General features: G+C 38.5%; 1 protein-coding gene across 4 annotated transcripts; it reads left to right on the top strand.

Moving 5' to 3' along the window:
- Positions 1–17,404: 17,404 nt before the first annotated feature.
- TBC1D4 (TBC1 domain family member 4) lies at positions 17,405–202,877 on the top strand. 4 transcript variants are annotated; one of them, XM_042927951.1, is made up of 21 exons: positions 17,405–18,213; positions 136,114–136,692; positions 138,133–138,222; positions 142,147–142,251; positions 148,033–148,165; positions 153,686–153,777; positions 154,063–154,173; positions 157,879–157,998; positions 164,287–164,361; positions 165,684–165,910; positions 167,439–167,603; positions 171,807–171,830; positions 178,040–178,197; positions 180,184–180,396; positions 183,094–183,252; positions 186,821–186,979; positions 189,395–189,639; positions 193,976–194,135; positions 196,668–196,837; positions 199,237–199,413; positions 201,971–202,877. In XM_042927951.1, the coding sequence occupies exons 1-21, from the start codon at positions 17,716–17,718 to the stop codon at positions 202,202–202,204; spliced, it is 3,894 nt and encodes a 1,297-aa protein (XP_042783885.1). In that variant the 5' UTR covers positions 17,405–17,715; the 3' UTR covers positions 202,205–202,877. The 4 variants fall into 4 exon arrangements, with proteins under 4 accessions (XP_042783885.1, XP_042783868.1, XP_042783863.1 ...); XM_042927934.1 differs by lacking the exons at positions 167,439–167,603; positions 171,807–171,830; XM_042927929.1 differs by lacking the exons at positions 167,439–167,603; positions 171,807–171,830 and having other exon boundaries at positions 178,040–178,206.
- Positions 202,878–226,692: the final 23,815 nt, after the last annotated feature.

Here is a 226,692-nt window from a genome sequence, read left to right as displayed (position 1 = left end):
ATAACATATTATACCCTGTCCTTTGTATCCATTATTTTGTCTTAGTTCCATAAGTCAATATATATGTAATGGTTCCCACCAGTCCTGATGTTGATGTCTGTCTAGTCATTTTGGTTGTTGGAAGCTTATTCTCCGGTAGATATCTTAGGAAAGGGCATGGAAACAATATTTCTTTAGTTCACGAATGTTCATAACAATTTGTCTATGGTCTTTATACTTGAATATAAGTTTGCATGGTACAGAACCCTTAGGTCACATTTTCTTGCCTTGAGTGTGGTAAATATGTCACTCTACTATCTTTAACCCATAAAGGGTTGAGGTAGAAATATCTGGCAATTGATATCATTTCTCTTATAAGTGATTGCATTTTTGTTTTTTGGTTTTTTTTCCTTGATATAAAAAATATTTAAAGTTATTCTTTAAAATTCATTAGTGGGGTGTGTAAGTGGTTCAGTCAGTTAAGCATCTGACTTGATTTTGGCTCAGGTAATGATCTCATGGTTCGTGGGATTGAGCCCCGTGTCAGGCTCTTTGCTGACAGTGCAGAGCCTGCTTGGGATTCTTTCTCTCTACCTCTCTGTCTCTGCTCCTCCCCTGCTGGTGCTCTCTCTCTCTCTCTCTCTCTCTCTCTCTCTCTCTCTCTCTCAAAATAAATAAATAAACATTTAAAATTCATTCATCTTGGGGCGCCTGGGTGGCTCAGTCGGTTGAGCGTCCGACTTCGGTTCAGGTCATGATCTCGCGGTCTGTGGGTTCGAGCCCCGCGTCAGGCTCTGTGCTGACAGCTCAGAGCCTGGAGCCTGTTTCAGATTCTGTGTCTCCCTCTTTCTCTGACCCTCCCCTGTTCATGTTCTCTCTCTGTCTCAAAAATAAATAAATGTTAAAAAAAAATTTTTTTTAAATAAATAAATAAATAAAATAAAATTCATTCATCTTACTAGAATAATTCTTGATGTCGGCCATTTTGGGGTCAGTTTTTTCAGGCACATGATTTGCTTTTCAATAGATTTTCCAGGTTTCTTTTTTTTTTTTTTTTTTGGTCAGGAAAAGTTTCTTAGATTATTTTCACATTTGTTCTGTTCTATTGCTCTGGTTCTCTTCTTTGGGTATTTCTGGATATACATATGTAGGAACTTTCTTTGTCTTCTTTATCTGTTACTTTCAAATCCTTTTCACCCTTTCCTTCATTTCTGTTTGATTTTTAGCATTTTTCTTCTCTTACAGTTCTATTTCTGTTAAGACACTATTTGTTGCTTTTATATGCTCTATGTTCCTTCTTGTTTATGCTTTGTTAAGAAATATTTAGTTATGTCCTGAGTTTTTTCATTTTTCTTCTCACATAAACCTGTTTCACATTTACTTATGAGGAAAACTACTAGGCCCAAATAACAGCGAAGCTACTACTGCAATAATGAATGCTTGCCACATGCATTTTAAATCAAAAGAGCAGAGACTTAAAGGTACTTATGTCACCCACTCAGGACCTTGGGCTCTCCAAGCAATAGAAATTTACTAGAGGCCAAGCTGGAGTTTCCAGGCAAGGCTTTTATTGGGGCTTGGGCTCCCCTGCAAGGGACATAGCACAACCAAAAGGGTCCTTCATGCTGGCTCTCCAAACAAAGGTTGAGGCAAGGTTTTAAAGAAACTGACGTGGGAAAGGAGTGACATCTAAGCATGTAGGGGTGGGGAAATACAAGAAGTTTGGCATGCAGGTACAGCGGACAAAACATACTTCATCATGTACCACATGTCTCATTAGCGCGTTAAATCCCCACCTCTGGGCGTGATTTTTAGTATTGTAATGAGGGAACAAATAGGTGAAAGGGCAGCACTGGAGTCCACCTTCGTGCAGACTGATTTGGTTGGGTCTTTGCCAGTCTTCCTAGTAGAATCCCTTCTTTGGGAAGCATCCTGCTTCTGCATATCTGCCAACATGCTACTCAACAGGCATAGGGTTTCAGCTGTCCAGGAACACTGGATTTTGTGGTCAGGACTGAGGGGACTCAAGTCTACCCTGGTCTGTCTCACGTAAAATTCTCTGAATTAGATCTCTGGAAGTAGAAAAAGGGCAGAAAACTGGATGAAAGTCATACAACCATTGTCTGATCTCCTCTACCTCATGCTCAGAACCCCTGAAAGTTGCATTACTTCTAGAATTGGAGGCATGTTCCTGTATTTCAAGGGCATCTTTCTCCCCATGTTAATGATTAGAACAAAGGCAATAGCTATGGAAGAGGTATTCCACTAATGAATAGAGAGAACTATATCAGAACATCAAAAAGGAAGTGACCTAGAAAATCCTGTTTTTTTCAAATATCAGATGCTTTATTATTATAGTTACATGCAGTGGAGAAAGCTCCACCTCTCAAAGGCTTAATCCAAAACCTTTCTGTTGCTATTCATGCCAAACAAGGCTCACCATATTTCTGGCATCATTCCTGAACCTAAGAGATCCAGCTGGCTTTTTAGGGTATTGGAAACCTTTATTTTGTGACCTCATCATGGATTTCAACACTGCCAGCTATTTAGTCAGACAAGTAGGCCTCTGATCAATTTAGACCTCAGCATCTTTTTCGTGGGATTTTGTCTACAGGGATCATTTTTTGCACTTCAGCCGCCTTTAATGGAAGGAGATCCTGATTCCTGCAGCAAACAGTCATTAGAAGCTATAGCAACTGGTATAAACCCTTGACGACCAGTGCTTCCAGCACTCAGTGCCTGGTTGTACCTTTTACCACCTTACTGAGCATCTATTTTGCTTTTCTTGGGTCATTAAGAAGGTCACTTCTGGCTCAGAGGACTTTTAAATTTTCTTGATTCAAGTTGGACATTTAAATTTCCTTCTGCTACACAATCTGCATTTTTCCCTTTCATAATGTTCTGTAACGTTCAGTCTTTTTGTTTGCACAAGGTTGCACCTTTCTAATGTTTTACATTGCCTTTGCCTCTTTTCTTTTCTCATTGTCTTCCTGTTCAATGAAGGCTATCATGTGCTTAATCTGCTATGACATATCTATATTGCTGAGGGCCATGGCAAAGGCCAAGCTAGCCCAGAGATGAATGGGTTCCAGTTGGTCTTTGAAGGGACAGATGAAAGAAGATTAGCAGAAATCTTGGTTTCCCGCTTTAGAACCCCAGGTTCTTGTTTTGCAGTTTTTGAGTTTTTCTAATGCTAATTTATGTGGGTCTTTTTTTAATGGCTGCTATATTTTCTTAAAATTTTTTAGCTTATTTGGAAATATTAGATTTTACAGTTTCACAATGTGTTTGCATATCTTTCTGAAGAGTTTTCATCATTGTGTGTGTGGGTTTTAGTCTCCTATTTCTTCTTTTCTCGTAATATTTTTTTGCATGAAATTTGGCCACAATTCTTTTCTACTGCTTGTTTGGAAAATGAAATCAGTTTTCCCACACTTTTATAATGGGGAACTCCAAAAAGAGAGATTTTCTAGCATCCCTTATTCCAGGAATCCTTCTGTTATTGCAAAGTAACAGGAAGAAGAAGGAAAAGGAGAAGAGGAAAAAGGAAGATCTCTTTTAGAGATCTGCCTCTCACTGCCTTTTTTTTTTTTTTTTTTTTTTGAGGAAAGCAATGGATCACTTAACAAAGGAGAATTACTTTATTTATTTTATTTTAATCTTTATTTTTGAGAAAGAGAGAGAAACAGAGCATGAGCAGGGGAGGGGCAGAGAGAGAGAGAGAGAGAGAGAGAGAGAGAGAGAGACAGAATCTGAAGCAGGCTCCAGGCTCTGAGCTATAAGCACAGAGCCCAACGTGGGGCTCCAACTCATGAACTGGGAGATGGTGACCTGAGCCAAAGTCAGAAGCTTAACTGACTGGACATCTCCAGATGTCCCAAGGAGAATTACTTTAAAATGGAATATCATAATGGGTAGCTGAGAAGGGAGTGGAATTTTAATAAAAGGTACGTACAGAGTTTAATGATCCAAAACAGATTAATAATTCTACTCTAGAGTTGTAGCCATAACCATAAAAAATACTGCCTCATCTAAATAACCTATTCCACACATATTAGAGCAAATTGATGAGGAAAGTTAGTAACTAATCCAGAAGAAATCCCACTGCTTCCCTGGAGTGTTTTGTTTTTAACTCCTCAGCCATCAGTTTTTATTTCTTTCATCCTGTCCTTCAACCCATATGCTTAAAAATGAATTTTCTAGGCCACCTTTTTCAGTATATTCTCTTCAGTAATCTCACTGCTAGTTAATCAGCTATTTTGGCCAAGTTTTCTATGAAGCTAAATGTTGAGAACTGATTTAAGATTCCCTAAAATTTGTAAGCAAATGCATTATACACATGTTGTTTATTGGTTAGGTAAGGATTGCAAATTAACATATAGTTTACTGAATCTTCTGTTCCATTTTCATGCTGGGTTATAATATTTATCCTTATATAGATTTGGCAGTTCCTCTGATTGTGTAACAAAACCACTCATCTTATGACTATGTTCTCTTTCAGGGGGCTGTTAGGTTTTCTGTGAATATCCTGATCGGGTTTCCTTTGACGCCATGGGCTAAGGTCATAGTGCTGTAGCTTTTGAGCAGGATCTCTTCTTAGAGAAGTCCTTTCCACAATCAGCCACAGGAAACAGTAGAGGGTTTAAGCCCTTGGGAGGCTAGAGCAGGGACTTACAGGGAGGTTTCTATGGCCCTTATAACTCTGCCCAAAGACGACTCAAGTTCTGTGGGAAGGGACTATGTGGACAATGAAGTAGGCCCACCCTACTTCTCATACGTTATGCTCAGTTTGCTCCTTTGAAGGCTGGTGGGTGCCCTGATGGTTGGGTGGGTATCTGGGTAGGCAGGTCTCAGTACCGTAATGAACTGTAAGAAATGCCCTCAAGGTGGAACGATGTAACACTGTCTGGGGGAGGGGAGGCAGAACTGTGGAAGGCCATGGACTCCCAGGAGCCATCATGTTTCAAATCTGGTGGAGCACTATCAGGAAAATAAAGGAGAGAGCAAATATTGAAGTCTGTGGTGTAGAGTTTCAAGTGAGTGAGGAAAAGGTAAAGGTGCCAGATGACCGGATTCAATACCGAGGCCCAGTACCGGGAGTATATGCAGGGCAACCCTTTTCATGAGCCACTATATGCTGCAGAGGCTGGCAGGTGCTTAAAGGGGCATTCCTCTGAAGCATCTCTCCAGAACATGAAAGTATTTCACAAACCTTTTTCATTATTCTCAGTGGTTCCAATATACTTTTATTTCCCTCGGATGATCCCATCTTTCATTTAATAGAGAAAATAGAAGTCATCTGATGGAAATGTTTTTAGTTTATTTTCCAGAGAGAGAATGCACGAGTAGGGGAGAGGGGCCGAGGGAAAGGGAGAAAATCTTAAGCAGGTTCCACATTCAGTGTGGAGCCCAACACAGGGCTTGATCCCATGACCCTGGGATCATGATCTGAGCCGAAATCAAGAGACACTCAAGAAACTGATAGAAATTTCTCTAGTTCTTCATACCACATCTACCAAAGGACCTGCATCTCCACTTACTTCCTCTTGTTTGCTTTTTTGATGGAAGAGATATCTTACCTCTTGTCTACAGATAAGCCTTTCACCTGGTTTCTGGATTGAATGCCTCCCTGCTTCTCAAGGGATTTGCTCATTTATTTAATAAACACTGAGCACCCACTCTGTAACAGACACGATGCTCCATCCATTGATCAGCTCCTCTCTCTGTTGTGGATTCAACTTCTCTCAATAGCATTTAACCATGCTCAACGCTCTCTCCCATCGAAAAACCAACTAAACCAAACCAACCGAAAAAGAAAAAAATCCCTCCTTTCACCATGCCCCCTTCTTCAGCGACAACCCTATCTTCTCTTCAAAGCCAAACATCCCTAAAACACCATCCATACTCAGTGTTTTCATGTCTGCATGTCACATTCATTCTGCAATCTACAGCATTTTAGCTTCTGCTGTTATGGCTCTAGTAAGAGGGCTTTTGCTGTGGTCATCAAAAACCAGCCTGTGGCTACACTGAATGGAACCACTTCAGTTCTCACTTGGTCTGATCTGGATGCCGCATTTAAAAATGTGGACCACTTCTTAAACAGGGTGTCCCTGATACCACATTCCCCCTATGTCTCTGGTGCATCCTTCCCAGGCTTTTTGGTCTGTATTTCCTTTAAGTGTTGATGTTCCTCAGGGTTTCCTCGGCAATCTTGCCTTCTCTTTGTCAGCACAATATGGTTGATGTCATCAGCTCCTGAGACTGTAATTATCATCCAAGTCAAGTAAGAAAGATACTTGACATTGTCTTGACATGAAGCTGCTGGAATCTCAAAGACTGTTTTGTTTAAATAATTCTATAAGGGGAAGGAAAAAATAAATCTGTTAACGAACCCTGATTAACAATCTATTTCATGCCAATTAAATACCAGTGGAGTGACAGAAGAAAGTTACTAGGTTTATAGTAGTATCTTAGTCATCACAATGCTGGGGATATTTTACAATGTAGCTGTGTGGAGTCAACTGTTACAACAATGAAGTTTCAGGCAACATTGATGTGGTGCATTAACACATTATCACAACAAAATGAAAAACAAACTTTGCAGTATTTATTGTCTTGAGTTAATGTTACATTCCAAAGAAGATGATGATAATCCTTTTGTAATGAAAAAGTAGACTATCACACAAAAAAGGTTCTTTTTGTTGTTCTCAGCAAACTGTCCAGTGATTCATATTTAAAATTTTTTAATGTTCATCCATTTTTTAGAGAGAGAGAGAGAGAGAGCACAAGCGGGGAAGGGGCAGAGAGAAAGGGAGACATAGAATCTGAAGCAGGCTCCAGGCTCCAACCTGTCAGCGCCTGACGTGAGGCTTGAACTCGAGGACCATGAGATCATGACCTGAGCCAAAGTCTGACACCCAACCAGCTGAGCCACCCAGGCGCCTTCAGTAATTCATATTTATAAGGGACAGAACCTGTATACGTACATTGAACATAGCTGCCTTCCCTCCTGGCTCGTGCTACATATCCTTAGCGAGTTTGTGATATGTGATTTATAAGTATTATTAAATCTTCACCTTTACCCTAAATCCTGTGCTTATTATTCTGCATTTGTGTATTGGATACATTGCCCTTCTCTTCCTTGTCTTATGCCCTGGAATGTTGTCCTTTATATCACCTGTGCTCCTTGGGCTTGTCCCATGGGAGGTATACCAGCAGGAGATGCAAACCAGGAGGCCAGCAAGGTCAGAGTATTTCTCCTCTGCCCCTTCCCTGCTCAGTGTCCTATCTCTAGCAGTAGCTGTGTGGCTCCCCAACTAAAGGCTCTTCTGGGCTGTGCCTCCTGTGAGGTTCCATTGACATTTTTTACTATTGACTTTTTGGTTCTAGGTGTAATAATGGTTTCCCATTGTTGCAAGTCTCTCCATGCCTTGATATTCTGTTTTTTCCATCATATCTGCCCACACCTTTGTTACTCCTTTCATTCACGTCTTAATTTGAACTCACTTTGGGTGATTTTTTTTTCTTTCCAAACACCTGCCTGATAGGATAGTGTTGTATAACTAAACCAGTGCCATGCATTGTCACTTGTGTCAGCCATTTTCTGCTTCTATTAGGATTCTCATTGAATAATGTGATATGGGGTCCCAAGATTTCACCTATACTTCAACCAAGGGTGAAAGCTTGGATTTGTACTTTTGTATTTTTACTATGTGCTAATGACTCTCAAATTTATATATGTAGCCCAGATCTGTCTCTCAGGGTTCAGAACTGTATGATTTCTCTGCTCAAATATCCTCTGATTTCTCTGCTCTAAAATCCCACAGTTACTTAAAATCCAAATGCCCAATTCCATTACATCCCCCCAAATACCCTTTGAACGACTTTCCTGCTGTTCCTGTCTGTGTAAAGTTAGGGGCCCAGAAACCTCTTTACAATCTGAATAGTCATGGTCTCTATGAGTCTAGGCTGGCAGTACTTTTGCTAATACAATTCCCTAAAGAACTTTGGGGGCTTTCTATATATCAGATCAAATCCCACTCCATGCTTTAGAAGCCAAAGCCACAATTGTTTTCAACACAGTTTTCTCCTTTAGACTGATTTACTGCTACTTTGGGATCAGGCTTCTGTGGGACTACATCTTTAAGCTTTCAAGAAACCATTTTGTTTAGCTGATAAAATACCGATTTAAATTCCCTAGAAGCCCTGGGGTGCCTGGGTGGCTCAGTTGGTTAAGCATCCCACTTCAGCCAGGTCATGATCTCATGGTTTGTGAGTTCAAGCCCCACATGAGGCTCTGTGCTGACAGCTCAGAGCCTGGAGCCTGCTTCAGATTTGGTGTCTCCCTCTCTCTCTGCCCCTCCCCGACTCAGGCTCACTCTCTCAAAAAATGAGTAAACATTAAAAAAAAATTTTTTTTAATTCTTTAGAAGCCTTTAAAAAGTGTCTTACAGCCATATTTTTGATTTGACCTTTATCCTTGGGCCGTGTCTTAATTTGAGAATCTTACTTGCTTGAGAAGCTGTAAATAAGAGATAATTTATATTCCAGACTGGCAGGTTCTAGCCTCTCTGAATCTCTAGATTCTGCTTACAAATTGGCCAGTTCTTTTCTAAGTCCATTTTTTCTTGAAGCTCCTTATACTTCAGCTAGTATAAATTGGCTGATACTCTCAGTTTTCTGCTTAGAAATCTCTGCTCAAACCCCAAAGTCCATCAAGACACTATCTTTCAAGTTACAGCAGGGAATGCCTGCTACATAACATGAGTCACTATTTTTTAAGCTTCTATAACAGTTTTCTCACCATTTCTCCAGTCTCCAGAAATAATTATTCTGGTATTTTTCCAACCTCCACTAACAGTTTCCTTCCTATGTGCCACCTGGTCCTGGAATCAAAGTCACATATTTTAGAGTTTTGTTATGGCATCCTCCCATGGCCCCATTTCGCTCATCTGCAACCTTCACTGGACAAACACCATGGAGCTGGCAAGTATGTTTCCAATGCCTGGACCACAGTAGGTATCCAATAAGTATCACCTATAAGTAAAAAAGTAACTCTTAATAGCTAAAGAGGCTTTTAGGGCATCATTGTAAGTTTTATCAAATCTCTATTAGCATAGAAACTGTTACTCTAGTTCAGCTACTTTCTTCTTTTCTTTTTTTAATGTTTATTTATGTATTTATTTTTGAGAGAAAGAGAGAGAGACAGAGAAGGAGGGGCAGAGAGAGAGGGAGAGAGAGAGAATCCAAGCAGGCTCCGTGCTGTCAGTGCAGAGCCTGATGCAGGGCTCGAACTCACAACCCATGAGATCACGACCTGTCAGGTAGTTTCTCCTTAACTGTTGTCTTTATTATACTACCTATTTGATACAATCTGTACAAATATGTGCAGTGGCCCTTGTTTGAACCAAATCCTACATACAAAGTGTGACCCTTAAAATGATTCTTAATGCCTGTATGACTATTTTCTCACCTATAAAATGAGAATAGTAGTACTACTTATCTGGGGCTTCTAGATAATATGGCAGAAGAGGAGAGTTTTAAGATCACCTCATTCCACAGATACACTTAGGTAACATCCGTATCAGTGTAAATAGCCCAGAAAATGACCCAAAGACTGGCAGAATAGACTCTCCACAGCCAGTCATAGAGAAGAGGCCACATCAAAAATGGCATACATCTCCTTAGTAAAAAAGGAAAAAAAAAAAAAATAGTACTGCTTAACCCAGATGATTGTTGTGAAAATCCTTCATGCAGAGTAGGTAAGTATTCAACAAATGGGGGCCATTATTATTGTCTCATTTTCAGATTCATGCATAGTAACCTGTAAAAATGGCTGCTTCCAGAAAGAAAATGGGTTGCTGGGCAAAGGAGTGGAAGGAAAGCTTGTATTTAGCTGTATTTATATTTCTTGTAACTTTTGAATTTTCTACCATCTACATATATTGCCTATTCCAAACAATTATAGGTTTTAAAAATACTACTTATATATTTGTTCATTTTAATCTCTATTGTATTAGAAGCTTGAATGATCCATTTTAAAATCAGCAAGGAAATGGGGGCACCCGGGTGGCTCAGTCAGTTAAGCGTCTGAGTCTTGGTTTTGGCTCAGGTCATGATCTTACAGTTTGTGGGTTCGAGCCCCACATCAGGCTCTGTGCTGACAGCACGGAGCTTGCTTGTGATTCTCTCTTTCCCTCTCTCTCTGCCCCTCCTCTGCTTATGCTGTCTCTATCTCTCTCAAAATAAATAAACATTAAAAAGTAAAATCTGCAAGGAAAATACGAACTAGTTCATTCATGACAGACTTAAAATAGATTTCTTTTTAATCTTGTTAGAGCCCATTAGAAATAGTAATTAAACAAGAAGATTTTTACAGGTGGACAGTTTTTTTCAGTATTAATATGCTTTTGGTTGCAAAAAAAATTCACTAAGTCCAAGAGGAAATAGTCAATTATATCAATGTAAATCTACATAATTCTGAAGAGCATAAATGTGAAATTTCATTCAGTGATAAAGGAGTGTCTAGTGGGGAAAATGTTTAATCTCACTACACTAATATCCTCACTCAAATATATAGTACTTCAAAACCTGTGGTTGATTTCATACCCTTGGTTGAGGTGAAGCTAACCTGAAAGCATGCACTAAATAAATGTTCTTTTTTTTAAAATTTTTAAATGTTTATTTATTTTTGAGAGAGAGAGAGAGAGAAAGAGAGAGACTATGAGTAGGGGAGGGGTAGAGAGAGAGGGAGACACAGAATGTGAAGCAGGCTTCAGGCTCTGAGTTGTCAGCACAGAGCCCGACGAGGGGCTTCAACTCACAAACTGCAAGATCATGACCTGAACCAAAGTTGGATGCTCAACCGACTGAGCCACCCAGGTGCCCCAATAAATGTTCTTTTTAACTGTTTCCTTTTACCCCTCAAACAGGTTTTATGACAACAGAATTTTTCATACCACTTGAGGCACTTCTGAATTACACAGTAAGACAAAAATAGCTATTGTAAAATTATCCCAGCCTTATGGTAGAAGAAAAATCTGTTTCCGTTGTAAAAAATTTTAACTTCTGGAACTAACTGATTCTGTTCTTTGGTATTTGAGAGAGCTGTAAATCCATTCATCCACTACAGATTTATTGATCACCTTCTGTGTGCAAAGGACTGTGCATTTGATTAGCCATCAGTCGCCATGCGTTCCATTCGTATTCTACCACATTACTCTCATTACCCACTTAGCTTGTGCTTCAGTTTCCTAACTTAAAAAAAAATGGCACTTTTCTATTCTTACCATTCATTTATCTGTCAAGAGTGTTAATAAGTAATGCCTGTATTTGAGGTGTGGGCTGACGTAAATGAATAATTACCTACATTTTTGTCAAGACATCTTAATGTCAAAAGGTAAGGTGTGGTTAATGTCTTTGAATATTCCATGAATGTTTGAAACAAAAAATCTGTATTCTTTCTTTTTGTTATGTTCAAAAGAGATAAATGATAAACTGGGAAAAACATATGAAATCTATTTTGGACAAAATGTTATTATCCTTAATGCCCACATTCAGAATAATTTTGTAATTCGACCCAGACTTAACCAAAAGTGGGGGGCGGGGTGCCAGGGTGGCTCAGTTGGTTAAGCGTTCAACTTCAGGTCATGATCTCATGGTTTGTGTGTTCTTTTGTGAGTTTGAGCCCCACATTGGGCTCTGTGCTGACAGTGTGGAGCCTGCTTTGGATTCTCTGTCTCTCTCAATAAATAAATAAATAAATAAATAAATAAATAAATAAATAAATAAAACATTAAGAAAAAAAATGCAAAGATATGAGCACCAAATACTTCAAGGAGAAATACAGATGATTTACAGACATGAAGAGATTGTTATTTGCTATTAATTTCTATTATTTTCCCATTTTTTATTTTCCTAATTTCTAAATTGATCTCTATTGCGTTCTCCTTAATTATTTCTTTGGGCTTCTCCATGACAGTTTTTCTACTTTTTTTAAGTTTAATTTTTAGTTCATTTACTTTCATTCATTCTTTTTTTTAAATTTTAGTTTTATTATTATTTATTTTATTTATTATTATTTATTATTTTAGTTTTATTATTACTTATTATTTATTTATTAATATTTATTATTATTATTATTATTATTTATTGTATTAATCAAAACATTTACCTGTATTTGACAAGTTTTGGCATAAAATTATTTTATCACTTAATTCCATGTAATAGAATTTTCTTTCATAATTTTCTTTTTGATCAGGATTATCCAACATTATGTTTTTACTCTTCAGACATAATGATTTTTAAAACCTATGTTTTTGTTTTTAATTTGCCTTGAATAATAGTCAGAAAACATGATCTATATGACTGCAATTCTTTGGAATTTATGGGTTTCTTGTGTGACACTGTGCACTGCCAATTTTTGTTTCTTTCATAGGTACTCTGTAAAAATTTTGCATTCTCTACTCATCAAACTTATAAATTTGATTATTCTTAGTTTATTTAATTTTACTGTATCTGAGAAGGATTTGTTAAAGTCATCAACTAAAAGTGTTGATGTATTTATGTTTCCTGTCAGTCTTTTATTTGTTTTATGTATCTGGAATCAATTTCCTTAGTGTCTATGTGTTAAAAAATAGTATCTTCTTAGTACTTTCACTGGCAAAATTTTCTTTGTGACCCCCTTCATTAGTTTACTTTCTATTTAATTTGATATTGAAACCACTACCCTGGCTTTATTTTCATTTACCTATGCCTGATATACTTTCTTGTATTTGTTTATTGCACTGTTTCTATATGATTGTTAATTATTTTTAATGTTTATTTATTATTTATTTTGAGAGAGAGAAAGAAAGGGAGAGAGAAAACCAAGCAGACTCCCAGCAGTCAGCACAGAGTCCCGTAGAGGGGCTTGACCCTTCAGATCACGACCTGAGCCATAATCAAGAATCCCATGCTTAACCAACTGAGTCCCCCAGATGCCCCTCTGTATGATTGCGTTTTAAGAATGATTTTGTGGGAATGCAAGCTGGTGCGGCCACCCTGGAAAACAGTATGGAGGTTCCTCAAAAAACTAAAAATAGAACTACCCTACACCCAGCAATTGCACTACTAGGCATTTATCCAAGGGATACAGGTGTGGTGTTTCGAAGGGACACATGCACCCCCATGTTTATGGCAGCACTATAAACAACAGCCAAAGTATGGAAAGAGCCCAAATGTCCATCGATGGATGAATGGATAAAGAAGATGTGGTATATATATATATACAATTGAGTATTACTCGGCAATCAAAAAGAATGAAATCTTGCCGTTTGCAACTACGTGGATAGAACTGGAGGGTATTTGTAAAATTAGTAAAAGAAAGACAAATATCATATGACCTCACTCATATGAGGACTTTAAGAGACAAAACAGATGAACATAAGGGAAGGGAAACAAAAATAGTATAAAAACAGGGAGGGGGACAAAACAGAAGAGACTCATAAATATGGAGAACAAACTGAGGGTTATGGAGGTGGTGGGAGGGGGGATGGGCTAAATGGGTAAGGGGACTAAGGAATCTACTCCTGAAATCACTGTTGCACTATATGCTACCTAATTTGGATGTAAATTAAAAAAAAAAAAAAATCAAAGAACGTTTATAAATAAATAAATAAAATAAAAAATATCCTTTAAAACAGATAAAAGTGATTTTGTAGGGGTGCCTGGGTGGCTCAGTTGGTTAAGCCTCCAGCTCTTGATTTCGGCTCAGGTCATGATCTCATGGTTCCTGAATTTGAGCCCAGGTAGGGTTCTAGGCTGACAGTGTGGGGCCTCCCTGGGATTCTCTCTCCCTTTCTCGCTTCTCCCCTCGCTCTCTCTCTCAAAATAAATAAATAAACAAAAATAAGTAAAACTGATTCTGTAAACAACAGATTCCTGGATAACTTTACGTTGTTACCTTTTTGTGGGTTAGGTGAACTAATTTACATTATAGTTGCTATTTGGAGTTACTGCAGCCATACTGTTTTCAGTTTTCTACTTATCACACTTTATTTTTGTTTCATTGTTGGTTTTCTTTTTCTTTTTTTTCTCTTCCCTTTTCCACCAAATGGATAAATATTCTACTGGTTTGAAAGTCATACATTGTATTTTGGTTTCCTAGTAGTTACCTCTTATTTATTCCTTCTTCATCTCCAAGTTTGGGGAAACTTTTCTAAGTATCTAGAGCAAGAGAAACTGACTCTGAGCACATACTCTAAATCTTTTGCCTTTGCCAAGTCTTTAGTTTTTGAAACCTGAAGGCTAAGAATGGACTCTTTTGTTATCTGTATTCTGCTGTGTCATCCTTCCACTGGAGCAGAGGAGATGCAGTGCCCTGGCTGCCCGGGCTGAGGGAAGGTCACAGGGAACAAAGGAACAATAGAGGGAAAACCCTGTTATTATCTCAAAATTTTATTCAGTCACGAATGCTTGCGCTCTATTTGCCACTCCATTCGGAGCTCCATTACAACTGTTGGGAGGCATCCTATTATTTTCTAGTACTTGATAATTAGCTGGTAGATACATTTAGTATGTTTATGAAATTAGCTAACTAAATCACTTGGTACATCACCTCTATGATATTAAAACTCTCATTTTAATCTTCGGGTTCTTAAATTCTAATTTGCTATTCATTTGTTCATTCATTCAACATTTATTAAGAACCTATTATATGTCGGCTACCTTGCTGGAGGAAAATATGGGCCAAAAAAATAATCCCTCTCTCAAGATGCCCTCTTTGTGGTGGGGAACACAGACACATCACTCGATAATTACAAAGAATGCGTTAAGAGCTATAATAGAGGAATGCATTAAAAAAGAGCAAAGAGAGGGCTGCTAACTCTGGATTGGTGAGAAACATCTTCACAGAAGAGTGACTTTTGAGTTGCCCCTTAATGAATGGACACTCAAGTAGCGAAGGATGAGGGAAGTTCAAGTTGTGGAGCAACAGGAAGAGCAATAGGGAGAGGAAGGCACCTGTGAAGCCCCATGGAGAGTGAGCCTGGTATGCGGTTGGGGATGGAGGTGAGGTCTGGTGTCTGGATGTGTGAATAGGGGAGACAGGAGCCACAGATATAGGACTAGAAAGACGTGTTTTGAGCTTCAGAAAATGTACATTCATTCTGAGATTTTTAAGCAAGTTCCGAGGAAAAGTAGATGTTGGGTTGGGGCACCAAGTGGAAGAGAGAGAAAGAGACAGAGACAGCACATTCGGGCTTAGCAGCAAGGAAACAAGCTAAGAACCATGACAAACTTTTCAGCTCTTATGCCATCACACTAGCGCAGGATCTCACGTTTCTCATGTGGTATAAGTTTTTTAACTAGGATTTGACCATATCTTACCACTCCTACTTAATTTAGATTTGGATGTTAGAAGAGCACTAATTTTTTTTTGTTATTGTTTAATATAAGGGTTCACTTTTGGACGTCATAGGTGGTGATGCCTTTAAGACTATTCAGGAGATATTTCTTGCAGGACAGCTCTCCTCTTTGTGCTGGCTCAGCATTCTGGGCTGCACTGATTACAAGCAGCCTCCATATGCACATGTTTCCATGATGATCCCTGGAGTGGAAGAGGGGGCTGGAGTGGAGACTACTGGCAATTAAATGCTTCTGCTTAAGATGCAGCCCAAGTCATCACTGCCAAAACAAGTCTTAAGACCGTGCCCAACTTTAAGGGGCAGAGAAGAGCTGCCTTCTCTTGTATCGGTATGCAGAGAGGATCAGATATTGGTAAGCGGTAATAATACTCAATGCATACTAAGACAAGCATGACAAAAAAGTTACAAAGAAAAGGCTAAAGGCTTTCAGAGCAGGAGGCAATGATAAAAGACAATTCTTCTGTTTTTCTATCAATGAGTGCAAGTTTATTGCTTCACTTTCTTTGGCCAGTAGGAAATGGTCTGCTGGGACTTCAAACTCAATCCCAGCTCCCAAGCTGTTTGACTTGGTGGAACGATGCTCTCCCCAGATCTTTGTTCTTTTTTCCCTCTCTTTTATGGATCCCACATATGTAGCCTAGGAAAATGGGATCTGAATAAGAGAGTTACTGGTAAGGTTCTAGAAGGTTTCAATCTACATTCCAAGAACTTTTCACTGCTTCTTGAGGACATGGGTCTATTTTGCACAAAGTGGTAGAGTGGTTAAATCAAATGACTAAACCTAAACAATTAATAAGGTCTCCATCTTGGAGCTCGGATGTTTATTTCCAATAAAATCACCAGGATGTACCCAGAAATTGAACACAGGAAAAGTGACAATTGACCATAGCCATCTTACATAAACAGGATAAAAAATAGTTCCAAGGCTTTATAGAAAGTGAGAATATCATTAAACTGAAAACACTGAGAAACCTTTGGGTTTTGGATTTTCATTCTTCCTGTAAGTACTTTGGAGGGAGGTGGGAACTTTCAGAGTCTTTCCCTTTTATTTTGTTTACCTCTTATCGAATTCATTACAATTCAGTAAGAGTAAAAAGAACGAGAATCTAATTTGCTAAAATGAAAAAAATAATACTTTTCTTTCTGGTTTAAAGTTAGAATGATCAAATTATCCCTTAAATGTCTTTCGAGTTCCGTGGAACTATAGATTACTACACATAAAAGAGTGAGAAATCTCTACACCTCTGAGCTGGGTATGTAGAATGAATAAAATGGGATTCTTTTGGATATTGTTTGGAAATAAGATTCAGAAATTATTACGCAGGCTTCAGAAGGAATTGAAGCCACGCAAATAAATACTGTTCAAAAAAACAGAAATCCCAACGCCCTCTTGAGAGGGGGCCCCCTCTCCAGGGGGCAGCAGAGACGCGCGGGAGGACCGAGACGTCGGGGACCAAGGAGAGGGCGAGTCGATCCCGGCAGTGGCCGGGCCTGCAGCGGGGTCGCTGCCCCAGGGGCGGATTGGAAGGGCGGGCTGGCACAGGGGCCGGAGGAAGAGGCGGAGAGGTGACTTCACCGAAAAGCTTCTAGGGGCCAGGCTCTCTCCGCCCGCTGGACGGGAGGCGGGGTAGCAGCTCGGTTAAAGTAGCAGCCTGGAAGGAAGGAAGGAGCGAGGGAGGGACGGGAGCAGCCGGGAGGAGGAGCAGCGAGCTGGGCCGCGGCAACGGCTGGGGGAGCGGCCCAGCGTGGCCACGTTTGGGTCTGGTTATTTTCCAGTGAACAGTTCTCGCACGCCCTTCCTGAGGCACGGCTGATCGCGCCGAAGCCGGGCGGCCCCGACCTTCCAGGTGACAGCCGGTCACCCTGGTAGGAGTCAGCTCCGCCCCAAGTCACCCCGCCCGCCCAGAGCCCATTCCCCGCCCAGCCAGCCTCCCTCCGCCTGCCCGAGGCGAGCGCGGCGGCCGCAGCGGCTCTGCAGCGCTGGAGCAGGCGGCGGCCGGCGGCGGCGCGGGGCCCTCGGCGGAGGAAGGGGGAAGTTCGGCCCCTCGGCGCTAGTCCGAGGAAGGAGGATGACGATTTAACCCGCCCTCTCCTGCCAGTCCGGCCGCGGGGCGCCCCCGCCGTGCCCGCCGCCCGAGTCTCCGAGCCTCGCCCGGGGAAGTGCCGCATGGGGCAGGGCCGCTGAAGCGCGGAGTTCGGTGTCTCGCCGTGCCAAAAGCAGGCGCGGGCGCCGGTGCGGCAGTTGGCACAGTTTCGGCGGCGCCTTCGGCGCGAGAGTTGGGGGCGCGGCGCGCCTACCCGGCCTCCTCGGTGCCTTCGAGAGGCGCGAGTTATGGAGCCCCCCAGCTGCGTTCAGGATGAGCCGTTCCCGCACCCCCTGGAGCCTGAACCGGGCGCCCCTGCGCAGCCGGGCCCCGGGAAGCCGGGCGACAAGCGGTTCCGTCTGTGGTACGTGGGGGGGTCGTGCCTGGACCACAGGACCACGCTGCCCATGCTGCCCTGGCTCATGGCCGAGATCCGGCGGCGCAGCCAGAAGCCCGACGCGGGCGGCTGCGGGGCGCCGGCCGCCCGCGAGGTGCTTCTGGTGCTCAGCGCGCCCTTCCTGCGCTGTGTCCCCGCACCCGGCGCCGGGGCCGCCGGGGGCGTCGGCCCCGCGGCCGCGCAGCCCAACCCGGCCGTGTTCATCTTCGAGCACAAGGCACAGCACGTCTCGCGCTTCATTCACAACAGCCACGATCTCACCTACTTTGCCTACCTGATCAAGGCGCAGCCAGACGACCCCGAGTCGCAGATGGCCTGCCACGTTTTCCGCGCTACAGACCCCAACCAGGCAAGACGGCGTCTGGAGGCGCGGGGGCGGGTCTGGCACACCCGGGGGGAGGAGCAGGGCTGGAGGCTTTGGGACCCCTCGGGAAGGACCTGTGGTCAGGGCTCCTGGCGCGCGCCTTCCACGTGGCACGCTCCAGCGTCCCCTCCTCCTGCCCCAAGGACCAAGAGTCGGGAGCTTGGGTGCGGGGCTAGCGGGCCGGCTGGACGGCGGGAATGAAACCCTTGCAGGAGCAGGGGAGAGGGGAGGAGGCGGAGAGTGGTCCCGGGATGGTGGAGAGTGCGCGCCACAGGAGGACGCAGCGACCTGCGCGCGTCTGGGGAGGACCGTGGTGTCTGGGGTGTGACTGGAGATGGCAAACCCGGCCGTGTGTGTGTGTGTGTGTGTGTGTGTGTGTGTGTGTGTGTGTGTGTGTGTGTGAAACAAGGAAGAGTGTCGGGTTCCCAAAGGCCCTGCACTCGCTCTCCGTCTTGGTCGAGTTCTGCACCTTAACCCACTTGGACCATGGAGTCCTAGTTACTACAGCACCTGCTGGTCTGGGAGCTGGGAGGCTATTTCGCAGCGGGATTTAGGGAGAAGTTAGCGGACTCTGTCAGATTATCAGCGAGCAGAATAGGAATCTGCGTTTAGATTCGTTGAGTGGAAAGAAAACTTTTTCCTTTTGCAATTTTTTATGCACTCATTGGAGACAGAATCAGTATCAACTTGGGTGATTTAAACAGCAGTGTCGTAAAAGAGGTCAAAATCTGTTTTCTAAGATTTCCCCAAAGTCTACTAAATCGAGGTGCCTGTTACCAAACAGTGCATTTTTTACTTCCTTAAAAACAGGCGCGTTTTTCTATTGAATGGCGACAAGAATCTAAACAAAACCTTATGACAGTGATTATGTCTTTGAAAACTGGTTTTAGAATAAAAGTGTAAAGCGTTTTTACTATATGATAAACCCCAAAGTGCTATTCTAAAAATAGTTATTTGATGTTTGCAAAGTACTTTAGATTCTTTAGAAAAGTCATGTTATCTAGATCTAAATATAGTCTCAGTTGCAACATGTGGCAGTTCCTTTGGTAGCTGGGAAATTGACAACAAAGGAGAAAAACATCCTATAAATAAGGCTTTTTCGCCCTTAATTCGTTATTTTTTCCCCACGTTTATTTATTTGAGAGAGAGAAAGTGAGCGGGAGCATGGTAGGGGAGAGGCAGAGAGAGGAGAGAGAATCCCAAGCCAACTCTACACTGTCATTGTGGAGCCTGATGCAGGGCTCCATGCAGGGCTGGATCTCACAAACCCCGGAGGTCATGACCTGAATCGAAATCCAGAGTTGGACTCCCCTTAGTTCATTATTTTAGTGACTGTAATTGAAAGACCAGTAATTTTTCACCAAAGGCCTGTAACTGAATTGAAGAAAATGAAAGTTTATTGTCTTAGATTTAATCAGTTATTTTATAAACTAGGTTAATATCCACATCCAGAGCTCCCATTATGAAGTGAGCAGTTTTAACATATATGACACTGTTAGATGTATGTTGAAATACCTTTTTACAGATAATCTAAACATCCCAACCATGATTAAAGTGAACGTCACTTTGTGCTTATGTGTTCCAAGATTATTTTTAGCTTTCACCCGTGTCAAAATGGGAGTGCAGCAGTTCTTTATGTCTGAAAGTTCTCACCATTTTTATTAAGATTTTTTTGGTTCTGTCAGTAAGGAGGAAGAAGTTGCATTTTCCAGGACTTTGAGGAATGTTTTATGGTTTTTGGTACTTTATGTTGAAGTCATTTTGTTCAGATGTGATCCATGATACATCATTGCTAATTTCACTGATAGTAGAAATTTATTTATGTTGGGGGGGTTGGGTCATGGCAATTTGAATTCTTCACTGTGGCTTTTGAGTCCCTCCCAGATTCATTGTTAGGGGATCAATTAAAAACATGCCCTTTTATTTACCTTAATTATGTATTTAGGTGTTTGAGGCTGAATGTGCTATTATTTTACAAATAATAACATGCTTAGGCTCATTTCTCCCTTTTGATCCTGTAGGAGCAGTGGAAACCATATGTCCTTTTGATAAAAGAAAAAAAAAAAACAACTTTTCCTGTTTATTGCCATTTCCCAGTTAAGTCTTTGATCTAAAGATATGGATTCCAGTTTACTCTGAACGTAGAGAATCCTGGCAGAGGATCCTTAATTTGAAGGGCCAGATGTTGTTCCCTTAAGGATTATCTCCAGCCCTATGTAAGTGGTTGCAAACTCAAATGCCTGGGAATGGTTGAGTGAGGACTGTGGAGGCCTAGACAGTGGCCATCATTTCTTAAGGACTTACTTACACAGCACCAGTTGCAAACTGTATTAAAAAGATACAGGCCTGGTGTTGTCAGAGCTTCTGATTTCCTAAGAGTGGAAGTCTGGATTTTTATATATGACTTTATGTTTTAAAGGATTAGCGACTATTTTAAACATTTAAGATTTCTATCTGGACCAAACAAAACACATCTGAGGTTTGGCCTCAGAGATTTAAGGGCTGCCACTTTCTATCTTTTTCATAAACATTTGTTGAATGGACAAGTGCAGTCATCAGACACTGTGCATTTTTTGCCACATTTCCGTGTGAGCATCTGAATCCATTTGGTATGGCTCTCATAGTAGGGAGAGTTAGGGCCATTTGGGGGGAAGAATTTACAAGTAAAATTCTTAGAAGTGATGATTCTACAGCTGAACTGGTTAAAGGGATGGATTCCTCACATTATTATCATCTAGTGGTATGCCTCACATAGAGTAGGCTTTGGATGGTTCTGGACACCTTTGAGATCAGAAGGAAAGAGACCTACTGTTTGTTTTGCATCCGAGTTCTACATTTGTAATAATTTTTTTATGTTTATTCATTTTTGAGAGATACAGAGAGACAGAGAATGAGTGGGGGAGGGGAAGAGAGCAAGGGAGACACAGAATCTGAAGCAGGCTCCAGGCTCTGAGCTGTTAGCACAGAGCCTAATGTGGGGCTCGAACTCACAGATCGGGAGATCATGACCTGAGCTGTAGTCGGATGCTTAACCGACTGAGCCACCCATGCACCCCCTCTGAGTTCTACATTTGTAGTGGAGAATTATTTAGTTGGGCTTTAAGATCATTGTTAAAAGAGTGTCCAGTCACTGAACAAAGTATGGAAAGTAGCCTAGAGCAGTAGGCCTGCAAACATCCATGAATAAACTTGCCTCTCATTTGTCTCTCATGCCTGTCTCTTTCCTGAAATAGGCCTGTCTGGAGGAGGCCATAAAATTCATTGTTTAATCTAGAGTGTTTTTTATTGAGAAAGGAGGTACCACTAATAATTACACAAACATAACAAGTATAAACCTGGACCGTGTAGGGAAGACCAGGATATATGGTGACCACAGCTAAATGGCAGTTTGTGTTCAAGCCCAGCCACTGAGATGGAAGATTGTGGTTTCCGTATATAAAATGATAAGGTTTTGCCGAGTATCTGCTCACGTAGCTTTTGGGGGATGAATCAACATGTGACTTCTGAGATGGGAGTCCTATGCTAGCAGCTTGGGTCTGTTGTGGGGAGTTGCCATAGTGATGTGCCCTCTGTCTCCACACCTTCTTGGTAGGTCAGAGTCAATTTAAGGACGTGGGGTCTGAAGGAGCACTCAGCCAGAATGGCCTAGTGAACTGTGTCTCTCAGGTGCAGAGAGAGGAGGAGGTCAGGAGCAAATGAACCAGTTCTAAATCAAATATATGCCCGTGCAGATTGGTTCCCATTTATTCAAGCCTGTGTGGTCTTGCACAGGAGGAATGTCAGCCTTATTTCGGCAAAATTTCGATATTTCAACTAGTAAAAGTACTTAACTATATGTTAGTTTAAAACTCCCATTGGAATAAATTGAGCTATAGACTTAAAACTGGTTGAAGAACTAAGAATATGTGATTCTCTAAGACCTAGGGTAGGTCCCTAATATTCTTCAAATTTTTATCTTTATCTACTTTCAGAAAGAGACTATATAGCATTATCTTAACTTTCCAATTAAAAAGCAGAAATTGTATCATGTTATATCTATTTTACCATATAAAAAATCAACAGTTGTTAGTGTTTATGTAAATATTGTTAGAGATTGAAGAGGTGAATTATCATTAGCATGAGACTCTGCATGAAAATTATATTCCCTAAGTATAGACTGAGCAACCATTTAAAAACAAAAACCTTATTACTTTAATTTCTGTTGATTTTTTAATGTACATATTTATCGAAGCTTGAAAGAATGTAATTTCAAAGAGATTTTATAAATTGTGTTCTTAAAATTCTTAAAAATGCACTTGCCAGCAAGGTGCCTGGGTGGCTTAGTCAGTTAAGCCTCTGACTTGAGCTCAGGTCATGATCTCACAGTCTGTGAGTTTGAGCCCCATGTCAGGCTCTGTGCTGACAGCTCAGAGCCTGGAACCTGCTTCAGATTCTGTGTCTCCCTTTCCCTCTGCCTCTTCCCCGCTTGTGCTCTGTCTCTGTCTCTCTCTCTCAAGAATAAATAAACTAAGAAAAAGAAAGAACTTGCCACCAGTTTTTTCCAGCTCTAAGTCCTTTAAATTTATACTTTTGTTGTTGTTGTTCTTAAACACTTAGCATTTTCTGAGCTTTATTCAGGTAACCGATTTTCAACTTACTTTTGTTGGTATTTTTCAAAAGGTCATTTCTCAGAAATTCTTACTCATAATTGAGGGATGGGAATATACTAGTCAGGAAACTGGAGGAATAGAAATCTGGAAGTTTTCATATTTTTCTCCTTGCCTCCTGAGTAGACTGTGCCATTCTAGACAGGTAGCTCTCTCTCCTTTCGTGTTTGCTATAGTTTTGTGTGTGTGTGTGTGTGTGTGTGTGTGTGTGTGTGTGTGTGTGCCTTCTCCTCCTCCTGATCTGAGTTGGAGGTTAATTTGCCCTGGCTCCCTGGTAGAGTCTTGACTTTGATATCTGGGGGAAAGGTAAAAATGTGTGCCCAGAACCTCCCAGTTGTGAGGGAGTGTTAGTTATAATGAATATTGAGACCATTCAGTATCAGAACTTGTTTATCATAAGCCGGAGCTCTGGTTCCCAAACGTGAGTATGCATCAGAATTACCTGGAAGGCTTGTTAAAGCACTACATTCACTTTCTTTCTTTTTTTTTTCAATTTAAATTTTTTTTAATGTTTATTTATTTTTGAGGCAGAGAGAACAGAGCATGAACGGGGGAGGGTCAGAGAGGGAGACACAGAATCTGAAGCAGGCTCCAGGCTCTGAGCTGTCAGCACGGAGCCCGAACTCGAACTCACAGAGTGGGGCTCGAACTCATGGACTGTGAGATCATGACCTGAGGCGAAGTCACATGCTTAACCAACTGAGCCACCTAGGCACCCCTGCACTCACTTTCTGATGCTAACGAGTTCCCACGTGATGCTCAGTCTACTGGCCTGGGGACCACAGTTCGAGGATCCACTGCCCTCAAAGATTTTACCCATTTGTTGGGTTATATGACCACTTCTGTTTCCTTGGTTATTTTTGCAGTTGTACTCAGACTTGAAAGTTCAAGATGAGTGTGAGGAGGGATAAAATCTGACTATAGAAGATTTTTAAGCAACTCTTCAATGTCTAGCTTAAAGCTTTGCATATCTGCCCAAGATAAACATTATTCTGCCAGGTATCCTCAGACTATCCATATGTTGAATGAAAACTTTACCTTTCAAGCCAAAGTTTTAAGTTCTGCAGATGGAATAAACAATTAAAAAAGTTTTTTTATATTTATTTTTTGAGAGAGAGAGGCAGAGCACAAGTGGGGGAGGGGCAGAGAGAGAATGAGACACAGAATCCGAAGCAGGCTCGCGACTCTGAGCTGTCAGCACAGAGCCTGACGCGGGGCTCCAATCCATGAATCACGAGATCAAGACCTGAGCTGAAGTCGGACACTTAACCAACTGAGCCACCCAGGTACTCCTGGAATAGACAGTTTTTTAGGAGTACATCCCAATGTTAAATTATGATAAGATTTTGCAAAAACTAAAGTTTTATTTGTTTGCATCCAGAGAAGTAACAGCATTCAGCATGTTTGATATATTGGCTTTTAAGAAAACCAGGCAAAAAGAAATAGAGTTGACGGTTTGGTGAATAAGATGATGGCTACGCTGAATAATTATTGCAAACAATGTTTACTCGGTTTTGGTTTTCAATCCCAGGGACTTTGTTAAAATCATCAAGGTGATTGTTTTAGAGTTCCATCTCATTTGGGCCATGTTACATGTCCGAACCGAGTCAACATGCACTTACTTACTTAGACGTAGCCCCTAGTAATATGAGGGACAGATCGATTATAATTTAATTTAATAGTATATTAAGAATTATTGAGCAAGAAAAAGATTTTGCTGGAAATATGGTCTATATAACATTAACTCATTAGGGGGCATCAACTAAGGATGTCTTTGGCTTGCTACTTTAAGGTTATAACGTGATACTACATACATCATTCCATGTCTATCTGAGTAGCTTTTCAATGCATTTCCTTAAAAGCTAATGTTTATTGAGCTCTTGCTCGGTGATGGTAGCTACCTTAGTGCTTTTCCCAGGTTATCATATTTTACCTTTTTTATTTTTTTAAGTTAATTTGTTTCAACAGAGAGAGAGAGAGAGAGAACACGTGTGGAAGAGCTTTAGCAGGGGAGGGGCAGAGAAAGAGGGAGAGAGAATCCCAAGCAGCCTCTACACGGTCAGTGTGGAGCCTAATGCAGGGCTGGAACTCACGAACTGTGAGATCATGACCTGAGCTGAAATGAAGAGTCAGGTGCTTAATGGACTGAGCCACCCAGGCACCCCTCACATTTTATCTTTACAGTAACTGTGCCAAGTAGGTACCAGTATTCCTCCTGTTTTACAGATGAGAAAACTGAGGTACAGAAAGGTTACATTGTTACCCCAAGGACACAAGGTTTGTAATAGTCCAGGCAGATTCTAAAGCCTGTTTCCTTTTACTGTAGAATTCAGTTGTTGAAAAATGAGTTTTTAGTTGTTAGTATTATAAACTTTTACACTGTCACTTTTTTAAAATACAGCAGTTTTATTTGATTTTGTTCTTCAGCTTTATTGAGGTATAATTAACAAATAAAAATTGTGTATATTTAAAGGGACAATGTGATGTTTTTATATCAAATGAAATGGGTTACCATAATCAAGCTGATTAGTATATCTTTCACCTCACATGTTAATATAAATGTTACTGGCTTTATACGTGTGTTTATGGGGATTTTGAAAATTGATTTTGATTCTAGAGCTGTTTAAGAACTAGAGCTATAAGCACATGAAGTTTATATTTAGAGTTTGTGAACATATTTAAATAAAGTAACAGTAAAATAATGATGTTAGCCTCTTCATTTATCTTTGAAAGGATACTGAACAACCCTTAAGTTTGGAAAACTCTACGTTTAAGCTCTTGGATGTTATTTAATATATTCTTGATAATCCATAATCACAAGATAGAAAGGGAAAAAAGATGGGATTAAAATTTTGGTAGGTTTAATTTCAGATAATCTAACACAGGTTTTGGCAGCCCTGCCAAAAGGATTTGGGGGTTACTATTTTTTAAGTTACTGATCTCTTCCAAGTTTAATTTCTTGTAAGAGGTTGGGTTGGAAAGAGGATCTCCAAGTAATGGGATTTTCCCGGCTAAATATAGAAGCCTAAATTTGCTGCTTCGGTTCTTTTATTTTAGTTAACTAGTTCAATAGTTTCCACTTTGAATTTTTACATGCATTGTGAATTTTTACATGCATTTCTAAAGTTCTCAAAGTTAGAACCATGGAACTTTGTACTATTAATTTTATGTAACTTTTGAGTAGTTGATTATCAATTTTAGCTTCTAAGTCAAACTGTACTTCTGGTTGAGCAAATGGGGCATTCTTTTGCCTCTCACAGTTGTATCTTCATAAACATTTTCAGTCATAGGTTATATAATTTGGAAAACTACATTTGTGACCGAGACCTTTTATAAACCAATAAGCTAATTTGTTTTCAGGCCCTAAATGGCCCCCAGCTTTTTCAATTAACCTCTTGCCCTGGTTTCAGCCATTTAATTCTCAGTAGCTGGGCACCCCGAGAGATTTTCCTGAGTATACCTAAAATTAAACTGATGGCCTTCTTGCTTGGTTTCTAAATATTTCTTCCTCTCAGGTCTATAGTAGCATGCTCTGTGCCTGTCGGGGTACCTCGTTACTCTGTGCTGGCCCTCCCCAATCCTGCTGCTCTCTCTGAACACCAGCCAGTGCCTGTTGCCCAACTCTTTAAATATTGTGCACTGGCTGCTTGATTGAATTGTTTTTCAATTGTGGAATTTAGTTTTCCCTCTTCTGAGAGATGATCTGGTGTCTGGCCCTTGCCCTTCCCTGTTGGCTTCTTCCAAGGCTGTTAACCATTATGTACTAATTTTATTTTAGTTTTCACTTGGGAGTTTGAAAAGCCTGGTGACATGAACATAGCCTAGTGGTGGTAGTGGGCATGACCCTTCTATGTCCACCAATACTTATATATTTTTTAAGTTTATTTATTATTTTTTTAAGTAATCTTTACCCGACATGAAGCTCAAACTCATGACCCTAAGATCAAAAGTTGCATGCTCTACTGACTGAGCCAGATGGGCACCCCTCATCCATAATTCTTTTATCTAATTTGAGGCATGTTCAGTATGCCTCAATATAAGCGTATCTCTGGTTATAATGGAAATATTAAAAGTGATATGAAAATGGATGGTGTCATATTCTATTTCTTTTCTTTCTTTTCTTTCTTTCTTTCTTTCTTTCTTTCTTTCTTTCTTTCTTTCAGAGAGAAGGAGAGTGCTTGAACCGTAGAGAGGGGCAGGGAGAGTGAGAGTCTTAAGCGGGCTCCAGACTCAGCATGGAGCCTGACACTGGGCTGCATCCCACAACTCTGGGATCATGACCTGAGGCAAAATCATGACCTGAGCTGAAATCAAGAGTCAGATGCTCAACCGACTGAGCCACCCAGGCACCCCGTATTCTATTTTTTGACACAGCCCTTTATATTTAACTTCCCCATTGATCCTAAACCTTTTTCAAAGGTCAGATTATTCTGTTAAAATAATAAATGGCATTTGATAAATTTTTTATTCTATGTTCATGTAAGTACAGCGTGTTAGTTATAGCAATAAAAACTAATAGCTAGTAATATGCCACTAAGGATCTTGGAGTTAATTAGCATTAAACCCTTTTTTTCCTATTGGAAGTTAGGTTGGAGATATATATTTGCAATTGTATTACTTATTTTGATAAGTTGATTGTGAGTAAGACTAAATTATATCTGCCCTAATTAATATATGAGAAAATATAGGAGTTCTTTGGAATAAAGACTATATAAAAAGTCTTTGATTTCCCAAGTATTCTTACCTAAGCCAAACTTATATCTTTTAAAAAAATTTTTTTTAAATGTTTATTTATTTTTGAGAGAGAGAGAGAGAGAGAGAGAACAGAAGAGGGGCAGAGAAAGAAAGAGACACAGAATCTGAAGCAGGCTCCAGGCTCCGGGCTGTCAGCACAGAGTCCAATGTGGGACTTGAACCCATGAACCACGAGATCGTGATGTGAGCTGAATGTGGATGCTTAACCAACTGAGCCACCCAGGTGTCCCAAGCCTACCTTATACCTTAACAGTTTGTTGTCTCTCTTTTGCTTTATCTACCACAATTATCCAGCATTTGGTTCTGTGTCAGGAATTATACTCTAAGCTTGTAGGAGCCAGGTTAATAATAATAATTGATATATATTATCAATCATAATAATAGTGCTAACCAATATATATTTATCTATTTCTTAGCATGTATCACCTGGAAGGTTTGTGAAAATGACAGGTTGCTGGATCCCCACCCCTAGAGTTCTGAGTTGTGAGCCTTGGGTGAGGTCCAGAATTTGTGTTTCTGACAAGTTCCCAGGTGATGTTGATACTGCTGGTACAGGATTACCTTTGACAACTAGTGTTCTAGACCAAGGGTTGGTAAACTTTGGCCTTAGTTTTGTAAATACAGTTTTACTTTAACACATCTCCACTCATCTGTTTACATATGGTGTGTGGCTGCTTTTGTGCTACCGTGGCAGTATTGAGTATTTTGGACAGAGACTCTCTGGCCACCAAACTTAAAATCTTTATTACTTGGCCCTTTGCAAATGAAGTTTGCTGACATCTGCTCTAGGCAATCCTTCTAAACTAGTTTTTTTTTTTTTTTTAAATCCCCACTTTATAGGTGAGAAAATGAAGTCTGTAATCTTCCTAAGGACACAAGCTAGCAAGTAGCAGGTCTAGGATTCCAAACTTCATGCATTTTCTAAAACCTACTTCATAAATTTTTATGGACGGCCCCCACATTTATCGATATAGCCCAGCTCTTCCTCTGAGCTCCAGCTTTTCTCAGTATCTAAATGCTTACTTGACATCCACCCTTCAATGTGTAGATGCTGATGCTGGTAAACCAGGGAATCATATTTGAGTCCTTTTTCACTCCCCAGTTACAGTACTGGAAGGACGTCATGTTGATTCTGCCTCTAAAACTTAGTTTTAGTATGTCACCTCTCTCCATCACTACTGCCACCACACAGGTGGCAGAGACCCCCGTGATCTCTTGCTGGGACTTTTCTCCTCTCAGCTGTTCTCCCTGCTCTGCTCTTTTTCTCTAGTTAGAGGCTTCTTCCATGGAGCCGCAGGAATGGTGCATGTAAAATGCAAACCTGATCAGGTTCCCTTTGCACTCAGAATAATATGCAAATTCCTCCTTAGGTTCAGTTAGTCTTTCCAGCTCAGACTGCTGCTCTCCAGCTCCTGTTCCACACTTTAGCTGCCCTTAAACAAGCCTAACTCCTGGCTCACTTTAAAAGCCTTTGCATGTGTGGTCCCTATTCTTGCTAGATTAGCTTTTTCTCGGGTCTCAGTTCTTTGCCTAAATCACAAATGTCACTAAGTCAGATTGGCCTCTAATGACCCTCTCTGTATCTAAAGTAGATAGGCATCCCAGTTTATCACTTCTGTCTCAGCCCTTTATTTGTTTTCCTTTTGGCACTAACACATTACATGTTTTTTTAAATAGGCTTCACACCCAATGTGGGGCTTGAACTCATGACCCTGAGATCAAGAGTCACATGCTCTACCGACTGAGCTGGCCAGGCGCCCCTAAATTAATTTTAAAAAACACTTTCTGAAGGTATGTCTCCATCTCTAGAATGTAAGCTTCATAGGGAGATAGCTCTTGTCTGCTTATGGTTGCGTGCCCGGGACCTAGTTCTATAATAGAGACTCATTTCAACAGATTGAAATTAGGAAATCAGTACCTGCCCTCAAGGAATTCAGATCTGCCATGGAGAGTCTAAAGTCTGTTTGCAAGGATGTGCGTGTGTTCCCATATATGTTGCCTTTAGTTGTTAACTTTAACAAGTATTGATTGTATTGTTTGCACAGTTTTATTTTTTGTTATGATTGTTTATAATTTTAGAGACTTCATACTGCTTATAATGTTAAATGGAATTATAAAGAAGGCATTTAAAAAAAATAAGTAAGTTGTGTAGTTTTTGAAAAAAAATTGGAGACTAATTTCAGATGGACTTTTTTTCCCCGTATCAAAACAGGGGAAGTTTACTAAAGCTTCCATCATGAGAACAGGTGTCTCCATGACCTTTTCTTTGAATGACATGAGTCAAACTTTTGGGAAGCTGGACGATGATTAGCATGAGTGGTATTGTGAATACATCCTTGCAGTAATCGGATTATTCTTCAGTTTTGGTTCAGTTCAGTTATTTAGGCTTCTCAGTGGAAGTATGATCTCATTTGGAAAGCTATTTGGTTATACAATACTTTGGATGGCTTCTGTAAGTTTTTACTTCCAAATCTAAAATTAACCAATTTTGAAGGCCCTGATTTTTAAGCCTTCTCCTAGAAAGGACCGGGAAGGCCTAAAAGGTGTTCAAAAAAAAATTTTTTTTTTTTAAGTCAGAAAGGGAAATGAGGAACTGGAGAGGGGATCCACCAGGGTGAAGCCAGGGACGAGAATGAAAAAACCATGGCCAATGTCCATAGTGAATTATTGACCGAGAGTAAGATGTAGGATTGTATTCTGGATTTCTTTGCTTAAACAGCATGCCCTTGTGACAGAGTAATTACTTACCTTGTATTCATTTTATGTAATGTTTATAATAAGAGCAACTGATAGGTTGATTATAGTTTTCAGTGGCCACTGGGGCATGAAACAAGCCACCAGTAAGATAGTATTCATGTTCTGCAGTGTTCCCATGGGTTGGCCTTCTAGTTTAAACAACACAAGGAGGGGTGCCTGGGTGGCTCAGTCGGTTAAGCCTCCAACTTTGGCTCAGGTCATGATTTCGCAGTCTGTGAGGTCGAGCCCCGCATCAGGCTCTGTGCTGAAAGCTTGGAGCCTGGAGACTGCTTCAGATTCTGTGCCTCCTTCTTTCTCTCTGCCCCTCCCCCCGCTTGTTCTCTCTCTCTCTCTCTCTCTCTCTTTCTCAAAGATAAATTAACATTAAAGAAATTAAAGAAAACAACAAAAGGAAAGATGGCTTTATTTTTCCAGGAAGAATTAAAAGTGCCAGTTATTTGCCTTTATAAGTATTGGCCCTCTGCCTCTTCCTCAAAGCGGGTATTTTCTTCTCACTCTTTCATTATCTTTAGGCATAATCTGCCTTTCTTTGAGCTTTATTTATCTCCAGATTTTTCTTACACTTTTGGTCCCTTGCATGGGGTAAGAGATTCCATTTTGCTCCAGTGATGAGCCAGCCTGTGTTTTTTAAATGAGCGTCTCTGTTTTATCGTTGTCTTTTATTAAAAATTATCTTTGAAAACCTGCTTTCCATCAGTATGCCCATTGAAGATGTGGATGTTGCTAAGTGCACATTATCTGAAACAGTAGTCATAGCTGCTTATTAAGGCAAAAGGTACACATGTTTGCCCACTTAGGAAGATGGTTTTCTTTTCTTCTGGAATGGAGGATGAACTGGCAAGTCACTTCTGTAGAGGGGGAAGCTGAACTGTACATGTTGAGTATGGGAACTGATATTTGTTAGTGCTGGATTTGAGTCACAATACATTACCCCATTTACCTAGGAACCAGTCAGTGTAACAGCTTTTGTATGCATCTGATTGTACCAATTAATAGTTTCTCTGGAAACCTTGTTTACTATGATTTTGCTATGATTTCTTTTCTGAGAGCAGAATTAATTCCGGACAGTGGGAACTGACATACATATGCCCTGTAATTTTTTCTTAGCTGCTTATATTTTCCAGATGATTTGTTTTCAAATGGCATGCTGCCATCATGAAAGAGAATCACAGCAACGCTTTAGATCTCCATTTATCAAGTGATGAGTTATCAAACTGATGAGTTTACTAAAAATTGTTGATTTGAAAAATATTTGTTACATTTCCTCAGTACCTGATGATGTACTGTAAAGGGCTTTGTGCATGTTTTCAGGTTTTGATTCTTATCCTCAGTGAACAAAATGTTTGTCTACTGCAGATAAGGTAAATGCAGGAAAATCCCATTGTTGTATGATTCTCTGTTCGGAACATGTTCATGTGTAATCTGTCTCAAAAGAAATGAGTGGTTCCTGCTTGAGTTTTCATTGCCAAGGAGAAAAGACCATTTATTATTGGCTGTGCAGGTGTGACCAGGTGGAAGAGAGATAAGAGGCATTCAGCTAGAGAAGCCACACTTGACACAGGAAATTGAAGGTCTGGACCCCACTCTTCTGTAATTAATCGTACAATATGAACAAGCTGTTAGTCTGGGTCATGGTTTTTCTAGTTGTTCCTTTGTTCATTACCTCAGCCATTCATTCATTCACTCACTCATTCCTTCAACTGCCTATTTATTCATTTGTTCAGTTATTAGATGAATCGAATGTTCCCTGTGCACCTGGTATTGCACTGGACACAGATACGGAGTAGTGTGTAAAACAGATTCATTCCCTGCTTCATGTATCTCACAGTTTTGTGGAGGAGTGAGACAAAACTAAGTAAAAAGAACTGCATGACGTCATTTCTGAGTGCCTGGGTTCTAGAATCTCACTTCTGGGACCCAAAGATGTACCACGGGTGGGCTCCACGGTCTAGGGCAAGTTCTTGTACCCCTCTGTACCTTGAACTCCTCATGTGTAATATGGGCCTGATAGCATTGTTGTGAGGATTAAGTGAATCCATTCAAATAAAGCATTTAGAACAGTGCCATATAATAAGTACTCTGTAAATATTGCCTGGAATTGTAATAAGGGCTATGAAGAAAAAGAATGTGGTCATATGAGAGAATAAGAGGAGAAAACTTAACTCTAGATTGGGTTGTGTAATAGATTCTCCAGCTCTCTTTACTTAATAAAATCTTATATTTTCTTCAGTTATCTCTCCCTCTGCCAGTCAGCCCGTATGCCACAGGGAAGCTGGTCCCAGCCCCAAGGTGGGAAATGCTTCTGATTTGTCCAAGAATCCAGTCTCAAGCCAGTTGATAAGTTTGAACCTGGAGATCCAGTGGTCCCAGGGAACGTGTCAGTTTGTGACAGTGCAAGAGGAGAGAAAGTTGCCTGGGACTCCTAAGAAAGCTTTCTCCTTGGTTGTTGTGTGTAGATTTAAAGCCTGAAACTGTTACAGTTATTTCACTACCAGAGTGATAAAGAAACTGAGGAGGGCAGTCTGGAGACGCCTGGAAAACTGCATCTGAACTCTGGTATGAACAACCTGATTAGCACCTGCCTGCACACCTTTTCAGTTTATGTGAGTTGAGTTGAGCTTTTTGCTTCTTACAGCCAAAAGTAAGAGATGAGTCAGAGAAGGCTTCTTGTGGATGTGACTATTAAGGATGATTCCTAAGTTTGCTGATTTCCTTCCTTCTTTCCTTCCTTCTTTCCTTCCTTCTTTCCTTCCTTCCTTCCTTCCTTGCTTCGTTCCTTCCTTCCTTCCTGTCTTTCTGTCTTTCTTTCTTTTACAGATGGGTGGGTTTGATAACATTTGTAGATATGAGGAAGGCTGGTTGGAAGACTGGGGGAGAAGTAGGTTTCAGGGGTAAAAATCAGGAGTTCTCATTTGAGAATGCCGGATGTTAGCAGTGATTTACACACTTTTTCTGACTGAATATACTCAGAGAAGTGACTTCCTTCCATCAGTAATTATGATTTCTAAACCATTGCCAACCAGTTTTACCAGCAACGGGGCCATTGAAACCACAGCTTCAGCAGGGGTGCAGACGGTGCTCTGTGGGTGTTTTCCAACCTGATTGCACATCAGAGTGTCGTGCAGAGTTTAAGAGAAGTGTACATGTTTATCAGATATGTTGACTCAGAGTCTCCAGGGTGAGATGAGGGGATCTGTTGAAGAACTGGGAACCAGCCTGGCACTTACATGCAGCTAATTTGGGAAATCACTGCAATCAGGGATGCAATGCCCCTTCCTGTACCTGACTTTTAATTAGCAACTCCAGGAACCAGTGTCCGTTAACTTAAGCTGAGGACACCGCGCGAACCATAGGAGTAGCCACAGCATGGTGTTGTTAAAATGCCCCAGCTGTCATGGGGATACCAAGGCTTCTTATACTACCTCTGGTCACGTCGTTACATGTTTTCTTTCTACAGTGAGAGCCAAACGCTGCCTGTGACTGGAGGCATATTGGCAATATTGAGAGTGTCTTAACAGTTACACAATGTTTAGGTGTTTGGTGGTTATTAGAACATCTGTTACTTAAACAGCTGTTAAAATATCACTTTACATGTCAGGAGCTGGGTAAATTCCATGAGCAATCAAGTGGTAGATCAGCCTGGAATCATAGGTCATGTTCTCGAGTTACTGCATGGACATTACTACCCATGGTCTGTCAAAGCTAGGTAATAGCCGCAGATGACATCTGTTGTCAGATAGTGAGAAGAAATGGGCCAAGGACATACCGAAGCATAATTAGGAGCAGTGTTATAAGCAGTGCGGAAGTGAGATGTCTGTGTTGGGCGAGCTAAGGAGGGAGGGGACTGGCTCCAAGGCTGAGACAGAGCCCCCAAATAATGAGATGCTCAGCAGGAAGCAATTGCTCCAATTAATATAATTAAGGCTCTATTTATGGTCATTTGGGGTTGCATTGGCAGCCAGGCAATTTGCCCTAGGTGGTAATGATGCTCTCAGCTTTGGAAAATGATGCTTTGGGCATTTTGAGGGAAACTGAGTTCTGCTTTGCCTCATGTTCCCTCCCTTCCCCAGCCCTGGACCTTCATAGGTTTATGAATGAGGGAAGGAGAACATTAAGTCCTGGAAGGAGGCAACAAATTAACTCTTTTACCTGGGGAGAGATAGGTTTCTGAGTTGACTTCCCCAGAAAGAAAGGAAGGTGTAAATATAGCATTCTTCTCTTTGCGTATTTATTTTTGAGGTATCATATTAAACTTTAGAACACTGGACACATTTGCGTTTGTTCCTTTGATTCAATTTGCTGTCCATAATTGAAGTGGCTTTTCTATTGAAAAATTTGTTCATCTGAGGAAAAAAATAAAATGGTGTCAGAGAGGATTTTTAGAAGACGATTTTTGGTTGTGTGTTAGGCAGTGGAAGCCATGACTATCTTGCAGTTGTCAGAGTGTTTGAATTTCCTTCTCACCACCTTTGTTATCAGCTCCGCCACGGCCATTAACAAATATTGGCTGAGGCCAATCACGTGTAAAATTCTCAAGTTAGCAGCTGGGGAAAAAGAGGTTTAAGTGATTTCTACAAAAAGAGTTAAACAGTGGGAGTAGCAGAAGTTTGCGTTAATTATGAGGGGAAGCTGTTGAGAGAATATACATTTCTGGGGCACTTCATATTACCTGACATGAGGTCTGGACTTAGTCTCCAGGAATGTGGAAGCTTCAGGGCCTGGTTCTAGAGTTTAGAGGAAAATAATAGATAGTTAATGGTTTTTGTAGGTTTTTGTTCTTTAATGAAGTGTTGCTCAATCTGTTGACTCTTTAAAATCAATACACCTACTTGTATGTAGGAGATAAAGAACTTAGTGATTAGGAGATTTTAATGGTTTTTCTGTCACTCTTAAATTCCTGTAAAGAATATGGCATTTATGGATTTAGCGAAGTTAATTAAAAAAAAATGGTTCCATGGTGATTTCCGAGTTGCTCAGAAATATAACGCCACTTTGAAGAAACATCTTCGTAGAGCTGGCAGGTTTACAGCACCTAGTAATTTTGGAAGGTGTAGTATTAGAGACATTTACAGCTCCATTATGTGTGGAAATGGGAGTTTGAGAACATATGGTAATTGAAATCCACAGATACTCCTTCAGTTGGAGTCCTTTCTGGGATATGGTGAAGAACAAATAAACGTGGTCTTTAAACCTTTTATTCTTTTTAGCCATTATTTGCATTTCTTTATGCCATTATGTATCACAGATTCTAACAGGTGTGGGGAAAAATAGTTTTAAAAAGTGGTAAAATGAGGGGTGCCTGGGTGGCTCAGTCAGTAGAGAGTCTGACTCTTGATCTCAGCTCAGGTCTTGATCTTGGGATTGTGAGTTCAAGCCCCGCATTGGGCTCTACTCTGGGCATGGATCCTACTTAAAAAAAAAAAAAAAAAAAAAAAAAAAAAGTGGTAAACTGGATATGAGCTCCTGATCACTTTACTGATTACTTCCTGTGGTACAGACACACACTTGCCCCCAAATATATAGTACAGTATTAGATGCACGCTTGTAAGCTGGTGGCTTAAGAAACCATGGTGGTATTGAAGATGATGATGAAAAATCATATTGACTATTCATGGGAACATGAATCATTGCAACTTAATATTGCATAATGCTGGTGTCCAGTCTATAAGACGATAGTCACTGAAGGCGTGAATTTGGCTCTACCCAAACTTTGTAACATGGCTGCAGTTCTATCCCTCCTTCCTCCACCCCAGCTCTGTCTTCCAGCCTTCTCTGAACTTCTCAGCATTTCTCATGCCCAGTTGGCCTTTCACATCTTTGTGTTCACACTGGTCTTTTTGTTGGGAATATCCTTTTATCCAGTATCCTGCCAGTGTGGTCTCCTAATCTTTACAAACACCCCTTAAAAGTCACTTCCTTTCCTATAAAATCTTCTCTGTCAATCCCCATCCCCTATTTGAAAGTTGCTTCTGCTCCCCCATGCTCCTTATTTATAACTTCTACAAATACCCTTTAAAAGTCACTTCCTTTCCTATAAAATCTTCTCTGTCAGTCCCCATCCCCTATTTGAAAGTTGCTTCTGCTCTCCCATGTTCCTTATTTATAACTTTATTACAGTGGTTCTCTAGTATGCTTATTGTTTATTTGCAAGCCTCTCTCCACTCCTGGTTTGTAAACTCATGGAAAGTAGAGACGTTGTCATTCTTATATCTTTAGCATCTATCACAATGATTAATATGTATGGGGCATTCATTATGGGCTTTGTTGAAATATTTTCAACCAAATATATATTTATATATTTGCTGTTGCTGTTGTTACTTTTGAGTATTTTCTTCCTGAGTGGGTCTGTGCTATGTGGCCAGGCATATAAGAAGTGTGACATTTGACCTGGACCTTGAGAGGTTTATATTGCAGTTGTAAGAGAAAAGACACGCAGGGAAAATGTTAAATAATTAAAAACAGGGAATGGTTCTACCACTGTTTTAAGAAAAAGAACACAGAGAAAGGATATAGGTCGTCAATAGAGAATTGGATGAAATATGCTAGATTTATACAGAAGAGAAGAGATATAGAGAAGTGAGATAGAGTGTATGCATGTGTTTCAGAGGAGGAAAAGCAAGAAAAAAAAGAAGCAGGACCAGACTGTAGAGACTAGATAGAACTGGAAGCATTTGCAAATAACTTACTCTAAGTTTCTCCCCCTCTTCTATAAAGTAGGAATAATGTTAGTACCTATCTCACAGGATTATGAAAAAAGAAGTGAGATAATTCAAATAAAGCTGAATGCATGCAACAAAGGAAGCACAAGATAATAATTTGTTGCTCTTACTATTATTATTATTAAGTTGTTATCACTCCATTGTGGTGGGCAGGCATAAACCCACACCTTTATGAGGGAACTGGTAGAGAGTGAAACCAAACAATCAGAAATGCATTTGGAGAAGATAAAGGTAAGGAATCAGACATCAGATTAGCCAAAAGGAAACTGGGAATGAACTGGTATCAGATCAGTGTTGGGGGATGGGAAAGAAAGGCAGAAAAATTTGCAGTTGAGAACTGGACACAGAGAACTAGCACAACGAAGATGGCCTTGAAGCTAAGGCAATGCTTACCCTAGGCCGGTGAAAAACTGAAGGCGTGAATTTGGCTCTACCCCAAACTTTGTAACATGGCTGCAGTTCTGTCCCTCCTTCCCTGCTTCCTGCTGGGCCTGGGGGGAATCACTGAGTGTGACAAACCCAGGGCCTGCTGGTGAGAACAGGTGTGCTGAATGGGTAAGCTGGTAATTAGGGGGATGTGTGGAAAGTGAGGAATTGCAGCAGGGGCAGATTGTGACAGGAGATAGGGTAGCGGTGGAGGTCAGTAGGGAGATTGTTGAGGTAAAAGAATGGCAGAAAGTTCATGGGAAACAGGATCACAGTTTAAATTGACATAGTGCTTTCTCTTTGTACTTGTAGGTTTGAAAGGCAAGGTCATGCAATCCAGAGATGGTGTCAAACTCAGAGGCCCTTAGAGGAGTCCACAGCCACTGGCTTGGCCCGTCTTTCTCGAAATATTAGACAGTTCCTATGTCCAGTGTCTCCACTTCAGTAGATTTTTATCTTACTGTATTATTTTGTAAGCATGAGATAAAAAAAGAAAGCCTTATTTGTTATGCTTATGAAAACACTGAGGATTTTTGTCATTAATATAGCCAAAAGATTCTTTCATTAAAAATTTTTTTAATGTTTTTAATTTATTTTTGAGAGAGAGAGAGACAGAGCATGAGTGGGGTAGGGGCAGAGAGAGAGAGAGAGAGAGACAGACAGACAGAATCTGAAGCAGGCTCCAGGCTCTGAGCTGTTAGCACAGAGCCCGTCATGGGGCTCAAGCCCACAAGCCGTGAGATCATGACCTGAGCCGAAGTCAGAGTCTTAACTGACTGAGCCACCCAGGTGTCCCAAAATATTTTTTTTTAAGTTTCTTTATTCTGAGAGAGAGAGAGAGAGAGAGCGAGCTCAAGGGAGCACAGGAGTGGGGGAGAGACAGAGGGAGAGAGGGAAAGAGAATCCCAAGCAGGCTCCACACCGTCACCACAGAGCCCAATGTGGGGCTCAAACTCAGGAGACGTGAGATCATGATCAGACCCAACGAACTGAGCCACCCAGGCACCCCTAGTCAAAAGATTTGCTACCTGTGTTGTAGATGTTAAATATAGTTGTCTTAGAGTGCTGTTCTCAGACTAACATGTTTATAAAAATTCCCTCAGGTGCTTGTTAGACAATAGATTTCTAGACCTCACCCACACTTACTGAATTTCTATGGAAGGCATCTGGCAATTCATGTTTATAAACATCCTAGGTACTTCTTATGATCAGGCAACTTGGTTAAATATTGCTTTTGTCAAATGAAAGACTTCTAAATCTTTCTATCCTTGTAGATCAAGGATTCTAGTATTTAATTTGTAAGTTATGGTCTGATTGTATTTTGATTCAGACTTTGAGATGTCATCAGCAATGTTTATAGTATTCTCCTAGTTAAACCAGGAGTTTAACCCTTGGTTCTCAAGTGGTGAGGGCCATGGATTTTTATCTCCAGGGGACATTTGGCATTATTTGGAGAGCTTTTTGGCTGCCATACTGGCACTGTGGGTATTACAAGCATCTAGGGGATAGAGATGCCAGAATGCTTAATATTCTATAGTGCATAGGACAACTTCCCACAAACAGAATTATTCTGGTCCCAATAATCAATAGTGTCAAGGTTTAGAAACTCTGATTAGCCCTTAAGGTATGTCTGTCTGTATTAATTGATAAATAGCTTATTAATTAAGTCTTAAATTGAGATATAATATCTATTCCATGTGACCACCATCCATATTAAGATGTAGAACATTTTTTTAAGTTTATTTTTTGTAGTAATCTCTACACCCGATGTGGGGCTTGAACTTGCAACCCCAAAATCAAGAATCACATTCTCTTCTGACTAAGCCAGCCAGGCATCCCAAGATGTAGAACATTTCTAACACTATGCAGAATGGTATTTTGTACCCTCTTCCAATAGATATCCATTTCCCCTTCAGAAATCATTCTGATTTCTGTCTCCATTGAAGAGTTTTGTTTGTGCCTAAACTTTATATAAATAGAATCATGCAGTATGTATTCCTGTGTCTGGCTTCTTTTGTTCAACATTATTCCTGGGAGATAGGTTCTTGTTGCATAAAGCAGAAGTTTGTCCTTTTTTATGCTGCAGTATGTATGCCACAATTTAGTTATCCATTTTACTGCTGACAGCCACGTATTGCTTCCAGTTTGGGGCTATTGTGATTAAAGCTTCTGTGGATATGCTTGTATATGTCTTTTGGTGGATATGGGCAATCATTTCTCTCGTGTATATTTCTAGGAATGAATTGTTGGATCTTCCATAGGGTGTGTTTGGCCTTAGTAGATGCTGCCAAACAGGTTTCCAGAGAGTCAGATTCCACCAGCAGTGGGTGTCCTTTCTAGTATTTCTGCTTCCTCCCTAGTGTCTGAGATTGTCAGTTTTTACATTTTAGCCATTTTTGTGGGAGCGTAGTGTTATCTCATGGAGGTTTGAATTTGCATTTCCTTTTTATTTAAAAAAATTTTAATGTTTATTCAATTTTGAGAGACAGAGAGAGACAGAGCCCGAGCAAGGGAGGGTCAGAGAGAGAGGGAGACACAGAATCTGAAGCAGGGTCCAGGCTCTGAGCTGTCAGCACTGAGCCTGACGCAGAGCTCCAACTCACAAACCGTGAGATCATGACCTGAGCCAAAGTCGAACACTTACCTGACTGAGCCACCCGAGTGCCCTTGAATTTGCATTTCTAAGATGACTAATGATGTGCACCTTTTTGTGTAACTCAACTGGCTATTTGGATATTCTGTTTCTAAGTGCATGATATATAATCCAGTTGGTTTAAATTGGATACTCTGTGGGGCACCTGGGTGGCTCAGTCGGTTGGGCGACCGACTTCGGCTCAGGTCATGATCTCGCGGTCCCTGAGTTCGAGCCCGGCGTCGGGCTCTGTGCTGACAGCTCAGAGCCTGGAGCCTGTTGCGGATTCTGTGTCTCCCTCTCTCTCTGACCTTCCCCCATTCATGCTCTGTCTCTCTCTGTCTCTAAAATGAATAAATGTTAAAAAAAAAAAATTTAAATTGGATACTCTGTGAAAAGCCTATATGAGTAGCAGGCTAATAATATATATTACATTAATATCAATAAGTATAATAATATTAACAATATAATATTGATTAATACAATATTATGTAATATTAACACACACACACACACACACAATATATATATATATATATATATATATATATTTTTTTTTTTTTTTTTACTTGACTAGTTGGGATGGGTAGTTAGGGGGCTAAAATTTTGCTTAAAGCAGACTATCAAAGAGGACCCATTTTGTAAACATTTTAAGCCAACCATTTACCAGTCTTTTGAGGTAGGTTCATGTCAGATGGTATGTTAGAGAGAGTGGCGTCTCTCCACTAAAATCACACTTTAAACTTTTTTAAAATTTTATTAAAAAAGGTTTTTTTTACTGTTTATTTATTTTTGAGAGAGAGGGAGACAGAGCACCAGCAGGGGAGGGCCAGAGAGAGGGAGACACAGAATCCAAAGCAAGCTCCAGGCTCTGAGCTGTCAGCGCAGGGCCTGATGCGGGGCTCGAACTCACGAACTACGAGATCGTGACCTGAACTGAAGTTGGACGCTTAACAGATTGAGCCACCCAGGTGCCCCTAAAATCATACTCTGTAAAGGTTTCTTTAATGTGGAGTCGTATGAAAAGATACTTGCAAATTGGTCTGAGTACCAAGGCATTTTCACAGTTTTTTTTTCTAATTTTCCAGTATGGCTGTTTCAAATGTACTTGATTTGACAAGCTTTTTGTTTTAGTGCCTCACCTTAGTCTTGTAAGACACATTTTGTTTTTCATTTGGAACTCATATTTTATTGGTTTACATTATATTCAGTTACATGAATATAATTACAATAGCTGTACTAAGAGGACTGGGGACAAAACACAATAGACTAATAAGCATAAGATTCAAATAGGGAGACAGATAAGCCTTCCTGTATGGAGGGTGGGCCCCTAACTACTAGCAGCCAGTGGGCTGTGGCATGTGGGACATGCATGTTTTACAGAAGCAGTGGAGAGCAAGGGTTCATTCATTAACTCAATTAGAGGAAGGTTGATTAAGAAAGCTTCTCTAGTTCTTACTGAGCCATGTAGTTTGAAAGACGGGATGGGAAGGAGGGAAAACTAGGTTATTTTGATCTTTTTACTTAGTTACATAGAAATGGTCTCTTTTTTCTTCAATTTCTCTAAATCACACAATTAAAACTTAAATTTGGATTTTTCACCAATTCATATGTTCTAGAAAGAATCGGAAGTAGATAAAAGACTAGCCATATGTTGGGGCACCTGGGTGGCTCAGTTGGTTAAGGATCCAATTTCAGCTCAGGTCGTGATCTCACGGCTCATGAGTTCGAGCCCACGTCAGGCTCTTGCTGACAGCTCTGAGCCTGAAGCCTGCTTCAGATTCTGTGTCTCCCTCCCTCTCTGCCCTACCCCTGCTTGTGCTCTGTCTCTCCAAAATGAATAAATGTTAAAATAATAATAATATAAAAAGAATAGGCATGTATTCAATTAAGGAAAACGTTTATATGTTCATGTTTGCATTTTTCCTAGAGTACTTGACTTTCAAATTTGAAATAATAGTTCAGGATTAGAGAGAGGAAGCTGACAGCTATAAAAGGTTGTATTTGAGAATTTTTCCAATGGGTATATACCTTTGATCAGATCATTATAAACCCTGAGAACAGAGACTGGGGCTTACAGGCTCTTGTCAGGTCTTGCTTGTCTGTATCGGGTGTTAGCCTTGTCCTAACATGCCAAATTCCACCCCATAAATTCTTTTCTAAAGCAGTCTGCCAGTTTGAAGTTACCTAGTGCTTAATAAAGTATAGCAGCTCCTATATGTTTTCTGTAGAAGCTGAACATAGATTCTGTGTTTAATTTTGGAAATGATACTATCTTTTACTTAAAATCTTTGAGTTAAATTGGAAGCAATTTTTGCATGCAGCTTTTAATGCCACATGAACAATAGTTTTATATACTTTAGGAGAAGTGAGAAAATAGAATATCTATGCTTACATTTGTATCAATCTTTTTTTTTTTTTAAGCCTGGAAAGAGCCTATTAAATAATTAAAAGTAGATACAAGTAGATAGTTTCAGGTGCATTGTGGAATGGTAGACTATACTTCTTAAAAAATCACAATTGAGATTTATTATGATACATTGTTAGAAATTATGGTATTTCATAAAATAGTACTTTATTAATTTTTTTACTGTTTATTTTTGAGAGAGAGAAACACATACCAAGTGTAAGGGGGGAGGGGCAGAGAGAGGGAGACACAGAACCTGAAGCAGGCTCCAGGCTCTGAGCTGTCAGCACAGAGCCTGATGCGGGGCTTGAACTCCTGAACCGCGAGAGCATGACCTGAGCTGAAGTTGGAAGTTGAACTGACTGAGCCACCCAGACACCCCAATAGTTCTTTATTTTTATATTTGCTTTATTTGTTGCTGACAGTTTTAGGTACCAGGATCCATGTGTGATTTTTCTTGTTCAACATTATTAAATAAGAATATTTTAAAATAGAAAATATTTTTTCTCCCTGGTGGGAGCGTATGCATTACTGTACTTATAATTTTGTTTTAAAATAATTGAATAACTTGCTTTAAATATGTCTGAATGGAACCCATTTATTTGGCAACACTTGGGGAGGAAAATATGAATTGGTGAAAAATCCAAATTTAATTTTGAATTGTATAATTTAATTCTTGCACTAAAAATAAAGGCTATTATATATGAAATGTAGTGCTTGTTAGAGATCCTTAGAGAATTTGTATTTAAATAGTTAAGAAGACCTTACGATCAGCTTAACTTTTACATATGCTTCTGAATGCTTGAAGATACTTGTAAGCAAAAACGTTCTACCTAAAAATCTTATTTACACTATTTATAAAGCAGTGTAATACTAGATTTAATTAATTCAGATGTTGTTTACTATGACTGATTTGTGCCAGCTGCATCGGACATAAGAATAAAACTTGTGCAAGTTGGTAAGAGTTTTAATACATTTGGAAATAATGTTCCTGAAATTTTGCTTATTTTTTGGTAGAGAAGAGTGAAATTTACCATGCTAATACTTTCATAATTGTCACTTTATGGGCTTATTACACCTGTATTTATTGAGCCCCTACTTTACATCATTGTGGTCAGAGACGCCATTCATTTCTTTTGCATTGTTTTCTTTGTTTTTCTTCATTATTACGTACTGTCAGAATTTTCATCTTTCCTCTAGAGGTATACTTCATTTAATGTAATAGCAAAATTCCTGGAAATATATGTGCATCAAATTTTAGTATTGCCTATTTATTTACTTTCTAATTTCAGAAAGGAGTGCCAAGCCCTCTAAGGGTTAAGCCTTTTGATAGCATCTTTGATACTTAAAATTTTTTAGCAGACCCATATGTTACAAGGTCTCTCTACCCACCCTGCCCCCAAGAAATTACAAATGGAAAGGATGATAAATTTGTAATATTGGTTGGTAAAACTGAATTAAAACATCAACTAAAAAACAGGGGAAACATAATTTGAAGTATGTACTAACTGTTGTAGTAAAAACTATAAAACTTAGCATGTGGTTTATAGAAAAATCATTTTTATTTCAGTTTTTTAAGAACGTGTCGATTTTTTATGATGAGATATTAACCCGCATTTTATTGCATAGCTATTCCATAAAAGTTGTTACAAACAGCCACAAGTAATTTTCACCAGAGAAACTGGTGGAAGTTAAATTATATCTTAAAACACTTTAAATCCTCATATGTGAGTGTAATGGAGGAGGGAAGTAATTATCTGGATCACAGGAGATAAGGTAACATTTTAATTGTGGTTGTCTAGTAACGGCATATAAAAAAGTCTTTTCTCTCTTTGTAAAGGGTCTGTTTCCAGCTTTCTAGGTGGCCCGTTGGTGTGCTGGGGAGATCTGAGGAGAATGGGAACCCCAGGGCAATAGTGTCTGCAGGTCTTAGATTTCTCACTCAAGGTCTGCCAGCGGAGCAGCTGGTTTTATCTGATTTATATACTGGGATTCTATGAAAGATGTCTTTTGAAAAAAATAATTCTTTTGAGTCCAAAAATCAGGCTGGTTTAGAAACTGCTGGCCTAAGAGAATATTTAGGATTTTTAACATGAAGCAAACAGTTGAAAATTTTACTAGAACATAGAGAAGCAAGGGAGAAACAACACAGATGGTAGAGAACAGATTAGTTCTCTGTCCACACACCACAGTGAAAATGGGGAAAATGTAATAGGATTATTTGCTAAACATATGCTACTTGCTGGGATTATACTGTACTTTTTTTATTGTTGTTGAGGAAAAATTATAGAACATGAAATTAACTATTTTAAATAAAATGTACAGTTCAGTAGCATTTAGTGTATTCATAATGTTGTGCAACCATCACCTCTGTCCAGTTCAAAAATTTCATCACGTGTTGTACTTTAAAATTGTAGTTTCTAAATGTAATTATCCTGACTTCTTTCTAAAAAGAGCTTGAAAATGTCTTCTAATAAAGGCTATTAATAATATAGCAAGGGAAGATCAGAACCAGGGAAAGGAGAAGGAAACGAATATGTAATATACAAGTGTTAATGTCATTTTTAGTTAAGCTCAGGATTGACTTTGGCTTCCCAGCAACCAGAGCATGAAAAAGTGCATCTGATAAGTAATCTAAAAGCAGAGAAGAATACCAGCTCCTCAGAGGAAACGGTTTTTCTTAAGACTCAGTTCTAAATGAAATTTCTCATTTGGGACTTGACATAACATTGAGTGACCACAGTTTTACACTGCAGGGTGTTGGAACATTTTTAATATGGCTGTTTCTGTAGTAACCTTGAATAAAAGCTCAAGGCACAATATTTTCTGTGAGGCAATGATAAGAATTTTAGATATAGCAAAACCACAAATATTTGACTCCTACTTGCTTGATCTCAAATTAGTCCAGCTAATTTTTTTTTTTTAACTAGAAAGAGGAAGAGTATGAGGTTGGCAGGAAGTCCTTAAGAAGACCTTTGTCAGCTGGTCCCAAGGGGATGGGAGCCAGTTGGTTAGGCCAGGAGTATATTTTGCAGTTAATAGTGAAATATAGTTTCAAGGCTAAAATCTTTTTTATGTGTTTATGAAATGAGTTATAGGTGATACAAAGGATAAGCTTCACTATGCACAAAGATACACAACTATTGTACACGATTCCAGAAATTGCTTGGTTTAGTCAATGGATTTGGTGGGTGGCAAACTTAGAAATTGGAGGATATTCGTAGGCAAACCTTTTGTTACTTAGATTTGGTAAATTTATCATCAGTGATGAAGGTATGGAAGGATTAAAGTAGACTTTATTGGTTCTATGGTTCCTGTTGTCCCAGAGATGTCCTTTGTAACTGTTTTTCTTTTTTTCCCACTCTAGAATTCAGTCAAGGAACATGCCTTTTATCAGTCAAGGAACATTTGGTTGGCATGCCTTTTATCTTTCATAATACTGATAGTTCTAAAGAATACAGACCATTTTCTAATACAGTACCCCACAGTCTCGTTTTGTTTAATCATATTTCCAGTTAGATTCAAGTTAAACATCATGGCAAGAATGTTCTGTAGGTGAGATTGTGTTCTCCCATTTCATTGTAATGTACCAAGAGGCCTGTTTGTCATTTGTTCTGTTTTTGGTGACGTTGTAGGTTAAGGTGGTGTTGCCAGATCTTTCCATCTGTAGATAACTTTTCACCTTTGTAATTAATAAAGAGCTTTGGGAAGATACTTTGAGAGTATGTGAATATCCTCTTCAGGGACTATTTTAATCGTTGTTTATTCCCATTACTGGTACAGGGCCTGGCATGCAGTAACTGCATAAGAAAAGTTGATTGAATAAGTGAATGAGTGATCTGGGACACAGGTTTCATTCTTTCAAGTCAGATACAATGTTAGATTTAGTTTATGTGAAAATTTATTTCCTATCTTTTATTTTTTTCCAGCTTTATTGAGGTAAAATTGATAAATAAAATTGTATATATTTGAAGTACACAATGTGGTGATTTAATAAATGTATGCATGCATTGTGGAATGAATACCTCAATCAAGTTAATTAATACACTAATCACCTTACACAATTAATTTGTGTGTGTGTGATGAGAATGCTTAAGATCTACTCTTGTCAAGTTCAAGTACTTAGTACAACATTATTAACTATAGTTACCATTCTACACATTAGATCCTCAGAACTTATTAATCAACATTTTCCCATTTCCCCCACCCCCTGGCAACCACCATTCTGTGCTCTTTTTCTATGAATTCAACCTTTTTTTTTTAGATCTACATATAAGTGATGCCATAAAGTATTTGTCTTTCTCTGCCTGGCTTATTTCACTTTGCATAATGCCCCCCAGATTCACCCATGTTGTGGCAAAGGACAGGATTTCTTTCTGTTTTGTGACTGGATAGCATTTCATTGTGTGTGTATATGCCACGTTTTCTTTATCTATCTATCTGTTGACGAACACTTAAGTTCTTCCATGTCTTGGCTACTGTGAATAATGCCGCAGTGAACACGGAAGTGCAGCTATTTCTTTGAGACCCTGAATTCATTTCCTTTGGACATATACCAAGAAATGGGATTGCTGGATCATATGGTAGCTCAATTTTTAATTTTTGAGGAACTTCCGTACTGTTTTCCATAATAGCTGTACCAAGTTATATCCCTACACCTAACAGTGGAAAAGCGTTCCGTTTTCTCCATATTTTTGTCAATATTTGTTATCTCTTGTCTTTTTGATAATAGCCATTCTAACACATATGAGGTGATCTCTCACTGTGGTTTTGATTTGCATTCCCTGATGATTAGTAATATTGAATACCTTACCTGTTGACCATTTTTATGTCTTCTATGGAAAAATGTCTGTTCATGTTCTCTGCCCATTTTTAAATAAGATGTATTTCTTTTTTTTCTTAAGTTGTCTGAGTTCCTTATGTACTTCAGATATTAACCCCATGTCAAATTTATAAATTTTCTCCCATCGTATAGGTTTCCTTTTTATTTTGCTGATGGTTTCCATTGCTGTGCAGAAGCTTTTTTGTTTGACATAGTCTCACTTGTTTATTTTTGCTTTTGTTGCCTATGCTTTTGGTGCTATATCCAAAAAATTGTCACCTCCAATGCACGACCGGTGCAAGAATGCACCACATTCTTTTGCAGGTGGATATTCAGTTTTCCCAACACCATTTTTTTTTAATATTTATATTTTGTTTATTTCATTTTTTTCTTATTTTCTTTTTTGTAGTAGGCCCCATGACTCCAAGATCAAGAGTCATGTAGCCTATTTTTTTTATTTTATTTTTTTTTAATTTTTCATAATTTTTTTAATTTTAATTTTATTTTTTAAATTTATATCCAAGTTAGTTAGCATACAGTGCAACAATGACTTCAAGAGTAGATTCCTTAATGCCTCTTACCCATTTAGCCCATCCTCCCTCCCACAACCCCTCCAGTAACCCTCTGTTTGTCAAGAGTCATATAGTCTATTGACTGAGCCAGCCAGGTGCCTTTTCCCAACATCATTTATTGAAGAAACTGTCCTTTTCCCATTGTGTATTTTTTACCCTCTTGTCAAAGATTACTTGACTGTATATGTGTGAATTTACTTCTGGGCTCACTCTTCTGTTCCATTGGTCTGTGTGTCTGTTTTTATACCAGTACTGTGCTATTTACTATAGCTTTGTAAAATAGTTTTAAGTTGGAAAGTGTGATGCCTCCAGCTTTGTTTCCTCTTTCGCAGGATTGCTTTGGCTATTTGGGGCCTTCTGTCATTTCATACAAATTTTCAGATTTTTTTTTCTATTTCTATGAAAAATGCCACTGTAAGTTTGATAGGGTTTGCATTAAATCTGTGGATTGCTTTGGGTGGCATGTACATTATAATAATATTAATTCTTCCAATCTATGATGTTGCTATATTTTCCCATTTATTTATGTCTTCAATTTATGTCATCAGTGTCTTATAGTTTTCATTGTACAAGTTTTTTTCCTCCTTGGTTAAATTTATTTTGAAGTATTTTATTTTATATTTTTTATGTTACTGTAAGTAGGATTTCTTTTGTAATTTCTTTTTCAGATATTTCATTGCCAGTGTATAGAAATGTAACTGATTTTGTTTCCTGTGACTTTACTGAATTCATTTATTAGTCCTCTTTCTCATCTTAAAAAATACTTTAAGCTCTATATTGAACATAATTAAAATAAGTATTTTATTTATGGCTTTGGCTGAATAGACAAAGTGCTAAAATGTAAGCCATAAGGCATTTGAAATAAGTAGGATTTCTGAAGAAGAAACAAAACATTTTGGTAATGACAAAACAAGGTAATATACACAGGCAGTTTTCTCTAGTGACTCTAAAATTCTTCTCCAGGTCATGTTTAGTAAATAATAAACCTTAGCAAACTATCCCTTTAAAAGCAAACTAAGACAGTCTTTGAATGTAACAGATTATGTGAACTTTTTTGTACGAGGTTGTTCAGTTATGACTTTTTTTTAAAGCTTATTTATTTATTTTGAGAGAGGGAGAGACAGAGTCCCAAGCAGGCTCTGTACTGTCAGCCTGTCGTAGGGCTCGAAGTCATAAACTGAGATTGTGACCTGAGCCGAGATCAGGAGTTAGATGCTTAACTGATTGAGCCACCCATGCACCCCATGACTTCTGAAATGTGAAAATGACACTCACATAAGAATTTGTGAAATTCCTATCTTTGATTAGGAATTATGTATATGCATTCACACACTTGAACTACATATATACTTAAAAATAATACCTGATTATTATATGTCAGTGACATTGATATTTATAATATTAACACAATACAATATTAACACACATATTTGTATCATAAGTAATTTGTAGTTTTAACCTTACACAGTCCTTGAAGACTAAATGGGCAGTCATATAGTGGTGTCCTGTCATTTTGATGGTTCCAAGTAAACCAACTCTGATATATTTCGCATTGTTTTGTTTGCATACTTAAACAATGTAAATTGAAGATTGCATTCATTAGGTGTCAGTGCAAGGAGCAGATACCACTTTGGGTGTTTTTTCAATCAGAATAATAAATAAAGGAAATGTACTATAAAAAATTACAGAACTGTCGAAAGACCTAGAAGAGTAGAAATCGGGCCAGCACTGGATGTTTGTATTTGTTATCTCACCGCTGTGACTGTGATCAAGAGTTCTGGAGGGGTGCCTGGTGGCTCAGTCGGTTACACATCCAGCGTATGTGTTGGATGTTGATTTCAGCTCAGATCATGATCTTGCAGTTTGTGAGATCAAGCCCCACATTGGGTTCTGTGCTAACAGTGCAGAGTCTGCTTGGGATTCTTTCCCTCTCTCTTGCCCCTCCCTCTCTCCCTGATCATTCTTGCTCTCTCTGTCTCTCTATCTGTCTCTCAATAAACAAATAAATAAGCTTAAAAAAATATTTCTAAGAGTTCTGGAAAACTCTGGGTGGGCAAGGAAGGGGCATATGCACTTCTGTGTCCCAAGAGGTCAAGATCCCTGGTGGCAAAGCTGGTAGTAGGAGAAGAAAAGGTGAGTGTTGGGGCGCCTGGGTGGCTCAGTCGGTTGGGCGTCCGACTTCGGCTCAGGTCATGATCTCCCGCTCTGTGAGTTCCAGTCCCTCGTCGGGCTCTGTGCTGACAGCTTCAGATTGGAGCCTGCTTCAGATTCTGCGTCTCCCTCTCTCTCCGGCCCTCCCCCGTTCATGCTCTGTCTCTCTCTGTCTCAAAAATAAATAAACGTTAAAAAAAATAAATAAAAAAAAGGTGAGTGCTTCCCAGTCAGGGATGCAGCCCAGGATTATAGTAGGAGTGTGTGTGTGTGTGTGTGTGTGTGTGTGTTTGGAGGCATAAAGATTCCATGTGACAAACAATGTAGAACAATGACATAGAAACAGAATTTCAAATCTAGAAGGAATTTTTGAAATAATCCACCCCAATCCTTTCTCTTCACAAATGGAACAACAATCACTTAAGTGTGATGACTTCTCTCCAGGTTATATAATGAGGCCTGGGCCAAGAACAATTGGAGTATAGAAAAAATCTTCCAAAGCCCGACCAACTGGTTCTGATATTACAAAGGATTATTTATTTTGGTAACAATTACTATCAGTGCAATCAATGTAATGTAGTGTATTTTTGCAAAAATAGTTACAGCAGCTTCATCTGACTATAAAAATAAAAACAAGATTTACTTCTGATTGTTTAAACTGTGGACTGTTCAGAGGTCTATAGTTGCACAGGAATAGCCATAATGCTGATAAATTCGGTGCCGTCTAGTGTTTGAGTTATCCTAAAATAAAGGCACAGGTTTTCAATTTATATTTCATTAATTCTAAATTACATATTTTTCCCTTTGTAATATCTCTGCAATCTGGATGTGTCTCACAATCTACAACATCTTAGATTTGATGATGACAATAATGATATGAAGGAGAGACTCCAGAAGTGGTTCTCAAACCAACTGAGTCAATTATTTGAAATAATATTTTAAAACAGAAGTTTTTAAGCTTTGAATGAGGCCTATCCAACTAGATTATAAATATGGTAGTAAAATGGCTGCAGTCTTTTACAGCTTTTTATGTGTTCACACTTTCTGGGAAGTAGTGGTAAATTCCATTTAGGCTTAAAATTTTTTGAATCATGAGTCAATGTGCTATTGTGTGGTGCATGTTCATAAACTATAAGTGTATTAATTCACATTTTTTCTTTCTTTTGTACCAGTCATCGGTCACAAATGAGATGAAATGTATATTACCACTATGAAATGTTACTCTAGGTGCTGACTATGTGAGCAGCTGATTTCAGTATTCATGTTTAAAATTTTTATTTATTTATTTTGAGAGAGATAAAGAGTGAGTGGGGGAGAGGCAGAGGGAGTGAGGCAGAATCCCAAGCAGGCTCCGCAATGTCAGTGTAGAACCGGACGCAGGGTGTGAACCTGCCAACTGTGATGTCATGACCGAAGTCTAAACCAAGAGTTGGTTGTTTCACTGACTGAGCCACCCAGGCACCCCTTTAGTTAGTATTTATGTTTACAGAGGATTTTATGAAAATTACAAAGTAGTCCCTTAAAAATTTTTTTGTAATGTTTATTTATTTATTTCTGAGAGTGCGAGTGGGGGAGGGATAGAGAGAGAGGAAGGTAGAATTCCAAGCAGGCTAGGCACTGTCAGCAGGGAACCCTACGCGGGCTGTACCCACTAACTGTGAGATCATGGCTGGGCTGAAGCCAGACACTTAACCAACTGAGCCAACCAGGCACCCCTCTTTTTAATTTTTTTTAAGATTTTAATTTTTTTTATATTTAAGTAGTCCCTACACCCAATGTGGGGCTTGAGCTTACAACCCTGAGATCAAGAGTCACAGGGAAAGCAGTTTCTAATATTTTAGTTGAGAAAGCATTTTGCATATTTGTTCTCATTGGATCCTCATAGCGGTTTCTGAGGAAAATGGAACAATAGGCATTATTATGCCTTTTGGTACAAAAGAGGAAATAATGTGCTCAGGGTCCGTGGCCAGTTCATATTCACATCTTGACAAGAAGTCCCATGGGTCATATAGACAAAGAAGTGTTCTGTTCTACACATTTGCAGATATTAATTATTCAAGAACAAGTTGAGCATTTTCAAGAACAGTGCCGTGCCTTGTTCTATATGCTGTGTGAAATAGATGTACAATATCCACCTGTAGATTCTTTCAAATCCTGAAAAGATGTAAAATTGAGAAATGACAATTACCTTTGTGATTATATTCCTTGGTGTCTGCATATCATTGTTAGAAAATACTAGTTTCAGTATAGCATCAGGAAAAAGCATGGATTTTGAGGTTCACACAGTCCTGCTGCCAACACTCAGCTCTTGCGCTGGTTGAGTGTCTGTGACCTTGGATTGTTTGGAGATAGAGATGATTGTATCTATTCAGAGAGATTTTATGAGGGTACAATGAGATCAAGACTAGAAAATTGCCTGGCTCATAGTAAGTAATCACTAAATTGTAGTCAGTGATATAATATCCTTCCAATATTGCACATCTAGAGAAGTGAAAACCTGTAAATCATAATTAATTCACATTACAAATTAATGTATTGATACAACCCCCAAGACAAAAGTTGAAATTAGATTTATAAACAGATATCCAGATTGCAGGAATAAATGATCAACCCTAGAGCCAGAGGTATTTTATTTTATTTATTCTTTCTCTTTTGAGTTGTTTTATAAGTCTTAAGGTGGCTTATAGAAAAGTTCAGGAATGCACCATACTTGATTTAAACCCACATTACAAGTTTCATCAAGGTGTTCAATAAAGAAAACACATAAAACATGAACAAAAATTGGTTTCTTATTTACAGTGTGAAATTATTCAAGTGTTGACCCATTTTTTTTCTTTTCGCTTCCACATTATTATTCTCTTTTCTAAACTGATGATCATGTTTTTGTTTTCGTTTGTTTGCTTTTTACTGAAGAGCATCATTTGATTTAAACAAATACATTCTTCCACCTTATTCCCAACAACTAAATATGTTTTCTTGAGTACTTGGGAATGTCTGCTATCAATGGTTACTCTGGTTTTGTTCTCAGATACTCCAGCAGCCACTGCCTTTCTCAGGTCTTTGTGTTTTTCCCAGTTCATCTGCTTATAAAATGTTTTAAGCAAACTATGAAAGTTACCTCAGTTGTCGTGTCTCCGTGTTCTAATTGCCATTACCTGGATTTCAGAGTTGTTGGTAGTCTGAAGTGCTTGGTGAGGCAGGTAAAGTAATGTCATACCTCCAGCCTTATTTTTCCTGGTGTCTGTAATTGCTGATGGCTGTGATTCCAGGTAGGGACAGGGCCCCCTGACAAATGCAGAATGGTGCTGTTAGGTGTAGAATAGAGGAGGGAATATCTGGTTTTTGCAGGGTGGAGGAAAAAGTCTCCTTGGGGATTCTGATGGACATTCTTTCCCTTTATGGAGAATCACTGATGTAGAAAAAGGGAAGGTGGAATGAATCCTCCTGCTGCTTTGATTCATACATAATTTTGTTTTTGTTTTATGTAATGCTATATTTAAAACTGTCCCATAATTATAATCAAGATATGGAAACACTTCATAGATTCATATGGAACGCTTAAACATTGTCTGGTTAGAAACCAGATATCTGGCAGATCTAGCTGCCTTTGTGTAGATAATGTTAATTTTTGTGTTCTTTTAGTAAACTTTAGAAACTCTATGACAAATCTTGCCTTTTAATTTCTTTGTGGTTAAATTAATTCACTAGGGAAAAAAGCAGTTACACGGTTATTTGTTAGTGACAGACCTTGGCTTCTTTGCATTCACTTTTCCATCTGCCCACAATCAACTAGGGGCCTCTAAACTCCAGTTACTAATTACCTACATAAGCCCAGAGGAGCTATGATAAACTTCGTAAAATAAACAGAGCAATGATACATGGAGCAGTTTATTGACAATGATGCTTTTTATCAGGTTGAATGGTGATGCTATTTTTAGCATAGACCAGGACCCAGAGAAGGGCTCTCAGCCTGTGCAGAGTAGGGAACCTATACTGGTTTCTGGTTTTGGTTTTCTTGTTTTCTTACTTTTCAGTATCTTTTCATCATGTTTCCTCCAAATAAGTCACATTCAAATTGAAATGTTAGTTTTAGATTATATTCTAGAATCAAATGTAAGTGATTTTACGCTTGTGTTCTATTTTGGAATATTCTAGCATTGCTGTATTTATCACCTTTGATCATTAGGATCTTAATAATAACTGTTGCAACAACTACAATGACTAACATTTATTGAACACCGATTATGTGCTAGATTCTCTACTGAACGTTTCATTTTATGGAGCTCTAAGATGATTCTGTGGATGAGTTTTATTATCAGCCCTGTTTCACAGATGAAGAAACTGAGATTTTTAAGAGGTTAAATGTAAAATGGCATTTGCTAAAAACTAAATACCACTTCCTCCTTTCTGAGACCTGATATTTTTGTTTTGAGGTTACCCGTTATATAATTGAAGAATTAGGAAAAAGTACATAAATATGATACATTATGATGTTTATAAGTTATCCAGGTATTTTCTGAAATCATTTTTTGAATAGACTAAAACAGAATTTATGGTCAGTCATTATTAATTAAGTACATTTAGCTCAGTTCTCTTCAACACATTGATTGAGCTTAAATATTGAGTATAACTACACCATACCATTAAATACAAAGATATGTAGGAGAGGCTAGTTTTCTTATGGGTGAAACAGACATACGCACTGTTAAATGCTACTATATCAGGTAGTGATGTCTGCCATAATTCGGTGGGGAAAGAGCACTGGGAGCAGAAGGAATTCATGATTGGTTTTTACTAGAGGGTTTGGGGAAGGCTACAGAGTTGTCATTCTGTTTCTGGATTTAACTGATCATGTTAAAACTTGCAATTTTAAATTAGTTCAAATTATCACGACTACATACTTTTCTAAAAAAGTAGGTGTTGTATGCCTTCCTAGGCTATGGCAAATTAATTATATTTTTAATCTTCTTACAGATATTAAAAATATAATGCTTTTAAGGTACTTGTGGGAGGGGAGGCTGTTCAGTTTTTTTTGTAAAAACGTAATTTCCTCAATTTTTTTTTGAGATCGATTAGATTGCATTTTTGAAAATTACACACGTAACAATTATTTCTTCATGTTAATTTGTGTTTTTTTGTGGTATGAATTTGATGCCTACTCTTGAAAATGTGGTTTCTTGGGCACCTGGGTGTCTCACAGTTGAGTGTCTGACTTGATTTTGGCCCAGGTCATGATCCCAAGGTTGTGTGATTGAGCCCCGTGTCGGGCTCTGCTCTGAGCATGGAGCCTCTCCTCCGCTCACTCTGTCTCTCCCTCTAAAATTAAAGTAAAAATTGGGGGCACCTGGGTGGCCCAGTCAGTGAAGCGTTCGACTTCGGCTCAGGTCATGATCTCACGGTTTATGAGTTTGAGCCCCGCCTCGGGCTCTGTGCTGAAGGCTTGGAGCCTGGAGCCTGCTTTGGATTCTGTTGTCTCCCTCTCTCTCTCTGCCTGTTGGCTGCTCATGCTTTGTCTCTCTCTCTCAAAAATAAATAACAATATTTAAAAACATTTTTAAATACAAAAAAACTTTTTAAATGTGGTTTCTAGATGGGTACCTTAAAGTAGAGATAGCTACTTTCATTGTGTACATTTTGTGTAGTGTTTATATATACAAAGCTCTAGTTTTCTATATCTCAAAGGCACTCATTGTGTCTTATTCTCTTTTTTATCACCTAGCATTTAGCACAGCACCTGACTGATAGAAGGTAAATGATCACTGAATGTTTGTGAAGAAATACTGAAATATGGTGGCATATAAACATTGGTTTAGTCTTCAATATGTATTTCTTGCTTTCAGTCCAGTCTTCATGTCCTTCACATCACCACGGTGTTTTTTTCCTTCTAAGATTTAACTGTGTCAGTCACTCCACTACTTAAAACCTCCATCTGGTTTCTCATTACTTGAAAGATGAAGTCCAAGTTTGTGCATGGCTGACTGCCCACTTCATGATGTGACCTGGCTCAGCTTAGCCTCAGACTTCTTAAAGGACCTATTCCCCCTTGAAGATTTAGCCATTTCATTTGTCTATCTTCCACCCCCAATTGAAATGACCGTCTCTTTGTTCTCAAAGTGCTACCACCTTATTGTAAATGTTATTCATTTATATGACCCTTTGGAACTACTAGAAAATGAGTATTTCTGCCTTGATGTATTTATATTCATCTTTTAAATACCAGTGTCTGACACATACTAAATAAAAAAAAAATGTTTTCTCATGATTGTGCACCATCTTGCATAATTATCATGCTCATTATATAAGAATCCTTTAGTAAAAGACACAGTTTAAAGTCATGTGAATTTTAATATTTAGTATACCATTTTTGAAGGAGTTTTGAATGTTGTGTATATACCAGTTTATTTTCATAATGGCACAACTTGTACTAATAATTAACATAAATGCCACTGTATTAGTTTCCTACTGCTGCTGTAACAAATTACCACAAACTTAGTGGCTTTAAACAAGTCAGATTTACTACCTTACAGTTCTGGAAGTCAGAAGTCTGAAATAGGTCTTATGGGAATAAAGTTAGTGTATCGGCAGGCTGCTTTCCTCCCAGAGGCTCTGGGAGATCCTGGCCAGGCGTTCCTTGCCTTTTTCAGCTTCTGGAGGCCGCATGCATCCTTGGCTTGTGGCTCCTTTCCAGCAATTACATCACTCTGTCATCTGTTTTGGCCTTAGATATCCTTCTCTGACTCCTCTGCCTTTCTCTTTTCCTTATAAGGACCCTTGTGATTACATTGGGATCCCACTGGGATAATCTAGGATAATCTCTGCTTCTCGAGATCCTTAATTGAATCACACTTCGCAAAGCAAAATCACTTTCGCCTTGTAAGGTGTTAGAGATTAGGACATGAACATCTTTGAGAGGGGGCATTACTCTGCCTACCACACTGATTAACTCTCTTAAAAACTTACTTGTTTTCCTAAACTGTGAGCAAAGCAAATATAGTAATTGACAGGAAAAGGAATAGATTAACAGATGTGTTCTAAGTAACCACAAGGGAAGTATTTATGTATTTGTACCAAGATTTCGACATAGTCAGTGGTTTATACTTTTTGTTAAATACTCTCCATACCAGACAACCTTATTATTTTGAATAGTTAATAAAATACCTATGAGCAAGCAGTAGGATTTAAATTGGAGAAAGAACACAAGGTTGAAAGATCAAGCATATTAGGCTTCCAGAATTATAAGTAACATATTCAGGCTGATGGCAAAGTATTACATATGAACTGTTGAAAGTAAAAATTATAAATTTTATCATACTACCTGGCCTTAAGTGAATAAAAATCATCGTAAGTACTGTAAGAGCTAAAATTTATAAAGTTTAGCATAAAGATGTTTAGATGTGGCAAATTTCACTTAAAATCTCCATCAAAAAACTGAAATTACTTCTTGGATGAGGAACAAGGCAATTTTTCTGGAGATTTTCTCTATGGCAAACATATTTATAGAGCTCTTAGAGAAAAGCATTATTAGTCATGTTGCTTGAGCTTATCTTTAGCTGCAGCACCTAAGCTCTTTGCTCTCAAAATATGTGGTGCACATAATACTATAGAGTATTAAACATTTTGCAATAAAAAACTGTAACTCTCCACTTAAATTCCCTTAAACCATAAATACTTTTATCTCCTATCATACGACTTTTTAACTATACAGGTGCATGGCTGTAGGAAACTTTCTACATTAAAAAAAATATGAGTCTAAGGCAATTGGATCAGCCATTGTTTATGTCGTGGATGAGGTTGACATTAAATTGCTACAGAGAATAAGTGAAGAGACATGCCATGTTTCCGGATGAAAGCCTTAATATCATGAAAGTTTTCTATAATGTTTTACTGTTTGTAATTTAAATTTTTAGTTTTATATGGCCTTGACTGTTCCTGCCTTTACATCTACCATTGTTACAGAATTCAGCTGCAAGTTTGTTGGCTATGCTTCCTAAAATGACAGGTGCTTTGGAGGACATTGGATTTGCTCCTTTTGTACATCTGGGATAGAGGGCTTTTTTTTTCCTTCTGTAGGCATTTACAGTTGACTGGGCTTTTTTTACGGTGGGCATTTTAGGAAAGCCAATGTTCAAAGGCATAGTTAATGAAATGTTTCTAGAGAAAACTGAACATAAGCATTACTCAAATGAATTATTTGGATTTTTTTGGCATGGTCAAATTAAAAGAGGTGCTTATTTGCTTTATTCTTTGTCAGTTAAAAAGTTCCTCATAGGTCCTAGGAAAATCTAATTAATCAAACAACTTCAAGAAGAAAGCTTCTTTGAAAATTCAAAGGATAAAGTTTGTCTTTTGAAAGAGCCATTTGCCATCTTTTTAATTTTTGGAGAAAACAGAGGGACAAAAAAAAAGTTTATGACCTCGGAAAATTGGGGTGTGATGGGAGAATCTGCAAATTTTCTATTTACCATATTAGTTAATTTAGCTTTTTGAGTATCTTCTAGGCTGACAATATTCTCCCCAAATTGCAATAATTGCAGGTACATTTTCTCTAAAATATTTGAGAACTTTTAAGAACAGGTTTATTAATAATTTCGAGCACAGTCCTACTGTTTAGGCAGCCTCCTACCAAAACCAGAAAGAGTTAAGGCATCTTCAAATACTTCACAGTGAATAGCAGCGACTTCTCACTGAGAAGGTCAGTGCACTTAACAGCCTGCTCAGTTATATAGAGGAATTAGCTGCTGCTGGGAGTTAGCTATTCTCAGACAGTCTGTTATCCATCAGACAGCTGCCAAACTTTTTAAGACATCAGCTACTTTTTAGTGTATTCAGTCTGAAAAGTTGTTTGGTGGTGTTTTGTGGAAGAGCTATAGCAAGGACTCCACATTTTTAATCATCTGTAATGAGAATATCACTTTAAGGAATTTACTCCAAGGGAATAATTTTCCTATTGGACTCAAGGAATGTGTATATTATAGTCAACTGAAGTAGACTTTTACACATTTGTTTTTACTTTGCTTATTTTGAAATCATTTCAGACTTCTAGCAACGGAAAAAATATTATAAAGAACTGTCATATTCCTGTTGCACGGATTTCCCATTTGTTAACAATTTTGCCAAATTTGCCTTATAATTCTCTTTTCATACACTTTTAACATACTTTTGAATTTTTTTGAATTATTGGAGAGTAAGCTGCATGTGTGATGCCCCACTACCTCATTAATACTTAATTGTGTTTCTCCTAAAAACACAGACAATGTTATATATAATGACAGTGCTACCATCAAAACAGGAAATTGACATTGATCTGTTACTACCATTGAATCCACAGACCACATTCAGATGTCATCAGTGATCTCCATAATACCCTTCATAGATACAGGATCCATGTCTAGTGTCTCTAGTCTCCTTCAATTGGGAATAGTTACTTAGTCTTTATTTCTCTTCTATTTCCTTGACATTTTTGAAGAGCACCAGTTCCTTTTTGAAGAGGCCAATTACTCTGTAGGAGGTCTCACAATTGTTTGACTGATATTTCCTCATGATTAGGTTCTGGTTATGTTTTTTTCTGGGCGGGTGGTGGGGGAAGGAATAACACAGACATGTGTCCCTCTCTGTTCCTCATTTTAGGAGGCACTCATTACTGGTGATGCTAACTTTCATCACTTGGTTAAGATTGCATCTGCCAGCTTTCTCCAGTGTAAACTTAATAAGAATTTTGTACTTGTCAATTAGTAAGTATTTTGTGAGGAGATACTTTTCAGACTTTAATCCTTTAGCATTCATTGATGATTTCTTACTTGAATCTGTTATTACTGATGGTTGTGAAATGGTGATTTTTTTTTTTATTCCACCATTCTACCTTCATGGATTACCTGGCATTCTGTATAAAGCAGGGCTGTCCCTTATCTATCTATCTATCTATCTATCGTTCTATCGTTCTATCGTTCTATCGTTCTATCTTTTTGTAAGTGTGGATTCATGGATTCCTATAGTCCATATAGTCAATGGGCTATAATCTGTTACTTTCACTATTATTTTGAAGGTTAGATTGTTCAGATTTGACCATTAAAAACTCCTTTACGCTGACTTCTGTGTCTTTTTACATACCCCCATCATTCTCTGAGCACTTTCTTCTGACATAAAAACATTTCAGACTCATTTTTTACTTACCTTGCTCCAGCTTGGGAATCTGTCATTTCTTTAAGGAGACCTAGGATTCTTGTAGTAGAGAATGGTATTTAGAGACCAAGATGTGGACACTTGGTGTGCTCATTGCTTCTGAGTGTCACAGCTTCTAGGATCTCTCAGTGGACAGACTTATGAAATATATGTATGTATGTGTTGTCTTAGTTAATTTGGCTTGCTATAATACAATATCATAGACTATGTTTCTCATAGTTCTGGAGGCTTGCATTGGAATACTTTATTTAATCTCACATTTAAACATTTTTTAAAATGTTAATTTATTTTTGAGAGAGAGAGAGAGACCGATTGTGAGCAAGGGAAGGGCAGAGAGAGACAGAGAGAGAGAGAGAGAGAGAGAGAGAGAGAGAGAGAGAGAGAGAGAATCTGAAGCAAGGTTCAGGCTCTGAGCTGTCAGCACAGAGGCCGATGCTGGGCTCAAACTCATGAACTGTGAGATCATGACCTGAGCTGAAGTCAGACGCATAACCGACTGAGCCACCCAGGCACCCCTAATCTCACATTTTAAACCTTCAAAATGAGCAGTAGAAACAACACAATGATCTTACAAGAGAGATTATTGCTTGCCTTGGCATTTTACATCTCATATTTAAAGTTTGTAAAGATTAAATTAAAAACTCCTATTACAGAGTTACTATTGGTAAAGTCTTCTTGGGGATTTATCATGAAGGAATCACATTATGTCTCTCTTTGAAGATGTTTTGATTATATCACTGATATTGGAGTTTTTTTTCTTTTAGTTTTTGTAACCATGTATGCTTTAGTTGAAATTTTTTCTCCCTTCCTCTTTGTGTGTTAAATATATAGAAGTAATGAAAGTAATCATTTTTAGCTTTGTGAACTTATCTGAACTTTTTCATTCTATAGTTTAAAAAATATACAACTTCTCATATTCTTTGTTAGGTTGAATTTATATTATTGATTTATTTAAAAGCATATATATGAAATATTTTTAGCTATCTGTTTGAAGCTTTCCAATTTGCCAATTTCCAATTTCTAATTGAGTCTCTTTTACCTTCTTGTATGAGTTAATGTAATATATAGTATATGAGTATTATATGAGCCATAATATATGAATCAACTATATTAGAAAAAATCTAGCTCTACTGCAGGTAATTTATTGAGTTGCTTAAAGATTTGTTGCCTTTATCTTATATACCTCAATGTTTGTAAAACAGAAAAGAAATTTTGCATTTTCATTTTCTAACAAGGGAAACTAGATTGTTCTTATTTTATGACTTATACTGTCTATATCTTCTTGCTTTGGATGAAATATTAGGACAGAGTGGGAACAGATTGTGCAAAGAATCTATAAGATTTTTTTGAAAATCCCACTTCCACACATACCTAAAAGTACTACCCAGTGGGCAGTATGATTCAGAGACTGTTTTGGATAAGTGGATGGGGTAACTTCCTGTGTTCTCTACAGCATATGAGGGGATAGGCTGAGGAATGCCACTGGCACCTGAGATAGATGCAGTGAATGGGTGGCAAAATGTGGGTCACTGTGTATGACGGGGAAAGCAATTCACGCATAGAAAGTGTTCAGTATTTATTGAATGGCACGGAGTTACAAGTGAGATTTGAGGCAATTAAGTGTAAGCATGTTGTATTTTTCCAATTATTTGTACTAATCTTTATGAGAAGCGGCATGCAAAGAATATATGCACTATGATAGACAGGCATGGTTTTTACTACTAACCCTACTTCTTACTGTGTGTTCTCTACAGGCTGTTTAAGTCTTCAATCTGTTTACTCATCTGTAAAAACAAGAGGACAGTACCAACCCTAGGGTATGGTTATAAAGCTATAGAAAGTATATCAGACTTAAATATTAGTTACCTTTTTTTCTTTTTGACCTGTAAAGAGTTAATTCTGTTTAAGTAGTAAGTACACATTCTAAATTGCTTACTCCATACCATTTTAATTCCCATCAAAAAGGGACCATAAATGTCCGCATCTCACAGCCAAACTTTAGTCTCCCATGCAGTGCTAGCAGAGCCTTGGTTATCATTCCTCATACTCTTCTCTGCCTCTCCCGTGAAGTTTCATTTCTGAGGGTGATTGTTGACATTCATACAGTGTCAGGGCATTACTGCTTTGTCTCTTTGGGCTGCAGTCAGCTGTAGGAAGCCCGTGAGTCAGATCGTGCAGTTTTAGTGAAACTTGTGAGCCTAGTCCCCCCGCCCCCGGCCCCTGGGGCTGGAGACCTCTCCAGACAGTTGGTACATTTACACCTTGGCCACAGTGCTTGCTCCAGGGATGGGCCAGACCAGGCAGAGCTCGTCTCTGGGTATTTCATACTTGAGTCCACCGTCTTCTGTGACAGAGCTGGAAGAGTGTTCCTGGAAGAGGGAATGAAGCCACCTCACAGGGAAGCTAAGAGATGGAGAGTCCCTGGTTTCAACTGTTTGTAAAGCCAGTTTTGCACTGGCTCTTTCTGGTTACACACAAAAAAGGAGTTGTCTTTATTTACTTAAACTAGTTTGAGTTGTGTTTCTGCCACTTTTCACCAGAGAATATGGGGTTTTCCTGGAATCCTCTCTCCCACTCCAGTTGACTAAATTTGATTTATCCTGTGCGCCCAGTTCAATCAAATTCTGTTTTTTCTAAAAAGGATATTCTTTTTTTAAAAGTTTATTGAGAGAGAGAGAGAGCAGAGGAGGGACAGAGAGAGAGGAGAGAGAGGATCCTGCACTGACAGCGTGGAGCCTGATACAGGGATTGTTCTCACCAACCATGAGATCCTGACCTGAGCCGAAATCAAGAGTTGGTTGTTTAATTGACTGAACCACCCAGGCACCCCTAAAAAGTATATTCTTAACCCTTAGACTCCACTGAGTTGCCTTTTTGTTTTTCCTGGTTTCTCTCAATACAGCTTACTTGATACTTAACACATTATTTTGAAACTTTCATGTGCAGAAGTCTATGTCTGCTACTATATTTTGTTCCTGGAATAGAAATAGCACCCTTAGGACCAATACAGATTCAGGCACATTGTAGACACTCAATAGTTGCTTGTTTAATTTCTGAATGACAAGGCAAGGATTTGTCTACTTCCAACTATATGCAAATAGTTCCTTAATAAAGATTTTCGGTAAAATTCCTTTTATTTATTTTTATCATTATACTTGTTGCCTAACTCTGGTCTTCAGCGTAATGAAGATAATTTGAAAATTGAGAAAATGTACAAAAAACTTTGCTATAATCCTACCACCCATATGTTTGACAGACTCATGACATCTGTTTCCTCAGAGTTCTCGAGGCTGAAAATTGCATAGAAACAAAGCCAGCACTTAGTTGCTCATAATAATTGGTATATGTTATTACTAGCTTCTACAAATCAACTAACAAATTCCATCACTTATAACTTGTAGATCATCTTCTATAATTGATTGTTTAGAATATTTAGAAAAGCTGTTGTAAAACCCATTATAACCTTGTTTCCACTTTGTTCCCTGTGGGACACTTCCAGAAATAGTTTCATCTGTGCTTGGTGTGGGTGTTCACTTGCTGGGGTTCCCTCAGGAGCTGAGTTTTCAGTCCAGCCCATTTTAAGCCACAAAGCTTTAGTTCAGTTTGTTTTTGAATGAGCATCAGCAAGGATTTTCTCAGTTATGGTGGCAGGACAGTGGGGAGTCTTGCGGGAAGGCAAGCGTGAGCAAACACAGCCAGGATGGAGCTGCGGTGGCCATATTAAAGGGGGGGGGTGAAGAGGGAGTGAGGTGCAACGCCAGAGGAGCCCTCATTGCACGGGAGAAAAGCCTTAGGGGAGCAAGTGTTCACATCCACACAGACCAAATGGGAATTAAAAGAATGGAAGAATCCAAACAGAAACAGCCATCTGCACATATAATAAACATTTGGTAAGTTGTGGTTTCTCCATCTGTCTCCTGATGAGTGGGAGTACTAAGCTGGTGCAAAGCAACAACTCTTCACAAGAGAAGCCCTTGCAACGACCTCTTTCCCAGATATGCCAGTTTCTCAGTTGGCTTTCTAAATTCCAGTGGTGACCCTTTGATTATGTGTGGGAAGAAGATGGGGCTATAGGAAAGAAAAGAGATTTTGGAGTGTGTGCTTGGGGTGGAGTGAGGGAGCGGTGTAGACTTTTGAAAAGTGGCCTATGTGATTTCGAATTCATAAAATTCTACTTACTCTGTTTTGAAGCAATGAAATAATGCTAAACTACACTCCCAGTTTTCAGAGTAGAAAGTTATCATTCTTTAAAATCATGTGTGTTTTATGGGACACCTGGGTGGCTTAGTCGGTTAAGCGGCCGACTTCGGCTCAGGTCATGATCTTGTGGTTTGTGAGTTCAAGCCCCACATTGGGCTCTGTGCTGGCATCTCAGAGCCTGGAGCCTGCTTTGGATTCTGTGTCTCCCTCTCTCTCTGCCCCTCCCCTGCTTGTGCACGCGTGCTCTCTCTCTCTCTCTGTCAAAAAACAAATAAACGTTAAAAAATTTTTTAAATAAAAATAAAACCATGTGTGACAGTGAGAAGGGAACATCTTTGAATTTAAAGTGTGATTTTTGCCACCTCTTTATCCAGATTACAGAGTAAACTTTGTGATTTCCAATTACAGACTAATTCAATGGTGACATAGAGCTACTGATACTATATTTCATGTAAAAACTTGGATTCTCCACTGTCATATGTGTTTGTCATAATTTTCCATTATGTTCACCAGGGTGCTTGCTGTAGTAAATGAATAAATTGTTCTGTCCAATCTTCGTGTGGAGATTAAGAGAGAAATACTTTTATCCAGTCTTGCTCATTCTGTGTGGACTAACTCTAGTTTTCCTCCTTTTCCACATGGCTATATGTTGGAGCACTTTGTTATGTAGATTACAAAATTAATCTAAAAGTCTGTTCATTCAATTCAAATTCTTTAGGACTATGCTATGCTCTGAAGTCCTGTGGGTTCTCAGATTAAGGATTTTCTGAATTGCTCTTTGCATGCCAGTGTTGTCTTGAGCTGTTCCAGTTGTTATAACAAAAACAGGATAGAGTGGTTGTATAAACAATAGAAAATGTTTCCTCACACTCTGGAGGCTGGGAAGTCCAAGATCAAGGCGGTGGTAGATTCATTGTCTGAAGAGAATCAGCTTTCTGGTTCATAGATAGCCTCACTTGGTGTGGACGGCAAGGGATCTCAAAAGTTTCTAAGGCCCTAATCCCATTCATGAGGGTTCCACCCTTAAGACCTAATTACATCCCAAAGGCCCCAACTTCTGATGCCAGCATATTGAGGGAATAAGCTTTCAATATATCAATTTTTGGGGTGGGGGGCACAAATACTTGGTCTATAGCAAGTATCTTTTTTTTTTTTAATTTTCTTATTTGCTCCAGGTGTTTTCTTTCTTTCTTAATTTCCCCTCTCTCTCTCTCTCTCTCTTTCTCTCTCTCTCTCTCTCCCTCTCCCTCTCCCTCTCCCTCTCCCTTTCTCTTTTAATATAATTTATTGTCAAATTGTCTAACATACAGTGTGTAAAGCATACTGTTGATTTTTGGGGTAGACTCCTATGTTTCATTGCTTACATGCAATACCCAGTGCTCATCACAATAAGTGTCCTTCTCAATGCCCACCACTCATTTTCTCGTCTCCCCCACCCTCTATCTCTTTTTTTTAAAAAAATATTTATTTAGTTTTTGGGATAGTGTAGGTGGGGGATGGGCAGAGAGAGGGGAGCAGAGGATCTGAAACCTGCTTTGTGCTAACAGGCTGACAGTGGTGAGCCCGTTGTGGGGCTTGAACTTACGAACTGTGAGATCATTACCTGAGCTGAAGTCAGACGCTCAACCGACTGAGCCACCCAGGTGCCCATCTCTCTTTCTCTCTCTCTTTTTTTTAAGTTTATTTATTTTTGAGCGAGAGAGAATCGGGGGGAAGGGACAGGGAGAAAGGGAATCCCAAGCAGGCTCATTGTGGAGTGCAATGCGAGACTCCATCAAATTCATGAACCATGAGATCATGATCTGAGCTGAAATCAGGAGTCGGACGCTTAACTGACTGAACAACCCAGGCACCCGTCCATTTTCTTTTGAGTATCACTTTCTACATAAATAAATCTAAAAAGCATTTTGAGATCATCTAAATGAATACCTTTTATTTTATTTTACCGAGGATTTTTTGGAGGAAAAATTGTGCAGACTCTCTTACCTGAGAGAGTTATAGATGCCTGGGCATGGAGGTCCTGGAAAAGAATACCACATTTGTCAAGACACCCTAAGCCTTAGATGCACGTGGTCAAACTAGAAGATCCTGAAAGCGCTGTGTCAGGCCTGGATCCCCCTGTTTTATAATCATGTCCCAGAGGTTCTTGTTCATACGAGGACTTCAGTTTATTGATGGACCATGGAACTGGACTCTTCCTTGTGATTTGATGAAAATAAGATTTACTTTCAGTGGTGGAGGTTTGCTTCATCTTCTCCACGTCGATTTCCACATGGACTTAACTTTGGAGGGTTGGATAAGACATTTTAAACATTTCACATTGTTTGAGATGTTACCTGAAATAAAAGATCATTAAACATAAGGATATCATGGATACGAAATATTGATGATAAAGAACTTAAAACATCCAGTGTAAAATGTTAAAAAATATTATTTTTCACGATGATACTTTACTACCTTTTGGATCCTTCAGGAACGTGGTGCTCCTGAATCTATTTGCTCTACTCTTACATGATTTTCTTCCTTTTAAAACATTTTTAATGTTTATATATTTATTTTTGAGAAAGAGAGAGCACGAGCAGGGGAGGGGCAGAGAGAGAGAGAGAGAGAGAGAGAATCCCAAGTAGGCTCTGTGCTGTCAGCGCAGAGCCTGATGGGGGATCAGACTCACCAACTGTGAGATCGTGACCTGAGCTGAAATCAAGAGTTGGACACTTAAGCGACTGAGCCACCCAGATGCTCCTATTACATGATTTTCTTTAAGGATGGGCGTGGGATGAGAATTTAGTATTTACTCAGTCATTATTAAAATTGGAGTATTTCTGTTTGACAATCTGTCTTAATCTGCTTTGACTCCAGAAGGACAAGAAAGTAGTGGCTGATACAGTTGGATATGATTTTTTTTTAATGATTATTTATTTATTTTGAGAGAGGGAGTGAGAGCAGAGCCAGCATGGGCAGGCCAGGGGCAGAGAGAGAGAGGGAGAGACAGAATCCCAAGTAGGCTCCACCCTGTCAGCGTGGAGCCCAACATGGGGCCTGATCTCACAAATCATGAAATCATGACCTGAGCTGAGATGAAGAGTTGGACGCCTAACCAGCTGAGCCACACAGGTGCCCCTGGTTATGATTTTTAAAGCACTTTCACATAGATCATGTCATTGGAATCTCACAACTGTGCCTGGTAAGTAGTCATGACAAATGTCTTTATCTCAGTTTAACAGATATGAAAATAAGCTCTTGTCAGAGAGTTAAATACTGTGTTGAGGATCACACAGTAGCTGTAGTGATGGAATTGGGATTAGAAAACAGGATTCTTGGTTGGATTGTTTTTCTGTTAGTCAGTGATGTTCCCTCTGTTGATGGAGATATTCATTTTATAGATGGATATTAAACTTCACAATAAATTACAACAGATGACTTCTTTAAATAGCCAACCGATTTCTATAAACATTGACAACTTGATTTATTGATGTTTGATTAAAAGGGTTGTATAATCAATTTCACATTGGAGTTTTGGAAGGCTGCGTTGATGGCATCGTCAGTTTTGGGGTTCATAGTGAAAATGTGTTCCCCTTTGCTATGTAGTGCCTGCAAACTTGATATGGCTTTTAAGATTGTTGCTTAACGAAAGCAGGGGCCAGGAGAGAATGGTCAAAAGCTGTTGATGCAGGATGCAGAGCTCTGGCGAGGCATCTGGCACTGCCCTGTAACTTTAGGATTGCATTGTCCCACTTTAAAAGAGCTCTCCCTGAAATTGTCCATTCATTTTTTGATCCCCTTAAAAAGCACTTCACTTTTTTCTGATAATACCTCCAATCTATTTAATATTTTCTTTTTAGCTTAGTTTTTTATTTTGATGTGATAATCTCTTGAGATCATCCTTCCCAGTTATCAAATAGTTGCCCTTTAAGAGATGAAAAAAACTAATATTTCAGGTTGTTCAAAACACTCTTAGATAACGATTACAGTTAATTAATATTTGCAACTGTGCAAATCATACTTACGGTTAGTGGGACTTCCTGGAAGAGTCAGACAATTCCTCAGTTTTGAGAGTTGTGTTTTTTATGACCAAATAAATAATTTAAACAAAAGTAATACTGTATCAAAATTTAATTGTCGCAGACTTCTCAGTTTGCTTTGGTTTTGCATTTTTATAGCTTCTGATCTATTCTACATGCTATGCATTTTACTAAAAGTAAAAATGGGGTTGAAAAGTGAGCATTGGCCATTAAACAAGATAATAAATATTAGATTTTATGTTTTATGTACAGTTTTTGTAGAAACCAGCTTAAGTGCTCGGGCACAGTGAAGTGGAATTGATTCTTTATTGGTCATAAGCTGAAAAAAGCAAAACAGGAAATTTATAGCCAGTAGGAGGAGGGAGCCTTCCATTGGAGAACCTGGCATTTGAAGATGATGGGTCTTTTTTCAGCAGTCTGGAATGCAGGTACCCCTAGTTATCTAAATGTACTTTATCCAGACCCAGAAACTGAATAGATTTGGATAGTCAAAGGCATTTGTCTTTCTTTTTTTCTCTTTTTATGAAGATTTTTAAATTTTTATTTTTAAGTAATGTCTACACCCAATGTGGGCCTTGAACTTACAACCCCAAGATCAGGAATTATGCACTCCATGAATTGAGCCAGCCAGGCACCCCCGTATTTGTCTTTCATTCTGTGTGATGGTATGTGATAAAGAATGTAAAGATGCATGCATATCTGCTATTTTTAAATCGGCCATCATTGGTAATGGACATGACTTCTACTATGAGTAAATGTCATATGCCTGGTTGCATTGTTTCCTTCTATGTTTATGAATGCATTTACACAAACATGCCTATAGCTAAGTACGCACCACACATGCAGAGGCATAAAATGTCAAGTTTGAGCAATTGCTATTGTGCTATTTCTTGATACTCATCAACTATGAATAGGGGCCTGGTGTCTGTTATAGGCTTCATTCTTTTTTCTAGCAAGTAACTTTATGATCTAAAAAACATAATGTGATGGTTTTAATTTCTCACTGTTGGTTAAAAATAAAAAACAAAAACTTGTCACCCAAAGCTACGATCGTCACCACTTGTGACTCTGTGTCATGGTAATCTGGACATGTGGTGATGTGATAGTTGGGTCGTTGTGGCAGTTTCCACAGTTAATTTATTCTTATCTCCAGGATACGTGGGCCTTTAGGGCTTAATCACTAAAGACGAAAGCTGTAATACTTGGAAGGTTGTGGAAGGTTGGGGGCCTTAGGAAATGTGTGATGAAGGGGGTCTCAGTGACAACTTGCATTCATCTATTTACCTATCCCCCAGCTCCCTGAAAATGTTTGTGGCAAACTTTATCCAAGAAGGCAAAGACTTTTGTGATGCTACCTCAGATGCGGTGTGATCCCATTTCCTAATGGATAAATCAGCTAGTCCAGGGAATTATATCACCAAAATCCACTTTGGAGGAAAGCTCTTCTTCACTTGTCCATTATATTTTCATTTCTGTTGTGTCTAGTCCCCTGATTTCACACATGGAGTGATGTAGCTTATAGGAGTATTGTTTTTATTCATAAGAGTGAAATGAAACCATTCCACATTAATTCCTTGTTTTCTAGGAAGGTCTAGTATAGATTCGCATCAACAAACACTATGCCAATTTTCCAATACTTGGGATTATATATATGATGGAAAAAAAGTGAGGGTGGAACAGGGACGTGCTGGAGGGATATGCAAAACATGACAGTTTCCTAGGTGAATTTTCTATTTTTTGTTCCCTTTAAGGTCTGATTTGGAAGTTAACATCAGGCCTTAGTGTAGAATGGTACAAAGCAGAATAGGTTTGAGACCTGTCCCTTGCGATGAAGCATGTTTACTGAACTCTGCCAGCTTTGCTTACTTCATCACTTACCTTCTTCCCCAGAACCCCTCTCCCACAACCATAATAAACCAACCAACCCCACAGTACTGAAGCACTCCATTAGGAAAGGCTGCATTTTTAAGTCCCCTGTAAGGGGATTCCCTGGAGGGAATACCAGGTATAAAAATTAAGTTTTATATTATTATTTAATACCAAGCATTAAATACTTGCTTCCGGACTTTGTTTTTGTGGCTCATACTCTTACAGTTTATTCTTTATTTCAGCCCTTCTTCCTGTTGATAAAATGTTAGAGGAGTGTTTCCCACAGCGCATCAGAAATTGATTAATAACTGTTCACAAAATTAATTATTGTGAGAAAAATAGTTCAACATTTTATTTTTGTTCTCTATGCAACACAGAACAAAGGAGAACGGAAGTGTGTATTTTCTAAAAAATTCACTGAAAGAGTGAGTAAAGCATTGTTGTAAATGCTGTGGCAGGTGCAGTGGCAGGTGCAAAGACCAGGGAGACCAGTGGTCCCAGCCCTTACAGGATCTTATACATGTGGGGAGGGAGAGTGGTGTTTATGAATAACTGGAGAGCAAATGGAGGACTGAGGTCCCGATACAGGTGTAGCCAGCCTCCAGCTCCAAGGTGGGGCCATGGTCGTGTGATTAATGAGCTGCTCTGAAGTTCTATGTTAATAATGTTCGTATACATGGTACCTAAAATTCAGCGTTTTGTAGATATCCACTCTTTCTACTTTTGTTTAAGGATTTTTGATTGAGAGATGTTTTCCTTTCATGTAGCTGTTGGACATCAAAAGCCTTTTGTGGTTATCACCAGACGCTGAGTTCCAAGACTTGTTTCCAAGACTGTAGGTATTTACCCCACCGGGTAAGAAGTTGAGCCAGTGTCTGAGTAGTTCCTAGAATCTCATGCCAATGTTGCCAAGAAATGAATTTAAATTGGAGGTGAGCATGAAAAGAATTATTTGATTTATAAGCATTTATCCTAATATGTCTAGAATCACGGGGTTACACTGGCCAGTCCTAAAAAAAAGTTTAATCACCTCCAAATTATTAGCTGTATGCATGCTTCCTGTGAAATTACTTAGTAATAGGAATCACTCATAATATCAATTTTGAAAGCATGACTTGACATAAGTAGTATCTAAAATGCATTTTAAAAATCAGTTAAAGATCCAATATAATTAAAAGTTTTAAAATTTATTTTGTTTATGCTGTCAGCACAGAGCCTGATGCAGGGCTTAAACCCATGAACCGTGAGATCGTGACCTGAGCTGAAATCAAGTGTCAGACTTTAACTGACTGAGCCACCCAAGTGCCCCTAAAATTTGTTAAATGATTGTTTTCTTGCAACATGTCTTCATCTATAACACTTGTGGTATAAGAATAGAGCAGAGAAGACACCCCCCGCCCCTGCCCTTGAAAGGAATTAAACTAGAATGGCCTTCGAATGGAGACTAAACAAATAGTAACTGTGTAGTTACTGACAGTGTGGAGACTGCTTGGGATTCTCTCTCTGCCTCAACCCCCTTGCTCTCTCTCTCTCTCTCTCTCTCTCAAAAAGATGGATTTAAGTATGTTAAAAGATCTATTTTTTTAAAGAATATTCTCTGATGGTGAAAGATTTATAGTAGAAATTCTCAATACTTAAAATGAATTTCCAATTTTTTTCTGATAGCAAAATTAATTAATTTTCCATTTGAAGTGATAAATGAATCTTTGCTTGACAAAATGGTAATGCACTTATCGAAGGGCATTGTAAAGTGGAGGTAAGTGAAATCATATCTGGGGTGGTTTTGTTACAGTGTCTCACCCTGCTTATGAGAAGGAAAGGATATACTGGATACTCTGATATCATCCTGTGGCTATCACAGAAGCCCTGGCCTTCTAAGAAGTTCAAGCCAAAATTGTTTTGATTTTTTTAAACACTATTTTTCAGACTGCATCCCAGGGAACTCCATGAGGTCAGGTGACACGTGTACTCACCTTTGCTCGGTATTTCACAGTGTGGATCAGCAACATTGTCTGGGTATCGGGTCCGTGTATATTACAGCGGGTGACATTACAAACAGTATTTAGTTCACTATGTGTGCATTTTAGTGCACAATCTTTGTACCTCATGTACCTATGGAGGGCAGAGAATACCTTTGGTAGATAGAACATGGGATGAAATGGAAGAACAAAGAACATAAACCATCGATTCATCCCAATGTCACTGATGAAGCTAAGTCACAATCATTAACTTTAATGTCTATTTATTTTTGAGAGAGAGATGGCATGAGTGGGGATGGGGCAGAGAGAGAGGGAGACACAGAATCTGAGGCAGGCTCCAGGCTCTGAGCTGCCAGCACAGAACCCGACGCGGGGCTGGAACTCACAAACTGTGAGATCATGACCTGAGCTGAAGTTGAACACTTAACCGACTGAGCCATCCAGGCAACTCTCAATCATTCACTTTAGAAAACACAAATATCTTTTATAGAGTTAATTAGTTAATTAGTTATTTGATTTTTGTGGTAATCTGCACTCCCAACATGAGTCTCAAACTCATAACCCCGAGATCAAGAGTCCTATGCTCCTCCAACTGAGCCAGCCAGGAGCCCCTAACAAATACCTTTTATAGAATTTAGAATATGGTTGTCTTTTGCTGAGAAAGTTGCCATTTTCAAAGTATTTCCCTACTTGTTTTTAATATTAAAGGAAATGAAGTGCTGTTTTTTTAAAGCCCCAAATTGTTTTATTGAAAACAAGATTTATTAGAGAAGTTCTCTTTGACTTGTCTATGATATGCTGATTTATATCATGTTTTTCTTGCAGGACTCTACACAGAACCAATAGAGTTACCACTAGGGTTCCTTTGAAGTGTAATTGTTTTTAGCAAAAATAATTATTCTGGAGTTTCTTGTTACAGGACATTTTGTAACAGGAAAGCATGTATAAATATACTCCAAAGAAAAAATTAGCAACAGAGTTTCCAATTCAACAAGAAATCCCTGAGAACTGGATTCCAGGCCCTTGCATATTGCAGAGATGAGTGTGACTCAACTTCTGTCCTCAAAGACTTTTGTGAACCCAGTTGGGGAGTGAGATTACACAATTAGAGAGATTGCAAATAGGGTAGGAGAGACCAAAACCAACTACAGCAATGCTCCTGGGGGTGGAGAGGGATGTGGCTGGCCAAAAGGGTCAGAAAAGGCTTTGTGAGAAAAGTGGTTCATTTTATTGTCTCTGTTGTGAGACCTCATTTGTGCCACCGTGAGAGTTACAGAAGCAGCTCAAATACCTGTGGTGTGGGGGCATAATCCAGTGGTTCTCTCACTCTGTCATTTTTCTGAAGAAAACTTGGGAAAGCAAACGGCAAAGATTGTCAGGATTGTACTAGTGCTTTGTTTTGCATATGTGAGTATGGTTTCTGTTAAGTAAATATCTAGATTTTGAATGAAGAGAGAGGTTTTTATTTGTTGACTGTGGGAATGCATAAGGGTGGGCTTTTCATAACCAGGTGTAAGTCTGCTTAAATCATTTCTGATTTTAATAACAACTTTGCGTGTTGTATTTACTCAAGGTCCATTTTCTAAAGGCTTTGTTCAACCCTTACATATGCTGCACTTCTTCTCTGGAATTTGTTCTCTCCTTCTTCTGAAAGATTTCCTGCTTTTATGTTTTCTTGGACGGTTGGCTTCCTGTCCCCATGACATCTGCATACTCCACTATATGTGATGTGATTTGTTAAATTATCGTTGGGTAGAATTCACATCGATTTCACAAGGTATAGTTGTATGGGATTATTTCAAAAATCTTTATTATTTATGATGAAATTCCAGGAAGCTTTTAGTAGGAATCTGATTATGATTCCAGCTTAACTTCTTGAAAATAGAGGTATCTGCATTTTTAAGATTGCTTTCAGCCCTTGTAAATTTCTTGCTTAGGTGCCTCACCAATTCCCTACTTGAGGCCTAGATAGTTTCAAACTATGGAAGGAAGGATGCACATGAGATCTTGTTGAGTTCTTACGAAAGTGATACTCTAAAAGAAATTCAGACCTTTTAAAATCTAAAACTTATGCTGACTCCATATTTATGTTTTACATACTATAAGTCAACCCATGTATTCGACCACTTCTCTCTGAACTTGCAAAGGCCATGTCATTAGAAAGCTAGCTACACCTGGTAAGGAGTGGCACCCTCATTCATTGGAACTTCTCTGGTCTCAAGTGTCTCTCACATAAGAGAAGTTTCCTTTCCATTCTGGTTTCCACTGCTCTGCCCTCCCTTTCCTGAGGAATTTTCTGGATCCAAGCCCTTTGACCTTGCCTGGCCTTTTCTCTGCCCAAATGTATTACTTGCCATCCTTCACATACATTCTTTCCTCTACTCTTTCTTTCTGTTTGTTAATGCAGTTTTCTTCCCATTTCTGCACGAGATCCTGCTCTTTCTTTAAAATCTAGTTTGAATGCCTCTGCCTCCACGAGGTCTTCCCATCCTTCCAGAAATCTCTACTAGTGGCATAATGTTCTTTTAGTGCTTATTGTATTTAGTATTCTGTGGTTATTTGTATGTATCTTATCACCCCTGAAGAACCAGTATATCGTCTTATTTACTTTTATATTCTATAGCATGTAGCCTAGTATCATGTACATGGTAAGCACTCAGTAAAGATTTTTGGATTTGATGAAATTTGTGAAACCCAAATGTATTGACACACATAAGGTGGACTTGGCTGGGAGACCAAGTTCATGTATGATACCTGCTTCCGCCTCATCCTTTGGAAGACTGTCAAGTGTTATAAACCTTTTACTACTACATGGTTCTCATTCATTTCCTGTTGTAATATGAGAAATACACTTTAATTAGAGTATTTGGAAGCGTATTTTTCCTCAGTACTATTTTTAGTAGCTTTTCCCATGTAAATTGGAGGTATGCTTACTCTGAACCAAGATATTTGCCTTCTTTTGATCTGTAGCTGGCAATAGACTACTAATACTAAAAAGGTGGTAAAACCTGTGATCTCAACTAGATGAATACATTTTTGGGAAGTATCCAAGGAATAGGGTATAAGAATGTTGCGTAAAACTTCCAACAGCTTTTTTTTTTTTTTTTTTTTTTTGTAGTCCTATCAGCACTGTAATGGCAAGAGCTGTAAAGAGGTCAGATGATTGCTTAAAAACACTTCTTAGATTGCAACAGAACTTGACTGGCAAAATAAGCTCCACTGAAACTGTCTTAAGCAATATTAGCTGAGGGAATTGTAAAATTCATTGCATAGGAAAGGGGCTCCTGAAGTAAAAGGTTTTATTCAAAAAAAGTGCCTTGAGTTATTTACAGTTGTAATATCCCTTCATGCATAAGAGGGAGAGAGGCAGAGAGAGACACACTGAGAGAGAATGAGAAGCTATAAAAAACAGACCTTTAAGTCAGGGATCCCCAGCCCTTTTGGAGATCTGCCCACGTGAAGTGGCTGCTCTCACCCTGCCCCCGTCTTCTATCCACCCATGGCTCCACCAGAACTGTTGCTGTAATAGAAACAGGGTAAATGTGTGTTTTCGTGTGTGTGTGTGTGTGTGTGTGTGTGTGTAAGGAGCAGGGAATACATAAAGAAAATAACCTGAATACGGCACTTGGAGTTTTTAGAACATCTGTGAGTTCAAAAATGGAGGAAGGACGAGCTTTTGAAAAGAAGGGTTACCCGAAGCTGACCTTTCTGAGAGAAATTTTTAGCAATTTGTATGTAGGCCTGTGTATTTGTGTTACTTATGTCTTTCACATCAACATTGCTTGAAATAGTCAAGCAAATATCTATTTAGATACAAGTATTCTATTCTGTTTGTTTCTTTGAGGTATAATTGACAGATAACATTATATTAGTTTCAGGTGTACGACACAATGGTTAGATATTTGTGCGTATTGCGAAATGATCACCACAATGAGTCTAGTTAACATCTGGCACCATATGTAGTTATGGGATATTTTTTTCTTGTGACTGGAGCTTTTAAGATTTGCTCTCTTGTCAGCTTTCAAATATGCAATATGGTAATGTTAAGTATGGTTGCCATGTTGTACATTACATCTCATGGCTTATTTATTTTATAATTGGAAGTTTGTACTTTTTGCCCGCCTTCATCCATTTTGCCCACCTCCCAACCCCCGCCCCTGGCAACCATGCATGCATTCTGTTTAAAAAATACAGATCTCTTTGAAACATTTAAGAGGTCACTTCTTGGATTAATTAACAAGAATTTCAGCCTAAATCCTAAATGTATGTCTTTGATTGCTTCTGAGTTTTCTTTTGCTAGAGATTCAGTTCTCCCCTTGTTCATCTGGTAGATTCCTACTTAGCCTTTAGGACCCAGCTCAGATGCCACTTGTTCCCTAGATCGGTCGCCTTTCTGTCCTGAGAAGGAATGGCCCCTCCAACCAGATTCTCATTGAGACTGGTCTTTTCACAATTTTATTGCAATTTTTCTCAGATTTTGATTTCCCAATAGACTATAAGGATAAATATTATGGCATCTTCAACATTATATCCTGGGCTCAGTATTGACAGTGACAGAAAGCGAGCACTAAAACATTGATTGAACTTTAAATTTGGAAATTAGATTAATTAATTAAATTCAAATGAATGCTACTAGTTGATTTTCAAGTTAGTCCTCACCAGGTCTAACAATTTGTCATTCTGGAAGGAATATGTAATTTTAGTATCTTTAACGGTAATGATGGTGATAATAACAATAACAAAAATACAGTAGTCAATATATCAAGGCAGTTTATCATATCCCATATACTGTGATTTATACATACGCCCATTTGATTTTGGCCACTGCCCTATGGTGTCGTTAGTATTATTATTACATTGACAGATGTGGAAGAGATTATGTAACTTATTCAAGGTCACATAACTAGCAATTGGCAAGATTTGAACCTAGATCTGATTTCTGAGCTTATCTGTCAATCAGAGTTGGAACTAACAAGCAGCCTTGAACAAACCAAGCAGCCTTCTGAGGTATTTATTCGTAAGGACTAGTAACACATGAATCACTGGAATAAGAATAAATACCACCAATTAAAATATGTTTCCATATAATAATTCTTACCTTATGAAACACACACACACACACACACACACACACACACACAAATGAGCACTGAAGGAAGCCATATCTTTCATTGGATGTACCCTCTCCTCTGACTCATCTACACCTACTCCTGTTCTGCATGAGTTTAAGGTCTAGGCCTTTGATCAAGGCTAGGCCTTTGGTCAAGCCTTTCTTAATTCCCTAAGCTAGAAGCAGCGTCCTGTTCTGAAACCATACCATGTTTTTGTTTTTATGGCTCTTGTTTTCTCTCCTAGTGTCCTAGTTTCATCAGGATGATAAAAGGGGACTCAGTTTGAGCTGAGGTCCTATGTGCCCATTACTCTCATGGTTCAAAACTGCACCTTTGAAACAGGGCTTGCTGTGCAACACAGGTATGGGGATCCTAGCTCAACACCCACCTTCAGCCTATAAATGAAGATTTGGAAGTTGGCTGGTAGAAGATTTGGAAATTAGAGGGATGATGTGGCTAGTGTGTTCTGAGCTTCACCTCAGCAACAGGGTGAGGGTGGCAAGGAGAGCCTGATATGTGTGGCCTGGAGCTTGGGAAGCAGAGGGGACTGTGTGTCAGTCATGCTAGAGAAATCTAAAGGGGAAGCAGCTGGAAGATGTAGCCAGTGGCAGAGCGTGGAGGACAGTGGGTGGGAAGTAACTCTTTCCCCACCATTGGTGGGCAGGGGAGTTTATAGGTGACCATTGGAAGAAGGTGCATTCATGCTTGTCAAGGATGGGGCAGGGGGTCTGCGCATGGGTGGAGCAGGCAGCTTTGAGCATCTGCATAACAAACCAATACAGATATTGCATGCCAACTATAAATTTACCTTCCCATGGGGGTCACAATCAACTGCTCCTCAGCCAAAGGGAGCTGGGAAGATCTGCTGGCCAAGTGAGAAGCATGAGACATGAGGCAGGGGAGGGTGATGCTCTACTTTTAAATGAAGTCCAGAGTTTGTTTTTGCATGAACTGAGTATTTACTTCCTGAACTGAGACTATTTTAGGGTCTCAGTTATTTTAGCCCCACCTGGCACACAGCTGTGGGGCCCATCAGATTTAATCCAGGGCCCAAGGAAGATTTAGCCTGGTGAAATAGGTTTATAGGGGTGCTGGAGAAGGGGAGAAAGTTGCTTTATGGTCTTTGTGTATTGCTCTTTCAGTGTCCTGGCTCTTATTTCTTCTTTCCTAGACTTTGAGCTCCTGTATGTGGGAGCTTGGCAAGTTGGGAGAAGTCATGTCTTAGTCATCTCCGGAAATCAACCAGAGCTGGGCACCCGTTCATTTAATACATATGTATTGAATAAATATTTTGTGATGAGATTAAGCAAAATGTGATCTTTAATTAAAAAGTAAGAAAAAAGTACAGTGATTACTTTTTTTTTAAAAGAAACTTTTAATTTTAGTTTTAGATTTACAGAAAAGTGACAGAGAAAGCACAGAGTTCCTACATGGCTTCATGCACAGCTACCCCTATTGTTAACATTTTACTTTAGCTGGTGGTGTATTTGTCACTGCCAATGTACCAGTGATTACTTTTTAATCGGTAGAAAGTCTACTTCCTGCAGTATGAGGTAATGAAGAAAACCATGCCACAGTATTTATTTCAAAGAATAGCCGTTTTGATTTCTGGATCAAGGTTTTGTAGTATTTGTGAAGCTTCTTCAAGAATTTGCTTTCTACAAGTGTTTTGCTTCTCAATTTCAGTTATAAATCAAAGCATATGGCAGAATTCCTAGTGAGTCATAGCACTAAGCCCTTTGACCTTTGAATGTCATAAAGTACTGATGCTTTTCTTTAACATAGTTTAGGAGGAACTTGATATTTATGTGAGCTGTCATCCTTTCTGTTCCATGATGGAGTACTCCGTGTTGTTGCCAGAAATAAGGGATTAAAAGTTAAGATTATTTTTGGTTCAGGTCGTTTTGTATAAAACCATGCAGTGTTACGACTTGACCAAATAAAATTTTTTAATCTAAGAAATTTTCTTTCCTGGATAGCCCACCTTTTACATCCTTGATCCAAACAAAGTATGCGGTCTTCCTCACAGAATAATTGCACAGGAAAAAATCAGTTAATATAAGAAAAATACTTGAAAAGCCAGAAGCTCTAAATAAATTCAGGCAACAGAATAGATTTTGTGTTAATAATGTGATACACACTTTTTCATGATTTACCAGAACCACATTTGGTAATCTCTTATTTCATGTTTATGTATTTACAAGCAGTTTAAAGCATTCAAGTAAATAATGATGAGGTTTGAAGTACAGTTGGTCATTGCACAATGTGGGAGTTAAGAGCACTGACCCCCATGCAGTTAAAAATCCACATATGATTTTTGACTCCCTTCAAACGTAACTACGAATCCTCACCAATAACACAGTCAATTAACACATATTTTGTATATTATATGTACTATATACTGTATTCTTTCAATAAAGTAGGCTAGAGAGAAGAAAATGGTATTAAGAAAACCATAGGGGTGCCTGGGTGGCACAGTTGGTTAAGGATCTGACTTCAGCTCAGGTTATGATCTCGCAGTTAGTGGGTTTGAGCCCCGTATTGGGCTCTGTGCTGACAGCTCAGAGCCTGGAGCCTGCTTTGGATTCTGTGTCTCCCTCTCTTTCTGCTCCTCCCCAGCTCATGGTCTGTCTCTCTCAAAAATAAAAGAACATTAAAAAAATAAAAAAGAAATCAAACCATAAGGAAGAGAAAATATGTTTGCAGAGAACTGCACTGTAAAGAATCTGTGTAAAGGTAAATCCACACAGTTCAAACCCATGTTGTTCAAGGGTCATCTGCTCTCAAATGGTACGCCCATGCACAGATGGCTTGATGGCTGTTTTTGCAGATAACTTAATCACCTGTAATGGAAATGTCATCTATTGGATACTTTTTTAAGTGTCGTCCATTCTCAGCAGCACTGTAGTTATTGGGACTCTTTTCATCACACCTGCCTCCAGTGCTGGTGATTGGATGTCTTTTGTGACTCCAAACTCAGTATGTCTAAAACCAGTTCATCTTTTAAAGTCATGATGATTTCTCTGGACATCCCCCTTTCAATTTATGGTAATAATTCAGTGATTTCCCTCAAGTCTGATACTTTGCCTTTGATGTTTTTTCTTTCCACTCAGGTGTTCCTACAGTCTTCATGTTGTTGACCTTGCATGGCCTTTGTATGCATTTATTCCCTTCCACTTGTGAGTTCTTAGTTCAGAGCTGGATCCCTTCATATATGGATTAGTGACATAGCATCCTAACTGGTCTCATTTCTATTTTCTCTTCCCCAGAACACACACAAACACACACACAGCACACTTCCACACCCAACAGACCACACTCATACACCAGTGCCGCCCTATATCCTCCTGCACATGTGCACACACACACACACACACACACACACACACAAATATACACATATACAGTTTAGTTGATCCAGCTTGTGGCCACATTAATGTTCTTAAGGTACTTCCATCATTTCAACATACTAAAAAACTTTCAGTGGATAGCTCCTCGTGCTTCTAGATTGTGGTCTGGACCTCTCTGTAGGCAATTTGCCTTTTAGTTCACTTTGTTGAGAACTCTTCTTCTGCCATGCCCCTGGATTTCTGTATACAGAAGGAGATTTATGTGCCTTTTATTTGTTCTTTCTGCTAGTCTTTGTTTAATAAAGTCACATGTTTTTGTGGCATTATCCAGAACTCAGTTGGGATTGTCCTATTAGCCTAGGCCTAGAATCCTCTGTCTCTCATATAAAAAACAGAATATCCCCAGGCAAGCTGATTGATTCATCTTGGGACTTCTGAAAATTTATAGGATTAAGTAAACTTATTATTGCCACTAGAAGCGATGCTTTTTCAGCCCCAAGGGTCTTAGAAGAAGCCATAAGCATCCTGTGGTCACTTCGCTCAATAAGTAGGGGTGGTTATTGCGGCTTTATACAATTTCACTATTGTTTTTTTGAAATGCTGGCCAAGTGGTCCCTGCCTCTGAAGCATTTTGGAAAACATCCTGTCCCCCAAATGTTTGTGGGTTTGAGGCCTCTCCATGGGGCAGAGGCCTTTTATGGTATATCATTTTATATGGATATATAATTGTATCAACTATAATATTGATAATTGGGTTTTACATAAGACTTCCTATTTCATACTAAGTAGTAATTAGTTACATTGTAAAGGTGGAAAGAATGGTGTTGTGTAATTCATTTCATTCTAATTATCTGCATTAGAATTTGAATTGTCATATTTGCCATATGCTTGCCTTTTAGGCTCAGTAAAGCAAAGAACAGTTGTGGAGTAGAGAAGTTAAATCATTTGTAAAATATGTGGCACAGTGTTAGGGTGCTTTGGGCTTCTTTATCTCTATGGCTTGATACAGCTTTTGCTTGGATTCATGGTCTGGTGTGAAGTGTCTGGCATTTGAAACTGGTTAAAATATTTTCTATCTATGCTTAGAATGTAGGACTGTGAATTTTCTCCTTTCAGTATTTCTAAGGCAGTTATCTTCACTTTGAATTTCTGTGTGGCATTTCTGAAAAACAAACAAGCGTGTGTTTAATTTTTGGTAACTAAATATAGATCTGTGCATCATGTAGTGGCGTTTCTTTCTTTGTGCGGTGTGCCATTACCCATCTTCTTAAGCAAATACAGCGTGTGTGGAGTTTACTTATAGTTTTGCCCTCTAGTCTTTATTGGCTCTTACTTTATTTGGGGCATAATTAACTAGGGTTATGGGTTGCAATATTTAAGGATTAGCTGAGGAGAAGGAGACAAAAGACACGTGGTCTTGTCTTCTGTATAATACTGAAGCGTGTCCACACCTGAATTACTATTGCATCATGGTGTATGTGGTTTAGGTATGAAACGGAAAGATAGGCATAATATAGAAAGCTTTACTGTATGTTAAATACCACTAATTGAAGCTGCCATTTACTGGGTGATTGTCATGAACATGCACTGTGTTAGGAACTTTATGTATATTAGTGTACTTAAACCTCACAGCCGTACTCAGAGTGGGTTGTTGATTCCTTTGTACAAAGTAGGCAACTGGGTTTGAGGTCTGTGGCAAGTCACGACAGAACAAGGATAAGCATGGATAAACATGGATAAGCTTGGATTTGGTGAAGAAATTGAAAAATCCCGAAGCTGAGTAAATTCTTTATAACTTCTGTGAGGTGGGTCAGAACATTTAAGTTTTCCATTAGATTCATTTCCTCCAAAGGTGATACAGCAGGACAAGTATAAATCAACACTAGTATTTAACATCCTAAGATTAGAAGGAACTTTTATAGCTCTCTAGAAAAGCATTTGCAAAATTTATTAACTGAGATTACATAAATGTCTAAAGGGAAGCTGGGGTGTCAGAGAACATTCATGATCTCTTTGAAGGGCTTTGTAGGTCACAGAAATTTGTTAAAGAGATTTGTGGTTTTGCTCCTTGAAATTATATGTAGGATTCTGTTTGTTTTACTGTGAAACTTCTCCACAGATGACTCTGAATCGAACCTCACACTTCAAACTGGAGTGAACTAAACTAGTGAAAATTCAAGAGGGGCCCAAATACTTTAAATGATCTATCAACCACAATATTTGAAGGAAAAAGAACACTTACTGAGTATTTTTGAATAAATCCACACTGGAAAAGAATCAAAATTTGCTAAGACTACTGACTTGGAATAACACCATAACTGTGAACCCAGACATCATGTCCTTAGTCTTAAATTGAGGCAGTTGATGAACTTCATGGACAGAAATGGAAACACACTCTTTAAACATGAATAACAAATTTAGAGTTAGATAAAAACTATACATGTTTATTACAGAAAACATTAAAAAAACAAATTGAGTGGGATGCTTGTGTGGCTCAGTTGGTTAAGGGTCCGACTCTTGATCTCAGCTCAGATCAGGATCTCACAGTTCATGAGTTCCAGCCCCACATCTGGCTCTGCACTGATTGCATGGCACCTGATTGGGATTCTGTCTCCCCTTCTCTCTGCCCCTCCCCTGTTTGTGTGTGCACTCTCAAAATAAATAAACTTAAAAGAAAACAAAACAAATTGAGCAAAGAGGAAAAAAATGCCCCAAACCAGTCATCACTGCAATATGAACAATGGTAAGATTCTGCATGTACATTCCTAGCCTTAAAAAAAAAAAAAAAAAACAACACATATGTGTATAATTCTATGCACACACACTTATGTATTCAAAGTATAACTTCTCAAAAAGTTTTCTTTTTAAAAAAAATTTTTTTTAACGTTTATTTATTTTTGAGACAGAGAAAGACAGAGCATGAACGGGGGAGGGTCAGAGAGAGGGAGACACAGAATCTGAAACAGGCTCCAGGCTCTGAGCTGTCAGCACAGAGCCCGACGCGGAGCTCGAACTCATGGACCGCGAGATCATGACCTGAGCCAAAGTCGGCCGCTTAACCGACTGAGCCACCCAGGCGCCCCTCTTTTTAAAAAAATTTTTAACATTTACTTATTTATGAGAGTCAGAGACAGACATGAGTGGAGGAGGGGCAGAGAGAGAAGGAGACACATAATCCAAAGCAGGCTCCAGGCTCTGAGGTGTTAGCACAGATTCTGACATGGGGATTGAACCCATGAACCATGAGATCATGACCTGAGCCAAAGTCAGATGCTTAACTGATGGAGCCACCCAGGCGCCCCCCGAAGAAAGTTTTCTTGAGGGTAAGACTGACAACTGATCTATAGATCTTTCTGAAAAAGTGACATTTTAATGTATTTGTGTGTGTGTGTATAGATTTTGCTCTGGGTGAAATGATTAAGACCTAAAATTTCCATCTGTCAATAAATAAGCCCAAAAGATGTTAAAGAAACAATTAGCATCAAGAAGAACAAAATACTTAGGCATAAATTTAATGTAAGAAGTGTGAGATATGTGCATTGAAAACTACAAAATGCCACTGAAAAACAATAAAAAAGTTGTAATAAATGGCAAGCCATTCATGTTCATGGGCTAGAAGAATTAATGTTGTTGATCTACAGATCAAGTTGGTCTATAGATTCAGTGAAATACCTGTCAGAATCCTAGCTTCCTTTTTGCAGACATTGACGGGCTGATCCTAAAGTTCGTGTGGAAAGGCAAGAGACAGAATACTCAAAAAAATCTTGAAAAATACAAAGTTGGAAGACTCACCGTTACCAGTTAAGATTTACTACAAAGCTGCAGTAATCAAGACAGTGTGGTACTCACATAAAGATAGACAAATAGATTCATGGAACAGAATTCTGAATAAAGAAACAAACCCTTACATTTATGGTGAGTTGACTTTTTGACAAGGATGCCAGGACAATTCAGTGGGGAAGTAATTATCTTTCTAATAAATGGTGTTCAGAAATGAAGTTTGGAAAACTTCTGTATGCAGAAGGATGCATTTGCACTGTTTCACACTATCTCCCAGAATTAAAGTGAATCATGTATCTAAATGTAAGAGTTAAAACTATAAAATTCTTAGAAGAAAATGTAGGAGCAAATCTTAATGGCTTAGTCAATGGGTTTTAGATATGACCCCCAAAATACAAAGGTCAAAGGGGAAGGTTGATTAAGTTGGACTTCATCAGACTTAAAAGCCTTGTATACTTTTACCATCAGGAAAGTGAAAGGATAACCCACAGATGGAGAGAAAATATTTGTAAGTCATATATTTAAAGGGACTTGTAATTGGAGTATATAAAGAATTCTTATAACTCTTATAAGTTATAATTCTTATAACTTAATTGGATGATAAAGACAGATCATCCAATTAAAAATGCACAAAGTATTTGAGTGACATTTTCCCCCAAATGATGTGCAAATAGCCAAAAAGCACATTAAAAATGTTCAACATCATTTGCCATTAGAGAACTGCCAATCAAAACCACGAGATACTGTCTGAGACCTACCAGAGAAACAACTATAATAAAAAAGATAGACAATAGCAAGCATTAATAAATAATAAGAGGACTGATTGGAACCCTCATACATTGTTAGTAGGAATGTAGAATGGTGCAGCCACGATCGAAAACAGTGGGGAATTCCTCAAAAGATTAAACAGAGTTGCTATGTGGCTCAACATTTCCACCCTTAGGTATCTACTGAAGAGAAATGAAAACATGCTATATACAAAACTTGCACATGAATGGCATAGTAGCATTATTCATAATAGCTAAAGAAGTAGACAACAACATCCATTAAGTGATGAACAGTTAAAAAAGTGGTCTATCCATGCAGTGGAATCTATTTGGCAATAAAAAGGAATGAAATTTATGAATTACTAATGAGTGCTATGACATAGATGAATCTCAAAAAGTGCAAAGTGAAAGAAGCCGGTCACAAAAGATCACGAAAGAACACCATTTGTATAAACGTGTTCCAAATAGTCAAAAGTATGGAGAGACAATAGATTAAGTGGTTCCTAGAACTGGAGGAGCTGGAGGGAAGGTTGCCGGTGTGGGGGTATGACTGGTAACAGGTGCAAGGTTTCATTGTGGGGTTTTGGAAATGTTCTAAAATTGGGTAGTGGTGATGGTTGCACAGCTTTTGAAATATACTAAAAATTAGTCAATGTACACCTTTAAAAAGGTGAATCTAGTAGGTTATATAGTCATAAAACTGTTAAAATATGCAATAGCTTGTTTACTGAGATTTTCTGCAGGATTCCCTATTTCTCTTTTATCTGGACCTTCTCTTTTCTTTTCCTGTCCTGCTCAAGTTTGATTCCATGTACAGCAGTTCCTTATCAGTGTGGGTTCCTCTCTTGAATGTGGACGCCTGTCACACCTGTTTTTGGAGTAGACAGAAACCTCCCAGGATCCACTGCTATTCTCAGATTGGCCAGCCAGGCTTTACAGTGAGTAACTGTTGGCTACTCTTGTTCTCAGGCTCCTTAGTCACCCCATTGCTTCCCTTTTCTTTCCCCAGAGATACAGAGACCATGCAAATCTTGCAGCTCTGTGTGATTTGTACCACACCAGTTGTGTTTGGGATTCACAAGGATACTTTCTCATCTTCTTTTGTTATGGATGTTGTCTACAAGTTTTGGTTTTGTAATTAGTTATTGATTTGGGAAGATTCAAAAACTATGCTTCCATTGCTGCTGCCATTTTTGTAGAATCCAGAAGTGTAGTCTTTCAGACAGAGATTTGGAAGGTATTAGTCTGGCAAAAACAGAGGATCTCCTCCTGGAGATGTTGATACCTTTGAAGGAAGAGCCCGTGGCCTATTAATCGTACTAAATCCAGCACCCAGCACAGGCCCTGGCATCAGATAACACCCAGATGATCATTGGGTGAAGAAACAGAAGTGCAGAGAGATGAAGGAGAGGCAGCTGGAGTTTAGAGCTAGTCCCTACCTACCAATATTGACATCCAGGGGCCTGGATGGATAGTTTCCCCTCCGTGCATGTGTAGATCAGAAATACCTCTGAAGCTTTGGTCAGCTACCCAATTGTTTTACCTGCCTCAGTTTATCAAGAACTTGTACATGATTCATAACTATTATGTTCAGTTTCCTTAGGACATTGATGATCTGGGTTACTTGAATTCTGCATGTACCTGAGTATGTGTTAGAACCTTTACTGACCTGTGGGTGCTGGGCATATGTCCATGGCTTTAGATTCTTTTTTCCAACTCACTTGCCCTAAACCTTCCTTATGGGCAAGCATATCATATAGATGAGATAATATCTTGTCATGCAGGACCTTCCAATCTGATATGGAGAAAACTGCCTAATCTTTCCTGAGCTTTCTTGTTTCTCCAATAAATCACTTTTGTTTATGCTACTCTTCTAGGAACCATAAACATGTTAGTAAATAGAACTATATATCTTACAAAAAAAGGAATTCCCTCAAGTCCCTGTATTTTGAAATCGCTTCTCAGTTGCAGTGGGCTAAGCCACTGGGATGTGCTAAATCCTTCCTGATCCTCTTATCCTCATCAACACTTAACCTCCAGTGTTTCATTTCCTTGCTACTCTCTTTTGCCACATTTAGTTTCATAAAACTGTGCTGAGGCAGAAATGAAACTGTGCTGAGGCAGAAATGAAGGACAAAGTCACAAGACAGCATATTTATTTGTGTCTGAACAAAGGCCTGCAGTGCTTTAAGTCAAAGAAGTTGGATAGAAATTTGAATATCTGTGCCATTTTTCAAACCAGGAGATGCCCAATCATCTTGGAAATAAGTAAGGTTTGTAAAGAATAAAATGATAAGGAAGGCTGTGTTCATCCTCTGAGTCTCTGTGGAAGTGATTCGTATTACCTTCCTGGGTTGGACCCTTAGATGGGTTTCTTAACAGATTCTCTTGAAGATTCGTATATCAAACAGCTTGTTAAAAAGAAAAGGAACATGTGGGCACATTGCCCTCACGGTTGGATGCTTTTAGACACTGCAGCTGTTTGAAAGGCCTGAGTGAACTAATTCAGTTATGCCTGAGAAACCTATCTCCCTGATGTTAGCGCTTGTCATGAACACCCTTCTTAAAATGATAGGCAGAGAGAGATGTGCAAGAAACATAGACAGCTACATTTAATTTCAGTTTTACGAAAGGAAAAACACAAATGCGGCATTTACATTCTTTTTTTTAAATGTTTTTTTTTATTTTTTAAAAATTACATCCAAATTAGTTAGCATATAGTGCAACGATTTCATGAGTAGATTCCTTAGTGCCCCTTACCCATTTAGCCCATCCCCCCCTCCCACAGCCCCTCCTGTAACCCTCAGTTTGTTCTCCATATTTATGAGTCTCTTCTGTTTTGTCCCCCTCCCTGTTTTTATATTATTTTGCTTCCCTTCCCTTATGTTCATCTGTTTTGTCTCTTAAAGTCCTCATATGAGTGAAGTCATATGATTCTTGTCTTTCTCTGCCTAATTTCACTTAGCATAATAGCCTCCAGTTCCATCCATGTAGTTGCAAATGGCAAGATTTCTTTCTTTTTGATTGCCGAGTAATACTCCACTGTATATATGTGCCACATCTTCTTTATCCATTCATCCATTGATGGACATTTGGGCTCTTTCCATACTTTGGCTATTGATGATAGTGCTGCTATAAACATGGGGGTGCACATGTCCCTTCAAAACGGCACACCTGTATCCCTTTGATAAATACCTTGTTAGGTATTTAGTGCAATTGCTGGGTCATAGGGTAGTTCTATTTTGAATTTTTTGAGGGACTTCCATACTGTTTTCCCAAGTAGTTGCCCCAGTTTGCATTCCCACCAGCAGTGCAAAAGAGATCCTCTTTCTCCGCATCCTTGCCAACATCTGTTGTTGCCTGAGTTGTTAATGTTAGCCATTCTGACAGATGTAAGGTGGTATCTCATTGTGATTTTGATTTGTGTTTCCCTGATGATGAGTGATGTGGAGCATTTTTTAATGTATTGGTTGGCCATCTGGAAGTCTTCTTTGAAGAAATGTCTATTCATGTCTTTTGCCCATTTCTTCACTGGATTATTTGTTTTTTGGGTGTTGAGTTTGATAAGTTCTTTATAGATTTTGGATAGTAACCCTTTATCTGATATGCCATTTGCAAATATCTTCTCCCATTCTGTCGGTTGCCTTTTAGTTTTGCTGATTGTTTCCTTCGCTGTGCAGAGGCTTTTAATTTTGATGAGGTCCCAGTAGTTCATTTTTGCTTTTGTTTCCCTTGCCTCAGGAGACGTGTTGAGTAAGAAGTTGCTGCGGCCAAGATCAAAGAGGTTTTTGCCTGCTTTCTCCTCAAGGATTTTGATGGCTTCCTGTGTAACATTTAGGTCTTTCATCCATTTTAAGTTTATTTTTGTGTATAGTGTAAGAAAGTGGTCCAGGTTCATTCTTCTGCATGTCGCTGTCCAGTTTTCCAAGCACCACTTGCTGAGGAGACTGTCTTTATTCCATTAGATATTCTTTCCTGCTTTGTCAAAGATTAGTTGGCCATATGTTTGTAGGTCCATTTCTGTGTTCTCTATTCTGTTCCATTGATCTGAGTGTCTGTTCTTGTGCCAGTACCATACTGTCTTGATGATTACAGCTTTGTAGTATAGCTTGAGGTCTGGGATTGTGATGCCTCCTGTTTTGGTTTTCTTTTTCAAGATTGCTTTGGCTATTCAGGGTCTTTTCTGGTTCCATACAAATTTTAGGATTAATTGTTCTAGCTCTGTGAAGAATGCTGGTGTTATTTTGATAGGGATTGCATTGAATATGTAGATTGCTTTGGGTAGTATCAACATTTTAACAATATTTGCTCTTCTTATCCAGGAGCATGGAATCTTTTTCCATTTTTTGGTGTCTTCTTCAATTTCTTTCATAAGCTTTCTATAGTTTTCAGCGTATAGATTTTTAACCTGTTTGGTTAGATTTATTCCTAGGTATTTTATGGTTTTTTTGTGCAACTGTAAATGGGATCGATTCCTCGATTTCTCTTTCTGTCGCTTCATTGTTGGTGTATAGGAATGCAACCGATTTCTGTGCGTTGATTTTATATCCTGCAACTTTGCTGAATTCATGAATCAGTTCTAGCAGTTTTTTGGTGGAATCTTTTGGGTTTTCCATATAGAGTATCGTGTCATCTGTGAAGAGTGAAAGTTTGACCTCATCCTGGCTGATTTGGATGCCTTTTATTTCTTTGTGTTGTCTGATTGCAGAGGCTAAATTTCCAATACTATTTTGAATGACAGTGGTGAGAGTGGACATCCCTGTCTTGTTCCTGACCTTAAGGGGAAAGCTCTCAGTTTTTCTCCATTGAGGATGATATTAGCGTTGGGTTGTTCATATATGGCTTTTATGATCTCGAGGTATGCTCCTTCTATCCCTACTTTCTTGAGGGTTTTTATCAAGAAGGGATGCTGTATTTTGTCAAATGCTTTCTTTGCATCTATTGAGAGGATCTTATGGTTCTTGTCTTTTCTTTTATTGATGTGATGAATCACGTTAATCGTTTTGTGGATATTGAGCCAGCCCTGCATCCCAGGTATAAATCCCACTTGGTGGTGGGTGAATAATTTTTTTAATGTATTGTTGGATCCGGTTGGCTAATATCTTGTTGAGGATTTTTGCATCCATGTTCATCAGGGAAATTGGTCTATAGTTCTCCTTTTTAGTGTGGTCTCTGTCTGATTTTGGAATCAAGGTAATGCTGGCTTCATAGAAAGAGTTTGGAAGTTTCCCTTCCGTTTCTATTTTTTGGAACAGCTTCAAGAGAATAGGTGTTAACTCTTCCTTAAATGTTTGGTAGAATTCCCCTGGATAGCCATCTGACCCTTGACTCTTGTCTTTTGGCAGATTTTTGATTACTAATTCGATTTCCTTACTGGTATGGGTCTGTTCAAATTTTCCATTTCTTCCTGTTTCAGTTTTGGTAGTGTATATGTTTCTAGGAATTTGTTCATTGCCTCCAGATTGCCCATTTTATTGGCATATAATTGCTCGTAATATTCTCTTTTTATTGTTTTTATTTCTGCTGTGTTGGTTGTGATCTCTCCTCTTTCATTCTTGATTTTATTTATTTGGGTCCTTTCCTTTTTTTGTTCAGTGAGTAGTGGTTTATCAATTTTGTTAATTCTTTCAACGAACCAGCTTCTGGTTTCATTGATCTGTTCTACTGTTTTTTTGGTTTTGATAGCATTAATTTCTGCTCTAATCTTTATTATTTCCTGTCTTCTGCTGGTTTGGGGTTTTATTTGCTGTTCTTTTTCCAGCTCTTTAAGGTGTAAGGTTAGGTTGTGTATCTGTGACCTTTCTTCCTTCTTTAGGAAGGCCTGGATTGCTATATACTTTCCTCTTATCACCACCTTTCCTGCGTCCCAGAGGTTTTGGGCTGTGGTGTTATCATTTTCATTGGCTTCCATTTACTTTTTAATTTTCTCTTTAACTTCTTGATTAGCCCATTCATTCTTTAGTAGGATGGTCTTTAGTCTCCAAGTATTTGTTATCTTTCCAAATTTTTTCTTGTGGTTGATTTCGAGTTTCATAACGTTGTGGTCTGAAAATATGCATGGTATGATCTCGATCTTTTTCTGCTTGTTGAGGGCTGATTTGTGTCCCAGTATGTGGTCTATTCTGGAGAATGTTCCATGTGCACTGGAGAAGAATGTATATTATGCTGCTTTAGGATGAAATGTTCTGAATATATCTGTTAAGTCCATCTGGTCCAGTATGTCATTCAAAGCCTTTGTTTCCTTGTTGATTTTTTTGATTAGATGATCTGTCCATTGCTGTGAGTGGGGTGTTTAAGTCTCCTACTATTATGGTATTACTATCAATGAGTTTCTTTATGTTTGTGATTAATTGATTTATATATTTGGGTGCTCTCACATTTGTGCATAAATGTTTACAATTGTTAGATCTTCTTGGTGGATAGACCCCTTGATTATGATATAATGCCCTTCTGTGTCTCTTGATACAGTCTTTATTTTAAAGTCTAGATTGTCTGATGTAAGTATAGCTATTCCAGCTTCTTTTGTTGACCATTAGCATGATAGATGGTTCTCCATCCCCTTATTTTCAATCTGAAGGTGTCTTTAGGTCTAAAGTGGGTCTCTTGTAAACAGCATGTAGATGGATCTTGTTTTCTTATCCTTCTGTTACCCTATGTCTTTTGATTGGAGCCTTGAGTCCATTGACATTTAGAGTGAGTACTGAAAGATATGAATTTATTGCCATTATGTTGCTTGTAGAGTTGGAATTTCTGGTGGTATTCTCTGGTCCTTTCTAATCTTTGTTGCTTTTGGTATTTATCTATTTCCATATATATATATATATATATACACACTATAAATATATTATACATATATATTTGCATATATATACAATATATATTATATATAAATACCAAAATAAATATATATTATATATATGTGTATTTCCATATATACATATATATATGTACATATACATATATACATATACATATATATGTACATATACATATATACATATACATACACACACACACACACACACACACACACACATATATATATATATATATATATATATATATATATATATATGTTTTCATCTTTTCTCCCCTAAGAGAGTCCCCCTTAAAATTTCTTGCAGGGCTGGTTTAGTGGTCACAAACTCCTGTAATTTTTGTTTGTCTGGGAAACTTTTCATCTCTCCTTCTATTTTGAATGACAGCCTTGCTGGATAAAGAATCTTGGCTGCATATTTTTCTGATTCAGCACACTGAATATATCCTGCCACTCCTTTCTGGCCTGCCAAGTTTCTGTGGATGGGTCTGCTGCCAACCTGATCTGTCTTCCCTTGTAGGTTAAGGACTTATTTTCCTTTGCTGCTTTCATGATTCTCTCCTTGCCTGAGTATTTTGTGAATTTGACTATGATATGCCTTGTTGATGGTCGGTTTTTGTTGAATCTAATGGGGGTCCTCTGTGCTTCCTGGATTTTGAGGTCTGTGTCTTTCCCCAGGTTAGGAAAGTTTTCCACTATGATTCACTCACATAACCCTTCTACCCCTATTTCTGTCTCTTCCTCTTCTGGGACCTCTATGATTCTGATGTTGTTCCTTTTTAATGAGTCACTGATTTTTCTAATTTTTTAAAATTTTTATATATTTTTTTAATATATGAAATTTATTGTCAAATTAGTTTCCATACAACACCCAGTGCTCATCCCAAAAGATGCCCTCTTCAATATCCATCACCTACCCTCCTCTCCCTCCCACCCCCCATCAACCTTCAGTTTGTTCTCAGTTGATTTCTCTAATTCTTAAATCGTGCTCTTTTGCCTTACTCTCCCTCTTTTTTTCTGCTTCATTATTCTCTGTAAGTTTGACCTCTATATCGCTGATTCTCTGTTCTGCCTTGTCCATCCTTGCCGCCGCTTCATCTATCCGTGATTGCAGCTCAGTTATAGTATTTTTAATTTCATTCTGAATATTTCTTACTTCTTTTATCTCTGCACAAAGGGATTCTGATCTATTTTCGACTCCAGCTAGTATTCTTATTATCGTGATTCTAAATTCTGGTTCAGACATCTTGCTTGTATCTGTGTTGGTTAAATTCCGGTTGTCGTTTTTTTGTGCTCTTTCTTTTGGGATGAATTCCTTCGTTTTGTCAATTTGAAGGGAGAAAAGGAATTAATGAGGTAGAAAAATTAAAAGTAAAAAATATTAAAATTTAAAAAAATATTAAAATTAAAAAATTAAACACACACACACACAAATCATATAAATGATGCTGGAGCCTAGGTGTGTTTTGGTCTGGGTGTTGAAAGTGGTTTGACAGATTAGAGAAAAAAGGGGGGGGAGAAAAAAAAGGAAATCGTTTGAGAATTTGGAAAAATGAATACACTGAAGTAGACTAAAATGAGATGATGGGAGTAAAATAGAATTTGAAAAAAAATATATACAAAAGTAAAGAATATAGTAGAAAAATAAAAAAAATATTTTTAATAAAAATTAAAAAATAAAAATGAATTTTTTTCTTTTTCTGTATTTAAGAAAAAAGAAACGAAAAAGAGGAAAAATATTTAAAAAAAGAAAAAAAGGAAATTGTTTGAAAAAGTGAATACACTGAAGTAGACTAAAATAAACTGATGGAAGTAAGATAGAATTTGAAAAAATTTACACAAAAGTAAAAATAGTAATAAAAATTAAATTAAAATATTTTAATAAAAATTGAAAATAAAAATAAATGTTTTCTCTTTCTGTATTCAAGAAAAATAAAAGAAATGTAAAAAAAAAAAAAAGAAAAAAAGAAAGAAAATTGAATAGATGGACCTGCTAACAGATTGAAGTAGGACTGAAATGACTTCATTTTCCTCTAGAAGTCAGACTGTGAAGCGCTTTATAGTCCATAAACTAAGCAGGCGGTGAGACTTCTGTTCTTGAAGAGGGAGGTTGACCCACTTGGGTGGGGCTTAGTGTAAAGACTCCCCTCTCCACTAGATGGCGCTGCTAGCCTATTGGGGTGGATTGTTGCGACGCTTGTAGGTGCGTATGCGCATGCGCGGGAGCGGTGAACCTACGCTACCCAGCTACCCAGTCTATTCTGAATCAGCAATTGTGCACCAGTCCCTGTCTTCATCTTTCGTCCACTCCCCACTTTTTCACTCTCTGACCAGGCAGGCCCCAGGCAGTACCTCTCTCCTGAGTTTTGTGTCATATGCGGCTATCTTCCCCGACCCCTTATTTCTGAAGGACTGCGGCTTTGACCCGTACGGCCCCTCTGCGGGAGGGTCTCACCGAGCAATGGCCGAATGAACAATGGCCGAATGTCAGCTGCACCAAGGAACGCTTGCTGGACCCTGCTGCTGCCAGTGCCCCGAGACTGAAGCAAGGTGCCAGCCTGCCCCAGAAAAAGTTCACAAGACAGTGTAGCAGCAGTGTTTCAGGAATTAGGGAAAATCACAACACACACCTGGCACCAGACTTCGCCCTTAACAGCCTTGTTCCAGCACCAGCGAATGTGGCCATTTTCTGGGGTCTGCTGGGACCAGGTGGCTTCAACAGTCTCTACCAAATGTCCTTCCAGCAGTGGAACCGCTTTTCCCCGTGTGGCCTGAGAACCTTTCGGACCCCACTGTGTTCCTGGGCATTCACCCTTCCCACCAGAGCACTGCCAGGTATCAAGCTGGGGAGTTGCAGCCTTTGCGCTCCCCTTGTTTATAGTCTTAATGGAATTTAAACCGTCTCCTTTCTCCTTTCTCCCTTTTTAGTTTTAGTCCCTGCGGCTGTTTCCAATTTTCCACTTTCTCTCCAGCTGCTTATAGGGAGGGGTTCTTTTCCTGTATTCTCCCCCCATCCAGTCTGCGTCCTCTATCCGCTCACAAAAGCACCTCCCTTCCTGCACCTTCCCACTCCCCAAGTTCATCTTTCTGCGCTGTGTACCTGCTGAATTCTGTGGTTCAGGTTGTGCAGATTGCTGTGTTAATCCTCCAGTCAGTTTTCTAGTTGTGTAGGTTGGTTTAGTGTTGGTCTGGCTCTATTTCATGACAGGAGACACACAAAAAACTTCCATGCTGTTCCCGCCATCTTGGCTCCGCGGCATTTACATTCTTAAAAGATAGATGAAGAGTTGTAGTCTTGGAATGTTATGCTTGAGATTTATTGAAACTTCCTTGTTGTGGTTTGCTCTTTGGAACTGTGCCTTATTTTGTATATAGTGGCTAATTTAACTTTTTAAATAGATAAGTTTTTGGTTTAAAGCTTTTCTATATTTTAAAATTCTTTTTATAATAACAAAAGATGCTTATGGTAAAGTTTATATACTATGAAAGTATAAAAAGTAAAAAAAAAAAAAAAAGAAAAGCAAACAACAGCTTCCATTTTAATTCTCCTTTCCCTCAGGATATTATAGACTGATACATACATATGATTTATTGGAGATGTATATATTATATCTTTTCATCAAAATTGTATCATACTATTTATGCTATTCTGTAACTTGATTGCATCACCTAATAGTTTATGATCCTCCCTTCCTCTAGAGGAGAATTTAATGAGCTGAACTTTCCCTTTGCATCCATAAAGATATTAGGTGTTGGCCTATATGTAAGAAAGATATAGGGGTGCCTGGGTGGGTCAGTCGGTTAAGCTTCCGACATTGGCTCAAGTCACGATCTCATGGTTTGAGAGTTCTAGCCCCACATCTGGCTCTTGGCCGACAGCTCATAACCTGGAGCCTGCTTCAGATTCTGTGTCTCCCTCTTTCTCTCTCTGCCCCTCCCCCACTTGTGTGCATGCTCTCTCTCTCTCTCTCTCTCTCTCAAAAATAGATAAACATTAACAAAAAAAAGATTTAAAAAAAGAAAGATGTCAGGAAGAATGATACCTTCCCAAAGAGTCTCCCTTCTCTAGGTCTAGCCTACATAGATGTGCCAGTACCTAGAAGTCATTCAACAGCTGTCATGCCAATTGCACGGCTGCTTGTGACCAGGGGGAGAAACAGCAGCTGGTAGACAAGTGTAGCCACCCTTGTTCTGAGCATGGGAGGCAGGACAGCACATGGACATATTTCTGCTTTTGTTCCATTTTTAACTGCATGGTTTCTCTTTAGGTGTTTCCCTCTTACAGTCATGAAAATGGTTTTTGTGAAATATTTTAAAAGGTCATTTAGATCATTGCAGAGAAGAAAAAAATTATCCATAGGCTGTCATTACCCAAGTTACTTATTGTTAGCATTTTGTTTCTTTTTTCCATGCTTTCTATTAAATGAATTGGTAGAAATAGCACTTTACTTCTGTGGTCTTCCTCCCCCAAACCCATCATCCCATGTCATCATGAAAAAAACACTAGAAAAATCCCAATTCAGAAACAGTCTATAAAATGCCTGATGAGCATGCCTCAAAACTGTCAAGGTCATCAATAATAGTAAGTCTGAGAATTGTCATAGCCAAGGGGAGCTTAAGGACACAAGATGGCTAAATGTAATGTAGTATCCTGGGTGAGGTCCTGGAACAGAAAAGGACATTTGGGAAAAACTCAGGACATCTGAATAAAGCATGCACTTTAGTGAATAATAATGTATCAATATGGGTTCACTAATTGTGACAAATGCATGCCAAAGAAACATGTTAACAGTAGGAGAAATTGGGTTTGGATTATGTAGAAACTCTTTATACTGTCTTCACATCTTTTTGATAAGTCTAAAACTATTCTAAATTAAAACAAAAAGTGTTGAAGTATTATAATAATATGTATACAGTTTTGTATTCTGCTTTTTTTATTGTGTCATTTAAAAAAAAAAAGTGATTGTTCATTACTTCTCAGAATGAATATGCTATATAATTCATCTATGCCACCCAGGTGCCCCTAAATAAATTTCCAGGAATTCTTAAAAAAAATTTTTTTTTAATTTTTTTTAACGTTTATTTATTTTTGGGACAGAGAGAGACAGAGCATGAACGGGGGAGGGGCAGAGAGAGAGGGAGACACAGAATCGGAAGCAGGCTCCAGGCTCTGAGCCATCAGCCCAGAGCCCGACGCGGGGCTCGAACTCACGGGCCGTGAGATCGTGACCTGAGCCGAAGTTGGACGCCCAACCGACTGAGCCACCCAGGTGCCCCTTAAAAATTTTTTTTAATCACTTTAAAATAGGGCTACAACTATGGGGCTGCTGGGTGCCTCAGTTGGTTAAGCTCAAACTTCAGGTCAGGTCATGATTTCGTGGTACGTGAGTTTGAGCCCCACATTGGGCTTGGCACCAATAGTGCTGAGCCTGCTTGGGATTCTCTCTCTCCCTCAATCTACCCCTCCCCTGTGCTCACTACTGCATGCACGCTCTCTCTTTCAAAATAAAATAAATAAAAATAAAATAAAATAAAATAAAATAAAATAAAATAAAATAAAATAAAATAAAAATTTATTTTTAAGAATAATTTAATAATTTTTAGAAATATATTTATATATTTATTTTGTTGTGGCAGGGGGATAGGTTGGGGTGAGTTGTATGAAGGTATTAAACATTTTGCCCAGTTGTTTTACTGAAAGCCTATTCTGATTTACAATTACACCACCAGTGTCTATAGGTGTGTGGTTTCACTGAACCTTCTCTATCACTGTATATAACCTTTGCTTTATAATCTTTTCCAAAACTGTCATCTTCTTGATTTAATTTGTATTTCTTTAATTATTTTTGACTTTACATTTCAACCGTGTCTTTATGACTTCTCTTAAGAATTATCTGTTCACATCCTTTGTCCTACTGGAATCTGTTTTTGCTGTCAATTTGCTTGAGCTCTTCAAATAGTAAACACTAAAGTTTAGTAGTAAACTTATGAAGAGATGAGATATTGGACTTCATAACAATGCTGTAGTGCAACTAAGAACAGGAAAAAGAATTTATGATGAAATCTAGTGTAACTAAAATTTGTATCATAAGAAATATAGAAATAATAGTAAGTAATCAGATCATCGTGTTGTAAACCTAAAACTAATACAACAAAATGTGTCAATTATACCTCAATAAAACTGGAAAAGAAACAAATAGTAGTAAGTAGTAAATCATCTTTTTGGTGTATTTGTTAAGTATTTTGGAGCAGCATGTGAGTTGTGGAAATGTTGGAGTGTTTAACAAAATTATTTACACTTCTTGCCTGTATTCGTGAAGTTGTCTACCAGGTGAAAATGGGTAAGTTTTATAACTCAATGACAACATGCAAAAAACCCCAAAACCATTTAGAATATAGTTTGAGCAATATAATAGAGCCTGTAGTAACATTTTTGGTAATGAAAAACTAGTTGTTAGCAAATGAGTTTTTATTATTCCTATGAAATTAGAACCACTAATTATTTTAATGCTTTCTTCCTGACAAAAGAACCCACAACCTTTTATCTGAAAAGTAAAATGAGTAAGGATTTAAAGCTGAGTATGTGGTGGAAGATGTGGAATTCAAAGTGCATTGACCTTGGATCTGTGATACCTGGCCATGTACCAGGAGTGGGTCATCACCCATGGGTGAAAGGCAGCCAGTCAGTTTGGTTTATTTTGGAACTGCATGCTTGGAACAGCCCTTGAGAGAGGGGCCCTGGAGCACGGGGGCTGTGTGTCCTTTCCCCATGACCACAAATTCCACACATACTGTGAAACTAGACTGTGGAGCTCCTTCCCCCAGGGCCTGATGGCTGGCATGCTTCACAGCTTCCTCTTATTTGGGGCAGTGACAGAAGTTCACATGCCTTGTGTGTGTGTAACTCTACTTTCTGTGAGTTCTGTTTTCCTCGTGTGTGTTTACATAGTATATGGGGATTAAAGGGTACAAACTTTATACCAGTTATAAAATAAATAAATCTTGGGGGTGGGGATGAGAAATACAGCATGGAGAATATAATCAATAACACAATATGGCACGGTGATTGGTGGTAACTACACTTAAGTCTTGGTGAGCATAGTGCAATATATAGAATTGTCGAATGAATCACTGTGTTATACACTTGAAACTGGTGGAACACTGTCAACTCTTATTTCAATAAAAAGGTCTCCTGTATCTCTCACTTTTACATTCTTTGTAAATTTTACCCTTTATTCTGTGCTCACCTGAATTAAAATGCACATACCAAATAATTTATTAGAAACCTTTTCATTGCAGGTTATGATACCTTGTGTGTGTGTGTGTGTGTGTGTGTGTGTGTGTCTAAACTAAGGGTGGAAGATCACATGGAAAATAGTTTTTAAAGTACAGGTTTTACATACCAAATAAAATATATGGAGTCAGGGAGGCAAATGACCTTTTAAATGGGTAATGTAATCTGGAAGTTCAACTTTAAATAATATATTTTTTTTCTTTGAAACTCTTGCCTGAGAATGGGAAGCATTTATTATACTACAGTCATTATATAAATGGTTGGTTCTTATGGGGAGAGAGTAGTGTGAAATATTCTATTCAGTTCTTGTGAATTTTTCAACAAAACTTATGGCAGAGAAAAATGAAGGTGCACATCTGGGGAGAATGGAGGTGAAAATTTTGCAGTCTGTCACAAACTCTAAATTGCTTTGAAGGCTTTGCTGTATATTAAGAATTATTGCAGATTTTAGTTTGTCCTGTAGCACATCTTGTTTATTTTGATATAAACATGTTTTAAATTGTTTATTAGTAAAAATTATTGAACTCCATCTCTCCAATCTGTAAGTAAGAATGGTTCTGCTAGAATGCATGCTGTGTATAAATAACCTTGACTTTGGGACACCCTTGGCTAACTGTTACACATCCTACAGAGAACACATAGTCTCTTTTAAATAGCTTTGCAATAGACAGAGGAGGAACAGCTCAAGATCTCCATGTGTTAGGACATGCTAATCAGAATTTTTATTTGAAGTGTTCGTTTGAGCAGAAGTCCATAGGTTTTCATGATTTGAATAATGCCTCAGGGCTTAATGTTCACTTTTTATTAATTCGTCTATTAATTTGACAGATATTCTAGTCTCCAAGACTGAAAAAGTATCTGTCTTCATGGAGATTACAATGCAGTCTTTCTTATGACTTCTAGTTTGATAGACACATTCTAAAACTAGTTTGAACTTGTTTATTTCTCAGTAGCTAAAAAAATCCAAAAAACAAAAAAACCCTTAAAAGTCCAAACAAAAAAAAAAAAGAAAAATCTTAATTATCTAGAAAATAACCCTGCTGTGTTCTGTGGGTGAAAAAATGTGTATTAATATGTAAATTCTGTTAATTATTGATAAGAAAATTTCTCATTGCAGAATATTGTAGTGAAAAAAAATTTTTTTTAATCTTTACTTTTGAGAGAGAGAGAGAGAGAGAGAGCGAGTGCAAGCAGGGTAGGGGCAGAGAGAGAGGGAGACACAGAATCCAAAGCAGGCTCCAGGCTCTGAGCCATCAGCATAGAGCCCAACCTGGGGCTCGAACTCACGAACCACGAATGAGATCATGACCTGAGTCAAAGTCGGATGCCCGACTAACTGAGCCACCCAGGCTCCCCAGAATATTGTATTTCTAAAGAGTTGTTTTAACATTTATTTTAGAGAGAGAAAGAGAAAGAGAGCAGGGGAGGGGCAGAAAGAGGGAGACAGAGGATTTAAAGCAGGCTCTGCCCTGTGAGCACAGAGCCCAACGCGGGGCTCATACTCACAAACCGTGAGATCATGACCTGAGCCTAAATCAAGAGTCAGCTGCTTAACTGACTGAGACACCCAGGGCACCCCGTAGTATTGTATTTTAAAATTTTCTATGAAAAAAAAAATTTTTTTTTCTACGTAATTATTGATGGAAAAGAATGGATTGTGCCTCTGAAGGTGAAGTACTGTGTTCTTTTTAATCCTACTGTACTTTCAGCTACTGAAAACAGCTGCCTAATGCAGAAGCCATTTAGGATTATATACTGACTGAAAATACTTAGAGGGGTAGTCCTTGCCCGTGAAGTACCTGACTCGTCATAGCTCATGCATACAGACTGCCGAGGGTGTCCTCCCCGATGTTGCTCATCCCCACCATGGGAGCCATCATGAGAAGGAAGGTGGGGTTTGTGAAGGTAATGACTCTTGTGAGGAAGTAAAGGGGAAATTGTGAATGGAAGAGGGGAGGTGGTCTGAAGACAAGCTTTCAAGCTGGCATGAGGGTGGGCTGGGGCCAAGGAGGAGAGCAGTGTGTATAACTCCCCCTTTGAAACATATTTTCCTTCTTTTCTAAGTTTTTTTTTTAAGATTATTTATTTTGAGAGAGAGAGAGAGAGAGAGTGAGAGAGTGCACACAAGCTGGGGAGGGGCAGAGAAAGAGGGAGAGTGAGAATCCCAAGCAGGCTGCATGCAGATAGCACAGAGCCTGATGCGTGGCTTGATCTCACAACCGTGAGATCATGACCTGAGCTGAAACCAAGAGTTGGTCGCCTGACTGAGCCACCCATGCACCCCCTGGCTAATTTTTAACAAGAATTTTGAGAATTACAGCCTATTAAAGATGAATGAGAGATCAAGACATTATCTAGTTCTTGTCTAACACAAATGTTATATGGAAAGGAAACCGAAGCCTGTTTAAAGTGACTTGCCCAAGCTCACATGGTTAATTTGTGGCAGCATACATGCACCTAGATTTCAGAACCCAGTCTTGGGTTTTTCATGCTAGACGTATTCTTTTTCTGGAGTCCCCGCTGCCCATGGAAGATGACGGGACATGAAGCTGAAAAGGTGGTCTGAAGCCAGATGGTGGAAGGCTTTGTATGCCATGCAAAGGGCTTATCCTGTGAGTGATGGGGAGCTAGTGATAGGCTAAGCATGAGCATGATGCTGGATTTGCATTTAGAAATGAGATTTTGTAGTTTGGGGAATGGGTTCTACCTGGAGGGGTGGGGAATAGGTGAAGGGTGAAAGGGTGAATGGGTATTAGGAAGCTCCTGAAATAGTCCATTCAAAAGAAAAACGATGAAACTGAGTACAAACAAGGGAGTGGGGAGTGGGGTGGGGCTCTGAGAGCACTATTAAGGAGGTAGAGACAGAACTGAATGATTATTTGCATATAGATGGTAGATGGGGGTGAAGGGAGAGTGAGCGGTTTGGTGTTTTGTTTTTCCAGGGTGCAAAACAAATCACCTCACCAACAGAATGGCTTAAACCAATGGCTGTCTGTTAGCTGCTCACCATTCTGCACTCTGGGCAGGGTTTGGTGAGAACTCTCCGCTCTGTGCGGTTTCTGATGGAGCTAGGAGTCTCAGGATGGCTCCTTCACTGACTGCTGCCTCAGGGGAGATTGCCTTGTCATCTGAGGGGCCAGCCAGGAATTTCACCCCTTGTCGTGTCTCCACTCAGCTAGCTATAGCTTCCTCACAGCACTTCAGTCTCTGAGTCCTCTGACTTCTTTAGTGGTGACTGGTTTCGCCTCAGCATGCAAAAATAGAAGCTGAAGACCCTTCTTAACGCATGGGTGCAGAAATCCCAGAACATTATTTCTGCTGCATTGGATTGGTCAGATTAGTCTCAAGGCCAGACCAGGTTCAAGACCAGGTGAAAATGGTCCCCATCGAAGAATGTGTGGACACGTTTAATCCAGCACAATCTGTCCTCTGCTCACGATTATTTACATTCTTTCACATGTGAAGTTCAGTCGGCCGATACCAATGACGGCAGTCTTGTGCCATTACAGCATCAGGCTCATACTCAGATACCAGAATTTCATTTGTTAAATCCTGTACAGGTGCAGATGCATTATGTTGGGTGTGATGTCTCCAGTGTAGAGACCAGAGAACTAAAAGGACAAGTTATCTGGTTCCCCCCTCCAGTATAAAATGTGAAGGCAGGGACAAGGTAATTACAGTAGATGCTGTTCAAAATGGATGTGGGGGGGTGGTTTATGGAGCTACATAACAGGTACTGGTCTGCAGCAATTCTGAAATCCATTCAGTTCCCCCTGTCCTGGGGGGCAGGGAGTGTACCCTGTGTAGGGTCCCATTCTCACTGGGAGTGGTTTTTTGTAGTTCTCTGTTCCAGTTTCTGTGTCTTTCTTTCTTTCCAATGTCATGTGACTGTGTTTGCAGCCGAATAGCTTTTTCAGCCTGCTTCCCACCCAGAAAAGTTGGGGGGCCCAGAGGCTTCCTTTCATTGTGGAATGTCTCATTTCATTTTAGACCAAGCTGGTATAGGTTCCAAAGTTTTTAAGGGTTTCCTGTATATAAAATTATAGTCTACTCTGTTGGACAAAAGTCATAACCAGAAATATCTTTGAGATGGATTGCCCTTCTGTACTTCAGGCTGGCTGTCAGGTTAAAATCTTTGTCTAGCCAAGAGAATCTAGGAGGCAGGTCCTCAGATCTTTGAGTTTTTTTCTTTTTTACATTTTTATTTTTGAGAGAGAGAGAGACAGAGCACACGTGGGGGAGGGACAGAGAGAGAGGGAGACATAGAACCGGAAGCAGGCTCCAGGCTCTGAGCTGTCAGCACAGAGCCCGACGTGGGGCTCGAACTCACAAACCGCAAGATCATGACCTGAGCTGAAGTCAGACGCTTAACTGATTGAGCCACCCAGGCGCCCCTTAACAGCTTTTTAAAAAATGTTTATTTGAGAGAGGGAGAGAGAGACAGAGAGCAAGCACAAACGAGTGGGGGAGGGACAGAGAGAGAGGAAAGACAGAATCCCAAATAGTCTCTTCGTGGTCAGTGCAGACACCCACACGGAGATCAATCCTATGAACTGTGAGATCATGACCTGAGCTGAAACCAAGAGTCAAACACTTAACTGACTGAGCCACCCCCGCGCCCCAGATGTTTAAGGTTTTAAAAAAGAGTTCGTACTTTCTTGATTTTATTCTGAAGCCAGTTATACTGGAAGACCCCTATTTTGGTCTTTGCCCACAGACTATGAGGCTATTTTTTACTTTGGGAGTCTTTTGCTGCGGAAGGCTGCAGTTGAGAAGCTGTTCACTGTTGGACCCATAAAGTCCTGGACCCCTTAAATTTCCTCTAATTTCTGCTTGAAAATCAAGCAGTTTGTTCTTCGCTTATCTGGTTTCCCCCATATGTTATCACAGGCAGCTAAAAGAAGCCAGTTGCACTGTTAAGGTTCTTCCTGGAATCTCTTCGACCTGACCGACAAGCTGCTCTTTCTACTGTGCACATTACCACCAACACGTTTCACCTGTTCTGTTGACACACGACTCCTGCCCTCTTTTCTCCACCCTTCAACGGCAGTTTCCTCACTGTCCTTCTACCTCCCATGAGCATTTTGTTCAGTGGCCATAGCATGTCCACTCCTCAAGCCAATACCACATAATTTAGGTTTTGGTTTTGGCATCACCCCATTTCCAGATACTGATTTTGTATTGCTTAATGCAACACAAACTCACCCTCAGACTTAGTGGCTTCAAACAACAACACGTGTCTACTCAGTACCTTGGAGTTTGGGTTCTCCTTGGTGAGAGAATAGATGATCTCCCTTCCACATGGCATCTTTACATGGCTACCTTGGGCTTCCTCACAGCATGGTGTCCCATGTCAGTCCACCTTCTTATATAGCTGCTGCTGCTTCTTTCTTCTTTCTTCTTTCTTTTCAAAGAACAAAAGCAGAAGCAGCCAGCCTTCTTAGTGCCTGGGTTCAGACATCCCAGAGTGCTGTACCAGTTGCATTCTGTGTGTCAAAGGGCAAGCCCTGATTGAAGCAGAGGTGAATAGCCCCACCTCCCAGTGAGAGAACTAGAAAGAATTTGAGGCAGTCTCAAGTCCACTGCACTAGGGCAGTTTGTAGTTTAGGTAACTGGTAGATTATGATACTATCTACTTGGACTATTTTCTGGGAAAGTTTCATGGTCTACTTATGGGTATGTTTCAAAGAAAGCAAGTCCAGATTTCAAAGAGACCATGTTCAAAACAAACAAGCAAACAAACGAACAAAAACAAAGTAAAGAAAAAGGAGAAGAAACTGGTCCTGCCAAACACACTGACTTACTCTCCCATTCTTTGCCCCCCACACACACCATAGTCCTGTTACTATTTTCATGCCTTCGACCTGTTGCCACAGTTTTCTATCAGCTATAGACAGCATCTCCGCACATTTTTATGTCTGCCCTGCCACTTTAGCTTTTATCTCCTCCATTTCTGCTTTGTCTACTTTAAAAAAAAATTTTTTTAAGGAGGGTACACACCTACATGGGGCTTGAACTCATGACCCTGAGATTAAGAGTTTCATGCTGCACTGACTGAGCCAGCCAGGTGCTCCTCTACTTTTTTTTTTTTTCTTAATTTTGTTAAAATCGATCATTACATGAAGTACCTGTAATTAGTTTCATGCTTGTAGATTGATTTTAAAATTTGAACATTTAAAATTATAAGTCTCTACCAATTCTTTTTTTTTTCCTTCTGTGCTTTAATCCTATCCTTAAATTCTTCTTGTATCTCCAGCACACTAACTCATCTTGAAGCCCTTTGTTTCCTAGAAACTCTTCAGCTCGAGTCTCTGTTAACCTGTTTCAGGGGGGACCCATGGTGCTGTTCTCTGTGGCATAGTTCTCCAGCGTGGATTCACTATTCCCTACATCTCATGACTTCCTGTTTCTTATTTTACTCTTGTTTTGCTCAAGTATATCTTTAAATAACTTCTCCAAAATCCTTATATGGGCAAATCTTCTGAATCTTTTCTTATCTGAAAATGTGTCTATTCTGTGACCACAATTTTTTAAAATATTGTAGGAAAAGAAACACTTAAGTACTCAGAACTTTGTCTCCTAATTATGCTATAAATAAATGTAAGGGGTGTGAATACTTACTTTTTGTCCCCCACCTAGACTCCCAAGTCTGTGTTATGAGCTCCCATTTGTTCTGTCATTGTTGTTTAAGTTTTTATTTTTGGTATTCATAATTTTGAGTTGTAGAAATTGCAATCAGACATTATAGTTATTGGGTGTATTTACTGATAATTAACTACACTGGACAAGAGACTAGTAAAATTTTCCCTAAATGGAAATCATTATTGTGAAACAGATAGTCTTTGAGGAAAATAAAAATCCACAAAAATGTTTGGAGTATCCTGTCTTAGTTCTTATTCAAGATTCTCTTTGCTTTGTTACTGGAGAAACGTAGATTGCTAAAACTCTTTTTTCAGGAAGGTTTGTCTCTGCAGGTGAACCTGGGCTTTATCTTTTTAAAACATCGTCAACAAGAGCAGTGGTGCCTTAGGTCAGTTCTGTCACTCCTCCTTTGAAACCGCTGTTGAGATAATAAAAGGTCGAGCTATAAACTCCATTGACAGCAGTCATGCCTGGAAGAAAAATGTGCTTTATTATTTTAGTATAATGAATGAAATTGTCTGTGAGGCTTTACTGAGTTTTTTTCTACGCCTCGGAAGGTGTGAGATTTGACATCGGTGATTTTTAATGAAGGAAACTGGATTAAACATTCACCTTTTACATAAATTATAAACATATGAAATGACCTTGTGGAAAAGATTGCTTCGAAGCAGAAACTAAATTAATAGCCGGTCATGAGACCAATAAGGCACTCTGTCGGAAGTCCAGTCAGTGGGTTGCAAAAACAACCTGATCCTGTATATAAATGAGGAGGTTTACTTAAACCGACCAATTAAAATGGAAGGAGCAAAAATTAACTAGTTCTGGAGCCTCAGTACATACCAAGATACCATTTTTCCCCCTCTAGTGGGTTGTGAACTTCATAAACTCTTTATGGGTTTGCTGTATCTAGTGATATCAAGTGATATAAGAAATCTTTATAGGGGCGCCTGGGTGGCTCAGTCGGTTAAGCGTCTGACTTCAGCTCAGGTCACAATCTCGCGGTCCGTGAGTTCGAGCCCCGCGTGGGGCTCTGAGCTGATGGCTCGGGGCCTGGAGCCTGCTTCTGATTCTGTGTCTCCCTCTCTCTCTGCCCCTCCCCCGTTCATGCTCTGTCTCTCTCTGTCTCAAAAATAAATAAAAAACGTTAAAAAAAAAAATTAAAAAAAAAAAAAGAAATCTTTATAAATGGCCTTTGCTAGTATACAGATATTTTACTTTAATGTTGGAAGGATGCTTATTGTGACCTGTAAACCTCGCTACTCATTTTTTAAAAAAGTATGTGAGGAGTGCTTGGATGGCTCAGTCAGTTAAGCGTCCGACTTTGGCTGAGGTCATGATCTTGTGGTCTGTGGGTTCAAGCCCTGCATTGGGTTCTGTGCTGACAGCTCAGAGTCTGGCTGTGTTCTGTGTCTCCCTCTCTCTGACCCTCCCCCGCTCATGTTCTCTCTCTGTCTCTGTCTCAAAAATAAATAAACATTAAAAAAAATTTTTTTAAGTATGTGTGAAGCGCCTAGATGGTTCAGTCGGTTGAGCGTCCAACTTTAGCTCGGGTCATGATCTCACGGTTTGTGAGTTCAAGCCCGACGTAGGGCTTGCTCCCGCTTCAGATTGGATCCTCTGTCCCCTTCTCTCTCTGCCCCTCCCACTCATGTGCACGTGTGTACTCTTTCTCTCTCAAAAATAAATAATGAAACAAAAGAAAAAAAAAGTATGTGAAAAGTTTTTTTTTTTTTAGTTTGAAGTCAGCTTTTTGCACATCATTGCTGTTGAGGTACTCCACAGTTAAGAGCCACAGTCTCTATGGGGAGGAGTCAGTGGGGAGAAGTAGCAGGAGATATATCCTTTTCAGCTCTAACTCACTGCCAAGTAGATAGAGACAAGTACATGCACCTGCAGGGTTCCAATTTCTTTGACTTTTAGGGAACTTATACTTTTATCCTTAAGCTTCCCTCACAAAGCTGCTTTAATACTTAAAGAAATAGCAATATTCATTTCGGAAAATACATTGAAATTTGATGAACTTACCTTTTAATTCACACACTTCTACCCACCAACTTTCTGACCATAAACAATTGTTTGCATACTTGGAAACTTCTATACTGGACGTGATCTTTCTGAAGGCAGTGGTTTTTTATCCCCCTACTGCCAAATCTAGCAAGAGTTTTGCACATATAATTGTGCAATAAGTGTCTGTTGAATGAAATTAATTACATGTGGTCCCATTCCTGTTGTTGTTTCCCTTTAATTCAGTAAACTAACTCATCTTCTAGGCAAGTAAATATCTGAATTATTCAAGAAAGACTCTTACTTATACCATTTAAAGACTTTACCCAAGAATGTGTAACCTACAAATTTCTCTGTTGGTCTGTTGTCTCTTTGTATCAAAAGGTTCATTTTAATATTTGACCTAATGGTTCTGAACAATTTTCAGACTTAAAAATTAGCACATCTCCTTCCCCTGCAATTCCTCAAACCACTGCCAGCAATACAACTTGACAACCTTTTCACACCATACATGTGGATAACTTTGGGAGTAAGGACTGGGACAGGGCTGGGTAACCCCCATCTGCCATGCTGTCGCACTGGAAGTCTGCTGTTTGTAGACATGGCCTATGTGTGGAAAGCCAAGTGGCCAGTAGTGGGAATTGTCTGGTAGATCCAGTAGAGCAAAGGATATCCATTGATTCATACTTGTAAAATAGTTGGAACAGGGGGGCATACAATAAGCCCTATATAATATTTATTATATAAATATTAAAGGTTGAGAAAATAGGTGGTTACGTGGAACATTCCAGAGACCAACACAGTAGAATGAAGGCCAAAAGCAAGAAGGCAAGTGTTTGAACAGTGTCTAAGAAGTGACTGCCTCGGGGCGCCGGGGTGGCTCAGTTGGTTAAGCGTCCGACTTTGGCTCAGGTCACGATCTCGCGGTCCGTGAGTTCGAGCCCCGCGTCGGGCTCTGGGCTGATGGCTCAGAGCCTGGAGCCTGCTTCCGATTCTGTGTCTCCCTCCCTCTCTGCCCCTCCCCCATTCATGCTCTGTCTCTCTCTGTCTCAAAAATAATAAAATAAACATTAAAAAAAATTTAAAAAAAAAGAAGTGACTGCCTCATGTTCAGAGCTTGGCAGCAAAGGGAAGTAATAACTGAGTAGTAACTTCAAACAAAGGCTCTGTGTTGTGTGTGTGTGTGTGTGTGTGTGTATGTGTGAGTGTGTATTTTAAATTTAAATTTTCATATGTTTTATGATTACAAAAGAGATGAAGGCCACAGGGAAGAAATGATTGGAAGTCTTAAAGAAGAGGATATATTATACAATTTGGAGTTTGCAGTAAAGTAGAAATGCATTAGGGGCTCAGTAAAAACGAAGGACTAACTCTAGAGAAGGGAAGAGAAATGTCTTCAGTGGCTCGAGGAAAGTATGAGAAGATAAATGGAGGGATGGGGAGATGGTGTAGTGGAATTTAGAAGCACTTTTAAGAATTTATGCCAGGTGGTCTCATAAGTGCCATTAAATTAAAAATGGATTGTCTGCTGCAGGGAGCCTTCTCTTCTGTCTTTGGATTAAGGTCACCAGAGAATAAATGAAACTATAGGAAATGATCATCTGAGGGTTGTGATAGAGAATGACTTGTGGTAATGAAGTAGAAATAAATTGTGAAGTGTGAAGGACGATATGATGATATTTATGGTACTATTTGGAACATACTATTTAAAATTTCAAATATGGCAATTTTTGTGGTCATTAGGTGTGTATTTTATTTGTTTATTTATTTATTTATTATTTTTTATATTTATGTATTTTGAGAGAGAGAGAAAGGGCGAGCAGGAGAAAGGCAGAGAGAGAGGGAGAGAGAGAATCCCAAGCGGGCTCCATGCTGTCAGCTTGGAGCCGAACATGGGGCTTGATCTCACAAATTGTGAGATCATGACCTGAGCTGAAATCAAGAGTCAAATGCTTAACTGACTGAGCCACCCTGGTGCCCCAGGTATGTATGCATTTTAAAATAAGGTCTTTTGATTATTATTCAACAAATATCTATTTTCTGAAAATCTTTGGCTTCATTGGACTTATATTTTAGTGTGGAAAGACAGATGTTGAAAAACTTAGCAAAATATATCGTATGTTAAATAATGATAATTGTTAAGGAGAAAAATTATGTAGGGTGGAGGCAGGGAGGAAGGAATGGAGAAAGGATGAGGTAGTATGAGAGAGAGTTAGTTTTAGGGAGGGTGGCCATTGAAGTTCTCACTGAGAAGATGACAGCTGAGGAATGATCTAAAGGAGGTGGGGGAGAGGGGCAGGAGTTTCACGAACCTAAGGAGGAAGCCTACTGGTCTGTTGAAGGTGTCATAATATGGAGGCCATTTGGCTGGAGCCAACCAAGTAGGGGAGAGTGTAGGAGATGAGCTCAGAGGAATCAGGTAGTGTACACTCTTGCAAGCTGCGAGATGAGATGAAATTACTAAGTGGGTTGGGTGTAGGCAGAAAAGAGGGCCGGTCATGAGCCCTCAGTAGCTCCAAGGTTGAGTTCTAGGAGATGATAAGGAACCAGCAAATGAAACTAGGAAAGGAAAGCCAGGGACGTGGAGGAAAACTAGGACAGTGTGCTGTCTGGAAGCCAAGGGAAGAAAGCATTCCAAAAGGGGAGACATGACCAGGGCTCTCGAAAGAGGACTGAGAATTAAGTGTTGGATTTAGTAATGTGGCAGCCACAGTGTCTGTTCTGATGGGATGATGGGAGCAATTGTCTAACTGATGTGAGTTCAAGAAGGAAAGAGAGAAGTGAGGGGTGCCTGAGTGGCTCACTTGGTTAAACGTCTGACTTCAGCTCAGGTCATAATTTTGCAGTTCGTAGGTTTGAGCCCTGTGTCGGACTCTGCGCTGACAGCTCACTGCCTGGAGCCTGCTTCAGATTCTTTGACTCCTTCTCTCTCTGCCCCTCCCCTGCTTGTGCACTCTCTGTCTGTCTGTCTCTTTCAAAAATAAATAAACATTAAAAAGAAAGAAAGGGAGAAGAGAATAGAGAGAGAGTGAGTGCTAGTAACTTTTCCAAGGAGTGCAACTATGACTGGAGGAGAAAGAATTAGCGCTGATAGTTAGAAAAGTGGGATTAAGAGAATTCTTTTAGGGGCGCCTGGGTGGCTCAGTTGGTTAAGCGGCCAACTTCGGCTCAGGTCATGATCTCGCGGTCTGTGGGTTCGAGCCCCGCGTCAGGCTCTGTGCTGACAGCTCAGAGCCTGGAGCCTGTTTCAGATTCTGTGTCTCCCTCTTTCTCTGACCCTCCCCTGTTCATGCTCTCTCTCTCTCTGTCTCAAAAATAAATAAATGTTAAAAAAAAAAAAAAAAGAATTCTTTTAGGATGAGAGAAAAAAATAGCATGTTTGTAAACCAATGGAGAAGATAAAGTAGAGAAGGAAAAATTGCTGCAGGAGAGAGGGCGTAGAATTGTTACAGCACTGTCCTTAAGTAAGAGGTGATGGCATCTTGAAGTTCAAGGTGTGTGTGTGGTCAGGGAGTGTGGCCTTAGCTAAGTCTCTCTGAAGTTCACATGCGTCATTCCAAGCCTTGAGGGATTACTGTTGGTAAGTCATAACGTTAGAGTTAGATTCTAGTTTACTTCATTGATTGCATTTTAACTCTGACATTGGTAAATGAGATGCAAATCCCAAAGGTGAATGAAGATTGCTGAAGGTGGCAGGAAGAGAGTCCCCTGGTGTCAGAAGTTAGTGGCATCATAAAAACACTCTTGATCTCTGGTGCTGGGTTAGTGAGAGAAAGCCCTGTCTCAGTTGATTCCACATCCTGATCTCTCTGGACATAGACTTGATCTCCTGGATATTGAACCGTCTGACCATTAAGACTTGACTTTCCATTTAATCTGTTTTGCCCTTTTCCATTTAAAATTTTTGGCTTAATCACCCATGTTCTGGATTTATTCCTTTTGTGACTTCCGGGACCCCAGACTTCTGATTTGCTGATAATTTTCCATAGTCTTCTGTTTTAACTTGTTAACTTTCAGGCCTTTATCTGCCCACACTTTCTGGTGTCCCTTGTCTCCACTGACTAACACAATTGTCTTGATGCCTAGAATTGATATTCAGTAGCCAACCAGACTGTAAGAAAATTGACTGGATTATTAAAATTGGATTTATAAATTATAATACTTGCTATTTCTGAATTGATTAAACGATTTCTTAAAATTATAAAATGATTAGTCTATTTTTTGTTCTATAGTATTTATTTAGTTTGCTTAACTGTGTCTTGTAATCTGTAATATTAAAAAAAGAAAAAGAAACCTAACTCTGGAAATACAACAGTAAAATGAAAGTAAGCTTTTCTACAAACTAGTATGTTACACACAGTACTTTTTCTGAACAAACAAAAAAGAAAAAACCTAACAGTAGCCTCTGAAATTAACAAAAGTACATAGGGAAGAGATGTGGTTGTGACTTAACGTAAATATGAAACATATATACTATGATTAATGCTTTTGTCTTTTTTTCTGAATCTCTTTCAAGGTTGTTTATGATTCATTTTGGCTGCAGGGTAGATAACTGACAGCAGCAGGTCCCAGCTGTGGTCGGAATATTCCTGGCAAAGTATGGTTCTAGTTGTCATAAAGATAGGATTTAAATAAGCATATTGCTGCCCAGTTTTAAGTATAAGAAGAAGGGTCTGGCATATGCAGTCTGTCAACTAAAAAAAATATTTGAACCCAGACTAGATGGTGAGTAACAATACTACCATTTCGCGAGTGCTCATCGTGTGCCAAGCATATATACTCTCTAATCCTTACAACAATCATTTTAATAGGTGTCATTAAACCATTTTATACACGAAAAGCCCCTAAAGTTTTAAGAAGTTAATAATAAATTTGCATAAGGCTACACAGCCAGTAAATTGGAGAGCAGGCATTGGAGCCTGTTGGAACAATTTTGGAAGGTATTATATTTTGATTATGACTTCTCTGCCCATAAGTTTAGTAGATAATTGAATGCATCTGAGATTAGGTCAGTGTCAAATACTTTCTTACTGTGGGCTTGGTGGAATGCTGTATTACCACAGTTGTCAAATGTGATTGCAGAACTGTGGGGTTCCCTGAGATACTTTCGGTGGGTCACCAAACTCTTCCTAATGTGAAGATGTTATGTGTTCTTCTCACTGTGTTGACATTTGCATGGCTGGTACATAAACCATGGTAGATAAAACTGCTTGTGCTTTTCTGTGAATCAATGTAGTGGCACCAAACTCTACTAGTGGTCACTGTATTCTTCACCACCAAGAGTTCACAGTTCAAAAAAATTATACATCTACTAACTATGTGTACATATGAGACTAAAATTTCAGTAGTGGTAGTCTCTGCATGAGTATTTTCTTATTTGTACTTATCTTTATGACTTTATTTTTTTAGTGAGGTTATATCATTAAAGAAAACAAAGCAATATAAAAACCACATTTGATTATTTTACAGTGTGTGTTATTTTTATAAAAACATATGAAACTATAGTAAACATATAATGTGATCATAGAACAGTTGAATCCTGCCTGTTTAAGAAGGTATTACTGGGCGGGGGGGTGGGGGTGGTTCCTGGGTGGCTGGGTTGGTTAACTGTCCAACTTGATCTCAAGTCATGATCTCACAGTTCGTGGGTTCAGGACCCTAGTCAGGCTCTGTGCTGACAGCTCAGAGACTGAAGCCTGCTTCGGATTCTGTGTGTGTGTGTCTCTTTCTCTTCCCCTCTCCAGCTTGTGCTCTCTCTCTTTCTCCCAAAAATGAATAAACATTAAGAAAAATTAAACAAAAAAAAAAAAGGTGTTACTGGTAGCTTGACCAAGTAGATACTGGTATTTGACAATGCAGCCATATGTGAACAGCTTTACTAATCCTTTTGTTTTCTGTCTAGTATTAATGAATAAGCCCTGGAAGATGGAATTATAATGATGTTTATAAAAATACTTTAAATTGTTTCAGATCATAGCAGGACATGGTGACTTTCTGGTGTACACAGTTAATCACAAGTCAGCACTGACACAGATGTGACAGTTTTGATGTCTAGTTTTTAGTATTAATCACACAGCCTTTGATCTCATCCTTTTCTCAATTTGAAAATTGTCATCTTCACTTTCTTGCTTCAGTTAAGATGATTTAGTGAGTGGGTTAAGTAAATCTGCAGAATCTAGGGCAGTGTCTTATCAGTAAAATGAAGATAATAATAGAATTATCTCAAAGGATGGTTCTGAGGATTAAAAGAGATAAAATATACAAAGCATTTAGAACAGTGCCTGGAACATAACAAGTACTTGATAAACATTAGCTATTTTTTACTAGAAAGTGCACAAAGTCCATAGAAAATATTATTTATAAAGATCTAACTTTGCCGAATACTCACTTACAAATTGTTCATGTTTTTAAATTATCAGTGGTCACACAAAGGCCCTCATAGCTTTTCTTTTTGAAGTGGGCATCTGCTTTTCAGCTGGCCTTCATAATTTGATTAGTACAGTTTTCCCAAGTGAAAACACTGTGGGTTTAGGCAAGAACCTGGTCAGTACTCTGATTTAGGAAGATGAGCAGAGCCACCATTTTCTCCTTGATTATGTGTTTGCTTATTCACTTGTTCACTCGTTTTGCAAACATATATTGAGTAGGAGCCATATGTGGTAAGCCTGGTGCTGGGGATAGAGTAAAAAGGCATGAGACACATCTGTGGTTGGGGGAGATACCTTTGGGGGGCTAAATATAGCACGCTAAGTGCTCTTGGGGGTGGTGTGGGGTGGGGAAGCGCTGAGAGCGGTAGGTGATTTGGAGGGAAGTCTTGCTGTTTGCTGCTGGGCGCTAGGGTCAGGCAACAGTTGGAAAGGGCAAGGGAGGGACGTTTCTCTGATGGGAAACAGTGGCAAAAGGGCTTTCAGGCTGAAGAGCGGCATGGCCCTTTTCTTCTCACTTGTTTCTGGTTCTCTCAGGACATCTTATCATCCGCTAATATGCCCTAGAGGCAGTTTGCATGGAAGATTTATTAGTGATCTTTTAATGTTCTTCATATTCTAAAAACTTTTTTTTTTACATTTATTTATTTTTGAGAAACAGAGTGAGACAAAGCGTGAGCGGGGGAGGGGCAGAGAGAGACAGAGACACAGGATCCGAAGCAGGCTCCAGGCTCTGAGCAAGCGGTCAGCACAGAGCCCGATGCGGGGCTCGAACCCACGACTGTGAGATCATGACCTGAGCCAAAGTTCGCCGCTCAACCGACTGATCCCCCCGGGCGCCCCAATGTTCTTCATCTTCTATTCACTAGGCTCAAAGAGACCTTATGTGTTTATCCAAAATTTTTAGGTATATTTAATAAAGGCAAGGGGGTTCCTGACAGATTTTTCCATAGGTTCTTTTAACCACACTGAAATTTGTTTGTTTTTAGATGTAAGGATTATTTTTATTCGTCTACTTCAGAAATGTTGAAGGAATACTCTTTAAGTTCTTTTTTTTTCCTGAATCAACCCATAAACTTGTAGACGAATCATAAGAAAGCCATTTAACTGGTATTTGTATGAAGAAGTCTTTTATTGTAATTGGATTTTCAAATCTTTGGGCTCATTTTTGTGTCTTTTGCAATGGGTTTTTGTTTTTACTGCTTTTTCCTTCATCTTTTCATTTTGCCAAGTTGAAGTTGAGTATTTGAGATACTGTCAAGTTGATTTGGTGTAATGCTGCAGGGCTGTCCAGGAAGGAGTATGTTAGTTCACTGGTGATAAGTTTAGAAATGGTTTAAATGCTGGAGAGCAGTAGATGAAAATGAATAGTTCAGGAAGCCGACAGACTGTGCAGGAAATACATAATGAGATGAGAGAGACTACTAGGAAAGGAATTTAGAATCTTCTAGGAGACACAAGGCAAGAAGATTAATTATATACAAGTGAGAATATAATAAGTACCATGAGGATAAAAAGAATGTCTTAGAAGTTTATTCAGTGAATATTTATTTAGTGCTTACTGTATGCTGTTTGTGTGTGGGGGGAGAACATTTCTATTTAAAGAATTCAGGATAGCATTTGCATAGAGTTCATGTCACTTAACTTCACCCTTGAAGGATACATAGAGAACAGAATTCTAAAGCAATGCCATTCAGCTGAAATATAATGTGAGCTATATATGTAAATTTAAAACGTTCTGGTAACCATATTAAAAGAAGTAAAAAGAAATAGGTGAGATTAACGTACCTTATTTAAGCCATCATGTCCAAAATGTTATGATTTAGACATGTAATAAAAAAATTACTAATGAAATATATTACATTTTAGTAGTAAGTCCTTGAAATCCAGTAGGTATGTTACATTTCCAGCACCTCTGAATTCAGAATCTAAATTTGCACTGGAAATGCTGGATCTATATTTAGAGTACATTAAACTTAAGAGTTGGAAAAGAAGATTGACATAGCAATTTGTTCCAATCATACTTTAAAGTTTCTAGTAACTGAATAGGGCATCTGTTTTAAAATTTGCATGTAAATTGATTAACATTATTACAATTTTAAAATTCTTTCTGTGGTTGTACTAGACTCATCCCAGGTGCCCAGTAGCCACTTGTAGCTATGAGCTAACCTATTGGACTGGACAGTTCTAAATGATTGAAAAGAAAGCTTTTGTAGGTAGACTAGCACATGCATTGACCTCTTCTTCTGTAGTGTTGGAGAATAAAGCACGAAAGCACGTGGCTATAGCAGTCACCCTTGCAGGGTCCCAGCCCTCACGAATGCTGTATTTCCCAGAGACAATGTGGCGCATATTTGACATTTAGCTGCGTCACCCTGTTTGAAGTTGAAGGTTCTGTTTGAAGTTGAAGGCTCTCCACTCCACCCTGCAAGTAGTTTTTGATATTTGGTAGCTGGCTAGGAACAGGAGGATTCCACTGTGTTACACGGAAGGTATAATGTTAATACTTTAAACCAGCCGCAAACGTTTCTGTTATACCTCCTATATACCACTTATGAAGTCAGACATCTCTATAATACAGACTCCAAAAGATTAAAATGAAAAGTTACAGACAACATAGTTAACTGTAAGCTGCTCAGTAAATTATTGTAATGAGACAAATGCTGGTTTAAAACGTGACTGTTCCCTGTGTTTGTCATGCTGGAATGAATTGACTGTATTTCCCAAGATGAAACATAATTAACAATTTAATTTATCTTAACTGTACTTATTAGTTGGTCTTAGTGCTTTGTGATTACACCAGAATAATACGTGTAGGAGCCCACCACTGTTTGAAATAAGTTTTAGGTGGTTGTTTGTGGGTTGCTCCACAGACATGTATCTCTCTCTACAGACATGTAAAAGTTTACATAGAGACCACCAGACTAACATGGCTCTATTTGGAAAAAATACTTACAAATTTCAGCGATGACTGTAGATGCAGCTTACTGATAGTACTATCAGAAGTGCTTTATTATCTTTGACTGAGAAGTTATAGTCCCATGACTGTCTTTGAGGGTTGATCATAAGGTTTTTGACTTCTTCAATTGGGAAAGTTTTGGAACAATTAGATCAGTCTTATATTTAAGGGCATATTTCTTCAGCTTTGACTTGAGCCCTTTCTTTTTAGAATGATTATATGATTTAAATACATCTGGCATATGTATCTCTAGTTTGTCTTAATTGGGGGGCTCTGACTGATGCCTTTTCTCTGATAGTTCCTTGGGAATCATGTCAGGAATGCACGTTGTTCTTGATTCAGTCTGTTCTTCCTTCTTTAGTGATAGAATTCTATTCTAGGTACATGGCCATTCAGAGTCAGGACTACATTTCTTAGCCTCTCTTGCTTCTAGGAATCCCTCTAGTTTTGACCAGTGGGATGCACACAGGATTTTTATGTGGCAGCTTTTTAAAGAAAGTGTTCATTATGTGCATGTGTGTGTGCCTGTGTGTGTGTGTGTGTGTGTGTGTGTGTGTTGCAAGGGGCATACCCTTGCTCTCTTTTTCTCATTATTCTTTCCTTCTTTGCATCCTGCTTCCTGGAATTCACTTGCCACTCTTTTGGACCATGAGTGGTCCCCAAATTCAGAACAAGAAGGTAGAAAGTGCCTGCATCTTTGATATTTAATGACATGATGAAGTACCAAAACAAGCTTGTATTGCACACTGGACTTTAATGTGAGAGGCAATTGAACTTGTGTTTTCTGTAACCAGTTGTTATTTTGGATTTCATCATGGCAGATGAACCCAATCCCAGCAATCCACATAGACTTGTATAGTAGTAGGACTATCAGAGGCGAAGGTGAAAACCACCACCCATATGAAAGGATTCTGAGTGGCCCCTAGAATTGGAGGAGAGCCAGGGCTAATTAGCCACACTTCCAAGGATGTCTACAGCCAGGGACGTGACCTCACAGGGCTCTTTCTCTTCATCTCTTGGTTTTAATTTTCTTTTCATTTCACGTTTCATTTCTGTGTTACCCTAGACTAGCTTTCTCCAGCAAAGGGATATGGCCACCTGTGGTACCAGACTAACTTCTTCAATAGCTTGAGGATGTATATTGAAAACAGCTAGTCTTGTTTTCTGTTTGAAAAATATTAGGGAGTGACTCAGATTGACCAGTCTTGTGTCACATACCCACCCCTGTGTCTGTCACTGGTCCAGCTTGGATTACATGCCCTTCATTGTGGCCTACTTTGTGGGAGATAGAGAGATTGGGCCAGTGTGAGGTTGTGTACAAGGGTTAGCAACATCTTCTTGAACTATTTGTTGTAAATTAAGATTGGTGCCATTTAGATAAAACAGTGCCTAATTCAGCTGATAAGTCATTCATAAAGGATTTATGATAAGAATCATATTATTCTTCCTTGAAAATAGTCCATATATGAAAAAAATGAGGACTGCTAGTTTACTCTGAATTTACTTTCTGACTCTGAAGTTGTGAATTTGGCAAGATATAGCTCAGATCCCGTTTTTGGAATTTTTATGAAGATGGATTCTGGCCACGTTAACATACTATGCAGGCAAGTTATTAGTAGCCATTGAACAGATTTCCTGAATTTCTTTTATCTTCAGTCATGTTGATTGTAATTGACCCATTGGTGTAATCATGAATCATTTAATAGATAGGAGGAGGTGTTTTTTCAATGTTTATTTTAATTTTATTTTTTTTGAGAGAGAGAGAGAGAGAGAGAGAGAGAGAAAGAGGCAGAGAGAGAGGGAAACAGCGGATCCAAAGTAAGCTCTGCACCGACAGCAGAGAACCTGATGCGGGGTTTGAACTCACCAACTGTGAGATCATGATCTGAGCTGAAGTCGGACGCTTAACCAACTGAGTCACCCAGGTGCCCCTGAAGCATTTTGAGTATTAGAAAATTAAGGCTATTATATAATGAAAAACATTTCAGTGTCACATATTCTCTTTAAAATTCTAAAGTGAGAGTTATCCTCAAGGAATTAAAATTTGGCAGTTCAATGTTTGACATACGTGAAATTTGTTAAGTAAAAATACTTTTCTTTTGTGGGAGGTAGGGGAGCTTTCATATGCTGAGTTACCAAAGTTTACTTGAAATCTTAACAGAATCATGGAAGATCAATTAATTGAAAGGTAATGGTGTCATGTGATTGAGTTGTGTCAAAGGGGATAGGAGATAGATCTCTGTCTGCAGGGCATATTCTTGGGTGAATAGGGCCTGGTTTGTAATGGGCAAAGGCTACTTATGAGAGTGCCCTCTTTCCAGGTGGCTTTCAAGCAACATGGTGACATTTTAGAGACTTCAAAAATAGAGGTTTATTTCTTTGGAAGTATTATATTTATTAATCTGGTTTCAGTCAAATGTCTATGAGATGCCTAGAAAGGATGTTTTCTTCAGGACTCTTAAAGGCTCAAACTTTCTACTGTTTTCTGCAGTCAATAAGAAACGGGGTTGAGTCACTGAAATCATTATATGCTCTCTTTTGGTATTTAGTCAGACCACAAAAGGCAGGGGGTGGGGGGAGGTGAGAATGGGGGAAGAGATCTTTGATATTTAATGAACAAAGAGGAATATCTTTGAAAAGCTAGTATCGGTTCTAAAAAAAAGTATTTTCTGATCAGAATCTTTTCTAGGTGATGTTCACCATAGTCACAAACAAGAAGAAAGAATGAGGACCAGAAATGAAAGTCTTGCTGTAAGATTTGATTATACATACTAATTTTTCATTGTACTAGGAGCAGCCGTATCAGGCATACTCCATTATGACTTATGTTGTTTGCAGGAGTTTAATTCTACTGTGGGATTGGAGATAGTGTAGTATAGAGCTCCAGCATGCATAGTCACTGTGTGGACACTGTATTTTTTCCTTCACCCACGGAAAATGCTAGTCGAGGTCAGAGATTAGGCATCTGCTTGCTTACTAGTGTCCTTCTTTCCAGCCTAATACTGGAAATAAGTGAACGCACGTTTTCCTTTTTATCCTGGAGTAGCCAGCAGTTAGGACTTTTCTTCTTTGAAGAAGGGAGACCTATGCACATTTAGCAGTTAATGTGTGCACATTAACCCACGTCTCTGAAAAAACGTTCAAGAATTTCATATTATTTTCATTTGCAAGGTGAGAATTCCGTTGTAGTGGTATGAATATCTGAAGTAATAAGGAAGGCCAGGACAAAAATAGGTTTCTGAGAAAGGCATGGTGTTTTTTGCTTCCTGATACTATTCCAGCTTTATCTACTGATCTCAGCCAGAGCCAGTCAAGTCCAGGACCCTCTGGGCTTAGCCTTCGCTCCCTTCCCTTTTTGCCCCAAGCCCAGTCTATTTCCCAATAAGCCTTGCTTAAAAAAATCCTCCTCTCATCAGTTCAGACATTTCATAAATTAGAACTACTTACTAAAGTGTCCACTTTTGGCATTTTGTTTAGACGGCTTTGTACTTTCATGTATCATGATAAAGGAGCAAGGCCTAGCTTTCTTACTATGTTTATTATGTCCTATTTGAAACTATCTGACATATTCAAGGTTATCAAGTGCTGATTTTGGTATATTCTAATTTTTTCAGTCTAACTTTATTTGAAGACTTATTAATTTTATTGCCAAACTGTCTAGTCCATTAAAATGTCAGTTAATTTACTTGCTAGTAGTTAATTTTATAAGTCAAAATGGGAGCAGTAGTAATAATGTTTCATAAACAGTGACAGTTTTTCAGCACTACAAAAGGCTTTTTTTTTTTTTTTTTTTTTTTTTTTTTTTTTTGCTTAGGTACCCTAGTTCATGTAGGAAAGCTCCCTCTAGTGTTTCTTGGAACAAACACAAATGGCATTGAACTATTTTCTTTTTTTAGAAGACTTAATTTTTTTAGAGCAATTGAGGGTTCACAATAAAATGGAGAGGAATGTACAGAGATTTTTCAGATACCCCTGCTCCCTCACATATATAGCTACCCTCATTATATGACTCACAAGAATTGTGCATTTGTTACCAAGGATAAACTACATTGACACATCATGATCACTCAAAGTAAACAGTTTACTTTAGGGTTCATTCTTGGTGTGGTATGTTCTTTGCATTTGGAAAAACTTATAATGACATATATCCATCATTAGGATACTACACAGAGTATTTTCACTTCCCTAAAATTCTCTGTGCTCTGCCCTGTCATCCCCCCTACCCCTCTTCTCTTCCACCCTTTTTTATTGTCTCCAAAGTTTGCTTTTTCCAGAATGTCATACAGTTGGAGTCACACAGCATGTAACCTTTTCACACTGGGTTTCTTTCACATATTAATATGCATTTAAGGTTCCTCCATGTCTTTTCATGGCTTGATAGCTCATTTCTTTTTGGCAGTGAATAATGTCCCATTGTCTGGATGGACCACAGTTTACCAATTCACATACTGAGGCACATCTTGGTTGCTTCCAAGTTCAATTATGAATAAAGCTTCTATAAATATCTGTGTGCAGGTTTTTGTGTGAATAGATGTTTTCAACTCCTTTGAAAAAATACCAAGGAGAGTGATTGCTATATCGTAGGATAAGAGTATGTTTCGTTTTGTAAGAAATCAGTATTTTTAGTTTTGTAAAAAATCACCAAACTGTCTTCCAAAGTGGCTAAACCATTTTGTATTCTTACAATCAACATATGAGAGTTTCTTTTGGTCTGCATCCTCATCAGCATTTGGTGTTGGCAGTCTTCCAGATTTGGGCCATACTAATAGCTATGTAGTGGTATCTTGCTGTTGTCTTAATTTGCATTTCCTGGTGACATATGTGGAACATCTTTCTGCATGCTTAGTAGCTGTCTGTTTATCTTTTTTGGTGGTGTGTCTGTTAAGGTCTTTGGCCAATTTTTAAATTAGGTTGTTTGTTTCTTATTGTTAAGTTTCTAAGAGTTCTTTGTAAATTTTGGATTATAGTCCCTTAGCAGAAGTGTCTTTGGCAAATATTTTCTCCCAGTCTATTGGTCTCCTGATAATGTCTTTTGTAGAACAGAAGTTTTTAATTTTAATGACATCCAGCTTATCAATTATTTCATTCATGGATCATGTCTTGGATCATGTGTCTAAAAAGGTATCACTATACCCAAAGTCATCTAAATTTTTTCCTATGCTATGTTCTTGGAGTTTCATATATTTTTAAAAATATTTATTTTTGAGAGAGTGCACAAGCAGGGGAGGGGCAGGCAGAGAGAGAGAGAGAGAGAGAGAGAGAGAGAGAGAGAATCTGAAGTAGGCTCCAGGATGTTAGTGCAGAGCTGGTTGGAGGGCTCGAACCCACGAACCATGAGATCATGACCTGAGCCAAAGTCACATGCTTAACCGACTGAGCCACCCAGGCACCCTAGGAGTTTCATATTTTTTGAAATTTGCATATAGGTATGTAATCCATTTTGAGTTAATAATTGAGTTTGTGAAGGGTGTACTCTATGTCTAGAGTAATTTTCTTTTCTTTTGGCATGGGGATGTCCAGTTGTCCAGCACCATTTGTTAAAGAGACTATCTTTGCTCTATTGTATTGTCTTCACTACTTTGTCAGAGATGAGCTGACATATATTTATGTGGGTTTATTTCTAGGCTGTCTATTCTGTTCCATTGATCTGTTCTTTCACTAACACCACACTGTCTTTATTACTATAGCTATATAGTAAGTCTTGAAGTTGTGTAGTGTCGGTCTCCAACTTTGCTCTTTTCCTTCAGTATTGTCTTGGCCATTCTGAATTGTTTGCTTCTCCATATAAACATTAGAATCAGTTTATCAATATCCATAAAAGAAATTTTGGGGATTTTGACGTTTATTTATTTTTGAGACAGAGAGAGACAGAGCATGAACAGGGGAGGGTCAGAGAAAGGGAGACACAGAATCCGAAACAGGCTCCAGGCTCTGAGCTGTCAGCACAGAGCCCGACGCGGGGCTCGAACTCACAAACCGTGAGATCATGACCTGAGCCGAAGTCGGCCGCTTAACCGACTGAGCCACCCAGGCGCCCCAAATTTTGGGGATTTTGATTGGGATTGCATTGAATCTATAGATCAAGTTGGGAAAACCTCTGACCTCTGGACAACATTGAGTCTTCCTAATCACGAATATGGATTATTTCTCCATTTATCTAATTTTTCTTTCATTAGGTTCATCAGAGTTCTGTAGTCTTTCTCCTATAAACCTTGTACATATCTTGTTTGATTTATGCCTAAGTGTTTAATTTTGGGGGGTACTAATGTAGATAGTGTTTTGCTTTTATTTTCAAATTCCCCTTGTTTGTTGCTGACCTATAGGAAAGCAAATGACTTTTGTATGTTAACCTTGTATCCTGCTACCTTGCTATAATCACTTATTCTGGGAGGTGTTTTTTGTTTGTTTTTCAAATTCTTTCAAGTTTTCTACATTGACAATTATGTCATCTGAGGATGAAGAGAGTTTTATTTTTTCCTACCCAATATTTAAACCTTTTGTTTCCTTTTCTTGCTTTACTGAATTAGCAAAAACTTCTAGTATGATATTAAAGAGGAGTGGTGAGAGTGGACATCCTTGCCTTGTACCTGATCTTGGTGGGAATGTTTTGAGCTGCTCATCATTAAGTACGTTTTTAGCTTTAATTTTTTGTGGAAAGGCTTTTTCAAGTTGAGAAGGTTCCCCTCTGTTGCTAGTTTTCTGAGGGTTTTTATAATGAATAGATGTTGGATTTTGTCAAATGCTTTTTCTGCATCTATTGATATGATCATGTGATTTTCCCTTTTTTATTATTTATTTTTTTAATGTTTATTTTTGAGAGAGAAAGAAGAGAGAGAGAGAGAGAGAGAGAGAGAGAGAGAGCACCAGTGGGGGAGGGGCAGAGAGGGAGAGGGAGACACAGAATCTGAAACAGGCTTCAGGTTCTGAGCTGTCAGCACAGAGCCTGATGCGGGGCTTGAAGGCTGGAACAGTGAGATTGTGACCTGAGCGGAAGTCGGACGCTTAACTGACTGAGCCACCCAGGCACCCCTGATTTTTCCTTTTTTAATCTGTTGATATGATGGATTACATTAATTGATTTTCAAATGTTGAACTACTTTTGCATACTTTAGATAAATCCCACTTGGTCTTGGTGTGTAATTCTTTTTATGATTTACTGGATTTGATTTGCTAATATTTTGTTAAGAATTTTTACATCTACGTTCATGAGGGATATTGGTCTGTAGTTTTTCTTTTCTTGTAATATCTTTGTCTGGTTTTGGTATTAGGTTAAAACTGGCTTCATAAAATGACTTAGAAAGTATTTTCTGTTTCTTTCCTCTGAAAGAGATTGTAGAGAATTGGTATAAATTTTTTTCTTAAATGTTTTATAGAATTCACCAGCAAACCTATTTCAGCTTGATGTTCTCTGGTTTGGAAAATTATTAATCATTAATACAATTTCTTTCATAGAAATAGACCTATTTAGACCATCTGTTGCTTGTTGTATGAGTTTTATCATTCAGGGATTTGGTCTATTACATTTAAGATATCAAATTTCTGAGAATGAAATGATTCATAGTATTCTTTTATTATCCTTTTAATTTCCATGGGATCTATAGTGATGTCCCTTCTTTTATTTCTGATAGTAATTTGTCTTCTCTTTTTCTTAGGCTGGCTAGAGTGTAATCAATTTTGAACTGTTTACTTTTAAAAATGTGAGTATGAAACAAATAATAGCACAAATAAGATGACAGGATATCATCTAGTTGAGTAAGAAAGTAATAGGTTGATCTCACATTGAAAATGATCTGTGGTTGGGTGAAGGGCTATGCTGCATTTGAAACTGTGGTCTCATGGTGCCAGCTTAAAAAAAAAATAACCTCTTTTCAGGGGTGCTTCCTAGATGCCCCTATTCTATGTCATTACAGTTAGAAAATAGATGAACTTTCTAGATTAAATATGTGTAAGAAATTTGACTTTCTCTGTTATGACTTTGCTTATTTTACCTTTTTGGTCATACTTATATAAATATTCATATGTAATAAAGAAATATGGAATTATTTTTTACAAGTGATACAAATACTTTATAATCTGTGTTACTCTTATTTAGTAAGGTAAAGAATTATATCTCTTTTTTTTTTTTTAATGTTTATTTATTTTTGAGACAGAGAGAGACAGAGCATGAACAGGGGAGGAGCAGAGAGAGAGAGGGAGACACAGAATCCGAAGCAGGCTCTAGGCTCCGAGCTGTCAGCCCAGAGCCCGACACGGGGCTCGAACCCACGGACCATGAGATCGTGACCTGGGCCAAAGTCGGACGCTTAACCAACTGAGCCACCCAGGCGCCCCAAGAATTATATTTCTTGGGGCGCCTGGGTGGCTCAGTCACTTGAGTGTCCGAATTCAGCTCAGGTCACGATCTCGCGGTTTGTGGGTTTGAGCCCCGCATTGGGCTCTGGGCTGACAGCTCGGAGCCTGGAGCCTGCTTCGGATTCTGTGTCTCCTTCTCTCTCTCTGCCCCTCCCCCACTTATGCTCTGTCTCTCTCTGTCTATCAAAAATAAATAAATGTAAAAAAAAATTAAAAAAGAATTATATTTCTTTTTTGCCTAACTATATGCAAACTTTTTCCAAAATGTATTCCTTATGTAAATATTACTTATATAGCATAGCTCCCAGTCTCATCCTGGGCAGAAAAAGCAGTTTACCTACATGGTTTCACTTTGAGGTACAAAATCTCTCTTAATTGCTGCCTGAATCCTGAATTTCACCTGATATGTGAGTTTTCAAGTTCAACTTTAGATTAAAATGCACATTTTCCCATGAAAGGGTTGTAGGGGTCACATTGAACATCATTAGAGCATAGAAAGTGTAGCCTGAGTGATCTAAAGATAACTTTGCCTCACAGTTTTGCCTCTAGTCAGACTTGAATTACATTGTTCAGTTTTCCATACTCTGATCTTCTTCCCCATCATCACCTCAGCTGATGGTCATGCTTTCTGTTTTACTGAGGAAATTCAAGGAGTCACAGGAGACCCACCCCATTTTCCTGCATCTGTGCCTTTATACTTTGCCTTTCCCTTTGAGGCGAACTGTCCATGTCCCTGGATCACTTCAAACTTGCCCAGTGTGCCCTAGATGCTATCTCTTCTTGCCTACTTAAGGACATTGTCCACAATTCTACCTTCTTCCTCCAGATCATCAGTTTCCTCTTCACGATTGGATATTGGAGCTGTCATTTCCTACATTTAGGAGAGAACCCTCTTTTGACTCATTTGTACCTACAGCTGCTGCCCTAATAAGTTTCATGTACCTATTGTTTGGATTTTGTTCCTGGAATTTTCTTTGGAACATAACTCCAGTGAGAACTTTGTCCTAAACCCCACCAAAACTTTTATTGTCAAAGTCACCTCTCCTCTCCTGTTGCTTACTCCCTCCTTGGAAACCTTTCTTACCTGGCTTCAGGATACCATTCTTGCCTGGTTTTGCCCCTGGGTCTTGCTGTATTTTCCTTTGGTCACATCTCTGCATCTGCCAGACTATAAGCACTGTGTGCCTCAGGGCTTGGTCCCTGCTGATAATCTCTCTGCCTAGCTCTCTGTGTGTCAGGCTCTGTTATTTATACTCTCTTGATGAACTCATCTCCTGGCTTTAAATACCATCCATATACTAATACCTTCCAAGTTTTCTTTCTCAGCTTTGTCTTCTCCCCTGAGCTCTAGACATGTGTATTCATGTATATATCTCCGTTTGGATGCCTATAAGCGTCTTAAAATGAACGAGTCTAAAACTAAGCTCCTGCTCATTTTATGTATGTATGTATGTGTTTATTTATGTATTTATAAAAGTTTATTTTGAGAGAAAGAGAGAGAGAGAGAAAGGAGGTGGGGCAGAGAGAGAGAGGGAGAGAGAGAATCCCAAGCAGGCTTCATGCTCAGCGTGCAGAGCCAGATAGGGGGCTCAATCCCACAACCATGAGATCATGACCTGAGCCAAAACCAAGAATCGGATGCTTTAACTGGCTAAGCCACCCAGGTGCCCCTATGCTCCACCTCCCTTAAGCCTCCCCACCCCCAACCCGTTTCACCGCAGCTTTATTTTTCTAGTTCCTCTGGCCCAAACCCATAAAATTCATGCGTGCCTCCTTTCCTTCTCTTACATGGCACAATACGTCCACCAACAGATCCCCTTGTCCGTGCCTTTAAAATTATATCCAGAAACCTTCAGGTTCTCACCACTTCCCTGGCTGTGGCTCCTCAGTGAACCACTGTTAGCTCACCCTGGATGGGTGCCATGGCTCCTGTTCCTCACCCTTACCATCTCTCCTCCATACAGTAGGCAATGGGAGCACTTAAGCATCCAACTCAGCACTCTACAGTAGCTTTCGCTCTCACCAAGAGTAAAAGCCAAAGTCCTCTCAAGGCCCTGCATGACTGAGATGCCTCCTGTTTTCCGCAGTGGCCTCTTTGATAGTCTCCTGCTCACTCACTCATATCCAGCCACACTGGCTCCTCTTTGTTCCCTGAACACACCAGGCAAATTTCTGCTTCAGGGCCCTTGTACTTGGTGTCCCATCTGCCTGGAATGTTCCTCCCCTAGATATCTATATGGCTCACCACCTTGCTGACTTCTGGTTTTTACTCAAATATTTTATAGAGAGTCCCTTCTCTAAAATCGTGGCTATTCTGCCATTCCCTCCACATTTTTTGTCCCCCTTCCTTGCACTTATTTTCTCTTTGGCAATTTTCACTATCTAGAATCCTTTATATTTTACTTATGTATTATATTCCCCCCACTGCAATTTAAATTTCAGAAAGGCAATACATTTTTTTAAAAATTTATCAGCAGCTTCTCACTTCCTCTTTACAGTATAAATCCTACTTACACTGTAGATTTAATTAAACAGTATTAAAAAAACTTTTTTTAATGTTTATTTTTGAAAGAGCACAAGTGGGGGAAGGGTCAGAGAGAGAAAGAGGAAGACAGAAGGTCTGAAGTAGGTTCTGTGCTGACAGGCAGATAGCAGCAAGCCTGATGTGGGGCTCGAACCCACTAACTGCAAGATCATGACCTGAGCTGAAGTCAGACGCTCAACCGACTGAACTACCCAGGTGCCCCATAATTAAACATTATTAAATACTTTCGCTGTCCCAGCACTGTGTCAGGCACATTTGCACATTTAATTTAATTTTCCCACTTTATTATCTCTGAAATAAACATGGCAATTTCCATGTTACAGATGAATGAAAAACCAGAGGCTGAGAAGGATGTATAGTGTCTTTACCACAGATAATAATAGATATTGGAATGGGGCTTTAAACTCAAGACTTCTAACCTCATGTTATGTATGTTTCTAATATACCATGCTAGGGATGAATCCACTTTTACAATAGTGATTTTCCTCTTGAAAGGGAATTTGAAAAGGACTGCCTTTGCCAATCCTTCACCATTTTATTCCTTACCCCATCTTCCATCTTGTTATGCTATTTTTCTCTAGCACCAAACTCAGCTGCTACCGAGGGCACTTTTGTAAATTTGCAACAGTCATAAAAGCACAAGTCCAGCAACAGGATTCAATGACAGCAGCAGTGAGACAGAATGGAAGGGGAGAATTTAGCAGAAAGGTTTTAAGAATTTCCCTCTCTGAAGCTTGAGCTAACTCAGAGGCCAGCAAGAAACATCAGTTAGAGAAGAGCTGAGCAAAAAATGAGTTTGGAGCAAAGTGGCTGAGAATATCTAAGAAGTGAAGCCTGGTCTGAGAGGAAAACTGTCTTGACTCAAGTCTGTGTGGATCAAAACCCTCGCAACTTGGTTGATTGTGCTTTTAGTTACGTAGATACTCAGCTTTCTTTGGCTCTAAAAAGTCTCTTTTCTGCAATGTCATCCTCCCCTCCCCCCCCCCTTTATTGGTTTAACTTTGATGTAAATAGCTTGCTTCCACATCTATAAAACAAGATAGTGGGGACCAGTGATTCCATAAGGGAACCTTTAGTTTTATAATTATGTGAGTTTAAAAACCCTGCATTACTCTAGTAATTTTGAATCTAGACCTAGTGATAGTGAGACCTCTTTTTATCATGCAAAATTTACCTTAAGTAATAATATGTATTTTTAATGTTTTTATTTATTTCTGAGAGAGCACGAGCTGGGGAGGAGCAGAAAGAGAGGGAGACATAGAATCCAAAGCAGGCTCCAGGCTCTGAGCTGTCAGCGCAGAGTCTGATGTGGGGCTGGAATTTGTGAACCACGAGATCATGACCTGAGCCGAAGTCAGATGCTCAACCGACTGAGCCATCCAGGTGCCCCTATAATTTATATTTTTAACCAAATACAAAGAATTGCTTAAGTACTTTCAGGTAAAAGTTAAGATGGTTTAAAAAAATCAATTTTATTTCCTGTTGAGATTGTCAGACAGCCTCACCTTAAAAATGACAACACAGACTATGCTTCCAAAGTCACTGGGGCTGGAAAAACTTCTGCACTTTCAGGTAATGGGTAGTGTTTCCTTAGCATAGGTGAACTATTTCATGGCACATATATGCTGGCTTATCACTTTCCATTGGTTGAAGATAAGCTTTTGAAAGCCAAACAGAAATTATAACATCAAGTGATCAAATCAGTCTTTTCTCAAAATGCTAAACTGATCTTTTTTTTTTTTTTAATTTTTATTTATTTAAGTAATCTCTATACCCATTGTGGGGCTCGAACTCATGACCCTGAGATCAAGAGCTGCAGGTTCTTCTGACTGAGCCAGCCAGGTGCCACTTAAAAGTTTGAGTAAAACATACTTAGGAGGGAAATCTGCCCTCTCCCTAAAGGCATGTATTACTTCCAAAGCAAATATATTTCTTTTCCATACTGTCTCTCTTTGAGACTAGTTTAAATTTTCAGTTCTTATCATTAGGCAGCTTTATCAGTTTACTTGAAATGTTTCCTAGTGTATTTCCTCAACTTTTAAGAATCCTTTCCCCCGTCTTTTTTGTACTTATCTAAATTTTTCTGTGCCTACTATAAGTATTATAAAATGATTAATAATGAGTCAAGCGGTTAAGCTCATATTGATTGTAAAAGAATTTGCCTAGTTATTTTTTGCCCTAACTATGGTTTAAGTTTATTCTCATACTCATATTTATATCCATTTTAAGTGCTTACTGAGGTTCATCTGTTCACCATTTTTTTGTGTAAAAAAGACATTGTACTATAATCTTCTCTTGTCTTCATAATTAATAAGCCTTAGACACTTATGATTATTTAAGCAGCTTAAGAAAGACAATAGTTGTCAAATTTAAAATGTTTCTTTTTAAAGAAAGCTAAAGCTTCTGCTCTTTAGTTCTGAACAATCAGTGTGTTTCCTGATTGCAGAGTCAGGAAATACTTTACTTTTGAAGCAATCACAGTTATTCCTGGGGACTTTTATAATTGGCTGCATAGTGATAACGTGGACTTTAACAAATATAACGGAATTACCACCGGCTTATTTAAAAAGAGAGAGAACTTTTGAAGTGTGACAAAAGGCCAATTCTGAGGACTACATCACTTTGGCATATCTAGAGCTCTTGGAGAATGACTTTCAACTGGCTTCATGACCAAAGGTACCTTTCCCTAGTGCTTTTTACTATCCAGATTTTTCTCCAGTGTTTGCCTAGGCCTTTAAATATCAGCTGTGGTTCTTGTAAAATTTGTTTTCTTTTGAAGTCAGGTGGAGTATAATTTTTATAATACCCCTGGATTTCTTGGAGTGTGATAACTAATCATGATAATGAGAAACCACAGCATGGCATCTAGGGATCTAGTGACATTTTTTTGTTTTTCTCTCTAGAGTGAGGAATTGCTATTGTCTGCCTTTTAATACTTGAATCTAAATTCTTTTAGTGAGATCACTGAAGGTGTAACAACAACATACTGGCTAAAGGTGGCACTGTGCTTTTTCTTGATATTATGAGGCATTTGAAAAAAAGCCCTGCTCATTTATTGTTTGCTGAATCGACTCTTGTGTGTTAATGAAAACGAATCATTTCAATGACTTATACTATTTCTGGTTTAATAGTAGAGTTGATTTTCCATCTCCTTGTTCCTGTATTGACATTGGTGCAAAAATAAACTCACAGAAATTTGGGTCTGGATGAGGTCTTATTGACCATCTATCTCGCCCCCCCCTCCACCCCCTTTCACTGGTAGGGAAACTCTCGGATACAGAATATCACAAATTCCTGGCAGAGCTGGGGGTAGACTACAAATCTCTCGATCCCTAGTTTGGCTAGTCTTTTTCATTATCATTGTTTTGTGTTAAAGATTATGTGCTGCTACAGGATAAAACCTTTGCCTTTAGTTGGCATGAAATCCTCATCAGGCTCCATATGACATGGTCAGGTTCTGCACATTGGCATGATTCACAGCTAGGGTATGAATAACTAGATTTTGCACCTAGACTGTGTAGTTTGAGGTGCTCTATGGCATCTGGAGACATTCCTGACCCATATATTCACTTCCTAGTTGGGTGAGCACTGAGCAGAGTGAAAAGCTATGGCTTTCCTCTTTTGGGGTACCAGATTTCAAGTTAGCAACAGGAATTTACTAAGCTGGTATCAGTCCTAGAGAACTTTTATCAGGATTCTAGGTAGTTGTTTGCTGCTATTTATTACCTCTGTTTGCTGACAATAGTCACTCAGTTTCTTCTGAGCACAGAATACTTTCCCAGTGGTCACATGGAAGAATTCTAGTAAGAACAAAATCACCACCACTCAGTCCTCCACTTAGGAGTTTACAGTATAATAATAGTGGGGGGGGGGGGCGGGAAATGAGGTTGAAACATTCAGTACCTACAAAGAGTCAAATTCATTAAAAATGTAGAAATGTACATAAAAAATATCAACACTGTCCTAGAGGAGAATGCCGTTTTCCCAAAATATCATGGTACTAGACTGCGTTTTCTTTCTTTTGTGCTGCTTCTGATTGACCTCTCCAATTAAATGTCTCATAGGTTTTCATGTTTCTCTAATAACTCATTTCCTCACTATTGATATTTTACTGACCTTGCTTTATCAGGGTCTCCCTCCCCGTGTGGGCTCTGAGCGTGTTGGCAGGGGCTGTATAATGTTTTATGTGTGTTTGCCATGTAACAATAAGCAAAAACAGAGTCGGGTGTTGCTAGGTCAGTTCACCAGGTCATGGAAAGCTGTTGATAGTCATGACCTGAGAGAGAATATTAAAGGTAACTAGAATCTGTATTTCATGGTGCAGTTAACAAGTCAGATTATTTCTTCTGCACTCTACAGAGACACTTTGGAAACTTAGGAACACTTGGGTTGCAAAATTAGATGAAAAGTATTTCGTGAAATATGGTTAGTGAGGAAGAAGGCATCCATCTGTCTCAGGGTTTGGCCTAATAGCCGCTAGAAACATTTTGCATTTCGTAGAGTTGAATGTCTATCTCACTCTCCTTAGCTTTGGCCCTTGTCAGATACTAAGGCAAAAAGAAAAGGACAGGGGCCTAAGGTTGCTGGTCATGTGTTAGTACAAAACACCTGACTTCTTTCCCAAGATAGGTCAAGTGTTCAGGGTAATCACTGAAACTATAGCATTTGGACTTTATTCTTTCAAAGGAAGTACTTGACCAGCAAGCTGAAATTCTTATGATTTAAAAAAAAATTTTTTTTTACATTTATTTATTTTTGAGAGACAGAGAGAGACAGAGCACAAGTAGGGGAGGGGCAGAGAGAGTATGAGACACAGAATCTGAAGCAGGCTCCAGGCTCTGAGCTGTCAGCACAGAGCCCAACGTGGGGCTCGAACTCACAAACCACGAGATCATGACCTGAGCCAAAGTCGGTTGCCTGACTGAGCCACCCAGGAGCCCCAAAATTCTTATGATTTTAACCTGTGAGTGTTCCGGCAGTATATCCCAAATAATTATGTGAAGTTCCGGTTTTAGAATTGGTGCTAGAAGATTTGAAGATCTATCACGTATGTCTAAATGTGAAGCAGCCCTGAATATAAAATTATCTTCTTTCCCAAAGGTAAAAATTATCCAGAAAGTTCTTGTTTTTTTTTTTTCCGTTGGCCAACATAAGTATGTACTTTGTACCAGGAATCATTCTAGGTTCTGGGATACAAGGAAAACATGAAAGAAAAAAAACACACACAAAAGACAGAAATCACTGCCCTCGTAGGGCCTACATTTCTGGCAGATAAATTATACAGAATGTTAAAAGAGATAAGTGCTATATAGAGAGAGTAATGAAGTGGGGAAAAATCCAGGGAATGCTGGCTATGTCAGTATGCGTGCAAGTGCGTGCGTGTGCATGTGCGTGTGTTTTGGTGTGGGGGTGGGTGCTGCCTCACAAGGTGGTATTAGCATGGATTTAATGAGGTGAGAGAGTGAGCCATGCAGTTAACTAGGGGAGGAGCGTGGAGCTCAGAGCCCTTGAGGGAGGAATGTGGCGGGCATGTCCCAGGAATGGCTCTGAGGAGGCCAGTATGGCTGCTGCAGAGTGCGATGGAGTTTAGGAGTAAGGTCCTAGGAAATGGGGTTAGGATGACAAGATGAAAATCTAGGTTGACTAAAGGTCATATGGAGGACATGTGGCCACAGGGCATATTTAATCTATACATTTATCACATGCAAATGGCGAGGGGGCCTTAGGGCATTGTTAGGATCTTGTCTTTTAATGAAATGGGCAGCTTGGAGGATTTGCAGGTGAGTAATGTGAAGTAAGTTTAAAAAGGATTCTACTTCAGTTTAAAAAGGATCTTTTGGCTTTTGAGAGTAGGTTGAAGGGGGCAAGGGACACCAGTTAAAAGATGTGTGCAGTAAACCAAGTGAGAGATGAAGATTTGTATTCTGTTGTATGAATGTACCACATTTTAGCTGCTTGCTTTTTTTTTCTTCAGTTTTATTGAGACATAATTGACATACAAGGTTGTATTAGCTCAAGGTGTATAAGGATTTGATACATGTGTATATTGGAAAATGATTGACAAAATCATTTTAACATCATTCACCACATAGTTACAGGTTTTTTCTTGTGATGAGAGCTTTTAAGATCTACTTCTGCAGCGACTTTCAAATATATAATGTAGTATTATTAACTATGGTCACTATGTTATATATGACATCCCAGAACTTATTTATAACTATAAGTTTGTACCTTTTAACCACCTTCACCCATTCCTAGCACACCTCCACCCCTTACCTCCTTTGCCTCTGACAGCCACCAATCTGTTTTCTTTGTGAGTTCAGTTTTTAAAAATTCCACATATAATTAAGATCATGTAGTATTTGTCTTTCTCTCTCTGACTTATTTCAATTAGCATAATGCTCTTGAGGTCCATTCATGTTGCTACAAATGGCAGATTTCCTTTTTTATGGCTTGATAATATTCCACCGTGCATTTATATTTATATCTGTATTTTTTTTTAATCTATTAATTATGGACAGACACTGAGGTTGTTTCCATGTCTTGGCTATTGTTAATAATGGGGGTGCAGGTATCTTTTTTGATATAGTGATTTTTGTTTCCTTTAGATATATACCCAGAAGTGAAATTGGTAGATCATATAAAAGTTCCATGGTTAGTACCTTGAGGAAACTCCATACTGTTTTCCATACTACCTGCACCAGTTTACGTTCCCACTGACACAACATGGGGATTCCCTTTTCTCCAGATTCTTGCCGGTACTTCTCTCTTGTGTTTTTCAATGATAACCATTTGGTGAGATGATATATCTCATTGTGGTTTTGATTTGCATTTCCCTGATGCTTAGTGAGTGTTCACTTGTTGATGAACATTTGGGTTGGTTATTTTGGGTATTGTGAGTAAGGCTTCTATGAGTATTTGTGGACTAGTTTTTGTTGTGGACATACGTTTTCAGGACTCTTAGCTCAATTTCTAGGAGTGGAATTACTGGGTCATGAGATAGATCTACACTTAACTCCGGAGAAACTCCCCAAAGATTTTCCAATGTGGTTTTGCCATTTTACATTTCTGCATACAATGTATGAGAGCTCCACACCCCAGCGGGTCCTTCATCTTTTTGTTGTTAGCCATTCTAATGGGTATGTAATGGTATCTTTCTATGCTTTTAATATGCAGATGAGAAGTGTCTGGATCTTAACGTCCTTATCCAGAAAGTTTATTTTATCCTCATTGTTGAAGCATTGGTTCCTTTTAGCTGAGACTTATAATAACTTTTATTTATTTATTTATTTATTTATTTAATTTATTTTTTCAGTCCTGGTTGATATCTGTTAGTGTATACTTTTGTTTAAATCTTAATTTTTTAAAACTGACCCATCATTGTAACTTTTCAGACTACTCAAAGGATATATTATGATTTATTAAAGGCTGGCGGTGGCCTATTTAATCTGTTTTGTTTTTGGGAAACAAATGCATTTAAAATGGGAAAGTATAATACTGATATTAAATTTCTATCCTACTTTTAAACCATTTATGTCTGACAGTGTAATTTAAGTTTTACCTTGTGTGGGGTCTGACTTCCTTTCTATATGTTATCATTTAGAATGGGAATGCATTCTGTGTGAAAAGAACAAGTCTGGGTAAATGCAAATGGTCTCTAAATAAATATTCAACTGAGATGTGGATTTTAAATTCTTTTCCAGGTTCCTGACGTTATAAGTAGCATAAGGCAGTTATCGAAAGCTGCCATGAAAGAGGATGCCAAAGCCAGCAAAGACAACGAGGATGCCTTTTACAACTCTCAGAAGTTCGAGGTCTTGTACTGCGGAAAGGTGACCGTGACCCACAAGAAGGCCCCGTCGAGCCTCATCGACGACTGCATCGAGAAGTTCAGCCTGCACGAGCAGCAGCGCCTGAAGAGCCAGGGCGAGCAGCGCGGCGGCGCGGAGGCGGGCGATGATCCGGTGGTCTTCGAGGCCGCAGCCTCAGAAGTCCTGGCGGAGGAAGGGGATGGCCTCCCCAGCATCCAGCCTGCCTTCGCAGCCGCGGCCGGCCAGCCTGGGCTGCCCAGCTCTCGAGTTGGCTTCCCGGAGCGGATTTTGGAAGATTGTGGCTTTGACGAACAGCAGGAGTTCCGGTCTCGGTGCAGCAGTGTCACTGGCGTCTTACAAAGGAAGGTTCAGGAGAACAGCCAAAAACCACAGCCGCGGAGGAGACACGCCAGCGCGCCGAGTCACGTACAGCCCTCGGATTCGGAGAAGAATAGGACGATGCTGTTCCAGGTGCCGCCCCGGCGGGGTTGGGGGGAGGGGAGGATGCGGGCGGGGCTCCCTCGCGCAGCGCTGACCGGGCCGGCCCCGCCCTGTTCCGCGCTCTGCGCTCGCTCCTCCAGGCTCCGCTCTTCCCTGCCTGAAGACTAGGCTGGTGGAGTAAAGAGCAAAGGCGAGCAGAACAGGGCTGCGAGGAAGACCTGGAATGCGGATTTTAAGCAATGAGGGAACAGGACACAGAGAGACGGAGAAAAAAAAGCAATGAAGTAGATTCTCCTTCGTGCCCCCAGCGTTTGCCTTAGATTGATCTTAAATGGAAGTTGTTGGCTGTCTCTTACACAGCTGCAGAAAGCCAGTCTTACAGCGGATTTAAAGATGTGAATCTAGGAAAGTGAGATAGGCATGGGGTTAGAGAAAGTTTTCTTTAGAGAAGGAAAAGTCTAGAGACTCACAGGTGTATTTTCAGATGAGAACACACCAATTCCTTCTGTTATACCCAAGAAGAAGGTTAAAGAAACATCATGGGCCTGACTACTTACTGGATCCGTTACTAAACTAATGTGGTACAGACTGTATTATAGATGTAAAAGATACATCTTCATTCTAAAAAGTAGTTTTCGAATTTGTACAGGAGATAGAAAATGCCAAGTTGCACCTAAAAGAAATTCAGTGAAAACAAAGCCCTGGAAAGGTTCTTTAGTCCTCAGCTTGTAAGATCTGACTTTTCCTGAAAAAAAAAAAAAAAAAAAAAAAAAAAAAAAAAATGAGTGACTGTCCTTTTATCCTGTGGTAACGAACCCTAGGCAAGGAAATTCCACAGTGTACCTTGGTAAACAATCCCTGTGTGTAATCCTGACCTATCAGAGGTTCATGGGTTCTTTTGTTTTGCCCTCTTTTGTTTTTGATAACTCTAGGCATGTAATGAAAAGTGTCCATGGTCTTTTCTTGGGTGATAACTCTCACTGAGCTTACTCTCTTTTGGGGCTGTCGGATTTATTCGTTTTTTTAACTAGCAACAGGAATTGACGTTAATTTCTCTGGTTGTTGGTTTTCAAAAATTTTAACTAATTTGTCCAATTGCAAATACTATCTTTTGACCATTTGGGAGGAAGTATGATTATCAATTATAATATAATAATTGGTGCTTTAGAAATCGTGAAGTGAGGAAAGGTTGCATGTTTTTAAAAAGACAATCACTTTTAATATGAAAAAAAGAAAGGTTTCTTGTATCTCGTAACTTAAGACCTGTTTAATTTTCATGATCTTTGGACAAAAGGAGGAAATGTGGTGAGGCAGCCGATATTTGGAGTTGAAATACTGGTTGGATTGGGTGTTGAAGCACATGTGAATATGTGAGCAATTGAATCTGTATTACTATTTGGATATTTAATTGTAAAGTAAGATGTTGGGTCCTTGCAAGTTGAAATTAACTGGAATGTTTTTATTTTTAAGGTTGGGCGGTTTGAGATTAACCTTATCAGTCCAGACACTAAATCAGTTGTGCTTGAAAAGAATTTTAAAGATATCTCTTCTTGTTCTCAGGTATGTATTAAGGTACATCTTATGTTTGATGAAGCCAACTTAATCTTGTTTTTATTAAAAAAAAAAAAAATTTTTTTTAATGTTTATTTTTTGAGAGAGAGAGATAGAGCACAAGCAGGGGAGGGGCAGAGAGAGAGGGAGACACAGAATCTGAAGCAGGCTCCAGGCTCTGAGCTGTCAGCACAGAGCCTGACGTGGGGCTTGAACCCACAAACCGTGAGATCATGACCTGAGCCGAAGTCTGGCACTTAACCAACTGAGCCACCCAGTTGCCCCACTTAATCTTGTTTTTAAATTAACCATCCAATAACTAGATTTAGACTCCTTCAAATTTTACTATTTTTTTGGAATTTTAATTTTTTAAGTGGATTTGTCTTAAATAAGAGCTCTTGTGTTTGTGTCTCTGCTGATAACAAAATCCTGTCCAGGTCCCTCAGTATATTAATAGTTGGCCCTCGTTTTTGTCACCACTTTCTCCTTGTAATGTCACTTCATCAGATACCTTCCTCTGGTGGAATTTTTGTGGTGGAGAGTTCTTTTGGACATACCTTCACAGTTAGTGTTCCTCAGAGTCTTGGGCAGTGGGACTTGTGGGTATCACTGAGTCATGTTTGCTCTTTATATCCTAGTAGGTAGTAAAAGGAGAACTAGTACTTTCAACTTCTTTTAATGTAAATGCTAAAGTTGGAAAAACAACGTTTTGGTATATTTTTGTTCTTTGTTTATTTTTAGGTCACAAACTGTGTATTTGAATGTTTTGAAATTATTGACACAGCCAAATGTGTGCAAAGTCATAGTAGGCCTACACCAGTGTCCACAGTAATAATTTACAATGTCTGTCTGAAAGTTAGAGCTTCCTAAATATATTGTAAACACAGAAAGAGTTTTTGAAGATGTTGGAGTGGAGAGAGTATCTAAACCTAAATATGGGAAGGTTAAGAATGCAAGGATGCCTCAGTGGAGGTCTCTGGAATAGAAAAGGATTAACTTCTCTCCGAGTGGGGTGACTTAGGTGCACCTTTAGGGACCTAGATCTTGCCAAGGTCCTTTTCTGTATTTTAATGTTGAAAAATCAAGACTACCAAAAAAACAAAACAAAACAAAACAAAAAAAACCCCAAACACACAAGACTACCCATTTATTTTTATTTTATTTTATTTTATTTTATTTTATTTTATTTTATTTTATTTTATTTTATTTTAATTTTTATTTTAGAGAGTGTGTGAGCAGGGGCGGGGGGCAGAGGAAGAGAGACTCTCTGAGACACTCAGTGCAGAGCCCTATGTGGGGCTCCATCCCACAACCCAACCCTAGGACTGTGATCTGAGCTGAAATCAAGAGTCAGACACTCAAACCGACTGAGCTAGGAAGGCACCCTGGGACTTCCTATTTATTTTTAAATTTCAGAGTTAGCATTGCCATAGGTATGATAGTTAGACATTCTTCCTTTCAAAAATGACAAGCTTTTGTACATCTTGTTAATTATTCACCTTGGCCTCAGCTAATGCAGTTTTGCTTCTAATATTCTAATATTTGTTATATTACATGGTGACATAAAATAATGTCATGAAGGTAAAAACTTTCTACTTTAATAACAGAGAGAGAGAGAAGCAGCATCTTTATAGGAATGATAAATGGTAATTTTCTAAATTCTACTTAAAGGACCAAAACTGTGGTAGAAAGGTTATATTCACTTTAACTGAAAAAAACAAAAAAAAAAACGTTTATTTATTTATTTAGAGCAAGAGCATGAGCAGGGGAGGGGCAGAAAGAGAGGTAGAGAGAGAATCCCACGTGGGCTCTGCACCGTCAGCACAGGGCCTGATCCAGGGCTTGAACCCATGATCCGCAAGATCACGACCTGGGCCAGAATCAGAGGTCAGATGCTCAACTGGCAGAGCCACCCAGGCACCCCTGAAAAAAATAGTTATTAAGTCTTGTAATTACCTGCCTACTGGAGAGTCCCTGCAAGATCATAAACTTTGTGAGGGCAGGTGTCTTATTTTGTGGTGTCTCATTCTGTAAGGCATCAGAATAAAATGTTAAGATATAGCTTAATAGTTAAGTGTTCAATAAATGTTGAATGAGCATTTCTACATGTGGGACCTTGTGGCGAGTATAGAGGAAGAAGTGATGTACAAACCAGTGTAGTTTCTGCCCCCCAGAACACCAACAGTCATTCTAAAAAGCTATGCCTCTCACCTGTCCAGTCCTCAGACCTCCCAGTAAGAAAATTAGCAATGATCATTGAACAGCCAAACGCGGGGGGGGGGGGGGGGGGGGGGGGGGGGGGGGCGGGAAGAGGTGTAAAAAAAGAAAAAGGAAAAAACCCCAACCAAACCAAATATATAAAACTAGCAGTCCAAACATGATTTTTGCTTTTCCCCCTCTTTTTCTAAAGCAAGCTTTGTTTTCTAACCTTCGGGTGCAGAAAAAGAATTAAACATTTGTGGAAAGGCCTTTGATGAGAATAATTGTCAAGTTAACCTCTGCTCCTTACTGAGTGCCCTGCTCTTATTACTTCTCTCTACAGAACTGAACTGATACAATGTGGCCACATTCAACAACAGACCTGCTTTTTAACACATGCACACCTACAAACAGTTTCTTTGTGCAAAATCTATAGGACTGTGTCCCTGGCAAGCATAGGGAAGAAGGGAGTGGCTTTTCTTTTCTGGAGACATTGCCACTGCTTGAAGTCTCCCTAAGTTAATGAGGTGCTATGAATTTTTCCCATTTAGTACTAAGCTAGTAAAAGATATTTTTTAATCACTAAGGAGTTGTGCCAGATGGAGCTTACTTTTACCTCATAAATTGTAACCTCATTCCTCCTTATTGACTTTTTTCTTTGGTCAGAATTGATTTCCCTTATTCATATCCATTGGATAGACTGAGCATATTACAAGATATGTAATAGAGGTTACCATTTATCAAAGTTATGTGCTGGTGACTATTATAGATAATTCTTAGTTGTAAATTTTGAAAATTGCTGGCATAGGTACCATTACTACTACTATTTTATAATGAGAAACGGAGCCTTAGAGATCATTATTAGAAACCCAGCACAATGTCTCATATCTTGTAGATGGGTTGAACTAAGAATGAAGCACAAATCTGTCTGACTCCAAAGCCTATTTTCTTTTCACTGGGATTTAGGTGATTTCACGACAACTTTAAATTTTTTGTCTACCTGGCTTTTTAGAGTACTGTGCTTGCTATTAAAATAACAAGGTGCTGTCTCCGGATTGGTTATGTATGGATTCAGCCTGGCTGAAATTGACAGATGATTCACAATTTTTTTTTTATTAAGCATAACTGAGGTTATTTAGCCTGCATTCAGAAAGTACAGTGACTTTTAATTTGGATAATTGATACCTGCAGTAATTTCATTAATATATTATTTTTCTAACCATTGTGGCTCCTTGAATATCTATGCATATAGACAGGTATTCTAGTATTTTCAGTGCACACTTTGGGGAATTGCATGCCATTTAATTAGGGCATTGTTAGCTGTAGTGTTTCTGATTCTTAGCTTCATATAGACGAGAACAGGGCTTCTGATAAACTATCAGACTGTTCGTTCCAAGAAGACCCATAAATTGAAAACTCCATTACTTGCAAACACCGAGTAGCAGTTTTATTATAAGAGACAATGAATCACGCCATCATAGTTTTCTTCCTGTGGTCAGAGTCACAGCGTGCAGGAGTGTTTGTCTGAAACAAAGCAATCTGAATTGGTCTCTCTCTTTATTTTATGTGTCAAAAGACCACCACACAAATTTGCTATGTCATTATGTCCCCTATCCCAGGGTTGAGAAGGAGTAATTCATGGAAGCGTGAAAGCATAGAACTGATGCTGATTTCCATAGTGTTGATTAAATGGGCATATTCCAATGAACGCTGTACTTTTTTCCCCAACTGTAGGGTATAAAGCATGTTGATCACTTTGGCTTTATCTGTCGGGAGTCGCCGGAGCCTGGGCTGAGCCAGTATATCTGTTATGTGTTCCAGTGTGCCAGTGAATCCTTGGTAAGTGGTTGATCGTTGTCCGCTAGCTCCTGCCCACTCCGGCTACCAGGGTGCACCCAAGCCTCACGCAGCTGCCACCAGTGGAAAAGAAGAGGGCATCTAGAGACAGGTCTCTGCTGTTTGAAGCAGCACAATAGTAGAAAGACAAAAACATAGTGTCACGGTAATTTTTAAGCCTAGATGCCTTCTGGAGTTGAAATCCAGTCATGTGACCAGGTGTATTTGTACAAGGTAGGAAAACACTAATAACAGGAAAAGAGCTGTTCTTTTTCCCATTGCTCAGATAAGACGAAAAGGAAGACCACGGATCTCTTATTCTCTGAATTATTATAACATCTCAGAGGAGGTAATGCTTACATCAGCAGAGAAGGATTTGGCTTTCTTTCTTAATTAGCGACTGTTCTCATTTTTTAAAAACTTTATTTCTTATGGTCTTATTTTAGCCTTTATTTTCTTTCTTTGGAATTTAAAAGTTGATTCTTCTTTCCAACACCCTCCCCTCACTCCCTCTACCTACCCCTTCATGGGGGCAGCTGGAGCTGAAGAAATATTTAAGGCAAACTTAGAAATGCATGTGAGCAACTAAAAATATTTTGATATTTTTCCCCTAACATTTTTTACTTTTTCTTCCACTTTTATGATCTCTCCTAACCATTTTAACACAAACCATTAGCTCTGTCACCATACTTTGAAGAAAAATATGTCTTTAGGTATATAGTCTGCCTGCAAGCATTTCTCCTGGGGAAACACACACCTCTTAGATGTACACAACAAGCCAGACAGCATTCTCCTCATTTCTTTGGTGCACATTGCCAGCATTTCTGCTCAACTCTGGCCTCCCATACTCCCCATATAGACACTGAGAGTAGGAAAAATGAAGAAATGGGAGTGAATTGGTACAAAGGCACTTTCTTTCTTTTTTCTTTTTTTTTTTTTTTTTTTTAGTTTTGTTTATTTATTTTGAGAGAGAGAGAGCGCGAGCAGAAGAGGAGCAGAGAGAGAGGGAGAGAGAATTCCGAGCAGGCTCTGCTCAGTGCTGGCTGCACGTGGGGCTCGATCCCACGACCCTGAGATCACAACCCCGAGATCACGACCTGAGTCCATGTGGTATCAAGAATCTGGCGATCAACTGCGTCAGCCACCCGGGTGCTCCAACAAAGGCACTTTCTGCCTGGGGCCCTCTGGGATCTCAACCTGTTTCTCTGGGGAATAGAGTACTCCCATCACTAACAATTCCTCAAGAGAGTTCCATTTACATTTTGTTCTCATGCTAGATAATTAACCATGCCCAGAAAAACTCCCCATGTTGAGATCCAGGTGACCACTGTGTAATGGGTCCAGTTCAGGATTGGAGATAGAAATTTGAGAGTTGCCATCATATACATGATAGTTGAAGGCATGGGAGCAGATGAGGACAGGAAAGGAGAAAGAGAAAGCCAAAGAGAACAGTGACACAGAACTGGAAAGTGCCAGCCAGGTAAGCATTAGGTAGAAAATAAGGCCAGGAGAATATGCCATCCTGCTCCCTGCTCACCCCTCCCTCCCTCCTTCCATGGTTCCTCTTCCTTGCTGAGGCTGAGTCTTCCACCATGTCGGGGATCCCTTACTCTTCTGCCTTTCCAAAACCTGTCCTGTGTTCCGTGTTTTATTTTAGCAGCTCCATTTACCCAGCTTCTGAATTTAGAAATCATAAGGCATTCTCCTTCACCTTCTGTATCCCCTTGTTCACCAAATCCTGTTAAGGTAAAGGTAGAAAAGTCCCTTATCCATTTCTCCTCCTTTCCCTCTCTGCCTGCTACCTGAGTCTGGGCATTCCTCTTCCTTGCTTAGGCCATCATCACTCTAGGGTCCTAACTAGTCTCCCTGCCGCTCACTGGCTTAATATGTCATCTGTCCACTTTGTGCATCATGCTCTAGGTTTTTTTTTCTCACAAAACTTCCAGGAACCAGATTATGCCTCCATGTTAAAAGACAAGCTCTAGATTGTCTGGCATGGCAAAAGGGCCTTCCTCTTTCTCTGGTCCCCACTGGGTTGCCTCTCCCTTTCGTGACCGTATTCTCACATGGCCCGAGCTGGTCTCTGGGCCAGACAGCAGAGGCTGGTGTGATGATTGGTGTGAGGTTGCTTTCATGTGGTTTGGGACACATGGGATCAAGATGTTCAGTGAGTGGCTGGGGCCCACACAAGTACAGCTGACGTTCTGAGGTCACTGTTAGCTACGCAGAGTGAGGAGTCTGCTGTGTGAGAAGAAGCCACAGCCAGGGCTCACACTTTTATATTGTCAGGAGGGAGGGTGACCTGGTGGGTCTCCAGGGTCTGTACTGCTTCTGAACAGGGAGACTGTGCCATTCTTTCATTACCTGTTTTCACATTCTCTTTACTTCTTCATTGGATGTGACCCCAGCCTGGCCTTGCTTTACTGTCACTTAAATCCCCTTCTTCTTTTCAGCTTTGTATTTGTGTACATCCTAGTGAAGCTTTTTTGGATGCCTTTTTTTTTTTTTTTTTTTTTTAAGGAATTGACTTCTTTTAGATGCTTTATTGCCAGTGCTCTTGCGACACATTGTTTATAGGTCCCTAACAGTTCCTATCAATGCCCTCTCTTACTTGTTCACATAACTTTCTAGTCCACTAGATGGTGACTCATACAAGGCCACGACCACCCTCATTCTTGTTGTATCCCCCCACGTTTCTAGACTAGAGTATCAGGTGGTCTTTCAGTGTATTCTGAGTGAGTGTGTGACTCTTATTTCAGACATTTTCTAGGTGCCAGTTAATCTGATTACTAGTAACCTGCACTGAAAGAAAAACTACATGAAACCTTATTCTCAATCTCTTGTACAGGTTTGGTTTTGTTTATAGATTTTAGTATTTTTGTTTTGTCCTCATACATGTGTTTGAAACAGGGAGTTAAGAGTAGAAAGTCTGAGAATGTGCTGAATTTTCCACCTGAGGAAGCTCTGTGACTAAGGCCACAGCCCAGACTGGCTGAGAATGTCTTCCTCTTACACTGAAGCTGTGTCCAAATCTCCATTTGGGCATTGCTATTCCTTAGAACAGGGCTTTGCTGGAATCTTTTAAAACTTGTTGATTCTAATTTTATCAGTGGCATCTTAACTGAAATGTGGGGCATCAGAACTCCAAGCTAGAAGAAAAACTAAATGAGATTTCCTGTATTAAATGAGGATAGTTCAAGCAGCTGGTATATAGAACAAAACAGTTAATTAAATATTATAGTCTAAGCAGTGCTACGATTGATGTGGCTTGGCAGTTGTGTAAGACAATGTATTGCAAAACCACACATACTTAGTTATCTTCTCTGAGTACAAAGAATACACAGCTCACATTTTCTTTTCTTTTTTTGTAGCAGTTGCTGTGAATTGATAAACAGTGTAGTGGTTCTCATGACTCCTGGGGTTTTTCACCCCGAGTTTAGATGCTCAGTATGCCTTTCGTCCCTTGTAAATTAGCGGTAGGCAGGTGGCTTCATCTTGTTTGACTAAAACCATGAGATTGATGGAAAACACCACTTTTGCAGTCTCCAAAATTAGTCTAATAGGCCTGGAAAAAAATGGAAGTTGCTACCTATAGACCAAGGAAAATTAAAACCCCACAGATGCAGACAACAGTATCCAGGAAAAGTATGGGGGAAAAAAAAGGCTCATGCTCCCAAGACCCAGAATTTGTATGGAGTTTAATAGTTTACATTTTCCAGAGAATTGAACTAGGTAATCCTGTGAAGTCCTTACACATTCTGTGATTCTTACATTTACATTCTTAAATGCTATGAAATACCTAAGTTTGGTGCATAAATGTTTATGGGCATTATGGATTTATCCTTGTTAAGTCCTTTACTTTTAACCTCTTAACATGACCTATGATATTTTTGTTGTTATATCTAGACTGAAACAATTAAGTTATTCATGCTGCACTTGTTTGAACTTTTAGATGCTCTGATCCCATGATAGAATTTATAGGCCATCTAAAAAAATGATGGATCTAAACAAGCAAAACATTTTAAATTTTAGAAGTCCGATAAAGTTTTTAGTAATATTTGTGGCTGGAAGAAATTGGTAGCCACATATTAGATACTATTGAAATGGGCTTTTGTTTCATCTAGAAATAAAGAAGAAAATGTGAAAGTTCAGTATTTCCATTGGAGGCCCTTTACAAAGCAGTATTAATAATTACACACAATAATTCCACATGAAAGCTAAGCAGAGGATTCATCCTTTCGGTGCCTTTAATAAATGAGAAACAAGAAAATAAAAACAAACATGTTCTCAAGTCATTGAAATTGCTTTTGAATACACAACAAGGCAAATGAAATAAAACTGCAAAGGCATTAAACATGTGGTGCTTTTGTTTTCAAGAGTGAGAAATTTTTATTTTTTAGTTATGGTGTAAGAGAGCAGACGTTATGAATAATTCATTATTTATGGAACAATGTGAAATTATTCACAAGCCTTTAAAAAATTGGTAACATAATCAACTTAATAACGACTGGTTGCTCAGTGTTTGGATCTCTCCTTTTAGTAATATTAGAGGAATAAAGTTATTTCATTGCAGGTTCTTCATACACTCAAATGCAGAAGTAGATTAAATCCTTTTTTTTTTTTTTTTTTTAACGATTATTTATTTTTGAGACAGGGAGAGACAGAGCATGAACAGGGGAGGGTCAGAGAGAGGGAGACACAGAATATGAAGCAGGCTCCAGGCTCTGAGCTGTCAGCACAGAGCCTGACGCAGGGCTAGAACTCACGGACTGCAAGATCATGACCTGAGCTGAAGTCGGCCGCCTAACCGACTGAACCACCCAGGCGCCCCAATTAAATCCTTTCTATAATAGCTTCTTCTTAAGCCAGGCTGAAGGGGGAGGGGAAAAAGAGACTTAGGTTTTCAATAGCCAAGCTGCCTCTGCTGAGGACCTTGGTACCTCGCAGCTTCATATGGAGGTTTTAGACTTTGATCAGTGTACAGTATATGGGGAAACCACAACTCACATTGATGATTACATCAACAGGGGAGACGGAGCCTGAGGTCAGTGTAGCAGTGGTTGAGGATGACCCCAAAGAAGCAACCAGTAGGCTAGAATGCTAGACTTACACTTCTTGACTGAGTCATTGGAAAGGCTGGGGGGAAACCGGCTCGAGGTTTTCAAACTGCTGACCTGGTGGTGAGACCCAGCTGTTCGCTAACATGATGTCAGAACTTCTTAGTGTCGTAAATCAGAAGTGAAATGATAATAAATTAGCAGACACAGAGCAAGCTTCACAGACTTTCCTTGACCTGATTTAAATGGAACTTGTTTTCCCCCAGAACTTGGCTTAAACCCATGTTTTATTTGTTTTTACACTAAAAATGATCCAGAAGGATGAAGTAAATAGGATACCTATTACCAGAAGTGAACATTTAACCTCTTTTGTTGCTCCCTATGGATTGCAGACAAAACTTCCCAAGGAGTCTGTTATACTACTTAATTAAAGAAAGATCTGATTGACTGTCAGTGACGGTGGAGCCCTCAGTGGAATTCAAAAATAGCATTCAAGTCATTAGTGTGCTAGACCTTCACATGGCCTCACTTTATCCAGCTTCAATGATAGGATAATTGAAGGTCTAAGGTTACACTTGATATTTTCTCTCTACTAGCTCTGTAGTCATCAAATTCCCTCATTTATTATTTAGTCAAGCATCCACAACGTCTCACGTTGCCGTTGGACTTTCAATGTGTGACCGTGAAAGCAAACTTTTAGAGACCTGAGTTCTGTTTCTTCCTATAGGTGGATGAGGTAATGCTGACTCTGAAGCAGGCTTTCAGCACAGCAGCTGCCCTGCAGAGTGCCAAGACCCAGATCAAGCTGTGCGAGGCCTGCCCCATGCACTCTCTGCATAAGCTCTGTGAGAGGGTTGAAGGTACAGTATAACTTGGCCCCGGGGCAAAAGCAGATTTGCTCTGGCATTTGGGAAAGTGAGAAAGTCACTCCTGTCATTGAATCGTTCTTTGTTTCCAAGTGAAATCAGGGCCCAAAGAGTCCTTTCTCATGTCCAGTCAGATTTGTGTGAGCAGTCTCTCTCCTAGGCGCCTGGCATTTCCCCCCACCCCTTCTTTCGTTCTCTTTTTAATTTTTTATTTTTTTTCTGAAGGCAGACTCGAGGAAGGGAGTTGGATTTCTCACAATTCTTAAGACTGCTGTGGACTTAGTGGGAACTGCCCAAATATTTGTCGAATGAGGGAAGAGAGGCAAAGGCATCCCAGAATGTCGACTGTTTATAGAAGTCTCTTTTTATTCCCCTCTCACTTGATGATATGTTCTTTTCCGTAAAAGTATAGAACTGGAATGAAACTTGCATGGTTTTTGAGGGACATTTGAAGATGACATGGATAATGTGATATCATAAAGCAGGTTTTTAAAAAAAAGTGTACTCAGGAAGGAGGAGGGGAAATGAGGGAGAGGTGACTCTGTGACTCACATCCCCTTTCTCCTCAGTATCTCTTACTAACAAAAAAAAAAAAACGGTTGAAAACAACTTCACAAGAGAAGAAATGCAAGTCAGGAAACCCTTGTTAAGCATCTGTTATGTGCCAGGCAATGTGCTAGGCACCGGGGATACAGAAATGACTGAGATGAGGCCTGCGCCTTCAGGAGCTTACAATCTAGAGTGGAAGACAGGCATGTGAGTCAGTGAATGCAGTTTGGCATGAGAGGTATTATGATAGATGGGGAGAACGCAAGCTCCAGAGCCCGGCAGAGAATGGTCTAGTCATTGTAAATGCAAATTGTGATTTCTGCTCAGTAGACAGCAAGATTATAGGCACATGGCAAAATTGATGATGAACATCAGTGTTGATTGAATATCCATTCAGCTGTGTGATCAAGGACTATTTAAATGTAATATTCAGATTTTAAAATGTATAGTATACCAAATGCACATTATTTTCACATTTGTACCGTTACAAAAATGGAGTATTCTTTGGTGTATAGTAAAGAGAACATTATAAATTTCTGGAGGAAAGGCTGAATTGCTCAGGAAGAAGTGTTGGATCATTTTGCTATCCAAAGAGAGAAATATTCCTTCCACTTATCCTACTCAAAATACATTCTAGATGGATCAAACTCCTCAATGTAAACAAAATATTAAAATCATTAAAATAAAATAAGAATATTCTTGTGTCCTTAAACAAGAAAGCCTGTATTAAGATACAAAAATGCAGTAACTGTTAAAAGAAAACATTGATAGATTTGACCTCATAAGGATTTACATTTTTACATATCAACTACTTATTTGAAAGCTAAATAATAAATAAGAGGGGGCTCCTGGGTGGCTCAGTCTGTTGAAAGTCTGACTTCGGCTCAGGTCATGATCTCACAGCTTGTGAGTTCAAGCCCCGTGTCGGGCTGTATGCTGACAGCTCGGAGCCTGGAGCCTGCTTTGGTTTTTGTGTCTCCCTCTCTCTCTGCCCCTAATCCACTCGCATTCTGTCTCTGTCTCTCCAAAAAATAAATAAACATTAAAAAAAAAAGAATAATAAACAAGAGGTAAGGAGATAGCAGATTGGTAATCAGAATTTATAAGAACACTTACTGTGTGAAAGAGAAAGATAAAACCACCAGTAGGCAATGACACAATTCATATTAAAAAACACTTGTATAAAAAGGAAATTAAAAGGTCCAATAATAAAAATTAGAAGATTCTCAGCCTTATTAGATGTCAGACACATGAAAATGGAAAAAAACAGTAAGATACTCATCAGATTAACTGTTGGTGAAATTGTGGGGATATTGATACATTTATGTGATGCTGAATGTCGTGCAAATTGGTGTAGCCATTTTGGGGGACAGTTGATAGAAATGTATTAACCTAAAATTGCCCACCAGTTCCTTGTCTTGATAAGAGAAACTCTTACATGAGTTCAGAAGGTGACATTTTCAAGGTTGTATTGTTTTTAAATAAGGGGAAATTGTAAACAACCCAAATGTGTATCAATAGCATAACTGAAATATGTTCATACAATGAATTAATAGGAATGAATTTCAACTGTATATCAACTTGGATACATTTTATTTTATTTTATTTTATTTTATTTTATTTTATTTTATTTATTTATTTTGAATTCAATACTTACCTGCATTATGCAGGTGTGTGCTTTATTTATTTATTTATTTATTTTTAATATATGAAATTTATTGTCAAATTGGTTTCCATACAACACCCAGTGCTCATCCCAAAAGGTGCCCTCCTCAATACCCATCACCCACCCTCCCCTCCCTCCCACCCCCCATCAACCCTCAGTTTGTTCTCAGTTTTTAACAGTCTCTTATGCTTTGGCTCTCTCCCACTCTAACCTCTCTTTTTTTTTTTTTTTTTTTTTTTTTTGGATACATTTTAAAATTATATAATTGAGTGAAAATATAATTTGCTGAATAACACATACACTTTGCTTTATCTGGAAAAATACATAATATCCTATATTTCTTTTTTTTAATTTATTTTTTAAATTTATATCCAAGTTAGTTAGCATATAGTGCAACAATGATTTCAGGAGTAGATTCCTTGGTGCCCCTTACCCATTTAGCCCATCCCTCCTCCCACAACCCCTCCAGTAACCCTGTGTTTGTTCTCCATGTTTAAGAGTCTCTTATATTTTGTCTCCCTCCCTGTTTTTATGTTATTTTTGCTTCCCTTCCCTTATGTTCATCTGTTTTGTCTCTTAAAGTCCTCATGAGTGAAGTCATATGATATTTGTCTTTCTCTGACTAATTTCGCTTAGCATAATACCCTCTAGTTCCATCCACATAGTTGCAAATGGCAAGATTTCATTCTTTTTGATTGTCAAATAATACTCCATTGTGTTTGTGTATATATACATATATATATATATATATGTATATATATATATATATATATATGTATGTATGTATACAGACCACATCTTCTTTATCCATTCATCCATTCATCCATCGATGAACATTTGAGCTCTTGCCATACATTGGCTATTGTTGACAGTGCTGCTAAAACATTGGGATGCATGTGCCCCTTCGAAACAGCATACCTGTATCCCTTGGATAAATACCTAGTAATGCAATTGCTGGATCGTAGGGTAGTTCTATTTTTAATTTTTTGAGGAACGTCCATACTGTTTTCCAGAATGGCTACACCAGTTTGCATTCCTACCAGCAGTGCAAAAGAGATCCTCTTTGCATCCTCGCCAACATCTGTTGTTGCCTGAGTTGTTAATGTTAGCCATTCTGACAGGTGTAAGGTGGTATCTCATTGTGGTTTTGATTTGTATTTCCTTGATGAGTGATGCTGAGCATTTTTTCATGTGTTGGTTGGCCATCTGGATGTCTTCTTTGAGGAAGTGCCTATTCATGTCTTTTGCCCATTTCTTCACTGGATTATTTGTTTTTTTGGGTTTTGAGTTTGATAAGTTCTCTATAGATTTTGGATATTAGCTCTTTATCTGGTATGTCATTTGCAAATATCTTTCTCCCATTCCATTGGTTGGTTGCCTTTTAGTTTTGCTGATTGTTTCCTTTGGTGTGCAGAAGCTTTTTATTTTGATGAGGTTTCAATAGTTCATTTTTCCTATATTTCTTTTTTAAAGAACTTTTAATTTGGTGTACTTTTAGATTAATAGGACAGTTGCAGAGAGTTTCCAAATGTTCATCCCTATCCTTTCCAATTGTTAACATCTTCTATAGCCCAGTGCAATGTTTAGCATAGGAAATTAACATTGGTACAATATTATTATCCAAACTAAACATTTCATTTGATCCTTCACCAGTGTTTTCATTCATGTCCTTTTCATTCTAGGATCCCAGTCAGGATTCTACCTTATATGTAGTGGTGACTTCACCCTCCTCCTCAGTCTCCTTGTCTTCTGTGACCTTGACATTCCCAAAAAGCATCACTCCATTACTTTGCTGGTTGTCCCTTGGTTCAGCCTGTTTGATGTCTTCTCAATTTTGTAACGAGGGCACTCCTCCCTAGCAAGAGCACTGTAGAAATGGTACAGCCTCCTTCTCAGTGCATCCTGTCATGAGACTCATGATGTTGAGGAGTTTATTACTGGTCATGCTGGCCTTATCACCTGCTCAAGGTGCTCTCAGCAATTTTCCACCATAAAAGTACTATTCTTCACCCTGGAGCCAACAAATATTTTAGGGAAGATACTTTGAATCTGTACAAATCTCTTATGCCTTTGCTCACTGATTCTAGTATCTATCAAAGGCAAATTTATCACTATCTATAATGTTCTAGTATTTTAAAAATGTGGAATTTATACTACTTGGGTAATAAAATATAAAGCAAATACAAACAGTGTTATCTTACTCAGAGGAAAATAACTCTTTTCTCTTTAAAAAAATTTTATAAAACCAAAAATGTTTTCATGGAAAAATGTTTTGTCCAAGGACTTGATATAAATTATGTGTAAGAGTATGGTAGATATAAAAATAACATGATATACAGAGGTAAACAATTTCTTGGTAAAATAATAACACTAAAAATGTCACTAAATACTATTGTTATTCTTGAAATTTTGTTCTGTGAAACAAGACCTGCATGATGAGGAGAGATTCTGTTTGTGCTGGAGCTCTGCCTTTTAATATTATTAATATTAAATTAATATTATGTTACGTTGGGTTTTACTTGGGTGGCTCAGTGGGTTAAGCGTCCTGCTCTTGATTTCGGCTCGGGTCATGATTTCACCTTCATGAGATCTAGCCCTGTGCCAGGCTCTGCTCTGGGCATGGAGCCTTCTTAAGATTCTCTCTCTCCCCATCCTTCTGACCCTCTGCTCTCTCTCTCTCTCTCAAAAACAATTTTTTTTTTTGGTCATGTTTAAGCTTAGAGATTTTGGCCAAGGCTAGTGTTCACCCACGAGTTTCTGTGGTGTCAAAGTTTGTTAGTATACTAAACGGTACCTGGTTATGCTGTTGATTTGGTATCATTTAGAAACTTCTTGTTAATAATTCTGACTCCAGAGGGTGCCTGGGTGGCTCAGCTGGTTAAACGTCTGACTTTGGCTCAGGTCATGATCTCATGATTTGTCCGCTCGAGCCCCGCATCAGGCTCTGTGCTGGCAGCTGGAAGCTTCAGATTCTGTGTCTCCCTCTCTCTCTGCCCCTCCCTCACTTGTGTTCTGTCTGTCTCTCTCAAAAATAATAAATAAACATTAAAAAAGTTAAAAAAAATAATTCTGACTTCAGGATACCGACAGGGGTCTGTTGATTTAGGTAAGGTTTCCATCTAGCTTTAATCATTTCATGGTAGGTTTCCAAGGTTTATTATGGGTGGGAACACATCTCCTTGAGAACATTTAGCTTCAGAGCCTGCTAAAGGGACAGTCTGTAATGCATTATATATACATTTTGATGTATATATACATCAGCTACTGTGTTTAATACTTATCTCCATCATTTTCCATAGGTCTCTACCCTCCACGAGCCAAGCTGGTAATACAGAGGCATCTCTCTTCACTGACAGATAATGAGCAAGCAGACATCTTTGAGCGCGTCCAGGTAACATAATTTATAGTTCTCACAAATAAGATTTAAGAAATGAGAATTGGATCCTGTTTTTATAAGTGTTTTTTTTTCACTTCTCTCTCTGAAGTTAAAGATATATATTCTCTTGAACTGTGTATGATAGTAATGAGAATGCCCCTGTTACTTTTGCTTCTAAAGGCAGTGAAACACTTAGCGTTATTTATGTCTGTCTGCCAGACACATAAAACCAAGAGGGAATACAATAAGATGAGAGAAGCTGTGTTGCCATCATGTGCTCTTGGTTTGTCTCTTGGACAGAAAATGAAGCCAGTCAGCGACCAGGAAGAGAATGAACTTGTGATTTTACATTTGAGGCAGCTGTGTGAGGCCAAGCAGAGGACACACATTCACATTGGAGAAGGCCCATCGGTGAGATGTTTTCTTTTCCTGGACCTACCTTTGTTTTGTTTATGTATTTACTCAAAATATCACAGAAGATGTGAAAGGAGTTTCTTTTCTTTGTGTTCTCATCGTTAGGGCTAAAGTCCTATCAGATTCATTTTTCAGCTATTTATGGGAGGTTTTAACATTGAGATAAAATAACGATGAGTTTTAAAATGTGAAAAAAAGGATTATTGTTATAAAAACAGTAATAGTAAGTGTTCATTATTTAGAATGAACATGCAGTTTTAGTTATATTAACCCATTTTATTTCAAATTCATATGAACATTTTATTTCGTTAAAAGTTTACACAGGCTTGAAGGGTAAATAGCAAATACCCAAAGAAGCAGTAGTATTTTGGAAACATCCCTTTTAGCTGCAAAGGAAGATATGGTATTTTTGTGCATGTGGTGGAGAATGTGTTTCCAGCTGCATGTAAATAAAGCAAGACACCAACAACAGCATGTAGGGAGATGATGACATATTTACTTAGTAACACTAATTCAGATTAGTCTGTATTTCACTCTATTCAGAACAAATCACATATCACTTTATTAGTGATTCCTGAATTGTATGCATTGAATAGTCTCTTCGAGAGAACCTTCTATGAGCTAAGCTGTGTGATAATGGTGAACAAAAAAGAGATGAATGAATCTTCCAGGAAAGAGCTCAAATATTGGAAAGGGGAATGCAGACAGATAAATGGACACATAGAATAGAGGTAACAAAGTGGCTTTTTAAAAGAAGTGCAGCGAGCTCAAAAATAGCTATGTTTTTGCTTTAGAGCCAGAATGGAGAGTAAGGAAAGAGGGAAGAATTAAATAATTCAAGAAGAAGAAATTTGGGGGAGGCTGAAGTTTTAGGGGAGATGGTTTGTTCATTGAAAAATTCGAGGGAGTGTTTTTAAAGGAAGGGACATTGAGCACAAAGTTTTGCAGTAGCTGTGAGCACGACATACTTCATGCAGGCCTTCAACATACTTAATGGATTTTTAGGATGTACCTGGGGATTGATGGGGAAATAATGGCTAGAAGGATAGGCAGCAGTGAGATGATGAAGAGCCTTAAGTGCTCAGTCTGACTTTGTCATTGAAAGGTTTCAAGTAAGAGTGTGAGATCAGGTTTGTAATTTAAAGAGATAATTCTGCTGTTATAGTGATGGTTGATTTGTGGGACAGGTTGATGGGTGAGGAGGTTGACAGTGTTAGGACTGAAGTCACATTCTCAAATCCGGAGAATTTGATAATAGAATATGCGAGAAGTAACTCATTTAGTTATTGCACAAACTGTTATCAAGTTGCGTACTAGGTACTAGGCAATGGGGTTGAATAATGACAGCTCTTTTCTGCCATCTAACTGTTGAGGAGGAGAAACTGACATGTAATCAAATAAAGTAAAATATGGAGATATACGGCAGGATTGGGACAATGATATAAGTATGTACCAGAGAGGGATAACACCTATACAAAAATAGATTGAGTGATTCTGTCTTTAAGAATTTATTTTGGGGGTGCCTGCGTGGCACAGTCGATTAAGTGTCCAACTCTTGATCTCAGCTTGGGTCATGAGCTCGTAGTTTGTGAGTTCGAGCCCTGCATCAGGCTCTTCGTGGATGATGCGGAGCCTGCTTGGGAGTCTGTCTCTCCTTCTCTCTGCCCCTCCCCCACTTTTGCACATGGTCTCTCTCTCTCTCTCTCTCTCTCTCTCTCTCTCTTTCTCAAAATAAATAAGTGAACTTAAAAAAAAAGAATTTATTTTGTCTTGGAGAGAAGCTGAGCTAGAGCACTACTGGAGATATGGGAAAGGGAATGAGGCAAGAACCATTTAGGAGGCGTGATCATTAGGACTTGGTGACTGGGAACATGTGTCAAAGAAGGGAAAGGGGATTGCTAGTAGAGGCCACACAGTTGCAGATTTTGGGGAACTGTATGAAACTAGTCTAGGACATGTAGAAAGAAAACAAGAGTGGGGAAAGGGATGGAAATAAGAAATAAGAGTTCAATTTTAGAAATGTGTTTGAGATTTAATTAGAAAAATGGATTTGGTGCCCACAGAGGAATTTGAGTTCATGGTGTAAATATGGAAGACATTGGGCTCTGGCATAGACTTGAAATCGAAGGGGGAGGTACTGAGGGACACCTGCATGTCAGGCAATGAGGGAATTAAAATGGTGCCAGTGAAAAAGACAGAAAGAGAATGAATGAAATTTGCCATGGTGGGTGACCAAGGTAGGAGAAAAGTTCAAGTTAGAAGATCAGCCATGCCCAGTGATATAGGAAGGTCAAGAAACATAAAGTCTTGGGATTTTAGTAAGTTCTCCCTCACTTTCTCTCTTCCCCCCCACCCTTCCTTTCTTCTTTCCATTTATTTACCTGGTATTTACTGAGCATCTACGGTGTCAAGCATCGTGCTAAGCACCATTACAATTTCTCTATTTTAGTCATGTTCTTAGCCTGAAAGCCTGACAAGAATGCCTTCCTAATCATTTATATACACCCCAGCCCAGTCCAGCTCACATCCATATCCATGGCTTTCCTTCCTTTCTTGAGGGGGATCATATATATATTTTTTTAATCAGTAACTTCTTAACCCCATGGAGCCAATTCTAATGACTGTGCTGAATTTTCCTGTCTGGTCTTTCATTCTCTGATTTCCCTGTCCTTCCCATGACTTTTGAATATTCCTTTCCAATAAATCTTTCCCCCAGACATTACTTTGTGATGCCCCTCTGCTTATAAAATCTGATCCGTGATTCCTCCCATTCAAGGTTTCATATCCAGCCTCACTTTTCCAAGTTAACCTTCCACTACTTTCTTTTGTTTTAACCAAACACCTGCACTGTCTCACTGCCCCATGGGCATTGGTCTTTAGGATTTTGCTGTCATCCCCAGTGCCAGGACCATCTTCATCCCCTTTTTTTCTGCCTGTCTGAATCTTGCCTATCTTTTTATTCCTGACCACTGAGACCCACAACCAATCTTTTGATTCCTGAGACCCACAACCAGTCTTCACACTTCCAGATTTGATACATGTTGTTTTGTGTTGCTGTTTAATGTGAATATATTTCTTTCTCAAACAAATAATAAAGTTTCTTTCTTGGAAATTTTCTACCACTAGGAACCATGGTAGCTTTTTAGTGTACTAGGATAAAATAGAGAATCTAATATAGTGGACATATTGTAGATTCTCATACAGTTTGTAGTATCTATGAGTATTTGTTGATCTGAAAGAAATGATCCACTCACAAATGAAAATGGGATTTTAACAGAGTCATCAGCAGAATTCAGTTTCACTAGATGCTTTGTTCTTTGAAACTTTTTTTCTATGTTTTCCTTCATAATTTGGGTATAAAATATGTGGCTTGAAGAGGGATGGTTATAGTTGTTAGTCAAAATGGCAGTAAAAATTGATGTGTCAAGTTTAAATTTTTGTTAAATGCAGCAGGAATATATTAGCAGAAAGGAAAGGCATAAAGGAGAGATCTTCTGTGTTTTTTTATTACTTGCAATATTAAAAAGTAACCCCCTGTCCTTATAATCTGTATGCTCACAGTGTGGGGCCTAAATTATTACTCCTTAATAGAACTACAGAAGAATTGTTATGGTTTTTAATGGCTTAGTCAAGCCTGTATTTAAAGGCTCATTTAACCCTGAATGTTTCCAAACTAAAATTTATCTGTTTTTCTTTCTATAGACAATTTCAAATAGTACCATCCCGGAAAATGCAACAAGCAGTGGAAGGTTCAAGCTTGACATTCTGAAAAATAAAGCTAAGAGATCTTTAACTAGCTCCCTGGAAAATATCTTCTCAAGGGTAAGATTAAACAGAGACTCTTAATTAGATATTGATGTCTGTGTTTACTAACTGCTTTACTTCATTCTCAACTGTCTCACAGAATATTTCCTTTCAAAAAAATAAACCACAAAGATAGCTTTAATATAGTTAAATTATTTAAAGTAATCTCATGATTTATTCTGGTGCTTCTAATATCTAAGTTTGAGCAAGAGATTTAGTAGTAGAAATATATATATATATATATATATATATATATATATATATATAGGAACTCAAAATACTTCATTTTGCTATTATTAGGAGCTGACAGGAAATGCTGAAAACAGTGTAAATTAATAGAAATCTACATATTCCATTTAATAAATTTGTATATTTTATTTTAAAATCAAAGTGATTTCTCTTCCCTTCCATTATTCTCTTCCTGAATGGTTCAGTCCAAAACTGTCAGATGAGATCAGGCAAGGTAGAGGTGTTAGGGCTGGAGGGTGGGAGAGTTACAGTGGCTCAGAGCAGAGAGATAGAGCCTGTGGGGTGCTGTGTGTGGGGTGGCCCAATGCAACCTGTGAAAACCAGAGTGTGGTGAGGAGTGTGTCAACTTAAGAGGGTAACCTGGTTCAGGAAGTCTGAGCCTTAGCCAATGAGGATGCCAGTCCTGCATAGGGATGGCCCAGTGCAGGATGTCAGAGTGAGAGTGAGTGGAGGGGAGAAGGCATTCAAGGTGCTGCTATGAGGAGTTAGAGTCTGAGCAGGGTGGGGATGGCCTCTGTGGGTGGGCGTGGCAGCCCTGATATGGGGTGTTGGAACCTGAGTAGGATGAGGAGAGTGTCTGTGAGGTGTCAGTTGTGGAGATTTTAACACACAGGGGACTGGTCAAATATGTAAACGTATTAAGGATTTAGTAAAAGGAAATTACAAATATGAAAAAGGAAGAAATTAGAATAAATCCCATGTTGTTGGATTCAACTCAGAGGTAACAGTATGGAATCCTGGTTATCTATCTATATATTTTTGAATAATAGAGTTTTATGTATAATATGTAATGCGTGTATATGTATTAACACGTGTGTGTGTGTGTGTGTGTGTGTGTGTGTAAATCTGTATGTGGTCCCTGGCTCTGTCCACTGATAGGAGCTGGGAACAGCTTTTCTGCAAATAACAGTGAATAAATTAAGCCTGCTTGGGTGACACCAAGCACCCAAGGTTTGGTTTCTGCATATCATTCTACAAGAGGGAACTGGGATCCTGGGAGAAATGGCTGATTCCAGGACTTCAAAAGGAAGTAGACGATAAACAGAGCATGTTGGTATTTTAGATAATAAGGGAATGCTCAAAGAAAGATGGTGGTATGTCATAAAAACCTTGAGGGGCATCTGAATGGCTCAGTCGGTTAAGCGTCTGACCTGATTTCAGCTCAGTTTATGATCTCATGGTACGTGGGTTTGAGCCCCACATCATGCTCTGCGCCGACAGTGTGGATCTTGCTTGGGATTCTCTCTCTCCCCTTCTCTGCCCCTCCCCTGTTAGCTCTCTCTCAAAAATAAATAAACACATTTTTAAAAAAGTTTTAAAAAGGCCTTGAAGGGCTCCCACACTTGACATCTGAGGCAATATAAACGTCAAAATAAATGATAGCAAAGGATTGTAACCTGTTGCATGAAGTAGGAAACGATGAGCCCACTCTGATAGGAAACATAAATGAATACCTTGGAAGTTGATCATGATCAGGATATTTACTGGATTTAATTAATACTTTTTAATAACAAAGAGGAAAGTAGTAACTTCACAGTGGAGAAGACTGGCAGACACCACCTCAATCAACTGACCGAAGGGAACGTCATCAGCAATGAGACAAATTGAAATCTTGTGCGACTTGATACAGAGAGTACAGAAGTTCTGTGGTATTCCTGCCAAAGGAGCAGTACCTGAATCTAATCATGAGGTAGAATCAACAAACCCAAGTTGAGGGACGGTCTACAAAATCACTAGCCTGTTGTCGTCACAAGTATTAGGGTCAGGAAAGTGAAGTGCAGGGGAGCATTAGGACATAGTACCTTCTGATATAGGGTGTTCTTGTTCTTTCTTCTTTGCCTGAACTCAAAATACTTTATAGATATTTCTCTTAATTAAAGTGATCAGCTACCAACCCTATTATCAGCAGAAGACACAATGTAGGAAAAGAGTATTCTACAAGATTAATCAGAAGTGTGTTAAGGCACCATTTCATAAAATTGTCCTATCTTTTTCTTCCCCAGTATTTATAAGTTACTTGTGTTCCTTCTTTCTCTCTCCTTCCTTTTCTCACTCCCTCCTGCCCTCCTCTCCTCTTCCCCACCCTCCTTCTCCTATCTCCCATTGTATTTAGTGAGAATTTTAGTAGAAAGGCCATTTAAGTAGGTGGTCTGGGGACCTGAATTCAAGACCTGGCCCTAGTAGGTTTTATATGTATGATCCCGGACAAATTATTTTCTTCTAAGCTAGTTTCCCCATTTGTGAAATGGGCATCCAGATACTGTGCCTATCTCTCATCAGTACGAGGATGAAATGTCACTATGTTAGGAAAGTATCGCAGTGTAGATAGGAGATGGTCCAGACAGTGGGAAGCTCTGAAACCCTTGTCATTTTCGGAATGACCTGAGGGTGCTTAGAATATTACTCTCCTCATCCCCATTTAGTACTTTGGCGTTCTGCACAGCACTTGCACGGCTGACTTTGAAGTGCCACATACATAGCCTTGAGTGGCTGCAACAACTCTGTCGGCAAGGGCACACACAGCCCATCTATTTTGGTCGAGGCGGATGGTGTAGCTTTTGTGCCCCACAGTGCTGCCAAGTGCCATAAATTATGTGACCCAACAAGATCTTGCTTGCACCATGTGCAGCAGAATGGACTTAAGGGGAAGGTTGGCAGCTATCCATGGTGTGTTAAAGGTTACTCAGAAGAGGGGTTTTGTGTACCTCTAAAACTGATCAGTGTATCATTTTCATTCTGAGTTATATGGTAGAAGATTGGCACTCCAGCCACAGATTTTGGCTCATAATTGCTGCCATTTTTAAATGTGAAGACAGTTGATTTAACTAACTATAGCTGTTTATGAAATAGGATATGTTTTTAAAATGCTCAGAAGCTCAGCTCATTAACAATTAAAAAGTGGGTCCAGGGGAAGAGGCGTGCCACATGTATTACCAAATCATCAGACAGTTAAACTGGAAAAGCTGTCTGCTCAGAGGTGAAAAGACAGAGTCCTGTATTCTGGGTATTTGTTGCTTTTTCATTAGTTGAAGTTTTATAGAAGGGAAATATTCACTAATGTGTTTATGTATAGATAAATATTTCCAAAAGAGGAACATTTATTAATATAAAGTATGCATCATTGGAAAACAGTTCTCATTTTATGCTTCCCTCAGAGTACTATCCATTGTTCTTCCTTGTTGAAATGTGTGAATTAATGACCACGATAGAGCATAATTTTATTTATTTATTTATTTATTTTAAAATTATTTATTTTTGAGATAGAAAGAGAGCGATGGGGGCAAGTGTGTGCGTACAAACAGAGGAGGGGCAGAGAGGGGGAGAGAGAGAGAGAGAGAATCTCAGGTAAGATCTGCACTGTCAGCACAGAGCCTGACACAGGGCTCAAACTCATGAACCGTGAGATCATGACCTGAGCCGAAATCACGAGCTTGATACTTAACCAGTGGAGCCACCCACGTGCCCCTAGAGCATAATTTTAAAGTAAATTTGTATTTCTTTGTGTCCACACACACACACACAAAACACATGGATAAAACACTGCTATGACTAAAATGTGTGATTTAAGTGCTTTTCTAATAATGGAAATGACTTGATACCTGTCTGACCAGTCCCCTTATTGTGACCAAATAACCTGTTTAAGATAAGCAGGGAGGTTGGCCTGGAAGTAGCAGCTAAAAAATAATGGGAAAAACAACCTGGTCCTCACAATAGTTTCCTTTTGGCCACGCACATGAACCAAACCATTGATCCGCCACAAATATAGTTTATTACTGGAAGTGTCTGTTGTTAAGCATAGAACTGAAGAACTGAAAGAACCTTGATCAGGTTCTTTGCAGGACATTTGAAAAATTACCAGTGTAGGCTGCTTAGTTTTATTAGCAATTCCACTTTTCACCAAGTTCTGTTTACAGGAGATAACAGTGAATATGAGCTCAAGATTTCCACTGCTAAGTTGAAATTCTTGGGTTCAAATTGCTGCCCAGTCCTTGAACTAGCAGTGTAAACTTTGGCAACGTAATCAGAACTTCAGTCTCCTTAACTGTAAAGTTGAGCTAAGTAACTATATCCACCTTGGAGACTCTGTGAGGATTAAATGAGATAATGCACTATAAAATGCTCAACAAAGTATATAGAAGGTGATAGGTACTCATTGATATTTTATGTGGCCATCAATTTTGCTGTTGATATGATTGTTATTTAGGTGCCAACAGAAATAGAAAACTATAATTGATATACGTAGATAAGAATAAGTATTGCTTCTATGAAACCAGGTGTAGGATACCATACATATAAACGAGTCAGTTGAGAGAGAACAAGAGTCACCTGAGTGAACAATTGAATTGGCAGCCAGTTGGGGGAACAAGAAAGAACTGTTAAAACTTCCTGGTAGAAGACATCCAAAGAAAAATTCAACAGAAGTCTGGGAAGCTAGAGTTGGAAAACTTTTCCAAGAAACTCTGTTTCTTGGAAATGGAGAATAGGAGGACAAGGTGAAAAAAGGATCAGTCTGAAGATCCAAACGCCGAGTGGTAGGAGTTACAGAACGAGAAAATACCCCAGTGTCCCTTTCTCAGAAGGCACCTGGAGTATGCACTCCACCAAAATGAGGAAGTAAAAAAGAGGAAGACTTAAGATCACAGACACATTTCAACATAGGGTAGTATTAAAAGAAATGTCTAGGTTGATAGTAAAGGAAAATACTGGCAAGTCTAAATTGCAACCTGTCCAGAGTAAGGTAAAAAGGCAGAGGTTTCTATAATGGGTAGCTCAAAGAGAAAGAAAAAAAAAATGGCAGTTGATGGATTATGTGATGTTTGGCCATACTGAGTTCTGTTGTTGACTTTCATAATAAACTAGTAACTGCTGAGGCACTTGTTGACTACATGAAAAACAGATTGTACAAGATAGTAGTTGTAATCACAGGAGAATATGTAATAGATGAGATGATCTCTTCAGTTCCTCTTTCTTAGATCATCTATGAAATCCATACCAAACAACTATAAAAAAACAAAACAAAAACAAAAAACAAAGAAACCCCACAGAAACCAGTTCACCTGTCTTGAAGCAGACTGATGGGTAGTCTAGCATTTCTAGAGAGAAATGTTTTATTGACGTAGTTTTCATATGGAAGAATGAATGAAGCTGAATCTATACACTTTACGATGCAGTTGTTTGTAATTTGCATTCCTTAGCTCATTTTTTTAAGAGAAAGAGGGAGAGAGAATCCCAAGCAGGCCCCACACAGTGCAGAGTCCGATGCGGGGTTTGAACCCATGAACCGTGAGATCATGACCCGAGCTGAAATCAAGAGTTGGACAGTTAGCCAACTGAGCCACCAAGCAGCCCTCCAATGGAGTTTTTAAAAACTTGTTTATTATAATCCTATAATGTGAACTATGTTGTTTTTAATCTAGGTATTGTGGAGGTTGGATGTTTTGAAATTTTTTTTTTAATGTTTATTTTTGAAAGAGAGAGCTATGGAGGGGGGAGGGGCAGAAAGAGAGGGAGACAGAGGATGTGAAGCAGGCTCCATGCTGACAGCAGGGAGCCTGATGTGGGGCTTGAACTCACAAACCATGGGATCATGACCTGAGTAGAAGTCAGATGTTTAACCAATTGAGCCACCTAGGCGCAACACCACCCCCCCCTTTTTTTTTTTTTTAACCTTTTTCTTTATAACTGTTGTGGTTTGTTGTGTTCTGCCTTCCACGGTTATGTTTATCTGTATGAGACATAAAGTGAATGGGGCTGTCTCTGATCTTATGGGGTTTTCCTGATCTTATGGATGAAGAATGTTTAACCTTGTAACCAGAGTAACTTTAAAAACCTTGATCAGAGTATCTAGTTATCCAATGACTGATTTAGAAGCAGTGCAAATAGGTTGTGTATAAGTTCTGTTTACTGTGCAGGCAAGGCTGTTAATACTGCCAATGAATCTGAGCGAAACACAAAAGGATCAATTTAATGCTAGTATAAAGAGGCAACTGCCTTTTATGGTTTTTAAAGTAAAAATTCAAACTGCATGAACAACTGAATTATATTCTCTTCACTCAGGGAGCTAACAGAATGAGAGGCCGGCTTGGAAGTATGGATAGCTTTGAACGGTCCAACAGTCTTGCTTCAGAGAAGGTATCTCGTCTGAGCTCCTGTTTTTACTGCTGATTGCAACTTGGCAAAAACCAGCGCTGATATGGCAGTATCGCTTAGTTGTTTTGTGATGAGTCGTTTGTGACTTTAACAAATGTTATTGTTACAATTAAAGTTAAAATATTAGATTAATGTTAAAATAAATGAAAAATACTGTTATTTAAAGTAAGAAGGTTATGGATATTATTACGTTGCTCTCTTCCACTGCAGCTTTCTCATGTTAGCACAGAACACCTATTCCAGGCTAATGGTGCTCTGTCAGGCTCTTTGCTGTTTTGGAGATGGTACGCTTGGGAACACAGTATTTGAGCAACTTTTGATCCAAAGCCACAGAAAAATAAGTCATCTAATTATTGCACTTGTATGGTGATCTTTTTATCTTTTGTTCTGTCATGTTACTGCTCCCCCCATTTTTTTTTTTTAACTGTAACATTAGGTTCCTCGTTATCTCCTAGATAGTTCTCAGTAGGTATCAGGCAATATGTCACCCGAGGTATATGCAACCTATTTTAAATGGAAAATATTAAAATATTTTTACTGAACTTTGTGTTGATAGAAGTGGGGATTTGGTTTCACTATGAGCGTCTTAACCCTCACCCATGTTTATCAAGCTAAACATTTCTACAGTGGTGCCTGTTTTGGAAAGTATAAACAGCATACCTGTCTAAATTGAAAGATTTATGATGTCCACCCATGCAATAGGAGAGGCATTCCGGCATAGCTCACTTTTCATTCATTTCCTGTTTTTCATGTTTTTTAAAAAAAATTTACCTCAGGGAACTTGTCATTGGATAGAAATATCCACAGTGAATGAAGGTACTCAACAGGCTTTATTTTATTTTCCTGAAGGCTTTGCTATGAAACTTGGATACTCAGGCATCACGATATTGTTTTGACAGTACAGGAAGCATGCAGGCGATATGTCACGGAAATCAGTAGATATGTAAATCCAGACTCCACCCTTTTTTGGTCATGATCCCTTTTCATCTTTCTGGCAACAATGAGAAAAGTACAGCAGCTATAGCATTTTACCACAAAGTGTTAGGAGAAAGAATACTTTTTCTTATCATTCCTTTCTCTTTCTGCCTATCTTGACGGATGCTGTGTTACAGCTGCTTATCTGAAGAAATGGGTTGTGGTGATACTGATTAGCCTTCAGCATGGATTGAGTGAAAAAAAAAAAAAAAGTTTTGTCATGACTCAGGAGGAAGAAGAGGCTCCCTGTCACTTTTGAGCTGTGTGTTGAAGCAGGTCTGCCATGATCCATGTAGGAAAGAAAGACCTCACTTCTGCTTGCTTTGCAGGACTATTCACCGGGAGACTCCCCACCAGGGACACCACCAGCCTCCCCACTGTCCTCAGCTTGGCAGACATTCCCTGAAGAGGATTCTGACTCCCCACAGTTTCGAAGACGGGCACACACGTTCAGCCACCCACCTTCAAGCACAAAGAGAAAGCTGAATTTACAGGATGGGAGAGCCCACGGTGTTCGCTCCCCTCTTCTGAGGCAGAGCTCCAGCGAACAGTGCAGGTGAGTCCAACACTCTTTCTGGAAAGTGAAATGAAATTCTCCTGTCACCTGTTACGGTCACTGTGCAGTTAAGATTTGTTGTGACTTCATGCTGCCAACAGTTCGCTTTTAGAAAGACCAGAAAAATAAATTGAATTGTAAAAAACTTCAGTTACTAAAAGAAACAAGGCAGGATTTAAGGTACACTCCAAGAGAAGAGTTAAAGCATTTTGGACAGAAACAGTTTTTTGTTTTTTTTTTTTTCCCAGAAAAATGGAAAATACAAGATATTACACACTTATTTTGTCTGAAAAACTTGGTGACAACACATTTTACTCAGTGTTTTCTTGAGGACCACTCTACTGAAACATAATCAGCAAATTTGAAAATAATGTACATAGAAGTAGAACTTCCTGTTAGCCTATGATAAAATACAAGGGTTATAAAAACCACCTAAGCTATCTTCCTACATGACATAAAATTTGGCTACACTTTATAATAAATTAAAGCCAAAAATGAAAGTTATTAAAAATTTTATCTAGAATAAAGTGATATCTGCAAAGAAGAATACATATATAATAATTGATAGGAGTGTCCATTAGAAATGATTTTATATGGTATTTAAAAAATAATTCAACAAAATTGTTTGGCATTTGGTAATATATAATAAAGGAGGTAAACTCAGAATTGTAGAGTGCTTTCACATCTTCCTGTGTAGCACATGTCAGAATTTAAATCCTAGAATTAATTTTGTTTCTCTAGTTTGCCTGTGAGTCTGATATGGGAAACAGAGTCTGATAGTGATCCCGGTTGGGGAAAAACAAAACAACAACCCAGAACTCTAAGTAAAAGGAATTTTTATATTAGTTGTTATCAGAGTTATCAACATTAAGTTTAAGGATACTGTTTTATCTTCAGTGTTGTTTTTTGACTGATTTGATACTTAAAAATAAGGTAGATACTTAGGATATATGAAAATAAAGTAGAGTAATAGAGTTAATTTTTCTCAGATTTTCTTTTCTAAAAAAGATTTACAATTCATGTGTATATCAAGATTTTTAAAAAAAATGACTGCTTCATTTATATTTACACAAGGCACGAAGTCTCTTTTGTCCGGGAAAAATTATTAAGAATTTAAAAGATTATTTTAGACTTAAAATAGTTAAGTCTTTGAACTACTGATAATCATTTACAGGAACTTGTTTCCTGTAATTATTTCTGCTTTCCTACTTTTTTTTCCCTTGAAGTATCTTTTGCACATAAAAATAAACTCTGTTTGTCCTAAAACTGTTAAGAATGTTTTAGAGACAAACACGTATGGTCGGACATGCTGCACAGGTGAGGAATTCAGTTTGTGAGGAGTGAGCAAGGTCATGGTCATTTCAACAGACAACTGCATGTTTCCTTTTTTCCATAGAAGATCCAGCCCTGAGCTTTGAAAGGCAAGACTGAATTAATAGCAAGAACCTGTTTATATGCTTTTTCATAGTGAATGAAGATTTTGCCGAAATATAAATTAAGACAAATTTGCTGTGTTTTCTGTACTCAGCATTCTTCCATCAGTTCGGCGCATGCCCAAGGAGAGTAATTCTTCCTCCAGTCTTCCAAGTCTTCATACTTCCTTCTCTGCCCCTTCCTTCACTGCCCCCTCTTTCCTGAAAAGCTTTTACCAGAATTCAGGTAGACTGTCCCCACAGTATGAAAATGAAATCAGGTGAGATCAGTGTCCTCTGTTTGCAAAGCAAAATTTTCTGCAGTGATATGCTGATATGTTACTAAAAAGTGGCTCATTAATTTTGGAGTGACATTTACGCATCCATATGTTGTGCTTGTTCTAATCCATTTCTAATATAGTGGCTTCAATTCCAATGAATTTTATCAAGAAAACTTTTAAAACCAGTGTTTCAAAGCCTTTAATAACACGATCATCTAACTTTTTGAATTATATCTTTGTACTGTGTATTTCTTTGCTGTATGCTCCAGAGTCTAAGCTTTGTACTGTTTGCAACAAGACCTGGTGCTAATACATACTAAGCAAGTCTCCTCCGATTGTGCTTTTTCTTCTTAGCCTCTTTGGACATATGATACGGAATCCATAAGCCAACTGTATTAACGTGATAGATAAATATATCTTTAGTTTTTAAGTATATAGAATATTTCCTAGGCATTTCTTTGATTTTTCTATGACATAGATTTACTTCTCTAAAACTCAGTGTAAAATACATAATGGGTACAGGATCATGTTGATGTCAGCTCTTTCAGATAGCATGAAGGATTTCTTGAGTCTTGTAGTTATCTGATTTTGTTTTGTTCTCAGTATTGAAAATGTATAGCTTTTAAAATCTTTGTGCTTTTAAGTACACAAAATTAGATGTAGTGATTTTTGGAGAATTGCCTTTTTAAAAAATTTAAAATTATGACATCTTACTGATTATTCAAATTATTAGTGGGATATCGATAGCCTTCGAAAAGTGTTGAGTTAGCTTGGGAATTCTTCTAAAGGGATTGTTGCTGGCTTAGAAGTTTGTGATATTCATTCCAGTCTTCGGTGTAGCTTGCTTGACTCATTCTTTTTTTTTTTTTTGCTGTATAGTGTTCCATTTAATACACTACAGTTTATCCACTGTCTTGCTGATAGACTTGGGTTGTTCCTAGTCATTTGATATTTGACAATTCTTGCAGTAAAGGAGAGGAATACCTGTTGTAACCAGCCTGTGTGTCACTAAGATTTTCTTTTTGGCCCCATTTCTTTTAGACTTAGGAAATCCCAAAAGTTAGCATTTAACTAGGTAACCTTCAGCAACTGGTTAAATTAGACTAATTTTTGAATGATCTGAGTATCTTTTGTCTATGTGTGCCAATTATCTTCACTCTAAGAAAGATAGTTAATACTGGATTTAAAAAATTTTGAATCTGAACTTCCTCTGAATTAGTACAAAGTCATGTTCATACATTGAGTTTCTAGTGAAGAAAATGAATGAAGAACTGATTTTAAAGGGCTTTTCAAGGGGGCACTTGGCCGACTCACTTGGTAGAGCATTCAACTCTTAAATCTTGGGGTTGGGAGTTTGAGTCCCACTTTGGGGGTAGAGATTGCTTAAAAAATAAATATAAAAAAGTAAATGAGGGATTTTTCAGGGACAACCTTATGGGAGAAGATTGAAAAGAAATTAGCTACAAAAACCAGTGTAGTATATATGGAATATGCCATGAATTGAGAGAACCAAGAACGTACACATATAAAAATATCAGTTTGCCTTATGTCTATAGTACTACCTATTAATAAGAGTACAGCACTTTGAATGAAACATACTGGCAGTTTCTTATTGTTATGTTAGTTAAAGTGAGCATCTGGGCAATCCTAGTTTTCTTCTGGAAACAGAACCCTGCCCAAAAGTGACAATTAGGAAAAAATCATTGAGAAGGTCAAAGGTTAGCTGTGAACAGAATGCAGAATGCCAAAACAGTGGCTTTTTTTTTTAGATTATTTATATTGTAGTGTGTTACATATCTGTCTTCAGTAGTTTTGCTTAAGTGTGTGCATTATTCTTGCTCAAAGCTTCCTAGTCCTCTGTATCTCATTCTAAAGAAGGATATTAAAGTCAGAGGGTAAGTGTATTTAGTTTTGCATTGAAAATTTTCACTTTTTGTAGCTATCTTACTTGAAGTGATATATTTAAACAAATGGAGAACTTTTAAATTTGTAGGATCATTAAAAATAATCCTGTTTTCTGTGCTTTGTAATATTTTCTTGGCTCTAAGAATAGCGAAAAATCAGAGAGCACTTTCTTGTACATTTTTCTGTACTTTCTGTACAGTTTTGTTTTTGTTTTTTTTTTTTGGTAATTTGACCAGCATAGACCCAGCAGGCCAAAAAGAGACTTAAAATTTTTATTTTTATAGAAAAGTATAACAATCAGGGCTGCCTGGGTGGCCCAGTCAGTTAAGTGTCTGACTCCTGATTTCAGCTCAGGTCATGATCTCACAATTAGTGAGTTTGAGCCCCGAGTCAGGCTTTGTTCTGTGTCAGCTCAGAGCCTGCTTGGCATTCTCTTTCTCCGCCCCTCTCCGACTCGTGTGTGCACTCTCTCTTTCTCTCTCTTTCTCTTTCGCTCTCTCAAAATAAATAAACTTAAAAAAAAAAAAGGCAAGTACCCCAGCCCTGAGCATACAGCTCAGTGGATTGTCACGGAGTGAATGCTCCCATGTCACCACCTCTCAATAAATGGAATGCTATCAGTACTCTCATGGTTCTTCTCCTCTTCCCACCCAATCACTTCCCTTCCCCCTGATCACTCATACCATTGTTCATATTTGCCTGGTTTTGAACTCTGTATAAATGGAATGGTACAGCATATGTTCTTTTACTCTGGCTTCTTTCATTGCACATTACTTTATGAGATTCATCCCCATTTTATGTGTAGTTCAGTTCATTTATTTTTTTATTGCTGTATAGTATTCCACTTAATATGTGGGTTGTTTCTAGTTTTGGGTCATTAAAAGAGTGCTATCCTGGATATTATTAGTTGTCCTGGATATTAGCATATCTGTCCATTATTGAGGACTATGTACACAGTAGTAAAATTGTTGGACAAAATTCACTATTAATAGGTTTATTTCAACTAGTAAGTCATTTAGACATAAATTATTAGTTATAATCTGGGACAGGGTTTTTTTTTCAATTTGTATTTTGAAATAATTTCAGAGTTAAAGAAAACTTGGAAAAATAATATGGAGAACTCCTGAAAACCTTTTATCCAGATTCATCAATTTTTTAAAATTTCCACATTTTCTTTACCATTCCTTCTGTTTATTCACATATTATATGTATATGTGTACACACACACGTGCATATATGAGTATATATTTCTTTATTCTAAGTCATTTGTAAATTGGTTACTTCCATTCATACATTAATACTCTGCATACTTTAATATGTATTTCCTAAGAATGAGGATACTCAAGAGCATGGTTTTAATTCAGTGATTTCTGAATCTACATTTCTCATCACGCCTTTCAGAGAGAACATGAAGCACACACAATTACTGTAATATCTGGAACTATTCAGAATATTGAGAGGAATGAGGTTCAGAATACTATGAATTACAATTTTCTTTTTACTTGAGTACCTCGCATCTTATTAGTTGTATAGAGTGAATCTCTAAATATGCACAGTCAAATAAGGTACAGAGTATGTTAGCATATAGGCTAATATATACTACTTCTTAAAAAGCCTATTAAATTGAAAATTTGAAACTCAGATTAGGCATCCTTCTCTAGGACCTCTATTCTGAATCATTAAAAACATGTCAGGTTACTGTTTTTAAGTAGGCTGAGAAAAAGGAATCAAGATATTTTTAATATGGTTTATTGATTAGTAGGTTTATCTGCACAGCCTTGAAATGATAAAGGAAAGGGAATAAGCATATGTTTTGTTTTGCCTTGAATTAATTTTTAAAAATTTAATGTCATTTCATTGTTTAGTAGCTGAACCATAACTGTGATGATATAGTACATTTAGATAATATTTATCAAATATGATACATCCTTTCTATCAATAGGCATCTTTGTCACTCCTTATAATTTTTTCTCAGCATTTAAGCCTTTAACCAAGAAAACATTTATATTGAAGTTAATTGGTCAAAAGTAAAATGATAGTCATTACTTCTATTCACTTATAAGACTTTTCAGTGAGAAAATAAGATTTTTGCTGAAGTACTTTGTAGTACAATTTTGGTTCCACATAGTTCTCTTGTGTTCACTGATAAAAATAGTATTATCATATCACGATTCATTATTGAAATAACTGTATGCTTTATTGATGACTAATGGAAATGCCTTTTTATTCTAAAATCCTGATTTTGGTCATATATCTCTCTGTATGCTAATGTCATTCCTTCTTTTCCTGTTGGACTAGACAGGACACTGCTTCAGAATCAAGGTGATTAGAGGTCTAAATATGTTCTTATAAAAATTCATAAATTCTTCCACCTGAATATCACTGTCAGTTAAAAAACAGTTTTGGCTGTCTCCTGAATGCATGCCAACATTCTGGTGCTATGGGGTTCTGTCGTAGGGAAAATGTGATGCCTGGTGTAATCAAAGATCACAAATAATCATATAAAATGTTGATTGCAAACAGAAATCCTGTTTCTACTCTATTCTGTGCTGACAATTCCTTAGTACTGTGCCGTGGCCTTCAAGCAAAGCCTGATTTTAATTTTGAATTAATAGACATGAATTTGCTCATTTGGAGGTATGTATGTACATATAAGGAGTTTATTTCAAGAAGATGCAGAAATGAGCATCCTAAAAGAAACAAGGTCATAAAATTTAATCTAGTTTTCACCCAAAGAGGATTGTTAATCTGTTCCTATTCACCTTAATTCTTGATAAGTTGGTTACTTTGAGACACTGCTGAGGCCTGTCAAACCTCCCACTGGTCTGGACACAGGAAAACACCTACTTCCTTATTATGGAAGTCTGACCACATCTGTAGTGATATCTCTTCCTCTCAACTCGCTTGCTTTTTGTGGTAAACATCCAAAATTATTGCTGTACAACTTAACTGGAAATAATTATTCTTGGCTTTGTTTTAGGTTCTATACTTAGTTTGTATCAGGAATCCCGTGAAAAACAGACATGCCCATCTTTCTGTTTGGAGCCACTAACATTTGGATTTCTTTCTAGCTACAGTGAAGACACAGTGTTAAAGATTGGACTAGAATGAAAAAAAAGGAGAAAAGAAAGGAGAAAAAAGGAAATCATTTTGGACACATTGATAAGATAAAAAATGACTTTTTGTTTGAGACTTGTAATTGATTGACACTTTTTAATGGTTGGGTGTAAGACTCTTACCTACTTTTAAAAGCCTAATGGAAGTGTTAGTTTTACTGTGTGTCCTTCTAGGTTCTACAGTCATAAAAACAGGTCTGTTTATTTGGCCTGGACTTTCCTTATTTTACATATGGTTAGATTGAGCCCTAGGGATGTTTTATATCTTGTTTAGTATTATTTCCTTAATCTTAGGTTTTAGGGATGTGAGTAAGCAAATGAGCTAGCCACCCAGAGATACTTTAAATTCCAGTGTAAAGAACTTAATCTTTTAAAAGTGTATATTCAAAGTAGAGCTTAGGAAATAAAACTCCTTGTTTTTCTCATTCTTTCTTTTTGTTTTACACATTGTTCCACTGATTAATCTATCTCTGACTCATAGCTCACATGCTATATATTGCTTTCCACTAGAATAGTTCAATATCAGTTTTATTTAATTAGTAAAGATTTTCCAAAGAATGATAGGATTGTACCTAGTTGAAAGTCAGTACTTACATAAACTATTAGTGTACCTGATGCAGTTATGTGTAAATTATACTTTGGATCCTGTGGGAAAAGCTCAAGTTTCATCACTATGTTGTTCCACGAGTCTTTCCTGAGGCATTTACAAAGAGAACACTTTTTCAGATTTCTGTGAAATCGGTGCTATATCACATTAATCAAGTCTTGTTTCTATCTTGAATTGTAAAACATTGTGATTTAGATATAGCTTTAATCAGTATTAGTCATTTATTTGGCCTTTATGATGCTACTCGTTTTAGATGGGTGCCCAGGGGCTGGAGGATGAGGAGCAGTTTGCTGCTAAGCAGAAAAACACCTTTTGGGGTTTTTTTTGTTTTTGTTTTTTAGTTTTATTTTGTTAACATACACTGCAATATTGGTTTCAGGAGTATAATTCAGTGATTCAGCATTTATATACAACACCCAGTGCTCATCACAAGTGCCCTCCTTAATACTCATCACCCAACTACCTCCCTCCATCAACCCTCAATTTGTTCTCTATAGCGAAGAGTCTCCTGTGGTTTGTTTCCCTCTCTCCTCCCCCCCCCCCTCCCCTTACCCTGTATTCACTTTTGTTGTTTCTTAAATTCCACATATTAGCTTTGTGAACAATGTATCTATGCTGCCTGGTGGTGGGGGTGGGGGGAGGTGGAATAAAACATGACTGCAACCTTAACATTGAGTCCCTATGAGTGATCACTAAAACACCTCCATTTTTTACAATATCCAGCAAATTAATTGTTACTAAAGCAGACAAGTATCCATTAAAAATTCTGTGTTAACACAAGAAGTATAATGTTAATTTAAAAAGTCAGGGTGGTAAAGGTTCTAACTGCTTGGCCAAAGATGTATTAAAAAGTTATCTTGGAGCTTTGTGGGAGCATTCATATCATATCCATAGCTTTGGATTTGATGCTGTGTCCAGAAGGACTTGGAAGTGCCTCCCAGCCTACAGAATATGATAGAATATTTTCTCTTCTTATAAAGCTCTCATTTGTGCCTTTTGGATTGTGGTTCTTAATTAACTGGTGACTGGTAATAGGAAATATATATAGAATACACCAATATAAAAATAATTGGGAATTCACCACATTGTAGTTCTTTCCTAGTTATTCGTTTTTTAATTTCATAAATTTTCAATAGAGGTAATTCTGGCACAAACTACTTTTCCTGAATATGTCACTTTGGAAGCAATTTTATAATATACATGTTGACATTCCAAAATGCAAAAGAAGGAGGGAAAAGACCATGGAAAAATAAGGAAATGGTTCTGATTTGTTTTATCATTTAAAAAAATGTAAAGATAATACAATATATGTATAGTCCACCATATTAATGTGTTTTGTTTTTGATCCTTCCATTTAAAGAAATAGTTGCATTTTGGAATGGAGTTCTTTCAAAAGCAAAGAAGAAGTGAGACATGTACATAAGTGAACACTTAGTACTTTGAAGTTATTTCTCTGCTGAAATAAATGACTTTGTGCCATTAAAAAATGGAAAGAGGAATACTGATCATAAGGCTTAAAGCCAGTTAGAGACTGATTTTTTTTTTTTTTCCACCAGAAATACACATGGCACTGGGGATACTGACAGGTTTAGTTTTATGGTCCAGTAGTGCTTTGTCTGAACTAAGGAGGAGAGGATTTACATTGGTATGATGAAGTGTAGTGCCTTTGTTGGGATCCTGGACCACCTGGATTTGAATCCTGGCTTCTCCATTTATTATCTGTGGAACTGTGGGCAAGTTGCTTAGACTTTTTCAACCCAGAGAAAGTTTTCTCACTAAAAGTGGAAATAGAAATAACACCTACCCCATAAGGTTGCTGTGAGGATAAAATGAGTTCCTACTTGTAAAATGCTGAATATTAGGACAATGCAGTTACCACCGTAGGAATGTCAGATTGCTGACCAATAGTAGGTAAATCAAAGGGCAAGCTGTGGGAAGTTGCATATATGCACTGACTGCTGGAGCCCTTATCTGGACTCAGACTTCTGGGTATATGGCTTCTGGAATGAAATGAAGCAGGGCAGCCTGTTCCTTATCTCAGCCACCAACCAGCTTTTTTAGGATGTCCTTTTTTAGTACCAAGATAAAGGGGTCAGTGGTCTGTTATGTAAGTGCTTTTCAGTATATTATTATCTTATATTCTGACTGCTAATTTTTGGCTTATCAATTCTGACGATTCAATTCCAGACATAGGAAGAAAATGTGTCACTTGGCAATTTATTTAGATTATAGGATATAAAATTTTAGATGTTATGAAACTTTCAAATATGTAGCAGGCTAATGTGAAGGTACTTTATGGACCTGTTTTATAATCCCCCAAAAGCACATATTTTAGACACAATAATGAAATTGTTAGGAGTACTTTAAGTTTTATTTTTAGAACTATCTAGACATTCAACATGTCATTGACGGCGAATTGGAACTTGATTTAAAAAAATTTTTTTAATGTTTATTTATTTTTGAGAGAGAAGGACAGAGACAGAGCATGAGCAGGGGAGGGGCAGAGAGAGAGTGAGACACAGAATCCAAAGCAGGCTCTGTACTGTCAGCCCACCGCAGGGCTTGAACCCACGGACTGTGAGTTCATGACCTGAGTTAAAGTTGGATGCCTAACTGACTGAGCCACCTGTGTGCCCCAAGTCTGATTTTTAAAAGATAGTTTAATTCCACCATCAAAATATAAAAGTTTCAGACTCCTTCGGGTTAGTTTATTGTAGTTTTGTTTGTCAGAGCTGCTAAATAGTCAAGAGGAATTATTGAACACTTACCCCTGAGGCATTGAAATAGATACTTTACGGAAGTCTTTCACTTAGTTTTCTAGGCTTAAATTATAAATTTTGACGCCTTTATGCAGGACAGGAACAGCACTTACTCGGAAAAACAATGCCTTACGCTGTTTACTAACACTGCTGCTGTTGTTAGTACCTACCAGTGCCATCAACAGCTCCGTCTGTACTTTCAGGAAACAGAGCTGTTAGAGCTTTTTGCCAAAAAGGATGTAAAAGTCATGCTACCAACATAGGTTTTAAAAAGGTGTTCTTTTAGTTATTCCTGACATGTTAGCCTAGCCCATATGATTTTTTTGTCCATTTCATTTAACCTTCTGAGTTAATGTTTGCTATTATTTGCCAGTTATTATACCAGAAGCTAGAAATACGTCCATTAACTGGGCATTTAGCAAATAACTGCTCGTGAGATAGTGTTACCAAAGTGAAGATACAGAGTACTTCAAGAGTGTCTATCAGGATATAACTATTATTTGCAGAACATTTGAATCATAGTTTCTAAAAGGGAAATACTTGAGTTAATACTTTCCAAAGCGGAAGTAAAGGTGGACATATTTATTCAGTCTTACAGGGAGCTTTGAACCATGGACACCATGGACACATATTAGGGTTGTAATTTTATCTAACGAAGGGGATTTGACTGTATTGAGATATATGTGTTGTTGCTTTCTGAAGTATCCTAATCTATCACACTGCCAACTGTGCAACAGCTGAAGGCATGTCTTTTTCTTAACCTTAGTTTAGCTAATCTAGAAGTAATCATTCCAGGAAGATAGGTCAAGATTAGAGATAACGGAATTGCCTGATGACCATGGGTACATAAATAAAAATATGATAAGCAGGTGCTGAATTGCTCCCTTCTTGGTGGCCTCGGTACCACTGAGGCAGGTGGTGGATTTTCCAGCTACATTTCCTTTCTGACTTAAGCATTGACTCTTTTGGACTCCATTAAAAGTCCTGGATCTTCACTTGTTGGTATCACTAGCCATAAATACTGTTACCTTCAGCATTTTTTCAGGAAAGCCCAGAGACTTTGAAATGTACTGTTACCACCACTAACAGTAGCAATTCTTGCATGGCATTCCAGCTGCTAAAGTGATTCGTCTCAGAAGTGAGTTTGAGTCAGGATGACCTTTTATTGCAGATAGGCCTAGCATGACTTAGAATGTTCTTTCCTAGGAAATGAAAGTTTTAGAGCAGACCCACATTTCCACATGTTTGTTTCACAAAGCACTAATGTATAAAGCTGTCACATGCTCAAAGCCCCCTCCCTGCCTCCAAAATTGGGGAAGGTGATTATGGGGTCAAATGATCGAAATAGATTAGGGCATATCTATACATTACTTCACTCTTCGGAAAGTCATAGTGCATACCAGTATATTACAGTCTCTGTGAAATCCTCCTATAGAGAGATGTTGAATTTTTTTTATCTTAACCTAGCCAGTCTTATTGATCACAGTTCTTTTCTTAATATATTACCTAATAATAATCCCAAGGTTAAGCATTCCTCCTTTATTCGGGTTACTTTCTGCCATGATCCACATATTGGTGGCTAGCAACTTGTAGACAGATCTCAACAGTCACAGGCAATAAGAAGCTATCTTTATCAGTCTATTCTGTAAGAGTATAAGGAAAGCTCTTTTTGAGCCTCTTACAGAACATTTACATTGTTTAGAATGCACTTTTTAATTTTTTAGTAAAGCACGAGTTCCTTACTTAAGCAGCCTCTGTGCCTCTGTATACGTTCATCTTTTCCTCGGGTTAGGACTTGAAATGGTTGGCTACTATGGAATGAGTAGAAACAGGTGAGCTCCTCATGCCTGGGCTGTGGCTTGGATTGCATTTTCCCCAGGCTGCTGTGGCCTGGATGACCAGTGTGCCTAGTGATGCATCGCTCTTTGTTGCCTGAGGCTTGTGCTTGCCCATGGCAGGACTTGTGAATGGCTTGTGCTACCGTGTGGTTGTGAAGAACCGTGCTGTGTATTTCTCCTTACAAGTTACATATTTATTTGCTTTCCACAGTGATGGAGAGGGGAGAAAAAGGACCTCGTCTACTTGCAGCAATGAATCCCTAAACGCTGGAGGCACTCCCGTCACCCCTCGTCGAATCTCCTGGAGGCAGCGCATTTTCCTCAGGGTTGCTTCTCCCATGAACAAATCTCCCTCAGCAATGCAGCAGGGTCTGTGTGGTACACACTAAAGAATTACTCCTTACCGGTATCATAAACTAGGGAATGGAATGCAGTGCTTTGGGTACAAAGAGATTTGAGTGATTTCAGTGGAGAAATAACTTCTGTTTCCATATATGACATGGTGGTGAACTTCTCAGCTATCGTTAGAACGTAGTAGACATTCAGTAAATGCTTGATGAGTGAATGAGTGAACTCCCCAAACTGGGCACTAAGATAGTGCTAGAAAAGCATAGATTTTTTTTTTATTATTAGAAAAGTAACCTACTCCTTTACAAGGGTCACTCATAAAACAAAGTGACATCAAAATGTTGAATGATTAAGAAATGGATACAGAGACAGTAGACAAATATCAACCAAAAGATATGAGACCTGTTAGAAATTAAAGCAAAGACATCCAAAGGGGCAAAGTAAATTATAACAATAAACAGAGATACAAAAATGATGATCAATTATGCCAACATGCATAATTACATAGCCTTGAAAGTTAGAAAATAGAAGTTCACAGAATGTTGGGAAGAAATACATCAGTAGCTCTCATGGGAGATTTTAACATATTTTTCTCTAAAAATTAAATACAAGGAGGGTATATATAGTTAATATTTGAGAAATATAATTTAACAAGCTTGGTCTAATATTTATATAGAAACTTGCTCCCCCATAGGCAAAGTTCATTCATTTTTAGTGCACATGGAACATTCCAAAAAATTGTGTACTTGGCCACAAAGGCATTATTTTAATGAAACAATCACATAATCTCTGATTACAGTGCAAAAAAAAAAAAAAAAAAAAGGAATCAAGAATTAGAAGACAACTAAAATGTTTCATGTGTTTGGAAACTGAAAACTACTAGAAACTAGAAGGAAGAAAATATGTTCAGAGCCCTGCACATCAACACTGAGTTGTATTTAAAGGGCATTTTTAAAATCAGGAAAGACAAAACTCAAATGTACCTAAGTATTTAATTCAAGAAGTTAGAAAAGGAGCTCTTGAGTAAAATTTTTAAAAATTATTTATTAAGGAAATAAATAATAAGGGTAAGGGCAGAGGTCAGTTAGTAAAGAAAAAGAAACAAGAAACTGACATTACTAGAGAAAAAATTAACTCTGCCTAGGGTGGCCAGAGAAAGCTTCACAGGAATGCTGGATATTTACATTTAAACTCATTGCTGGGAGAAGCATGTTTCAGGAAGTGAAACTAGCAAAACTCTGATATCATCGGAGAGAACTTTGCAGGTTAGGGAATCGTGAGAAATTCAGCATGATGGGAGCAGAGGATGGGAGATGGAAACACAGGTTGGGAAGTTTACGTGAGGCAGGAGTCTGAAGCTGTCCATATGCTGTTTGCAGTAGTTTGGACTTTGTGCTTTGGGGCATAAGCAACCGTTGAAATATTTTAAGAGACATAGTCATGTTTGTTAATAGGAAACTAATTGGCAAAGGTGCAAAGAATGGCCTGGAACAGAGGGAGAGAGCGAGCTCCAGGAATTGGGTAAGAGAATGTTGCAGGAGCGAGCAGAGGTGCTGAGCCAAGACAGGCCCCACGTTGTTCAGCTGCTCTTCTCTTGACTGTGTCTGATGGTAGATGGAGACCTTAGGAGATCACTATTACCTACTCACGTAACCTTTTTGTTTTGCACAATCAAAGAATGTACAAAGATAAATTGCAGAAGTGTTGGGCTCTGGGGATTGCCAGTTCATCTTAGAGCACCTATCTTATAGGTCATTGTGTGCAGAAAGAAGAAGTACAGAAATTACATGTGCTTTCGTTTCAACTCGAGAGGGAAATCTGTCAGGGGAATTTAGTTTAGTGAATTTACTTAAGCTGTTAGTTCCAGAAATGCAGTTACTGGGAAAGTGGCCTTGTGAAAAGCTTTAAAGGTGGAAGATAGGATGAGAGAACAACAATTCTAGAGAAAGCTTCCGCGTAGTCTGGGTTACTGCTTAGGAATGCCTCTCACTGTTTTCTTCTCTGCAGATGGACTGGACAGGAACGAGCTGCTGCCACTGTCCCCTCTTGCTCCAACCATGGAGGAGGAACCACTGGTTATATTCATGTCTGGTGAAGATGATGATCCAGAGAAGGCTGAAGAAAGAAAGAAGTCAGAAGAACTGAGGAGTTTGTGGAGAAAAGCAATACATCAACAAATCTTGTTGCTTCGAATGGAGAAAGAAAACCAGAAACTTGAAGGTTAGCCATTCAATCAGGGCTAAATGATATGATACTATAATTGAAAGCTTTAGGTTAAAACCACCCCCGTCTTCCCCACACTCAGCCAAGGAGTATAAATGCACTTTGACTAGGATTTTACTGATTATAATTGTTTCATTTTATTTTGTGAGGTTGCAATGACATGGGAATGTGCAGCTTAAAATATTTGCATTTTTGTTTAATAGCTAAAACATCAGACACCTTTAGAGTGTTTTTGGGTAACAGAAAATGTACATAGTGTGGCATCCATGTATTTGATGTGACTGAAAGTCTAATATTATTGTGCATTACTTAAAAAAAAACCCTTAAACATGAAAAATATTTCAAAAATTCTTTTTGAAATTGATTTTCACCTTTTAGGCTAATTGCATTTATAATAAGGGAAATGTGCCTATTTCAAATAAATTCTATTTGTATTGTACCCAGTTCAACTATCTAATTACCTGTTATCAAATCAAAGTTCCTAATTTTTGTTATTGCTTTATATACTTTCTACTTAAAAAATCATATTCAAATCATTAAATTTATAATTGGATAATTTACAATAGCTTCTGTGGTATTACTGGTGCTTTATTGCTTACTTTATGAATAAGTGTTTTAGAATGTGTTTTCCAGACTTCGAAAGAATGATGTTATTTACCTCCTTATGAGCCACACATAAGGAGATGTGCAGACGGGACCAAAACTCAAAAAATGTACTAATGTTACTATGTTTGGCAGTTCACTTAACCTAAAAGGGCCTTGTTTTTCACATGTGTAAAATGAATGATTTAGCTTAAGTGGGTCCTTTGATTTACAAGATTATAGGAAAATGTACAATTTAGGTTTTTCTCTGGCTTGCTTTTATTGTGTTGTCTTCCAAAATGCTTTTTTAAGAACAGGTATTCACATTTCTATGCTCATCACCTATCTTAAGATTCCTCTTACTACACCTAATACTCAATTCTGTTTTTAAATTGAACAATATTTAGTTTGCAAGGGAGTAATTTTCTTCATTGCTGTTTTCTTGGCAGACTGGAAGTACGCAAAGTTTTAAATATCCTAGGAAGTAAATCTTTTTTTTTTTCTTTAAAATTAAAACCCAATTGATCGTTATTGGTACAGTTTTTAAAAGTTTGATGTGATAAATGGTATGCCCACCCGGGATTTTATAGATTTTGAGGGAAATTCAATTCATATTTAGGATAAGAGAGGAGGTGACATTTAGCAGATATGGTCAGAAACCTTTATGAGTTCTTTTTTTTCTGTATTTAAGTAACAGAGATAAAAAATAGTTGAGCTTATTAAAATTCTAGTCAATGGATAATTATTTATTGATGGTTCTTTATTTTTTGCCTAGTTAACCAGGTGAGGGCAGATGTTGACTGTTCTTAATCAGCATTTTATCCTCAGGGCCTGAAGCTGGCACATAGCTCTTGATTATTCTCTTAAATGAATAAAGATCTAGAGAACGTTGCAGGGGGAAAAAAAGGAAATATGCTTTTGTTCATTATAAAAAAAATAATTAGTAAAGTAACATATAGGGTTATATTAATTATTAGCTTTAATGAACCCACTTCTTCAAAAAAATTTGATTACCATAGAGAAATATAAAGCAAGTATTGAGAAGCAAAGCTCCTCTCTGTGAGTTTAGTGGTATCCAAGAGGTAGGCCATCTAGTGGTATCCAGGAGTATTTTCATAGTGAAAGTTTGGTTATATCTGGACTTTCAGTAGAAACTTTTACTCTTTATTTGAATAACCATATTATAAGATATTTAAATTCTTTGGAATGGTTTCAAACACACTAAGTAAAGGGTAATACTCATTCTGCTGTTGTTTTTGTGCTGTCGAGGACTTTGGATGCATGACAAAGATTTGTGTTGCAGAAGGTAAGGGGTTGAGCACTGTGAGCTTAAATGAATACACGTTAATCTGTGAGACTCCTGTTCAATGTGATCCTAATGAAAGAAAAAAAAAATAGCTAAATGTTTTTTCTTCCTTTACTCTTTTGGAATCAAGTATTCAAGATAAAGAACACATCAAGTTAGTAGTTGCTTTTATAGGCCTTTCTTTAATGAGCTTTGGCTTATATTTTAGACCATTAAACAAGAGAGAATTCTGTACTATTTTTAAAAACAGAAGTAGTGTTAATTTCAATAAAATGAATTTTTTTCTTTAAGAAAAAAATGAACACAGAGGCACATGACTTAACATTTTTAAAAGAAGTATTGGTAACTCTGGGAATAATTATAAAAATGTATTGGGTTACCATGGTCAGTATTTCTCTAATCAAGGTTAGCACGAGGTATTGTTTTCTCATATAGGTCATATATAAAATATCATTGGTGTTGAAAATGATGCAAGTTGTCACATCTGAGGCTATCACATTTGTCAAAAAAATTGAAACTTACAGCGTAGGGAACACACTTAGTTTTTTATGCTTAGTAGAGCTCCCATCTGTAAGATACAGAGTAAAACCTCCTTAGAAAGTTATTCCTGATACTTTTTTATGTGATATGACTCTGTTTGGGAACGTTTCATGTATCCTCACTTTTTTTAAGTTTACTTTGTGACTACATGTTAGTGGTTGATTCCTAAAAATCATTTGGTATGATTTTACAAATACAACAAAATGTTTAAAATTCTGTGTTCTAGGAACACATCAGTTTTACACAAATTCTTTTGTTTTTCTTAGCAAGCAGAGATGAACTCCAGTCCAGAAAAGTTAAACTGGACTATGAAGAAGTTGGTGTATGTCAGAAGGAGGTCTTACTAACCTGGGATAAGAAGTTGTTGAACTGCAGAGCTAAAATCAGAAGCGATATGGAAGACATTCATATTTGTCTTAAAGAAGGTATTCTGGATTGCCTTTTTCATTTGAGTAATATTGACACACAATGTTACATTAGTTTCAGGTGGATCATCATTAATCATCTTTTTTAGAGAAAATCTTTAGAGATTTTTTGATTGTGTAGCTCGGGCATAATTTTGTCCTTGTGCTTTACCTATAAAAAAAGGGAAGTAATTTGCTTTTGACTGCAGTCAGTGACTTTGTTGGGAAGAAAACAGTGCTAATGGAGAGATGGTCCCTGAGGAGTTAGCAGACACCTTTTCTTCTAGGTTTTCCTGTCTTCTTCAACCAGCTGTTCTCAGCTGTCTTTGTTGTTTATCAAGAAAGGAGTGAATGCATGGGTAGAGACCTTGGATCATATCCATAAAAATAATTTAGACTTACAAACTAGACTCATTTCCATCATTTAGTCAGAAATGTTTATATTTATATGTATATGTATATTCACCTACACGTATGTGTGCATGTAAACAGATTTATGTTTTTATTCATCAATCAGTTTTCCTTCCATGTATATATTCCTTTATTTTGGAAAAATTGCTTTTATTTGGCCATTATACTGCATTGCTACTCTGTCATATAAAATGGCTGATAGTTAAACATCTTAAATTTAAAATTAAAACTGCTTAGCATGTGAATATTTGAGGTGCATTTCTGTGACCCAGCTATTAAAATGAGGATCTCATGACCTATATAAGCTGAGTGCAAAATAAAAATCCAAGAATATCCAAAGATATCTGTTAATGAATCTTGTTTTAAAAGCTTATGATTAATGTGTGAAACTCTTGCATAGTTAAGTTTAAATGAAGTTGAGATTAATTTTGTAAGATGCTACATTTATTGGTTTTTTTTCCTTGAAGATATGGAAGTCCTAAATATTTTCATTGATTGCATTATTTGGGAGACAGAATAGTGGGTAATAGAATGTGTGTGGTTGTCGATCACACTATTCTTTGGTATGAGTTTTAAAGATTTTTAGGGGTGCTCAGCTTCCCATTTCTTATAGGATACAATTTGAACCTCTGAGCACTATGCCCAGGGCCCACCATAATCTCTGCCTCCTTCATCTCTGATCTCATGTTCTGCTTCCTCCCTCCCTGTATCATGTGTTCCAAAGAGGTTGAAGTACACTGGGTCCCAGTATATGTCCCAGGCTGTTTCTTGCATGGAATGTTCCAGTTTTCCCTAACCTCTCATCCTTACCTCTCCACCTGCTGCCTATTTCCCATCATCCTTTTCTTTTCACCCCTCCTCCTCCTCTTCCTTTCTCACCCCATTCCTTGCCTTTCTGAGGGTGTTCAAACGTTTCCCTTCCTGAAGGGATTGATGCCCACACTCCCAGCTTGGAAAATCCTATTATCTTTTTGATCTCAGTTCAAATACCATTTCCTCAGAAATCCCTCTCTTCCACCAAAATCAATTCATTTTGCTTCATTATTTTTTCTCACGATTCTTTTCCTTAATGGTGCTTATCATAATTATAATTTTGTATTTAGGCATATATTTGTTTAATGTTTTTCTCACCCCGCCACTGCATACCTAGCACCTAAAAAGGATCTTGCATAAGTTATTTACTGAATGAATGCATGGATGAATGAATGAATGAGACTAATTCCCAAGAATGGATTTATTCATCTCCCAGGGAGGAAGTATCCTCAGTGCCAGTCTCTATACTTTGCTATGTGTTAGATGTTCAACAGATGACTTGTTTAGCTGAAGTGAATTGCCTTCTTGCAAAATTGTTGTTGGATGGATAATAAAACAGCCCACTCATGTTATCAGAGATTCATTTAGTGGGCTAATGAAAGTTACCCCCAAAATGAGATTTTACATGTGATCATTCATTCATTCATCCTACAGATGTGTAAGTAGCAATGTATATTCTTGGTTTGCCTTATACAGAGATGAAAGTTTGCTCACTATTCTCAAGGAGCTTACCATGGAAGCGGGAAAGATAGGCACACGGGCAGTATAGAGCTAATCCAATATGGTGATGTTTGAGTGCGTGTCAAGATAGTATGTGAAAAGGGAGTGATCACTCCTGGAGATGTGAGGAAGAGCTTCAGCAGAATGGCATTCAGGCTCACCCATAACAGATGAATAGAAATATGCTGCGCAGTAAAGTAGGGGAACTTGGAAGTCCGTAAAGCAACAATAGGAATAAGAAACTGGAGGTGTGAAAATAACTGTAAGCTTCTTTTACTTAGTGTATGGTGCAGAATGGGAGGTAATGGGACTGAAGAAGGTAGTTTAGAGGTATATTGTGGAAGGTCTTATAAATCATGTCAGTGAGCCAGAGTTATACCTTTTGGACCATCATACTTTTGGTTTATGCAAATGATAGTGCTGAAGTTCAAAAAGATTAGTGCCATTAAACCTTCCTTAATCCGCTGGGAGCTCATATACCTATTCCCGATATAGTTTACCTGAATTGAAAATAGTTTGTGAAGTAAGATTACCTGTACTATACAGAATTGACTTCTGTCCCTCCCAGTACTTATTACTTCATATTCTTTTGCATAAAAAGCAAAGTTTTAGTATACTTTGAACTGCTTGTGATACCTTTCAGTTCTCAAGCATAATGGAGTTAATGTTTCATTATATATGCTGGATATTGTCTTCTCCAAGGATGTTCTGTAGCAATCCAGTTATGCCTTCATGTTGGATTGACCAGTTTTTTTATTATTTCATTCTCGTATGACCATATAAGAATGCTTTTTAATTCTCTTTTATGAAGTTACTTGTTAATGTCAAATGCTTAGAATTTATAAGTACTGGCATTTATTACTAGCTTTAAACCAAATAAAAGGTGGGAATAGGCAGGGATACATTTCATGGTTTTAGAATTTGGCCTCTGAAGCCAGACTTAGAGAGTTCTAATCCTAAACTTCCACTTACAAGCTGTGTGAACTTGGGCAAGTTCTTTGCTTCTTTCTTCCTCAGCTTCACCATCTGGAAAGTGGGGATAATAGTAATCACCTGCCTCATTTGGTTGTTTTCTGAGCACAGGTACAATGCTGAGTGGCAATGCACCATCGATGGAATGTTGTATTAGGTGCCCAATCAGTGTTGGGCACCTGATGTTAACATTGCCTTCATTATTATTTTTTTTAACATTTATTTATTTTTGAGAGACAAACAAGGACAGAGCTCAAGCTTGGGAGGGGCAGAGAGAGAGGGACACAGAATCTGAAGCAGGCTCTGGGCTTTGAGCTGTCAGCACAGATCCCGACGTAGAGCTCAAACCCAGAAACCGTGAGATCATGACCTGAGCCGCTTAACCGCTTAACCCACTGAGCCACCCAGGCGCCCAGGATTGCCTTTATTATTGATACTTGAGGGTTTTCTTTTGCAAGATATCAGCAGCTTCAGGATTAAACTTCAGGATATCTTTTGCAAGATATCAGCAGCTTCAGGATCAAAATATGCTCTCTCAGCACATCATACTGTGTGATGGGAGGGAGGATGGCACACAGGACCTTACAGCTGCCTGTTTTCAGGCATTACATAGTTCATCAGTGGTTTAGCAACTTCATTCCAGAGATCAAGACCTTGCCTTTTATCTTTGTAGGTGTTCCCAAAAGTCGACGAGGAGAAATTTGGCAGTTCCTAGCTTTACAATACCGTCTCAGGCACAGATTGCCCAATAAACAACAGCCTCCTGACGTTTCCTATAAGGAACTTTTAAAGCAGCTCACTGCTCAGCAGCATGCCATTCTTGTGGATTTGGGTATGTTTGTCATATTGATTATTGTACAAAAGCAAACGATACGTCCCTTTCCTGAGTATTTTGGGGGGTTTTGCTTGGGGTTTTGTGGTAGTTTGTGTTTTGTTTTGGTTTTGGTGTTGCTAAAGAGGACCAATTGAATTATACAGAGCTGCCGACTTTCCCCTTTCTTGAGGGCAAGTTGACTTCATGTCTGGTTGAAAATACCATAAATGCCTGAATACAAAATGAAGTTTTCATCCCCAGACTTTGCCCCCGAAAAAGGGTGTTATCTTATATTTGAATCATTATAAAGGTCATATTATCAGGGACTTTCAATTCCTGTATTTTGAAAAACTGACTTTTGTTTGGGTTAGGGATTTATTTTCTCAATCAACACTGGTTTTAAAATAGGATAGAATAGGTTAAAATTGAAACAGGCCTTTGAATATCACTTTAAAAAGCAGCACAATAAGTGGTTATGCTGTGGAATCATGAATACATCCCTATAGGATGAAAGGAAAATGAGCTGTCCTAATATTATATGAATGGCTACTTGTGACTGGGGAGAATTTCCAGTGATAGCGTCATAAAGCTATCTTTTTAAAGTCTGTATTTCAAATAACTAATGGAAAGTAAAAAAAAGGTATGATTTTTAAAATTACATTGTCTCTAGTTTTTCTCTAATTTATCATTTTATAATATATATTTTATTATTTAAAAATGTCTGATTAATTGGATTAAATATTGTGCATTGGCATTTGACTTTTTTATCTGTATCTCTGAAAGGTGGCATATTTAAAGTGGCCAGATATGTTACTTGAGCCCATTTGGGAAAATAAGGGGTTACCTTATATTTGGGGTCCCCTTATATTAGGGCATATAAAAATCACTGGCCAAAGCCTAGTTTTGATCTCTGTTCCTTTTGGATGATAAACAGCTTTTGTTGGGAAAGGACCCAACTCAGTTAGTATTTTTTGATTTAATATTTTTTGTAAAGGGGAATTTTACAGAGAAGCTGAAGACTTCAGTTCTTGTCTGATTCTACCACTAAACTGTGGTTTTAGGCAAATTATTTTGCTTCTGAGACTCAGTCCTTTCATTTAAATGAGGACCTTGAACTAGGCAATCCCTGTGGATCCCCACAGATCTGTGGTTCTGTGACGAGAAATTGATGACCAGACTAGAAATGGGGATGGTTCATTTAGGGCTAATGAAGATATCCGAATAAAGAGAAGGAGATGATGCAATTAGATTATAAGGCAAGGCTGGTCAGAAAAAAAATGAAGCTAGAATTAATGTCTTGGGTAGAGAGTACATTTATAGTTTTCTTCAGCAAAAAATTTAAGTAATAAAGTAAAATGATGATTAAAAAACTGTTTATTTAACTCTACTTGTAGCCATCTGTGTTTCCTCAGTGTGTTCTTGTTATTTTCTCATATGTTTCCCTTGCTCTGCAGAAATTAATCTTATCAGTTCCTGGGGGGAGGAGGGAAACAAGATCACTTTTAAGCATATGTGGTGGAAAACATTTAAAAATCTGGCATTCTTATAAGTTCTCACTGACATGAGTAGTCACTTTGCAAGGAAACTGATCTCCCCTTCATTTTTGTGCATAAGAAAAGTCCCATGCCAGTGTCTACAGCCTGGGTGATGAAGATGGGTGGGTTTCAGTGTTTAGTACCAGCTTTTCAGTGATCCAGAACTGATTTTGTTTGCTTGTTGGGTATCTCTATGGTAATTTTATCCTCAGAGGTGAATTTTAGAGGGGAATTTATTTGAAATCAGCTTGGCCCTTTGCTTTACTTGCTTTTTGGCTATTTTGAAAAAAGAAAAGAGGTCTGTATGGCTCATGGAGGTGGTTTAAGAAACAGAGAGCAAAGGATATTTGAAAAAAAGAAGTATTTCCTGAACAATAGATTGAATATAAAACAAAATGACCTCAAAAAGCTCCTCCAGTGGCATATTACATACAGGAAAAACAGGACTAATTCTGTTTAGGCGCTACTAAGATTTCCTTTTAAATAATGTGATAACTTTGATAGAATTCTGATTTTACTTGGAGGGTAGTCTTTATGTGAACTTGGAATTTGCCTTCATTTATAGCCAGAATAGATTTTGTATTCTGTTTTCCTGGGATCTCTCCTGGACATGTCCATGATTTGTTTGTGAATTTCGTTATTGTTGTTTTCTAGAAAGAAGTGCTATTTTAGCATCAAATGTTTTCTTCACTTTTGTATGTGTAGAGATGGGGTGGTGGTCTGGCAGGTAGGACCTAGGACTTGCTGGAGAGAGAGTTTTAGTTAGATGGGTATTCCACACAGCTCTCACTGGTTCAGAAAAGAATGTTTATTTCCTGGAACTCACTGCATTGCAATTTCACTTTTATCTCCAAAGCTCAGGATATCTCAAAAATATTTCTTTTCTCTTCCTCTGCAGGAAGGACATTTCCTACTCACCCTTATTTTTCAGCACAGCTTGGGGCAGGGCAGCTCTCACTCTTTAACCTCTTGAAAGCCTACTCATTGCTGGACAAAGAAGTGGGTTACTGTCAGGGGATCAGCTTTGTGGCTGGAGTCCTGCTTCTGCACATGAGCGAAGAGCAAGCCTTTGAGATGCTGAAATTCCTCATGTATGACCAGGGCTTCCGCAAACAGTACAGACCTGACATGATGTCGCTGCAGGTGAGGCACATGGGAAGCTGTTACCAGAAATCGTAGCATTAGCCCTCTTCTACATTACAGTTAAGATTTAAAGAAATTTGGGAATGCCTGGGTGGCTCAGTTAAGCGTCTGACTTCGGCTCAGGCCATGATCTTGTGATTCGTGGGTTTGAACCCCAGGTCGGGCTCTGTGCTGACATCTTGGAGCCTGGAGCCTGCTTCAGATTCTGTGTGTGTCTCTCTCTTTACCCCTCCCCCACTTGCACTCTCCCTCTCTCTCTTTCTCTCAAAAATAAATAAACAGTAAAACAAATTTTAGAAAAGACTGAAAGAAATTTGGACCCATTGTCTTGGAATTAGTATAAACGTAGAGGCTTCTTTTGATGTTTTAGTATGTGGGATTTGTACTTTTGCTAAACCTGTAAGAGTAGGACATCTATATGCAGAAAAACTCTTCCATAAAGTTCCTGAAGTGAATAAATGAGCAATTCTAGAAAGGTAGTGGGTACTCAAGTCTCTCTCCCCTAAGTCTGCAAGTGGAAATAGAGAAAGAATCAAGTCTTCTTTATTCGCTTTTCCTCAACCTGTCAATTGAATAGAATCAAATCTTTTTTTTTTTTAAATCTAAAAATATGTCCTTATTTTACTGTGAGTGCATCAGCGGCACATATCTGTGTCATGTTTCTTCTTGAACTTACCATGTCTCTCCTCCTTTATCTTTATGTCACATAGGTCCTTCTAGAGGAAAAGGTGCCCAAAGTCAGTGGTAGTTTTTGGTCTGCTTTTCTTAGCATGCACTGAAGAAGCACCATTAAGATGTTTTAGTCCTTTTAAGCGGGGTACTCACTCCCACTGCGGTCTTCAACCTATTTCGGACTCCCTGTCTACACATTTCTCCTTTCTAGTTAAAATTCCCCTTTCCTTAGTGTATTGGTTTCTAACAAGCAGTTTAAATTTTATCTATAGATATGATATCACCAACTGCCACTACCTTTCAATTTAAAGCTTTTAGTAGTAAAAATATAAAAGAAGACTTTCAAGAGAGGAATGTCAGAGTTCTCCTCCTTTGAAATGAGGTAGGCAAGATCTGTTAGTCATAATATCATGCTGTAGATAAGAAGTGAAATATTTTAAAAATGCTTTTAAAATATATTCTTTTCCTGGTTCCTAAGGATCAGTTTTTACATTTAATATTTTAGTTACCATTCTACAGGCAAAAAAGGACTCGGTTTTCACCTTGTGAATGTTACAGTAAATGGTATTTTCTTGAGAGGATCAATGGAGAGGAAGCGATTCATTTTCTTAAAAAAATTTTTTTTTATCATTTATTCATTTTTGAGTGAGAGAGAGACAGAGTATGAATAGGGGAGGGGCAGAGAGGGAGACACAGAATCTGAAGCAGGTGCCAGGCTCTGAGCTGTCAGCACAGAGCCCGACATGGGGCTCAAATCCACAAGCTGTGAAATCATGACCTGAGCCGAAGTCGGAGGCTTAACTGACTGAGCCACCCAGGTGCCAAGCACCCCTTCTTTACTTTTTTAAGATGAAATTTTTGCTAGGGAGATAGGGTTTCCCTCTTAACATTGGGTTTTCAGATGTGAGTTCATATAAAGGGACTTTATCAGGATCCATAAATATAGTGACTTGATTCCTAGTTGATGACTATTCACAGGTGTGTTAACATGCCACAAGTCAAATAACGACAATGGAATGTTTTATTTGTTACTTTATTTCTAAAGTATCTAATACTGGATAGGAAGCATTGGTGCCCTCGTAACAAATTAAGTAGCTCTGATTTCCAGAAATAGGTTTTGATAGCTAATATTAAAAATATTAAAGAATGGAAAGTACCTGTGAGTAGTGTTTGATTTAGGTCCCTAAGTGGAAAGAGAGATGCAGGGGGTGCCTGGGTGGCTCAGTCAGTTGAACTTCTGCTGCCTGATTTCCACTCAGGTCATGATTCCAGGGTTGTGGGAACAAGCCCAGCATCAGGCTCTGTGCTGAGTGTGGAGCCTGCTTAGGATTCTCTCTCTCCCTCTCTCTCTCTGTCCCTCTCTCTCTCTCTCCCTCTTCTCTCTTTCTCTCTCCCTGTCTCTGACCTTCTTCCCCGCTTGGGCTCTTTCTAATAAATAAATAAGTAAGTAAATAAATAAATGTAGTTCTCAATTTAGAAATGCAGTTGTTTTCAATTTAAAAAAATCATCAGTTTGGTATCATAAGAATTCATGTAAATTGGATTAACACATTTATATGACTTGCAATTGCCAGTAAATATTTTATGTCCATAATTATGACAATGAAGATGTTTCAATCTTTGGCAGCATTTGTAGAACCTGCAAGATTGGGGACCTTATTCCAGGAGAATAGATCTTTTTGCTCTGTAAGTGAGGTACAACACTTTTCCACCTTCGGGAGCAGAAAGTGTTTTTTTATCCAATCAATGTAACTTTCAGAAGTGGAAACAGCAGTGGGCATGGATCACTTGGTAGGATTTCTGGTTACCTGCACAGTGTGAGCGTGGACACTCCAGGTTCTTGGCCTGGGTTCCCTTATCCGCAAAATGAGGGAGTTGAGGTCTCTTTTAACTTTGTCTCCTTATGTTCTGTGGCTGCAGTTTTCTGTGTTGAGTGTAAAAGCATTGTGTCTTTTATCTGACGTCTTTGCTCTCCCCTCTCCCCATCTTCTCTACCTTTCTCATCTCTCTCCACATCTCCCTCCTCGGACTCTAAATCTTCCATTGGAAGAGTTGCCATGTTATCTGTATGGCAGAACTGAAGAATTACTTATTCTTAGCAGATGGCATTTTATTATTAAAGTTTCCTTCAAAGGAAGATTGAATTATGTTTTTATTTGCTTTTATCAGAAGAAATTTAATGTAAATATACCTTGATGGAGGAAATGTTCCGATCTCCTGGTTTAGAATGCAGAAAAGAAAAAGGTTCTTAAAAAAATAACGTTGAAGTATTGCTTCTGTGTCACAATCCTAACAGAACAAGAACAGAATGCTTTTGCCAATATGCTTTACTCTCTATCCTGCTAATTAGACTTCTTTGATTTTTGTGCTGCCAAAATACTAATTCTTCTATTGATGGAACATAGGATGTCTAGTTTCTAAATTATAAATGGCTTCAGGGAAATCTATGATTTTTTTCAACATGACTGAGATAATAATCGCATTCTTGTAAACCTTTATGTTTGACTGCAGCTAAGCTCTGTGTTTCATAGCTATGACTTCCTGTGGCTCTTTCTGTCCTTTTTAGTTTGTGTGGGACCTTAGTTTCCACAGATATGTGTTATTGATAAAGATCAAACAAATAATTTTCCGTATTTATATATAGTACTTTGATTTTTAGTTTTGTGCTCTGGAAACTGTTGAATTCACAATATAATCGGTTATTTTGATGCGTTTTTATAAAGCTAACTACCTGAGGGTAACATTTTGATGATATTGTCTAGTGAAAGAAGTTGTGCTAGACTTAATAAAATAGCATACACATTTCACACTAAAATGTCAAACGGATATAACTGATCAAGGAACCACTACTCAGGATGTTACTGTGTGGATAAAAATTTAAACACTTCACAAATTTGTTGATTATTTGCTACTGCCTTACCTTTAGATACCACAGACATATGAGTTTAAAGGCTATAATTCTGCCTTTATAATGTTTTTTAAAATACCAATAATAAACCAGTAACCGAATGAAATAATTTCTTCTTTTAATACTAGAGCACTTTTGGCTTTAATCCTAACCCTTTTCATAAAAAATATGCTGCTGGAATACCTTGGATATTAGAAATCCTATCCCAAACTTCTGCCTCCATAACATTCTAAGCCAGGCAGCATCCTGGCAGCACTCGTTGCCTGGTGGGGTCGAAGCCAGAGCTCCATTGTAACTCAGCTGCTGGGCCCAGCAAACAGAGACAAACTTTGCTTCTGAACTAAATGTAGAGTCTTTAGAATGGAGGCTTTTCTGGAATTGGTCTGAAATTGAAATAGACCTTCCATGAGAGTCCTAAGCCAGGGCAATTCTGATTAAATTCCAAAAGCAGTGCCTTCCTACATGAGGAAAAACAACCATTTCCATGTATGTATGTGATACCAAAAAACATATGATAGAGAAACCTGTGTAGTCATCTCAGATGGACTCTCAGTGACTTGCCTTATGACCTCAGTTAAGTGAACTTAGACTTTAATATCAACTTTAACATAATAAAAATAAAATACTAACTACTTTCATGTATTGAATATGTGTGACTTTGTTATTAAATATTGGGGTAAATAAAATTAAAGTTAGTGTATTTTATGCACAGATAAATGCATAATATTTTATTTTTCTTCTCCAAATTAACTTTAGATTCAAATGTACCAGTTGTCCAGGCTTCTTCATGACTATCACAGAGATCTCTACAATCATCTTGAAGAAAATGAAATCAGCCCCAGTCTTTATGCTGCCCCCTGGTTCCTCACATTGTTTGCCTCTCAGTTTCCACTAGGATTTGTAGCCAGAGTTTTTGGTAAGAGATGCCTATGATCAAATGGTACAATGTTGTTAATCCAAGGAATATCCCTCTCCCCAGTGTGGTGCCTGATTGTTTTATCGTGTGTTATACAGAATAGCAAATTGCTAATGGAATTTAATAAATTTGCCTGGCTCTTTTCTGAGAGTAGTTTGAAATCATATTGGTCTTAAATGAAATTGAAATTAAAGGGAAAGAAGAATTGGATCCTGTATTTGAGTAAAATGTGAAGAAGTTTTTTTTAATCCAAACTAAGGACTTACTATGTATCATTTTCCATATTTTTTTATACACATGCTTCTTAGCTCAGTTTTTATTTTTGTTTTTACTTCCCCATTATCTCCTTCAACACTAATTCAAAACAGAGAGAAACATGTTTTCTGGTTGAGTCAACGGACGTAACTTATATCAGTGTGATTTCTAATGACAGTCTGATTTTGTTAATAGGGTAACTGAAACTCCTGTTTTGTTGCTTAATTGACTCTCCTTCCATGCCAGTGCAGTACTGGCATCAGTCTCTAAGACTGGGTGGCTCAGGGTAACAGCACCAAACATGGCCAGTAAGGCGTGGGGCTAGTTACTGAGTTCCTTCTGCTTCATCACATTGTTAGGCACCAAGAATAAAAAGAGAGTATGACATGGTTCATGCATCTTTTGGGGGCCCTTAAATCCATTCAAAAGTCTTTAGTTATGTTTATCTAATCCATTATTTAAAAATCAAACAAATAAAAAATAAATAAAAACAACTCTTTATTAGAGGTTTGTTCTTAAAGATGTTTAGGACCTCTGTGACCCCAGAAAGAGCTCCTACAATTTTTACATTCTGCTTATCTTGTATCCATGGTGATATTTGTAACTTTGCCTTTGCTAAATTGGAGCTCTTTGTCAAATTGTATTTGGCCCAATTGTAGATTATTACCAGTATTAGAAAAAAAATGAGTGAAAATGGAATACAACGAAAATATCAGAGGATATCAAATGGTAAGAAAAATGTTTGGATAAGCTTCAGTTTTGAAGATATATGTGTAATATGTACACATGCATCAGATTACAGTATATAGTTTCTTTCTTATTGGGGGCTGTGGTTTAAAAAGTTAAACAGTGCATTAGTGTAATATGGTCTTTGGACAAAGTGCAGCAAAAGAGAAAAATGAAGATGTGCAGAATCAAATGGTCACCAAATTTCTCTTCTTTATTGAAATACTTGATTGCTTCTCTCCAGTTTAGTTTTTGGGTAGGGGTTGGGTTCCTATTTTTGGGTCTTTTAAAATCCTCTCATTCATTTTATATATATATTCTTCTTAGGATCTATATATTTTTTCTTCTCAGAATAATTTACCAAATCAAAATGATAAAACGATGTTTGAAAGCATCTCTCTTTGACTTACCCTTGGGAATGTGATATCAGAGCTCAAGAAACAAACCTCCCCAGGTCTTTTTTTTTTTTTTTTTTTGCAATGAAAATATGACTGATGCTGTCAGCTCTGCAGTAGCTGCTCAGTCCTTTTCTTTGAATTTAGTAGAGAATAGACGTAGTCAGGAAAGGGAAAGATGCATGAGCCAAAGTCACAGTTCCCTGTTTTCTAAGGACTCCCTTGCTTATTACATATTACTGATTCCAGAGTGGCAAAGATTGAACCTTTCATATAGAAATATCTGGTACTTTCAAAACTATTGCCTGTTTGTATTTGTTAGGAAGCAGAGTTCAGAGTTAGGGTAGGTTTTCTTTTTTTTTCTTTTTCACTTCTGATTTAGGTTATATATTACTTTTGATTTTTCTTTTAAAGTTTTTTTTTTTTTAATTTCCTGCTCTAATATAGGTTTAATTGTATGTGGATGGTGCATTTACTTTTTTATTATGGTAATAAGAATTTAAATAGTACTAATTGGTTATGCTGATTTGTTTTTGTAATAGTCTTGGGAAGCAAAATTGAAGTATCAGTTGAATAAACATCTTTAGGCTTACCTAGTCTCCACTAAATTTGCCACTAAAAATTATAAATACATAGGGGCACCTGGGTGGCTCAGTTGGTTAAGCATCCAACTTCAGCTTAGGTCATGATCTCACAGTCCGTGGGTTTGAGCCCCACCTTGGGCTCTGTGCTGACATCTTGGAGCCTGGAGCCTGCTTCAGATTCTGTGTCTCCCTCTCTCTCCGCCCCTCCCCGCTCATGCTCTGTCTGTCTCTCTCTCAAAAATAAACAGACATTTAAAAATAAATAAATAAATAATAAAAATTATAAATACGTAGACAAAGAGATATATAATTAACCTTCTTCTCTGGCCTTATCTGACATTCCTAAAGAAGTAAGAAGAATAGGTAAACATCTGTTTGTTGGTTTCAGTCATATATATTTTTTTAATCTAGGTAATTTTGACCATATTCTTTTGTAGAATATTCCGTGATTCCACTGCATTAAAAACAACACCACCACAAGAAACACAACAATCCATTAACACAAAGAGTGTACTTTTTACAATAGTGGATGCATAATTTTGATCATGAAAATCGTATGTCTTTTTTTTTAGATATTATTTTTCTTCAGGGAACTGAAGTTATATTTAAGGTTGCGCTTAGTCTGCTGAGCAGCCAGGAGACACTTATAATGGAATGTGAGAACTTTGAAAGTATTGTCGAGTTTCTTAAAACCACGCTACCTGATATGAATACATCTGAAATGGAAAAAATTATTACCCAGGTATGATTAAAATGATAAAGGCAAGATATAAGATCACTCAGCAGTTTCTCTACTAAATATATATTAAAAATGCTTTAGTATAAAGACTTAGATTTGCTTGATAGATTTTTTTTTTATTTCATCAGATTTATTTTATTTGGAAGTGAGATTATTGTGAAGTTTCTACATTGTGAAACTGCCTGTGTGGCTATGCACAGGAAAAGTGGTTCAGTGCTACATAAGAAGTGTTTGGTGAATCTCAATTTAGACCAATGGTAAGACTGAAGACAGAGCTGACACAGTTAGGAAGACTGACTAAATAAATAAGTAAATAAATAAAATAAAAATGAGACTTACTTAAATATATAAGGAGTACATGGGGGTGCCTGGGTGGCTCAGTCGGTTGAGCATCCTACTCTTGATTTTGGCTCAGGTCATGATCTTGCAGTCGTGAGATCGAGCCCCATGTAGGGCTCTGCACTGGGCATGGGGTCTGCTTGGGATTCTTTCTCTCCCTCTTCCTCAGCCCCTCACCCCCTTTCTTTCTCGAAAAAAAAAAAAAAAAGTAAGATGTATAAGGAGTACATGTGGCAAGAGCCTAGGCTTTGGAATTAGTATTGGACTTACGTCAGCCTCTAGCTTTTTTATTAGTTGGTGGGCTTGTACACATCTCCCTAATCTTCTGAACCCTAGTATTCTTACTTCTCAAATAGGTCAATACTGATCTGAGAGGTTTTACGAAGCTTAAATGAGACTTCATGTATTAATTAGGGTCCCTTGCAGGAAACGGTCTTTAATGATTCAAACAAAGCTACCAACTTACAGAGGTTTCGGCAGGGTTAAGAGAACCAAGTATGGCTGTCCAGGTGCTCAGGAGCTAGTGACAGAGGGAAGCTGTTGATATTCTGGTGTTGAGGGGGCAGAGGAAGGATCTAGTGTTTTTAGGCCCAGTGAGTGCTGGAACTATGCAGGAGGAGTTTCTGGAGCTTTTGTACTTTTGGTGAGCCAGGCAAGGAAGCAGCAAGGAAGAAATACAACCTCTCCTCCTCTTTCTGATTTCCTGTAGCTGCTCTCCTGGGCCATACCCAACCAGAAGCAAGCAGAAAAGGAGGTGTGAAAGGGAGATGCAGGTCCCAAGGGTCTTTCTCCCAGGTCCAGCAGAATAGATGAGGGCAGAGAATTGGATCTGGGAAGCAAATGGAGAGTAATCAGCACACCATGTATCTAGTCCTGGCTCTTCACAGGGACTAGGTTAAGTGGTAGTTGTATATTGATGTTACTCAGATGGCATGACCAAGCTTCAGATTTGTAGATAAAGCAGTAATGCTTTATGAGTATTGATAAAGTTTACCACTTTCCTAGAGGCACTTGGGATGGCCAATAAAAGGGTTTAGAGCAAGAGAAAGGGAGTTTGACATCTTGTTCTTGTGCCCTGCCACCTACTAGCTCTGTCACATTGGGCAAATTACAACCTCTCTTTTTCCATACCAATAAATATAGATCCATGCTATCATTTTTAATGGTTGTGCAACAGTCCCTTGTGTCCATGATTTCCCACTAGGTAGGGAAAAACTGATACTTGTTTGAGAGGGATGACCAGGTTGTCTAGACAACCCATTTAAATTCTAATATTTGAGTATCTCTGATCATGGTAGGATAAATAAATCAGGTTTGTTGTGGTTTCTTTTCTCCCCACAGTGTTAGTGCAGACACCATTGCTTAAATGGCAGCTGCTGCCTCCCTTCCCTTGCAAGTTTAGACTAAGGAGCCATTACCCATCCACTGACTTCTAAGCAAACTGTCTTGCTGTGGGGTGGCGATATGGGAGAGCAGAGGCAGCCCCGATTAAACCCTACAGCTCTGTGCAGTGCTCAGGGAATGCAATTATGAAGATTCTCTGTGTGGTAGAATATGAGATGCATAGAGGCCTACAAGGATTAGCAAATGGATGAAGACATTTAGTGTAAGACCTGTCTACCCCATTCACAAGTAACTAGAAGTATTTTTGGTTTCTTTATTATAGAAATACCCTATGCAATTTTGCATAGATTATCTCTAACAGAGGTAAGAATCAGCAAAGATTATCTCTCACATAGGTAAGAATTACCCAGTAACTAATGTTGTATCTGGTATGCTACATTTTTGGAGAGTAACTGGATTGTGTATATTTTAGTTGCAAAATACCCTTAAACATTAACTTATTCTATCGTCTTGGCCTCATTATGAGAATGTTTCAATTGTGTAGAAATAATCCATTTGTCATTATATAGACAGTCATATCTGTTTTTCTTCCTTTTGATATGCCATATTATTCTTCATTAGTAAGCACTTGGAAATCTATGTGAAGTACCCCAGATACACAGACTGTATTTTGGTATCCATACTAAAAGCCAGATGAACCCATTGTGTTTTCATGGCAGGTTTTTGAGATGGACATTTCTAAACAGTTACATGCATATGAGGTGGAATACCACGTGCTGCAGGATGAGCTTCAGGAATCCTCATACGCCTGTGAGGATAGTGAACCTTTGGAAAAGCTGGAGAGGGCCAATAACCAACTGAAAAGACAAAACATGGACCTCCTAGAAAAGTTGCAGGTAAGGATATAAAGATTTGATCAAAACACTTGACTGCCTCCTCCATGCACAGAACGATCTACCAGGAATGGCAGAGATGTGACATAGAGTGAACCATTGCTGACAGAGGGTCTGTGTGGCAGACTGCGTCCAAGTGTTCTGGGGGCTACAGATGCCCATATAAACTTCAAAATCACTTGGGAGAGAAATTTTACACTCACAAAATATTAAATGACAATTCTAGGCAGAATCTGGTTAAATACCTATAGGGTGTTGCACCTATTTGGCTACATTCAGGGGAGGAGGGGTTGAATATGGGGAATTGGGAGAGCTCTGGAGGCCTTGGGGCTTGAGCTGGACCTGAGGGATTGGTGGGAGAAATGAATGGGGGGGTTGGTATGAATGAGGAAGACGGGGCAGAGCAGCAGAGTAATCTTGGGGTCTAAGGTTTATGTGCGGGAGAGATGGGATGAATGTGATGGAGGCAGAACTGTAGATAACTTTCAGTGTCAAAATGAAGAGCATGGTTTTAATCCTGCTGAGAAGGAAATCTCTCAGGGTTTTTGAACTGTACTTTCAAAAGATCTGTGGAAACCTTGATGAGGACACATTTGAATGGGGAGAGAAGGTGTGGAGATCAGCTAGAAATCATTTGCAGAAATGATTTGCAGTGGAAATTGTCTAGAGTAAAACTCAGTGAAATGGAAAGAAAAGGAAGCATTTTCGAGAGAATTGAATGAAAACATGTAACACATAGTCCCTGCCATCAAGTTTACAATTATTTGGGAATATAAAATACTATATATGTATTTATAAATGTATATTTACAAATGCAATAAGCAAGTTAGTATAAACTAATATTCTGCACCTGTAACTTGTATGATAAGTGCTGTATAGCCAAGCCCTGAGGGGCAGGGTTTGAGAGTGATTGGTGGAGGGGAGGTTAGAAGGAGAACCTTCTGAGGGGTGGGGGAAAATGTGTTCAGAGTTGGAGCTTAAGCGTCTCATGGCTCCTTGGTTTCTGTTTACCCCCCATTTTCCAGAATGACACCTGTCCCCAAACTAGAGACCACTAAAACTCTGTTTCTATATGGTGAGTCCCCTGACAAGAATGACTAGGAGAGAAAGCCTTAGAAATGAGGGATCTCTTGGCTGTCTGGGTGGTGCAGTCAGTTAAGCATCCAACTTCAGCTCAGGTCATGATCTCGCAGTTCATGGGTTCGAGCCCCATGTTGGACTCTGTGCTGACAGCTCAGAGCCTGGAGCCTGCTTCAGATTCTGTATCCTCCTCTCTCTTTCTGCCCTTCCTCTGCTTGCTCTGTGTGTCTCTCTTTATCTCAAAATTAACATTAAAAATTTTTTTAAAATGAGGAGTCTCTAGAGTAATTGTTCCAAGAATAGGAACACTGACTTCGTTCACTTCATCTTCCATTAGCCTCTGCCTACAGAAAATCATATGCCTATTCAAAGAAAGAGACAACATTGTCTACTTTAAAAAAGAAAATATTATTACTCGATGCTTCAATGGTGATTAATTGAGCACTTCCTTATTAGGGAAAGTGGGTTTGGACCCATTTTATAATGACTTTTAAAAAAAAAGTTTATTTATTTATTTTGAGAGAGTGCACATGTGCGAGTGGGGGAAGGGCAGAAGGAGAAAGAGAATCCCAAGCAGGCTCTGTGCTGTCAGTATGGAGCCTGATGCAGGGCTCCATCCCGTACAGTGAGATCATGATTTGAGCCAAAATCCAGAGTCAGATGCTTAAATGGCTGAGCCACCCAGACATCCCTATAATGACTTTTATTAATGGTTACAGACTTTTTCTTTTTTTCTTTTTTTGATGTTTATTTATTTTTGAGGGGGGGGGGAGAGAGAGAGAGAGAGAGAGAGAGAGAGAGAGAGAGAGAGAGAGCATGAGCAGGGGAGGGGCAGAGAGAGAGTGAGTCACAGAATCTGAACCAGGCTCCAGACTCTGAGCTGTCAGCACAGAACCCTACATGGGGCTTGAACTCACGATCCACAAGATGATTACCTAAGCTGAAACTGGATGCTCAACCAACTGAGTCACCCAGGTGGTGCTCCACAGACTTTCTCATTGACAGTTAAATATCATTATCACATCTTGGTTCCCAAGTTATGTGGGAACCCCTGACACCAATTGAAACTGATAGGATCCAAAGTATGTGTTTAGAAAACCCTATATTTCTAGTCAGAGGGTGAAAAGCCTCTTTTAGCACCTCCAGGAAGCATCAGGAATCTCCTTTTTCTCCTTCATCCAGATCCCACTCACTCCAGTGGCCCCGCCACTGTAGGATGCTGATTTAATACTGCATTTTGGTGTATTCAGTGAAATGAGATGTATTTTGTTGGTACTACAGTTTTATTTTAGAGCAATTGAAAAATATCCATTTCATGAAGGGTTTCAAAGTATTTGTTTCACATACTATTTTATTCATTAAGTAATATGATATGATTGGTTAATACATGTAAGGTCGGGATGCTGGTCTGATGAGGAACCAGAGTCTTCAGATTTTTGATTTGGAAGAATTCGCATTGTTTTTCCTTTCCCCCAAACAGTTAGCCCATGCTAAAATCCAGACCTTGGAATCCAATCTGGAAAACCTTTTGACCAGAGAGACCAAAATGAAGTCTTTAATCCGGACTCTGGAACAAGAGAAAATGGCTTATCAAAAGACAGTGGAGCAGATCCGGAAGCTGCTGCCCACCGATGCGCTCGCCAATTGTGAATTTCTGCTGAGGGACCTCAACTGCAACCCTAACAACAAAGCCAAGACAGGAAACAAGCCATAACTGAAGAAGTGCCCTCTCAGCAGAACATGCTCTCAGAACGGAGAGGAAGGGAAGAGTCTGTGTGCTGCTGGCCCAGCGCTGGACACCAGAGCTGACAGAACCACTTGAGTCTGGTGCTGCACCCGTGTCCTAGCTGGTGGACCTCGGTCTTACTAGAGTACGCCAATCCTAAGCCATTGTACATATGTAGACTGGTTTTTTCTGTTGTTGTTGTTGACTATGTACATATATATAAAATGGACACAAACAGTTCATGCTTTCAGATCAAAAGAGTAGATGTATATTTAGTGAATTTTTTTAAATCAGAACTTCATGAAACCCCCACCAAAGGGAAGTTAAAATGAAATTCCCCTTGGACATATGTGAAATCATTTTGTCTTTGTAGTGAAACAAAGCTTAGAGCATCTTTGTATATTGAAATATACTTGAAAAAAATGAATGTATTTTTTTCTCCAAAGAGCAGCATGTTTCACTCAGTGGTGGAGAGGTAGAAACATTTGTGTAACTTTATGTATATCTGTCTTAAAATCTACTGACATTATGTATATCTGATTGCCAATCATGCTCCTATGGATTTTTCAGGAAGGTGGGGGCCTTCCTCCCCTGCCAGCTTTGTGCCAACTAGCATGTTGTGTCTACATGCATTTTGAGTCAGGCGAGGCATTACTTTGGATGTGTGTTAAGGAGAAAGCAAGACATCATAGTGGAGTCTACCCACCCAGCTCAAGGTGAAAAAGAATGTTGCTAGTTTTCTAGCAAATTAGACCAGCATTATTACTCAAACTAAAAGTATCAGGCTTCCAAAATTTAATTTAGGACCTAAATTGTCTAGATCAACTTTCTACTTTTTTAATTTAAATTACTGCTTATAGTTGTGAATGGACTCCCTTTTACTTGGTGCCACAATTGGTGACAAGGATTTGGCATTTTCCCACAAATGGGAACTCCTAATTTAGTTCTCTCTACCTGCAGTGAAAGATATGGAAATGCGATTATAATTGGTTTTCTAAAGATAATATGCTGTATTGACACATTTTTTTTTTAGCATTTATTTATTTTTGAGACAGAGAGAGACAGAGCATGAACGGGGGAGGGTCAGAGAGAGGGAGACACAGAATCCGAAACAGGCTCCAGGCTCTGAGCTGTCAGCACAGAGCCCGACGCGGGGCTCGAACTCACGGACCGCGAGATCATGACCTGAGCCAAAGTCGGCCGCTTAACCGATTGAGCCACCCAGGAGCCCGTATATTGACACATTTTTTATTGTTGTTGCCAACGGACAGAATCTAATCTCTTGATCATCTTTCCCTTGTATGTGACAGTTTGGGGGAATTGTGAAATGTTTGAGAATAAACTGTTGAAAGCCACTGGAGAGAAGTGACAAGTGGCACCAGGCCCTTTCTAAGATCTACAATTCTGCATTTGAACTCCCAGCTTCCTCAGGCTACAGCTTAATAGAGGACATTCATGCATGTTGGGTATATGGAAGGAAAGTAATTTTCAGAGCACACCTGCAGTTCTCCATTTGAGATGAGTCTATGATAGTGCCTCTGAAAGTTGATGCAGCATTTTTGCCTCTCCAAACAATATTTATCATCACTGCTTTTTGCAGTACTTATCACAGGTGGATTATCTAGGATAATTTTCTTCAGAGGGGTTTTTTTTATACACAAGCTACAGTATATTATAGAGAAAGAGCAAAGCTCTCGAGGTTTGGGAAAACCTTGAAGAGCAGATGATAAACATCTGAACCCCCTGCCTTTACACCATTACTTAGTATAAATGTAATGATTCCTGTTACAGATCAGCATGCCCTCTAATCCAGGCAGTTTTTCTAAAAAAGAAAATAAAGTCTTATTAGGAAAGTTAACGCAGTTTCTAGTTTTAGGAAATGTTGATTCTAGGTACCCTATTAAGTTGGGGTTTTCAGCTGATTTGTTTCTTGGATTCCCCCAAATTTCTCTATTTGTAGGTGAGGTTTTTCCTGTGAGGAATAGGACAGATATCATCTAGTTACTGTCTGGTGATGGAAATTACCTTATGTGTGTTATATACAGGTGGTAGCCAAAGAATCTTTAAGTTGGGAAAAGAAACTTTTCCTTTCAGTTCAAAGTTAATTTTACTCTGGATACTCAGAGTGTCATGAGTTGTATTATGTATGGTGTTCAGAGATTTAGGTGTCTTGGATACAGTATTTTTTCCGAAAATGAACTTTCTTTTTCTTTTGTGATTTTTTAAATGTTGCACCAGTTATGCTTTATGTATTGTTACATCTTCATCCGATTAATGTAATGTCTAGTTCATTTCCAATAAATACATTGCTACAGTTTCCTTGGCTTATTGGTTTTACCTTTGTTTGTAGTAGGAAAGATGATACTCTTGGTTAGATTTCTTTACAAAATCTGTATAGGCTGAATTATTGCTACTTAAAATTGGTTCCATGATAATTCTTTTCAGACAACAGGGCGCCTGGGTGGCTCAGTTGGTTAAGCATCTGACTTTGGCTCAGGTCATGATCTCATGGTTCGGGAGTTCGAGTCCAGCACCGGGTGAGCTCCAGCCCTGCATCGGATGAGCTCAAGGCCCACTTCAGGTGAGCATGAGCCCTGCTTTGGGTGAGCACGAGCCTTGCATGAAGTGAACACGAGCCCCACTTCAGGTGAGCCCCGCTTCTCTCTCTCTCTGCCCCTCATAGAATTCCCTCTCTCTCTCTCTCCGCGCCCCCGCTTGCTCACTCTCTCCCCCCTTCTCGATTAAAAAAAAAAGAATCAGATAACAAAGGTAATTTATAGAAATATTTATGAAAGTCCATTGTTGGTTACCAATTTTCAACCTCTTTCCCAAAGAAGCCTTTTCTTGAAGAATATAAAAAGACAACCACATTGACAGATTTGCATTCTACCCCTTTTGTTTTCTATGCTCTCTCATAGATAGCAAGGGAGAGAATGAGGATAAGAAAATACAATTTTTTAAAAATTGGATTAGCTTCCAAATAATTAAGAATACTTATTGATGGATATGATTTGAATGTGGTCACATATAATATATATCTTCAGAATATTCTCAAGTATGTTTGTAATCCAGTACAAAGGACACTGGATCTTCTTGTTAACTTTAGGACTAAAATTTTTAGATGTCTTGGATTATTGTAGCCAACTCTTTGAGTGTCCTGTAGGCTTACATAGTACGGTCTCTTATTGTCCATGTTCACCTACCCATTTTATAATCATTTCATCAATTTGTTTTCACTGTGCTAGATTAGGAAATCTGTCATCTGAAGGATTTAGTTCTCTACCACAATATGTCACCCATATTAGCTGTGATATATTGAAAAAGCACTAGATTTAAGGTGAGAAGTTTTAGATCTGCGTCTTGGTTCTGACACTTCTATTTATTCATTTAATAAATAGTTTCTGTAAGCCAAGCTAGATGCTGAGTATTCAGAGGTGGAGAAGATACAGCCCTTGCCCTTGATGTGCTTGCAGTCTAGTGGCAAGGGGACTAATTAAGAAGCAGGAGGGTTTATACAATTACAGATATTCAAAGTAATCGAGATGAGAATCATTTCAATCAGCCTGGACAGGAGTGACCAGCAGCATCGGGAGCATGGGGTAAGTGTTGCTTGACCTGAGTCTAGAAGAGCCAGGCATAGGTGACTAGTTTGTGTTACACAAGAGATGAATGAGAAAGGATGGTGTATTTCTCAAATCACAACACATTCCTCTTTTTTTAAAGTTTATTTTGAGAGAGAGGGAGAAAAAGAGCATGGGGGTGGGGGAGAGAGAGAATCCCAAGTAGGCTCTGTGTTGCCACAGCCTTTTCCCCAATCCATGTTTTGTCTCAGATATCCTGGTAATCTCCATCAACACTGCATAGCACAATTGGTGGCATGAAAGAACAGAGTCAGTGTTGATCCTCCTTGATAAAAACAATATAAAGCAATAAAAAAAAAGTTTGGTTTGAACTAAACATTTTATTTACTATCCTATGGGTAAGGTCTATAAATGTCAATACCTGGGCATTCCAATGAGGTATCTCCTAAAACCTCATAAAAAGGGAAACATGAGATTCTTTAAACAGAAATCAAAATCTTTACTCTGTGATCTAATCAAATATATTTGCATAGCTAAAGTTAGGTTAATCAGAAGAGAATTAATTAGTCTTGGAAAGATAGGAGAAAAACAACGAGGCAATTTTGGTAGGTTCAGTGGAGGGAACCCTACCCAAGACCCTGGCAAGCCTGTCCTCATTGTTAAAATGAATACAGGGCATCCTGGCCTCCAGAATCCAAGTGCTCTGGCCCCTTTGACAAGTCTGTCCCTGTTGTGAGATTGATGTGATATCTGGGTTGGAGAGAGGTCTCAAACATCCAATTCATTATGTTCCGTGTGTGTGTGTGTGTGTGTGTGTGTGTGTGTGTTCTAATACATGCCTTCAAAGTAGGCTTCCATGTATGATTTAGTTTGTTTCTCTGTCATAGAGGCTAGGTGGGTTGTAAAAGTGCAAATATTCAAGTCCCTGTGATAATCGTGGTTTTCTATATAAATTAAAAATAGGGATTCTGAATTTTAAAAATTGTAAAATACATATAACATAAAATTTACCATTTTAATCATTTTAGATGTACAGTTCAGTGGCATTAAGTATATTCACCTTATGTAACCATCATGAACATCCATCCATGAAATCTTTTCATCTTGCAAAACTGAACCTCCGTACCTATTATAACTCCCCAACCCCCCCTCCTCCCAGCCACTGATAACTACCATTCTGCATTTGGTCTGTATGAATTCAACTACTCTAGTACCCTACATATGTGGAATCATACAGTACTTGTCTTTTTGTGACTGGCTTATTTTGCTTAGCATAATGTCATCAAGGATCACCCATGTTGTAGCATGTATCAGAATTTCCTTTTTAAGGCTGAATAATATTGTACTGTATGTATATTCCAGATTTTGTTTATTCACTCATCTGTCAGTGGACACTGGGTTGTTTCCACCTTTGGCTTAGGTGAATAATGTAATATGTGTACAAGTATCTCTTTGAGATTCTGATTTTAAACATCAGTCTCAGGAGCTTGGTTTTTGTGAATCCACCCATGAGAAATGAATCTGTGTGGTTTGTGTACTCAAGAAATCAAATTGTTGTTTTCAAGGATGGAGCTAGAGCAAACTCACTAAACTAAATGATATCTTTTGGATTTTTTTTTTTTTATTATTATATGGAAAGAACCCTAGAATGTACAAATGTGATGTTGAGCAAACTGGTTTTCTTAATAATAATGCTGCTGCTGCAAACAGAAGAATATTTTTTTTTTCCTAAGAGGTACTAAAATGTTGCTAATATTCAAATTTTCTTTTGTAAAGTAAAAGTGTCATGTCTGATATTGTTTCCCTTCTCAAATTGAGTTGATTTGCAAATTCACAAATGCTACTTTCAATAGAACATGATATTGCTTAGGAATAATAATTTTGTTGAACATACAGCTAATGCTTTATGTTCAGGTGTCCCATGGGGCTTTACAAAATGAAATGAGGGCATTTCCTTTGTTGACTTTCACTAACTTGGGCATATTACATTTTCCTTATACATCTATGTTCTATTTTGTCTGGTCAACAGTTACTCTGAGTACTCCCCATTTCCTAATTTAGCTATTCTGTGGCAAATTTGGTACTTATAGGGAGAGATCACCGTTCACTGTTTAATAAGACTATTAAGGTTTATGTGATTAGATCATTCATTGGTAATTTAATAGTACTTATATTTAAAGTCACAGGGCAAGGCAGGAAGGGATATACCAGTGACGCAAGTGAGTTAATATGCTTGATATTCTTCCCTTTTCTCCTGAAGCTAAGCTTTTTATCAGCCATGTGTGCCCTTGGATAAACTGTCTTAGATATTCAAAGTATCAAAAGAATACATTTTACATGCTGTTTCTCTGAAAGGATTGTGAGGCATAATACTAGTGCAAATTTGGAAAATATACTTGCTTGCAATTGTATCTTTCCATTCCTTTGCTCTTCCTGAGCCCAGAGGAAGCAGGCAAAAGAGTTATTAAGAGCACAATCCCTTGCTTTCAAGATAGTCCCTGTTGCAAACAAAACCCCACTTCCTGAGAGAGTGTACCAATCTTCTGTTTGAAGGACTGTTTGAAGGGATGACAGCTGTGCACTTTTTTTAACCATGCAGGTAAACTTCTCCTGTGACAGGCACAGTCAGAGACAGCATGAGCAAACTCTCATGCTTTTGTAAGCATTTTATTGAGCTGGGCTGTTACGAACCCAAGCTTATTTGTGTACGTGGCAAGTTACATTGGAAGAACTGGGTTCATCCACTGCATTTTTAAACTGATAACCACATGAAGTGTTGGTAGTATCTGTGAGATCCAGTTTTTATGGCTCTGCTCTGTAGCAGAGATACTCGGACTACCTCAGAATTCCCTAAAATTTGTTCCTGGAGAATGTTAGAGCTTCCTAAAGGTAAACGGATTCTACAGGCAAATGAGTTTGAGAGACAATAAAGTAAGCAACATTACAAACAACAATTTAACCTGGCATGGCTCCTCAGGGGGAGCACTGAGTGGGCAAGGAGACCATGTCCCCCAGTGTTTGGAGCACAGGTTCGTCAACATGTGGACCAGCCTGACTCAGTGAGGGCTCCTCTGCTTACTGCTTGTTGACCTGAGGCCAGTGACCAAAGTCATTAAAGCTGAATTTTCTTATCTTTCAAATGATGAGCTTAAACTAGACCTCTAAGGCTCCATTTAGCTGTATAAGATTTCTGGGGTAATTGATTTTTCCACAGCCCCAGATAAATTAAGTAAGGCACATGGAAAGAGAATTCTGGTTCTGCTTTTCAGTTTAACTACTGTAATCCATCTTCATCTCATAGTTGGCTTTGTTTTTTAAAAAATACCATACAACCAATGAGCCAGGTAATATTTTTTACCAACCATTTTCTTCTTTTTCCTTTCCTTATTTCTTTCTCTTTCTTTTCTCTCGCTTGCTTGCTTTCTTCCTTTTCTTTCTTCCTTTCTTTTTCTTTCTTTCTTTCTTTTGTTCTTTCTTTCTGCTACATAGTATAAGTCAAGTTGAAACTGTGTGGTTAGCCTTGTTTTAAAAAAATAGATGAATAAGCCATTTCCCCTCTCTTCATTATGGGTGTTGGCTGTTCTGTCTTCCTGTCAGTGAGAGGAAGCATGTTTTTCTTCATATAGACGATTATAAACAGCATACACATTCAATAGTTAAGTTGCAAGATTTTTTTTCAATTCACTCAAAAGACATTTGCAAGATTATTTTTTTTATTCACTCAAAAGACATTTATTAAAAACCACTGTATTCTAGCCAATGTGCTAGTGCTGAGAACACAGTCTAATGGAAAATACAGAGAAGCAATAGAACATTGTGGGATATGTATCATGCTAGATGTGGTAAGACAGTATTATTGAAGTAAATAGGGAGACCATCTAACCTAGCCTTCTGAATCTAAGTTTTTATTATCAACCAAGTGAGAGTTTTGGATCTGTGTTGAGGAAGACCACCTAAAACAATGGTATGTTTCCCAAAAGGCCTTGTCTGAGAGAGATCACCTAGAAGGGACTAGTAAGTAGGACAAGCTATAAGGCCTGTCAGTCATTTTAGCTTTCTGATAATTATGCATCAGCGATCACCCTTTATCTCAGAAACAGAAATTTGTACTTGGCTTCAAATCTGGGAAATCCAAGACATGCATTGGGAGTGTGGCTGTAAGAATTTAATTAAAACGTTCCAATTCTGTTGGGCTTAGTCTTTACACTGTGACTATCAAAGTACTTATACTCTGCCAGTTCCCTCTGGAGGGCTTAGTCATCAGTTGGGCTGATGTTGGGCTTGTTTTTCCCTTAAGTGTATGTGGCTGAAGCATGAATGGAAAAATATAATCTTGAAACAGGTTTGCATCTAGGTTTTATAATTAGTTTCAATACTTGAAGTACATAGGGATTTATTCAGTCATAGATTCGTATACTGAGTGTTATTACAGAGCTTTCCACTAGATGACACTGTTGTTTCAATTTATTTGCATTGATCTTTTCTTTCTTGGGACTTCATAGGACAGCAAGCTACTTGAATTATGTAGTTCCCCATTCTGCTTCCAGGTAAAATATCTCCAGTATAGGAAAATCTAGCTTATTTAGAAATGCCTTCAGGGAAACGACTTAAATCTCCCTTTGTAAGGTCCCTAAAACTTAATTCTCTTTATTGTCAAGAAATTGTTTTATATAAAACCTGTATTTTTAATACTACTGTTTAAACACATTTCTTCTTCCTCTGTTCTCAATGGAGATGAGGAAAAACAGATCATCCTATATATAAAAGTCTTTCAAATATAGAAGGCCAATATAAAATTGCTTTTCATCTTTTTTTCCTTAAGGCAAAAATAATATAATTTCTTTTAAGTTTCATCATATCTTTTCACCATTCATTTTATCTAATTTTTGATGAGATCTGGAATCTAAATTAAATTCAAAGTACTCCAAGGATTTTGGGTTTCTGTTCATGGCTGATTCACTTGTTACTGTCCCAAAGTTTCAGCAAGATGAGCTAACAATTGTTTCTTGGGTTCTGAGACAAACACAGAATAGAGTGGATATTGTGGTGCAAGTCACCACACTTCACGCTAATGTTGATAATAGATACTAGAGGACAGGTATTCATCAACTCTGACTTGTCCTGGCCAAAACATCTTTGTGCCACGCTCTTTTTAACTCCCAGACTTTCGTATTCCTTCTACCTGGGATGACTGTAACATCCCACCCTAGGCTCCATTCTCCTGCCCAGTTTATATACACCTTCTGTCACAGGTTGAATATCATTTCCTCAGGAGTCATTCCCTGAGCCCAGCAGTATCTGTTGCTCCTGCAGACCATGCCATGTCTCCTAGGAACTTTTCCTTTATCTTGCATTTCTTGTTTGCAGAATTTTGCACATATGTAGCACTTTAAGTATTTGTAAACATCTGTTTAATGTCTGTCCTTTTCCCCTATTAGACTCTATGAAGTTAGGGGTAAAGTTTGTTTCTTTTTTAACCCACAGAGCCCCAGCATTTTATTGAAGATACAGTGGGCACATGGTAGGAACTCAGCAGGCTTTTGACTAATGTACTAGTTTCTGACTTACTTCGCATCCTTTTCTTTCCCAGAGAATGATATATATAATGATATATAATATATATAATGATATAATGATTCTTAGTAGAGCAATTATCAGAAATCAGGAGGTAAACAAGAGCATGGCTTATTTAAAAATCTGAAAAAAGTCAGGGACATTGATGGGGAGGGAGAGAGCTATACACACACCAGGTTGGTGAGGAAGGATAGGCCAGAGTTTAGACTTTGTACTTTTTTAATGTTTATTTACTTATTTTGAGAGAGGGGGAGAGAGAGAGAGAGCAGGGGAGGGGCAGAGAGAGAGGGAGAGAGAGAATCCCAAGCAGGCTCCACACTGTCAGCACAGAGCCTGATGTGGGGCTAGATCTCAGGAACTTTGATATCATGACCTGAGCTGAGATCAAGAGTTGGACACTTAACCGACTGAGCCACCCAGGTGCCCTGATGAGTTTTTAAAGAGGAAAATGATAATGTCAGATGATCACAATTCACCAGGAATGTTGAATGGTTCCTGAGGACAAAGGCCATTTGTGCCGATAACTGTAATAATATTGACATTGAGCCTGCTCTTCCCAGCTGGTTGTAATTTCATTTACAGCTGTTATTTTGGAGGCTATTTTACCATGCTTCTGAAGACTTTGACACAAATGTGGATGACAACAATGATGTAAATAGTAACAACAGATCTAACACTTGTTGAGCACTTCTTGTGCACTAGGCACTGTGTTAGCCACTTTACAAGCATTGTATCAGTGGTCAAACTTTAGCATGCATAACAATCACCTGGGGGACTTCTTGTTATATACTGCTAGGCCCCACTCTCAGAGTGATTTAATAGGTGTGAGTGGGACTGATAATTTTTGTGTTTTGACAATATCCTTGTGCTGCTGGTGCTGCTGGTCCAGGGACCACACTTTACCAACCACTGCATTGTATCATTTAATCACCAGGACAACTGTAAAATATGAGTGCTACTATTACTCTCCTTTATACATGAGGAAAGTGAAGCTTTGACAAGTTTACTAACTCGTCTAGGGTAAATGCATATCTGTCAAATGCAGGTCCTTCTAATTCAACACTTGAGCTCCTTAACTCTTAAAACCATGGTTCTCAAACTTTGCATGCATCAGAATCACTGGAGAAGCTTTTTAAAAACATCAGATACAGATTTTCATTGGCTTATGATGGGGTTATGGCCTGCTAAACCCCACATAAGTTGAAAATGCATTTAATACACTTAACCAACCAAACATCATAACTTAGCCTAGCCTACCTTAAATATGCACAGAAAACACTTACATTAGCCTATAGTTGGGCAATATCACCTAACACAAAGCCTATTGTTAAATAAAGTGTTGAATATCTCCTGTAATTTATTGAACACGGTATCGAAAGTGAAAAACAGAATGGCTATATGAGGACAAAATGATCTTAAGCTTATTGGTTGTTGACCTTCGTGATCACGTGACTGACTGGGAGTTGCCACTACTGGCCCTGCCCAGCATCTCAAGAGAGAACTGTATCACCTATCTCTAGCCTAAGGAAAGATCTAAATTCAAAATTCAAAGTATGTTTTCTAATGAATGTATATTGCTTTCACATCATTGTAAAGTGGAAAACTCATAAGTTGAACCATCATAAGTCAGGGACTATAGGCACCTGAGTTCTACCTTTGTTCAATGAACCACCTCTTCCATGGTAGGACGGGCTACCCGTTGTTTGACCAGCTTCTCCAGAGATTCTGAAGCCCAGAGATTTTTGGAAACAGTGCATTTGGTTGCACATTCTAATCTCTTGAGAATTAAAAAAAATATTGACATCTGGTCCCACCTCCAGATATTCTGATATATTTGGGCTGGGGGTGGCCTAGGAATCAGGATTTTTAAAAGATCCCCAGGGTAATTCTAACGTGCACTTAGAAGCATGAGAACCGCTGCATTAAGATACTGCCTCTTGAACTTGACTGTTCATGTTTTTGAAACACTTCAAAATGAATTCATTATGCAAAAGAGGTTAAAGGAAGAAAACACTCCACAGCAGGCTTTCTCAAAGAGGAGCTCTGGAGGTAGAAGTTCTGGGTTCAGATTGTTCTGTCATTACTATCTCTGCTGTAACCTTGGGTGAGTCACCAAAAATTCCCTAAGACTTGGTTTCCTCCTATGTAAAATGAGTATAATGATAAGCCCACCTGCTCTTCCAATGCACAGCATTATTGTGAAAATTAAGTAAAATTGTATCTCTTGAAGGCTTTAGGAACTCCTGAACAGTAAACAAATGTGAGAGATTACTTTTGTCCTGATTTGAAGAGAGACTTCTCACCGAGGAGATATCATAGCCAGCAATAAATGAAGCTCATTTATTTTTTCCTACCTGCAGCAGTCATAATGCCCAGCTCATATTCAGGTGTTATGTCAGAAACATTTCCTTGGATTTTTTTTTTCTGGCAGGCGTAAACACTGACAAAATCTTTTTTATATCATCTGTATGCTTTCCTGAAAGCACCAAATTATAGGCAGGACTAATGGGTTGAGAATGCTTAAGGCCAGTTTATTGTGGTTTGCTTATGACATATCACCATCTGAAAAGCCATCACAGAGGAAAAAAAATAATTCACAGTCTAATTTAAATAATGGCCGCATCTTTGCAATGATGACAGACTGTGACAGTTTATAGGTTTTTAGATGGCGACTCCCTCACTTTGTAAAAACATATCAGCTGCCAGCGGACCTACAATTATTGCCACATGCATTTGTGAGTTTTTAAAGGGAAATTGAGTGGGCAGATGCCATTGCAACCAGGTAGATTTAGGTGAGTGAATATATCCATCAAGTGACATTTTAAAAATACATCATCTGCTTGTAAAGCTCTAAGTTCCTGAAGCCCAACTCCCTATTTGTAAGTTTCCATAATGCCTCCTTGGAAAAGAGGTTGAAAATGATGAAGAGGAGCAGAAGGAATACCTCTGGTAAGCATGGAATTGGGAGAATTGCAAATTGTTTTCTCTGCCTCATCCTCAGTACACAAGTACTATACTGAATCTGGGAAGCCAGAGAGGACAGCCTAGATGGTCTGCCTGACAGAAGGAGTTGGGAGTTATAGAATGAATTAAAGAAAAAAAATACCTGTGTCTTTTCCAAAGATGAGCTTCCTTAATCTCTTACCTCCATGGATAGAGCCTTCTTCACGTTTGTGACATACATAAACCAGGGAGGAAGGGGCCAAGGCTGCCCAGGTGGGGTCAAGTGGTATCCTCTGAGTGGGGCATGGCCATTCCTACCTTTGTCCTGAGTAATGAAAGAGGTTTCCAAAAGCAGAGGGTAGGTTATTCTCTGCTCTGAATCCAGACAGAAGGTGACAATGATCCAGAATTGGAATAACAATAGCTACCATTTGCATAATACTCTAAAAGACTAGTAAAATTTCTTTATCAAATTCTATCAAAAGGCACCTTCATTTTGAGTCCTAACTCACTGAATTTCAAAGATTGCAGTATTTAAAAAAAATTTTATTTTAATAATTCACCTCAGACCTTCTAATGATGTGATCATCTTCATCTGACCTGACCATCCTACTGGGCTTTCTTTCCTTCTGTGGCTTCCCTGTCCACAGCAAAGCAAAAAAGAAGGGAGATTAGATAGTGGTCAGAGAAATAGGAAATAAAACCACTTCTATATGATATTCATTTGGCTTTCCATGATGCTTTGTTCATTTCTCAATGACAGTACTTACCAAGTTGTGTTGTAATTTGTGGTTCTTGCCTATTAAACTGTGAAATCCTCAAGGGCTAGGCAATGTATTCCCAAAAAGTATGAACAGTGCCTGGTACATCTTAGGTGTTCGATAAATGCTTATTGAAAGAATGGATGACTAATTGAATCAACATACAATAAAACTAAGAAAAAAATAGCAATTTATAAGAATTTTTATTTCATGCGATGAAAAGATTATCATCATATGAAATAAAGTACGTATCTATTTTTACATGTTACTGGTATGATCACATCACCAGAACGAGTTACAAATACAGTCATATCCCTTTCACCTCAAAGATCTTTGGAGATTCCATAGTTTTATTTTAGGAGAAAGTCCCATGGCCTACTTGAGGATTATTCTACCCCAAATTATTCAAGAATTTCAGGAGCTTATTCAGTCTAAAAGGGTCTGGGCACAATCTGATTGTTTCAGTGGTGGGCCTTGTCTTTAGCAGTCATTGCTTTGATTGATTGGGTCCATATACTTTCTTGCCTGCTTTGCTCCCCTGATCCTTTGAGTTCCTTCTCTGGGTCACACTATTCTAGCAGTAATATATATCTCTGTTTCCTGCTGCAGTGAGGCAGCAATCTGTTGGCTGCTTCTGATATCCACATAGGCCATGTGGGCTCCATGCTCAGAATCCTAACATTACCGCTTTTGTATTTAATTGTCCTCACATAATAGGTGAGGAGAGCCTCAAGGCTCTTCTAGGGTCAGCCACACACTGCTGGGACAAGCTCTTCCCTAGACCTCAGGCCTGGATTACCCCAGAATTTCCTTACCCTGTTGGAGACCTCCATTTGGAGCTCTGGGGTCCTTTTCTACCATCAGGTTGTTGTCATGACCATCTGAAAAATTCTACTAACATTGAACTTCAAAAGGGAAAACATCACTCTTACCTTTCTTTCTTCCTGGGAGGCTCCTAGATCCTTATGCAAATTTGCCCATCTTTTCCACACATGCTGACTCTGCCTATCAAGGGATACAGAGAAGGCAAGACTTTGTTAGGCTCCAGAAATTTCTGCTATATCTTTCCTCTAGGCAATAGATGCCTGCTACCCTTACTTTTGTGTAAGCAGGGTCAGTCAAGCGATGCTTTTCTGAAAAGGAAAATTTGATCCAAGACGCCTTGTTACATTCATATAAAGATGTGAGATTTTTTTGAATAAATGCAATTTTAACATTTCTTCTCACTGTACACATACATGTGCACACACATACATGTAAATAAATACACATATATATTCTTGAAGTCCACAGAGAGTGTTAACTCTGGACAATAGAACTCCTTTTTTTTTATTTTCCTCAAGAAATACATAATTTTGAACAATAAAATTCTAAAATTTAGTATAATAAAGAAATAGAAAGCAAAAAATTCCATAACTTTAGAATAAAAGGTATTAAGCACATATGCCAGAGCTGGAATATCTTTGACGATAAAACATGACACTGTTGATAGGTTTTATCCTCTGTTTCATTCAAACTCAATTATAGGTGAGTTTATAAAAATATGTAGTCACCTGCACTACTTGCTTACTTTCTGAAATGCAGGTGCTGGCGACAAGCCATGCATACAATTTAGTAACATTTCCTCATATATTTTGAATGGTACTCTGAATATAAGTTTTAACTATATTTCGTCCTCCAATTGGAATTTATTACTTTTTCATAAAGCATATAAATGGAGAAATGTTTTCAAAACTTCTATTGCAGAAAGAGAACAAAAGCGTTCCCTCCACTTACGTTTACATATCATTTTACCATCAATCTAAAATTTTCTAAGATAGATAGCTCATGCACCGGCATCTTTTCGGGAAGGCTGGCAAAATCTTTCAGGCAATCTCCTAGACATATTATTATTTAGAAATGCAATTTCTAGCAGTTGATTTAATCTCAAAATATATCCTCAAAACCAAATAGTCCTAGAGCAATACTTAACTCTTTAAATGCAAAGTAGAATAACAGAACACTTTAAACCACTTATTGGTTGAATTGTCATTCATCAGTTACCCTGTCAGATAGGCTAACTGATGTCCCAACATTTGAGACAGACAACGTATGCAGAATGTTCTTTGGTTGACTAAAATTCAAAAACCCCTATATCTGCTCCATAAGGTGAGAGAGCAGCTACAGTGAGGACTGCACAGCTGGGAGGCTAAGAAAAATGATTTCATTTGGAAGAAGATTCCAAATTGGAAGCAAGCTGCTTTTACAAATTTCATAATAAAAACTGATTTTTGTACTTTCCATGTGCTTATCCTGCAAATGTTTAGTGCATTTCTGTCTGCTAGGTTTAATTTTCTAATTTGGCTCTCGTTTGCATGTGAAACTGATTTGAATAAATTAAAGGAAGGGTGTTAAGATTTTTTTTTTTTTTTTTTTTTGTTATTGTTGTTGTTTGGAAGAGGGCATGTGGGAGTGCTCAGTCATAGGAACTTCATTATCGTGGAGAGGCCACTTGCAGTCAGATGTCACAGAATTCAGTGAGTAAGACATGTCTTGTATTATGCCGTATCTATTAGATTATTTCATGATTCAATGAGTCATAGAATCAGGGATTGTTTTAGTGGGCTGGGGACAGTGGTGGGGAATGGGGTGCACAAGTCAAGTAGTGTATGGTACTCAGCCTGGAGTTTTTTCAAAAGCTATATGACAGACCCTTCTTCCTGACCACCCCCAATCTTCCCTCAGTCATGGCAGGGAAGATTCCCCCAGAGATAGGAATGCATATTTAGAAAAACATCTTAGGGGTTTCTGATAGGATCCTCTGGCTGAGAACCAAAATTTTATATTCACATTAAAAAAAAAAAAAAGGGAAAAGCAAAGAAAAATTCCAGAGAGGTAAAGCAACACCCATCTGCAATTGCATCAATGCTGGTACTTAATATAGGCCGTTTCTCTTTAAAATCTCTTGAGGATATTAGCCACAGCAATCCTCTTTTATCCATGGGGAATACGAGGGATACTTTCCAAGACCCCAGCAGATGGTTGCAACCACAGATAGTTCCAAACACTATGTATACTATGTTTTTTTTGTAAGCATACGTACTTAAGACGCAGCTTAATTTATAAATTAGGCCCGGTAAGATATTAACACTAATAAGTAATAATAAAATAGAACAATTATAACAACATTCTGTAATAAAAGGTATGTAATGTGGCCTCTCAAAATATTTCATCCTACCGCATTCCCTCTTGTGTTGACGTGAGATGATGCAATGCCTACGTGCTGAGATGACGTAAAGCGAGTGACGGGAGGCGCTGGGACCTGGCGTTAGGCTACTATTGACCTTCTGATGATTCGTCAGGAGGAGGATTAGCTCCTTCTGAGTGGTGGTTGATGTGGGTAACGAAAGTGCGGAAAGCAAAACTGCAGATGAGTGGACCTACCGTCTGTGCATATATATTGGTTCGCAGCCTCAGGCTTTTCTCAGGTGAGATTTGAAACTGGCCCCTGATCGCGGAGGGCGAGGAGAGACTGGAGAAAGGCACGGCAAGCGGCAAGTTTAACAAGCAAGGGAACTTATGAAGGAGGCTTGTCTTGAGCGCCATGAAGACGGATAACTTCACCCCTGCCTGTCAGGATATTAGGAATTTATGTAGAGGCCTAACGGGTCGGTCCAAATGGTCGCAACAACACACTGCTCTCTGAGAGCTGCATCCATGAAGTGGCTCCTCGTGCAGGGGCAGACTGTACCCTCTAAGACCAGGCGAGGCAAGGAGCCTCTGATTTCCTCCGTCCGGCACGCTGGTCCACCAGTGGTCACATTCCCTCCATGATGTCTTCTAACAATGCATCTTCCAGGTAATCTCTTTTATATATTCTTCACAATCGGTATATACAATCCAAGTGTTGACATAATCATGTTGGTTCTTTCCTGATTTGTGAGGGTATTAGGGCAAGCCGTGCACATCCAGATGGAAACATGCCTCAAGCTGAATTCTTTAGCAGGGACTGTTCATTTGGTTTTTTCTTGTTGTGATGCCAGCATCTAATGTTGACGGAGAGTCCACTCAGCCCCTGTATCTTTCTATATCTTTCTATATATGTCCCTAGATGGGTTGTGTAAAGTAGATTTTTGTGAAAATGGTGAAAAAAAATTAAGTTGTGAATTCAAGATTGCAAATTATTGGGGCCTCCTGGTGACGCAGTAGGTTGAGCGTCTGGTTCTTGACCAGCTCAGGTCCTGATCTCACAGTTGGTGATATCCAGCGTGCATTAGGCTCTGAGCTTGCAGCAGTGAGCTTGCTTGGAATTCTCGCTCTCTTTCTCTCTCTCTGCCACTCCCCCGCTTGAGCTCTCTCTCAAAATAAAGAAACATTTAAAAAAAGAACTCAAATTATTGATTGAGACTTCTTTCAATTTAGTTTTTACCTTATAGATTATAAATGCATAAAATATGCACCAACCATAAATAGTTTATAGTGAGCTTTAACATTAGCTTCCAATTCTTTCTTGCTAAATCAGTGCTTGTAATAGTTAGTGTACCAATAGAAAGAATATCTGGTCTGGCCAGCCTCTCTTTCTTTCTGGCTTTGTAGATGCTTTCTGCAGATTCACCACTGTCTGTGCTGAGCTGGCTGCTTTAAGACTTGTAAAAGTTGATCTTTGCTCATGCACTTGTTGCGGTATAATATCTACACACTAGATCTACTTCAAGTGCATTGATTTCTTTATGAAATGCTTTGTAAAGGCTGGTTGCCTGTTTTACTGTAAAGTATTGGGAATATGCTGTTTGACTCTTTATTCTAAATACTCAGTATCTATGTTCTTTGTCATCTCCAACATCTCTGCCAAATTTCTCGAGTTTCATGTCAGCAAATGAGTTTGATCTTTTTGGATGGGAAGAACCTTTTTCTGCTTAAGGTCTTAAACAGAAAATGAATGTCTTGTTGGATTTAAAAAAAAAAGGCACTTCCTATGCAACACCTGTAAAATATACCTAAGATTGGAGGTGTTCCTATTTAGACACTTGCATCCAGTAAGTATTGGCTACATAGCAACATTCTCTCTGACCTGCACCTTCAAATACAGAAGCACATTCACTGCTGCCCTTATCCCGGACTAGTAACTGCCCGTAGAAATAAATGTAGAGCCCAAATGTCCATCGATGGATGAATGGATACAGAAGATGTGGTATATATGTATATATATATGTATATACACACACACACCATTGTGTGTATATATGTATATGTATATATACATATGTATGTATACATTGTATACACACAAAGCAGTATTACTCAGCAATCAAAAAGAATGAAGTCTTGCCATTTGCAACTACGTGGATGAAACTAGAGGGTATTATGCTAAGTGAAATAAGTCAGAGAAAGACAAATATCAGATGATTTCACTGATATGAGGACTTTAAGATACAAAACAGATGAACATAAGGGAAGGGAAGCAAAAATAATATAAAAACGGCGGGGGGGGGGGGACAAAACATAAGAGACTCTTAAATATGGATAACAAACAGAGGGTTACTGGAGGGGTTGTGGGAGGGGGGATGGGCTAAATGGGTAAGGGGCATTAAGGAATCTACTCCTGAAATCATTGTTGCACTATGTGCTAACTAACTTGGATGTAAATTAAAGAAATAAATTAAAAAAATTTAAAAGAAGAAAGAAATGTAGGCCATATATGTTATTTCAAATTTTCTGGTAACCATATTAAAAAAAGAAAAAGATAAAATTAATTTTAATAATATATTTTATTTAACCCAGTATAGCCAAAATATTATCATTTCAACATGTATTCCATATAGACGGTATTAGTAAAATATTTTACATTCTATTTTTCTTACCAAGTCTTTTGACATCTGTTTTGTATTTTACATTTAGAGCACATCTCAATTTGGATGTTAACTACAGAATTTTCATTGGGAATACTTGATATGCATTCAGATTTGATAAAATTTATAGTTGAAACATAGATTCACATATCCAAGCTTTTCTAAATACTTTAAAAAATTCCCAGTAATTAAACTGAGACTGGAAAAGTAATTGTTCTCTTATATTCACATTCACATTGACAAAATGGGTTTATCTTTTTTAAAAACATCAATATGACTTTGAAGCCACATATGAGTTTTGAAACTACATATATCCAACTTAAGTAACCTCACTAACTCTTGTGCCAATTCAGTATTGTTAACATTGAATTCAGAGGGGTATGGCATAATTTGGAAAGCAATTCTAAATTTACTAATCTCGGAGCACCTGGGTCATTCATTCAGTTAAGCGCCCAACTTTGGTTCAGGCCATAATCTCATGGTTTGTGGGTTTGAGTCCGTCATCCAGCTCTGTGCTGACAGTTCAGAACCTGGAGCCTGCTTTGGTTTCTGTGTCTTCCTCTGTCTCTGCCCCTAACCCACTTGCACTCTGTCTGTCTCTCAAAAAATAAATGAACATAAAAAAAATTAAATAAGTTTACCAGTATCAACAAAGTGTTCTTCACATTTTTCTTGTAGTTTTCACAGCCAATTTACATAACACATGAATTACAGTTAACATGTTCTGCACATTGATTCTTGTTAGAAAAATATGTACATTACTTACATGTATTATGAAAAATTTCAATTTCAATATAAATTTTTATACTTGTCTAGCTAAGTCACAAATAATGTTTCTTTTTCCTTGGTACTTCAAATTTAGCTCATTCATATGCAGTGTGATATCTATAAAAAATCACATTGTCCCTTTTGCCTTGGTTTATTGAATATTTGGCAAGTATTCCCTTTGTTTCAAGAAAATTGTGAATAGTTCACAGTACAATAAATTTTTGTAAAATGCTTCCATGACTTGAATAAACAGCCTTGGCCCAGAACACACATTTTTTTAATCTTGCCTACTATTTATTATTATATTTATTTACTTATCTACTATTTAATAATTCTATTAACTGAGAATGATTAATCAGTTGCACATAGTTACTGATGATTTTAACAACTGTATCTGTGACCCTTTTTGTAAAGTCTGCTTCAGAAAACTGAGCATATATCTTTTCAATGTGTACTATACAATGGAACAAAGCAATAATAAAGAAAATGTCAGTCTCTTGTTTTAAAACTTTAATACATATAGGTTTTTGACCTAAAATAGATGGAGTACCATCTATCATGATAGAATTTTTTCATATCCAGCTGAGATCCTTCTTTGACAGATGTGAAAGATTAAAAAATATCTATGCTATGAGTTTGGATTTTAGGCTGTACATTGGCAACAGTTTTTCATCCATTTGGAAGTCCTTCAAAATAAAAGTACTCTTGGGGAACTCATAAAGAAATATCATCCATAAGCTGATGACTTCCACAAACACAATATGTTCAGCCCTAAACTCTTGAATTCTAGACTTGAATATCCAATGTCTACTTAACATTTCCAACTTATTGATTCTCCTGTCAGTTTATTCCCTAGTCTTCAACAAATGATAACTCTAACTCAAAAAAAATTGGGAGTTTATTTTTAACTCTTTCCTTTATATCCATATATTCAATCTACCAGCAAATTCTGTTTGGCTCTACCTTCTAATGTATCCTAAATATGACAGTTTCTTAGGAACTCATCGTCACCACACTAATTCCACCGCATTTCTTGCAAAACCTTCTAGGGAGTCTCCTTGTTTCCATTTTATAACGTTTATAGTCTGTATTCAACACAGCAGTACTTCAGTTTATTCCATGCTTCTCCTTAACATCTCTCCAATGCATTTTTATGTCAACAAAGTACCGGCCCAAAGTCCTTGACCTATGTAACCTTGCTTCGACCATCCTTTCTGTCCTTACCTCCTATCATCTTCTGCTTGCTTTTGCTCATTTGTTCCTTCCTCAGTGGCTTCCTTGGTCATCGTCAAACAGTCCGAGCACACCCACACCTCTGGGTTTGCAAACCTATTATTCACTCTGTCTAGAACACTCTTTTTCTGATAGCCGATAATTTGTTTCACTTTAGTGAATTTGCTGATAGCCAATAAATTCACTTTAGTGAATTTTCTGATAGCCAATAATTTGCTTCACTTTAGTCATGACTCTGTTAAAAAGTCACTTTATGTGGGAAGCCTTCCCTGAATACTCACCTAACATATGTTACTCACTGTATCCCTTTACCTTGTTCTATTTTTATTTATAGTACCTACCACATAATACATTTATTTTGTTTCTGGAGGGTTATGTCTGTCTCTCTCCCTAAAGCATAAACATCAGGAGAGCAGGGAGTTAATTCATTTGTCACTGCTCTGTCTCCAGTGACTGGATCAGCTTTGAGCACATAATATGCTCAATGACCGGTTGTTGAATTTATAAATGATTTGCTCTTCTGATTGAAAATCAATAAATATATTGGAGTCTTGGAATATCTGTTTTCTGTAACTCATTTGTTTGTGATATGGTGGCTAAAATGCATAAGAAAATCTGTGCTATGAAAACAATCAGCTGTTACATAGATTTTATGCTGTAGACATTTTATAGTAAGTTCACATCCACGTAATGAGCATAGGCCAGTGCCCCCTACAGTTTTGGAGGCTATTGAGTTCCTAGTTCCTGGAGAATTTTCTCTATTGGTTATTGTTCATTCTTTTTAGCTCAGTCTTACTTTTTCCACAGCAAGCTCCATGTCTATCTGTAGGAAAATCTCAGGCTCGTAGACAGTCCAGGGACTTTCCTATCCCAGGAGGGGTACATATTTTATAGTCACCAACTTGAGTGTGAAAAAATATAACTTTATTCTCTATAAAACTTTATTTTGGGGCCCTGAAATCCCAATCTGAGCATAGTATAAAATTCAATTTAGTAACCTTCTGGGAACTTGTGTCAGATTCAGTGATTTCTCAGTCACCTCAGACTTAGTCCAGTCACAGTTAGGACATGTTAGGTTTTGTTCACATATCCCCGTGGACTTGAGGCTACACTGTATGGTGGGAATACAGAGCACAGTGGTAGAGGGATAAGGGTTGCCGCTTCCCTGTGTGGACTTTGTCCTCTGCCAGCTTATGACCTGCTCCTCTGGGCCTTCAGCACACGCAGTGTGGGGTGCTTCATTGAATGTATCCTGAGATGGGACAGGTCCTGACTGGGCTCTCCTCAGCTCCCTTCAGCCAACAGCCTTCTGATGTGAACTTGTTCTAGCTGGTCCCCAGAAGGACTCTTCATACCGCATCCTTGTGCAGGAGCCTCCTCTTGTTTTAGCTTCGGTCAAGCCCTGCTGGCTCTATCTCTTTCATTAAACACTAGAACCCACTTAGGTTTTGAATTGCTAGGTCTTATAAAATTCAAAGCATTGTCTCTAACTCTCCCATGCCTAGGTAAGCCTTCTGCTCTTCTCCTCTTCACTATATAGGTGGGGGAACTTCTCTGTGGCTTGCTATTTTCCTCAACACTTACCTGAGAACCATAGCTCAGCTTCTCTCTCCTCTTGACTCCTCTTATTTCAAAGAGGTTCCACTGTACTTCTCCCAACCCTGTTGCCCTGGAACTTCACTCGAAAGAGCAGAGGTTCAGATTTTTTCTGGCTTTCTCTAAAAACTCTACTTCTACCCAATTCAGAGGGCACAGAAGATGTGGCAGTGGTGGTGGTGGTGGTGGGCAATATTGGTTCTGACTTGAGAGCAAACATTGTCTAAGATGTGAAAGTGGGCAAGGGGTACCAGTAAATGTCTTTTCTGTGGCATATGGGGCATTGTCTAGAAGAGTGGTTCTTATTTGGCAATGTCTGGAGACATTTTCCACCATTCTATTAAGATATAGTTGACATCAGCACTGTATATATAAGTTTAAAGTGTACAAAATAATCAGTTGACTTTTATATATTGTGAAATGATGACCACAATAAGTTTAGATCATCTCACATACATGCACACACAAAAGAGAAAGAAAAAACATTTTTTCCCTTGAGATTAGAACTCTTAGGATCTACCTGGAGACATTTTTGATTGTCAGAAATGTGTGAGGCATGTGCTACTGGTACCTACTGGGTAGAGGTTTAGGATCCTCTTAAACATTCTACAATGCACGGAACAGGCTGTCACAACAAATAATTACCTAGCTCCAAATATCAATGGTGCCAATGTTGAGAAATGATGGTCTAGAGGATCCTAGGAGGATTATATGATTTATAGGTGTGTGCTTCTTTGATTGCCTTTCTATTGACTAGACTATTTTACATCACTGTGGGGGAAGAAGTTAACTTGTTAAAACACTATTAGTAATGCTGATAATTCTTGTCCATAGTAATGCAAATGAATTTTGAGGACTAGAGATACTGTGTTGGTTTTCACTTATAAAAAACAGGATCCCAGATATTATATTTTCTTGTCCTACAAGATAATAAGCAATTTTGCCTCTATTAGCAAATTTATTTCAGCATTCCTGATTGCCTATAAATGTAAATATAAACACACACACACATACACACACGCACACACACACACCTGTTCTTCAAATTCCCTATTAGTTTCTTCATTAATAAATAAGTTGAATACAATTTTTGACACATGTTAACTTTATTTGGCTTGAAAGTCAAGTCTTTAATATTTTGAAAATTATCATTTGAAACAACATGTGTTGGTGAGAATGTGGAGAAAAAGGAACATTCTTGCACTGTTGGTGGGAATGCAAATTGGTGCAGCCATAATGGAAAATAGTATGGAGTTTCCTCAAAAAATTAAAAATAAGACTACTCTACAGTCCGGGAGTTGCACTACTGGGTATTTGCCCAAAAAATATAAAAACACAAATTCATAAGGTTACATGTACTGCTATGTTTAGCATTACTTACATTAGCCAAACTATAGAAGCAGTCCAAGTGTCCATTGATGTGTGTGTGTGTGTGTGTGTGTGTGTGTGTGTGTGTATGTATATAATTCAGCCATAAAGGAGAAGAATATCTTGCAATTTGCAACAACATGCATAGAGCTTTTGAATATAATGCTAAGTGAAAGAAGTTGGTCAGAGAAAGACAAATACCACGTGATCTCACTCATGTGTGGAATTTAAGAAACAAAACAAATGAGCAACGGAGAAAAAAGAGAGAAAGACAAACCAAGAATTAGACTCTTAACTATAGAGAACAAACTCATGATTACCAGAGGGGAGGTGGGTAGAGGGGATGAAGGAAAAAATGGATGGGAATTAAAGAGTACACTTATCATGATAAAAAAATAAAATGATAAAAAAAAAGATAATTGCCCTTATACTGGTTGTCTGTTGAGTCTTCATTGTTCTGATAGTTAAAGGTAATTTTTTAAAATCTAAGAACTGGTTGGGGCGACTGGGTGGCTCATTTGGGTTAAGTGTCTTGACTTTGGCTCAGGTTTCTTGAGTTGGAGCCCTGCGTCGTGCTCTGGCTGATAGCTCAGAGCCTGGAGCCTGCTTCTGATTCTGTGTCTCCCTCTTTCTCCACTCCTCCCCTGCTCATGTTCTCTCTCTCTCAAAAATAAACATTAAAAAAAATCTAATGAGCTTACACACAAACGCAATTCATCAGTTTATTGGGATCAATAAATAATTCATAAATAATTCATTACAAGAAAGAGTTTCATCTTTTTAAACTAGTCTTTTTGCCATATTCATAAATCATGATTTAAAGA

This window comes from Panthera leo, chromosome A1, assembly GCF_018350215.1.
Source record: "Panthera leo isolate Ple1 chromosome A1, P.leo_Ple1_pat1.1, whole genome shotgun sequence".
In the NCBI taxonomy this organism is placed as follows: Eukaryota; Metazoa; Chordata; class Mammalia; order Carnivora; family Felidae; genus Panthera; species Panthera leo.
This window is presented reverse-complemented; position numbering and strand designations above follow the sequence as displayed.

Excerpts from the sequence above, each read along its gene's own strand:
- TBC1D4 (XM_042927951.1), top strand. The coding sequence starts at position 17,716 with ATGGAGCCCCCCAGCTGCGTTCAGGATGAGCCGTTCCCGCACCCCCTG. Across the intron at positions 136,693-138,132 it reads ATAGGACGATGCTGTTCCAG|GTTGGGCGGTTTGAGATTAA; the intron begins GTGCCGCCCCGG and ends TTTATTTTTAAG. Across the intron at positions 178,198-180,183 it reads TCCCTCAGCAATGCAGCAGG|ATGGACTGGACAGGAACGAG; the intron begins GTCTGTGTGGTA and ends TCTTCTCTGCAG.